We start from the raw sequence: 241,388 nt of genomic DNA on the forward strand, positions 1-241,388 counted from the left end.
AGAACCTCCGGCTCCGGGCACATCTCTTTGATTCCACTGTTCTTCCTGCATTAACATATGCCTCAGAGACCTACGCAAACAAGATGAGAACGCCATTCAGGTCTCCCAAAGAAGAATAGAAAGAGCTATGCTTGGAATATCACGTTTCACTCAAATGAGAGAACGAATCCGGAGTTCTGACATCCATCGACGATCAAGGATCAGGGACGCTGTCTCATTTGCCAAGGTGTCGAAAATCAGATGGGCTGGTCACGTAATGAGATTTAAAGACGACCGTTGGACTAGAGCTGTTACTGATTGGATTCCACGGGATGTCAAGAGACCGCGTGGCCGCCCACCTACCAGATGGTCAGACTTCTTTGTCAAGGTCATGAACGATCGGTTTGAGGCCCTCCATGTTCCCGGAGCGAAGAGATGCCATTGGGCTACACTAGCACGAGACAGGGACAAATGGAGACGTTACTGGCGCCCGCTCGAGCAAATCGACGACTAACGGGAAGTTAAGTGATTAAGTGATTAAGTGTGTGATTTACTTCTAATTTCAGCGCATTATGGTCTGAGAAGATTGTTGATATAATCTCTATCTTCTTAATTTTATGGAGGCATGTTTTGTGGCTCAGCATGTGGTCTATCTTGGAGAACGTTCCATGTACGCTTGAGAAGAGTGTGTATTGAGCTTTTTGTGGATGAAGTGTCCTGTATATATCTACTAAGCCCCTTTCTTCCATTGTTTCCCTCAGATGAAGTATGTCCTTGCTAAGCTTGAGTCTGGTTGATCTATCAAGAGGTGACAAAGCGGTGTTGAAGTCTCCCACTAGTATTGTGTTGCTATCGATGTCTTTTTCCAAATCTATGAGTAATTGTTTTAAGTACTTTGCTGGTCTCTCATTAGGTGCATATACATTTATTATTGTAAGTTCTTCCTGTTGTACAGATCCTTTGGTCAATAGGAAATGGCCTTCACTGTCTCTTATGACCTTCTTCACTCTGAAATCGATGTGGTCTGATATTAGGATAGCTACCCCAGCTTTTTTCAGGGAGCTGTTTGCCTGTAGGATTGTTTTCCAGCCTTTGACTCTGAGTCTGTGTTTGTTTTGACTATTGAGATGTGTTTCTTGCAGGCAGCAGAATGTTGGGTTCAATTTTCTAATCCATCCTGCCACTCTATGTCTTTTAATTGGTGCGTTTAGCCCATTGACATTGAGAGAGATTATTGTTATGGGATTTTGTCCCATTGTTCTGTTGAAATTTGGTGTATTTGAGAGGCCTGTCTTGCCTTAAAGTAGCCCATTTAGTTGTACTTGTAACCATGGTTTTGAGTCTATGAAGTTCCTGAGCTGTTGTTTGTCCGTGAAACTGTGTGTTGTTCCTTCTATTATGAATGAGAGTCTCGCTGGGTAAAGTATTTTTGGAGAAGCATTTATTTCATTGAGTTTTTTCACTATGTCCCACCACTGTTTTCGGGCCCTGAGGGTTTCATCAGAAAAATCAGCTGTGAATTTTAAGGATGCTCCTTTGTAAGAGATTTCTTTCTTCGATCTTGCTGCTTTCAGAATTTTGTCTCTGTCTAAAGTTTTGGTCATTTTGATCAGGATGTGTCTTGGGGTATTTTTATTCGGATTTCTTCTAGCCGGTACCCCGGGCCTCCTGGATGTGGTCACAAGTTTTCTTCAGCTCTGGAAACGTTGTAGCAATGATTTCTTTGACAGTTTCTTCTTCATCAAGGTTTTCTTCCCGTCCCTCTGGGACTCCAATAATTCTTATGTTACCCCTCTTGGCTTCGTCACGATCTTCTCTTGCCATCTGTTCTCAAACTGTGAGTCTCTTTTCCATTTTCTGCTGTTTTCTGACAAGACTCTGAACTTGATCTTCGAGCTCACTGATTCTGTTCTCAGCCGCTGTTACTCTGCTGCTGAGGCCTTCCACTGTGGTTTTCAATTCGGCTACCAGATTTTTCAGGTCCGACATTTCCGATTGCATTTTCCTCATTTCTGCCTTCAAATCCTCTTGTCTTTTATTGGCATTGGTTTCCATTGTTTCTTTTAGTTCCCTAAGCATCCTGAGTAGCTCCATTCTGAATTCCTTGTCAGAGAGGTTGTCTAACGCTATAGTACTGTTGGTGTCGTCTGGGCTAGCCTCATGAATAAGAAAGTTTGGTGGACTTTTGCGTTGCTTTACCATTGTGACCAGTGTGGTTTGGTCCTTCACACTCGCTGCTACTGTTCTAGTTGAGTGAGGAGAGACTGCCAGGAGCTGTTCAGCTTTGTTGCTGCTAGATGCGCCTCTTCTACCTTTCTGAGTCTGACCTTCGTCTCAATCAGGCGTTATTCTTTGTTTTATAACTGACTTTGAGTGAAACTTTTGGAGGAGTTACTATTTACTACTGAGCTTGTATAGCTATTTTCAAACAGAACTTTTGTTGGAAATGGAATAGGCGAGTGGGATTTTGTTGAATTGTAGTAGAAGAGGTGAGAAATTTTGGTTGGTATTAGATAACAAGTTGATGAAAAGGATGAAAGGATGAAGGTCCAAGTTGCTTGGAGTGAGTGATATACCTGCGGCCGCATAAGCAGCCGCCCCCCCGGAAGCAGGCCACGCCCACTTTTAGGAGGTCACGCCCCCTTCTTAGAGGCCACGCCCCTAGACACTCCCAGGCCACTCCCTCCCAGGATCCTGGGATCCGCGCTGTTCTCTGGCGGGGCTCGCTCGGCGGGCGGCGCGTCTGGGTTCAGGGGCGGGGCTCCGCTGGGGTCCTCCAACCCACCTGGATGGGGGGTGCTGGTGGGCTGCTGTGCGCGCCGGTCCGGATCTGGACGCGCACTGGGGCCTGGGGTCCGCGCTCTCCTCCGGCGGGGCTCTGTTCATGATCTTGATGAAGAAGTCTGACCATCTGGTAGGTGGGCAGCCACGCAGTCTTTTGACATCCTGTGGAATCCAGTTGGTAACAGCTCTAGTCCAGCGGTCGTCTTTAAATCTCATTATGTGACCAGCCCATCTGATTTTTGACACCTTGGCAAACGAGACAGCGTCCCTGATTCTTGATCGTCGACGGATGTCGGAACTCCAGATTCTTTCTCTCATTTGAGTGAAACGTGATATTCCAAGCATAGCTCTTTCAACTTCAATGATCAAGTGAATGATCAAGTACGACATCATTGGTGTGACTGAGACAAGAAGACACGAATCTCACCATGCCGTTTTCGACACTGGAGAAGAATTGTTCCTCAGAACATGCCATAAAAGAGGTGTCGGAAGCGTGTGTCGGAGGCGTCGGTGTCCTTGTCAACACAAACTTGGCCATGAGCATTGATTCGTTCGAATGCCTAACAACCTGAATCGGACGTTTACATTTGAATAGATGTGGCTCACTGCCGGCAGTTTCTATCTTCATTGTCTACGCACCAACATCTCATTATGATGAAAGAGAAATTGAGAAGTTCTACATGGAGCTGGAGAAGGTCTATAAAGAAGACCACACCTTCTACAAGATCATTGTGGGTGATTTTAATGCCAAGATAGGACCGAGAAGATCAGCTGAAGAACTTCACATCGGGACCCATGGCCTAGAATGGAACGAACAGGGTGAGAGACTGTCTGAGTTCATCATGTCGACCAAGACCATTCATGGTAACTCACAGTTCCAGAAGGCAGAATCTAAACGTTGGACATGGGAGTCTCCTGGTGGACGATTCCACAACGGAATAGACTACATCATATTCAATCGACGGTTTTGCCTGACCGATATCGCTGTTGTCCCAAAATTCCAAATGGGATCGGACCACCGTCTCCTTCGTGCAAAATTCTACTTCACAGAGTGGGGAGAAAGGGCTGCAAAGTTTAAAAAGAGAACTCCCAGAACAACCACCAACTGGGAGCTCTTTGGCACTATTGCGGCAACATGGGAAGATGCCATTGTTGACAACATTGATGAGGAATACGATCGACTGGTTCAGCACCTCCATGAATGTGCGAGGAACGCCAAGAGAGAGATAGCCACAAAAAGTCGCCTATCTTCGAAAACTCTTGAGCTAATTCGCCAGCGTGCTTTGGCGCATGCCTCAGGCAACCGCAAGCTAACGTCCGAGCTCGCAAAGCAGTGCAGAGATGCGATCAAGGAAGACCTCAAAGAGAGAAGAGCAGAAGTGCTGGTAGATGCGGCAGAAGCCGGGAAAAGTATTCGTAACGCCCGCCTGTCCTTCGCCAACTACAAGACCAATATGACTGCCCTCCGACGTCCTGATGGATCCATCACATCCTCCAGAACGGCAATGGAGAAGATTATCCATGACTTCTACTCAGATCTCTTCGATAGCCATGTCCACTTGCCAACATACCAAATTCCACAGGATGGATATGTCATTCCTAATGTTCTCCCTTCCGAAATCTGACACGCCATTTCGTCGGTAAAGAAACGAACAGCACCCGGCCCAGACAAGGTCAGACCTGAACACCTGAAGAACCTGCCGTCAGTACTCATCAATACACTGGCTCAGCTCTTCACACGCTACCTGTCTGAATGCAAGGTTCCGTCCCAATGGAAAACCAGCAGGACCGTACTACTGTTCAAGAAGGGAGACATCCATGACATTGGCAACTATCGCCCAATCTGCCTACTGTCTGTCATCTACAAGTTGTTCACTCGAGTCATCCTAAATAGGATTGGCAGAACACTAGATGAAGGACAACCATGCAAGCAAGCCGGGTTCCACAAAGGATTCAGCACCATCGACCATATCCACATGATAACCATGCTCAATATTTTACAATACAAAATATTTGGGGCCAGAGCAATAGTACCACAGGCAGGACTTTTGCCTTGCACCCTTGTTTTGATTCCTAGCATCCCATAAGTTCCGCTGAGCACCACCAGGAGTAATTTCTAAGTGCAGGACCCAAGAGTAATCCTTGAGCATCTCTGGGTATGTCCCAAACAACAGCAACAACAACAACAACTCTCTCTCTCTCACTCTCTCTCTCTCTATATATATATATATATACAATTCAAGATATTCTAAAATATCACTAGGTACGTTTTTTCTGCCAAGGGCTATTTTGATATTTATAACATCAACACCCTGTGCATTGCCAGGTATGACCCAAAAAGGGAAAAAAAACTGGTCTCTTATTAGGAAAATCACATCCTGATAACAGAGCACCTTCTCAAGCACTTTCATAATTGGTTTGAGCCTTCCCAAACTCACATCCTGGTGCTCAGTAAGTTCACACAAGTGCAGCAAAGTCAGCATTGGTACAGAAGTAAGGGAAGTATTTTAGCAGTTCATGAAGCAGTCATCTTGAACTGCATTCCTTAGGACCACAGCCCACTGTTCTGGTTTGCAATCTGTGAGGGACCTTACAGGAAGTTCAGTATACTTAAGGAATGATATCATTAAATTGGAAAAAGAAAATTTCTTTTTTGTAATTTTTTTTAAAATTACACTTAATCACTTAAGTGATTAAGTGAATTTTTTTATTTTATAAAGTAGTTCACAATATTTGATTCAATTTAATATTCAAACGCCAATCCCAACACCATTATCCTTCCTACCACCATATTTCAGATGTTTCCAGCCCCAACCCCAACCCCTGCCCCAAAGCAGAACCGAAATAATGTATTTTGTAGTATTTATTATGAAAAACTGCTGAAAATGCTACAAAAATGCTACCAAAAACATGCTACTCTTAGAGGAAAGAGTGTGAAGACTTGTATTTCACCGAGAGACCGGAAAAAGAAAATTTCTAAAATAAACCCTAAACTTCTTGTTCCTCCGTTTCAGATTCCACTGTACACCCACCCATGTAAACTCAGCTCTATTGACAAAATCTTCAGTACCAATGACTTTGACCATATGACACCTTATCATGACACTTCTATCCCACATACCCACATGAGTTTTTTCTCTCTCTCTCTCTCTCTCTCTCCTTCCCTCCCTCCCTCCCTCCCTTTCTCTCACAAAAGTGGTGATACCTACACACTAACACACACAAATAAAAAGAGCTAAACTCGTGACATCCCACAAAATTGTAAAGTTGATCAAGCAATTTTTCTCAAAAACCATATGTGACTATATCATTTTACAGACATATAATTTTTTAAATATTAATATTCTGTAATAAGAGATTTTAAGACTTACATGAAATAGCCCTATAAGTATATCATTTAATAAGAGTGAAAAGAGTTAAGAAAATGTAATGCTCAGGGCTTGCTACTGGCTTCACGCTCAGGGAATCACTCCTGGCAGGGATTGGGGGACCATATACCGTGTTCAACTAGATCCAACACTGATCACTTGGCCATGTGCAAGGCAAGCGCCCTGCCTGCTGTACTATCTCTCTGGCCCTGCTCAGTACGTTTTTTAATGTAAACCAAAACTGTTTACCTTTGACCTTCTCAGGCCTTCACTTTCTTTTTTTCTTTTTTTTTTTTAATTTGTATGTTTGTTTTTTTTAGGCCTTCACTTTCTTAGACTGGAAGGGAGTTGAGTGTGGTTGGCTGTGGGGAGAAAATGGGGTGCAGTCAGCTCCTTGCTAACTGTCTATGATTTGAGAGACCTGGGGTGCATCCTGTCAGTCCAGCTGTGGCTTGATTATTAGCCCTCAGATGTGCACTGCCAATAGGATAGGACTGTTTGTCTGCTAGCCATAAACATTCTTGAAAATTCTCTCTCCCCTGTCCTTCAGTTCAGAAAAATTAACCAACCTTTTGAGTTTGACCCTTTAGAAGTAATTCTGAGCAATAGCACAGCGGGTAGGGCGTTTGCCTTACACGCGGCAACCCGGGTTCGATTCCCAGCATCCCATATGGTCCCCTGAGCACTGCCAGGGGTAATTCCTGAACGTAGAGCCAGGAGTAACCCCTGTGCATTGCCGGGTGTGACCCGAAAAGCAAAAAAAAAAAAAAAAAAAAAAAAAAAAAGAAGTAATCCTGAGCTTTGTCATTCTCTACCACTCCATGGAGTATGCCTCCAATATTTCCAGATATACCTGGGACTTCATCAAAAACAACCAGTTTGGAAAAGGAAAAACAGCCCTTCATGAAAGAAGCAGGAAACCACACAAAATACAAACATAATAAACAATTCTAAAAGGACTTGGTAGATGAACCACACATCGAGTTAGCTTAGCAAATATTGATGTGAATATTCACCTAACAACAATTCTTGTGTTGCTCCACTTGAAGATCTTCTGAGATGGAATACCGGAAGCACAATGGTCTGAACCAGGGCACATCCAAAACACTGGTGAGGGTGAGTGTCATATACTCTTTGGCCACAAGGTAGCACTATGCACACAGTAAAGAGGCAAAGTCAATCAGTAAAAAGTAAAGGCAGGGGCAGGAGTGGAGGATAAATAAAGCAAATTCACAAAGACCTGTACTTCCCTTTGCTGACTCAGCTTCTCCCAAGCCAAAAACGTGAAATTGCTTCCGATTGCCTCGGAAACAAGGTCCAGATCATGGAAATCTGATAAAACTGCTTCTGTAGTGAAATTACAAAAATGTCTTTCTAAAGGTCAATCGGGAATCTTCAGTTCTATTAAAAAGGTTGGACATGGGCAGAAATGGTGCTGGCCAAAGGATTGATAAGACACAAGAGATGTTGACTTTTCTCAGCTAAATTAAGTTGAACAGACATTTGTTGAGTATTCTACGAGCAGAGCAGATTGTTGGCTTTAGGTTTATTCAAAGATGGGGGAGATCTAGCCCTTGCCCTCGGGGGACACAGGCGGCAGTGCAGAGGTGTCTACAAACACCTTCTTCAAAAAACTGAACAATCTCAAATAAACAAAAGTACCCAAGGAAGAGGGGAAAATATTCAAGAGCCTGGGTGTGGCTGAGCAGGAAATAGTTACCTTCCTTTTTGAGGGGGTGGGGGGGGGGGGGCAAATGGGAAGGGGGAGCAAGGGTTGTTTGTTTGGTTTGTGACATTTTTTGAGCCATACCCAGCAGTTACTGGAGCAATAGCACAGCAGGTAGAGCGTTTGCCTTGCACACAGCCAACATGGCCGACCTGGGTTCGATTCCTCCTTCCCTCTTGGAGAGCCCAGCAAGCTACAGAGTGTATCTCGCCCGCACGGCAAAGCCTGGCAAGCTACCCGTGATGTATCCAATATGCCAAACACAGTAACAAGTCTCACAAAGGAGATGTTACTGGGCCTGCTCGAGCAAATCGATGAACAATGGGAGGACAATACTACTGTGCTACCCAGCAGTACTCAGAACTTGCTCCTGGCTCTGTACTCAGAGATCACTCCTGCACTTACAGGTACATTACCTGGTATATGTAGCTCCAGGTGCACACAAGGCAAGTTCCTAACCTGCAGTACTACAGTATTGTCTCTCCTGCTCTCACCTTCCAATATTGTGAGGCCCTGAGTTCAAGGGGGGGTGGGGTGGGGAGGAAGAGGAAGAGAAGGAGGAGAAAGAAAAGGAAGGAGGATGTTCAAGGTATAAATATCTGTTGGTTCTTATTGATAGCTTCAGTGGATGGGCAGAAGCTTTTCCGATCCTTACTGAGAAAACCAGAGAGTGGCCTGGTATTTCTGTGTCCATTAGAAATATCTGGACATAGGAAGTCGTTTTTCTATCAACCAAACCTGTGGATGGAGTTATTCCTTTCCATTATTTTTATGATACATATGGGTATGGCATTATATTGCTTTGGTTTCTGTTGCTTTAACTCTTATGTTTTCTAAGACAGCAAACTACTCTGTCCTTACTGGGTCAGAAAGTACCTTCTCCTCCTCCAGAGTGTAAAACTTTCAAAGTGATCCCTCAGTCTAATCAATCTGATCTTTTCTTTCAGTTAACTTCAGTAACCCAACCAATTCATTGCCTGGGGCCCATTAAAAACCTAAGGTAGCATGAGATTTCCCCCTTGCACAGGTACGATCTGCACCCCTCTATCAGCATGAAGCAGCTTCAGAAGATGAGCCACTGACCATTTTCCCCTTTAAGGTTTAAGGTGGTGAAATCTCTGGGGGGGGGGGGGGTTGGGGGGAATATGATGTAGGCAGGTAGACAGGGAAGGTCCCCTCCCAAGGCAATAGCAAAAGTCAGCAGAAAACAAGAAAACCAGAAACTAAGGCCTGGATAAGACCCTCATCTATCTACAACAGACCCAGAGAAGTTCCTGCAGGAACAAAAGGCCAGGCTGGGAATGGAATTTCAAAGAAGACCATCACCATTCCCAACCCCCCTGGTAATCTCCTTAGCAACGGACTTTTATCTAGGTAGAAGTGCACATGGGGGAAGGTTGGAGAAACCCTATAAAGTTCACCTTGAACAATGGGAGAGTGCGCATATGCTGCCAGAACCCATGTGCTGCTTGTGCCCACATGGCCAAGCACATGTGGTGACCAAGCACATGTTGTTGTTTTTTTTTAATTTTATTGAATCACCATGAGATAGTTACAAGCTTTCATGTTTGGGTTACAATCACACAATGATCAAACACCCATCCCTCCACAGTGCACATTCCCCACCACCAATATCTCCAGTATTCCCCCCCCCCCCCCGCTTTTTTACCCTCCCCCTGCCTCCATGGCAGACAATATTCCCCATACTCTTTTGGGCATTATGGTTTGCAATACAGACACTGAGAGGTTATCATGTTTGGTCCTTTATCTACTTTCTGCACACATCTCCCATCCCGACCGATTCCTCCAGCCATCATTTTCTTAGTGATCTCTTCTCTATTCCAGCTGCCTTCTCCCCTTTGCTCATGAGGCAGGCTTCCAGCTAGAAGCAAACTATCTGTCCCGTGTCTCTACTGTCCTTAGGTGTCAGCCTCATGTTATGTTGTTTTATACTCCACAAATGAGTACAGTCCTCCTATGTCTGTCCCTCTCTTTCTGACTCATTTCACTTAGCACGATACTCTCCATGTCTATCCATTTATAAACAAAGTTCATGACTTCATTTCTCCTGACAGCTGCATAGTATTCCACTGTGTAGATGTACCAAAGTTTCTTTAACCAGTCATCTGTTCTAGGGCACTTGGGTTGTTTCCAGATTTTGGCTATTGTGAACAGTACTGCAATAAACATATACGTACAGATGTCATTTCTACTCTGCTTTTTTGCATCCTCAGGATATATTCCCAGAAGTGATATCGCGAGATCACATGGAAGCTCAATTTCTAGTTTATGAAGGACTATCTATATTGTTTTCCAAAAAGGCTGGACTAGTGGGCATTCCCACCAACAGCGAAGGAGTGTCCCTTTTTCCCAACATCCACACCAGCATCCAAGCACAAGCATTGCCCACATCTCCCCTCGAGATGTGTACTTTCATGCTTTCGTGTCTAATGCTGTGATGTGTGTAGGGGCTCTCTCTGCCCTTGGAGAAGCCCACATTCTCTCTTGAGTGTGTTACTCTCTCTCTTTCTTCCCCCCCACCCCAATCTCTTCCTCTCCACACCTTCAAAACCTCCAAATAAAATCTGTCTTACTTCAAAAAAAAAGAAGAAAAAGAAAAGGAAGTAGGAGGAGGAGGAGGAGAAGGAGGAGGAGGAAGAAGGGGAGGAGGAAGAAGAAGAGACGGAAGAGAAAGAAAATGAAGAAGGAAGAGGGAAAGGGTGGGGAGGAGGAGGAGGGGAGGAGGAAGAGGAAGACAGAATCTAAGGACAGTATCTAAGAAGTCTTTTATAGAGGTGGACTTGTCATTAAAAAATAAAATTAAAGCAAAGAAAAAGATAAGCTAGAAAGAACCCCACCTTGCTGGGGTTAGGAAATGTTGTGTAGTGGAAGAGAAAGTAGGAATAGAGACATCACTCCAGGTCACAAACTTAGAACATGGTTCTACACCCAACACAACACAAAGTCAAAGATTTGGAGGTTGTGCTCAGGCTGGAGCAAAGGCTGAACTGGAGTTGGGGACACCACAGAGAAAAGGAGAAAGTTGAAGATCACTCCAAGCCAGGTGATTGTTAAATATTAACCTCTATGGGGGTTGTTTGGGTTTTTTTTTTTGCCTTTTATTGATTTTTCTTTGTATTTTCAGTTCCTTTTTTCTTGCTGTAAAATAAATTGTAAATGTTATTATCAACAAGGCCTCACAACCAGCAAGAACCTAAACAAGATGTGGCTAGGGCAAAAATTTTTTCTTAAACAAAACTGGAATATAGCATTTGATAATAAGATTTCCCTACCTAAGAATTTAATTATCTAAATCTCCTACCCCCATGCTAGGCTGTCTTCCCTAGGGACTCTCAGAGGGAGATGGGTTGAGCTTCCCTCCCCGCCCCAAGCAGAGCTCCGGAGGCCAGAAACCTCCAGAACGCAGCCACAGCCATGCTCAAGGCCACTCTCCACATGCTCAGACAAGCCTCATGCATGAAGGAACTAACAGAGGAACCCAGGTATGCCGAAACCATGGCTGAGATCTCCAAGCCTGCTTGACTCGGAACTGGGCCTCCTCCACCCAGGTCCCCCGTTTTCCAGTAGCTTGGCAGTCACACCCACAAACCGCCCCTAGAGCCATGTAATCTCATCAACGGCCAAGATTCAAAGACTATAAAATAAACCTCCCGGAAGAAAGCAACGCCATTTTTCCTGGAGCGTGTGGCCAACAAGTCGACCAAAACCTTGCATTCAGTAGACTGGGAACACCTGTAAAAGTGATTAGAAACTGCCCCCAAAACTTCTGTCCCTCACAAAGAGCCCAGCAAGCTACCGAGAGTATCCCACCCACACAACAGAGCCTGGCAAGCTACCCATGGCATATTCGATATGTCAAAACCAGTAACAATGACGGGTCTCATTCTCCTGACCCTGAAAAAGCCCCCAATATGCCATTGGGCTACTCTAGCATGCGACATATGGACAAATGGAATAGTTAAAGGCACCCACTCTACCGAAGCAATGATCAACAGGATGACAAATGACAAGTGACAAGTCTTGCAAAGTTAAGTAATCAAAATAACATTGATTTTTTTACTTAATCCTCTATGTTTAAAATTAAATAAAAGAATTTGAATATAGACCATTCTAGAAAAATGTTGATAAAAGTTTGTCCCTGCTCATATTGAAGAAATAAGGAGGGAGTAGCAGATCAGGAAAATACCATGTAGGAGGAGCCAGAAAAGGAAGAACTAAGTAGAAAAGGGCTTAGTAATCCAAGCATTCGTTGAGTTCCTCATATGCAATCTAGTCGGCTGGTCCCAAAATAGCAGAGATAACCGGGGCTAGTCCATAGGCTATCTAACTGGGCATATGTAAGCTGGGAAGTCAATCCAATAGCAGAAACAAGCAAGGGGAAGGGAGACAGGATATATATACACACCCAGGTCACTAGCTAACGCAAACTCCTATCTTGGAGGTTCGTGACCAGGATGTGTGGTGAAAGTGTTGCTGTTCGGATCACAGAGGCTCCTGTTCCTGCAGTTGTTCCAGTCAGCAGAGATGTACCAACTTGAGCTCTTAAATACAAAGGGTTCTAACACTGAAGAGCTCCACTGGTCAATGAAATTATCTTACACCGACAATCAACGCAACATGCACAAACCCAGAGATGGTCCTAACCTGCCGTAACACCATCACCATTTGGTTTTACCTTTGTCCCCCTTGTGAAAGAGTAGGCTTTATAAATCAAGAACTTTGTTTAATTTAGCCTCAGTTCATAAGACAGTATTTTATATATGACAGCTACCCAATATGTTGTTGGTGTGAATTGACCTTAAATTAAATTTAGTACTGTTAAAATTAACTGAATAGCATACTTTGTATCACCTAAATATCACTATTCATGTGCTGCTTTTATTACATATTATCTACTAGCCATTTTTTCTATATATCCGTTACTTTTGTAAATTTTTTATCTTTTTAAAAATAAATTTCCGATTTATTTATTCCAATTTCCAATATGTCTAAGGGGACTAAATACATGTCCCCTTATACATATCAGGTTGTCTATCTTTAACTAACATTCAAAATTGGTTTACACCAACCCCTCAAATTACATACAATGAAATTTACCAATTTTAAATATTTATTTGCTAACTTTTGAAAAATATGTCCCCCTTCAAAATGTATGAATGATCATTATACCAGAAATTATTGGTTTTTCTTCCTGCTTGGGACCCACTTCAAACCCACAAGCAAAAGTTTTATTTGCTTGATTGATTGCTCCCACATTTGCTCAAGTTTTCCCTCTTTCAAAACTTCATATAAAATGAATCATATGTTTGTGGGTTTTAGAATAAGATGTCTTTCACTTAGCATAATATTTTTGAGACATGCAGGTATTTTGTATAAAAGCAATACATTTTTTTATTGGCACTAATGCTGTGTGGTTATGTCGAAGTTGCTTATTCATTCTGACAAATAGCTGTTTTCCAGTTTTGTGTTATCAAGAATAAAGTTACTATGAAGTTTCTAACCCAAGACAATGTGGCCATATGTTTTCATTTATTTTGGAAAATTAATAGGATTAGAATTGTGAGTCATGGGATAAATGTGTATTTAGACATTTTCAGGAGCTCTTTTTAAAAAAATAAAATAAACTGCTGGGTAATTTCTGCCATGCTTGATCTCTCCTTGTCTGATATTTTCTAGGAGAAAGAGGATCCATTGAACATTATACTTCACTACATTGCATATGAGGGCTTTCTATTCCATATAACACTTGAGTGCTTGAAACTTATTTTGTGATCTACTGACCTCCAATCATAGGACAAATCTACTGATCTTGGGTTTCCCGAATTCCAGAATTTAATTTACATTGTTTATAAGCCTCCTGTTCTACAATTTTCTAATAAAATAACTCAAAACACTAAGATGAAACTGACACCACCACACAATCATAACTGACAGCTGATTAGATGAGAGAAGAAAACTTAACCTAAGATTACCCAGAGGCTACAAAAAATTCCAACAGGTAAACTGAGTTAAACTTCTGTCCACAATATAAGGAAATTGCACAATTAGTTTAGTTAATTTCTTTTCGTGAAAATAAAAAATTAAGACATGAGAAGAGGCATTTAGTTAAAAGCTAACACACATGGGTCAACTTGCTGGCAGAGAAATGACCCAGTGTCATATCTCCATAAGAATATGATGCCACCAAATCTTCCTAGATACTCTGGACTGGGGTGAGAACTCTGGTGCCTTTGCAGAATGAGGGTGAGCGGGTATTTCTTTCTGCTTGAAGGCACAGCAGCCTGCAGCCATTCCCAGTACCCTCCAACTTAGAAAAGGTCCAGTTCCACAACTGAACCTCATCAAACTACCAAGACGCCAACTTGTTTCAGACCTATAACTCTTTGACTGCATACCAGACACCTCAAAATTTTGTAGTACTGTCAGTCTAGTAGGTTCACAGCAAATCTGATGAAAAGTAGCATAGAAGACCACCAAGGTCAATGAGACTAAACAGTAGTACCAAAGGTTCAACAAGCACTAACCAGCACAGCAGATCCTCAGACAGTGACATTAGTAACATCATTGTTGTGAGGATGAAACTGATGCCATGACAAGCTGCAGCTAACATTAAGTCTCAACTAGGCCTCAGTTTTGTTTCCCTGGAGCAGGACTTGCAGTTTCTGGTAAATTCCCAGTTGAGTAATTTGCCAAGATAAGAAACTGGGCAGTTGACTCTGGCTGGTCATGAAGGGTCACTGTACCCTCCTTAGAAACTGTTGCTACTGTTCACAGTAGCCAAAATCTGGAAACAACCCAAGTGCCCTAGAACAGATGACTGGTTAAAGAAACTTTGGTACATCTACACAATGGAATACTATGCAACTGTCAGGAGAAATGAAGTCATGAACTTTGCTAATAAATGGATAGACATGGAGAGAACCGTGCTAAGTGAAATGAGTCAGAAAGAGAGGGACAGACATAGGAGGACTGCACTCATTTGTGGAGTACAAAACAACATAACATGAGGCTGACATGTAAGGATAGTAGACACATGGGACAGGTATATTGCTCCATAGCTAGAAGCCTGCCTCATGAGCAAAGGGGAAAAGGCAGCTGGAATAGAGAAGGGATCACTAAGAAAATGATGGCTGGAGGAACCGGTCCGGATGGGAGATGTGTGCAGAAAGTAGATAAAGGACCAAACATGATAACCTCTCAGTGTCTGTATTGCAAACCATAATGCCCAAAAGTAGAGAGAGAGTATGGGGAATACTGTCTGCCATGGAGGCAGGGGGAGGGTGGGAAAGTGGGGGTATACCGGGGATATTGGTGGTGGGGAATGTGCACTGGTGGAAGGAAGGGTGTTTGTTCATTGTGTGATAGTAACCCAAACATGAAAGCTTGTAACTATCAGCAGTGATTCAATAAAATTAAAAAAGAAAAAAAAAGAAACTGTTGCTAGCGATTGCCTAATTGCTGACCACAATTCATTGTAATAGTGCCACTGCTAAAAATAGACCAGTATATAAGATGTTTCTTAAATCTGAACCCTATATAAACTGTTTGTGATTAGACTCAAGGTCCTTTTCAAGACTCCACTGCCTTGGATGAAACTTGGACCTTAGCTCAAGCTAGTGCTGGATCGAGCTAGTAATAAAGTTCCTTTGCTTTTGCATTATTATGGTGGACTTGGTCTCTCTGCAATTAGGGATCTGAAACTTGGGCACAACAATTGTGAAATACAACAGCTATCACAAATTAATTCTTAATAATTTAAGATTTGATGATTCCATTTGCCTTTGTGTTGTAACAAACTGTATGAAGTAAATTTGATTGTGCCTGCAAGGGTAGGAAATTAGGGACATTGGTGAAAGAATATACTGGTGGTGGAATTGGTTTTGGAATATTTAACTCCTGAAACAACTTTATTATGAACAACTTGGTAAATCATGGTGTTATAAAAAATTAACATAAGGGTGAACACAAATGAACAAAGATACACAAAACAGTCTTCAGATTTCTTTTGAAAACAGCTATGTCAGTAGTGATTACCAAAGATGGGGGAATTTGTGATTTACAAGATAATGAGTCTTTTTCATACAGGAATTTCCCTGGCAATGAACAAGAACAAAATTTCTACACAATCTGGAAAATCCTCAGAAAGGCAGTAAAATCCACTATGTTGTAACTAGTGAAATTTAAAGTCATCAAAATTAGAAACAATGTTTTAAGGATCTACCTTACCCAATCCACAGCCCAAAGAACAAATTAGAGAGTGAGGAAAATAAATGGGATAAAATCAAAGAAACAATAAAAGAAAGAGAAGAAAAGTAGAGAAAAACTACTTTTCTGCAGATCTTCCCTCAACTTCCACCCTTTACCCTAACATGGATCTGCTCATGCGGAATGAAAAACATCATTTGCCAATGTATCCTATGATAATCTTTTCGGTTTTGTCTTGTTTTGTTTGTTCTTGGCTTTTTGTACCACATCATATGATGCTCAGGGGTTATTCCTAGCTCTGCACTCAGGAATTACTCCTGGCTGTGCCCAGGAGACAATATAGGATGCTGGGGATTGATCTCCTGTAAGTTTTGTGCAAGGCAAACACCCTATCAACTGTACAATGGCTCTATCCCTCCTATGATAATCTTGACCCATCAAATGTTCCAGCAACAAGATGCTACCGCAGGAAATACTCTTAAAATGATAGATCTCTGTATAAGGATGTGATTTATCATGTAAATATGTGAACAATTGGCAGAATTTATTGAAAGTCAGTTCTGTGCAGTGCCACATAAGAACTAAGGAAGCAGTTGAAAGTTGCAAGGTCGTGACATTCTTAAATTACTTAAAATAATTGCAAGGGACACGGAAACATAGACTAGATCTTTCTACTACTCTCTCTGACCTTCATAACTATATGTAAATGGTTATAGTGACTTCACGGTCTACTTTTTTTACAAAGGAAATCCAAAATGGAGCACCTGAGTGCATATCCCAGGAGGTAAAGCTTTTGGATGAGTGGCCTTCTGTATTCAATGGCTCTCACCCTGGTTAAAAATGACCCAATGGCTTTATGTATTTGCCTAGGAAACTCATATTGAAACTGAAACCATGGTGCCACTGCTCATGACACCTCTGCTACTGGGGGCCACTGTCACTGTCCTCCCGCTGTTCATTGATTTTCTCAAGCAGGCCCAGTAACGTCTCCATTGTGAGACTTGTTGTTACTGTGTTTGGCATATTGAATACGTCACTGGTAGCTTGCCAGGATTTGCCGTGCAGGCGAGATACTCTCGGTAGCTTGCTGGGCTCTTTGAGAGGGGCAAAGGAATTGAACTCGGGTTGGCCATGTAGGTGGCGTGCAAGGCAAACACCCTACCCAATGTGCTATCGCTCCAGAGAGAAAAAGCCCAGAAGATGACTCGGTGGCTTCCAGTGGCTTAGGGAAGCACCGAGGGCTGCACAGAGGTGAGCCTAACGCTCCAGTGGCTCTGAGGTAAACTTGACAACTTTACTGTCCGCATTTCCTGGAGAGGGGAAACTATTACAATGTGTCACTATAGGTAGAAAATAAATGTAGATTTGCTTTCAAATAATAATATTGGGAAGTCAGAAAGAGGCTAGCATGTGATACTTGTGTTATGGTAGTAATAGTGTCCAATATTTATTGGGTACTCTCTGTGGGCATTTCTCATCCAATTATCAAGTATTATCCTCAGAACAGTCCCAGTGATAAATCATAATAGTTTCTCCTATTTTATGGAATTGGCTTAGAGAATTCATGCAGGACTGGAGAAATATGACAGCAGATAGGGCACTTGCTTTGAAAGCAGTCAATTTTGGTGGTGGGGGGGGGGGGGGCACCTCCAGTGGTAGGACTTACTCTCCTGGCTCTGTGCTCAGGATATCTTCTGGCAGGACTCAGGGATTGTTTAAAAATTGTTTAAAGAGAGAGAGTATAGTTAGAAGAATTGTCCTGTGACTTCTCCATTGTCAAATATTTAGACCTAAATAAATGATGACAAGAAGAAGGGGGGAAAAGTCAAGAGGGATGTGTACTTCGGGTCCCTTAAGATGGCAGAAACCATGCACTGCATATCACAATCACTGGGTTTGTTGGAAAAGAGGGCTCTTTATAAACAATTCAAAAGCCAAAGACATAGAAGAAAGGAAACATATTTTTCCCTCAAATGCCCTAAACTGTTTTTTATTCCTGCAAACAAAAGCACAGGGTAGAAATTTCCATTCACCTCTGCTTTATGATCTGCTAATCTTCTTTAATCATCACTTAGCAACCGGGTAACAAATGGAAATTGGCAACTAATGCTAGGCTGATTAGCATTCTTTTTGAGTCAAAAGATCAGCATTATTACATACAAGGTATACTCCACGTCCCTGAAGCTCATAGGGTTTTGAAAGGTCAGGCAAAGTTGTTGGTTCGTTTTTTTCCTTAAGAGCAAAGCAAGTTTCCTTTTTTCATTTAGTTTAAAATAGGCAAAAGGTCTTAGAGAGAGGAAGAGGCTGGATGGTAGGGATGGGGGGGGGATGGGGGGGGGGGGTAATAGTGATCTGTTTTTCCAACCTGTCAACTCTAAACAACCTAAAGCCCTTACTTGGCCCCTATACCTTCATAGCTATCTACATAGACCAAAATGCACATCAGTCCTTGATAATGATGAACTAATGAAAAACACTTTAAAGTCTACTAACCAACTGTCAACACTAACTTCACCCATGGAGAAAACAGGCAAGATCTGCAGGAAGTGAAGAAGACACTGAGCAGAGTTAAGTGTCTACAAGAATTGGGAGGAGAGCTAGCCCTGCCCTCCCATTCAGAGGTATTCCCTGATCAATGACTAGGTTAGAGCAGGGAGAGAGGCAAAAGGGGCAGGAGGTAACGAGCACTATCTTTTGAGACATTCATTTCTCATTGCAATCCTCAAGTCAGTCAAGTTCAAACTAGACTAATCTTCAAAGTCAGATTTGTCTTCCTTACCACTACCTTTAGTGTTTTATTTACTTGACACGCATATTGGTTTCCCATAGACCTTTCTCTTTTCCAGTTTCAATTGTATTGTAATTTTATGTTTTGTTGGGGGGGAGAGAGCAGCTATCAGTGATTTTAAGTGATAAAAAATCTCTTAAGCATACAAAGTCTGCTCTTAGTCCCCAAAGCTGTGCTGATCTTCTCCCCCACCCAGGTCAGTTTATCCACTGGTATTTGAACCCAGGACTTGGTTCTCTCCTCGCAAGCACCTCAGGTGTTCTCTCGGAGCCTGGGACAAAAGCAGACCTGAGCCTCTGCCTCTTCCTCTTCGTCCCCAAAAAAAGCTATGCTGGTCTTCTTCCCCACCCAGCCTTTACCCTGCCCCCCACACACACCAGGTTCCCGTGGGGGCGTGATCTCTTCAGAATTGGCCATGGCTTTGGTAGAAGTGGGCATGGCCTAACTTTAGGCAGGCCAAAACTCACGCGGCCACAGGTAGTTTAGTCATACCAAGAAATCTAGTCCCTATACCTACACACCAACATGAAGAAACAATGCAAATCCCCACCACGTGGGAAGAATGATGAAAAGAGTCCAGAATCCTTCACAGGTGCTACTCATCGAAGGGAAGTCTCTGACAAAAAAATTCAGATATGAAGTCATGAAGATGTTCAGTGTACTCAATGAAACAGTCAGACAGATATCCAGTAAATTGAAGGAGGACATGAAAGAAACAATGGATCGGACAATCGAAAAAATCCAGGAAGAAATGAGAGCAGAAATTGGAAAGCTATGCACAGAAATGTCATGAATGAAAGATTCTGTAGGTGAAATAAAAAATTCTGTCTGTGCCCTCAACAGTAGAATGACCACAGCTGAAGACAGAATCAGTGAGCTGGAAGATCAGCTGCACCAAGACAACAGGCAAGAACAAACAATGGCAAGGGACCACAAAATAGCTCTAGACCGAATCAGAGTCCTAGGAAGTGATTCCAAGAGGAACAGCATTAGAATCATAGGAGTACCAGAAGCTCAAGGAAACAATCCCAATGAAAAAGCCACAGTTAAACAAATCAAAACAACAAACTGTCCTCCCGTTGTTCATCAATTTTCTCGAGTGGGCCCAGTAACATCTCCACTGTCAGACTTCTTGTTACTGTGTTTGGCATATCGAATACGTCATGGGGAGCTTACCAGTCTTTGCTTGGCGGGCGAGATACTCTCAGTAGCTTGCCAGGCTCTTGGAGAGGGCGGGGGAATCGAACTTGGGTTGGCCATGTTGGCTGCGTGCAAGGCAAACGCCCTACCCACTGTGCTGACAATTCAGTCATTCAGGTTCAAGGAGCCCAAAGGGTGCCAGCTAAAAGAGACCCTAACAAAAACACTCCAGACATATCATAGTTAGAATGATCAATGCTGCTAATAGAGACACAATACTGCAAGCAGCAAGGTCAAAGAAGGAAATCACATACAAAGGAGCACCCCTTAGATTCACAGCAGACCTATCAGAGGAAACCCTGCAAGCCCAAAGGCAATGGCGGGATATAGTGAAAAAACTCACTGAAATGAATGCTTCACCAAGAATACTCTATCCGGCTAAAGTTTCACTCAAAATCGAAGGAATGGTACACTATTTTCTAGATAAACAGCAGCTCAGGAACTTCATAGACTGATAGAAAGATTGAATTCATATGGGGAACATAAAGTAACAAAATAGAAGACTAACACCCAAGAATGGCCGAGATTAGTACCAGGAATTTTACTCCATGGCGTGGAGGCCAACCACATATGCTAGGGGAAAAGGGAGCTCAGATAGAGACGGGAACACCAAATAAAGGTGTTGGGAGAATCCTCCTAGGATGGGAGAAGCATGCTGAAAGTAGACTATAGACCAAACATGATTGTCACCCATTACCTCTTTTGCAAACCACAACACCCAATAAGAGAGAGAGAACAAAAGGGAATGCCCTGCCACAGAGGCAGGGTAGGATGGGGGGGATGGGCGGTGGGAGGGATACTGGGATCAGTGGCGGTGGGAAATGGGCACTGGTGGAGGGATGGGTACTTGATCATTGTATAATTGAAACCCAAGCACAAAAATTTGTAAGTCTGCAACTATACCTCATGATGTCTCACTAATAAAAATAATAAATAAAAAAATACCTAAAATAAGGGTTAAAGGGGCTACTATAAGACAAGACAAACCCTACAAACACAACACACCCTTACAGAAAGATGACACAAAACCCCATAACTATAATCTTTCTCAACGTCAACGGTCTAAATTCACCAATTAAGAGACACCAAGTGGCAAAATGGATTCAGAGACAGAACCCTGCTGCTTACAAGAAACTCATCTCAACAGTCAGAGCAAAGTTAAAAGATGGAAAACAATCCTGCAAGCAAACAGCTCTCTCAAAAAAGCTGGAGTGGCCATACTAGTGTCTGAAAACATTAATTTCAGGTTGAAAAGGATTAGAAGGGACAGTGAAGGCTATTTTCTCTTCATCAAGGGATACGTACAACAGGAAGAAATCACACTCTTAAATGTATACGTACCTAATGAGGGAACAGCTAAATATTTAAAACAACTACTAACAGATTTTAAGGAGGACATGGCTAGCAACACAATAGTAGCTGGAGACTTCAACATCGCCTTAACACCTCTGGATAGATCAACAAGAACAAAGCTCAGCAAGGAAACATTGGCTTAGAAAGAAGAAATAGAAGAGAAAGGGCATAGAGACCTATACAGGGCTTTACACCCCAAAAAGAAAGAATACACATTCTTCTTCAGTGCACATGGAACATTTTCCAAAATAGACCATGTGCTATGTCACAAAACATACCTCAGTAGAATCAGAAAGATAGAAATAGTATCAACAATCGTTTCAGACCATGATGCACTGAAAATAGAAGTGAATCACACACAGACACGGAGAACCAAATCAAACACCTGGAAATTAAACAACTCAATGCTGAATAACCAGTGGGTCAGGAACGAACTCAAGGACGAAATCAAAAGATACCCGGAAACAAATAAGAATGAAGATACGAGCTACCAGAACTTATGGGATGTAGCTAAAGCTGTTTTAAGGGGAAACTTTATAGCTCTGCAAGCAATTCTCAGGATGGAAGAAAGGATCCACATAAACAACTTGACTTCACAACTCAAAATCTTAGAAAAGGATCAACAGAAGAAGCCCAAATCAGGCAGAAGGAAAGAGATCATAAAACTTAGAGCAGAAATCAATGATGTGGAAACCAAAGAAACAATCCGAAAGATCAATAAAACCAAGAGCTGCTTCTTCGAGAAAATAAGATAGATAAACCACTAGCAACACTCACAAAGAAAGAGAGAGAGAACCCCAATACATTGAATCAGAAACAAGAATGGGGATATCACTACAGAAACCAAAGAAATTCAAAACATCATCAGAGACTACTTTGAAAGTCTCTATGCCACAAAACAAGAGAACCTAGAAGAAATGGATAAATTCCTGAATTCCTATATCTCCCAAAGCTGAATCAAGAAGACATAGAGTACCTGAATAAACCTATTCACATCAAGGATATTGAAACTGTAATCAAGTATTCCCAAAAGCAAAAGCCCAAGTCCAGATGGATTCACTAGCGAATTTTTCCAAATATTTAAAGAGAACCTATTGCCAGTTCTTCTCAAGCTTTTTCAGGAAATTGAAAAAACAGAAACTCTCCCAAACAGTTTCTATGAAGCCCATATCTCCCTAATACCAAAAGGAAACAAAGACACCACAAGAAAAGAAAACTACAGGATGATATTCCTGATGAACACGGATGCGAAGATTCTCAACAAAATACTAGCAAATAGAATTCAACAACTCATCAAAAAGATCATACACCATGACCAACTGGGATTCATCCCGGGGATGCAAGGATGGTTCAACATTCGGAAATCAATCAACACAATCCATCATATCAACAAAAGAAAAGATAAAAATCACATGATCATATCAATAGATGCATAGAAAGCATTTGACAATATCCAACACCCGTTTATGATGAGAACCATCGACAAAATGGGGGTAGAGTGGACTTTCCTCAATATAGTTAAAGCCATATACCTCAAGCCTACAGCAAGCATCATCCTCAGTGGGGAAAAACTGAGAGCCTTCCCCTTAAGATCAGAAACGAGACAAGGATGCCCACTCTCTCCACTACTGTTCAATATAGTACTGGAAGTAATTGAAACAGCTATTAGGCAAAAAAAGATATTAAGGGCATCCAGGTAGGAAAGGAAGAAATCAAGCTCTCACTATTCGCAGATGATATGATACTATACTTAGAGAACCCTAAAACCTCTACCAAGAAACTCCTAGAAACAATAGACTTGTATAGTAAAGTGGCAGGCTATAAAATCAATACCCAAAAGTCCATGGCTTTCCTATATGCAAATAGTGAGAGAGAAAAAAGTGACATGAAGAAAACAATCCTGTTAGCAATTGTGCCCCAGAAAATCAACTACCTAGGAGTTAGCTTAACTAAGGAAGTAAAGGACCTGTACAAAACTACAAAACGCTACTCAGGAAATTAAAGAGGACATGAGGAAATGGAAAAATATAACCTGTTCATGGATCAGGAGAATTAACATTGTCAAAATGGCAATACTTCCCAAAGCACTGTAAAAATTCAATGCGATCCCTATAAGGATACCCATGACATTCTTCAAAGAAATGGAGCAAATCATCCTGAAATTTATATGAAACAATAAGCCCCCATGAATAGCTAAGGCAATTCTTGGGCAAAAGAAAATGGGAGGAATCAACCTCCCTACTACAAAGCAGTAATAATTAAAACAGCATGGTACTGGAACAAAGGCAGAGCTGCAGACCAATGCAACAGGGTTGAATATACTGACTTCTCCCCCAAGCATATGATCATCTAATCTTTAATAAGGGCTCAAGAAAAGTGAAGTGGAGCAAGGAAACCTTCTTTAACAAATTGTCCTAGCAAAAATGGACTGCTATATGCAAAAATTGGGCTCAGATCTCTGCCTAACACCATGTACAAAAGTAAGATCAAAATGGATTAAAGATCTCAACATCATACCGGAATCCATAAGGTACATTGAAGACAAAGTTGGCAAAACTCTCCATGACATTGAAGCTAATGGTATCTTCAAAGATGTCATGCCACTTGTCAAGCAAGTGAAAACAGAGATAGACAAATGGGACTATCTTAAACTAAAAAGCTGCTGCACTTCAAAGAAACAGTGACCAAAATACAAAGACAGTCTACAGAACGGGAAAGGATATTCGCCGAATACACATCTGACAAGGGGTTGATATCAAGGATATACAAAGTACTGGTTGAACTACACAAGAAGGAAACATCCAACCCCATCAAAGAATGGGGCGACGAAATGAACAGAAACTTCCTAAAAGATGAAATCCGAATGGCAAAAAGGCACGTGAGAAAATGTTCTACATCATTAATCATCAGGGAGATGCAGATCAAAACCACAATGAGATATCATTTCACACCACAGAGACTGGCCCACATCTAAAAGAACAAAAGCAACCGGTGCTGGCACGGCTGTGGCGAGAAAGATACCCTCCTTCACTGCTAGTGGGAATGCCGACTGCTTCAACACTTTTGGAAAACAGCATGAACGATTCTCAAAAAATTAGAAATTGAGCTCCCATTTGACCCAGCAATACCACTCCTGGGAATATACCCCAGAGAGGCAAAAAAAGTATAGTCAAACTGATATCTGCACTTGTTTGTTCATTGCAGCACTGTTTACAATAGCTAGAATCTGGAAAAAACCTGAGTGCCTGAGAACAGATAACTAGTTAAAGAAACTTTGGTACATCTACATAATGGAGTACTATGTAGCTGTTAGGAAGGATGAAGTCATGAAATTTACATACAAGGAGTACTACTTGGAAAGTATCATGCTAAGTGAAATGAGTCAGAAAGAGAGGGACAGACATAGAAAGAAATACTGCATTCATCTGGGGAACATAAAGTAACAAAATAGGAGACTAACACCCAACAAGAGCTGAGATAAATATCAGGAGGTTTACTCCATGGCTTGGAGGCCAGCTGCACACTCTATGGGTAAAGGCAGCTCAGATAGAGAAGTGGGCACCAAAGAAAGGGTGTTGGGAAGATCCACCCAGGATGGGAGATGCATGCTAAAATTAGACTATAAACCGAACATTATCGCCACTCAGTTCCTCTTTTGCAAACCACAGCACCCAAAAGGAGAGAGAGAACAAAAGGGAGTGCTCTGCCACAGAGGCAGGGTGAGATGGGGGGATGGGGTGTGGGATTAGTGGTGGTGGAGAATGGACATTGGTAGAGGGATGGGTACTCGATCATTGTATAACTGAAACCCACGCACAAAAATTTGTAAGTCTACAACTGTACCTCATGGGGGCTGGATAGCACAGCGGTTTCACTAATAAAAATTAAAAATAAAAATATATTTTTAAAAAAAAGCATACAAAGTCTGCCCTCAACCCTGAGCAAGCCTCATTCAAGCTTTAAATCACATTAGAAAGACATCTGGATCTGGCACTAAGTTAAATCCTGGACATGAAAACATCATTCTGCCATGGTCCTTGCCGCAAAAAGTCTGTGATCTCCTGGGGTGTCCTGGGTACTTAAAGAAATAATAGCAAAAAAGTATATGAAGTTTATACAGTATTCTAAACTTTATGTTTTGATGATGGTTCATTCAAAATCAGCTTAATATTTCCTTTTCAAAGTTTCAGCTATATTTTTAATCATGAAATTAATTTATTTCTTTTTTTCCACAGGGAAATGAAGGGTCATAGCTAGGGGGTATCAATAATCAATAATCAATTATGGGCACACCACTTAGTAGCCAAATAATATTTTAAAAAAAGGAATGCAAAATATATTTTGCGGCCTTGTACCTAAATTGAATGGAAGTAAATAGTAAGTCTTCTTGATTCAAGGTATCAAAAATCAGATGTCACTTTAGAGATGCACTACTGATTTAACAAAAAAAATTAAAAAGAATAAATATGCAAAGTAGCATATCCATCCTTTAACACACACATCCTGAATTCTAAATATTCAAAAAGTACAGTAGGGTCAAAGCAAGCCAAAGAGGTCACTTCATTTGTATTCATTGGCTTCCACTCACTCAATCTGGCCTCCGGAAGTCAGCATAGGACCTGAAATTGCAACCTTCATTCTTGTCAGAAGAAGCCAGGGGAAGGCAAAGCCAGTCGTCTCCTGGACACAGAGCAGCGCTGTTATGCTTCCTAAGTCTAGACCTTGATCTCTGGTTTGTCTCTAAAAGTTGCTCAGGGCAAAGATGGGGAGATGGAGATGGGGAAGAGAGAGAGGGCTCTTAAGGAAATCCAGTGTTTCAGATACTACCCGTTTTGCTTTCTAACAATTGGTCAACCACGATGAATAATCCACGATGATTATGAGTGCTGTTAATGTTGGATTCCATGTGCTCTGTGGATTCTGTGTCATATATATCTGCACACATACCTGCTGTGTGCTCAGATGTTGCACATTTATTCTGCATAAGGAGCATCATTTCCCAGTGTAATACCTGGGGGGGAATGGAGTCTCAAAAATCTGTCTCATTTTCTTCAGCCTCAGAATCAGAAATGAAGCTCAGGAGGTTGACTTAAAATATTTATGCTTATTCCATTCTCCTAAGTATCCTACTTTCTTTCCTGACCCCAGGGCTTCTGGCTGTTCTCCTAGACCAACCCATCTCAAGCACACTCAGCAGTGTCAGACTCCTGTAGCAACAAGACTTCCCCTCTCAGTCTCTAGCCTGGATACTGTGGACTCTCAGAATTGTTCCACCTCAGAAACCTGTGTTTCAAGTAGCTACTTTGAGGCACATCTCCACTCTCAACACATCAACCATTTTTTAATTTTATTTTTATAAAGTTGCTCCTGAGCAGGAGGAAGAGAACGGCTTGGAATGTCTTCAAGAGTATTGAAGAAGTTGTTAAGAGGATAAAGACCCTCTGGGTCTGGGCACATCTCTTCAACTCCACCTCCACCGTTCTTCCTGCATTAACATACGCATAAGAGACCTGGGTCCTTTTTCCCAAAAATTGCTTTAGCTATTCATGGGAGCTTATTGGTCCATATAAATTTCAGGAGTGTTTGCTCCATTTCTTTGAAGAATGCCATGGGTATCCTTATAGGGAACACATTGAATTTGTACAGTGCTTTGGGAAGTATTGCCATTTTGACAATGTTAATTCTCCCCATCCATGAGCAGGGGATATTTTTCCATTTCCTCATGTCCTCTTTTATTTCCTGAAGTAGCGTTTTGTAGTTTTCCTTGTACAGGTCCTTTACTTCCTTAGTTAAGCTGATTCCTAGGTACTTGATTTTCTGGGGCACAATTGTGAATGGGATTGTTTTCTTCATGCCACTTTCTTCTCTTTCACTATTTGCATATAGGAGAGCCATGGATTTTTTGGTATTGATTTTATAGCCTGCCACTTTACTATACAAGTCTATTGTTTCTAGGAGTTTCAATATACTGACATCTCTCAAGCATATTATCATCTAATCTTCAATAAGGGGACAAGAAAAGTGAAATGGAGAAGGGAAAGCCTCTTTAATAGATTGTGTTGGCAAAACTGGACGGCTACATGCAAAAAATTGGGCTCAGATCTCTGCCTAACGCCATGCACAAAAGTAAGATCAAAATGAATTTATGACCTCAACATCAGACCAGAATCCATAAATTCCACTGAAGACAAAGTTGGCAAAACCCTCCATGATATTGAAGCTAATGGGATCTTCAAAGATGTCACACCACAGAGATAGACAAATGGGACTATCTTAAACTAAGAAGCTTCTGCACCTCAAAAGAAACAGTCACCAAAATACAAAGACAGTCTACAGGGTGGGAAAGGATATTCGCCAAATACACATTCGACAAAGGGTTGATATCAAGGATATACAAGGTACTGGTTGAACTCCACAAGAAGAAAACATCCAACCCCATCAAAAAATGGGGTGAGGAAATGAAGAGAAACTTTTGCAAAGAAGAAATCTGAATGGCTAAAAGGCATTTCACACCACAGAGACTGGCCCAGATCCCAAAGAACAAAAGTCACTGGTGCTGGCGCAGATGTGGCGAGAAAGATACCCTCCTTCACTGCTGGTGGGAATGCTGACTGGTCCAACCCTTTTGGAAAACAGTTTGGACTATTCTCAAAAAATTAGAAATTGAGCTCCCATTTGACCCAGCAATACCACTCCTGGGAATATATCCCAGAGAGGCAAAACCGTATAGTCGAAGTGACATCTGCACTTGTTTGTTCATTGCAGCAATCTTTACAATCTGGAAAAAACCTGAGTGCCTAAGAACAGATGACTGGTTAAAGAAACTTTGGCACATTTACACAATGGAGTACTATGTAGCTGTTAGAAAAGACGAAGTCTCGAAATTTACATACAAGTGGTACTACATGGAAAGTATCATGTTAAGCCAAATGAGTCAGAAAAAGTGGGATAGACACAGAAAGATTGCATTTATCTGGGGAACATAAAGCAACAAAATGGGAGACTAACACCCAGGAGTGGCCGAGATTAGTACCAGGAATTTTGCTCCATGACTTGGAGGCCAACCACATGTGCTAGGGGAAAAGGAAGCTCAGATAGAGAAGAGAGCACCAAATAAAGGGTGTTGGGAGGATCCTCCCAGGGTGGGAGAAGCATGCTGAAAGTAGACTATAGACCAAACATGATTGCCACTCAATGCCTCTCTTGCAAACGATAGGACCCAAAAGGAGAGAGAGAGAACAAAAGGGAATGCCCTGCCACAGAAACAGGGTATTATGGGGGGGGAGGGATGCTGGGACCCGTGGTGTTGGAGGATGGGTGCTGGTGGAGGGATGGGTACTTGATCATTGTATAACTGAAACCCAAGCACAAATATTTGTAAGTCTATAACTGTATCTCATGGTGTTTCACTAAATAAAAGAGACCTGGGCCCTATGAAAACAGGATGAGAACACTATTCGGGTCTCCCAAAGAGGAATCGAAAGAGCTATGCTTGGAGTATCACACTTCACTCAAGTGAGAGAAGGAATCTGGAGTTCCAACCTCTGTTGACAATCAAGAATCAGGGATGCTGTCTTGTTTGCCAAGGCGTTGAAAATCAGATGGGTCTAACATGTAATGCGATTCGGAGACAACCCTTGGACTAGAGCCATTATGGACTGAATTCCATGGGATGTCAAAAGAACGCCTGGCCACACACACCTACGAGATGGTCAGACTTCTTCATCAAGACCCTGAAGGAACAGTTTGATACATTTCGTGTTCCTGGAGCAAGCAGACACCATTGGGCTACACTAGCACACGACAGGGACAAATGGAGATGTTACTGTTGCCCGCTCAAGCAAATTGATGAGCAATGGGATGATGAGTGATACAAGTGATATAAGTGATTTTTATAAAGTTGTTCACAATAATTTATTACATTCAACACTCCAACACCAATCCCACCACCATTATACCTTCCCACCACCATTATTTCAAATTTTCCTACCACCACCCAAGCCTGCCCCAAAGGCAGATCCTAAATAATTTATTTTACATTGTCTGTAATGAATAATCCACTAAATATGATCCATAAAAGTTTCCTTAGAGAAAAGTGTGTAAAGATTTTTTTTATCTCACCCTGGAACACATCTACTTTTAAACCACCTGAAGACATCCAGAAGCCTTTTGCTATATGGAATATCCCCTAAATTTACAAAAGATCACAAATGGTCCTGAAATAGATGAATCCCTGATTTCCAACAGCCTTGGCACAGGATCCAGAAAACCAGGAGGACCTGGGATCAGTGAGGGGGAGTGTGGAGATACTAAGAAGAAAGGCAAAGAGTGGAAACCTGGGCTCAGGGCAGGTGATCAGAGAAGGGCCACCTCATCAATGGAGGCACGTGTCTGGGTCTTAGAATTCAGGTTCTAGTTCACTGAACTAAAGGACCATGTGCTCTACTCTTCCCACTGCCCAGGTTGGTTCCACACTCCGTGCTGCCTTTCTTTATCCAATACCAGGAGACCCAGATTATTTCCCACTATAAGACAAAGGGAGGTATAGAAATGGAGTGGGGGCATCCAGGAACAATGTCACAATATGATGTGACTGCATAAGGAGATTTTCTCTGCAAAGATGAAACATGATTCTGCACCAGCACATGATTCTGGACACAAGAACACAGTCCAAAGGTTCACAACCACAGTGCAGACCCCCAGGTAAAACAGCACTTTGATGTGTGTTTTTGAGGCGTGTTTTCTGATCGCCTTCCTCCTGATTCCCTGCTGGCTCAGCACCTCCAGTCCAAGAGCCGAGAGCAAACCATGAGAGCAGTTTCTCTGCACTCTAATGGAAGACATGTCTCTTCACTTCTTTTGTATTCACTCGCTTCCATTCATTCAATCTGGCCTCCAAAAGTCAGCATAAGACCTGAAGTTGCAACATTTCTTCATTCTTGTCAGAAGAAGCCAACAGCAGGCAAAGCCAGCCCTCCCCTGAGCTCAGCACAGCGCTGATTTGCTTCCTAGGTCTAGACCTTGATCTCTGAGTTGTCTCCAAAAGTTGCTCAGGGCAAAGTGAGAACACAACTGCAGGGCATATCCAAAAGCAGCAATAAAGAAGCAGGGGGAATTTCCAGAGCAATGACTGTGGGGTGTCCTAATCACTGAGCTGGAACGTGAGGACTATAGGCCCTTGGATGGCCCTCTGCCCAAGTCCCCACCTTAATCTGATATGTCACGGCACATCAGAGCTGAGTCAACAGACTCTTGTGGGCAAACTAACTGCCTGAAGCTGTACTCCGACTCTCTGCTAGAGCTACTGATAAATTCCCCAGGGCAGCCTGCTAGCAGGATGGACAAGAGGAGCAAGAGAGAGGAGAAGGGAACGTGGGGACATGAAGATGAGGTTTATGGCAAAGAGGAGACGTTGGGGGGCACCTGGCTGTGCTCAGGGCTTACACGTGGCTCCATGATCATGGATCCCTCCTGGCAGTTCTCAGTGAACTTGATGTCGGTGGACCCCATGGGTGACTTATGTGAAGCAGAGAGGAGAAAGATGGTCACTTTCTCCCCATATGCCTCTGCCACCAGAGACCCAGAGTTACTGGGTTCTTGTCTCACCTCGCAGAAAGGAATTTCAGGAGTAGAGGAGCAGTAAAATTACACAGCTTTTATTTGGAGGTTTTGAAGGGAAGGAGGAAGAAAGTGCGAGAGAGTAGAGAGTAACCTGCTCAAAAGAGAGCCCGGGCTTTTCCAAGGGCGGAGAGAGCCCCTACACACATCCCAGCATTAGACATGAAAGTACACATCTCAAGAGGGGAGATGCGGGCGACACATGTGCTCAGGCAGCATATGCACGTGCTTCCTTTGTTCAAGGTGGCCTTTATAGGGTTTCTTCCAACCTGCCTACATGTGGGGCTTCTACCTAGGTAAAAGTCCGTTGCTAGGGAGCTACCTAGGTAAAAGTCCGTTGCTAGGGAGGTTACCAAGGGGGTTGGGAGTAGTGATGGTCATCTTTGAAATTCCTTTCCTGACTTTTGTTTCTGCAGGAGCCTCTGTTGGAGGGGGTTGGTCAGGTGTCAAAGGAACAGTTTTGGAGTTTCTGGTTAATCTTTCTCTGGTCCTTAATTGGTCTCTATTGCTTCTGCTGTCATCCCTGTAGATGTCTAGCCTCTGCGGGGTCTGTCACAGACTGGTGGACTGGTGCCAGTTAGTTCTCCAGGAGGTCAGGGCTATTGATTCCTAGGAGATTTACTGCCATTGTCTTGGGAAGGGGCGTACCCTATCTGCCTGCCTACATCAAACTAACTACACACAATGCCGGGAATCAAACTGGGTCAGTCACATGTAAGACAAGTACTGTCTCCTCAGCCCCTTTCCTGGATCCTTTCATCTTATATTTTATTCTATCTCTTTTCTCCCACTCCGTGTGTGTGTGCACGCACACACACACACACACACACACACACACACACACACACACACACACACACCCCAAACAATCAAAGAAACAAAACACCTCTCCTTCACAAAATCTTTCTGCAGCCCAATATGAGCATCTGGCCTTTTCCTAATTAAACCAGACCATCCTAAACAACAAAACCTAATTACATGACTCTGGTTTCAGACATAGAAATCTAATCTCTAGCACATTCTCCTGAAAGAACTTTTAGTTGCTTGAGAAGAGGGCTATGCTGAAACTTCCCTTGTCAGTTAAGACCTAGGGTTGTAGTTGCTGCAAGAGCACGTTGACCCCAACAAGCTCCCTGCAGCCAACATGCTGTCATCTGTACAGATAGGAGACTCCTCAAGAGCCCTCATTTCTAAACCACCATCTGTGAGACTTGGGACTACATAAATACCACAAAGGACCTGCCAGCTCCTGGCTGGATGATTGATAATTTTATCCAAATAAAGTATTTTTCAAACAGACCCATGCACATTTGCTTTTGTAAAAATACAATGTAATTTCAAAGCACTGCTGACTTTTTGCCACAAACTTTTTAAAATTGCATATACGTTTTTATCAAAAAATTATTTCACAGGAGACAGTGAGATAGTACAGTGCAGAGGGAGCTTGCCTTGCACGCGACCAACTTGAGTTAAATCCCTGGCATTCCCTATAGCTCCCCATGCACCATCAGGAGTGAATCCTGAGTGCAGAAGCAGGAGTAACCCTTGAGCATCACTAAGTATGGCCTAAAACCAAAACAAACAAAAATTTTTTTCACAGTGCCGGGGAACAAGCCTCGGTCTCATAAGGCACATAAGGCATGCACTTTGAATTTGATTTCAGTGATAGTGCTGGGAATCAAACACAGGGCACCATATATGTAAGGCAAAGACTCTACCACTGAGTCTTATCCCCTGTTTATAACTTTTTATTTTAATGTTTATTTTCTTTACTGGGGGGCAGCACACAACCACCAGTGCTCAGGGGTTAGTCTTAGTGGTCTTGGTTTCGTGCTCAGGAGGCAATGTTGAAGGACCATACATGGTACCTTATGCTCAGCTGCATCCAAGGCAAGGACTTTACTTCCTCCACTACCTCTCTGAATCCCTTATGCCAATTTGTAATACCAATAACTGGAGGTTTGTGATGCTCTGGGACCACCAGGCTATATCTGACTGCCTTAGGGCAATGCAGTGCCACTGTAAGTCATGCTTCTTACATGTGCTCCAGACCTTTGACTTGTCTTACCAACGCTTTCACTAATTTCTTTTCCTAAATGGGTAGACATTAGAAGTTCAGGTACAAGGAATTTCTTTTTCACTTAAAAAAATATTTTGCTTTCTGTTAGAAGAGGTTTGAAGCACTGGACCAGATGCAAAAGTCTCCCTTTACTTATATAATCAGAGAGTGCTTTGCTAAACGAAGCCTAGGATTCAGATTCTCTGTGAACTCAACCCAAGTAGAATTTTCTCCTTAATACTGATATTTTTTGAGGTGACCAAAATGTACTTTAGAATTCACAGAGGCTCAAAGCCTAGGGCAAAGTTTAGATGCTACTGATGCAACAGTCACCTTTAACCTTTCTGTTAAAAGTTGCAATTATACAAGTTAGAAATATGATTTTAGCATTTAGTTTTTATTTCAGCTTACAATAAAAATCAATGCCCAGCACAAAACCTTCTTCTTCTACAGCAAATAATTCAGATTCCCGCCCTTGTATGGCTAAGGGAAGTGACCGCCAAGTTTTATTTCCCAGCATTGACAGAAACAATCTGGTTGCTCTTCCTGTAGCACTGTCCTCCCGTTGTTCATTGATTTGCTCGAGTGGGCACTAGTAACGTCTCCATTGTGAGACTTATTACTGTTTTTGGCATATCAAATACGTCATGGTTAGCTTGCCAGGCTTTGCCGTGTGGGTGTGATACTCTCTGTAGCTTGCTGGGCTCTCCAAAAGAGGCAGAGGAATTAAACCGGGGTTGGCCCTGGCCGGCTGTATGCAAGGCAAGTGCCCTACCTGCTGTGCTATCGCTCCAGCCAGGTTGCTCTTCCTAATTAACCCAATTCAGTATCTATTTCCCCAGTCAGGTGTGGAACCCATTCAGTACAGTGAGTTGTGTCCCACTAGAACAAAAGGGCAAATTTTAATGTCATGATAGTCACTTAAATTTCTACATTTTTCATAATTCAAGAGGCAATTATCGAGTTACCTAATAAATATCCCAATTGTGAGATGCCTTTCATAATTTACAATGACAACATTTACATTCAGGGTAAAAATAAAGTGGATCTTAAATTGAGCTGTATTATTGTGATTCCCATCCAAAAAGCTTTTCCTGAGGAGTTAGTACTGCAGTAAGGTGTTTGCCTTGCATGCAGCTGGTCCAGTTGGATCCCTGGCACTGCATTAAGTCCCCTGAATATAGAACAAGGAGTAAGCCCTAAACATTGCCAGGCATGGCCCAAACGAAACAAAATTTGACTTGAAAAAGCTGAGACCTAGAAACAGATTGGAGCTTGCAGCTTTCTCTATCCTCAACAAAAACAAAGATTAAGTTGCTGAAATAAAATATTAAGACAGATCTACCAGCTTCCCATTTACCTCTACTAGCTAGACCAAACTTTATTAACTAAAATGTCCAATGTTGGGGCTGGAGCAATAGCACACTGGGTAGGGCGTTTGCCTTGCACGCGGCCAACCAGGGTTTGATTCCCAGCATCCCATATGGTCCCCCGAGCACTGCCAGGAGTGATTCCTGAGTGCAGAGCCAGGAGTAATCCCTGAGCATCGCCAAGTGTGATCAAAAAAGCAAAATAAATAAATAAATGGATAAAGGAAAAACGTTTTTAAAAAATGTCCAATGTAAAAATTTACTTCATGTTTTGTTCACTTGGTTTTTATTTTGGGGGGTCATACCTGGCAGTGTTCAGGACTTTGTGCTCAGGGATCACTCCTGGTAGGGCTCAAGGAACCTTATGGGGTTCCAGGAACCGAATCCAGTTGGCTGCATGCAAGGGAAACTCCTTATCTCTCCAGCCCCTGTGTAGTCTCTCTTAACCATTATTGCATTCAGTCCTCAGGTAGATCTTATCACTGTTTACTAAGCCTCACTGGTTATGTAAGACAAATACCATACCAGATGATCTTGGTCCTATGCAGAGTATAAAGAAACAAAGAAAGGGATTAGACTATTTGTAATGGAAAGACATCCAGAGACATGATATATAGAAGGGAGGACTGAGGAAGCTAAGGGGGGAGGAACCATGGGGCAAAGGTGGAGGAATCGTAGCACAATGATGGAAGAATTGGTGCAACAGTACCGCAAGTATGAAACAATAAGTGATAGCACAGCAGGTAGGACATTTGCCTTGCATGCAGCCAACCTGGGTTCGATTCCTCCATCCCTTTTGGAGAGCCCGGCAAGCCACTGAGAGTATCCTGCCCGTACAGCAGAGCCAGGCAAGTTCCCTGTGGCATATTCAATATGCCAAAAACAGCAACAACAAGTCTCACAATGGAGACATTACTGGTGCCCGCTCAAGCAGTAAATCGGTGAACAACGGGAGGACAGTGCTACAGTGCTACGCTTAACTAAAAAATTTTAATAGAAATAATCAAGAAAAGAAAGAAAGGAAGGAGGAAACACCAGGTAAAGCAACTGCTGAATGATGACACTGAACACAAATCAGGATACTCTTACTCCAGAATCCACGCAGCCTCTCTCTATTCTGCCATGCTGCCTTTCAACAGATATTTCTTTGCTTAGATATATCATAAACAGGCTGGCAATGGGCAGTCCTATGTATGATTCTGATATAAAAAAGTTTTCTTGAAGGCTTAAAACAGAGATGACACCAAAAATTTAAGTGTCCCATCACACAGAAGCCATAGCCCAGTTCATCAATCACTATTTCTTCAACTGATCCTATTATCAAAGAAATTTTAAAAACCAAAAATATCAGCAGATATGCCCCACTTATCTATGTTTATGTATTTTTTTATTTAAGAGAAATGGGATGGAAGATTGAACTTGAGCACATGATTTGGGTTTCATCCCTTCCATGGCATATGGTTCCTGAGCATAGCCAGAAGTGATGTATCTCCAGCTACAAGTCAGGAGAAGGCCCTGAGCACCACTGGGAGTGAGCAAAAACAACAACAATAACAGCAAATAGAGGAATGAATTATCAATATGGAACTCCCCATCCAGATGCTATGTGACAGATGTTGAAGTATTGAGATGGAGACACAAAGTCCAAAAAGACCTCCAGTAGATAGACATGATTCAGGATGAGGCAGCTTATTTGCCTCAGGAGGTGGCCTCAGTCCCACAGAACCCATGAGAATGGGGATATTGCAATGGATTGACTGTTAATTGTGCTATTATGCAAAGGAATGCAAATCAGAAACAGCATTTATCTTCCTTATGACTTTGGAGCAGTTCTCAGAACTAAGCAATGGACAGAAAGCCAAGTGGGGTTTTATGTGATTCAAATAAAGCTATGGATAAATTTACTTTGTTTTTCTATGCAAACATTTGTCCCAAATGAAGAATTATAGTGTTTGGCATGAATATGCATTAAAAGAATAGAAGCTGTGTTGTGTTCCAAGGGAATTGTATTGACTATAGAGGCGCTAATAACATGGTTTACTTCTCTAGAAGAATCAGCACTCATTTTCAGAATGACCTTGTAGTTTAAACTCTTTAAATTGAGAACACAATGAACAAGCTCCTCGACTGAATTCGTAAGAAACTAAAACACAGCAGCACTAAGCCAGTATCTGGGTAATGCTTTTTTCCTATTGAAATCTGTCTTGATCATTGTTTATGCAACACTCTTCCTAAGCTCCTAACATGCAAATAGTTCTTGACATTCCAGCTAGAGAGACCCTGTTGATAGAACCCAATGCCACAGAACACTTGTTTAGCAATTTTCATCAAAAAACTTTAGAAAGGAGATAAAGATATTCTGCCTTGGTGCATACACATCAGATGGATTGGTTTCTGTGCGTGCTCAGGTGGCATTAATGGTAAGAGTAAGTATGCACCTTGTCACCGCCAATCAAATCCTTTCATGTGTCTAGACAACCCTGAAACTCTGTGAATTTACATCACGGGTCTTTGTATGGTATTTTCAGGTATTTACAGATAATAGAATTTGTAATAAACTGACTTTAAAATTTTACCTTATAGAAAAATATCCTCTGGTCCTGAGAGGTTAACCAGCTATGTGCCAGCAAAGCAATTAAAGGAACTAGATATTAGCTACCTGGTCAAGCTCACTCCTGTGTATGAATTGGTCTTTAAGCATAAGAAGTGTCAAAATCACTTCGAGAGCTCATTAAACCCAGATTGTTGGGGCTCTCACCCAGACTTTCAGATTCAGTATATTTGGGGAGAGGCTCAAAAAATGTATATTTCTAAAGGTTTCCCAGTGGATGATGATATTTCATTGTCTGAGACAAACATTTTCAGAACTACTGACCTAAAAGTGAAGAACTTCTTCCTCTGTTCCCAAAGACACAAAATATTAATCTGAAAACTAGAATAGCAGTTTGTTCCAGTTTCCCAATCTGTTCTGGGCTAAGTAATTAGGTGACGTTGTCTTCAGAATGTATATTTTGAAGGCAATTACATATCCAGGGAAAAGGTTTCTGTCTATCCTGCTGAGCCAAGTAAAGAAGTTTGGAATCTGGATTCCAAGATGAAAGAGTGAATCCTCGGGATAGAGGAAACCAGAGACCCCTGGAAACTAACCTTTGTGAAGATGGAGGTGGCCACAGCAAGTAGGCAGGAAATCAAATGTACTATGTATGAATGAGCAGAGGCACTCTGAGCTCAGACTCTCGCTCAGTCTGCCACTGTAACCAAGAACAGGAAAATGTAAGTGAGGTTGTTGCACCATGATCAGCTGCTAAAAGTTGGGTACCAATCGTAACATTAGTGTGGGTTCACTAAGAGACAAAGTGAAACCTAGCTGCAATCACTTCTGTGCTCATTTATTTCTTGGGTCTTCCAAAGAACATGTGCTGGTCGTTTCCTGTGTGCCACACTCAGCACCAAGAATGGGGGAATCAGAGGGTTAAGAGGTGTTTCCTCTACTTTTAAGGCACTATGCTCAAGGAAAGTGAAATGATAAATATAAACAACCTTGATGAATGGGATGTTATTTAAGAAGTACAAAAGACTTAAAAGAAGTGGGGCTGGAGCAATAGCACAGCGGGTAGGGAATTTACCTTGCACGCGACTCACCCAGGTTCAATTCCCAGCATCTCATATGGTCCCTTGAGAACTGCCAGGGGTAATTCCTGAGTGCAGAGATAGGAGTAACTCCTATGCATTGCCAGGTGTGACCTCCCCCAAAAGGGGGGGGAAAAGACTTTAAAAAAGAGCAGTAACATATCTCCAAAAAAAAATTTTTTTTAATCCAAAATTGGACTGGAGTGATAGCATAGCAGGTAGGGTATTTACCTTGCACACGGCCGACCTGGGTTTGATTCCCGGCATCCCATATGGCCCCCGAGCACCACCAGGAGTAATTCCTGAGTGCAGAGCCAGGAGAAACCCTTAAGCATCGCTGGGTGTGACCCAAAAAGCAAATAAATAAGTAAATAAATAAATCAAATTAAAAAAATTTTTAAAACCCAAATTAAAACTCCTCCCTTTTCTTTATTATTGGCTAAAGGTAAATTTGCCCCCAGAATTCCATCTTCAGATGTATGGCTGGGAATGTCTGTTGATGACCTCCAAATACTGAAATTCAAACCACAGGTGTGTGGTCCTGACTCCATCTTCAGCCTAATCCCTCCTAAGATCCAGCTCCCAGACTGTCTCACTTCCTGATAACATCTGGACATGGCTGTCTGGCTATCCATCTCTCACCCACAATATCTTCAAAATTAACTTTTCACCATCTATTCTTCCAAGCGAAGACACACTTTGCTCTCCTCTTTCACTCACTTTGCATTTATGATGTCATCAGTCTTTCTTATTTCAGCCTCTACAAATGCCTTTAATATGACCTTCTCTTTCTGTGATCATTACCTTTAATATCATTTCTCTGGGCTACTGAAACCACCACATTTTTTCTAAGATCAAAGCCCACCCTTCTTAAAGAGGTTGCTCTTCAAACTTTAAAAAGCTCTCAGCATTATTATTTCTTGCTCTTTCAGGCAGTGAGCAGTTTGATGGAGAGCAGATGAGGATGAAGTAAGTAAGGAGTAAGCTACCCAAAGGTAGCTGATGTTTGAAGGCTTAGATCAATACATGAAGGTGGAACAGAAAAGTCTTGGCCATCTCTGGATGTCAGAAAAAAAGGCATCCAAGTATTTTTCTGGCCAAGGGGAGTGAAAGAAAGCTTATGGAGAGAGACATAATGGATTCAGAGGCATGAACTAAGAAGATTAATTTGGCAGTAGCTCATAGACATGATTATTTGGCAAATAGATTAGCAGCAAGGAGACTAGCTAAAACAGAACTGCAAAAGTCTGAGTGATTAACAATGAAGGTTTGTACTCAGTTGGCAGATGTGGAAATAAAAAGAAGTAGAAGAAATATTTTGAAAGATAAATTGATATTAGTTTTTAAAAATCTGGTGCTAAAGAGTGGGAAAATTCAATTTTCTAGAAGGTTCTAGAAGAAAAACAATGCTACCGAGAGAAAGTATGATAGGGTCTAAGGAGACTGAGGCTCTGGGAAAATAGAATTGAGTTCATATTTAGACAGGCTAGGTTTATACATTATTGGAATGCCAAATATGTGAGGGGACCTGGCGACTAGAATACTAGAGCCAGAAAGAACAGAATTGGGTGTTCCAACATAGAGGTGACGGAATGACTGTGGCAGGAAATGTTCAAGATGGAAAGCATTCCAAATATTACTGTATTTGGTGAAAAAAAACACCTATACATTTTGGGGATAAAAAAAGGTTCTGTATGAGTAAAATAGATAAACTAAACTGTCATTACCACCCAAGAGGAGAAAGAAGTGGCAAGGTTGTGCATGAGTGCACAGGCACGCATGCATGTACACGTGTGTGTGTGTGTGTGTGTGTGTGTTATAAGGCATAAAATCCAGAGCCTCATAGAGACAAGGCAAGTGTTCTATCATGGAGTGATATCCCTGGCCTAAGTGTGCTAAGTCTTTAGCAGTTTCTATCTCAAGTACTAGAGAGGTAGAATCAAAGTCAAATAATGGAAGAGGCATCGACTAGGGTAACATAGATTAATTTTTAGATGTAGAGGAAGAAATGAGGTAAGAGAAAGCCAGTGAACATGCAGTAAAGATAAATAGTCCTAATAGAAGACAAATATAAATCAAGATGAAAGTGGAGGGATCCAGAAATATAGTACAGGGGTTAAGTTATTAGTTTTGCAAGTGGTCACCATATCAGCCCCTGAACACTGCTGGACATGGCAAAAAAAAAAAATCCTTGAAAAGTTGAAACTTGAATAGGAGCAAGAGATTCAAACTAAACAATGTAAAATGGGAGGGGGTGATGATAATACTGAAGGGAGGGGGTATGGTGCTGCCAGCAGGTCAATCTGTACCTGTGAGGCGAGTGCATCAGCAGCCTGATGGCACCGTCAGACTTCCAGATACCCCAAAATTGCTGCTGTGCCTTTGGCCAGACCCCAAAAACTTGGGGCAAAGTTTAGCAAGAAAGTAAATGGCCAAAAGTTAGGTATGTGGGAGACACACCCACAAACCACCTCCGGCTCAGCTATATAATTGGAGGCATGGCCTCTCTGGTTCCTGATCAAACTGCTTAACGGCCATGATCCCAGAGACTCAGAAATGAATCTCAGAACCCAAAGGCTTTTGGAAGAAATGGGTCCTGTTCCTGCAGTAGGTTACTGGTGGTAGGCCACTCCAAGTGGGAATAGGTTTCGTGCCTTGGCCTGTTTCTCCTGGTGCCCCGGTGACCACCATCCTCCAGAGGCCACTGGACAATCAGGTTTGGGCCCACAGTGACAAGACACATGGGGCCTCATCAAATGGGGGTGGAACTGGCCCTTTTCTCCCCAACCCAACAAGACCCCAAGTCGCCGTCTACAAATGGCCTCTCTGGCTCCTGATCAAGCTGATTAATGGTCATGATCCCAGAGACTCAGAAACAAATCTTGAAACCCAGCGGCTTTTGGCAGAAATGCATCTGGACCGCATACAAGGTGGCCGCCGCCTTGGAGCTTATAGGAAAGCCAGGTATGAGCGGGCAGTGACGGGGCAACTGCAGTCTCATGGAAGGGGGATGGTAACGGCTCGTCCTTTATGCCCTACCGAGGTCACGAGTTGCCTCCCATGAGCGCTTCTCCAGCATGGCCATGGCTCCAGAGGCAAAAGGACTTAATCCAGAGCCCAGCAGCTTGAGGCAGAAAAGTGAATGGCCCTTGCATTAAATTATGGCACCATGCCTCCCCGGGAGGGAAAAGGTATTGCTCCCTTCCACCTTTCCCCTTCCCCCACCCCGCCCCGGCAGCAAGGTGGCTGCCGCCTCAGAGCTTATAGGAAAGCCAAGTATGAGCTGGTGGTGACGGGGCAACTGCAGTCTCATGGGAAGGGGGACGGTACCGGCTCGTCCTTCACACCCTATCGAGGTCACGAGTTGCCCCCCACAAGCAGCTCTCCGGCACGGCCATGGCTCCAGATGCACAGAAACCAATCTTGTAATTATCTGACTTTTTGCAGAAATCCAAAATCGTGGCCGCATGACATTATATGATTTTCATAACCGGCTATAGAAAACAAGTATTTCACAATGCCTTTTCAGCAATTCTGATTGTTGGAGGAGGGAAATTCTAAACAATAATGGTGTATCTTTTGTCTACATAATAAATGTAATCAATGTAGAGAGGAGTTAAGTAGAAATCATCTGCCTCACAGGCATTGGGACGGATGGGAGGGGGATATATTGGGGTTCTTGAAACACAATGGTGGTGAAAAATGAGTACTGGTGAAGGGAAAGGTGTTTGATCATTGTATGACCGAGACAAACCTGAAAGCTTAGTAACTTTTCCCATGGTGTTTCAATAAATAAATATAAGAAGAAAAAATAAATAAATAAAATTGTGAAAAAAAAGTAAAGTGGAGTTCATGCCTAATTCAATCAGCTAATCAGTGGCAGTACTTCTACATAAAAAAACAATAAAATACTGAAGTGATAATGAACTCTTTCCGAATATGGGAGTGAAAGCAAGCGCATCTAGGAAAATATAAATGATTTTTTAAGAAATAGGAAATTAGTAAAAAGTCAATAAAATATGAATATAGATATAAAATCAATTAAGTTTGTTCATTGAAATTATAATGGGTAAATCAAATAGGGCAAGAGGAAAAAAAGAAACTTAACTGCAAAGAACAAGGATATAGAGAAATGGACCAAGGAGAGGAGAAGAGAGGGGAGGGGAGGAAGAGGTGGGAAGGGCAGAGGAGGGGAAGGAAGGGTAGGGAGGGGAGGGGAGGTTAATAAAGATATAGTAAGGGTTACACAAGAATGTAATGCATTTTTGAGAGCATGATTAAGATCATTTTGTCACTTTCTCCTTGAGCAATCTTAGCACAGGTGTTTTCCAGACAAATGGTCAGGGGATGCCTAAGAAGATGTGACAGAAGATTCAAGCTCTGAGGTGTCCGGGTGCCTGGTGAGAGAAACTGTGAAATAACTAACCAAGGCACACAAGCTGGGAGGGAGGCAGGAAGCCAAAGAAGAAAAGGATGAGGACTTCAGGGCTTCTAGGTTGGATGGGGGAGCTTATATCACTGAGGACAGTTTCAGAGAAGTATATAACTGTGTGAAATCCATCTTCAGTTAAGATGAAGAGGTAGTAAGAACACTTGGGACACCAGTTAAGGACATAGGGGTGTTTGAGTACAAGGAGATTAAAGTTTTCTGGGGTTCCATGGAAGGATTGGGCAGAGGAGTGATCTACAGGGTAGTGATCGTATGTGAACAGAAAAATGTAAAAGTGAGATGAGAGGGAGTTTGCAGCTGCATGGATAAAGGAAACTTGTAGCCAGCCCTCTCTGGTCTTGTAGCATGTCTCAAGGCCCATGAATGGCACAAATCTATCCTGCTCCTCCATCTCTAAGTAAGAACGCAGGTCAACTTAGAATCCCCTCTCTGTTAGGTTCTCATGGTCTACTCATCCAAGAAGGCTTCGTCTAGGAAATGACTGGGTTTTAGGAAAAACTGGTGGATAGAGGAATATCTGATTGTGATGAAATTTATATCATCACTTGGCTTCTGAGCTAAAGTATTCAAATAGTTCCCTTTCCATAAACACAAATTTCCTTTTACCTAGGTGTTACTTAGACTCACTGCCATCTCGTCTTTCTGCCAGAGAGACCCTAATTTTCTTAGGCTCTAAACTGGAGAATCATATTTACCTATCATATTTTGTTCCTCTGGCATCCACCTGCTTCATACCATCTGTTGCATCTGTCTCTTCCTTCTAAACCAGCTGTCTTAGGCCATTTCTGTTATAATTGTTGACAATGTAAGAGCGACTTCTGCTGTGGTCACTGGGTCCTGGTGAAGTCCAGCTGACCCACTTCCTAAGGGCCATTCCCTGAGTGAATTCACTAAAACACGTGGACTGATCACTGTCAAAAGTAAATTACTATTCCATCTAAAATGTCAAAGATAGATTCTAGTTCACCAAGCCATATTAGAGTGTCAGTGCAGTAATATTCCATTTCATAAATCCCAACAGTCACACTGTTCAGAATGATTAATCTGTTCTCTAGCTCCCTAGAAGGCTTTTGTAGAACTATTTCAGGGAAAGTTCTGTCCACTAGATTATAAACCTTAAAACAACACAACACAGCTTTCTTTTTATTTCATCCTACTTCTAACTGATTCTTGGGATGTCAGCCATTCCTTTCTTTGTGTATGCTGCTAGAGTCCATTAGATTAAAGCCAAGCCAAACTGGCCAGGGTCCATTCTGTCTCTTGCTCAGATTCTTAATTTTATTAAGCATAAAATTAAATACAGAGGATTATAAAGAAAAATGACATTGAAAAAACACTATTAATATTTTAATTACAACACAGCTATGTATGTATACCCTTAATAATTAATCTTAACACTGAGTGTAATAACCATAATTTCTTAGTGGTGAGCTTGAATTGCAGTTTATGTAATATGTGAATAAAATTAGATACAGTGTAAAAATACTTCTGATTCCTGTTGGTGACAAAGTCACAGATACTGCTAACAACAACTTTACCATCTTATGCACATTCATAATTTAAAAAAATGCTAAATTTCATAAATTTGTGTAAATGAACATAAAATTTTTCCTCATTTGTATCAAAGATTTCCTGAACTTCTTCCTTACAGATGCCAATAAAATTTGTAGAATTTAGGTTAAAAGTTTTACCTGGGGCTGGAGAGCTAGTACAGCAGGCTGTGTACTTGTCTTACATGCAGTTCACCTGGGTTTGATCCCTGGTACCACATAAGGTCCCCTTGAGTCCTGCCAGAAGCAACCCCTGAGTGCAGAGTCAGGAGTTAGACTTGAACACCTTAGCCCAAAAAACAAATAGGTAAAGGTAAAGGTAAAGGCCCTCCCGTTGATCGTCGATTTGCTCGAGCGGGCCCAGTAACGTCTCCATTGGAGACTTTGTTGTTACTGTGTCTGGCATATCGAATACTCTCGGTAGCTTGCCGGGCTCTCCGAGAGGGGCAGAGGAATCGAACTCGGGTCGGCCATGTTGACCGCTTGTAAGGCGAACGCCCTACCCGTTGTGCTATCGCTCCAGCCGGGCGTGGTGGCGCGCGCCTGTAGTCCCAGCTACTCGGGAGGCTGAGGCCGGAGGATCGCTTGAGTCCAGGAGTTCTGGGCTGTAGTGCACTATGCCTATCGGGTGTCCGCACTAAGTTCGGCATCAATATGGTGACCCTCCGGGAGCGGAGGACCACCAGGTTGCCTAAGGAGGGGTGAACCGGCCCAGGTCGGAAACGGAGCAGGTCAAAAAACAAATAAAAAAATAATAATAATAAACCTTCTAAGGTGACTTGGAAATCTTCATTTTTCTCATTTTTCATCACCTGCTTATTTTATAATATGCTCATGGCACATGTTTAAGGTCTTGGGCAACCCATTCTACACATAGTTATTACAAATGTTCATCTTTGAAAGAGCATTGTTTCTAAAATATAAAAAGTGGGGCTGGAGCAATAGCACAGCGGGTAGGGCATTTGCCTTGCATGCAGCCAACATGGCCGACACAGGTTCGATTCCCAGCACACCATATGGTCCCCTGAGCACCGCCAGGAGCAATTCCTGAGTGCATGAGCCAGGAGTAACCCCTGAGCATCGCAGGGTATGACCCAAAAAGAAAAAATAAAAAAGTTCTAAGTGGATAAATAACTGAGTTTTATCCACTCAATTAAATACTACAATAAAAGGAAAAATAATAAAATAAAATTAATTGTTAAAAATAATTAAAACATCAAAATGTGAGAACATAAATGCATATCAAAAGAACTATCCTAACTGAAAGAAGAATCATACAGGTACATATTATTATGATTACATATATTTGATATTATGGAAAAATCAAAATTATAAGGAAAGAAAACAGATTAGCAGTTGCCAGTGATTGGTAAGTCATAGTAAGAAACTCACTCTGAAGAGTGTGAGAGAATGTTTTTGATATAGCTTAACTCTTGATTTTGACAATAGTTACACATCCATATAATTTTTACAAAAATCCTAAAAAAAGGGGGGAGAACTGGAGCACAGTGAGTAGGGATTTTGCCTTGCATGTGACCGAGCTGGGTTCGATTCCCAGCATCGCTTATGGTACCCTGAGCACCGCCAGGAGTAATTCCTGTTTGCAGAGCCAGGAGTAACCGCTGTGCATTGCCGGGTGTGACCCAAAAGGCAAAAATAAATAAATAAATAATCCTTACAATTGTGTACTTTTAAATAGTTTTTTTATCTGTAAATTTTAGTGCAATATATCTTTTAAAACTAGGGCTACATATATCTCCTGTCCCATTTTTCTAGTTTCTTCTGTCAGTTGATCACTCAGAATTCAATAAACCATCAATAAAGACTTGTAAGTGAAAGAACTTTAGAGGTCATGAATTCCCATTTCAAACCCACTGAGGAGACCTAATACACTTGGCCAATGGCGAGTAAATGGGTCACATGGACACCTTAATAGCAATAAACTCAAATTCATAAGGTTTATATTTTATGCTTAATGTAATTAATCAACTTCTGAATGTGCTGGCCACTATTAACACAAGTATTAAGAAATGTATGCATCAAAGTTACTTATAATAGTATTAAAAAATATATTTGCCATTCAACAAGAAAAGGCATCATTACAAAGATACTCATAAATTGATAGAAAAGTTTATTTTTTACTTATTAGAAAAACTCAAACAGCTGAGAGCAAATAAAATATAATTTTATTAATTTATTAATTAATTTATATTGCTCCACAATATAATTCCAAACCATTTCTGTCACATCTGGTTAGGCTTATACAATCTTATACTATATACTTATAGTAGATACTAGGAGTATCCTAGACAAAGCTTTTACTAGATACTCCTCTCCAAATTGTTTTCAGGCCATGACAGCTACATGGTGCAAAGGTACTTCTACCTTTCTCTGACACCATGTTGTCCTAACAACTTGGTGCTCAAAGCATCTCTCTTATTCTTCAGTGAGGGAGCTCCAAGGTCCCTCATAAAATCAATAATAGCAAGAACAAATGCTGTCATCAGACACTTTTAATTAAGCCTTGGTGTGATGTGGCTGAAGTTCCCAATTCATGTGTAACCTGTATGTAATAAGATGGTCTCTTTGATCCTAGATTCTCCAAGAGAGAATGAATGTAACTGAAATCTCTGGGATTATTACTTCCAAGTGAGGCAGTTCCTTCCAATTACCCCCACGTGCTGGTACATATCTCATTATTCCTAAGCATGGGCTGGAGCAATAGCACAGCGGGTAGGGCGTCTGCCTTGCAAGCAGCCAACATGGCGGACCCAAGTTCGATTCCTCCGCCCCTCTCGGAGAGCCCGGCAAGCTACCGAGAGTATTGGATATGCCAGACACAGTAACAACAAAGTCTCCAATGGAGACGTTACTGGGCCCGCTCGAGCAAATTGACGATCAACGGGAGGGCCTTTACTTACTTTACTCGAGCAATGTTGAAAATTTGGAAAAGCATGTTATCCCAAAAGTTTGTAGGACACAGACTCCATCAGATCTCAAGGTCAAGTATATTTTAATCCTGCATTTTTATTTTTATTTATTTATTTATTTATTTATTTTTGCTTTTTGGGTCACACCTGGCATTGCACAGGGGTTATTCCTGGCTCTGCACTCGGGAGTTATTCCTGGCGGTGCTCAGAGGACCATATGGGATGCTGGGAATCAAACCCGGGTCAGCTGTGCAAGGCAAACACCCTACCCACTGTGCTATCACTCCAGCCCCGATTTCCTGCCTTTTTAAACTGCTTTCTCTGTTGTCTGCATGACTGTCCCAACGCCTTAAACTTCATCTTAAGTATTTTTCCTAGTCCGTTAAAACTAATACTCCTATCAAATTCTATGTTTGGTTCTTAATCCTAGATTTTAAATTTTTCTATATTTCACGTTTACACGTCAGTACTCTTTCCACCTCATCCTGTTAAGGTTCTCAAAAGCTTCGACATTTATTTATATGAAAAAATAATCACCTAAACTGTTTCTTTTTTAAAATTTTTTTTGAAAAAATTGGATCACCCTGAGATACAGTTACAAAGCTTTCATGTTTGAGTTTCATTCATACAATCATCAAATACCCATCCCTCCACCAGTGCACATTCTCTACCAACAATGTCCCCAGTATTACCACCCCCCTTTCCAACCCTCTCCCTGCCTCTATGGCAGACAATCAGACAATTCCCCCCCCCCATTCTCTCTCTCTCTCTCTCTCTCTCTCTCTCTCTCTCCCCCCTCCCCTTTGGGCATTATAGTTTGCAATATAGATAATGAAAGACTAGCACCTTTGGTCCTTTATCTATTTTCAGCACACATCTCTCATCCCAAACGATTCCTCCAACCATCATTGACTTAGTGATCCCATCTCTGTTCCAGCTGCCTTCTTCCCCAGCTCATGAGACAGGTTTCCAAAAATAGGGCAATATTCCTGGCCTTTGTGTCTACTGTCCTTGGGTGTCAGTCTCATATTATGTTATTTTATATTTCACAAATGACCTACATTGTTTCTTTTGTCATATTTTCCTTGTTGTCAAGCTTAAATATCACCTTATTATATTAGTTTTCCTTAATGATTAAGACTCTTTCTGAATTATTTTCTCCTTATCAACTGTTTCCCATGGAAAGGGTAAACTATGTCTCCTGGACAATAGTTCTAAGCTAATCCTGAGGGGGATACAGAGATAAAATCAGTTGAGTAAACTATCTTTATTCCTAACTGGTTCTCTTCACCCAACTCCTAGCACAGTCTTTTGTCACTGTCACTGTACTCCTGTTGTTCATCCATTTGCTCGAGCGGGCCCAGTAACGTCTCCATTGGAGACTTTGTTGTTACTGTGTTTGGCATATCGAATACATCATGGGTAGCTTGCCAGGCTCTGCCATGCGGGCGAGATACTCTCGGTAGCTTGCCGGGCTCTCCAAGAGGGGCGGAGGAATCGAACTCGGGTGGGCCATGTTGGCCGCTTCTAAGGCAAACGCCTTACCACTGTGCTATAGCTCCAGCCCCAGTCTTTTGTGAATTAGCTAAATTTAAAAGCAATCACAGGGGCTAGAGCGATAACACAGTGAGTAGGGCTTTTGCTTTGCACGCGGCTGATGGAGTTCGATTTCCAGCATCCCATATTCTCCCCTGAGCACCGCCAGGAGTAATTCCTGAGTGCAGAGCCAGGAGTAACCCCTGTGCATCGCCAGGTGTGATCCAAAAAGCATACAAATAAATAAATAAATAAATAAATAAATAAATAAATGCAACCACAAGGACATGTTTGGAGAGTCACTTTCTGGTTCCTGCCTATCTTTCACACGGGGCACGGCCACCTCGACCCACCCAAGTGACACACAGCCTCAAGTCTGCTTTGCTTCACCAAGTGTCTAAGAGTTTAGGGGTCAGGGGTAGACATTAAAAAAAAAACACCACAAAATCTGCCAACTAGATAAAAGAGCCTGGAATTCCCGCTTCAGGCTACTTTTCTTTCCCTCTGGAGTTGATTGTAATAGTAGGGTGATCACTGAGTTGAACTAGAAGCCACAACTCTAACTTCATCTAATGGTGTGGTAAGGGTTAAAAAACAAAACAAAACTCAAACTATGAGGGCTGGAATGATAACATGGCAGAGAGAGCGTTTGCCTTGCATGCAGCTGACCCCAGTTTCTTTCCCAGCATCCCATATGGTCTCCCCGAGCACTGCCAGGAGTAATTCCTGAGTGAATGAGCTAGGAGTAACCCCTGTACATGGAGGTCTTGACTTTGAATGAACTGAGTTACTGACATAAGGAAAATTAAAATTCTTCGGGTGGAGATAAGGTGGGTTCTTTATTTTGCTGTGAGGCTGAAGTTTCAGCACTTGGTTGTAAAAGTTCTCAGTTATGGCAGCATGCAGGATCAGAGTTGTGGAAGATTTATAATTGCTAATGCCCACTAGAATGTTCACTGTGATTCAACCATGACACTAAAATGAGAGTCAATAAAAAAACGGGATATAGTAACATAACTAGATATGTGTTCTTTTACTTGGATAGCAGTCTACAAGGATGGTGAAATAAGAGAAGACAAAGAAAGAGGCTTTATTATTGTCAAACAATCCTGAAGGAAAGACTTGCTAGATCAGGCAAGCATTCAGAACATGGGAGACTTTACCCTGAACTAAGGCAACTTTCCTAGACTCCCTTAATATTCTGAATGAAATAATCTCTCCCAAAAAGACCAGATTTCTTTTGCTGTAATTCCTTGCTTTGTCAGCAGCCATGTGGCTATTAATTAAATTAGTATTATAGCAATAAAATGGGATTTTTATGATTTGCTTACTGTTAATCAAACTCTCAGGGCTTTTCAGCTCTAGGGAAGCTAACAAAATTAAATTCCAGTGCCTGCAAAGGTCTAGGAAGCCAAAACATGATTATTATCTGCTCCCACACCTCCTCCCTCCAGGAGAATCAGCCCAGACACTAGGTGCTAGGTGTACCCACAGTAACACTAGTGGGTGTTTCGGCACTAATGGGTGATTCTTATGCACCCTTGGAAGACAAAGGAGGACTCTAAATACTCAAATAAAGAAATAAACTAAAATTTAAAAATCTATGATGTTTTTAAAAAGACAAATTAAATTATAAACTGAACCACTCTAAGGAAGAAAGCAGAACCTTAAAGAGCAGGCCTGAGTTGTTTCTGGGTTGCTCATTAACCAGAGCATGTTCTGGAATAGTAGTTTACTATTGTGAGGAAATTAGCTTTTTTATTTAAATTGAATATTTAGGTTCCTGGGTCAGAATATGACGAGAAACTATACAAATGAGAAGAGACATTAATGTCTCCTGTGAGTCTCCCTGCCACTCCTTTTGTTTGCTGACATTGGGTACCAAGTGCTACTTGTCTCAACTCCAGAGTCTGTCTCTATAACAACTACTGAGGACTCCAGGAATGTGGTGACCTTTGGCCTTAATTATTCCATTCTGGCAGATCCCATTAACCATCCTTCTAAGAGATTTCACTAACTGCAAATAAACACAAGAAAGGCAGACTTTCTTATCTATGGGAGTCTGTTTATCCCTATAACCAGCTCTCTTCACAAATTGCCTCTTAGGCAACAAACATTGGACCTTTCTTATATTTACCATCGCCAATGGTTCCACACAAGCTTTCCTTTGACCAAGAATAGAGTGTCCTTCTCTCTGGCTCTTTCTTTCCTAGTTCAGCCTTGTTCTCCAACCTAACATATCCAAAACTTCTCAAAAAGTCTGCTGATACTTCAAACTGTCTTACTTGTTCTCCAAAACTCTCCAGATTTTTCTCTTCTTTTCATATTTAAATTAGTCTGGAACTCTCTAAGTTTTTGATTCAATAATCAGATTTCAAATGCTTCCTGTGTTCTAAATTGCCTCATTTTATCTCAATTCCTAGTCTTGTTCAAATTAAAATTTTATTAATTATTTCCAAATCAATGACAGTTCAGAAAGTACGGAAATCAAAGTGACTAAGGGCATGAATCATGGAGGACATGCTAATGTAGTGAATTTTAGAATTAACTATTAAATGTTGTCAGTAGGAAGGAATGGTGCAAACTACTAATGAGTTATAAATGGTATAAATATAGGTTCTTATTTTTAAGTTAAAATTCATAAATAATGATCCTAGTGACCTTATACCTCACATTTGTTAGGAGAGCTTTTTCAAAAAGAAGAGACAAGTGTTGTGGAAAAATGAGAACTCTTGTATATATAGATAAGAGTGTAAGCTGGTGTGCTTCCCCAGGGTCTTCAAACAATGAACAATAGAACAATCATCTGATCCATCAATCCCACATCTAGAAGTCTATCCAAATTAGATGAAACCAGGATATGGAAGAACCTCAGATTACTGTGTTCCCAAATTCATAACAGCATTATTTATAATAGCCAAGATATGGAAAATCCTGCCATTTGCAACAACCCTGATGAACCAGGAGGATATTATGCCAAGTGAAATAAGAAATAAGGATAAGAAAATTAGTGAAAATAGTGCATAGCATCACAGTCATATTGAATGTTAAAAAAAATACACTCATATGGTACTGGAGCACTGCTAGGGATGATTTTTGAGTGCAGAGCCAGGAATAATCCCTGAACATTACCAGGTGTATCCCCAAAGTAAAAAAATAATAATAATAAATTTTTTTAAATTAAAAAAATAAAAAGTGAACTCATACAAACAGAGACTAGATAAGTAATTGCCATATGCTGGAAAAGAGCAGTGGCATAATCAGCAGTAGGTAAAAGGGCACAAAATTTCTGTTTATAAGATAAGATTGATGAGGTTGTATGTACAGCATCAATATGTTAAGAGGGTGGAACTTAATTATGTTCGCTTACATGAAAAGATTCATATGGGATGAGATGGACATTAATTACATGGCAAGAATCTTCTTTACAATATATGCATATATCAAATCTTAACTACTTTTGTTTTGTTTTGGTACCATACCTGGAAGTGCTGGGGGTTAGTCCTGGCTCTGTGCTCAAGTGATGCTCCAGATGGTGCTCAGGAGATCAGAAGCAGTGCCAGGATTGACTTGCAGCTGGCTGCAGGAAGGACAAGTGCCTTAAGCCCTCTTCAACTCATACCTCACTATTTTATATGACCAATATAACTCAGGAGAATTGAATATATAAAATAAATTTCATAATGATTAAAGCACATTTTATTCTACAATGATGAATAATATATAGTACCTTAGGGTCATTGTGACCAAGAGATACACTGGGTGGTGAAATGATGAAGCAGCAGTGGGTGGTCACAGCTACTCGAGTGTAAGCTCTTACAGAGCACTGTTCCCAGTGGAGTTCTTTGTAAACGGAAGTAGCTTCTCAGTGTTCCAACTTCTTGCCTGATCCCATTTGGAGCATATTGAGACCAGTGAAAGTAAGTCAGAGAAGGAAGTTCTGGAGGGTAAGAATTTCAGAAACTGTCTCTAGAGGAATAATTCAAAGTGGATAAATGTTGTAGTCTGGAGAGATAGTACCAGGAGTAAGGCACTTACTTAGCACAGTACTGACCTGGGCTTTATCCCCAAGCCCACCAGAAGTGATTCCTGAGCACAGAGTCACAAGTACGCCCTGAGCCCAGTAGCAGAAGAAGAAGTAGAAGGAAGAAGAGAAGAAAGAGGAGGAGGGGAGGAGGTAAAAAAGAAGGAGGAGGAGGAGGAGGAGGAGGAGGAGGAGGAGGGGAGGAGAAAGGACGGAAGGAGAAGCAGTGGATTTGGGGAAAAAGAATTAAGCTGGGTATCATTCACTATGTAAATGACTGTAGGATGACTAATAATGACAAACTGAAATATCCCAGAGGCCAGGCAGGAACATACATAAGAGAAATAGGACATGTGTCACTGTCATTGTCATCCTGTTGTTCATCAATTTACTCGAGTGGGCACCAGTAACGTCTCCATTCGTCTGAGTCCTGAGATTTTAACAGTCTCTCCTTACTCATCTTTCCCAGCGCTGCCATATTGGAGGCTCTTTCAGGGTCGGGGGAAAGAGACCCATTATTGTTACTGTCTTTGGAATATTGAATATGCCACGGGTATCTTGCCAGGCTCTACCGACATGAATATATTAAATCTTCTAGAGTGCTCTCAGTGAGTGCATGATCCTGCTCAGGAAAACAGAACCTCATTAGGAAATGTGTAAAGGGAAAAAAGTTGGAACATAATAGTGCCACTAGAAAGGTTACCTAGTCTCAGAGGGACAGAGGTTTCTAGGATGGTAGTTAGAAAATGAACAACATGGGGCTGGAGTGATAGTACAGAAGGTAGGGCATTTGCCTTGCACGTGGCCAACACGGGTTCAATTCCCAGCATCCCATATGGTCCCCTGAGCACCTTCGGGAGTAATTTCTGAGTGCAGAGCCAGGAGTAACCCCTGTGCATCGCCGAGTGTGACCCAAAAAGCAAGCAGGAAGAAAGGAAGGAAGGAAGGAGGGAGATAGAAAGAAAGAAAGAAAGAAAGAAAGAAAGAAAGAAAGAAAGAAAGAAAGAAAGAAAAGAAAAGAAAATGAACAATAATCATTTGCCATGCCGTGTGAATGCAGACTCTGTGCTACCATCCTGCCTCACTTCTCAAGAGAGGCCAGAAATGCAAATGTTTATGCAACATGCCTCAACTTAGCACAGCGGGTCGGGTGTTTGTCTTGCATGCGGCCGATGCAGGTTTGATTCTTCCGTCCCTATTGGAGAGCCTGGCAAGCTACCGAGAATATCCTGCTCACACAGCAGAGCCTGGTAAGCTCCCATGGCATATTTGATATGCCAAAAACAGTAACAACAAGTCTCACAATGGAGATGTTACTGGTGCCCACTGGAGCAAATTAATAAACAATGGGAGGACAGTGCTACAGTGCTACAGTGCCTCAACTTTTAACTTCGCCACTATTTCAAAAATTTTAAAGAATGTTCCACAGGTGAAACATGCAATACTTGAGTGGGTGACTGCCTAAGACTATCGTGTCTACAGGACGGATCCTAATGTCTACACAAAGGAGAGAGTTTGGGGTTTCAACCAAAAGTGCACTAAGATTCATGAGTGGAAGGCTTGGGAAATAAAAATAATCAGAATTCATATCAAACAAGTTCTCCATCCATGTTCTGAACAATAGAAAATAGGCACAAGGATACTGAATGAAGATATAAGAGATATTAGAGAAAAGATGTTCTCCCTTAACAGATGTTGAGCCAAATTACATTATAGCTATTTATATTTTGTACCACAATAATGGTTGTCAAAAAGCTTTAATGTGACATTAAATTCAGTTATTAGAATAATCACTTGAAGTAGAAAAATAGGTATTTCTATTTTGCAGTAAGTAAGCTGAGTAACTAAGGTATTCAATAAGTCAGAGAAGGTCATCCAGGAAGCTGGGAACGAAAGCTAGAAATTGGGTGAATAAGGTCCTCTGACTACAAAATCAAAGCCTTTGCAAACGGTACTTCAGAGTCAGAGTCTAAAGTTTTAAGACTCCATTCTGAACAATTCTCTGCACTGAATTTGTTACTTTTTTGTAACCAGCCCATTTTCCTCAGTCTCCCATGTGTTTCCATATTCCTGGAATGCCTCCATACCTTTGCCACTATGGACTGAAGACACTTATTCTTCATAATCTCTTTATGAACTTCTTCAAACCTGACTGTCAACTATAGAAATTACTCCCTGCTGTCAGTGTTCCAAAGTGGACTCAATCTAGTCATGTATTGATCTAAAATTTTTTATTTTCTTCTCCATATTGTCTATATATTTGTCTCCATAAGGTCAAATCGCATCATAGTTAACTCATGTGTTATATCCATATATAAAATTTGATATGGACCAACTATTAATCATCAAATAATTATAATCCTGATTTGTTAGTTGTAAGAAGTAAAAGACTGCTATGGATTCTGTTTCTCACCATTACCTCTATCTCCTTTCAGAATTTTTTATTATGAATTGCAGTGCTCAAGGCTTACTCTGTGCTCAGGGATCATTCCTGGAATGCTAGAGGGAACCATATGCTATGCCACAGATAGAAACAGAGTTGGCTGCATTCAGGGCAAGTGATTTAATCACTATACTGTCTTTCTGGCACTAATTCTTAAGATGTGGAAGTCAACTGGATAGCCTTGCTTCTGTATTTTGAATTCAGAAGAAGCAGTATGAATATTTCGTTCTCTAAATTTCAAACATCAATAACAACATTAAATATGTCATTATTTGTTGGGCTCTGATGAAACTTCTCTGCAAGAAATATAAAAATCATGAGGAAAACTGCATACTAAACAGAGCTGTCAAATGGCTGAGCTTGACTAAAGTAAAAGCTTTATTAAAATGAAGGAACTGTCAAGGGCTTTTCTGTGTTGACTCATGTGCCTTTATCTAATGCACTGGTACTTTTTCATCCACTTTATTTTGGTCTGTGCAGCCAACTGTCATTTGGCAGGAAATAAATTATTACAACTTTCATCCATCATCGTAAAGGACAGATAAAGTGCATAGAAAACAGAAAACATGCACAGAATGAAGGACAAGGGTGGGGGGAACGGGGGTCGGAGTAGGGGGTAATTTCCTAAGAATGTTCCAGCCAAGTACGGAAAATATTTGTGCTTTGTTTTGATTGTTTTGTTTTGGTCATCAAGCTGGTCAAATGACCTGTAAGGAATTAGAATATTTCATAAAGCTAATGTTCTGACACTCTAATCTCTCCAGGCAAGGTTCATATTTGTGTGGGTTACTTATTCTCCTTTTGTTGACTAAGTCAATAATCAGAATCAGCAGGTTTGGAGTCGGGCTGGCAGGGATCAGTAGTGGGACTGGGGAGAAGTGAGTATAAAAGAAAGGCCCACACTGGGAGCAGCCATCTCAGAGCCCACTCATTCTTGGTACCATGGCTTCCCATCGCCTTCTTCTCCTCTGCCTGGCAGGACTGGTGTTCGTAACTGAGGCGGGCCCAACGGTGAGTGTTGGATTCTGTGAAGTCTCTTCCATCTATTTTCTGACTAGACAAACTAGGAGTGACTTCTTTTCATGTTGCCAACCAATTTTTGTTTGTTGGGCAAGAGTATCCAGCACCCATTTTGTTAAAGAAAAAAAAAGATTGACTGATTCAAACCTCAAAATAGGATGTTCTGTGGTGCTGACTGAGTGGGGGACTTGATTCTGAGACCTCTCCAGGGCTTTGAGGTACAAGGCTTACCTGCACTGGCCAGCACAATTTCCTTAGCTGGGTGGTAAAAATGAAGACATATTTAGGTAGCAATTGATAGAGAATTTTCATAAATGCTTGCTTTTATCATTCATTTTCCTTTAGCTAATCAAAATGTATTTATTACTTAACTTTTGAAAGACTTAAAAGAAAATGTTCTAGTCAGACAACTTGTTTTTAAATCTCCTAGAAGAATTATTCATACTATAAAATAATGATGAAGCGGTTTGACATTATTTCCCACAAACAGGAGAAAATAAAATACTCAGGGAGCAACTGACTTAACTGGTCTCAGTAGAAACTGGTTCTCTGGCACATGGCGTCTTTTCAGAAATTCTACTCAAATGGAGAGGTTTAACAAAGAAACTGGCCTCTCAGGGCCTGTTTTCTCCCTTGAAATTCATTGTACATATTCCGGTTGGTTACAGTGTGTCCACAGGCAAATAAAAAACATTCTTGCTTTGGGAACAATCATGTCTCTGTTAAGCTTAATAGAGAAGCTCATTAATTGCCAACACTTACTTTGTTAGCATGGGATTAACATGCCCTTTCGTCCTTGTTCCAGACTTCTAGCACTGCGAAGATAGATGTTAAGATCTTGCCAATTTTGTTGACTTTTCTCTTGCCTTCTTTGCCCAGGGCACTGGTCAGTCCAAGTGTCCCCTGATGGTCAAAGTCCTAGATGCTGTTCAAGGCAGCCCTGCAGTCAATGTGGCGGTGAGAGTGTTCAAAAAGGCTGCTGACGAGACCTGGGAGCCGTTCGCCTCTGGGTAAGCTCCCACTACACTCAGGCATGGGACTTCCTACTATCTTCCCACTCACCTTCCAATGATTAGGAAGAAAGGCTTCCAGAACATGTGAAAGAACCTACAGGTAGATTAAAAATGTGGATAGGGGCCAAGTGGGTCCTGAAAAAAGAGGCCCTCCTCTGGTTTTACTTAACTGGGCATGAGTGGAGACCTGAGCATCATTTAGGGCAGATATTGGAGGGAAGGAGCCAGAATCTTCCATACTCCTAAGATGACTCAACATCTTTTTGGACCACAGACCACTTCTACAATGTGATAAGGGCCTGAGAGATAGTACAAGGATGAGTGCAAGCATTGTCTAAACCACCCACCTCCAAAAATAATTAAATTAATTTCTTATTTAAAAAAAGAAGGTGATGAAGGGTCAGAGGGAACAGAAGGGTTGAGGTGTATTCCATGTACACAGCTGACTCTTACTCAATCTCTGTCACTATACGGTCCCCAAGCATGACAAGGCACAGCCTGGAATTCCCCACCCTCAGTAATCTCAGACAATTCATGGCACACAGCACCCCATCCTCAGGTCCTAGTACTGAGCTGTAGAATCAGCTGGCCAAGAATCAAACTATGGGTAGGTCTCTAGCCTCCTAGGCACTGCTGGGAGACTTCCCTAAAAATAGCTTATTAAAGGTCTGGTTCAAAAGGTGAAGGGAAAAAGCTTCAGCCAAAAAGCTTGGCTCCAGGCTCAAGAGAAGTGCAAATCTAGTTTGAAGGAAGTGCAAATCAGTTGAAAAGATGCAAAAGCAATTTTAGGAGCTGCTCAGATCCCCTGGAGCCCTTGCACAGCACTCAAGCTGAAAACCCTTTTCTTGAATTGTTTAAAAAGATGGACTGTCTTGTCTGTGGAAAAGAATTGTGGGGCAGCAGTGGCAAGTTTATTTGGAATACTGAAAAATTAAGGGCTTGGTTTAACAAGTACTTTTAGATTAGAAACTCCTCAAGACTGGGGTTCAATTAGAAAGGAAAGAGAAGTACAAGACACAAAGCCAAGGAGCTCAGCCTCACAATCACCCAACATGAGGTGCAAAATATGACTTCTTACATCTAATGGCTGTTTTACAACTTTCCCAAAGCTTTCCACCTTCACTCACAGGAATATCTATGAAGACAGATATTCTTATGCTTATTAGTGAGCCTAAATAAACCCAAAGGGCAAACAAGCAACATTGGGAAGACCTGCCATCTCCCAGGAGGAGAATGTCTCTCAGTTTTCACTGAATCCCAAAAACCACAAGAAGAGTGGTTGTTTATAATTACTGTAAACTCACATGATTGAGGTTTTGTTTGTGATTCACTTATATTGAGATAAAATACCAAGCACAAAGTGGAGAGTAGTGGAAAAAAGAGTCTAAGCGATAGGCAGAATGAACACCAAACAGAGAGTGGTGTTTGGATGATTAGATGATTGTGTGAACCTTTTTTCTTGTGATAAGACCAACCAAAGAAATTCAGTATTTTCTTTCTGAAAAAGAAGTTGAGAAGAGTATGGTCTGATGCAATTTTTTAAAAATTTGTCTCAATGTTTGTAGTCTAAAAGAGAGAAACTTCTAATATCAACATTTGAGCAGATACTTAAATGGAAATAAAAAGTTTTTTTTTAATTAGAAAGTTGACTGCTTTGCTGTTGGCCAAGAGTTAGTAAAGAGATTAAATATATAAAAGATGGCAGAGTGAGATGTGGTATTCTGAGAGCCTCAATCAATGTCTGTACAAATGATACCACTCCTCAAAGTACCCTCAAGCCATGGAGTGGCAGAGTCACACAAACCTGCTACAGTAGGGAAATTCAGGATCACAGAGACTTCTGGCACAAGAGTTAACCAACCAACCCTGAGTCACAACAAAACATTGGGAAATTATACCTGGATCTTATTCTTCTTGGAAAAAAAATACCTACAGTGGACATTCTAACAATTTTCCCATTATTTTCAGTCAACTGCTAGAATTATCTCTTGCTTGACTTAGTTGAGAAAGGAAAAAAATACACACACACCTATGCACACACACACACATACACAAGCTTGAAGGTATATAGGGGTGTGTGTATGCAGGGGTGTATTTGTATGTGTGTGCTGCCTCAACTCATCATCATTCCATTAGTTATTAATGTATAATTTAAGCAGGAATTCCAAGAACATGATTCTTTTGCATTTTCTAGGAAAACCAGTGAATTTGGAGAACTCCATGGGCTCACAACTGATGAGAAATTTGTAGAAGGTATCTACAAAGTAGAATTAGACACCAAAACCTACTGGAAGGCACTTGGCATTTCCCCATTCCATGAATACGTGGAGGTAAGTATATGGCCACTGGATTTGCTTTTGTTTGTTTTCAGTGCCCCAGTTTGTCCTTCACATTCCATGGGACATCAGAAGGAAACCTGGATTAGTACAGGTTTCTTTCCCATGACTATAGTCAGAAATCAGAAAAATTTGGAATAGCAATTTCTTTTTCCTAAGTTAGAAATATAATCCAATTTTACATAATACTCTTTACATAGATATTATTCACTGAATACAAACGTTTATTTAAGAAAGAAATAGGAATAGGGAGAGATGTGGGATAATCAAATGGAAGCTCCTAGCATGTGCATGTGCATGCCCCGAGTGCAATCTCTAGCACTACACGCCCCCACCCAGCACCATCCGAGCCCTGATGGTCCCCAGAACTGATGGTAGTGAATCTATACAAATAAAAATGATAGCATCAGAGCTATAGGACAATGGTCCTCTGAACCCACCACGCATGATCCTAAAAGCAGAGCTAGGAAGTAAATCCTGCGTACTGCTGGATGTACCCCCCAAAATACATAAGGATTAATGAGTTAATTAATTATATGTGAGCACAATATAATAAGTATATCAGCCAGGCATTATGTTGTAGTGCATTCTAGATTATGAGACCTGATAATGAGATATTGATCCCTGTACTGAAACAAAGTAAACACTTATATTTGTAGATGTAGATGATAAGAGAGAGAGAGAGATATCAAACTTGAAACATACAAACATATTTATGTTTTCTATATTTAAATTGGGGAGCACACCCACAGATGCTCAGGGGTAACTCCTGGCTATGCACTCAGGAATTATTCATGAGGGTATTTGAAAGACCATATGGGGTGCTGGGGATCAAACCCAGATCTGTCCCATACAAGGCAAGAACCCTACACACTGTACTATCACTCTGGCCCCTCTATATTTATATTATCTAATCCTTATAAACAACCCATCGAGAGCAGTCCCATTATTGTTTTCACTTTCCAGATGAACAAAGTGTGGCATGTACACTTATATGTTGTTCCAGACACAGAATTAGTGAGGAAGAGCAGGGGTATTTAACAAGAGGCCCCCGGCACCGTTCAGCTCAGTCTAGTGTCCATTATGAGCTCCTTTCCTGCAGAAAGTCAAGACAAAAATAATAAAAATAAGTCACATTTTTAACCCTTAGTTTACATTCTATTCTTCCTGAGGTATTAGGAACCTCAAAGTTTCACATGGGCCTAAACCCGCCACTTCCTCTTCATCTGCAATTCTGTCATTTGAAGCAGATGGCTCTGGTGGAAATAGAATGCAGGCAAGCTGGTCAGAGTTAAAGATCAACTAATTACATCTAAAATAGCTCATCTTGAAAGAACCATTCTCTCTGGCTTAGTCATGGGTGGGACTTTCAATTGATATAAAATGGTTGTTTCAGTAAGCAGTGTCGTCAGGGAAACCATTAGATCTGCAGGACTTCTGGGACCTCTGGGTCATAAAGGAGCTGCATCTCCGGTTGAGTGTGCCTCAGTGATTCCACATCCCACCTGCAAGACACTAGGTCCAGCTGGGTCCCACAGGGGCTAGAGTGCACCGACCACAGGCATCTAGTCGCAGTCTCTGCGAGAGCATCAAACCAGCTTCCCTGTCCCACTGTCTGTGTTTTAGTTTCAGAGAAGATTTCACTGCTGTACCACCCATGTTTCTTATTCAGCGGTTATTGTTTTCCTCCTGCTATTCACTTTTTTAGGAGTATTCAACAAACTTTTTTCAAAAAATCAAGACCATTGATGTATTGAGATCCCAGAGGGAGGATCTGAAGTGAAATACAGCCCTGCCCTCAGAATAGAAGGAAAGGGACTAGTGTAGGCATATTAGACAGGCCGTGAAAGAGTATAGGAAACGCGTGGGGATGCACAAGTGTCGGGGCCTTTCTCCTTTCAGAAAGGCTCACCCAGGAATCTCTGCCCTCCCACTTTCTCTGACAAGGACATTCCAGAATGTTTCATCCTCCAGCATTCATCAATCTCCTCTTGGGCCAATGACTCAAGTGACCATGTTAGACTTGTCACAAAAATTCTTTTGAAAATATTAGTCTTTTCTTAGGTACATTCAGGAGGCACTGAAAGTCAATGTTACTCCAAGATATATATATATATATATATATATATATATATATATATATATAAAATGGCTTCTAAGCTATGGCTTCTCCCTTCAGGGAGCCTTGTCAGTAATTCTGATTCTCACCTCCTCTTACTCTAGTGCAATATTTTGTTTTAATCTGGTTCAGAAAGATCTTTTGTCTCCTGTCCCCAAGTCATCAAGGTTCCTTTTCCCATAGTTGGAACAAAATACATTTATCCAGGTGATGTTCAAAGCTCAATCTGGGGTCTGCATACAAAAAAAAAACTTAAACCAAGGGTTGGAGAGATAATACACAGGACGACCAGGTAGGTGCCCCTGAGCACTGCCAGGAGTGGTCCCTGAGCACAGAACCAGACGTAAGCCCTGAACACAGCTGGATATGGCCAAATAAGAGTCACACACACACACACACACACACACACACACACACACACACACACACACAAATCAATCTTTGATTCACTGTCCTCCTTTTCTCTCCTAATAAAAAAATGTCTCCCCATCACCCCATCAGCCTTATTCTGGCTACCTAGACTATCCCAGTCCTGAGTCTCAGAAGTTCTACTCAATTGTCACAGGACTGATCAACTGGAACATTCTGAAGGACACTTGGCCCAATTATATAGCTTCAGTGAGCTCCATATATGTGTGTATGTTCAGAATTCCCACCTGAACTCCCACATTCTGTTTGTGTTGTAAATAGAACCTGAAAATGCTTTTACTTATGTCACTGCTTGTTACATACATAAAAATATACTTGATCCTCAGGGAAGAAGCAGCAAAGAAATAATAGGAGAAAAATCTTTTGAGATTGGAGAGAGGAGCTCACCAGACTCCTTCATGATTTGCATTTGGGGCAAAATCTCTAATTCACAGGTCTTGTCTGCTTTTCCATAAAATGCAAAAATGGGCTCTCAAGGTTCTTGTAGATTCCAGGATTCTGTGTTTGCACAGGGTGAACAGGAAGTAGCTTCAGCAATTCTATGCCAGTTTCCACAATAGTCCTTCCTTTTCCTAAACCAAGGATCTGACAAGAGCTTTTAGGGAGTCCAAGCTCTCGCTCAGCCAGGCTAGGGCGCCCTTGCTTATGCACAGGGGTGAAGAATAGGGTGAGGTTCTAATGGTCTGGCACACTAGCTCAGTTGGATTTTTTCACCTTGTGTTCAAAAGGTGTGCCATTTCACTGTGGCTCCAAAATGAAATAAAATCAAAGGAATGGATCTGTCTAGATAGCCAATGGCCTCCTGGCAGGACTCTCCCCATTGACCACAGTAGAAACCATCTGGTCTGTGTTCTCTCCTAGGTGGTGTTCACAGCCAACGACTCTGGCAAGCGCCGCTACACCATCGCCGCCCTGCTCAGCCCTTACTCTTACTCCACCACGGCCCTTGTCAGTGACCCCAAGGAATGAGGGACTCCTGCAATGAGCTCCAGGGGTTGGGTGGGATTTCATGTACCCAATAGTATTCCATTTTTATTAAAGCAGTGTTTCCACTTTATAAGCTATTTTAGAGACTTGGGCAAAGACAATAAAACATTCCTATTAAAGCACTACATTTCATTGGAACAGTTGTTTTGTGTTTTTTCTTTGTTTTTTTTTTTTGTCTATTCCCTTCATTGTACACTCAAAAAAAATTACACAGACACAAAGGAACTCTATAAAGTGCAGGTCAGAACTCCAGGAAAATCCAAATTTCTAATTCTTTCAAGCTAAGTACATGTTACATGAAATGTGTAGCCAGAAAAGGTGGACCCTTCAGAAAAGGAGTAGCTAGAGGAGGAGCTGAAGGTCCTGAGAAGAATACGAAAGGATCACCAAGTGCCCAAGCTTTCCCTATGACTATACCCAGATAAGCTTTTATGCAGAGAAACCTCAAGACAATTTGCAGAAATTGTTTATAACTATCTCCCCAAATCCATTCTCTGCTTTTTCTACTCTGGTGAAGCTTGTGTTCTCCCTTAAACACATATCCCTCTATCTCTGCCTTCATACTTCTCTAAATTTCTTTCAATAAAAACCATTTTACTATATATTCCCAGAACAGAACATGGAGAGTATCACGCTAAGTGAAATGAGTCAGAAAGAAAGGGACAGACATAGAATGATTGCCTTCATTTGTGGAATATAAAATATCATAATATGAGACTAATACCCAAGGACAGTAGAGACAAGGGCCAGGAAGATTGCTCCATGGTTGGAAGACTGCCTCATGAGCTGGTGGAGAAGGCAGCTGAGATAGAGAAGGGATCACTAAGTCAATGATGGTTGGAGGGATTGCTTGGATGGGAGATGTGTGCAGAAAGTAGATAAAGGACTAGACATGATGGACTCTCATTATCTGTATTGCAGACCAAAATGCCCATAAGTAGAGGGAGAGTAAGAGTGAAACTGAAGACAGGGGGAGGGGTGGAACAGGGCAGGGTGGGGCGAGGGGGTGGGAGGAGGGATATTGGGGACATTGGTGGTGGAAAATGTACACTGGTGGAGGAATGGCTGTCCAATAACTGTATGACTGAAATTCAAACATGAAGTCTTTGTTACTGTAGCTCACGGTGATTCAATAAAATAAATAAATAAATAAATAAAAATTTAAAAATCCAATGGAGATCTTTCAAAGAGTATAAAAAATTCAAAAACTTAAGAACTATAAATCAGCAGTTCTTTGTTTAATTGAAACATTGTCCATAGTATATAAAATAATTCCTCTGATGGAGAGTAATTTTAATTGGATGATGCATTTCATATCATAATTCTTTTATTATATATAAAAAAGTAAAGAATTTAAACTTGCCTAATCACTAAAGGTGATAATTTTATTGCTATAACATCCAGTGTTTCAACACAAAAAAGAAAAAACTATTTTGCAACTCAACTTTAGCTGTACCATCTAGTTAAGAATCTGTACTTCCTGAAGCAGGCAGCTGAGACATCTCCAAACACTACAAAACTCGATAAACCAGTAGCAGCACAACAGATTGGGTGGGATGTAACGTAGAAGGCAACCAATCTCAATTAACAAAACCTAAACACATGAGACTTAATCTATAACAGCAGTTTAGTAATCTCTTATACAAGTACTTATTGTCTCCATAGTAAGATACAACAATTTATGCTTATTTTCTTCTAAGGAAATATTTTTGGTCATTCTGGTAGCAAATTATTGGTAACAAGCAATATAAAATAAGTTATCGTGGGCCTGCTATGGGGGCAGACTTGAGGGGTGGTTGGGAAATTCGGAGACAATGTGGAGGGAAGGTGAGTGGTGTAGGGATTGGTGTTGGAATACTGAATGCCTATAAAAATCATCACAATCAACTTAATAAATTACAGTGGTTGTGTAAAGTATAGGGAGAAAATTTACATATGTAGTCCTTACCTATTTTATGTAAACTCCAGAATATATTAGCACAGAATTTCTTTATAAGTTTTATAATGGGGGCTGGTGCTATACCACAGCAGGTAGGGCGTTTGCCTTGTACGCGGCCGACCCGGGTTCAATTCCCAGCATCCCATATGGTCCCCTGAGCACTGCCAGGGTAATTCTTGAGCGTAGAGCCAGGAGTAACCCCTGTGCATCACCGGGTGTGACCCCCCCCAAAAAAAAAGCAAAAAAAAAGGTTTTATAATGACAGGTAAGACATGATTATTACCATAATGAGATCCAAATATAAAATAAAATTTAATGCAATATACTTTAGATTCCAGAGTTGAAAAAATTTAAAAAATAAAAATAATTTTTGACTATTTTTCTCACAAAATATTATGTTTATATAATTGTCACACCTGAGAACTGTATGCCAGTGAGATGTCATACCTGGTGAATAAATCCAGCACTTGATACATTGATGCTGTCACTGAAATTTGTGTTCATCCACATTCAACTGTGAGCCACTGTGCTGCATGCCAGAATCCACTATACAGGAGCTGAGGGAGCTGTACTCTGTGGTTTGAAGAGGCTCTGGCTGAAGCACTTGAGCAGGAAGGAAGGCGAAGCAAACAGTCTGCAGAAGTCCCTAAGGGGATTCAGAGGAAGTATCACTTGATCTGAACCTCAGTGGTTTCTTATAGCCAGGGAGGGAAGTAGAGGGAGGTTGCAAGGTCAGGCCAATGAACAAGGTAGTCAGTTGCACATATGAGTTGTTGAAGTTGGGGTTATTAAGGTGGGACAGGCGGAGCCTCTATAAGAAATACGTCAGTTCTCTAGGGCCTAGAGGAATCAGTTTTTCTCTTGTTGGGGCTCGAGCAATAGTAGAGTGAGTGGGACACTTGCCTTGCACAGAGCTGACTATGATTCAATCCCTGGCCCATATGGTCCCCCGAGCCCATCAGGAGTGAACTCTGAGCACAGAGCCAAGAGTAAGCTCTGAGCTCTGCTGGGTATGTGGCATTATGGTTTGCAATACAGATACTGAGAGGCCATCATGTTTGATCATTTGCCTGCTTTCAGCACACATCTCCAATTCGGAGTGATCCATTCCAAACATTATTGTCATAATGGTCCCTTCTCAGTCCCAGCTACCCATTCCCCTAGTCCTTGAGTCAGGGTTCCAACTGTGGACCATGAAAACTTTGTAACTGTATCTCATGATGACATAGTGATTCAATTTAAAAAATAATAACAATACATTTTTTAATGTGGCACTTACATGCCTCTGATTCTGTTCAGTGAGGTCAGCAATTCCTTCTTCCATGTATATTAGGCGAATTCATACCAATTATTATTTTTGTAGATTAGTAGCCAAATATGGCAAATATGGGCAACTTCAAAAAAATGAATCTAACACATATCATAAGTGCATAGGCCCCTAAGCTGCAGACCTATTTGTAGAAAGCTGCATTTCACTTGACTGTTGTTAGACATCTATGGATGTTTATAATCTAAGCACTTAGTAATTATAAATCTTCTATACATTTGTTTTTATATATGTAATATCTGAATTAACTTCAACTTTTTTTTGGGGGGGAACCACACCCAGAGGTCATCAGGACTTGCTCTTATTCGGCACTCAGGGGTCACACCACGGAACAGTACAGGATGCCAGGGTTTGAACTCGAGTTAGAGGCTTGCAAGGAAAGCTAACACCCTACTTGATATTTTTCACTCCAGCACCATGTTCCCACTTCTTGGCATCAGCAAACTTAGTCATTGAAACCAATTCTGTTTGACTTCTACTCTCTCTTTTATCTTGAAGTAATATCCCATTGTGTCCTTATATGAATTTCAGGTATGATCATTGAGAATCTATGTCTCCTTTGCTTTGCTTTACACCATCCCCAAGCAGTCGCCTTCAACACACACCCCTTTATTTTCCTTTCTGATAACCATTCATTCTTCTTAAGTCCGAACATTTATGATTGTTAATTGTACCCATGTAATTTTCTCAAAAAATTAGTGAAATCACATAGTTTTGACTTTATCCTTCTGGCTTACAGGGTAGGATGTTAAGTGAAATGATTTCCACTCTAATACTAATCCTTCTCCTCCTTTCCCCCTGAGCTTCATCTGCCTCTGGAAGCTATGTAGCCTCTTAACATGTCATTTGGTCCCAGATAATTGTCTGTCCATGCTGCTTCCATGGAAACATTCCTGCTCTCCTCTTTTTCTTCATTGATTTGTGTTAGTATCTCTGCTTATGTCCTTTCCTGACCACTCTTATGGGTGGCATTGCATCACCTAAAAAAGCAGATGAAGTCCTAGGAATGTAATAATATTTAGAAAGAATCTTGAGAGAGACAGAGACAGACAGACAGACAGACAGAAAGAGACAGAGACAGACAGAGACAGAGACACAGAGAGAAGAAAAGAGGCAGGCTGCAGGGTCGGGGAGGGGCTGTTGGGAGGGAAACTGGGGACACTGGTGCTGGGAAACGTACACTGGTGAAGGGATGGGTGTTGGAACACTGTATGAATGAAACCTAGTCATGAAGAGCTTTGTAAGGGTCTACCTCACAGTGATTCAATTTTTAAATATTTGAAAAAAAAGAATGAATACTTCGTGTTGTTATTGGTAAAGTACTTCCTGTGAGGGAGAGTGCTAACCCAGGATGAGTGATGCCCTTGGTAAGCAGAGACCCAGGACCCACACGCAGTGAGCAGGGCTCTGCAGACCTGCCACACAGCAACGGAGAGGACAGCAGCATAGGAGCCTGTGAGGGCTCCATAGGGAGCGCAACCCTGCTGCTACCTTGGTCTCTGACTCCTGACCTCCAGAATTGGGGCACAGTACAGAGCAGTCTTTTCCTGCTGTAGTTTTTTTCCTTTCTTTTATTGCTAATAGGCGCTCCCCATCACGAATGTCTGGGAATCACTCCTGGAGATGCCGGCCTGGTGGTGCGGGTCTGCTAGTTCCAGGCTCCACCACACTGTGGTGCTCAGGGTAACAGCTGACAGTGCTTGAGGTATGCAGTGCCAGAGACTGAAGTCGGGCTTCTCACATGCCACGCATGTGCTCTATCACGCTGAGCTACCTCACCTTATTTTCTCTTTCATGGAGGCGGGCATCTAAAGACGTGCCCAGGGCTCCTACAGGTCACTCCTGTGGATTCTTAGCCAACTGGATGGGATGGTTCAATGCAAGAGCTCAAGAATGCAGTGCTACTGGGGCCTGGAGTGCTCGGGACCACCAAGGACACTCAAGTAGTGCTCAGGGTTAACCCCAGTGATGTTCAGGAGAGGGCATGTGGTGCTGGGGATCAAATTAGGCATTCTCCCCTAGCCTGTGCTAGCATCTAGGCCCCCCTTTCCTCCTATTTTAATCCACCCAGTTTGATGTGTTGTTACTGCATCTGGGGGTAACCCTTACCGCCTTCTATGGAATTCTTCAAATTACAGCCTACATTTTAATTCACTGCAATCTTTACATCCTGAAAGTCAAAATTTACATTTAACATTTCCTTTGATTTTTTTTCTTTTGCTTAGTTATGCTGAACATATTATTTTATTAGCCATGCAGTCCTTTTTTTTTTCAACACAAGGTCGTTTTTATTAAAACTCATTTTGAAAGATGTGAGAGGTGTGAAAGAGAGAAGTATGTGTTCAAAAGAGAACACAGGCTTCTCCAGAGTGGAAATAAGCAAGCAAAGAAACAGTGACAAACAAGTGAGATACATGTTCAAGGGAGAACACAGGCCTGAAGATTAAGCCACAGACCTATTTTCTGCAGTTCACATCCTCATCATTTAGCCATCTCATCCACAGGAACCATTTGTCTAATACTGATTTATAAAATCACCATGTATTTTAAAGATGTTGTGAGTTGTATTTTAAAAACAGAATAGAAGTGGGACCCAGAAGAATTCTTTGATGGCTTAGAGCACCTTTCATGCAAGTATAAAGTTGTCAGTTCAAGTTTGGATACTGCCATGTGTGCTGAGTGCTACTAATGGTACCACAGCCTGGAAGTTCTACTCCTGGCAAGCATGAGTGCAAGTACCACAACTAAAAGGTGTGCAGCCTTCAATGAGCACCACAACTCACTGTGTGAGTACTACATGCAGAAGTGTGTAATCTTGGGGCTGGAGCAATAGCACAGTGGGTAGGGCGTTTGCCTGCACGTGGCCAACCCAGGTTTGATTCCCAGCACACCATATGGTCCCCTGAGCACCGCCAGGAGTAATTCCTGAGTGTATGAGCCAGGAGTAACCCCTGTGCAATGCCGGGTGTGACCCAAAAGCAAAAAATAAATAAATAAATAAAAAGAAGTGTTTAATCTCCTCAGTCAGCACAACCTCACCAGACATGACAATTAAGATCATTAAGTAAAAATGAAAACTAGATGTGACATGGGCCAGAGACATAGCAAACTGTAGGGCACTTTGCTGCATGTGGCCGACCCTGGTTTCATCCTTGGCACATCTGGGCCCCTGAGCACCTCCATGGGTCACTCAAGTACAGAGCCATGAATAGCCTTGAGCACTACGGGGGCCCCCAAACCAAAGGTATGTATAATGGGCAGTAGCACCACTTTCTAAGTTGTAGAAACTCACTGCGGTCAAGATATCCTAGTGGGAATGAGTGTGATAACCACAAAGAGAAAAGAAGTTAAGAAATAGTGATGAGAAAAGGAGAGAGAGAAAGAGAGAGAGAGAGAGAGAGAGAGAGAGAGAGAGAGAGTAAAAGGGACTGTGCCTTCCACAGAGGCAGGGGGAAGACTCATGTGAGGTGGCAGGAGGGATGCTGGGAACATTGGTGGTGGAGAATGGGCACAGGTGGAAGGTACTTGATCATTGTATGACTGAAACATAATCACGAAAGTTTATAAGTCTGTAACTGTATCTCACAGTGATTCATTAAATATATTAATTTTAAAAATATAAAATTTAAAGAAAAAAGAAATCGTGGGGAGAAACAATTGGATGGATAAATTTGTTCAGGTTTATAGAATCTCAGAATGCCAAGTTCTGGGAGGCTACGGGGGATCAGAAAGTTGAGACAGAAAAGGCTAAGTAATTTGTCCAAAGTCACTGAGAATTTCGAAAAGCTCCTGAAAGGCAGAGAAGCATCCTTGCCTTAGGAATCCGTGGGATTCCTATTAATTTAGACAATGAGGAACAGCTCACCCAAATACTTTGAAATTGCAAGGAAAGAGAATTTTTTTAAAATCCTGTTTTTAAAAAACATCACCCAATTTGAGAGGTGTGCTTCTAGCATACAGGCCCACTGGCCTTGTCAGCCTGACTTTCTCATGAAGATACCTAAACGGTGAGTAGGTTAATCCATTATACTATAGCCTTTCCAACAAAGCAGAAACACAGATCTCTGAGTTTCCCAGAACTAGAATGATCCGTATCATATTTTACCCTTTCCCAGTGATCTCAGGAATAGGCATTTGACTAAAGATTTCACCCTAAGACAGCGCAGCTTAATTGTGGTGATTAATTTTAAGCATCAATTTGCAATGCCGAGGCCTCCGGCTGTCTCTCCCTCCCTTCTCAGATCTCCACTTCTCTCCACCCATTTTTTTCTCTCCTTGTGTCTATGCTTTCGTCTGGCTGCCTTCTTACTGGATAAGCAACTGCCCTACATGAACATGATCTCATCTCTTTTATATATACTTTTGACTGTATTAAAAGAAAACACATACCATAAAACTGGTCACCCGCACCATTTTTAAGTGTATATGTCAGAGCATTGAAGCATATTCAGATTTCTGTAAAACAGTGCTCCAAACATTTCACCCTACAAATCTAAAACCACACCCACTTGATAAACAACTCTCCTTTTCCTCTTCAACACAGCCCCACCCCCCAACAACATTGCACTTTCAGTGTCTGTGAATTTGACTACGTTTGATCCTCATTTTTAAGTGGAATCCTGCAGTATTTGTCTTTAGTGGCAGGATGACTTCATCTGAACTAATTGCATCTGAAACGGCTATTTCCAAATAAAGTCACATTCTGAGGCTCTGGAAGATAGGACTTAAAAATATCTTTTTAGGGCCACATGGAGCTGGCTTAAAGGGCTGAGTACTTGCTTTGCATGCTGGAGGCCTGGGTTCAATTCCCAGCATCACTGGAGGTGACCCCCAAGCATAAAGCCTGAAGCAATCCCTGGATACCAATGAGTATGGCCCTACAATAAATAAGCAAAAAACTTTCCCAAATGTGTGTCTTTTAGAAGGAATACACATCAACCCATACCACTTGCCTCTCATGATCTTGACAGTTTTGAAGTGCACCAATTTGTAAAATAACCTTTAATTTGGATTCACTTGACATTTTCTCAAGATGGACATGTGATGATATAGAGTTGGTGGAAATATATCTAAGGAGTTTATACCGCCAATATGTCATTGTCTATGCGCCAGGAAGCTTACCTGTGAGAAGGAATAGCTGAGGAGCAGTCTCATGGCTGTCTGAAGGGGCATGCAGAAAGGTACCTGGAAAAACACACATGTGGCTGCAGCGTTATAGGCTGGTGATGACAACAGGATTCAACCAGAAATAGAGGAAAAGAGTGGTGTCAATATTATCCAGCCAGGACCAGAAAGATCCTACGGAGATAAGGTGCTTTTCTTGCATGCAACCACTCAGGTTTGAATTCCCGGCACTGTAAACGGTCCCCAGAGCACAATCAGGAGTGATCCCTGAGCATATAAGCAAGTGTGAGCCCCGAACATAACACTGGTTGTGGCCCCCAAAACACCAACAATGTGCCTATGGAGTGAAACTAATTTGATCTACTATTGATTTGAGTAAGAGCACTCTCATCAAGTTTTTTAAACAAATTATAGAATTCAGGCTTTGGTGGGGTGCTTTTAGGGGGAATCTTATATATTAAAAAAAAGGTGGAAATTCACTCTAGATCAGCTGCCTTCAGAGAGTGGGAGGCAATTCTGTGATGGACAGTCTCAGTGGCTCAGCTGTGAGGGGGCTGGCGGGAGGAGAGGTAAAAGTAGCGAGAGTGAGAGAGTGGCAGTTGCTCCTCTCAGTCAAAAGGGAGCTTTGGTATTCTGAGTTCCACGATGATTTTTTTGTTCTTCATCACATGATCTCAGAACAAGCTTGACTGATGCTGATATTCTGCGAGATTGTTCTGTCTGACAGAACAAAGGCCCAAAGCCGCTTGTAATAACATTGAGATCTGTTCCCAGCCCTTTTGCTTAAGTGATTGCAGAAGAACTTAGAAAAAAAAAATCAGCAGATAGTGGTGGACTTGGTGGTGGAAAAGGAGAACCAGAGGATTCTGGTTTCTACGAAGTCTCAGGCATGATCCCGGAGCACAGATCGAACAGTAGCTGAATTGGTGACTGGAGTTTTGACCACACTGAGCTTGAAGCAATCCACCAATCCTCAACCTTATACCTTGGAAGTAGACATTGTGTGTACACATAAAGGCAGAAAACAAAACCACTAATATTATATCTCCTGAAACATTTAGCACCTCTCAACAAGGGCACTGAACTGCTTTAAACAGTATTTTATTTACAGATCTAGCACTTCCTCAGATTTTCATTTCTCACTCCAACTTTCAGTTTTACAACCAGTTTCTTCTTTTCACTTCACAAATTATAGGACATAGGCCCCTCCCATAACCACATTATGTCTTACCACCTTTCAAATTAGAAATAAACTCAGACTGTATTTCACCTCCCATTCCCCGGGCTGGAGCGATAGCATAGCAGGTAGGGTGTTTGCCTTGCATGCGGCTGACCTGGGTTCGATTCCTCTGTCCCTCTCAGAGAGCCTGGCAAGCTACAGAGAGTACCCCACCCCCACGGCATAGCCTGGCAAGCTCCCATGGCATATTTGATATGCCAAAAACAGTAACAACAAGTCTCACAATGGAGATGTTACTGGTGCCCACTCAAACAAATCAATGAATAACGGGAGGACAGTGCTACAATTCCCCAGTGCAACCAATTCCCTAGTTCATTCAAAACAAAGGCAGATGATCAATCTTATCTTGTAATCAGTGCAAATGCTGAAGGTCAGCTGTGCAATCATGACTACTTGCAGGAGAAGGCTGCATGCTAAGAACACTTGTGATAGGGAACTTTCCTCTGGCCTCAGCATCCAGCTGTCACTGCCACTGATGTCTCTTCCAGGAGTAAAAGGTAGTGAAACTGGATATAAAATGAAGCAAAGGGTTGGAGAGATAATCTAGGGCTACAGGACTTGCCTTGCATATGGCTGGTTCCTGTCGAATCCCTCCATGGTCCCTTGAGTGCAGCCCCGGGGCCTCACCCACCATCACCAAGCACCCCTGTGGTATTCCGGGTAATCCCTGGAACCTTCTGAAGCAAGAAGCACCGAGAAGCACCATGACTTTGGGCCCTTGCACCAAGCCTTGTTGGATGAGAATTGCAGTGAGGGGTACCTCCTGAATACCTCTTGGGAGATCCCGAAAATAAAGTGATTTTTAAAAGACACAATGTGAAAATGTAGTGACTGGCCTAGTGAGAGAAGCTGAGCCCTCACATGTGAGCTGAGTCAAATGAAGACTAATCCACAGCCTTGGTCAGGAGAGTGTGTTTGGGAAGCATGTTGGATATGCCAGAATCTGAGAGGTAGTGCCTAATATGCGGTCAGTATTGAAGGATTTGTTGAAGGATTCAGAGTTAGGGCCAGGTAGGCAAACAGTTCTCATCTAAGCCTCTTGGACTTACCTTTCATATGGACAAATGAGAACTGGCACTCTAACCCTAGGAGACAGGCTAGTTTCTTGCAAATCACGGACTAGCTATCAGCTCCTGGAACTAACCCAGTTTGTACACCGACGACCAGATCTTGCATCTTTGTTTTTGTTGTTTTGCTTTGTGGCCATACCCAAAGGTGCTCAGGGCTTACTCCTGGCTCTGCACTCATAGATCATTCCTGGCAGGGGTCAGGGACTCTTTGTGGTGCTGGGGATTAAACCCAGGTTGGTCTCATGCAAGGCAAGTGCCCCACCTGCTGTATTATCTCCCCAGCCCCAGGTCTTGCATCCTTGATGTCAAGAACTCAGACACGAAATGTTTCAAAATAGAGACAGTCTACTGAAAACATCCCAGACTGGGGCCAGGGCCCAAAGAACACAAAGATGCCTTCATAATTTGCTTCACACCCTGAAAGGCAGAGACTCAACTCTCCTTAGAGAACTTGGAGTGGGGGCCTGCCTGGGACCAGGCACTGCTAGAAACTCTGGGCCCTGAACAGCCAGTCGGGGTCGACACATGAGAAGTCAGTGTGTTGGAGGTAAGGGGCATCATGAGTCAGAGACTAGGAGTAAAAACACCTACGAGGGGACCTGCACTGTGGAAGCAAATGCACAGAAAATGCCATAAAACCTCTCTAACGTATACCCAGCTCCATCACAAGCATGCATTCCACTCACAGCTCTTGCAATGACCAGAGAGGCTCCTCAGGCCTCCTTAGCCTAGGAGCAGAGGTGAAGAGTGAGCAGCTCTTTGGTCCAAGCCAGTGAAATCTCATTTTGGTTTATTTCATTGAAGGGAAGTCTTGGGCCCTTAAATGGCCCCAGCACAGGAAAATCCAGAACTTGTGTTTCGTGATAAGAAGTATGACACCTCCCTGGAAGAATGCCACCCTGGGACCCACCAGCCTCAGTGCCAGGACCAGGACTGCGGCTTCAAGAGGTTCCAGTTCTGAGGGGACAGAAGGAAAGTCTGGTGACTAACACGGAGCACCTGAAGCGTTTAATATTTCTGGAATTTTCACTGGCATTAATCAAGTCTCCACTTTTTTTTTAACTTGAATTGGACTTATTTTATTACTTGTTACCAGAAATATCGCAGATGTAAAAATGTTCACCTGCGTAAGACAAAAGAGTACAAAACCTCAGTAAGGGCTCCAACAAAGTCTGGGAAAGAAGGAATTAGGAAATAGAAAATAGGTTGTATAATTAAAAAATGTCCTGATTCCTGGGGGCATGGAGGTTTCACAGAGGAAGAAGCAACTGAGCTAGTCCTTAGAAACTAAGGAGGAAGAACTTGTGGGCCATGGGGAAACTCAGGGGAGCGAAGAAGGGCAGTAATTTCTGGTCAGTGACTTCTGGGATCTTCAGGTCCATTTTCTAAAGCTGCCTTAAGGCTAGGGTGGGTAGAAGGAGGAAAACTTAAGAAGTAATTTCAATTGTCCGGTGGAAGGGTGGTAAATTATGTTTCTTTTTGTTTTAATTGACATCTAATAAAATTAATGGAAAGGAAAAGAAACGAGCTAGATGATTTGAAAGTTCCCATGGTGATCTGAAGTGCTGTGGTTTTGTGATTCCTATTTAATGCATTCTCCCCGAGGGATTGGTAATTATACTTTAGCTTCTAGGCCTAGAGTGAAAAATTACATGCACTCCCAGAAAATGATTTGGAGGAGTTTTTCGGTATCTAGCTGGAAACTGTTCTTAAAAATATAGCTCAAATATTACCTCCAATGTCTACTAACAAGCCTTCTGACACATTTCATTTCCTTAAAGCTGCACTAAGAAAGCAACATCTCATTCTCCAGAGAAGCTCCAAAACCCTTCAAATTGCAAAGAAATATCCAAGTTTCTTGCTTAGGTTTTTAACTGTAGAAGGCTGTTCTTTGAAAACTAAAGTCAAGAATCAGAAGTGAGTTAAAGAAAGGTTTATATAAAACGTGTAAAATTTCTGGGTTTATAAAATTTCTCATCCACCTTTTTCCTTATTCTTTTTTAGAATCCTCAGGACCAGAACCAGAGCTCTAAGGAATTGTTTCTGAACATTCACAGCTGCTCGCATCCAGTTCAGTTCTGTCATCTTAGAGAAAAACTATTTCAGAAAAGAACAAAAGAAAAATCCATCTTCCAAGAGCTACAACTGAATTTTTTTTTCACCTAACAAGTATTTATCAAATTCCCACTAGGAGTGGCAGGTAAAGTTGAACAGAAAATGTTCCTTGTCCTCAAACATCTCAAACCAGTAGAGCTATTTTTACATAGATTTTAACATGCTTTAGCTTTTAATAATTGTCACTTTGATAGATACAATCAAAATTGATTTAAATGAGGTTAGTACCTTTCTAAAAGATCGAGTGTCTCAATGAGGGTCATTAGATTTAAGAAACACAACTCAGTTCAGCTTACTTGAATGACAAAGGTTTATTTAAGGAGTTACACACATCTCACCGAACACAAAATGGATACAGTTCTGCCTACAGGGATTGGGTATGGAAAACCATCAGAATGGAAAGAACCATCTTTCCCTCTCTGTATTAAAAATGTTTAAAATCTATTAGTAAGAAATAACAAGAAACTGTGTACAAAAAAATAAAATTGGGGGCCAGAGACAGACGAGGGTTCAGATTCTTTCCTCATATGCAGCCTCTCTTGGTTCAATCCTCAGCACCACATAAGGTTTCACCAGGAGTGACCCCTGAGAACAGAGCCAGGAATAATCACTGAGTACCACTGGTATGGCTCAACCTTCTAACCCCACACCAAAAAAAAAAAAATCACAGCAAAAACATATAAAGGAAAAGATCCTACAAAACACGAAAACTTGGCATTCACTGGGAACAGTTATCAAATAGGAATCAGTGTCTTTAAAGTTGATCAAGTTAACCACTTGTAAAGAACAGGCTTATTAAATATTTTCTCTGCATTATCTAAGTTAAAAAATGTATTTTCTGTTTAAAGTCATTTTTAGGGTTGGCTTTTTCATTTTATATTAATGAAAACATTGACCTCGTTGCAGTTCCTAACTAAAGAAAATCATACTGCATAGCCAATCCCTTTTGTTTTATAACAAACAACAAATACACTTTATTTCCCCATATGCCATCCCCAAAGGGAAATGTTTCACATACTGTGAAAACTATTTTTCTGCACAGGACACTACTGGAAATAGCACAAAAGCAGAACACAGCCCAGGCTCCATTTGCTATGGTTGTGGAGTGTGTGAGAACCCAGAGCCCACTCACCCCAGTCCCGTCCAGGCAAGATGCTTTCAATCTTTTGCTACTCTTAGAAAAAAAGTCTAAAAATAAGTAACTAGGTATAAATTTGCATGTATGAGCTATGTTTTGATGGTACATGCTTTTATTATTTGCTTTTTGGGTCACACCTGGCGATGCACAGGGGTTACTCCTGGCTCTGCACTCAGGAATTACTCCTGGCAGTGATCAGGGGACCATCTGGGATGCAGGGGATCAAATCCGGGTCAGCCATGTGCAAGGCAAATGCTCTACCCACTGTGCTATCTCTCCAGCCCCAGTACATGCTTTTAAAAAGGCGTGCAGCCTAGAGGTTTTAGTACATTTCTTGAATATTTCTAAATTCCTTTCCATGGGGTCCTTTGTGAGTTTCTGCATCATGAGGAGAGTGAGCGCCACTTCTTCACAGTCTCACCAATGGTGCTAGTGAAACCAGTGTGATGGTACTTATATTGTTTGTCAATGTGAAATCAGAATTGGTACTTACATCGTTTGCCAATGTGGTGGGTCAGAATCAGTCCTTTGATACAAGTGCAACCTGTGTCTCTGTGGGTGGAATTTATCTTTTGAATTGAACTCTTGGCTTCATTTTAAACTTGTCTACAGCTATACCACCCTGAACATGCCCAATCTCAACTGAACTTATTTCGCAGTAATCGGAGATTCAAGTTTATGTGTAAGGAATGCAACAGAGAGAGCCCTGTCCCCTTTCTCTCTCCCAACGATTTCAATGAGTTGGTCAAGATGGTGTAAATGCATCCCATTCTCTTCTTCCACTGATACCAGATAATCACAAAGACCCAATAGACTGAAAATTGTTGCAAAGAAGACAAACTGCCTACAGACATGGGATGGGATTTGAGCTCCATTTTTTCCTTGTTCTCCCTCCCCCCCATAACCCAGAAGAGGTTCAAAGTCCTCCTTACTCTCTGAAACCCAGAAACATCCAAAACAACAGGCCAAATCCGTGGAAAAACCTACTCTCAGTAGCTTAAGATTGAAGGAGAGGGCCTGGAGAGAATACAAGTGAGGCATTTGCCTTGTATGCGGCTGACTCTGGTTTGATGGTCAGCACCACAGATGGTCCTCTGTACCCAGCTATGGGTCACTCCTGAGCAGAGAGCCATGAGGACTTCTGGGCATACCTCCTTATTCCTCAAATAGGAATAGGTAGGGCAGCAGATACCACCAAAGCACACCCACCAATTCTCCAGAGAGGCAAAAAGCCAGCAGGGTAGGGGAACCCAGGTCCACTCCACCCTTTCCAAGGCCTTGGCACTGTCCTCCCCACAGGGCCTCTGATGGTGTTCTAAGGCCCAGCTTCTTTATTTTGGGGGCCTCATCTGGCTCTGATCCAGAGCTATTCTTGCTCTGTGCTCAGTTACTGCTTTGTTTGCACACCTATTTTATATACCTATACGGCCGAGCTGGGTTCGATTCCTCCGCCCCTCTCAGAGAGCCTGGCAAGCTACCGAGAGTATTCAATATGCCAAACACAGTAACAAAAAGTCTCACAATGGAGACGTTACTGGGCCCGCTCGAGCAAATCGGTGAACAACGGGAGGACAGTGGACAGTGGACTTACGTTGCAAAAACCAAGTTGTGTGGGAAAAGTTTAAGAAGCTCGGCTCTATGGGAAGGTCCAGCTTTTTATGTGACCTGAGACTTTTGTCTATTTTCCTACTGGGTTTCCAAATACATTATAAAATATTTTGAGTAAAACGGAGTTCATTTCATGAGATGCCCTGGCATGAATCTCCCTTAATTGGCTTTAGCCTCGTTGCAAGAAGGAACTGTGTATTGTTCGGATTATTTTCCCTCTGGTCCCCAGCACTCAGTGAGACAAAGTAGGTGCTCAATAAATGACCAAAAAAAAAAAAAAACCTATGGGGGCTTATAGGAATAGAGACAAGGATACCAGAACCTGCTTGAAAGGTTTAGACTGCACAGTCACTATATGCAAAATGACATTCATACAAGGTCAAGGGAAATGAAAGGGAAATTTGGTTACCGTAGTAAGTAACCTTGTTCTGCCTGAACAAAAGCACACACAGGGTATTATAAAGACTCCAGGAAAAGGCACAGCCAGCAAGATCTTTTATTCTGAAACAGTCTTGGTAGGAAAAAAAAAAGAACAGGATGAAAGAGAGTCACAAGTTTATATTAAAGAAAATCAGAATCCTTGAAAATAAACTAGTTATATTTCAAACAACTTCCGTTGGAAATTAGGCTTCAGAGGTAAATTAGCACCTCTCCTTTGAAAGGAAAAGAGGTGTTTTCAGCATCTGCTCTTAAACTCTTTCAAAATAACAGCAGTGTCTTTTTTATTTTTTTAAACAACATTTTTTAGAAAGAGTGAATTTCATTTTCCTGTTTGATTTTTAAATAAAATTCCCTTGGCAGTGAATCCTTCACTATTCTTGTTTAAAATAACTAACCTATATTAATTTTGAAAAGCAACATTTTTAAGCTTTAAATATGTTGAGGAAAAGAGGAGTCTGCCTCTCATTTAGAAATATTTGTAGGTAGGTCAAAACACATTTTGATAATGATCCTAAATGGTCATAATTAAGGCAGTGGTCCATTTCACGCAGTTCAGGAAGCAAGTATGAGATTCGTGTGTTAATGGAACAGTACTTTAGAATGCGGTGTACTGCATACTTGTGGAGATGGCAAAGAGGGTTACCTTAATAGAACCATTCATTCATTGAACACTGTGCTTGATGCCGGAACAAAACTAACACCACAGACCACTGCTCTTAAAAGGCTAACAATCTGTGGGAGAAAGGAAATGGGCCAATAAAAGGCATGCTTTCCTGTAGATTTATGTGCTACAGAGCAAGAAGGGAACAGATGAAAAACTTTACTCAGCTGGGCCAGAGAAGGCTTTCTCTGAAGATTTCATTGAATTTAGGGAGGAGGACCACATCCAGTGGTGCTCAGTCATCAAGCCCATTGAGTCTGGGGCTAGGACAGAACCATGTGGTGGTGAAGGTAAGCGCCTAAACCTCTATACCGTCCATCTTTCCAAATCAAGTTTACTGAATAGTATGTGGTAGGTCCTTTCAGAGCTGAGGGTTGGGGGGAATCGGCAAAGGGGCAGAAGTCACAAGCTGACAGGAGCTAGAGAATGGAGGAGTATGTAAGCAATGAGAGGTATAAAGGCAAGTCAAAGTCCAATTGTGAAGATGCTGGTGTGACAAAGAGAATAGCTGAACCTAATGCTGTAGGAAGTGAGACGCCACTGATAGATTTTAAGCAAGAGAGCATTTCCAGAGACACGATTTCTGTGGCAATATGAAAGATGGAGTCAAGGAAAAGGACAAAATTTTTCTGCAAGAAATAACAGGGGGAAATTCTAGTAGTTCTGAAAAGAAAGACCAGATGGACTGGAGGGACAAGAGGCGAAGTAAATGCTGAGCTTAGAGGAGGAAGAGGACAAAGAAGGACGTGTCCTTCAGTGGCTTTATATTTTACATTCAAAAAAATTTTCTCAATATTAAGGCACCATGATTTTTCAGGCATACAATGTTCCAAAACTAATCCTACCATCAACATCAACTTCTCTCCACCAATGTCACAGGTTCCTCCTCTGCCAGTCTGTCTCTGTCAGGCACATTTTTCAGTTCGGTGGTTGTGTACTTTGGGTCTCACGCTTACAGTATTGGTTCTGTAGTTCAGATTTATACGTATACCACACCTCTACATCACAGATGTGCCCAAGGCCCTTCACTCCTACTCTGTTACCTCTCATCATTCTTACTCCCCTCCACAATCTCTCTCCTTTTCCATTTTTTTTCATTTCTGTAATCTAGGGTCATGGTTATCTATCCCCCCCTTTCATAATTTGAACTCCATGCTCCTGTTATTCTTCCATATACTACAGAAAAGTGAACTCGTTGGGTGTTTATCCTTCTTTTGACATACTTAACGTGATATCCTCCAGTTCCAATCCAGCTGCAGCAAATTACATGATTCATTATTCTTTGCAGCTGCATAGCATTCCTTTGTGTATATATAAGATACTTCCACCATCCATTCGTCTGTTGTTGGGCACCTAGATTGATGCAATTTCCTAACTGGTGTGTTGAGTGCCGCAATGAATAGTGGTCCGCACATGTCCTTTTTGAATGAATGCTTTTGTATCCTAGGAGTAGATACCAAGACGTGAGATTGCCGTGGCAATTTGTGTCTTATGTCTGTAATAATTTAATAGCTATATTAGCAGTAGCAGTATAACATTGTTAGCGGCCAACCCGAGTTCGATTCCTCCGCCCCTCTCGGAGAGCCCGGCAAGCTACCGAGAGTATTCGATATGCCAGACACAGTAACAACAAAGTCTCCAATGGAGACGTTACTGGGCCCGCTCGAGCAAATCGACGATCAACGGGAGGGCCTTTACCTTTTACCTTTAGCGTATTAGCGAAACACAGAAAGTATCATGCTAAGTGAAATTAGAGACAGGAACAGAATGATTTCTCTCTTATGTAGGAATCAAAGAATCATAGTAATGAAATAACAGCCAAAGGCAACAGAACCTGAAGACTGGTCTATAGAACTGAGCTTCCTGTGGTGGAGGATGGTGGTTGAGGGAGGGACATGCTGGTGGAGAATGTGGTGTTGGGTATTCATGAAAGCCTCTTGAACATTATTGTGGAGCTGGGAGAGTGTACAGATGGCCAGTCATTTGCCTTGCATGCAGTCAAATCAGGCTAAATTTCCAGCACCAAATGTGGTCCCCCAAACATCACCAGGAGTGATCCCTGAGGGTAGAGCCAGGAGTAACTCCACTTATCACTTGGGTATGGCATTGAAAAAAAAAGTGTTGTAAATCACAGGGCCTGAATTTTTCATTTAAGGCTTTTTAACTAATAAAAAAATCCATTACCAGTTTCCACTAATTTTTATGATCATAATTAGACTGATAAAAATATTTTAATAGTATGTCCTATATGAGGAGGGGGCCACCCCAGAGGTACTCAGGGACCCTTAAATATTACCATGTCTCTTTTAAGATTAAAAAAAAGGAGAGGGTGATATTTAAATATATTTTACTGAAACTTGCAAATGCAAGCCATGATCATTTTAAGCATAGTTTGCAACCCAAGAATAACCATGTTGTCATCAACAATTCACTTGATATAAAGGATAAAACAATGAATTACCCAGATAACCCCCAAAAAGTCCTGAGTAAAAATAATTGCATCATCACACAATGTCTTTAGAACATTATATTTCATAAAAGACAATGATAAAAAAGTACAAACATTTCTATGAGAAGCAAAAGAAAAAATGAGTACAAGAAATTTTTAGCATTTATTTCAGTGCATTTTACATAGAAGCCTTTCAGATCTTAATAAATAAAATAATTTTAAGTACACTTTTCTTTCTGATAAACAATGCTAGGACATTTAAGTTCTCTCAGTTGGCATACTTACAAATACAAGATAATAAATATAGAATAATAATATTTACCTGACTGAAATGTATGTAAAGGAATATAAGATAAGCAAAGGCAAAATAAAATTATATAAAATCTGCCTTCATTTGTAGGGTGTCTCCAAAAGGAGGAGTATAATGAATTGTATATTTTTCCACTTTGCCTTAAAATGGATATTAATATTTCAGCTGGGAAAGAAGTAAAGCAAGTTTTTTAAATATATTTTTATTTACATAAGAATGCAAATAAGATTTCCTTACTGAACAGCTTTTCATAAAATACAAACAGAAATTCAGATTAAAGAAATATTCACTAAATTCTAGTTCTGACAAAGATTAAAGCAACTAGTTACACTGTGACACTACAAATATGTGCACGTTTCCCTTTTCCTTTCTACAAACAGACCCATTAATCATTCCTACTTTCTAGCTAAGAGGTACTATATTACTTTTCCAATAGTGCCATAGGGTCTTCATAATAACTGTCTACAATTTTTTGACTTTGAGACTAAAAAGTACAAGAGATAATTTTCCAAGAATGTCTTCATAGTTTTTTTTTAAGGTTTCAACTTGCTTGATTTGATTTCTCTATAACTGAAATAAAACTTCCTGTAGATAAACCTAGCATTGCATCTAATACCGAGCAGGTTATCAATATATGTTCCAGAGCAGTAATCAATACATTGCATCCAATACCGAGCAGGTATTCTCTTCATCAAATATAACCATGAAGAGGATGGTTTTGTATTTTCAAGGCATTTGTTAATATATATGAAACACATATTTTCACACAAGTAAAATAACTGGGCAAAGCTCTGTTACTCTTATGAAAACACACCAAAGTCACTATTTAGAAGCAAAATCAATTTTAAGTATGTTTTAAGTTTTACTTTAAAAAGAAAAATAAAAATGTGATTATTTTACACAAAATGGAAAAGCACATTAAAAATTTCAAAAAGAAAAACATATTTGTACTAACCCTCAAACAAAATTAATTAGATGTAATTCAAGAAAATAAGGCAAAACTAGTAGTATTGTGTTCTCTTGAAAATGTAAAATGTGTATCAAAATGAAAAGATTTCAAAATGTGGAGAGTGCCACATTAAAAATATATGTTTTACTAATAAAATTCAGAAACAGCCCTAATTTCCCCTCCAACTAAAATATTTAAGTCTCATTGGGTAAATTATGCTCCTATGTCCTTACAATCTTGTAAATAATCAAATTTGAACATTCCCAGCCTACTTTCTTTCATTTTATCAAAAATTTAAAACTACAGTGGCTACAAGACAGAAAATAAATCATTTCTTAATCTTATTTTTCATGATGTTTGATTTTTCATTATTTTGAGTAACAGCAAACAAAAAGATAAATATTTACACCTCCTCTAAGAAACAAATTTTGGACAGTCCTGCTTGGCATTATAACAGGTCTACCAATTTTTTCAAAGTATAAGAATTGCAGTTATTTCATAATCTTGTCTGTGGTTATTTGTACTATCAATAATATCACAGAAATGACATTTCAAAATTAAAACTACAACCTGAGATAGATAACCATATTTCTGTTTTAGGTGAATAATTTGTGAGGAAACATAGTAAAAGTAGCTCTCATTTATAGATTTCTATTGTTTTTCATTGTTGAAAATTCACTTTACAAATATACAATGTTTTGCTTTAAATTTGTGAAAATATCTGAATATTTTAAATAATCTTTGGTTAACTATAATAGTTTTCAAAGCAAGGATGTTGTTTGGTGCTGTCATGAAAACAGCATCCAAATTTGATGTCAGATAGTGAGACTTGTTTTCAGGGAAGTGTCTATAACAATGTATTAAATAACTGATTGTGTATTTTAAGAGTTCTACTAATTCATGTTTTTAGTGAGGATATTTTAAGAATTTATACCACAGATATAATCTGTAAATGAAAATAATGGTTTAAATGAACTTTGCCAACATTAAAGGATCTCTTCAAAACCTGAAATTCCATGAATCTAAGAATTAAAATTTGTTTCAATCTACTAAGCATTTATTTTCACAAAAATAGAACATTTATCTAATAGTACAATCCATTTGTATATTTTAACTACTACTGTGCTTTCTAAAAGCTCATTCTTTTCAAAGAAAATGGTTCTGATTTTTTTCAAATGAAATTTATTTTTGGCTTTCTGAAATGGAAATAATAAAAATGCTAATCAGAATTAAAAATAAGAGAAAGAAAATACAAAGTACACACACACACACAGAACCTTTTGAGGCACAAAATCCCTGACACTTAACACCAGAGGTACATGAAAGACAATTAACATAAAAAAAGATCCTTTATATCATGTCACATCACAACTTTTAAAATTTTCTTGGTAATACTCATGCAATATGCATAAACAATATGGTTGTGATTTAGCAAAATCTGATGAGATTGCAAGCAAGGAATAAAATAGATGATCCTATAAGGAAGAAAAGCTGTTTAAGCCCTCCCCTCTTATCCTTTAAAACTCTAAGAGAGCTGTGACTTCTTCCACACAAAAGGCTGAAGGTCTAAAGCTCAAAACTAGTATAACAGTTTACTGTATTAGTTGGCTGTCAATTATTGACAGTTCCTTCATCTCACACAAGGGTTAACCTTTGTTTAGTGACAGATTTACACTGTTTTTCCCATGCAAATAAAAAATGTCTATAAAAATCCCATAAAGGCATAACCAATTACATGCAAAACTGCAACACATCTAATTTCTCAACATTTTGAACACATTAATTTACATCACATATGTACAAAATAGGTTTAAACAGAAATAAAGCATTCTCTTCGGTTAAATTACAGATTTTAGTATAAAAATTTTCTCTTTATAAGGAGTGCTCTGAACTTCCAGTCTTAAGCAATGGCATGTGGTGTCTGCAGTATTTCCCAAGGGGTATCCCAGAGTCCACAATGAGCAGACGGAGGATGACTCGATAATCCTGCACTGTAAACACGGGGGCCTCTCGGCTCATCTCACAGGGCACTGGGACAGGTCCATTCACAGTCCTCCACTTAGAGTTGGCTACAAGTTTATTATCCAGCATTGGGATCCATTCAGCCATGAAAGCCACTTCCTTTAATAGTCTTCGATTGGAGCTAACTCTGGCATGAGGTTTACAGATATATTTGTATACAACCTATCAACCAGTACTTTTGGCGTACATATTAAATTATTCAGACCATCGATGAACTGACGTTCTTTCGAATATCTTAGTAATTTATACCTACAATGTTAGAGGGGGAAACGAAGAGTAACAGATATATATTCAAAGAGAAAATCCAATGAGGAATATACTCAAGGTCATAATTACAGCATTGACAGCTCTTTACAATGTCTGGTTATCATGCATAATTAAAAAAAATTTATACCATTATTTTAAGTTTGCATTTTTACTTGTCTTAAGACCACCCAATATAACACAATGAATTACTACTAAGCTATAAGAAAAGATGAGAGAGGTCAGAGTGATGGTACAGCAGGGTGTTTGCCTTGCAGAAGGCTGACACAGATTTGATTCCTGGCACCCCTTACTGTCCCCAGAGCCTACCAGGAGTGATCCCTGAGTGCAGAGCCAGGAATAAGCCCTAAGCACTGCCAGGTGTGACCCCAAAACAAACCACACAACCGAGATGAAAAACAAACCACACAACAGAGATGAAATCATGCAATTCACTACTACATGCTGAACTAGAGGATATCAAGCTGAGTAAATTCAGCAGAGAGCTGTACACAGATCACATACGTGGAATATAAAAAAAAAAAAGAAATTAAGGGATAACAAAAAATTAAATGCAACAGTAGACCCAAGTCAGCCAAGAGAACTGAGACTGTTAAGGGAGCAAGGAAGAGAGTAGATAAGGGGACCTTGACAGTGGCAGAGGGACACCAACTCTCTAGTGTTTGGTGTGGTGCTGAATATTGTATGCCTAAGTTTTTATTAATAACAGCATTGTAAATTGCAGTGCCTAAATAAATTTTTAAATATTAAATAAAATGCCACCTAAAATTTACTTTAAACTCATAAAAATTTTTCAATAAAATTAACATTTACATTAAGATACTTTTACAGAGTTAACGTGTGCACATACATCTATGTGAGTGTAGCTCTTCAAAATATGCACGTAAATGCTTTATTTATATAAAGAAAATGAGAGTGTGGTGTATTTGAAAAAATTCTTTCACACATTAGATAAATTTGAAGTCTTGTCATCTAAAGATGATGTTAAACTTACCGTCCTAAAAACTGGACTTCCCCTCTGTGGTGATGAGGAATAGATTTGTACTTTCCCAAGTCTCCCTCTGGTCTTGTTACGTTATATCCAGCATAGTGAACTCTACAATAAAATACATGGAAATGAAAATATAAGGAAAGAAAACCTGACAAAAAAAAATGAAGTACAAGAATCAACTTCAAGTGCAAACCTTTTTTCCACTATATCTGTAGAACAAGTACAGAAGTCACTCAATGAGAAAAGGGAGAAAAGGAGATTTAGAAACCTCAAATTTTTTCTACCCCAAAGAATCTTTTCTTATAATACCAAACTTAAATTTATCTAGTAGAAAGGAACCTATAGAAATTTTATTATTAAGCAACTGGCCCCTCAACTTACCTATTCCAAAGGTCATCATCTTCTCCTCCCCATCCCCAGAAGGCATTGGGAAAACCATTGATCTTTCTAAACTGTTCCACTGTCAGTCCACTCACACCACCAAAAAATTCTTTGTATGGAAGACTGGAAGAGAAAGCAGGATACAACATTCATTTCCAAAAATGGAATCACGGGGCCAGAGCGATAGTACAGTGGGTAAGGTGTCTGCATTGCACACGGCTGACCCGGGTTCGATCCCTGGCATCCCATATGCCCCCCCCAGACCCCTGCCCGAACACTGCCAGGGCTAATTCCTGAGTGCAGTGCCAGGAGTAACCTCTGTGCACTGCAGGGTGTGACCCAAAAAAAGACAAAAAAATAATAATAATTGCACTGCAGCACTGTCCTCCCACTGTTCATCAATTTGCTCGAGTGGGTCCTGTAACGTCTCCATTGTGAGACTTGTTGTTACTGTGTTTGACATATAGAATACATCATAGGTAGCTTGCCAGGCTTTGCCGTGTGGGCGAGATACTCTCGGTAGCTTGCCAGGCTCTCTGAGAGGGGAGGAGAAATTGAACCTAGGTTGGCTGCATACAAGGAAAATGCCCTACCTGCTGTGCTATCACTCCAGCCCATAATAATAATTAAAAATTAAAAAAAAAGAAAAATGGAATCACAACTGTTTACCTGCAAAATCAAGTTTTCATATTTTATATGCCTTGCAAAAAATTTTTTTATATAATCATTTTGACTAAATAGTACCTGGGAAATGTAGAGTACAAGAAAAAAAGTTATGTTCTAATGAAATAAGCACCTCTAACTATATTATGTGAAGTATAAAACAAAATATGTGATTTTTGAAATTTAATATTCAATACTGCTACTTTATGAACTCGAAATCCAGTGTTCAATGTTGCTTTTTTTTCACAGTCAAAGTAATTCTGATTAAATATATTTTATAGCCATCAAGGCAATGTTGTACACTGCCAACCTAATAAAATCTTCTAAATTAAGTGAACTTAATTATAAATGGCATTTATGATACATAGACTATAACAAATGTAAATTTGCAAAAACAAGTCAAGCATTTCATTTTGAAAGAACTAGCTGTCTTTTTCTATAATGGTTCTCTTCCAAAATACTAAGAGATACCCACAGATATACTCATTATTAGTGCAATAATATTTTTATAAATTACCGTTTTTACTGATGTGATTGACATCTAAATTTTTGTTTATTTTAGGTGTACAACATAAACATAAGGTTTGAGATATGTATATATTATTAAATGACTACCACAATTAATTTAGTGAACAGTAATCACTTCACATAGCTGTAATCTTTTTCTTTATATTCAATCACGATCACGATCACCCTGTTGTTCGTCGATTTCCTCGAGCAGGCACCAGTAACGTCTCCTTCTTCCTAGCCCTGAGATTTTAAAAGAGCCATTTCAATGCCCTTTCAGGATTAGGAGAATGAGACCCATCACTGTTACTGGTATTTGGCAGATTGAGTATGACACGGGAAGTTTGCCAGACTCTGCCGTGCGGGCAGGATACTTTTGGTAGCATCATCTTATTTTTTACATTCAATAGGGTTCTTAATCTCTACTGTTTTAGCAATTTAGCTCCACTGTTTTTGGGTCACACCAAGCAGCACTCAAGGATTACTCCTGGCTCTGTGCTCAGGGATCAGACCCTGAGGGGTCTAGGGATAAAATTCACATCAGCCATATCTAAAGGCAAGTACTTCACCTGCTGTACACTGTTATCTTTCCAGCTCATCTGAGTAATTTTTAAATATACTATATAGCATTGGTAACTACCAACACCCAGCTGTACACTGTATCTCCAGGAATTATTTTCTAACTGGATATTTGGACCTTTAGGGTCCCCCTACCCATTTTATTCCCTCTATTCCACTCCTGGAAGCCTACCAGTCTGTTATTTGTATCTGTGAATTAGGTGTTTTATTCTTTTACTTTATTAAAAACTTTTTTTTGTTCTTTGAGCCACACCTGGCAGTGCTCAGGGCTCTGCATTCAGGGATCACTCCTGGCAGGCTCGGAGGATCATATGTGGAGGTGGGGATCAAACCCTCCACGTCAGCCACATGCAAGGTAAGCTCCTTACCCTCTGTAAAATTGCTTCACCCTGTGTTTTGTTTTTTAGAGTTCCTATGTAAATGAGAGCAAATTAGTAGTTCTCTTTCTCTAACAAATGATTATTTTTAAATTTGTCTTTTCTTCATCTCTAATACACACTCTAAGGAATTTGGCAAACTAAGTTGTTTATTTAGATAAGATTGATTTTCTGAAGTCAAGGTATCATTCCTGACTGAACCTAGAGAGAGCTCAATGGGCCAAGCACATATTCTGAATGGGAGAAGCCCGGGTTTGATGCCTGGCACCACGTGGTCCCCAGTAATCCCTGAGAGCAACTCCTGAGCACTGAGTATGGAGCAGACTCTGAGCACTGCTGTGTTCCCCACTCCAACCCATTCCCCTGTCCCTGCCCAATACATGCACCAAAAGAAAACCAAAAATAGAAGCATTTCTAGATGAACAGTTGTATTTTCTGCACATCTAATCAGAAGAAGGTAAGGGAGGCAGCAGCCTCTCTCCTCCCTCCTTCTTCTATTTTTTCTGTGTTGTTGTACAGGGAAGAAGAGCTGTTCACCAACTGGAATCCTGTATGACCACAATATGGAAAAATTCGTTCTCACATGGAACTCTGGGTTTGCAAGAGCATTCTAGGACATCTCATAATTTGGGTACTTGCAAAGTTAGGGTTCTGGTAATAATGCTGGCTAAGTATAAGAGGATTACAAACAATCATGGCACTGCTACATTTTTCACACAAATCGCACACTATTCTTGCCCAAATTGGTGCTCAGAGAAATCAGAGAGTACATAAATAGGTGTGTGTGTTTGCTGACATGTACAGATTGGCAGCACATTAATTTCTATATTGTTCTGCTTAAATGAAACAACCACACTGTACACAGAGTGAAAAACAAAATGTCATATAATATGAACTAAGTTCAGACAACAAAAGCTTGACAAACAAGAGTCTTGGAGCTCCTGAGGCTGGAGCAATAGTACAGCAGGTCGGGCATATGCTTTGCAGGCAGCTGACCCAAATGATCCAGCTTCAATCCCTGAGCACTGCCAGGAGTAACTGTCGACTGCAGAGCCAGGAGCTATCCCTGAAAAATCACAGGATGTGGCAACAAAACAAAGAAAAAAAAATGGTCTTGTAGAACCCATCTGACAATGTCCAAACTGACAACTGCCCAAAGACAATATACAAATACAAATTTGGGGTCTGGATGTCTTGGTCCACACCCACTAAAGTGGACAGCACCTGTGTAGCAAGAGGCTTTCATCAGGCTTCAGCACACAGTCAGCATCTATGCCAGCCCTGCCCATCCCCTGGTCTAATACCATTCTCTCTAAAATACATTCTCATTTCTATTCAGAGAGATATTCTTCTAACCTTGGGTTAATCTAAGCATATATAAATATTTTTTATCGCTAAAAATCAAGATTGTCAAAACTTAACACTGAACTATTTGTTTATATGACCTCTATGGTATTTTGAAATAGAAATCAATTTTCTTGAATCTAATTTGACTTCCAAGTCTACTGGGCTACAGCCCAAACTGAGTTTATACACATGCTAAGAACCAGACTGAATCTGGACAACCTTGAGCAAGATGATGTTAGACCTGAAGTTCAGAGACTGTTGTAATAATATGGAAAATGTTTTCTCATGGCAATGGTTGTGTGTTCAAAAGAGTGTGGGGACATGCCACATGTGTTCAGTGGCCATCAGCTGTCTCCCCGCCCTGGTAGGCCACTGCCTAAGGAGGCAAGAAAGAGAAAACATGGCCAAGCTGGTTGGTAACTGTCACCATTTATTCCAATCTCCGTCCTATTCTAGTCTCACTCTCTGACCATATTCCAGTCTCATGTGCCCCATTCCAGTTTCCCTCTGCCCTAATTCCCATCTCCTCCATCCCATCTCACAGCCTTCATTCTCGAGACCACCCCTCAAACTTGGAGGTAGCAAATACACATAGGTATGGTTGCACAATCAACAGATGTAAAGTCCTTCCCTTGCTTCTTCTAGGACAAATTCTCCTCCTGCAAGGAGATCCACCTATGAGTGGAATACATCTAGGGGCATATTTCTCTTTACCTTATTCCATATCAATTTAAACAGTCACCTTAAATTTATTTCTTAATAATATTAGCCATTTTGTATGGACACAGTAAGAGATATATTAAGCTTAAAGAGTGGCTCTTCCTGGGGACATCTCGCTATATATCCCAAACTACAGTTTTCAGACTAGGTTAGTTTTGTAACCCCAGCAGGGTCCTTATCCAGTTACTTCTATTTGGGTCATGACAGAATTTGTCCGTGACCATGCTCTTAACTTATAAGTTTTATGACTATTGGACTGTACCTTTTCAATGCCAAAGAAGCTCACAGGTTGCCTTGGGTCCATCCAAGTCCCTTCATCGTGACCCTCCTTTTGGGGTGCAAGGAACTAAGGGCAACTGAGGCTTAAGTCGAGTAAATCTGACAGATGCCCAGGAGTAAATATTATTCAGAGCCAATTAACTCCCAAATTACAAAAGCATAGCATTAGCTGTCTTCCTGCGTTTATAGAAAAAGGACATTGCTCTAAAGTAAACTATGCAAAGGACATAAAGGAAAGAGAAAAGCAAATTTCATTTGCATATACAAAATCCAGAGTTCTAGAAAGAAAATACCCTATTGGGAAGGGTCTTCCCAACACTGAACCATCACAGCAGGAGATAAAGCCAACAAGTGCTCTACCCCACTGGACTGCATATTCTCAAGGCAACCCTGGAGACAGGCTCCATTACCCCCAAATGATGAGGGAACCAACAGCCACAGACACAATTCCTAAGGTAACCAGGCTCTCTCGCTGTTCCTTGTGAAAACTAGAAGTGAATGCCCATTTCCTCTCTTTTCCACCATTCCATACTCCAAAGTCTGCAAGAAGTATCTAGGATCAGTGGCTCCCAAAGCCTCCTTCAGGAAAAAAAAAAAAAGTCACCATCCCCACCTGGAAATCTACCTTCTAGAATGCTCCTCCTCATCCCCAACCCCCACCCTAAGTGGGGAACGACCCACTTAGGAAACACTGATTTAGATAAAACAACAGGCTACTTTACATCCTGGCTTCTTAAGATGATGGGATAAAGTTTAAGAAAATGCTTTATAACTTCTTGAGTTGTCTCAGACACAGAGAAATAATGTTGATACCACTTCAGTGATGTGAGATTTTTGCAAGCATAGAATACGTATCAGAAAGATTGTGCATGACTTACATATACATGTATTTATCCAGCTTTGTTGCAAAATGACGAGGCATTTCCCCACATCCATAATAGTTGCGGTCATTTTCAGGTAGATGATCCACATCATGGAAGATCACACAGTCCCAGACACTGTCTTTCATAGCCTCTTTGAAGCCCACATTGAAAAGCATGGCACGGTTAAAAGGCTGCGTACCCGTCTTTACAGAGAGGAAAACAGAAATGTACTCAAGCTTTGTCATATATGACTTTTGTCTATAATTTTATAACCCCATAAATCATGATCAAATGACACTAATAAATACATGAGTAAAACAAATAATAAGCATACTCCAGGGTTTTCAAATACACTAAATTTATTTACTACATTATCTCTCCACATTGGTAGATAATTTTCTCAAAATTTTTCAAATTTATTCAAAATAAAATCCAAGAGAGAAAAAAATTGATGAATTGGCTTTGATTTTTAAAAATGTAAACATCTTCTCTGCAAAGAATAGTGTTAAGAGAATGATAAGACAAGTTACAAACTGAAAGAATATATTTTTCAAATACGTAATTAACAAAGATCACATACTAAAATATACAAAAACTCTTAAACTAAGGAAAAGAGGTGGAGAGATAGTACAGTAGGTTGATAATGATCTAGGTTCAATTCCTGGCACCACAAATAGTCCCCTGAGCCCACTAGAAGTGACCCCTAAATACAGAGCCAGGAGTAATCTTGAACACTTCTGGGTGTAAACTCAAAAGAAACACACAAAGGGGCTGGAGCACTAGGACAGCGGGTAGCCCTAGTGTTTGTTTGCTTTGCACGCAGCCGAACTGGGGTTCGATCCCCGGCATCCCTAGCAGCCAGGAGTAAACCATGTGCATCGGTGAGTATGACCCAAAAAACCAAAAATTAAAAAAAAAAAAAAAGAAAATGAGCAGAATATCAAAACAGTACCTGGTCAAAATAATAATACAAATGGCATGAATATTATACATAATATACATATGCACAAATGTCCAACACTGTCTACCAGGAAGAAGCTGAAAAAGCAATAATTATGTACCTGCTAGAATTACCATTATGCTTGAATTATTAATTCAATTAACATAATATTAAAAATATGGTATCAATATATTTTATCATCATAAAACAGAATGTTATAGGCCTTTTTAATCAATCAATATAAATAACACTTAGAATATGATAATATAATGCATGTTTCTATTTTACTCAAAATAGATTATAGCCATTTACGACCAAGGAAAAAGTTAAAATCTATTCAAATAATATAGGCTGTGAAGCTTTCCATATGCTGCTAAAGAAAAGCAGAAAAACTGACTGACAACTAGTAACAAGGCCAGGAAGACCTATCTTCATGCAACTAATGCTTATAATAAACATAAAGACATTTTTAGATGCAGAAACTGTAACTTATTACACAACTCTAACTCCCTTTATTACACCCAATTTCTTTAATTATTATGGAAAACATATTAAGGAATCTAGACAGAATGAACAGTTCTTACTTTTCATTATTCTTGCCAGTAATAAAAAAAGGGAACTTTTTTGGGTGCTTTTTAAAATTTTTATTTATTTATTTATTTGTGAAACACCATGAGGTACAGTTGTAGACTTACAAACTTTCATGCTTGGGTTTCAATTATACAATGATTGAGTACCCATCTCTCCACCAGTGCCCATTCTCCACCACCAATGATCCCAGAAGCCCTCCCACTCCCCCACTCCGCCCCCTGCCATCCCATCCCGCCTTTCTGGCAGGGGATTCCCAAAAAAGGGAACATTTTAAGGGACAAAAAGCATGGGCTTTTTCTACGCAATACCCAAGTTACTATATTATAATAACATTCCTTTTACAAACAAAACTTCATTAAGGTACATTAGAAATAAACACACTACAACAAAATGAAATTAAGAAGCAGTTACTATTCCTTAGTAATAGGTCTCAAAAAGGATTATGACAGAAGTGAATAAGGTACACAATATGTTGACTCATAATTGGAATGCTCAAGAGTGAAATATAACTTTTAGTCCTGAGTCCTCCATTAACTTAATGGTACTACACCTTAACTTTTTCCTTCTTCCACCAGTAAAATGGAGAGAATAAAAAGGAAGGTGAGTTCAATTATAATATTGTTACTGTAGCACTGCACTGTCCTCCGTTGTTCATCGATTTACTTGAACGGGCACCAGTAAGGTCCCCATTGTGGGATTTGTAGTTTCTGTTTTTGGCACATCGAATATGCCACGGGGAGCTTGCCAGGCTCTGCCGTGCAGGCAGGATACTCTCAGTAGCTTGCCGGGCTCTCTGAGAAGGACAGAGGAATCGAACCCAGGTCAGCTGCATGCAAGGCAAATGCCCTACCTGCTGTGCTTACTCCAGCCCAACATTATTACTAGTATATTAATATAGGTTATAAGGCCCTCCCGTTGATCATCGATTTGCTCGAGCGGGCCCAGTAACGTCTCCATTGGAGACTTTGTTGTTACTGTGTCTGGCATATCGAATACTCTCGGTAGCTTGCCGGGCTCTCCGAGAGGGGTGGAGGAATTGAACTCGGGTCGGCCATGTTGGCTGCGTGCGGAGGTTATAAGAAATTACCTTTTTTGAGAGAGAGAACACAGGGAATTGCCCTGCCACAGAGACAGGGGGGATGGGGGGATGGGGGTGGGAGGGATATTATCCATGGTGGTGGAAAATGGGCACTGGTGGAGGGATGGGTATCTGATCATTGTATAATTGAAACCAAAGCACAAAAAATTGTAAATCTACAACTTTAAAAAAAATAAAATAAAATAAAGGGAAAAAAAAAAAAAGAAATTACCTTTTTTAAAGGTTTTAAAAATCTTGGTTTCAGCTGTTGGAGCAATAGCACAGCAAATACTATTGCTGTACTATTGCATACAGCAGATCCAGGCTCAATCCCTAGCACCACACATGGTCCCCCGAGTCCACCAGGATTGAACCCTGAACAGAGAGCCAGGAGTAAACCCTGAGCACTTCTGGGTATGGTCATCCCCCACAAAAAAATAAAAAAATTTAAAGCTATTCTCATTAAAGGTGGCTTATGGTAAAAAGTAAAAGTTTATTCTTAATCCTTTTTATCCTCTAAAAGCAATGTATTTCAACTCCTCTAACAGTTTATTCTGATACATATTTTCAAGTACTAGGAGTTGTCATTTTCCTTGTCTACTGATTTCCTATTATGGTCATTGAGAATTGCTACACCATCACAATCACTGCCCCTTCATCTAGTCTTGGGACATAATTACAGCATAAATTCTTGTTAAATCAATAATTTGCCTTTTTAAGAATTTTGTAGGGGCTGGAGCGATAGCACAGCGGGTAGGGTGTTTGCCTTCCACCCAGTTGACCCAGGTTCGATTCCCAGCATCCCATATGGTCCCCTGAGCATCGCCAGGAGTAATTCTTGAGTACAGAACCAGGAGTGACCCCTGTGCATTGCCGAGTGTGACCCAAAAAGAAAAAAAAAAGAATTTTGTAAATGTTTCTTGAGTACTGAATTAGTAATTGTTTTCTTTCTCAATCCGGGATAACTGTTTTCTGTGTTCTTCACTTTCAATATAACTACCATTGCTATGTACAAAAGGCCCAACTGATACAATCACAAATCACAAATCATCCTGTTATTCGTCGATTGCCTCGAGCAGGCCCCAGTAACGTCTCTTTCATCCTAGCCCTGAGATTATATTCAAGGCTCTTTAGGAGAATGAGACCCATCATTGTTACTGGTATTTGGCATATTTGGTACACCACGGGGAGTTTGCCAGACTCTGCCCTGTGGGCAGGCTACATTCGGTAGCCTGCCAGTTTGTCTAAAGTAGGAAATGAGATAATAAGATGTCATAATAAGATGTCGCGCGGCCGCGAATGAAGCCGCGCGGTTCTGGGAGCTGGTTTTTATAGTCTCTGAGTCTTGGCCGCTGATGGCATTACACGGCGGCAGGGAGCCAGTTGGTGGGTGTGACCCCCACCTATTGGAATTTGGAGGATCTGGGAGGAGGATGCTCGGCCCCAATCCGAGTAGGCTTGGTGATCTCGGCCCCGGAACCCGCGTGGCTTTGTCCCTCTGCCAGTACCTTCATGTGTGCGGAGAGTGGTCTCAGCATGGTGGTGGCTGGTCCTGGAGGTCTTCGACTGCCGGAGCCCTGGTCAGGGCGGGGAGGAAAGCTCAACTCGCTCCCCTCCAAGGGGCCCCGGTGAGGACAGCCAGGCATGGGGCAGGAGACTGATACACTTAAACTATTTAATAACTGATGCTCTTATTCCAATTGACACACCTAAACTATTTAGTAACTGATGCTCTTATTCCACTGGAGCCCTTGCTTCCTGCTCTGGACTGGTCCTATATACACAACTATAATCCTGAGACATCTCCTTTCTGCTGGTTATCCCTGTTTTGCTCCTAGGCTTTCTCAATTTCCAAAGGTATCTCAAGACCTAAAAACAATACATGTTTTAATTACAGCAGAAACAATTATATTTCAGTCCATTTAAGACTAAAAATGTTCTTATCTTTCCATATGATTAATATCTGGCTTGCTAAAAAAAATCTAGTTTAAAAATAAAATTCCCTAGAATTATAAGGGGATGACTCCATAATTTTCCAGTGATCAGCATTCCTGGGAAGGTTCACATGCCCCTGATACATACTCATACAAAGCTGTAATTTTTATGTAGGGCTTGCACAGCTTCTCTATTTCATTTCTAAAGAATCAAGAGTCTTCAGTATGGATCTGTATTTAATTTAAAGTGCACGCACAGACTTCTGTAATTTTAAAACTCCAGTCTTGCTTCTCAGAATTTTTTTTTTTACTTTTTGGGCTGGAGCGATAGCACAGCGGGTAGGGCATTTGCCTTGCAAGCCACCGACCAGGCTGACCCGAGTTTGATTCCTCTGCCCCTCTCAGAGAGCCCAGTAAGCTACCGAGAGTATCTTGCCCGCACGCAAAGCCTGGCAAGCTACCTGTGACGTATTCGATATGCCAAACATAGAAATAAGTCTCACAATGGAGACGTTACTGGGCCCACTCGAGCAAATCGATGAACTTTTTGATCACTGCTCCCAATACCTGGTTTTTGTTTGTTTCTGATCTCTTTCCAAGAACCTCGATTAACAACATCTAAGAAATCATAACAGTCTTGAACGCTAGTAGCTGAAAAAATGCAGTGCTCATTTTTTTGCTAACAACTTCAGTGGACAGAAAATAGATGGCAGTTGGAACTGCTGCATCTGCCCGGGATGTGGGGTCAGTCAGCTCTCTCAAAGGCGAGCAAGCTGACTTGACTCCCCGCAGCTGCTTACAAAGTTCTGGGTCATGGCAACTGGCTCCCCTGAGAGCAAGAGCTCCCCATACAAAGTACACACTGAATGACCCTGACAACCAAGCCTCCAAAGTAACACCACAGTGTGGTGACCGCCCCACCCCCCAGTCAGGCTTAAGGATCCTCGGGGGCCATTCTGATAGGTGGTGCCCAGGTTTTATTGGTACTCTTAGGTTAACCTTCTTAATTTCTTCTGTTTGGGTTCTGTTTAAAGAAATTAAATTTATTTTTAACTGAATCTTCCGCTTATCTACTGATCTACTAGAATTTTTATTTTAGCAAAGATTATTTCTTTTTGTAAAGACTTTCTTATTCTGATTGTTCTCTATGGTATCCTGTTTTTGTTTTGTAGATTCATTATCCTTTTTTCACTCTGTAGACGTTATGATTTTTATTGTTTTAAAATTCTTCTGGATCCCTTTATTGTCTTTATTTTCTACACTCCTTTCTATTTGAATGGTTTTGTCTTTTCTTGTGGAGGAATTTTTTTTCAAAATCTGGAAAGTAGGGGCTGGAGAGATAGCACAGTGAGTAGGGCATTTGCTTTGCATGCGGCCGACCTGGGTTCGATTCCCAGCATCCCATATGGTCCCCTGAACACCGCCAGGAGTAATTCCTGAGTGCAGAGCCAGGAGTAACCCCTGTGCATCGCCAGGTGTGACCCAAAAAGCAAAAATAAATAAATAAATAAATAAAATCTGGAAAGTAGTAGTAGTCCATTTATGTTTTGAGTAATGCTCTGAAATACTGAGGTAAGCATACATGCATGGGCTGTGACATGGACTGTGACAAATCAGTCAAAATACACATCTGTGTGCATGTTGCAGGTAAATAAATCCCTAAACCAAAAGTCCCATTCCTCTTCCACAGGGTTCTACTCAGAGCTCTTAAAACAGCAATATCTTTGTTCAGGACAAAAACCCTAGCATCCTTGGTGCCCATTTTCTGCTGCACACAATGCACTTCAAATACATCAGCAAATAAAATCCCGTTTAAACCCAGCCGATCAGTCACCTCTTCCTTCCCTAGCCACATCAACAACTTCTCCTGCCTGAACGACTGAAAAAGCTTTCTTACTACTGTAGATTCATCCCTTATCCCACCCACACTATATATTCTCTGGAAAGCAGTCAGACATCATTTTAAAACAACAGTAAGATGCTGTCATCCTCTTACCCCAAAGCCTCCAGTGTTTTCCACCGCTCATGACAAAATCCAAGTCTGTAGCACTGCACTATAGCACTGTCGTCCCGTTGTTCATCGATTCCCTCCAGCCAGCACCAATAACATCTCCATTGTGAAACTTATTGTTACTGTTTTTGGCATATCAAATACGCCATGGGGAGCTTCCCAGGCTTTGCCGTGTAGGGTATACTCTTGGTAGTTTGCCGGGCTCTCCAAGAGGGGCAGAGGAATCGAACCTAGGTCGGCCACGTGCAAGGCAAATGCCCCACCCGCTGTGCTATCGCTCCAGCCCAAATCCTTATTAGTTCCTTCGACATCTGACTCTCACCCCAACTACACTGATTTCCTCCCTTTCTCTTCCATACAGTGTTCTAGTGATGCCGACTTCATCGCATGAAAGCATCATGCCCTTGCCTGGAATGTGCATCTCCTCAACCTCAGCAAGGCTTGTTCCTTTGTATCAGTCAGGGCTGCTCCTTGGAGAGCACTTCCCCAAACACTTGTATTCAAGAGTAACTCTCCCTGCTCTTAGCTCCCTTTGTCCTGATCATAACCTGACATACCAATAATAATTTTCTGCCCATCCATCCTCACAAAAAGGTGTGTAGAGGTTGGGAGGTCAGGGGGGATTGGCCAGTGGAATGGAGAGACATGTCTTGTGTCTTACCTGGATTGCTATTGGATGTATAGCCCTTTTGTTGAATGAACAAAAGTAGGTTTTGTGGAGATAAGATAAAATTATAAATTTTCCTTTTATTCTGGTAACTCCTAAATACTAGAAAGATCCCTGCTTTTCTGGGAATAATCTAATTCCCTAGTAGATTATCATTCATGCCATCTTAGTTAGAGGGGGAGCTGAACTCAGATCTAACTAGTGACCTCAAACTGCAGGGCAAAGGCCTGAAGGTCACTAGGCTCAGCATGAAGACTTAACTAACTCCTCTGTTTTGAAGCCCACAGCAGAGATGTGTCAGCAAGGTCACAATTTTCTCTAGTGTGGTTTATCCAAGGGATAAACTTTTCTGGGAATACAACCAAAGATGAGGGACTGGGGATTTTATTGTTCTGTAATCACAATTTTTAGCAATTCCCGTATTTTGCCCAGTGCTTCAACTAATCTCTGTGCCTTTTGTTCCCCCTTTTCTTGGTCTTTGGACCACAGCCAGCTATGCTCATGCTTACTCCTGGCTCTGCACTAAGGTGTCATTCCTGGCGGTGCTTGAGAAACCATATAGGATGCTGGGGATGAACCCAGGTCGGCGGCATACAAGGCAAGCACCCTACCCTCAGTACTACTGCTCCAGCACTGTATCATACTTTAAGTGCCAAGATTTGCAGGGACTTACCCAGCAAATTGACTCAACTCTTTGCACAGTCACCATTGACATGACTAGGGTCAGAACGTCCTCTGCACTGCTCAGGAAGTTGGCCAGTATTCTAATGGCTTCTTGCCTTCCAGAATGTGTTTAAATCTCTTTTCTCAACTACTTTTGCTATCAAAAAAGGTAGCAGGTAAAAATGTCCTACAAGTTTACATCTGTCTATCAAGAAAGCAACCAAAAATTTCAATATGCTATCAAGTTAGAAAAAAATTACATAGATAAAACTGTTGCATTCAAAATTACATTACATTACTGCATGTGACGGCAATAAACTTTATAGGTCATGTACATACAAAGAAATACAAATTATATTAAATACTAAGTATTTCCAGGGGGAAAAGTAGAGGCACATAAATAAGACTGAGAACATTTTTTTTCCAAAGGAGCTGAGAAAACAAACTAAATAAAATAATCTTGGGAATAAAATTTGGTATTTTCTGCCCCACAAAACTCCAATCCAGAGCCATCTAATAATATTATAAGCTAGGTTACTTTATGCTACTGATAATTATGAAAATGCACTTTTTGTTAGGGGTAGTATGAGTAATAAGAAAAGATCAGTATAAAAATGAGGTTACGAATATCAAAATCAGAGGCATCCAAATACAGTATATTCAAAACAGGAAAAGAAAATGTACCATCTGAGAAAAGCTACACTGAAATCAGTGTCAAAATTTATTAAGTGCCCCAGGAATTTGGCAGATGGGATAGGGGAAGGGTCAAGAAATAAAAGCTGACACTTTTTTGTTGTTGTTTTGGGGCTATATCTGGTGGTCCTCTGGACTTACTCTTGGACCATATGAGATGCTGGTGATCAAACCTGGGCTGGCCAAGTGCAAAGCAAGCATCCTACCCACTGCACTATCTCTCTGGCCCTGACATTTTTTAAAAAACTATTGTTATTGAGCAGGATTTACATTATTGTTCATTATAATTTCCGCACTTACATCATTCCAACACTGTACCCATCAACAGAGAGCCCTTGTCCCTCCATCAGTGTCCCAAGTACCCCAACCACCCCCCACTCCTCTATGTTGAGTTTGGTACAAAATCTTCAGTTCTCATGACTTTAGCTATTTGTTGTTCTCTTATTACACTTCTTTTATATTTCGTATTTGGAATAAGTGTCTCTTTCTTTTATTGTGGATATGGTAATACCTACACATACTGACAGGTGATTAGAGCTAATTTCCTGGAATTCCACAAAATTGTATAACAATATACTTTCATCCCACAACTTGTCGCCTAATACTGACCAAAAATTTCCTACCACTTCTACTACAATTCAACAACATCCCACTCACCTACTCCATTTCTAACAAAAGTCCTGTTTGAAATGAGCTGTACAAGCTCAGTACTAAATAGCACCTCCTCCAAAGTTTCACTCAATGTCGGTTATAAAACAATGAATAATGCCTGATTGAGAAGAAGGTCAGACTCAGAAAGGTAGAAGGGTGGCTACCATCAACCAACCTTATCCAAAATCCTTTCCCTCCATAAGAGGGAACAGTACGATCTGCGCGGGACAGGAACTGAGGTCCATCTCGCAGCAACAATGCTGAACGGCTCCGGGCACTCTCTCCTCATTCAACTAGGTACAGCCAGCCCCCAGGGCTTGGAACTCTCTCTTGGCATGGACAGCTAGCTCGATCCCCTAGATCAGCCGGTTGTCTCCCATGATCTGCGCGGGAAGGGAACTGAGGCCCATCTCAGGCCCATCTCGTGGCAGCAAAGCTGAATAGCTCCGGGCACTCTCTCCTCATTCAACCAGAATAGTAACAGTGAACAAGAAGGACTAAATCACACTGGTCACAATGGTAAAGCAACGCAAAAGCCCACCAAACTTTCTTATTGAAGAGGCTAGCCCAGAAGACACCAACAGTACTGTAGTGTTAGACAACCTCTCTGACAAGGAATTCAGAAGGGAGCTACTTAGGATGCTTAGGGAACTAAAAGAAACAATGGAAAGCAATGCCAATAAAAGACAAGAGGATTTAAAGGCAGAAATGAGGAAAATGCAATCGGAAATGTCAGACCTGAAAAACCTGGTAGGCGAATTGAAAAACTCAGTGGAAGGCCTCAGCAGCAGAGTAACAGCTGCTGAGAACAGAATCAGTGAGCTCGAAGATGAAGTTCAGAGACTCTCCAGAAAAGAGCAGAAAATGGAAGAGACTCACAATTCGGGAACAGATGGCAAGAGAAGATCGTGACGAAGCCAAGAGGGGTAACATAAGAATTATTGGAGTCCCAGAGGGACAGGAAGAAAACCCTGATGAAGAAGAAACTGTCAAAGACATCATTGCTACAACGTTTCCAGAGCTGAATAAAACCTGTGACCACATTCAGGAGGCCCGAAGGGTACCAGCTAGAAGAAATCCGAATAAAAATACCCCAAGACACATCCTGATCAAAATGACCAAAACCTTAGATAGAGATAAAATTCTGAAAGCAGCAAGATCGAAGAAAGAAATCTCTTACAAGGGAGCATCCTTGAAATTCACAGCTGATTTTTCTGATGAAACCCTCAGGGCCCAAAAACAGTGGTGGGACATAGTGAAAAAACTCAATGAAATAAAGGCCTCTCCAAAAATACTTTATCCAGCGAGACTCTCATTCATAATAGAAGGAAGAATACACAGTTTCACAGACAAACAACAGCTCAGGAACTTCATAGACTCAAAACTACGGTTACAAGAACAAATAAATGGGCTACTTTAAGGCAAGACAGGCCCCTCAAATACACCAAATTTCAACAGAACAATGGGACAAAATCCCATAACAATAATTTCTCTCAATGTCAATGGGCTAAACGCACCAATTAAAAGACAAAGAATGGCAGGATGGATTAGAAAATTGAACCCAACATTCTGCTGCCTGCAAGAAACACATCTCAATAGTCAAAGCAAAGACAGACTCAGAGTCAAAGACAGACTCAGACTCAGGCTGGAAAACAATCCTACAGGCAAACAGCTCCCATAAAAAAGCTGGGGTAGCCATTCTAATATCAGACCACATTTTCAGAGTGAAGAAGGTCATAAGAGACACTGAAGGCCATTTCTTATTGATCAAAGGATCTGTACAACAGGAAGAACTTACAATAATAAATGTATACGCACCTAATGAGAGACCAGCAAAGTACTTAAAACAACTACTCATAGAATTGGAAAAAGACATCAATAGCAACGCAATACTAGTGGGAGACTTCAACACCGCTCTGTCACCTCTCGATAGATCAACCAGACTCAAGGTTAGCAAGGACATACTTCATCTGAGGGAAACAATGGAAGAAAGGGACTTAGTAGATATATACAGAACACTTCATCCTCAAAAAGCTGAATACACATTCTTCTCAAACGTACATGGAACATTCTCCAAGATAGACCACATGCTCAGCCACAAAACATACCTCCATAAAATTAAGAAGATAGAGATTGTATCAACAATCTTCTCAGACCACAATGCGCTTAAATTAGAAGTAAATCACATACAAAAACAGAAAACTAAATCAAACACCTGGAAATTAAACAGTGCGCTATTGAACAACGAAAGGAAATCAAAGAGGAAATCAAAAGATTCCTAGAAACAAATGAAAATGAGGACACAAGTTACCAAAACTTATGGGACACAGCAAAAGCTGTGTTAAGAGGAAAGTTTATAGCTCTACAAGCATTCCTCAGGAAGGAGGAGCAAGCCCACATAAATAAACTAACCTCACAGCTTAAGAGCTTGGAGAAGGACCAACAAAAGGAGCACAACCCTAACAGGAGGAAGGAAATAATAAAACTCAGAGCAGAGATTAACGAGATGGAAACCCAGAAAACAATCCGAAAGATCAATGAAACCAAGAGCTGGTTCTTTGAGAAAATTAACAAAATCGATAAGCCCCTAGCAAAACTCACAAAGAAAGGGAGAGAGAAAACCCTAATAAACCGAATCAGAAATGAAAAGGGGGTCATTACAACAGAAACTACAGAAATTCAAAGGATCCTCAGGGAGTACTTTGAGAAGCTTTATGCCACGGAACATCAAAACCTCGAGGAAATGGATAAATTCCTAGACTCCTACAGACTCCCAAGGCTGAACCAAGAAGACCTGGAATACCTGAACAGACCTATCACCATCAAGGAAATTGAAATGGTAATAAAAAGTCTCCCCAAGCACAAAAGCCCTGGCCCGGATGGATTCACCAGTGAATTCTTCCAAATCTTTAAAGAAGACTTACTCCCAATCCTCTTTAAGCTTTTCCATGAAATTGAAATATCAAATACACTTCCGAACAGTTTCTATGAAGCAAATATCACACTGATACCAAAAGCAGACAGAGATACCACAAAGATGCAAAGATCCTCAACAAACTACTAGCAAATAGAATCCAACTACTCATCAAAAAGATCATACACCATGACCAAGTAGGATTCATCCCAGGGATGCAAGGATGGTTTAACGTTCGGAAATCAATCAACATAATCCATCATATCAACAAAAGAAAAGATAAAAAGCATATGATCATATCAATAGATGCAGAGAAAGCATTTGACAAGATCCAGCACCCCTTTATGATGAAAACCCTAGCCAAAATGGGTATAGAGGGGACTTTCCTCAACATAGTCAAAGCCATCTACCACAAGCCTACAGCAAGCATCATCCTCTATGGGGAAAAACTGAGAGCCTTCCCTCTAAGATCAGAGACGAGACAAGGATGCCCACTCTCTCCACTGCTGTTCAATATAGTACTGGAAGTACTTGCAATAGCGGTTAGGCAAGAAAAAAATATTAAGGGCATTCAGGTAGGAAAGGAAGAAATCAAGCTCTCACTATTCGCAGATGATATGATACTTTACTTAGAGAACCCAATAACCTCCACCAAAAAACTCCTAGAAACAACAGACTTGTATAGTAAAGTTGCAGGTTATAAAATCAATACCCAAAAGTCCATGGCTTTCCTACATGCAAACAGTGAGAGAGAGGAAAGCTACATGAAAAAAACAATCCCATTCACAATTGTGCCCCAGAAAATCAAGTACCTTGGAATCAGCTTAACTAAGTAAGTAAAGGACCTGTACAAAGAAAACTAAAAAACGCTACTTTAGGAAATAAAAGAGGACATGAAGAAATGGAAAGATATCCCCTGCTCATGGGTCGGGAGACTTAACATTGTCAAAATAGCAATATTACCGAAAGCATTGTATAAATTCAATGCAATCCCTATAAGGATACCCATGACATTCTTCAAAGAAATGGAGCAAACACTCCTGAAATTTATATGGAACAATAAGCCCCCGCGAATAGCTAAGGCAATTCTTGGGCAAAAGAAAATGGGAAGAATCAACCTCCCTAACTTCAAACTGTACTACAAAGCAGTAATACTGGAACAAAGGTACTGGAACAAAGGCAGAACTGCAGACCAATGGAACAGAGTTGAATACACTGACATCTCCCCTCAATCATATGATCATCTAATCTTTGATAAAGGTGCAAGAAATGTGAAGTGGAGTAAGGAAAGCCTCTTTAACAAATTGTGCTGGTATCACTGGACGGCTACATGCAAAAAACTGGGCTCAGAACTCTGCCTAACACCAAGTACAAAAGTAAGATCAAAATGGATTAAAGACCTCAACATCAGACCAGAAACCATAAGGTACATTGAAGACAAAGTTGGCAAAACCCTCCATGACACTGAAGCTAATGGTATTTTCAAAGATGCCACGCCATTGGCTGAGCAAGTGAAAACAGAGATAGATAAATAGGACTATCTTAAACTAAGAAGCTTCTGCACCTCAAAAGAAACAGTGACCAAAATACAAAGACAGTCTACAGAATGGGAAAGGATATTCGCCGAATACACATCTGACAAGGGGTTGATATCAAGGATATACAAAGTACTGGTTGAACTCCACAAGAAGGAAACATCCAACCCCATCAAAAAAATGGGGCAATGAAATGAACAGAAACTTTCTCAAAGAAGAAATCCGAATGGCAAAAAAGCACACGAGAAAATGCTCTACATCATTAATCATCAAGGAGATACAGGTCAAAACCACAATGAGATAACATCTCACACCTCAGAGACTGGCCCACATTCAAAAGAACAAAAGTAACCCAATGCTGGCGCGGATGTGGCAAGAAAGGGACACTCCTTCGCTGTTGGTGGGTGTGCCGACTGTTTCAGCCCTTTTGGAAAACAGTATGGACGTTTCTCAAAAAACTAGACATTGAGCTCCCATTTGACCCAGCAATACCACTCCTGGGATTATATCCCAGAGAGGCAAAAATGTATAGTCGAAGTGACATCTGCACTCATTTCATTGATTAAAGACCTGTTTGTTCATTGCAGCACTCTTTACAATAGCCAGAAACTGGAAGAAACCTGAGTGCCCAAGAACAGATGACTGGTTAAAGAAACTTTGGTACATCTACACAATGGAGTACTATGTAGCTGTTAGAAAAGATGAAGTCATGAAATTTACATACAAGTGGTACAACATGGAAAGTATCATGCTAAGTGAAATGAGTCAGAAAGAGAGGGATAGACATAGAAAGATTGCATTCATCTGGGGATATAAAGTAACAAAATATGAGATTAATACCCAAGAATAGCTGAGATCAGCAACAGGAGAATTACTCCATAGCTTAGAGGCCAGCCGGGTAATCTAAGGGAAAGGGCAGCTCAGATACAGAAAGGAGCACCAAAAAAGGGTGTTTGGAGGCTCATTCCAGGAGGGGAGATGCGTGTTGGGAGTAGACTATGGTCTGAACATGTTTGCCACTCAATGCCTCTCTTGCAGACCACAACACCCAAAGGGAGAGAGAGAGAGAGAACAAAAGGGAATGCCCTGTCACAGAGGCAGGGTGGGACGGAGGGCATGGGGGTGGGAGGGATATTATCCATGGTGGTGGAAAATGGGCACTGGTGGAGGGATGGGTATTTGATCATTGTATAATCGAAACCCAGGCACGAAGATTTGTGGGTCTAGAACTGTACCTCATGGTGTTTCACTAATAAAATAAAAAAAAAATATGGCAAACACAGTAACAAGTCTCACGATGGATACGTCACTGGGCCTGCTCAGGCAAAATCGATGAACAACGTGAGGACAGTTCTATTGTAAAAGTATGATCCGTTAGCAGAATGGCAGTCAACAAACCTTTCTCAATATAGCAGAGGGCAACCATAAGCACCATGAGTGAATACCATATTCAATGCAAAGTGCTAAGGAGTTTGTCTTGGCTTTGAAAGAAGCTCCTTTAATGCTTCTTACAAGACTGGTTTCAAATGAGTTCCCTAAGCTATTGCCTGTCCCTGAAGCTCTGCATCATTCCTTTATCTCTGAAAGATAACCCTGCTAGACAGAGAATTCTTGGTGATGTGCTCAGTTCACTGAGTTTTTGTACTATATCCTTCCATCTCTTCTGGCTCATAGTCTCACTTGATAGATCTGGGGGTGTTCTGGGCTTTCCTTTGTATGTAAGTTTCTTTGGTAGTGTTGCTTTCAATATTCTGTCTTATTCTTAGAATTTGGTCATTCTGAGCACTATGTGTTTGGAGTCTTCCTATTTGAGTCTATTTTTGCTGGGGCCCTTTGGGCCTCTTGGATCCCAAAGCCTGTATTTCTGAACTCTAATATTTCTGTTTGTTGTTTTTGTTTTTTGGGCTACACCCAGTGATGCTCAGGGGTTACTCCTGACCCTGTGCTCAAGGCAGTTCTGAGAGACTATATGAAATGCTGGGGATCGAATCTGGGGATCAGATCAGGATTGGCCACATGGAAGGCAAGGGCCTTTCCCACTGCACTATCTCTCTGTCCCAACTCTGGGAAATTCTTTTCTGATTTAATTGTTGTTTCTTCATTGAATTTGCCTTCCTATTCTTCAGGGACTCCAGTAATTCTTATATTGTTTCTCTTGGACTCATTCTCTGGTGTACTCTTTATTTCTTTTCAGAACTTTTCCCATCTTCTATTGTTTCCTAGAGGTTTCTTCATCATGGAGCCCGCATCTTTTCTTCAGCAATTGCTATTATTTTGCTGCTCAGAGATTCTTCTGAGTTAATTTTTTGTTTTGTTTTGTTGTTTAAATATCACCGACAAAACTCTTCATTTCTATTTGTAGTTTTTTTCATTTCAGCTCACATATTCTTGTGCTTTGCTCATTACCTGTACCATTGCTTTATTGAGCTCATTAAACATCCTCACTATAGTGTCATTAAAGTCATTGTCAGAGGATTTATTGAGCTGGTTGGTGCTAGTCGAGTCTTCTGTGTTATTGTTTTTGCTCGGCGCACTTTTATGTGTCTTCCTATTGGGTTTGTCGTGCTCCTGTTGTGCTGAATATGAATCTCTGTAATTAAACCCTTCACCCCTGAACTCTCTAGGGAATAAGGCTGGGAATTACTCTTTTCCTTCCCTGCCTGTCTTCACCAAATGAGAGGAAGTATAACTGTGAGCAGTGTGAAATCTGATGAGGAGTGCTGCACTGCACTTCATGAATAAAAGGATACGTTATATACAAAACTAGGTAATGACAGAAAGGGGAAAGTATCTCCAGAGGGTTCAAATAAAACTGAGAGACTGTGCATAAGGAATTACTGTGATGATAAAATACTTACAGAACAAAAAGTTGGCTGATAATATGAAAAGAATTTAGAGGGAAAATTTCACTGTAATAGATTCAACATTAGAATTTGAAATGACAGGACTACAGTGACAGATAAATGAGTTAACAAAATGTATATATAACTAACATATTCTATCCAAAATATAATTTTAACTAAATATAGAACCAAGGTTTGAGTTACCTGATTAACCTTAGTTAAACATTTTAATCAAACCATAGCTAAGAGTTTACTAAGTTCTCATATTAATTTATTATAATATCTCAAATAATTATAATTTTGAATAATAATTCTTACCTGTTCAATGACATAAAAAGCAAATTCCAGTCGCTGTTTCTGAAGCATTGGAATCAGATGCAAGAAAAAAATTGGAAGATGCTCGTGGCGATTACGGAAAGGAATAAGAACTGCCACCTACAAAACAAAAGTCACAAATATAAATAGCTAGCAGTAAGTCCTTTTATTAATCTCTAGAGGTTTTAAAGGCATAACCTCATGAATTCTTGCCAGAGATGCAACACTGAGTAAAAACTAACATAGTCCTTGTCTTTTGACAACTTATGGTCTTCCAATCCCAGTGAGGTACAAATGTGCTCAAGGAGCTTTTTAATTAGTACTGTGGTCTTCGCTCTGTATTCACCCTGAGAAGTTATGGAGAGATTAAATTAGATTTAATTAGATAAAATTAGATTTAGTGATGCCAAATATCAGCATTCTTCAACCTTTTTATACTTGACAACAAGCTCCAGTTCACTGACAGGTGGTTGAAGAATTCTGGAAAAACTACTTTGTAGTAAAGAGAACAGAAAGCCAAAATTAAATTCAGGATGCTGGTTAGGAAAGTAATTTAATAACTATATCAAGATAATGGCTTGAATTGAAGCAGACGTAGAGAAGAATAAAGTTTCATGGATTTTGAAACCTTGAAAAGGTAAATTAACAAGATTTGCTTACAGATTAAATATGGGGTGAAAAGTAATGTGTCAATAATAATTTCTAAAGTAGATAAAAATTACAACTGTTCACTTTTTAACTTAATTGAGAAATACTGTACTTGAATATCTACTAACCAATACAAAGCTTATTTGACCTAGGAATATTCTTGAAAATGTTGACGTATATCATGGAATATATGAGGTCTGATAGTTATATATGTTTCTATTTGATCAAAATACAAAATTAAACGTTTGATACAAGTTATATTTACTTAGTTTTATATGAATTTAATTTAAAAATATTAAATGCAAAACTTAATAAAAATCATGTAAGCAGCACAAAATATTTCTCTTCTAAGCCAGTAAACCTTTATATTATTTGTATTATAATCCAAAAATAAAATTATATACGCATATATGGAAATTAAAAGTTTCAAAATAGATCAATCTTTCTTCTAACAGAAAAGGAAAATCACTATAATGCAAAATCAAAATAGAAACTAGAGTTTTGGTAGCAATCACAATGTAGCATAGATAGATGCTAAATTATAATGAATACACAAGAAACCTTTGATTTATTTTTTCAAACAAGTGTTATTTCAATAGAAGAAAATTAAGAGAAGAAAAAAGAAATGACCAGAGACTCTAGTAAATGCAGGAATATACTAAACATCTATATATCCACTAAACTTCTGGATATACAATGCAGGGGATAAAGTGCTTACCTTCCGCACAAAGACCCTGACTGAATACCCAGCATCAGATATGGTCCCCCCCGGCCCCACCAGGAATGATCCTTGAGCACAAAGCCAGGAGTAAGCACTGCACACCACAGGAGTGTTACCAATACCCCCAACACACATACACACACACACACACACACACACACACACACACACGCTCAGTAGCAGCACAGACCTGAAACAGAGGCTACACTGAGTACAATTACTTAATGCTTAATCAAAATGTGTCTTCAGTAAGAAAAAAACACCATGCAACAAATACTGTATATGACTTGAATAAGGTATATAAGGAGAAACATTCACAGTGATAAGAGTGTAGAATGACGGTTGTGTGGGGCTGGATGGAAAGAGGAAACAGGAAGTTAGTGTTTAGAAGGTGCCATCCTTTTAGCACCCTCAGGATATATTCCCAGAAGTGGTACTGCTGGGTCAAATGGGAGCTCAATTTCTAGTTTTTTGAGAAATGTCCATAATTTTTTCCAAAAGGGCTGAACCAGTTGGCATTCCCACCAACAATGGAGAGTCCCTTTCTCCCCACATCCACACCAGCACTGATAGCTTTTGTTCTTCTGGATGTGTGCTAGTCTCTGTGGTGTGAGATGATATCTCATTGTTTTTTTTTTTAACTTTTATTTATTTATTTATTTTTAATAGTGAGACATAATGAGGTACAGTTGCAGACTTACACATTTTTGTGCTTGGGTTTCAATTATACAATGATCAAACCCTCATCCCTCCACCAGTGCGCATTTCCCACCACCAAGGATCCCAGTATCCCTCCCACCCCCCAGCCCCCATCCCATCCTGCCTCTGTGGCAGGGCATTTCCCTCTCTCTCCTTTTGAGTGTGGTTTGCAAAAGAGGCATTGAGTGGCAATCATGTTTGGTCCATAGCCTACTTTCAGCATGCTTCTCCCATCCTGGGAGGATCCTCCCAACACCCTTTATTTGGTGTTCCCTTCTCTTTCTGAGTTCCCTTTTCCCATAACATGTGTGGTTGGCCTCCAGGTCATTGAGTAAAATTCCTGGTACTAATCTCTGCCATTCTTGGGTGTTAGTTTCCTATTTTGTTACTTTATGTTCCCCAGATGAATGCAATCTTTCTATGTCTATCCCTTTCTTTCTGAGTCATTTTGCTTAGCATGATACTTTCCATGTAGTACCACTTGTATGTAAATTTCATGACTTCATCTTTTCTAACAGCTACATAGTACTGCACCGTGTAAATGTACCAAAGTTTCTTTAACCAGTCATCTGTTCTCGGGCACTCAGGTTTTTTCCAGATTCTGGCTATTGTAAAGAGTGCTGCAATAAACAGACAATTGACGATGTCACTTCGGCTATACTCATTGTTGTTTTGACCTGCATCTCCCTGATGATTCGTGATAAAGAGCATTTTTCATGTGCCTTTTGGCCATTTGAATTTCTTCTTTGAGAAAGTTTCTGTTCACTTCATTGCCCCATTTTCTGATGGGTTTAGATGTTTTCTTCTTGTAGAGTTCAACCAGTGCCTTGTATATCCTTGATATTAACCCCTTATCAGAAGGATACTGGGTGAATATCCTTTCCCTCTCATTACCTGTAATCTGTATTACAAACCATAATACCCATAAGTAGAGAGAATGGGGTAGGGTGGGGGAGACAGGCTTGGGGAGGAATACTGGGACATTGGTGGTGGAAAATGTATACTGGTGGAGGGATGGGTATTCAGTCATTGTATGACTGAAACTAAAAAATGAAAGTTTGGCAACTAGTTCAGAGTGATTCAATTGAGAAAGAAAGAGAGAAAGAAAGAGAGAAAGAAAGAAAGAAAGAAAGAAAGGAAAGAAAGAAGTAATATATTTCAACCCCCCTCACCCCCATATACAAAACAGTGCCATCTTGGGGGCTGGAATGAGAGTATAGCAGGTAGGGTGCTTGCCTTGCAAATGGCTGATCCAGGTTCAATCCCTGGAATCCCATACGGCCCCTCAGCAACGCCTAGACTGATCCCTGAGGGTACAGGCAGGAATAAGCCCCAAGCACCACGAGGTGTGGCCCAAAATACAAAAAAAGAAAAACATTTTTTAAAAATGGAAAGGTATAGACTTAGACCAAAGAAGTAATACAGCTGGTAGGGTATTTGCCTTGCACATGGAAGACCCAAGTTTGATCCCGAGAACACCAGATGGTCGCCCCGAATCCTGCTAGGAGTAATCCCAGAGTACTACATCTCAGGTGTGCCCCAAAGGGAAAAAAACAAGAAAGAAAAGGAGTCAGAAGGTGAGTACAAAACCCTACCACTCACCTTGCCTGAAGCAAGGTAATTTGTAGCAAGTCAGGAGTAAAACTTGGCTTCCTTGTTTTTAATTTCATTACAAACTGGACACCTAAGATATAATGTAGATGTACTCTGAGAGCAGCTAAGGTGAATTATATATACTTATGAAAAAAAGTCATTTAATAGCTGCACATTTTCAAGAGACCATATTAATCAAATACAATTATGCAGAATTATGAGCTAAATATGTAAGAATAAACAAAGGCAAATCTTTGGCCCCTAGCACAAAAATTCCCTCAATGAGGAGAATATTAAGTTGTTTTTTAATTTTATAAGGAAACTGAGAATGTGTAAGAGGAGTAGATCATAAGTGCCCCTGGCAAACTTTAGTTAAGCTATTTAGTTGAAATTAAGCTAAACTTTCATTTTTAACAGCAAATAAATGTCCATATCTTAATAAGCCAGTTATCAAAGGTCTCAAAGCAAAGTTTATATTAAATAAAGCTAAAGAGACCCTTAACATTTCACTTAGCGTGTCCCTTTTTTGACTATGGAAAGATTCTGAATAGTTTATAATTCATTGTCTAGAAAATGGTCTCAATGTTCTGTGACAATTTATTTTGAGGCTTAATAGCCTTTGTTTTCAGTACACTCCTTCTTATAAGTGCCCAAATTTGCTGTTTGAGGCATTCTTTTTTTGTGTTTTTTTTTTTTTATTTGAATCACATTGGGGCTGGAGCAATAGCACAGCAGGTAGGGCTTTTGCCTTGCACATGGCCAACCCAGGTTCAATTCCCAGCATCCCATATGGTCCCCTGAGCACCATATGGGATGCTGGGTAATTCAGGCAGGGGTAATTCCTGAGTGCAGAGCCAGGACTAACCCCTATGCATCGCCAAGTGTGACCCAAAAAGCCCAAATAAATAAATAAATAAATATTTGAATCACAGTGAGATACACAGTTACAAAATTGTTCGTGGTTGGGTTTCGGTCATATAATGCTCCAATACCGGTCCCTTCACCAGTGCACATTTTCCACCACCAACATCCCAGTTTCCCTCATAGTCCCCCATGCCTGCCTCCATGGCAAACAATTTCTCCTTCACCCCCTGCCTCTCCCTCCCCTCTCCCCACCTCTCTCTCACACTCTTGTACTGACAGACCTCCCATGCAGAGGAAGCAGTCTGATCATTAACTCATGAAAAAGGCATTTCCACCCTCTGATCCCTCCTCATCTCATCTTCAAGCCAAATTCTCTTATTTATTTTGCTCCCACTATAAAACCCCTAATCTTACTGGATTCATGTGACTAGCCCGGCAAGCTACCAAGAGTATCTCACCCACACAGCAAAACGTGACAAGCTACCCATGATGTATTCGATATGCCAAACACAGTAACAAGTGTCACAATGGAGACGTTACTGGGCCGGCTCGAGCAAATCGATGAACAATGGGAGGACAGTGACAGTGACATAATTTTCTTACTTATTTTCTCCTATACACACTTGTGGATTAAAAAGAAAAATATTTACTTTATAAATTAATATCCCCTATCAAGTCATTAACCTACTTCAAACACCTGCTAGTGTCCCTACCTTGTCCCTGATATGGTTCTTAACATGCCTTGTTACGGGTGCACCAACTACTCACCACTAAGACATTCCAAGTGACACACCCATCATCCTTTCAAGAGGAAAACTGTGGGGCCAGCCGTACAGTGGAGACGGCTCCTGCCATGCATGCAGCTGACCCTGGTTTGAGGCTCCCTTCTCCTTGTTTTCAATTCTATTTTCTGTTTCAATTCTATCTTCCTCTTCATTTCCCATGCTTACAGGAGCCTCTCATCTAAGAGATACCTAATTTTAAAAAAGATTAAAATAGGGGCTAGAGTGACAGTACAGTGGGGAGGGCATTTGCCTTGCATGCGGCTGACCCAGGTCCAATCCATAGTATCTCATATGGTCCCAGAGCACTGCCAGGAGTAATTCCTGAGTGCAGAGGCAGGAGTAACTCCTGAGGACCAACAGATGTGACCCAAATAGCCAACTTTAATAAAAATTAAAGCAGGTTCTGTCCCTTCCCACTAAAATCTGAACGTCTGAAGATTAAGTTTAAAGATTTTTGTTTTGGTGCCACATCCAGTGGTGCCAAGAGTATAAACTCCTAGTTCAGTGTTCAGGGAGTTGCCAACTCCCCACAGGTCTTGGGAATACCATATGTCAGTCATCAAACATGAGCCTACTGCATGCACAGTATGCGCTCAGCCCTTGAACTACTGCTCTGACCTAGAAACTTCATATTTAAGGAGGAGGGGTATGGGCTACACCCAGTGGTACTTAGGGGCTTACTTCTGGCTCTGTGCTCAGGGATTATTCCTGGTTGAGTTTTGGGGGAACCATATGTGGTGCCGCAGATCAAACTGGGGTTGGCTGCCTGGAAAACAAGCAACTAACCTGCTGTACTATCTCTCTAGTCAAGAAATTTCACTTTTAATAAAAAGCATCACCATCTTTCTCTCCCACCCTTCTTTTCAGAAATAAATCTGACTTCTAATAAGGCACCCCAGCTATGCTACACCTTCCACTTGAATCTGCAATGTTCAAAAATATCTAGGAATTTTTGTAAAATTACTACTTTTGGATCTAGCTTGATTAATTGGTCATTAATTCATCTGACTGGTACTTTTTTTTTTTGCTTTTTGGGTCACATCCAACAATGCTCAGGGGTTACTCCTGGCTCTGTACTCAGAAATTACTCCCAGCAGTGCTTGGGGGACCAGATGGGATGCTGGGGATCGAACCCAGGTCGGCTGCATGCAAGACAAAACGCCCTATCTGCTGTACTATCGCTCCAGGCCCCTGATTGGTACTTGTTAACTTTGAAATCCCAAATATGAACAGCTGTGGGGCCCTGGGTCTGATCTTCAGCACTGAAGAAATAGCCTCCCCCGACCAACTGCCTCCCCCGCAAAAAAACCCTGATCTGAAGGATCAAGTTGGGAGATGTTTAAAATAGGTCTAGTTATTTCTCCTTTCTCCTGCTCTCAGTTCTGCTCCAAGATTAGAATGAGACATTATTAGAACATAAACAGAATGGAAAGGTGGAGAGGCATTATAAAATTAATTAAATATTGTCTCTGAATTATCTCCAAAATGCCTCTCCTACCTTCAAGTCCACAGTTCAGAACAAGAGACTACCCTGATATGAGTTTGTTCAAAGTCAAACTATCTAGGAATTTTTGTGGAATTGCTAGTTTTGGATCTAGCTTGATTCAATGGTCATTAATTCATCTGACTGGTAGTTTTTAACTTTGAAAAGTCAAATACGTACAACCGTGAGGTCCTGGGTTTGATCTGCGTTACTCTACAGTCCTCAGATACACGAGGACTAAGTATCTAAGGCAACTTACTTAGATATCAAACTTTCCACACGACTGCCTACTGATAAGCATGGAGCTACGGTCTTGCTAAGATCTCTAAGTACTATTTGAGGTATGATATATTTCCGGGTGTGTCTCTCCTAGAGAAAAAGAAAACTGTAACACCCTAAGTCTATTGTCTGATATAGACCACAAAGAAAGGCTAATACTCAGAATTTCCAATACCCAGCCACTCACTCCAGATGAAGCCAGGCCCACCTCTGACAAAGCACATCCACTCCACACTGCAGCATGAAGCACACTGCAACAAAGTCACAACATTTTGGTTTCCTAGGGCTAAATTTAATTTTAATTAAAATTTCAATCACACTAAAATATAATGTATTAAGTGTGCAATAGCACTGTCAAAAATAACAATGCACAGTTTTATTTTAAAATATTTTATTGGGGCTGGAGTGATAGCATAGCGGGTAGGGCGTTTGCCTTGCACGCGACTGACCCGGGTTTGATTCCCAGCATCTCATATGGTCCCCTGAGCATCGCTAGGGGTAATTCCTGAGTGCAGAGCCAGTAGTAACCCCTGTGCATCGCCAGGCATGACCCAAAAAAAACAATTTTACTGGACCAGAGAGACAGTACAGGAGTTACTTAGGCACTTGCCTTGTATGCAGTCAACCCTGATATGATCCCTGGTACTGCCAGAAGTGATCCCTGAGCAGCACTGAGTATCACCCCAAAACAAAAATAAATAAAAATACTCTATCACTGGAACGACAGCACAGCACAGCACAGCAGGAAGGGCATTTGCCTTGCACATGGCCAACCCAGGTTTGATTCCCAGCATCCCATATGGTCCCCCAAGCACCGCCAGGAGTAATTCCTGAGTGCAAAGCCAGGTGTGACCCAAAAATAAAAAATAAATGCTCTATTGCTAAAAAAAAAAAGCTAATCATCATCTGAGCTATTCAAATAATGAAGCCAGACAAATGACATCATCAAGCAGGCTGCCACAAACCTTCAATTCGTTTAAAAAAAAAAAGGCACATTTTCCCTACAGTATAATAAAATTAGTAATGACAATGTAATACTACTCTATTTATAAAGATTTTTTAAAAAATCTATTATTTGCAACATCATGGATGGAACAAAGAGGTAATATTCTTAGTAAAATAAGTCAAAGACAAATACAATATGATTTCACCCATATATGTAGATCAACAAATGAAGAAAACAAACATAATTTTGATTTATATGGCTGTGTACCTGAAACCTATATAATACAATAAATGCTACTTTAATTAAAAATAAGGGGAAACGCTATTTCACAGCTTTTAGAATTGAGCATGGATTTTCTTCTTTAGATTCAACATATACATCATCACCAAAACAAGGAAAAAATAATTAGCCTATGATATTTTTGGAAATATAATTGGACCAATACTTAAAGATAAATGTGTGGAAAATAAATAATAAAATATAAATTTATTAACTAAATCTCATCTGAAAAATAGAGTAAGATTATTATAAATGACATCTTTAGAAAAATTGTACTGGTGGGGCCTGAAAGATTGTACAACGGGTAAGGTCTTGTCCTGCACGCAGCAGACCCCAGCTCCATCCTTGGCCCCAAATATGATTCTCTGGACAGAGCCAGGCATCCCCCCTAAGTAGATAGAGAGTGATCTGAACAGGGTCAAAGCAATAGCTAATTGGGTAGGAAGCTTGCCTTGAACATGGCTGACCCAGGTTTGATTCCCGGCACCTCCGATGGTTCCTTGAGTACCACCAGGAGTGATCCCTGAGCACAGAGCAAGAATTAAGCCCTCAGCACTGCTGGTGTGTCCCCCAAATAACAACAACAAAGACAAAAGAGCGTATCCCTTAAGCACCGTCGAGCAGGTCCCAACAACTTCCCAAGCTGCTAGAATCCATTTAAGTAGCCTTACAATGTGTTTAAAGTAAAAATCAAAACATTTTTAAATGAGTATCTTGTTGTCATCTTGGGGGCATTACCCAAGGTAAGTTCAGGTGGTCCTAGGGGCTACAGCAGCGGGAACCCTGGCCTACAGCAAGCAAAGCATTCACATCTCTCTCCACCCGTTTTAAAATAATTTTTAATAAATCCTAAAAGGCATGTCTAACAAACTCGATTCAATAAAACTGGACTTCCTGCTTACCTCATACAAGATAATGTTCTGCATTAGAAATGCAAATATGAATAAGACATCCATCCAACAGAAGTTTAAGACTAATAAGTCAGAGGTTTTTAAACACAAGTTTAACAATATATAACTTTCCTACCCGGTACGAATTTTTTTTTGCTGGGGGGTGGGGGTGGGGGAAGTTATCAAAGTACAAATATTCTAGTAAAATATTAACATTTTTAAAAATAAATTTTAAAAAATTACTAACACTACATCATAATCCGTGAGGCCCAAACATTTGATTTGATCATTTGTAGGTTTCACATGGATTACAGCAATGACATATTTGACTTAAAATACAATAGTAACCAATTTTACAGTACTGAGAGCAAGTCTGATTGCTCTCATAGAGAGCAAAAACTAAACCATAGTTTACTAGCTCTAAAAGCAACACAGGTGGGCATACCTCCTTGTAGTCTTTAAAAAAAAAATTCAGAATCTTCAGGAAACAATGCAATTTTATCATTAGAAAGAGCTACCTAACACATGTGGGAAAAAAATAATAAAGTGATAAAGATCCTAAAATGTTCCCTTTTTGTATCCAACTGCAACTTTGGAGTATTCTCTTTAGATTTCTGGGGATTTTGAGGAAGGGAATTTGAAAATATCACTGTTGACCACAACTGAAATCAGTATATGAATATGTAACATTCTACGAGTTGGTGGGGTTTTGCCTGCAGGCTGGCCGTCAGCAATCAGACAGAGCAGCTGCAGGAGGCAGGGGAAATATAGTGTCCCTTCCAAACAAACAACAAAGGAGAAAAATCTGTTTCCAGGCCAACCCCAAGTGAGCTCAATTATTATCAGGATCTCGAAGAAACTGAACACATGAGCATGTACTGTGCATGTGCTGTATGTGCAGAGACACAGCTACAGTCTTTACAAGTAACATTACTGAATCCTAATTAGGGAGACGATGCTCCCAAGTGGTGCTCCCCACGGCACCGGAGACCCACCAAGGCCTTCGTAGGTGTACTCCAGTCCTTTGTACTATCTCCTGGTCTCTTAAATCACACCTAAGATTCTATGTGTAATCTATGTATTACACATGAAATATTTGTTTCAGATTTATCAAGACTTAAAGATATTGTATCTACAATACCATATCTACAGAATTAAGTCCACTTCCCCTCAAGTGTACAATGACGGTGACACTGCTTAGGGAAAACTGTCCTCACCTTCCACCGAGGTTTACAGTCTTTAGGCCTCCAGTGTCCTCCTGGTTCAATATCTAAATCCTTGGAGAAGAGTTGATGAATTTCATCAAAACTTACTTCACTTACGTTGACATTGAGGAATCCCCCTAGGAGGTCAAAAAAGCCAAGAACTGTTATACATTTGCTTTAAAGATAAAAACAGTAACAATTAATTAGCTGATGGCATAAGCAGTTTTCAGGACCACACATTCACTTTCATCAAGCAATTCTTAATACCATCCCCTTCACTTTTGGTTTGGGTGATAAATTGCCTGGTTGGCCAGCTAAAGAAAATCAAATCATCTAAACCTTGTGTTTTCAATATATTGAATACTTAAATGTTTGTTAGGAAATGTTTGTATATTATTATAATTTTGCATACCACTGTAATTAAACAACCATTCAGGTGTTTTCAAACATTTTAATTTCAACAAACTTTTTAATAATCAACAAAAGGATAATAGGGTATATAAGAGGTATTAAGTAGTTTGTTAGACTCAGAGCTAAAGTGTACACTTTTCAACAAAATAGGAGACTAACACCCAAGAATGGCCGAGATTAGTACCAGGAATTTTGCTCCATGGCTTGGAGGCCAGATACACATGCTAGGGGAAAAGGAAGCTCGGAGAGAGAAGGGAGCACCAAATAAAGAGTGTTGGGAGGATACTCCCAGGATGGGAGAAGCATGCTGAAAGTAGACTATAGACCAAACATGACTGACACTCAATGCCTCTTTTGCAAACCACAACACCCAAAAGGAGAGAGAGAACAAAAGGGTATACCCTGCCACAGAGGCAGGGTGGGATGGGGGGTGGGAGGGATACTGGGATCCGTGGTGGTAGGAAATGGGCACTGGTGGAGGGATGGATATTTGATCATTGTATAACTGAAACCCAAGCACAAAAATTTGTAAGTCTACAACTCATGGTGTATCATCACTAATAAAAATTTAAAAAATAAATAAAGTCTACACTTTTCTAGTGAATTATTTTTCATCTCTAAGCCTCAGTTTTCTCTATTGCTAAAGGACAGGCTAATACTGCCCCCCTCCCAACATGGTTCTGTCTGAAATATAAACAGTACATAGGGATGATAGGTCAATTTTAATACCAATCACAAAGTATACATGCTATAAACACCACCCATGTTGGACAACAAAACTTTGAGAGAATTTGCAGATACCGTCCAACAATTTATTCTGAAGACCCTACGTATCCCCTTAACATGCAGAACTACAATACCAAAGACTTCTATTAGGCACTCTCTCTCTAAATATTATGTATTACTAAAGGTGTCATTAGCAGTTTTTCTTACACCATAAAAATACAAATAAATCTTGGATGAAAAAACACTTCCAGTAACTTAATCAAGGATAGAACCAAGAAAAGAACTAAATCCTTTCTAACTATTATCTTGTAAAATTAAAAATAACGAATATTGAGGTTTCACAATTCACATATTCTGGTCTCAACTGGCCATACATTTATTTCTTCTCAAGAACCCCTAAAGTCTGGGGGCTGGAGCGATGGCACAGCGGGTAGGGCGTTTGCCTTGCACACGGCCAACCTGGGTTCAATTCCAAGCATCCCATATGGTCCCCCGAGCACCGCAAGGAATCATACCTGGGTGCATGAACCAGGAGTAACCCCTGTGCATCTCCAGGTGTGCATGAACCAGGAGTAACCCCTGTGCATCTCCAGGTGTGACCCAAAAAGCAAAAAAGAAAGAAAAAAGAACCCCTAAAATCTCACTGTTACATTCCAGAATAGAGGACTCCTCAGACACCTCTCTCTCCATCCGTCTCTCCTCCTAAGTAGGCAGAAACATGGGTCTCTTTCCATGAGACAGAAGCTAGAGTGAAACATTTCAAGTGCAAATGCCTGAGTATTCATCAAATAACTTGAGATAAAACAAATCTGCAATGTTCCAATGTCTGCCTATTGAGCTGACAATGCTTACAATCTTTTATAACCAAATATTCTCCCTTTGTGTGACAATATATGTGAACGAGCTGTCAATCTAAAGAAGTTTAGATTTATCAAGAGAGCGACCTATAAACTTACACAGAAAGGGTAGATCAAATGTAGGACGGATTAGTAAACACAAGTACGCCCTATCATGGCTCTGCTGTAAGAAACCAAACCTAGCACTGGAATGAAATAAAACTCACACAAAACTGATGCATTTAAGGCTATACATGATTACTAAAATGATAGTAATTAGGCTAAATAATAAGCAGTTCATATAACTGAAGTTAGTATTCTTTATGCATCGCTAAACCAGATTTTATAGCTTTTTCCAGCTTGACTGCTTCAACAACTGTAATCACTATTCTCAGCAGTTTTCTCTAGTGTCATTTGCAGTTTGATTTTCAAACGCAGGCAAAGAGACAGTCCTTGTATCTATCTCCTCAATGGTCAGATCTCCTGTGTCTCACTGACTACTCCCAAGGCCCCAGGCACCTCAAGTTGACCTCTCTCCAGGTTGCCTCTCCCCCATCCACATGGTCCCTTAGCCATATTTCTGTGTTTATAGCTCTGCTCCGAAGGCTTAATGCTGCTGAAATTCAAAGATACCTGAGTGGCCAGGAGTATGAACAGAATCATTACTTGGTGAAGGGAAAAGGGAGAGGTAAGAGGGAAACATTAAAGAGTGATGGAGAAGGAGAAAAAGTAAACACTGACCATGGGGGTGGGCTGAGGTGGGGTTAAGGAGAAGACCTTGTACATGTGAAGAAAAGGGAAATAGGTATGTTCTAGAGGACAGGCAAAAAGCAACACAAGACAGAGAAATTAGAGCAAATGTGTCTTCCAAACTGTCCGCAGTAGAAACTCAAGGTGTGGACCCCAAACCATAATATGTACACAAGTGTGCATATGAATATATTTCTTAAAACAATGCCCAATTCTTACAGATTATATTTATATTTTTATTTCAAGTAATATTTAAAGCATAAATTTTAATATTACTTAAATATTTCAAGTAATATTTAAAGCATAACGCTTTAAAGCTAGAGATTCTGATCTCTAGCATAAAGCTAGAGATTCTGATCTCTAGCCAGAAATTTTTTTATAAATCCCCAGTTGAAAATAGCTTCAATCAGTTTGAGACCTACATCTAATTTTTTTATATTCTAAATCCCAATTCTGGTCCTTTGGCTTGTGCTGTTGCTTTACCCTCAGAGTTCTAAATGGGCAGAAAGACCTGAATTTCCGTAGAAATAACCCTTCAGGGTCAGAGACAGTAATAGGAGAGTAGGAATCAGCCTTATTTGAAAGTGCTTTGGATGACTCAGACACCACATATGGTCCCCTGAACACGGAACCATGAAGAGCCACTGAGCACCACTGGGTGTGGCCTTCCCCTTCTCCACAATCCCCTCCTCCCCCCAAGAAAGAAATAGCCCTTCGGGTGTATTAATACCCAAAGTCACAATACTATTTTAATGATCAGAGGGCACATCCCTGCCCAACCTCAGGGCATGTGCCCCACACCTGCTGGCCCCTAGGAAGCCAATACTGGACGCTGCACATTCCCAAGGCTTGACTTAGGTTTCTCGTCTTCTAGAATTCTATAACCTCTGCTCACGTAAATGACTTCTTACTTGACTATTCTTGAAGTGACCAACTCCAAAATTCTGCATATCAAGTGATATAGTCACTTGTAGTCACACATCCAGATGAAGCAAGAAAAGGGAAGGACAAGAAGGCAGACTGCAGTCCTGCCTCGCCCTTCTCTCTGCATCCTTTCCACATGTATTGACCCATTGGCTCCAACAAGGTTGAAAATATTCCTTAAGGTCATTTATGCACAGATACCCCACATGAAGGTGACCTAAGACATCAGCCAAAATACAACACAAACCCTTGTTTCCTATCCTTCCCATACTGCACAGTTCATAATACACATCCAAGTGCCTTCCTTCCTCAAGGTTCCCTCTAGCTTTACTCAAAAAGATTCACTTATAACCTTCATCTAATAGTCTTTGAAATGCCTTGTGAATCCACCCCTGGGGCGTCATACCTTTTCATCATCTCTCTCCCAACTGTTTCCCTTGACCCTGACTGTAGGATAACACTTCCTGCATAGCCTCAGGTAGTTTAAGTTTATTGGGTTGCTCCCATGACAGGACTCTCATTCCTCTGTGTTTATTTGTAACTTCTTTCTTTGTGCTCTGTTGACTTGTAAATATTGTTTTTCTCTTCTCCCTAAGTCTTTTGCATAGTTTATTCTGAGCAATATCCTTTTTGTATGGACACAAGAGGACAGTATATGCTATGCTTTTGTAATGTGACTCTCCATGATATTTTCCTCCTGGGCATCTGTTCTCTCACCTAAGCCTCAGCAGACCTTACTTCCTAGCACCCTTAAAAGCAAGGTCCCGAGACGAGAGACTGGATGGAACCAAGGCAAGCAGTAAGCTATGTGCTACCCTGGCATCGAGATGGGCCTAGCCAAAGTGCCATAATGCTTAAATATAAGTTAAGAGCTTGGTCATGGACAAATGCTGTCATGATCCAAAAAGTAGTAACTAGATTCGGACCCTGCTAGGTTAAGAAAGATTAATCTGGTCTGAGCTCTGTAGTCTGAGTCTGTGGCAAGATGTTCCCAGGAGAGCTGCCCTACAAGCCTCAATGTATTTCTTACTGTGTCCATACAAAAATAACTAGTATTAAGATGTTGATAGAGTTACTGGACTGAGAAAAGGAGAAAAACACCTTATGAGGTATTCTGCCTGAGGTAGTCAGGAAAGGCTTGGAATACCTCGTAGGTGGTGTTCGCTTTGAATTTGGTGGGCCCTCCAGAAGGGCTTTCTTATGTTCATTTGGCTACCAGACTGGGTGCAGTGTCAGCCCAGAGTTCTGGGGAGTTGGAGAGACAAGAGAGCTGGGGAGAGAGTGAGAAAGAGCTGGGCAGCAAGATGGACCATGGAGAGACTAGCAAGGGGGACAGAGAGAGAGAAGAATGTAGAGGAAGAATACAGGAGCAAGCATGTGGAGAGAGAGCCCAGGTTGCGAGATGGAGCGTGAAGAGATGAGCGGGAGAGACAGAAGGAGACAGGAACGAGGGCAGTGTGAGACTAGAATGGGAGGCTCAGAGAGACTGGGGCTGGCGTGTGGGAAGAATGGAATAGATGGCAACTGATCAACCAACCAGCTTGGCCCTCGTCTCCTCCACCATTTCCTCCACTGTCTGCCCCATGGCCCAGGCCGCCCTGGCTGGGGCAGCCCTGGCTTGGGGGTGGGGGTGGGGGGGGGGAGGGGAGCCCTGGGCCCATCCCACATGCAGGCCGCTAGGGGACCACCGGGGGTTTTATACACTTGACTATTAATAAATTGACACTCTCCTTTAAAGTCATAATCCACATCCTTGGGGCCCTTGCACTGAACTGGAAGCAGCAGCCCCCAGGTTCCTTTGAGTATTGTTTGGGAACTCCCCATGCCCAAAACCCCAGATGAATACACTAAAAGTTAAAAAAGAATATCACTGTATCACTGTCATCCAGTTGTTCATTGATTTACTTGAGCAGGCGCCAATAACATCTCCATTCATCCCAGAGCTGAGACGTTAGAAGCCTCTCCTTACCAGCCTTTCCCAACAATTGGAGACTCTTTCAGGGTCAGGGGAATGAGACCTGTCATTGTTACTGTCTTTGGCATATCGAATATGCCACAGGGAGCTTGCCAGGCTCTGCCTTGTAGGTGGGATACTCTCTGAGAGGCAGGAAAAGAAAAAAAGAGTGGCTAGTTTTTATGAGTCACTCTAAAAAGGTATATTCTCTGCCTTCCCCAGCCACTAAACTGTGCCTATGGGCTCAGAGAACGCACAGGGGTCAAAGTGCTTGCCTTGCATGCCACTGACTCTAGTCCAGTCCCCAGCACCACAAGGTCCTCCCAGCAGAGCTGGGCAAGTCCTCATGGTGTGATCCAAAGCCCACAAACATGCCCCAACTGTGCTTATGGTGGCTCCTGTGAAATTTCCCTTAGCCAAGTTCAGAGGACTTCCTCATACCTCGTTGAACTTGCTTCCTCCAAGGTATGAGATCAACTGAACGCTCCCAAGAAGTCTTTCCTTGCTGTCCTCTGCCATCCCCTCTCTGACTCAGCTCAATCCCTGTTTTCCCTTCTTCTGCACCCCGGAAGGCTGATGTTCTCCAGGGGCCCACTCACAGATTTCTTCCAGTCTTGCTTCCTCTTATCTCTTGCCCAGATCTCTTGGATAAAATTCAGACCCCAGATGCATCTCCTGAGCTTTAAACAAAACAGGCCCAACATGGAATTCATCAACTTCCCCATTCTCCAGCTGGGATGTTTATCCTACATGACGTGCTTCGGTGGATGGTTCCCCAAGCCAAGAAACTGGAAATTAACTCTGATCCTGCATCACCTCTGCACAACTGGGTTCCTCTCCTCTCCCCGACACACTCTGACACACGCTCTAGTCATTTCTTCTGGGGGCCCTGCAGTAAGCACTGCATTGGTTTTCCTCTCTGGTTATTCCCCCTTTTCTAGCTTCTCATCATAATGATCTTTCTGATCAGCACCCTCTGACTTTATGCCTAATGCAGATAAGCAGCACATTCCCTAAAGCACTGTTTGTGGTTTGTCTGTCTCCTGTATCTTTTGAGAACAATCTACTACCACTTTAGAGAAATAAACACAGGGCCCCAAAGATCAACCCTTTGCTTGAAAGCTCAAGATCTCTGGTCCTTTTGAACCCTTTCTAATTGACAAAGGGAGAGTCAACAAACTGTACCTGCCACTACAGACACTGAGAATTTGCTGGTACAGACCTCCTGGGAGTGTTCTGTTGATCACATACCTCAGAGGAAGCAAGTTCAACGAGGCAGTGAGGAAGGCCTCTGAATTCGGCGAATGGAAATTTAATAATACGGAGCCCTCAAGCTAGTCAGCTCTCTGTCTGTCGAATCTCATGTGCCAGAACCCTGCCACACCATCACAAGGGACTACTCTGTTCCCACAACACACACAGAGCCCTTCATGAGAATGTTCTGACACTGCTCCCTCGAGCACCTACTGACCCATCAGTAGGGAGATCCAGCTCCACGGTGCCCTGTCTCTCAATCTACCTCAGATCCAACTATGACCCACAGACATCCGTGTTTGTCACCTAACAATCTTCTCACAGCAGTTAGTGCCTGCCTTTCTCTGCCAGTGCAGATACCGAGAATTTGCTGGTACAGAGAATCCAATTCAGTTTGGTTTCTCCTCTCCCTGGCCCTGTGAACAAAACAGGGTTCGATTCAGTCAGTGCTCAAGATGCGTCTGATCCTGTAAAATGGCACCCATCTCTCTTTTTAACAATAAATACCAGCATGATGATTTGTCACATTAAGCCTGTAACTTCTTTTGCATTTTATCTGCTTATCTTTTCCCTCTTTGCTTATTTCCATTTGATTTAAACTTATCTCAAAAAAGCCCATGTAGTTCTGGTTATGTTCATGATTAAAAACTATATAAATGGCCAGGATTACACCATAAAAAAAAATTCAGCAAGCATCAAGTATGGGCTATATAAAATTTACTGTACATATATCCTATTTGAATAAGAATTTTTAAAGTAGAAAAAAACTACTATTTTAATGCAAAGTGCACAGCTGATATTTTCCATCCTGGAAAAATCAAAACATCACACTAACTCTCAATAAAGTACAATTTCTATTTTACTGTGTTAGGAAAGAAAGTCTCACATAAATTAAATAAGCTGAAAGACTGTTACCTCACTGGGTTTTTAAATACTACTGGAAACAATAAAATATTCACTTGTGTAATAATACACATTAAAATAGACTTCACAGGATAAATGGTTGAATACAAAATTGAATACTGACAAAATTTTATCTAAATTCCAACTAAACAAATTCAAAGTCTCTCCTTATGGAAATAATTCTACTGACACACTTGAAAAAATCAAAAAGAAGCTGCAAAGTTGATAATCACATCAAACTTAAGCTTCAAATTCACCTTTGGTCATTATAGGAAAAGTAAATACCATTCAAACTTAATGACAGATCTTATTCTATGAAGTAGAATTTATTCTCCCATAGGTTTTCTTTAACTATTACTTGAGGTATCATGTTTAATTATTTTGTGTAATATTACAAGATTTTACACTTAGGTATTTTACTAGGATATTCTCTAACATTGATGAAAAATAATTTTGCTAATCAAAAAAAAAATTGAAGGGCACACAGTTCAGTCCAATATTCCTTAATGCCACACAGTTCTCCCAGGTTTCTCATTCCACTGAGCACTGCAAAGCCTGGTTCTATCATTCAAGTGAGTAAGAGAAAATATGAAAATAATATCTACCAAACATAGGACAGGGATGCAGTTCAAAAGTAGAGCGCACCCTTCCCATGAATGAGGCCCCTGGCACTCGAAAAAATTTAAAGGGGAAAAAAAATTCATCATACTTTTAAGCACTGTACTTCAGTGTCTCTTCACATGAATCCAACATTGATCCTTTAATCCTGATATTCCCAGATAGGTAAACTGAGGCTCCATTTTACAGAGGCCACAGTGCTGGGGAAAGGGCTCTCATGGAGGGCTGAGGTCCGGACCCTTGGAAGAAGTGTCCCAGGCTTCCTGTTCCCCAGGTTCCATTCCAAGGAGTTATCGGACCACATTTCCTCCTCATAACCATGCCAGCCCAGGCTCAGCTAAATCAATGAAAGATCGGAGCTGAACTGAAAGCCAGCAGCCTGTGGGAAGGTCGGATGTGAAGAGGCGACAAGCCAAGCCCGTGGGACCCTCTGTTGCGGAAGCGTGTGCGACTGAGGGAAGAGGAGGGAGGCAGAGAGAAGCATCGAGACACACAGGGAAGAGGCATGAGTAACAGTCATGCCCCATCTCAAGCCCCGGGACAGCGAAACCAACAGGTTACAGGACCGAAGGAGATGAGTGGTAGCGTGAAGGCTGGCAGGCAGCTGCCTTTAAACAGTTTAATCAGCACTCATAAAGCTCTAATTAACTAAATGACAATTAAACCAAGAATAGAAAGAGTTCCTCAAACTATAAACCCTGAATACACAAATTATGAAAATTAAATTAATGTAATCAATATTTCAATGGAGCATTACTCAGTGGTGTCAGTACTACCCAGACAAAAACGTTCATTTTTAGAAAGCCACGGCTGTAATAACAAAATTATGACAAAAAGATAACTCCAGAAATCACAGCTTCATTCTCTAGAATGGAACAGTAAGAAGCTAGCAAGATTAATATCACTGATAAATTTAGATATTTCCAGGTCAGAATAATAAAATCAGAAATTTATAGGTCGTGCTCCCAAATTATAGAACCTTCTCAAGCTATTTGTCATTAGGGATGAGACCTACTCCTTTTGATCAGGGAGGTTTTAAAATCTGGCAGCACCAACACTGCTCAGGAACGTTTGAGAAATGAGAATTCAGGGACCAGAGAGGTAGTACAGCTGTAGGGCACTTGCCTTTCACACAGCTGACCTGGGCTCAACCTTCAGCATCCCATGTGGTCCTGAGCCTGCCAGAAGTGATTCCTGAGTGCAGAGCCAGGAGTAAACTGAGTGTCACTGGGTGTGCCCACAAAACAAAAACAAATGAACAAAAAAGAATTGCCCTACCTCCATAACCCAAGATTTTTTTTCAATACAGCATTATTTTTGTGATTTGAGGGGATGAAAGCTTAAAATACAGTATCCTAAGCTCTATTTTATGTACATAAGATTGAAAAATAACACTGCAAAATTACTGGAAAAAAATTTTAAAGTATTTGTATTTTATGGAATTAGGAAAGCTTTAACTCTGGAGTCGGGGAGCCCAGTTGCGCTGAAGAAACTTCCTGGTATTAGAGAATGAACATGAGCTCCTTATATGCAAAATATGTGCATACAGCTCTTTGAGTCATCTCCCTGGCCCTGGAAAGCTTTAAAAAAAAAACGCAAAATCCCTGAATGCTATATAGGTACACCTGAAAATGACATAATTTCAAATTTCTCATTAAATGAGAGACTCAATAAACCAAATGAAAAGACAAGCCAGGGATTGTGGAAAAATATTACCACATGCAACAGGCAACAAGCAGTCACTGTTGGAAATCATATAAAGAACTCCCACTGATCAATATAAAAATCTAATTAACCAATGAAGGACTAATAAAGCAGATGACTGAGCAAGTCACAAGAGAAGAATCTCAAAACTACTTATAAACGCACATAAAACTATTCAAACCTACTCTTAATGAGGAATGTGAAAACTGAAATGAGATCTCTCTTTGTCATAAATTTATCTATAAGGTTAGCCAAAATATGTAAGCCTATCAGTGTGAAAGAAGTACATTCATGCTTTGCTGCTGGGGATATAAAATGAAACAGCTGCCTGGCGTCCACCAACCAGCCGAGCCAGCAATTCCAGTTCTAAGCATGAACCCTCAAGCCCAGACACACATATGCACATGGAAACCAACACCAGGCTGCTCCTTATGGCACTGCTTTGCAAGAATAAGGCAGCAAAAACCATCTAAGTTCCAAACATTTTTTTAGGAATGGAGCCAAATAAAATATGGCACATTTATTCAAAGACACTACACATTAGTTAAGGGAAATAAATCTGTACATATTATCAAAGATAGTTTTCCAAAACATAGTTTTTATAGGTTTTTTTTAATTTACTGGTAGTTTTTCAAAACAGTTTTCCAAAACAAGTAATACAACATAATGTAATTTTTTTTTTCTTTTTGCTTTTTGGGTCATACCTGGTGATGCACAGGGTCACTCCTGGTTCTGCACTCAGGAATCACCCCTGGCGGTGCTCAGGGGACCATATGGGATGGTGGGAATCGAACCCAGGTCAGCCGCGTGCAAGGCAAACACCCTAACCGCTGTGCTATTGCTCCAGCCCCCCAACATAATGCAATTTTAAGACCACTGATAAAAAAATTAAAAAGTTTAAAACCCCTTAAAATTCTGAAACATCAGATTTTTCCATCTGTGAAAAGTTTAGGGGTGAGGAATGTCATGCTTGTCAGGCTTGTCATGTGTGAAGCCCTGGGTTCAATCCTTAGCAACTCCCCAAAATAATATTAACAGAAGCAATAATTTTTTTCATAGTTTTATTTATTTTTCTTATTATATTTATTTATTGAATCACTGTGGGAAAAGTTACTAAGCTTTCAGGTTTAAGTCTCGGTCATACAATGATCAAACACCTCTCCCTTCACCAGTACTCATTATTCACCATCAAGAACCCCAATATATCCCCCTCCCACCCCTCCCAATGCCTATGAGGCAGATGATTTCCACTTAACTCCAGAAGCAACAATTTTAAAACCATAAGAATACACGTTAAATTCACAGCAAAAGTTATTTCTGGTAAGCTTTTCCTCAGCTTTTCAATCAATCCCCTTCCCAAAAAAGATGCTTTTCAACCCCTACTCCCCCGCCAAAAAATGTCAATTAACATCCTGCATAATATGCACATTAGCACCAACAATAATGATCTGAGCCTAGTGTGACTTTCACTATTTTTATAATACAAGCAAATGGTTAAGTCAAAATTAGATGACACTTACGCATGTAAGGCAGTTTTTCTGGGCAAGGGAGGTATGGTGAATAGGTGAAGTTTTCTGGAAGATATGTTGTTGTTTGAACAAGATAATCACTTGAATTATTGCCTTCAGGATAATCTTGGAGAGAGAGAAGAAAAGTTACAAACAAAAAATCGCCCTTTGCTTTGTTCCTAGTATGAAATATGTCAGCATCACTATAAGAAGGCCTACAATACAAAATCTACAAAAACACTTAAAAGCAATTATCTATAAAGAACAAGAAGCAAAACACAGCTGCTGTAAACTCTCAGAATGGGCCTCTCAGCATGATTTCCCCCGGGGAAAGCCTGGGCAAGTGGAGAGAGCAGCCAGGCCTGATCCACGCAGAAGCTAAGAGGGGTGCTCAGGATGGTCTGAGACACCTGCTCCCATCCCTCTGCCAGCTGAGCCAGATGGGATGAAGGGGTGACGCTACAGGGCTGGCACAGTCGAGGAGGTCCTCGGCAGCCACATGGCGATGGTACAATGGCTCTCACATCCTCAAGTCCAGAGGGGCAAGAGTCAAGTTCCCCCAACACGCCACCACCAACACTGTGATTTACCCACTCAAACTGACTTTTAATCCAGCTCACTCTCGCTCGGTCTTTAAGGGACCCCTTCCAGGGAACAGGATTGCAGTCCCCTGAACCCTGGAGCTATTATACTCTAGATGTACCATCCTTCCCTTGTGCACGTCAGGTGGCATAGGGCAGGCACTATCTGAGAGCACTGAAATCAAATGCTGAGGTTCGAATCCTTGCTCCTCACATACTAGTTCTGTGGTACAGGCCAAGACACAAGGTCATTTCCGTCTTCTTCCTTTTCTACCTCTTCATGCTTCAGGGCAGTTCACAAAGAAATGACTATCATTGGAGCAGAGGAGGTTCCTCTTACAGATTTCAATGAGGTACCCAGAGGCCGTGTCCTGAACAATCCCTGGCCAGTGCACAGTCACTACCTTCAGCTTGGAGTGACTGCACGTTCAAGAGGAGCCCCAAATCCCAACGCAGGACAGTTAGAACCCAAGGAGTTTTGAACTCGAACCCAGAGATCATATGTCAGTCCCTTTGAGGGTCAAAGCTCTGAGAGACAAGTCTGGAAACCACAACCCACAGTGGCCTCTCATGAGGGGAGCCTTGGAGTGAACCAGGGCTGTGTAGGAATCTCAGGTGCAACTACGAGGAGCTTTTGCTTTTTCTCCAATTAAACAAGGTATCTTTCCAGGGGAGTGGTGCTGAATAATTTTTTCTAAAAAGGGGGCTGAAGACCAGGAAGTCCGGGACTCTGAGATTCCAGATAAAAATAAGATTACAAGTATTATTTAGAAAAATATTTTTCCATTTAGAGGGTCCCTGACTAAACTAGTGAGCATACACTACACACTACATGATTGTCCATGCTGGAAATAGAAGATAAATAACCCTGGGAGTTCACTGCCATTATGTATCTCAAAGAGTCATTGTCTGTATTCCTGAGGCAAATATTAACATTCTCGTGCAACTCCTGAAGTAATTTTGTAATGTCAAGTAGTTAAGTTTAAATTATTCCTCATTCTCCATTATTTATTCATTATCGCCATTAGTGCTTAGGCGCCTTCTCTAGCCAAATGCTGTGATTCTATGAATTCACATCCAACTTACAAAAATCTTAAGCTCTCTGGACATTTCTACAAATTGAGACATAGTTCCCCAGGAAGAACCAACAATTATTTTTTCACTTTTTATTTCACTGCTAAAATGACTAAAACTTTCACAAAAAAAGCTAGGGCTTTGTTTGAAAGTTCAATTAAGCTTTAAAAAAATAAAGACATACAATCGTAATGGGCTGGAGCCATAGCACAGCAGGAAGGGCGTTTGCCTTGACCGTGGCCGACTCAGCCCAGCAGGGTTCGATTCCTCCGCCCCTCTCGGAGAGCCCGGCAAGCGAACAAGAGTATCTCACCCGCACAGCAAAGCCTGGCAAGCTACCTGTGGCATATTCGATATGCCAAACACAGTAATAAGGAGTCTCCATTCGGGAGTACAGTACTACAGTGCTACAATCTTAATATACACACTTCCTTTAAATATAAAATTTTTTAGCTAAATGTGTTATTCTTGGTCACATAATTACTAATGATTATGATTGACCCTTGATCCATTGTCAGGGTTATGGAAATGTCTCTACACTCCTTGAGTCCTATGCCCAATGATATTTAGCCCACCCAATGGCCACTATCACTTAAGGAAAAAGGAAAATAAGACCCAAAGAGAATAAGATCATGGGACTTATGTATCAATCAGCCACTAGTAAGAATATCTTTTAACTGAGAATCAAATTCTCTTTGTTTTCTAACAGCTAATACCTACAACGTAGTAGAAACATATTGCAAATAAACTCCTCTCAACTAATAATATAGCCAATCTTGATTTAAACTGTTAGAGACTCTACAGTAATAAACCCACAAAATCATTATTTCTACAAAAGTGGTTTGGTCTATCCTGTGTAACCACTGTTTTCAAAATCATGAGCAGCTTTAAAAGGTAATACATAATAGACATATCTGAGACTGAAACACCACAACTGCTGTAAAATGTAGACATTATTTCATCTAATGACTGGAAGAAAACACAATGCGTTCTGAGCCCACTGCCTTCCTCCTCCTACCTTCCAGACCACACTCAAGGGAAAGGCAAACACAGAAGGAAAAAGGCCGACCAGGGCCCCACTCAGCATCGCTTAAGTGACATAACCACTTAAGAGAAAAAGACAGTCAGACCCAAGGAGATGCCCCCAGTGGCTCTTGTTTTTCATACAAAAGAACATCTTAAAATTGGCTTTAAAACTTAAGGAGCATTTATTGTAGTCTGTTTACCTCTAGTTTCCTATATCTGTCTGGCAGTATCTGAGAAACTCAAAGCATGCATCTATCAGATAAGGACACGCACTGGAATATTTCTAATCAAGCACCAACACTGTGTGGCCCTTGCTATCTGCTTCAATAACTGTTCACTGAATACATCTAGTTTTCTTAATTTGACTGACTTCATTTGATTAAGGCACCTGATTAAGAGGATGTGATGTCTTTAAAAAAAAAAAGTTATCAGGAGACGCTATAGGAAAATCTAAAAGAACATAAAGGACCATCAAGAGTCCAAGGTTTTTCTCTTGTGACAATACCCAGGTTAGCTTTTATGTATGTAGAGAATTTGTATCCTAAGACAATTTTGAGAAACCATATTAACCTTCTCCCAAAAAACATTGTTTTTTATGCTCTCTCTTTTACATGTATCTCTCTTCTTATATACCCTCACATTTCTCTAACAAAATTTAAGTAAAACTATCTCACTTCACTTAAAAAATATATACATATACACATTATAATCACCTTACATTTTATGCTAAAAACCTCATTTTTAAATAAAATGTGCTTATAAATATCACTAGTTGCAATTAAGTGTTAAAATTTTGAATTTTGTAAACTAATTTTTATTAGCATTTAACATTGCTTTACTTAAGAGTTATATTATCTTTGTCACAATGATAGTTGGAAATCATAAAGATAGTAGAAAATGATCAATCTGGATAGGAACTGCATGCTGAAATTAGATAAAGGAACATGGTAACCTCTCAATATCTGTGTTGCAGACCACAGCGCCCAGGAGAGGAGGTGGGGGGGGGGGGCGGGAATGGGAGGGGAAGTGAGAGAAGGAAAGTGCCTGCCACAGAGCCATGGAGGCAGGCTGAGGGATGGGGTGGCTGGAGGGAAACTGGGGTCATTGGTGGTGGGAAATGGACACTAGGAGGGATGGGTGTTGGATCACTGTATGACTGAAACCTGCTCACGAACAGCTTTGTAATCACAGTGACTCAATTAAAAAAATTTAAAATTTTGAAAATAAAAGTAAAACATATTCCACTTTATTTACATTAAGACACGTTAGGAAATGATGACAACAAATTTAGTTAACACATATCACCTCACAGTTACAATATTTTTCTTGGACGAAAACTTTCTATTTCATGCTTGGGGCTTACTACACTTCTGTGTTAGGTATCACTGCTGGTGAAAATCATAGTGGTGCCAAGGCCAGAACTGAGGTAGCAGCCTGAAAGGCAGATCTTCTACCCCTTGGACTATTTATTCTGCCCCTTGTGATGAAAACTTTAAAGATCTAAGTATTAAAGTTAAAGTGAATCAGTACTTGTCCCAGAGAGCTCAATTAGCTCCCTATACATCTTATTCGCCATAAACTGTCCTTTTGACAGTGATGTTTCTATCCATCTGTGCAGAAATAAGCAATTGCATTGGGAGTACTTCTGTTTCGCCATCTCTTGCAAGAGTGTAAAAATTTTCAATTAGAGGAAATGTGTCTAAATGTCATTTCTCTAACCCACTAAGATATTAACTATTATAAACTTCAATATAAATGAACATGGTAGGATGTCAGTTGCCTGTTAAGAGTCTGTTCCCATTCTCCTTAAGTAACAGAGCCCCAGTTTCACTGAGAACACCAGTTGGTGCGGCTTAAAGATTGTAATCCCGGGGGCTGGAGCGATAATACAGCAGGTAGGGTGTTTGCCTTGCATGTGACTGACCCGGGTTCGATTCCCAGCATCCGATATAGTCCCCTGAGCACTGCCAGGAGTAATTTCTGAGTGCATGAGCCAGGAGTAACCCCAGCACACTGACTCACAAGAAAATACAAACACTATAGTCCTAATATCCATCTTAGGTCATGAAGTTCTGTGACAAAACAGAAAATAGGAAGTGGTTGAAGATTCTCTCCAGGACAGCCAGTTATCCAAGCTTCTTTTATGAAAGGAAGCATTCATTTAAATCACTGCCGTCAAGAGTCCCTTACAACCAAACCAATTTCTGATACAATCACTATCTCCTAAAACAGTTTTACTTCACGTACAAACTTCTCCAAGGTCGAGGGGAACGAAACAGTAATGAAAGCGTGTGTTAGCTGTTTCGTCCTATTGAAACTATGACGAGGTGATAAGGAAAAGAGAATTTCCTCTTTTCTTTTTTTTTTGCCCCATCCGCAGTTATGGAGTTCTATGGAAAAAAACTCATCTTGCCCAAGTAATCAGTTCTCCTAATCAGTTAAACATTGATATATTGGGCCGGAGCGATAGCACAGTGGGTAGTTTCACTGAGAATACCAGTCTGTGCGGCTTAAAGCTTGCACACGGCCGACCTGGGTTCAATCCTCGGCATCCCATATGGTCCCCTAAGCACCGCCAGGAGTAATTCCTGACTGCAGAGCCAGAAATAACCCCTGAACATCGCTGGGTGTGACCCAACAAGTAAAAAAAAAAAACCCAAAAACATTGATATATTACTTATTGAACTCCCATGAAAAGAACATGATTATGCACAAACTTTTTAGCACTCATATAAATGCAGCAACCTAAAGAGGCTTAATATCTTTTTTAAAATTTTATTTTATTTTATAAAGTTTATAAATAATTTATTACATTTAATATTTGAACACCAATCCAACCACCATTACACTTTCCCACCACCATATTTCAAATGTTTCCATCCCGAACCCCAAACTCTGCCCCAAAGCAGAACTGAAACAATTTATTTTATATTGTTTGTTATAAATAATCCACTAAAAATGATTCAACTGAAACATAATCACAAAAGTTTGTAAATCTAACTGTACCTCACAGTGATTCATTAAAAATAAAAAATTTCCACAAATAGTTGGATAAGTATCTTAGGAAACAGACTTAACATAAAGAGAAACAGCAAAGTAGCTTCTGTGAATAAAGCATTCCCTTATTAATTTCTCTAAATGCATAGATTTGAAAAGGAATGAGTTCCTCCTATTTTTATTTCACTTACATTCCAAGACTTATGGAGCACCTTTGGACAACATCTCTGTCACCAACCACACTTTCTTTGGGGGGAGAGGGGTCACACCCAGCGATGCTCAGGGGTTACTCCTGACTCTGCACTCTGGAATTAACTCCTGGCAGTGCTTGAGGGACTATATGGGATGCTAGGGATTAAACCTGGGTCGGCCGTGTGCAAGGCAAACGCCCTACCCGCTGTACTATCGCTCCAGCCCCAACCAACCATACTTTTTATATCTTAAATTTAGCAACAATACTGGCTGAAAGAAATAAAGAGAAACTCTCTATATAGTAGAGTTACCCTAATCTTTCAGAGCTACTTAAGTTTGAAGAGATTTGGTTTACTGCTTTTCAGATTACAAAGGTAAGCAAGATAAACTTGGAAGAAATCAGTGATTAGATAGGAAAGAAGGAGATTACCTGTACCGTTGAGGGTAGAGTTTTTGTTTGTGTACAACCTTATCATATGTCCTATTGTTTTCACATTTTCTTTCAACATTATTCCTCGAGCTTGGACCATGAAGAGATATGTGTTGGCTAGAGAAGGAAAAAGAAGAGAGAATTTTGACTTCATGTGATTTATTTAATATAGGAAAATATTGAGAATTAGGAATGATCCAATAAATGCAATTAGCATATCCACTCAAAAAAAACCCAAAATGATTACTTCCTATTGTCAAAACTTATAAATGTTTTTAACAACATAAAGAACTTTAAATTAAGGTTCATCTCCCTAAAGAATGAAGCTAAATGAACAAAGTACAATATCATAATTGAACTCCTTTATTCAGCAATGAGACTAAAAATGTACTTGGAAATTTCAGATGGCTTATTGTAAGTATTCAATCATATAATTATAAAAGTCACTTAATCTAAGTTTATATTAATTCTTTCAAACTAAAAACTTCACAAAATTGAGAATACCTTATCTGATATTAAATACATTCTAAATACCGTATACCTATTACAAGTATTGCCATGGACTGTGTAAGTTCTTAATATAGAATAGGGATTAGAGGAAGGCAGTTGCACAGAATGATCCAGAATCTGTATCTATTTTGGTCATGTCAAAGAGTTAATTACTTGAACTGTTATACTTCTTTTTATTCACAAATCTATCTACCAAAATTGTAAAAGCAGACAAAATAAAAATCAATGAGCATTTTCAAGTGGGTCAATTTAATTCTATGTGGTAAGTGCTTCAAAAATAGTCCCCTGATTTTTTCCTTTGGGAAAAAAATGGTAAATTGACAAAGATAACAAAGAACCCCGGTCTTCAGTCGCCAAGCCTCAGAGTCAAAGAACTAAAGTCAGAAGATTCCTGTAGTCCCCAAGCGCCTAGCACAGCACAAACTTGAGTTCACTAATCCTCCTGTAAATAAGACAGTAGTGTCTCTGAGAGGGCTCCAAGGGCTGGAGTCCTGGGTTCAGTCTCCAGAACGACGTAGTCCCGAGCACTGAACTGGGAGTAATCACTAAACAGAGCCAGGAGCAGACCCAGCATGCCAGGTATGGAAACAGCAAAATAAAAAAAAAGGCAACAAAATGGACAGTACTACTGCACTGTTCTCTAAAGGCCCTGCAAAATACTCTAAGAATAAAATAAACAAAAAGAATAATGTTGAAAGAAGTATGAAAGAAAATGTGAAAACAACTGGACATATGATAAACAAACAAACAAGGCTTCAAGGCTCTGTCAATGACTCAACTTTAAGGTAAACTACAAACATTATAATGACTGATACAATTGAAAAATAAATGGTGAATGAAAATTTTTAAATGCCAACTAATTTTCTGAGCCATGTTCAACTTCCTGGAGATGATAAAGAGATATGGATAAAATGTAAAGTTTACTGGCTGCGTCCCACTGTTATGTAAATTTAAACTTGGTCAAAATACAAATGAGCAGCAAGTAAATAAAATTAGTGAAGAAGAGTAAAATGACCCTTTTCCCTTCCTCTTCAGTCCGCAAAAGAAAAAGAAACAGAAATCCAGGTTTCACAGAAGCTTTACCTGAATCTTTCCTAAAAACATGTCGACATCCTCTCTAGAAAGCAGTCCTATAATTAGAGTTAACTTGCTTAGGCTTGAATTTATTACACTGGGTTACAGATACCATAAGCTTTCATTATGTTTTTGCTCTTGAGCAAACTTTAAAAGAAAGATGATGAAAAAAGGAAAAGAATAGCCACCAAAAATGCTGGGGAAGTATTAAAAAAAAAGTCAATTGGCCACTCTGCCTTAATCAAGACCTAAAACTCAACTAAAATGATGAGTGAGAGGAAAAAAAACATTGAATGAACTACTCAAGCCAATTGGTTTACAGCATCTTTTAAATGTTTATAACATCTTAAAAGTTATGTATGAGATGTGTTACCAGTAATATAATTATCTTCTGCTATTTGTTCTGCACCAGACTGTAAACAGAGGACAGAATGCTAGACTGGTTGTAAAGCAGAAGACCTGAGTCAAGGGTATAGTGAGCCAAGACCTGGCCTGAATGGCTGCCAGCCCTTGGAAACAATCGTGACCTAGGCAAGGACGCACAAGGCCGAGCATAGTCAACCTATTGTCAGTCCTGGAAATGGCCTTTTTAAACCCAGATATAGCTTTTATTTCTAAGTCACACACCCATTCACATAAGAAAAACTGACATCTTCAAACCAAATAAAATTTAAATTTCAAAGGAAAAGACCTGAAATAGAAAAAAATTGCCAATTTTCCTTAAAATATTTTAAAAGATTAGGGAAAAAAATTTGGGGTTTTGTTTGGATTTTTGGTTGGGGGTGGAGGGGAAAGGCACACCCAATGGTGCTCAGGGCACTCTGCTCGGGGGACCATAGCTGGTTCCCCCAGAATGGAAACCAGGTTGACCCTTTGCAAGGCAAGATATTCCTCTGGCCCAAAACTTTTTTTAAAGGTGCAGAGTTAGTTATTTGAAGATACCAGAGACAAAGATGAACCATTTACCTAAAGAAAGTAATTACTATTCATTAGCTGGAGAAAAAAAAAAACAAGGAAACCAAGATACTATGCTCTCCAACAGAATAACTAGTGTGTTTTAAATCATTTATAGCTAATTGAATTACATTCCTTAGGTTAACAGTCCTCCTGGGTTTAATCCCTAAAGATCAAAACCCATTAGGGAATGAAACTGTGTTTAAATAGAGTCATTGTTCATAAGAAAATAAAGGTAAGTGTCAAAGTATTACAAGGCACACACGTAAACTCAAATGAAAATGCTTCCAATTGTCTAATTTATAAACATCATAAAACTACATTAATACATACTTATATAACTATAGTCCTGCTAATTTCTGTCAATATAAAATATAATGATCTGGAGCCCCAGCAATGACTGTCTGAACAGCACCTCATTGCTGGGCCTAAGCATTGAACCGTCCAGCCCAGTCAGTCGAATATTCCTGTGGCCCCTCACCCCAGAAAATACAAAATAAATATATAAAATGTCATGTTTTATAGGCTAGCCAATGAAAGGAAATCCACTTCTACACTTTCTATTCTAACTGTAAGAGACTACAAGAAAAGACATCAGAGAAATCTTTCCCAGGATTGCCATCACGTCTCCAGATAATTCAGAAATACATTAAAAACTACTATCACCTGAGTCAGGGGTGTGGTTTAAGTGCTAAGCGACAAATCTAAAATATGCAAGGTCCCGAGTTTGATCCCAGGTACCACATCGCCACACACACATTTGAATTAAAATCGTACCACATAATTTCTAATTTAGTTAATTTGCTACTTGCCTCTGCATTATAAGACATAAATTTAATTTACCAGTACTCATTTCCAAGGGAAAAAATTATACCACCTTAAAAAAAAACTTCAAAATTAAAAACTGTACAGGGGCAAAGTATGTAACTCTGCAGTAGAACATGTGCCTGAGTGTGTGAGGTTCTGGTTTTGATCCTCATACAAGGTCAATCCAGGTTCAACTTCCCCCATGTACCTCCCCCTGCACCCCACATAGTCCCCTAAGTTCACCATCAGTGATCCTTGCGTGCAGAGCCAGGAGTAAGCCCAGAGCACTAGCAGGTGAAGTCGAAACAAACAAACAAGCAAACAAACAAAAACAAAGAATAAGTGTCAGAAGACCTCGAGACTGCAGAGATCTGGAAAGATATCCTGGCTTTTACTGTCTCTCATGATTATCAGGATGCTGATGCTGATATCCTTATCCCTAAACATATGACACACTGTGACAATCTTCAGGTCCTCTAACAAGACAAGCAAAGAGCTGATTTTGAAAGGGAGATTGTATTGGGCGGGCACTTTGGCACACAGTTGAAAATGTAGGCTATGGAATGATACTGCTGATATGTGAATGATAGAGAGACAGAGTAATGGAATAATAAGTAAGAGCCAATGTTATCAGAGAGTCAGCTCCAAGGGGTGAGAGAGAACAAGAAGGGACCAAGAGACACTGGGGCAGGAATACTGGCACTCTGATGGAGTGTGTGGCACAGAGATTTCTAGTCCCAAAACATTAATGCTAGTGTCAATTCTGGTGCCTAAGTAGAAAGTAAGTAAGGCTTTGGGGGTCTTGGATAATACACACGCAAGAGCACTGGCTCATATGCGGCTGACCCCAGTTCAGTCCCTGGCACTCGTCTACAGAACACTTCCCGGAGTAAGACGTGAGCAGAGACACAAGAGTAAAACCTGAGAATAGCTCAGTATGGCTCCTACACACCCCCGAATTAAAAGGGGTTTTCCGTGAAAAAAATTTTTTACGAAAAAAACAGACTGGAATTGACAAAGAGGAACTAGAAATACAAACTGATAAAATATAATCACAGAAAAGAAAATGGAATCCATGGGAATGAATTACGGGGGGGGGGGGGGGGAAGTTCTACAAAAGAGGAAGGAAGGTGAAGTACAGATGCATGAGACAGAGCAAAAGACAAAAGAAAACAAAGACAAAAACACCCTCAGAATGACATGATCTGAGTTTCAGCAGGCTGAAGATGCTCCTGTAAAGAAGAGAGTAGTATGTCCTCTGTCAACGGGCTCTGAAGAAAAATTGGAAAACAATTACAAAATAAAAAGCTAACCCTTACAAAATAAAAAGCCAAGCACAAAATCTTGGCCAGGCTCTGTTGCATGTCCGAACTAATGCAATGCCTACAAGCAGCCCTAATAGGCATTAGGCATATCCCCTTGTTACAGATAAAGGAAGTGAGGCACAGGAAAGATTAACTTGTTTAAGTCACACAGTGATCTCAGCAATTGTTCTTTCACAGATACCTTTTAGCCTTCAAAATAAAGCAACTGCAGGAGGGGCGAGAGATAATACAGAAGGGAGATGGTTTGCCGTGCATGTGGCAGACCTGGGTTGATCCCCAGCATCCCAAACGATCCCCTGAGCCTGCCAGAAATGATCCTTTGGCACACAGAAACAAGTAAGGAAACCCTGAGCACACCTATTATGGCCCCCAAAATAAAAGAAACAAACAAACCAAACATTCAACTGGCGCTGAAGAGAGTATGGTGGGTACATGCTTGCCTTGTATGCAGCTAAGGTTCCATACCTACCACTGCATACGCCCTGAGCATTGCAGGGTGATCCCTGAGCACTTTACAGGAGTAATCCCTGAGCAAAGCCAGGACTAGACACATCAGTAGATGTGGCCCGAATAAAAACAAAATAAACAAAATGTAAGAATTAAAAATGTTATTAGGAGAGTGCTATTAATCTTTAAGAAACAAAGAAAACAAAAGGAAAATAAGGATGACATGGATGATGACAAGTTGAAGGCATTTCAGAAAATATAAAAAACAAGGTCACGGAAAGTTGTTCTGGATCAGGAGAGACAAAAGCAAGACTGCAGCCTGCATACAGGAAAGAAAGGCCAAATATAAGGTAACACAAGTAAGAGGAGAACATTTTCATTGGTGGAACAGGCTAAGCAGAGGCTCTGAAGTGCACTGGCACATGGCATATCCAGAGAATAACACAATGGACAGTAAGCTGTAATGGACAATGTGCATAACGGTGTGAAAAAGCAAGTCAGAGAGGGAACTAGAAATTACCCAGAAATGAAAATTAGATAGACTGTTGGGAGTATAGGCAGGATGGACACAGGTACTATCTCTATGGAAAACAGTGTGGAGAGACCGGAGCAACAGGACAGGGGGGTAAGGTGCTAGCCTTGCACATGGTGACCAAGGTTTCATCCCTGGCACCACATACAGGTCACAGAGTTCGGCTGAGAGTAATAAATGAGCACAGAGCCAGGAGTGATCCCTGAGCACCACCAGGTATGTCCCTAAAACAAACAGAACATATTATAGGGAATTTTTAAAATATTAAATACAGATCTACTATATGATTCAGAGTTTTCTTTCCTAGGGCGCTATCCTAAAACACAAAATACTAATTCAAAAAATATAGGCACACCTATATTCATGGCAGCACTATTTACAATAGCAACATGCAACCAATGCAAGTGCCCAGCAAAGATGGGTAGAAAATGATCCTGGGGAGGGGGGGTAGGGGGGTGACACATACACATACACACACACACACATTAGAAAACTGCTCAGCAGTAAGAAAAGATTCTGTCTTGCCTTTTGCTACATGAATGGGACTAGAGGGTCATGCCATGAAAAATAAGTAGGAAGAAGAAAGAAAAAGAAAATCACCTGATTTCATACATACATGGAATATTTTTTAAAAATCAAAGGAAAGAAACACAAAGCTAAAGGAAAACAAAATCCGGGAGTCTGCAGAACCTAGGTAACCAGAGGAGAAGAAAGCAGGGAGATTAAATGGGGTCCAGCGAACTAGGGTGGAGATAGTGGCACTTCAGTGGATGTGGTGAGATGCATTTGAAGAGTTGTATATGAAAGAAAACATATGCTTAAAACTTATGCAGTCTCATAAACAAACACTATCAATAAAATATTTATGCTTTTTGGGTCACACCCGGCGATGCACAGGGGTTACTCCTGGCTCTGCACTCAGGAATCAACCCCGGCAGTGCTTAGGGACCATATGGGATGCTGGAAATCGAACCTGGGTTAGCCGCTTGCAAGGCAAATGCCCTACCCACTGTGCTATCGCTCCAGCCCCACAATAAAATATTTAAACAGAAAAGAATCTATTGATTGTAGATATGGTATGGTAGTGATGTACACCTAAAATGTAAACATTTATACTGCTATAAGCTGTTGTTACAGCAGTTAAAAAAAGATCTTTTTTCTGAGTTTAGGACAGTGCTCGAGGACCATGATGTGCCTTGGATCAAACTCAGCCTTCAGCAGGCAAAGCATGCATTCCAGTCCACTGATTTATCTCTAATCCTCAATTTAAAAAAAAAATTTAATTTAATACTTTTTTTTACAATGAAGTTTTTTTCTTTCCACACATATTCATTTGTTCAACAAATTCCCAGAAATTATTCTTCCCTTTATTTTATTATGTTACATTAAATTATTGGAGCAATAGCACAGCGGGTAGGGCGTTCGCCTTACAAGCGGCCAACATGGCCGACCCGAGTTCGATTCCTCCGCCCCTCTCGGAGAGCCCGGCAAGCTACCGAGAGTATTCGATATGCCAAACACAGTAACCACAAAGTCTCCAATGGAGACGTTACTGGGCCCGCTCGAGCAAATCGACGATCAACGGGAGGGCCTTTATCTTTTACCTTACATTAAATTATTAATATGTTATTAATAATTATATTAATTAAAACTTGAATCAATACTATATGTGAAATATAGTTCATATTTGTCTAAAAGAAAAGTACCACTTGGGTTAAAAACAAACAACGAACTTCTAAGCTGAGTCTAGAATAACAAAAGAATACCCTTTATGTCAAAATCCTTTTAAGTAAGTAGCTCACAATGGTGATAATAAATTAAAACCAGATATGGGTTCAAGGAAATCTACAGTACAAATAATTACCAACCTATAGCCTCCCAAACCGTCAACTCCAAGTAAGTCATGGGCAGACTAATACACACAGAGAATGAATGTAAGAGAACTGTGTTCAGAATCCCTTTCTAACAATAATGAGTACAGTGATTACTGTACAGATCTATTCCACGGACTAATCAACAACTCAAGTTTTCTCAAGTGGTCACTAAAAACAAGAAATTCTTTACAAGAGGAGCTTTTCCACTGCCACTTTGCAGTTTAACAGTTTTACGTTATTTCTGGATATTAGCACTGTAGCACTGTCCCCCCGTTGTTCATCAATTTGCTCGAGCGGGCCCAGTAACACCTCCATTTTTTTTTGAGACTTCCTGTTAACTATGTTTGGCATATTGAATACGTCACGGGTAGCTTGTCAGGCTATTTGTGCTTAAATACTGGACAAAAGAAAATTTATATTGTTACTTATTTAAAACACACATTTGAAGGGGCCACCAGAGCTAGAGTACAGTAAGTACGGTACTTGCCTCACAGGTGCACTACCCAGGTTTGATTCCAGCATCCCATATATGGTTTCCCCAATCCCTGCCAGAAGTGATCCCTGAGTGCAGAGCCAGTTCTATGAGATGGCCCCAAAACCAAATAAGTAAATAAATAAATAAAATTTTACTTTCTCAATGCTTATTAAAATTGTTTAGGGCAGAGGTATGTTTATTAAATAGGTATCTATTAATAACTACCATTTACCAAGCAGTACCAGAAACTAAAACAATGGGAATTCCTTTCTTCTTTCTTGGCTTTCTGGGTCACACCTGGTGATGTTCAGGGGTTACTCCTGGCTCTACACATAGGAATTACTCCTGGCAGTGCTGGAGGACCATATGGGATGTCGGGGATAGAACCCAAGTCGACCACGTGTAAGGCGAACACCCTACCCTCTGTGCTATCTCTCTGGCCCAGGAATTCCTTTCTCAAAAACCAAAATCCTGACTAATCATAAGCTGCCTAAAAGTTGTAAGTGCTTTTGTAACAGGAAGATCAACAACTCAGGTGAAATTAAATCTTAGCTGATACTTTTATTTATTTATTTATTTATTTTTTGCTTTTTGGTGTTACACCAGGCGATGCACAGAGGTTACTCCTGGCTCATGGACTCAGGAATTACTCCTAGTCGTGCTCAGGGGACCCTATGGGATGCTGGGAATTGAACTTGGTGGGCTACGTGCAAGGCAAATGCTATTGCTATTGCTCTAGCCCCTTAGCTGATACTTTTTTAAGAAAAAAAAGAGAGAAGGCAGATGGTTCAATGGGCTGATGCACATGTTTTGCATGCAGAAGCCTTGGGTTTGACCCCTGACACATGTTCCCACGAGCAGTGGTTTAGTTTGGTTTTCTTTTTGGGGTTTTGGGTAATACTTTTCTGTGCTTAGGGCTCGGTCCTGAGACTGGGTTCAGGGATCACTCCTGGTGGTGCTTATAGGACCAAATAGGGTGCCAGGGATCAAATCTGGGCCAGCCATATACACGGCAAACACCTTACAATGATGGTTGGAGGGATAGCACGGGATGGGAGGTGTGTGCTGAAAGTAGATAAAGGCCCAAACATGAACGGTCTCTCAGTAACTGTACTGCAAACCATAATACCCATAAGTAGAGAGTAAGAGGGAAATTGTCTTCCGTAGAGGTAGGTGGAGAACTGAGATGGGGTGAAGGGGGGTGGGGAGTGAAAATTACTGAACTGCTGAAATTTGATTATTTCAGAGCACATAAGGGGACACTGGTTGTGGAAAATGTATACTGGTGGACGGATGGGTGTTCGATCATTGTATGACTGAAACTCAAACATAAAAGTTTTTTAAGTGTAGCTCACAATGATTCAATAAAAAATTAATTAATAAAAAACAAAACAAGGCAAGCACTTTATCTACTATACTATATAGCCCCCAAATCAAATTATTTTTAAATAACTTAAAACGTATGGTTTGGAACCTATAAATATAGTAAAAGTATGTCCTTACAAGATTACTATTAACGGGGCTGAGAGATAACACAGCGGGTAGAGTGTTTGCCATAACGAGACTGACACAAGTTCGATTCCCAGCATATGTACCCCCAAGCACCGTAGGAGCAATTCCTGAGTGAAGAGCCAGGAGTAACCTCTATGCATCACTGGGTGTGAGCCCAAAAGTAAAAAATTACTACTAGCAATGCCATGTTAATTTACTTAAAATAAATACATGGTTTCTCTAAAGCATCGCAGGAGCACTCGCGTTAATATGTACATTATAAGCCACTGGAGAAGAGCACAATCAGAACAAAATGAAGGAATTTGAAAGGAATATGCTGACAATTAAACAGATTTTTAAAATCCTAATCAGTAAGGAAACAATGAAATTGCAGACAAACTGTGCGAACCATAAACACACTTGGAAACATTACTGAATTGCCGGAATCTGATTAGTTCAGAACACATGAGGTGAATGAAAAATGGACCTATTCACTAAGAATGGTCATAATGAGAAAAAAACTAAAGAGAATTATTTGAACTATATGCTTATAATCATTCCCAGTGTGTTATCACAATCAATACCTTTCACAATTGCAGCTTAATAGTGAAAGGAGAGTATCTAAAACATGCAGAGGCAGAGGACACTGCATAGGATATGAATTCCCAAAATTTCCGAAACTATAGCATACTTCCAAACTTATAAAGACACCTTATAATTCTCGATCCTTAAGTCACTCCATCCAAATGAAAATAAAATGGAATTTCTCTTCCTGAGACAAACTAAACACTCAGGCATATTAAGTCATAATTACTGAGTGACTAACTTAATTATTAGGAAGGCAGTAATTTTAGTCAAGTCATATGAACCCTCGCAAACCTCAAATACACAAAAATAAAACAAGAGATGTTCAATCATGATGGTACACTATATGGGTCAGAGAGACAAGGCTTGCCTTGTATACAGCCAACACGAATTCAATTCCCAGCACCCTATATGGTGCCCCAAGCCCACCAGGAGTGATCCCTGACACAGAGCCAGGAGTAAGCCCTGAACATTGCCAGGTGTGGTCCCACGCAAACAACAACAACAACAAAGTCAGCATGTTAGAGTAATAAACCTGATGATGCTAGTTACCTTTAAAGATACTATAAAATACTATAAAACATTATTCTTAAAAGATGTACAAAATGAGGTTGAGAAAGTACTTCCACCGAGAACAAGAGATAAGGCAATTGCCAAAACGCCTGCCTTGCAAGAGGCTGTGAGTTCAATCTCAGGTTCCTCTAAATGCACTGAGCATAATCCTGCTGGTTCTGCTTTCTGTGATCCCCAGCACTACCAGGATTTCCAGTCAAACAATAGCAAGATGTGTGCAAACATTACAGCTAAATGGTGAGCACTGCAACTTAGAAAAACTTTTTTAAATAGGCAAGAGCTGTTACTCTGGGGCTGGGGGATAGGAGAGGGAAACCCTGGTTCTATTCCCAGCACCACATTTAGGCCCCTGAGCACCGCCAGGAGTAAGCCCTGAGCACTGCCAGGTGTGGCCCAAAACTTCCTCCCCTGCCAAAAAAGTACCAGTGTAGAAAAGCACCTACGTAAGCACTGCAGCAACTCTTATGAGCATTACAACCTGTGTGTGATGGGTCAATCCAATAGTAACAACAGAAGGGGGGTTACTTCCATTGGCTAATGTGTCTTAATAACTTTTATTAATCTTGTGCCTGAGATACAATGTATCTTTCCAATATTTGAAAGCACTAACAAATATAGGTGCACCTATCACAACTTGTAGCATTGAAGACTCACTCATGTGGGAACAGAATACTGCTTGTTTTAAACAGTCTATCTATCCACTCAGTTCCTCCACTAAGGAGGGAAAAACTCTCCACCGTTAGGGCCACCTCTGTTTCCAGGAAAACAATGTTATAAACAAGGTAATCTTTCAAAAGCTCAGAATAGCTCAGGAAAAGGATCAAATTATATAAAATAGTCAATTTGTAATATTAATAAGAATGTTCTCAGAATCCAAAATTATCCAGATCTGTATTCAAAATGAATTAGAATCGGGATGCCTGGTGATAAGACCTGGAAAACATGCTTATTAGTGCAGAACTCATCTTTTAAAAGCATTGTTAGTACTCTCTAAATCTAAGAACATTTATAACAAAAAAGCAGACTTTTCCCTTCATAAAAACGCATTCTTTTAGAGCTTTTAAAGTTATGCCCAATTCATTCAAACAGAATAATCTGTTCATCCTCAACGAACAAAAAACAATGATTTGGTGGAACTGAAGATTTTTACTAACTTAAGTAATAGGTAAAGGTAAATTAAGTAAAATCATGAAAACAAAAATAGATGCAAAAAGCCAGATTAACCCTCCAATGAAAGTTAATTACAAATTTAATATTTAAAATGACTAAGTATGTTTTTTCTAAATATTTTGCTTTTCCACACTGCCAAAAATATAACTACTGATAAACATCTTTTTAGCTATCTGTCCTATATTAAACAAAGAGAATTTTTGTTATATTTTATCCAATCTCTGCCAAATTCTGTTTTCACCATGAATAAGTGTGCCTATGAAACATGATGAATCAACCTGGCACAATAGAAGATTTAGGAAGTACAAAAAAAAACTGGGGTGCTGTAGTACTTTTACTTAATCTTTTCGGTTCACTGGAGAATTTCAGACAGCACCCAGTTTTTTTCTGTACTTCCTAAATCTTCTATTGTGCCAGGTTGATTCATCATGTTTCATAGGCACACTTGTTCATGGTGGAAACAGAATTTGGCAAGGATTGAATAAAATATAGCAAAAATTCTCTTTGTTTAATAGAGGACAGACAGCTAAAAAGATGTTTATCAGTAGTTAGATTCTTAGTTTTCCTCATACAATGGTATTACAGAAATTCTCAGAAAAACTTCCAACTTTCAATTGACCAATGTTCAATTTGAATCACAGTATTACCTGCACATTATTCTCTTAATTGTCCTGACCAAAAGCAAACATGGAAAGAAAAGGTCTTTCAAAATCAAATCACTCTGCTTCCAAGAATTAAAAAAAAAAAGGTGGGGAGGAAGCTGTGACTAAACTAACTGCAGTCTGAGACATGGTCACAAGAGTCATGTGATCCATGCATGGTGGCCAGGAAAACTGGCCAGGAGCATACTGAAAACATACACAGCCTCCAGAGCTCTCTGGCACCTCTAGAAAGTCCCACGAGACAGGAAATGCACATTTCACTCTACAATCTACCTTTCTGCACCCATCCCAGCAGCCTCCCACCCACCAGGCACACTATTTGTTTGTTAGGTGAAGACAAACGAGAAAGGCAGTCTGGAAAAAGAATCACAGAAAGCTGTGTGGGCAGAAGGAGGGCTGGAAGAGGACGAGTCTGGCCCTTGGATGTTTGAGCCAGGGTGTCTCATGGTCTGAGTGCGCATTAGAAGCACTGCGCCACATCACCAAGTTTAAGCCACCCAAGCACAACACTAGCCCCAGCCTAAGCCCCAGCCTAAATGATGGACCAACCCCCCAGCTTGAAACATACCGCAAGGAGTGCTTGGGAACCCTCTTATCTCGCTGTTCACAGCTCAGTTCGAATGGTTTGGCTTGTTGGCAATGATCCCCCTAATCTGTCTCATTGCCCGCTAAGGCTACCCTGAGTAGTTTCAGCTCTCGTCAAGAGGATATCCTTTTAAGCTCAAGAAAAGAGAACATCCATTTCCCCATAAAGCTTCCATTTTCAGGGCAATACTGATGAGTTTCTTTAACTCAGGAACAGTGATGGGTTATCTTCCAAAAAGCATCTCCCCCAGCTCTTCTACTAACAAGACTTCTGGCAAGGGACAATCTGAGTGTCTGTGCAGCTCTCTTTATCCCAAAATGGTCCTCCCAGTAGGGGGTTGAGGTAGGGCAGAGACAACCTTGTGAAGCTTCAACACTGCACAAAGGGGTACCCACTTTGGGGCTTCTTCGACCACCAGGCTACTTTACCTCCAGAGACACACTAAGAATTCTGTAGATAAGGTTCCCATGGGCGTGGAGCTTTGGCCAGAGAAGCAAATACAGAGAGAGGCTCTGAGAAAGAAAAGGGTGCAAGACACCCAACTGAGACACCCAGAGGCCAAGGCCTACAAACAAAAGTCAACCTGAGAAGTCCAGTGGAATACCCTGAGATAAATGAGCTGGTCACACGATGGGTTAGGAAATTATTAAACCTAATTATTTAACCTAATTATTGACAATAATCCACTCTATTCCCATCCCAAATTTCAAATAGTGCTTGGGACACCTACGGACACAGATGACAAATCTAAGTTAGGGGTTTCTCCTTTAAAATTCTCCACAGACATGGCTATTTTTACCTTTCATAAACATTCAAAGGCAGTAATGACAAACTCTGCTACAGAATGAATTCATCACTATCTCATTCCGCTATGTTGTTTAATACCCCTCAAATCTAGTCATGAAAGAATCAGGAGGAGATGGAATGCTACTCAGTCACAAGAAGAAACCATACCTTTAGCTACAACATGGTTGGAACTAGAGGATGTCAGGCTAATCAAAATAAACAGGAAAGACAAATATGAGACAATCTCACTCAGAGGCAATATTTAAAGAAACAGCGCAAGGGATTAGATAATGTCCAGTGAAAACCAACCCTTAAACTCTGACCACAAAACTGACGTTACCAAAATGGGCAGAGGTGGCTGAAAGTTGCCAGGGGACTGTGATGGATAGATAATGGGACTTCAGTGGCAGGCGTGTCCTTAAAATATAAATATTGATGCACTTGTAAACCCACGTTACCTCAATTAAAAAAAATTATGATGGGAAGAATGATACATGTCAATGAATCCATTTCCCTTCAAAATTAGCTGATTTTTGTCAGGTCATCAGATTTAGATTTATTTAAGAAAAAATGATGGAGCTGAATTAGATGTGCTACTCAAGAATGACAATCTGACAGTGGCACTGTGCGCAAGCAAGCCTCCCCACCCCAGAGCATGAGCTGATTTACGGACTCTCATGATAAGGAAAAGGGGGTGACAGTCATGAGCTGCAAGTCACTCTATGAAGAGGCCAGTGTGACAAGACTAAGTGAGTTTCCACCCAACAACCTGCCAAGAACAGGGCATGTCTTCATCTCTAAAATTATTTACCCATCTCATGAGTCCCTATGCTATGCTATTGGAGCGATAGCACAGTGGGTGGGGCGTTTGCCTTGCACGCGGCCGACCTGGCCAACCCAGGTTCGATTCCTCCACCCCTCTCGGAGAGCCCGGCAAGCTACCGAGAGTATCTCGCCCGCATGGCAAAGCCTGGCAAGCTACCCGTGGCGTATTTGAAATGCCAAACAGTAACAAGTGTCACAATGGAGACATTACTGGGCCCGCTCGAGCCAATCGATGAACAACGGGAGGACTGTGATAATGACGAGTCCCACTCTTCTAATTTCATTCACATCAGAAGAGCCTAAGTATCTCTAAAATAAAAATCTGATTCTACTTCTCACCCATCACTTAGACCGTATCCTCAGGCTAAAGGTCATTCTCCAAAATTCCACTCCGTCTGGATCTCTATAACTAAACTCACTTACTTCTCTAGCTTCAGTCCATACTCCCTTTCATGCTTTATGTTCCACCTACATTTCTTTTTTTCATTTTACCATTTCTGTCCGTCTTCAAATATCCTATTTCCACCCAGAGCACTTTTCCCCAAGCCAACCCTCTAATTACCTACCTCTGGCCTCAGCTTAATCTTTCTCCTCTTCAAATGAAACCATTTGACAGTCATCACCACCTCCCCCACTGATGCCTCCACAGCATGCTGCATTTCACATGCTATTCTAAAGAGCTACTCAACTGAGCACATTCCCCTGGCTATATCAGCTACAAAGCCAGGAACCATGTGGATCCTGTCTGATGCTGTTACCACAATGCCTTGCACAGATGAATATTCTGCACAAATAAGTAAATAACATTCTCCCAGATCACATACTGTAACTGGCTGTGCTAATGAAATCTTCAAATTTAGTCCTCACTCCTGTGACTCTCCATCAGCTCAAGGCCTTCCCTGCTTGCCATGTTCCTTTGAGTCCTCTTTCCCCTTCACGTCATCCCCTATCTTCGGTAAATGAGCCCCTTTCATGGGACAGCTGTCTTACTGCCCAACTCAAGGCGGGAAGCCCTGTACAAGACAAACCAGGCACTTCATACTTACCAAACCAGAACCCAAATCAGAAGAACCTCTGAAAAGAGCCATGCAGATCAGAGATGGCGGGGTGTTGGTGAGAATACCAACACGACCTCTGCAACACAAAGCAGAGAGCTAGAATCCCAGCCAAGACAAGGTCCTCAGAAAGCCAAGATCTCAGGAAGGTCCTGTGTAAGCAACCTGCTCTAACAACTCAAAAGCTAGCACTTATACCCCTTTCAGACACAGCAGGGAAAAAAAAAAAAAGAAAGAAAAGAAAAACCCTGGGGGCCCAAATAACACAACACTAGGCCGGGAAATCCCTCAAAGCACACAGGAATTCACCAAAGTGGCCTAACCAGATTCCACCTCCACTGCCTGTCAGGAGCAAGGTCAGGACCTCTGCTGAGTAATTTGGGCTCAAGTTGTGCTCAGGGAAGTTGTGTAGTCTTCCCCACAGAGACATCAACTTCCTTCCTAATCATGGACAGCTTTTGGTGAAACTGAGGGAGCCAAGACCATTTTCACTCTGCCAAGAATCTGAGGCTGCGCAGGGGAACTCCAAGAGTCTCTCAGTCTGGTGCCTCTGTCCTCCCATACCCTATGTCATAAACCAGATGGAAATACTCCTATTTTCTGGAATCCATCTTTGTCCCACTGCTCCCTCTAGAATCTAGAATCTAGAATCCTTTGGCGTCGTGAAGATCAACAGAGAAATCCTATCCCATCTTCAATGGGCCTCTCCATTTACCACCTGCTCTGAAAACTCTTCATTCGTTTCGGTACTCAGTGCATGATTTCCATGGATTTGCCAGAGCTCTTTCATGGTGCTCATCCCATTTTGGCATGAGAAAAGAACAATGGCTTAGTCATCTACCTTCCATGTCGCCGGAAAATCTGAACTGCTTCATTTCTGCTGAATGAATTTGTCATAAACGGTTTCACACTAAATGGGATTCCACTCTCAGTCCGGCCTAGTCAGTTTTCTGCTGGAGGGAAACTGCCCTCACCTTTCTGCAGGACTGCACAAAGCACAAAGGCTGGAACCAGAAACAATGTGGGCTCCTGCTTCTCCAGGTGGACATGGGCAACGTTTCCATGAAGTTCCCGGTGCAGAGAGGCAGGGACTATTGATCAATATCCAACGGGTACTAAAGTCATAATGCAAAGACGATCCTTGTTTCTCCTACACAATTTAGGTTTAAGGGGAAAAGAATCCTTTTTTTTTTTTTTTTTTTTTTTTTTTGCTCACACCCAGCGATGCACAGGGGTTACTCCTGGCTTTGCACTCAGGAATCACTCCTGGCGGTGCTCAGGGGACCATGTGGGATGCTGGGGATCAAACCCAGGTCAGCAGCGTACAAGGCAAACACCCTACCCATTGTACTATCACTCAGCCTCTTAAGGGAAATATTTAAATCATTCTTCTAATGAGTTCTGACTTTGATAGGAACTCATTGCAGTTTATCACCCAAACAGACCCATAAAAATTGAGCAACGTGAGAAAACACGGAAACTTTGGACTATCTACAGCAATGCAGTGTTATCTGTTGAGGAGAAAGAGAGAGAGCGAGAGAGGGACACAGATGTAGCAGTCAAAAAAAGCTAAAATGACCAAAAGATTTTCAGGGAAGGTGTAAATCAAAATTGGGTATCTGGAAGGAAAAGAAAGGAAAATATAATTCACAGCTAAGAAAAAGACTGCTATAGATAGGTTTAACATAAAATTTTTAACAGATTTAAAGTATTTATTTAGGATCAACCAAAAAAATGCTCTCTTAGGCAAAATATATTCAGGTAATAAGAAAATATCTCCCCAGAATGTAATTAAGGCTAAAACGTTAATTATTTTAAGAGGAATCTATGTATATCTAATGTAGACTACTTAGAAGATCCAATCTGTGGTGCATATTTCACTAACTCCATGAGGAAATGAGACACACACACAAAGCATTCCTGCAGCATATCAGAGTATCATGGCTATACTGAAAATTACAGTGTGCAACTGAAAGTCACACTTGAAATAACCATTTTTATTTTTAATGGAGCATCATTTTTAACAGAGAAATCCTATCCCATCTTATAACCAGTTATTTAATCTCCTGTATTTGACCTACATTTTCCAAATAATGAACAAATTGAGCCTGACACATCAAGAAAAACTGACAGTATTTGTTGCCAGGTACAAAATTCAAGCATTTAAATACAATTATGACAAACTTTTGGAAACCACTTCTAATATTTAAGGGCTAGGAAAGATCAGAGATAGACTTTTAAAATTTTTTGCTACTACATAACACTGGAGGTTCAGTTTAACAAGTTGATTTTACTTCGTAAATTTTGATTTTTACTCTGATCTAAAAGTTATTAATTATATGACATATATTATATTAATTAATTATATAAAAGTTATTAATTATATTTTTAAAAAAGAAACATTTTTCTCCAAAATTTCTGAATCCAAGGTTTGATAAAATGACATCCCATAAAGATGTCTGACCTTTAAAGAGCTGCATGAAAAGGTAGAAACAGCTGCAGATAAAATATGATGAACTTCCAAAATGGCAGAGGAGTTTAAGAAAAGCCTGCTGACTATTTTGGCTAATGACTTTTAAACCCACTGAGCTAGCATGTCATTTCTAATACATGCTTAAAGGGAGTGTTTTATTTAGCCCAAAGAAAAGACTGCAGTAACGGAAAATACTATGTTAAAATATTCATACCACCTCAAATGTAATCTCAAAGTTCTATATTAGGATACAGCAAGGCCTCAACAATCATATATTCTCAGACTCATGATCCAAGCTTAGACATCTTACTTGAAATAAAAGCTGACATCTTACAGTTAGGAAAAAGTCATGTGGCAATGGTAATTTTGTTTTAGAAAATGAAACTATGTCCATGAGACTTCCACCCACATCCCACAACAACTCACTCAATCTCTCAACACCCAGGAATGCCCTAATTATTCCACCTCAGAATTCTGCAGGTGTCTCCACTCTGTTAGAGGCCTTGCATCTCTAGCTCGGCAGTAAAAAGACACTGGGTCAAAAGACTACTCCAACCTAGAAAGAACTGATGGAAGATGCACACGGCTAAGTAATTTAATGTTGAATCCAGAAGAACCAGAGGGAATTGGAAATGTGACGAGTTTTAATAGCCACATAAAGTTCCTAATTGCCTAAGGAATTAGTATATTTAATAACGAAGCCAATTCCAGTAAATTACACAAAAGTGTACTTAGGCCCAAAGACCAAAATTGATAAATGGGTTAAGTCAGCGGGTAGGGCGCTTGCCTTGCACGTGGCCAATTTGGGTTCGATCCCAGGCACCCTAGCTTGTCAAGAGTGATCCCTGAAAGCAGAACCAGGAATAAGCCCTGAACACCGCCAGGTGTGGCTCCCCCACCTCCCCCCAGCCCCCCACCGCAAAAAAAAAAAAAAAAAGCTTTAAACTATAGGCTAGCCTACATAATTAGTACTTGAATCCCTATCTCAGAAACCATCCTAACAGGTAGCCTAGTCTGTCTGCCCTTGAAAAAGCACACCCAAGCTGAGGAAATCGGAGAGCACTGTTTTACAGGACCACCCTTCCCTCACAGATCCCCGAAGTGTGCCGCAAATGTTCACTGACCCCATTCTCGGAGGAGGGGGGGGCGGGGGGAGTGACCTAGAACACCTGACCATGCACGTTCTTGAACTCGAACGCATTCCTGGGTGTTTCCCCATCAGAGTCCTACGACCAGTTATTCCTATCTGAAGGTGTTGGCACCCCACTATGATTAAGCATTAAATTTAAGCCTGAGGACTCGCTGTTCTATGAACCAAGCTGCCAAGAATGCCCTCATCAGATTTCGCTCCGTCCGCTCACTGCAGCCTGCAAGAGAGTGAAACGTGCAAGAACGAAAGTCACATCCCCCGAGCCGTGCCCCCGAGCGCTCCACCGGGCTCGTCGGAAATAACCATTTCCCGTCCCAGCGCTCCCCGCCCGGCCCCCGTTCCTCCTGCGCCCCGGCCCCCGAAAAGTCACCTCCCGCATTTCCTTGGTGGGGGGTGGGGGGAGAGGAGGATGACCGGGCAGGGAGGGTGTGTCTGGGTGCTTACCGATGCCCGGAGCCACGTAAATGAAGTAGAGACAGGACGAGGAGAGGGAGAAGAAGAAGATGAAGGCGAGGAGGGAGCGATTGGAGACCCGCAGCATCCGCCTGGGCACGGACATCTTCCTCTTCCCGGCCTGCCCGGCAGCGGCGGGTGGGCTGCGCTCTCAGGTCGAACTTGGTGGGGGGCCCACTTCGGGCCCTAAACTTCCATGGATGGGCTCAGAACGCCAAGAGACTGCAGCCAGCCGGGTGGGCGCGGGGCGGCTCCGGAGTGGGGGGGAGCGGGGCCCGGGCGGGAAGGAAGGGGAGCGGATGGAATGAATGGGGAGGCTGGAGGGCCGGGGGAGGGGAGGGGAGGGGAAGGGAGAGAGGCGCAGGAGGCAGGAGAGGGAAGGCGGTGCGGGGGCCGCAGCAGCGCCGGGGACCCCGAGCCCCAGGAGGCCGGGTTGGCGGGGAGGTTGGGAAAGAAAGGGCCCGCCGAGTGCGGCAGGCGCCGGCTCCCGGGCCGGGCTGCCTGCCGAGGCGCAGGGAGCGCAGCCCGCGGCGCTCAGGGGCGCGCCCGCCCGCGCACCGCAGGCCTGCACCGCCTCCCGGCCGCCGCGTCTCGTGCCTGCGCGGGGCGAGCGTGGGCGCCGGGGCCGCAGCCGGCGCGCGCGGCGACGCGCGGGGGCCCGCCGGGGCCCTGGGGGCCGAGGTTTCGCTGGGCGCTCGCCGGCGCGCAGCCGCTCCTCATGCCGCGCCGGGCCCCGGCGCCCCGCGGCGGCCGCGGGAGCCGAGCGCGGTGGAGGGCGGCGTCCCGGGCCGCCCGCACCCGCGCAAGGGCGGCAACCGCCACGGCATTACCGCCGCCCGCCCGAGTCTCGGGCGCCGTCGGGGCCGCGTGGGGGTCCGCCGGAGAACGGGAGGACGGGGCCGCGACGGGGGTTGCCGCGGAGGAGAACCCCCAGCCCCCGCGAGGGCTCGGCGCGCGCGCTCGGAACTGCAGGCGGCGCTGCGCCCGCCACCGAGGGAACCTGGCGGCCCCCGCCCACCCCCTCCCCAGCCGGCGCCCCGAGCACCGCGGCTCCCGATTGGTCGGCGCCGCCCCCTCCCCCCAAACCCTGCCCCCCTCCCCCTGCGCCGGGACCCGGGACGCTTCCTGCGTCACGGTCGCCCCCGCCCCGCTGGAGACCCCGGTGCTCACCGCGCCTTTGCGGACTCAGGCTCAGGTCGGGAACGTCCCCCTTCTGCTCATCCCTGCAAGGAGCCCTAGTGAAGGACGACGGTACCTGGGAAGGGAAGGGTCATCGCCAGGAGTCAGAACCACCCTCCACCCCCCCCCCCCACCACCACCTCCAGGGTGTCAATTTCTTCCCCAGATTCACGCCCCAGGGAGAAGGGCTATTTTCGCCCTGGATTTGTGAAACCTCCCTTCGCGCCCAGTCTCTGAGACACCCCGTCACAATAGGAGCGGGCTGTATGTCTGTCTGTCTAGTCCTTATAATTAGTGTCTTCCCATCTGGAAGGGAGCCCACGGCTCGTCCTGTCGTAGCTGCGTCCTTCAGGCAGATCCGGGAAGGACTGCAGCCTACAGGCCCTTGAACGCTGCAGCACCGGCCCGATTCTGTGGGCGAATTGTTATTCACCTCCCCAGGCCCTTTCAACTAGTTCTACTCTAGTTCGCAAGCGGCTCCTTCCTGCCAGCTAAATTAATCCAGATCCTTGCCTGATATGATAAAATGATAGATCATTTTATTCGGGGAGGGGGGTGCACCCACGTGTTTCTTTGTTAATCAGGTAGGAAGCTAGATACCCTCAAGATTTAGCCGGTACTTCTAGATGTCATGGTATTGAGACATCATCACTGCATTTACAAGCGGTTTTGCCACCTTCAAAGCAAGATACCACCGGTGCCATTTTCTCTGGGATGGTACTATGCCTCAACACCTGGGTTTTCCATTCCACTGAGGCTTTTTATTAATTGTGAAATTCATGCCAATCTACCACCTCAAACTTCTTTTTCCTTTAATGGTGGCCATGCAAAGCTGTGACATTAAACAGGACAACTGAGTAAAAAACTGAGCATAATATCTGGTTCATTTCATGGAATAGACACATATGTCATATCACAGTAATACATGATTCCTTTAGTTGACTGGATATTCATTTTTAATATTTTGCCTTTTGGGGTACTTACAAGTTCTCTGGGTAATTTGATAGTTAATGTAAGAGAAAATGACTACTTTATAACATTCTTAGCTTCTTAAGGAAAATCTGAATTGCAATCTGGAATACCATTAAATAGCAGATAAGCCTCAAGCAAAAGAAATCCATGAATGGTAAGGAAGCAAAATAGTGGTGTTTCTTTCCCAGACCCTGCTGATGTTTCATTTCTTCATTCGCACCCGCTCAGTTATTTGTTTGCAAAGCTACCATTCTCCATGCCACCTGCTTGGAGAACTCCCTACCTTAGCCAGCTTAGGAATGGATGAATCTTCTCAGGCAAAACTGGGTTTCTAACAGGAACGTGTACTATAAAACTAAGAGGAAAGTGTGAACATCTTAGAAGTAGAACTATTAATCATACTTTGGAAAATCTGAAATCTATAGATGTGCCTGGCTGGCATAGATAACTACCATTGGTACATCTTATGAATTCACCACAGTAACTGTTGTTACTGACAGTTCTTCTTCTAAAGGGTGTACCCCACGAAAGCAGTTCACTAAATGTATCCTGGCAATGGTTATCAGCAGGTACATAGAGAAACAGCCTGGGTAAGGTAGAGTCCCAGACACTCAAAGATGACTTATGCATCCTGTGCATCTGTTCCCCTATCAGCAAAAGAAGGTCATTATGCTGCCTACGAGAGTTTCTGGCGAAAATAGGTTAAATGAGTTGAGGCCTCTGAAGGGCTGGGGAGAGGGGCTGGAGAGATAGTTCTGCAGGTACGGTGCTTGCCTTTCATACAGCCCTCCCAGGTTTCTTCCCCTGATACCACATATCCCTGAGTGGTCCCTGAGCTCAGAGCCAGGAGTAAGCCCTGAGTACCTCTGGGTGTGTCTCCCCTCCCCCCAAACAAACAAAAAATCAGTATTTGTTTTGATATCACAAGAGAAGGATATCAAGAACAGGGAAGAGTCAAGCTATTATCAGCCCAGTTAATGGCTTTCCAACACTAGCTTCCATTTTCACACAGACTACTTTGCCAATTGGGAAAATGGTTTATTATGATTAAGTACATTCTAATTTCTTTCTATAAGCAGATGTATATTATCTTTTAACTTTTTACCAACTTTGACTCAGACATCTGTGTCAGGAATTCTATAAATAATACTATCTGGTACTTAAAGTGAAGGCCCAACTATCTGCTTCTTGCGTATAATCAGTTGATAAGTTTCCTTCTTCATTCTTTGCCTCAGCTTACTGCTGGCTTGAAGCAACAGATAGTGTTGCAGTGAAGGGAATCTGAGCTGCCAGACAGTAAGCCCTGACTGGCTCCAAGGCTGTCTGGAAAAGGAAATCTTGCCCAACTGAGGGCAGAATGAGAGTGTGCGCAAAAGCTCTGACGTTGGAAGGCAAGGGAAGAAATGATAAAGAGCGAAGGCACAAGACAGAGCAGGAGTCTGCTAATAGCAGTACCTTGGGCCTGCCATGGAAAGGGGTGCTTGCGGACAACACCAGAACAAGGCTGGAAAGCTGTCTCTGCTTGCTTGACGCTCCCACCAGGGCCCCCTGCAGACTTCTAGAGACTGCAAGAAACCAAAGTTTCCACATACCTGTAACCCAGCCACACAAGGACCTTGGTGTGCGTCTCCAGCCAAGCCCTAAGAGGAAGTGCATAAAGCAGGTTGCTGGACAGACAGACAACATAGTAGCCACGTTCCAGAGTGCTCTTGAATTGTCAGTCCTGGCTAACTCTGAGATGCCTTTCTTCCTGAGCTACATAGCCACAATTGTGGAGTTGTTTTTTTTTTCTTTTTGGGTCACACCCAGCAATGCTCAGGGTTTAGTCCTGGCTCTGCATGCAGGAATCACTCCTGGCGGTGCTTGGGGGACTATATGGGATTGAACCCGGGTCAGCCGCATGCAATGCAAATGCCCTACCCGCTGGACTATCACTCCGGCTCCAGGAGTTCTTATTTTCTGGGTTTGTTGTTGCGTTTTTGTTTTGTTTTGTTTTGCCTTTTTTAAGGGGAGGATGAGAGGCTCAGACAATTGACTTGCACTCAGCTGCCCACAGTTTGATCCTTGGTACCAGGAGTAATCCCTGAGCATAGAGCTAGGGATCGCCTATGAGTACCACCAGGCATCACTCAACCCTCCTCCTCTCCCCAAACAGCAAAAAGGAGGAAGGGTCCAGGAATAGAGATGAAGAGGCTGGAACACAAGCCTTGCATGTACCAGGCCAAGTTCAATCCCTGATACCTCATACCCTCCCATCCCACCCCACCCCAGCACCCACATGTGACCCAGCTCGACTCAATAACTGCTGAATGAGCACATTCTCACATAGGGTGGGGTAGGGGAATGGAGGAAATTCCACGAACAAGTGGGGAAGTCCCCCCAAAAAACTCTATCTGACACAGTTTTATAAAGAATTCAGTTGCTATGGTACCACTTGCTATAATCAAAATATCCTATCCTCTCGTTTAATTTTTTAAGAAGTCATTTTCTGAACACAGTTCTCCTTTGAATAGGAGAATAAGCAAATGTTGAATAAACACTCTCTTTTAATTCTCGTTTTTATTTAGGGGAATCGGGTTCAGGTCAAACCTGGTGGTGCTCAGAGCTTACTCCTGACTCTGTTCTCAGGGGACCCTGTGTGGTTTCAGGGGTCAAACTGGGGTCGGCTGCCTGCAAAGCAAGTGCATTACCCCCCTGCATTGTCTCTCCAGCCCCGAATAAGCACATTCCTAGCCTTGTACATAACTGTGGTAACTGTGTATATTCCTTTGAATTTAGTATAATAAGAAGTACTAGTTTGTTTACCTTAACTCAGAGCATTTTACGAAACCATCATCCTAGGTAAAGGGCTTATAAAAGTAGCAGATAAATTATATAGATCCAAGGTCATTTACGGTTGTTCTTTTATCAGATCAAGAATTTTTATAGATGTGGTAGGAAAAAGCAACACAAGAAATGGAATCCTAATACTGAGTAACAATTGTAGCCATACCTGGAGCGCTCCTGTGGCGACCAGGTGCCAAGAATCACTCAGAGCATTGGGGCTGGAGCAATAGTACAACGGGTAGGGCACACGGCCGACCCAGGTTCAATCCCCAGCATCCCATATGATCGCCCAAACACTGCCAGGAATAATTCCTGAGTGCAGAGCCAGGAAGAACCCCTGAGGATCGCCAGGTGTGTGACCCAAAAAAGAAAAAAAAATCACTCAGAGCTTTACACTAGCTAAGCATTTACTCAGTCACCTCAGCTGCCTTCCCCACCCCCAGAATAACTTAATTAAGGACTTTTGTTGCCGATTTTCTCTTATCTTATTTAACATCAAAGTGTTCAAAGGACTGCCTCAGCCTAGTCAAGTAATTGGGGGGTGGGAGGGGGGTAGGGCACGGAGGCAGAAATCCCAGTTCACATGCCTTGCAAGGAATGCTTTTTACAAAATGAAGTTCTGATGAGAGAAGAAAAAAAATGCTGTTAAGAAAATCAGATAGACAAGACAAGAAGAATACCATAGAAGAAAATAGATGAAGGTAAAATATGAACTTGGTTTTTCTAATTGATCTAAAACATAACTGTGGTGAAAAGAGTTAGCCAATGTATTTGTTTCTGTATAAATACATATGTGCACATATGTGTATATTAATATGTAAGCTAAATTAATGACAACAGTAATACAAGGAACAGAAGGGTAAAAGTAGGATTTTTATTTAATGATAACATGCTCACACTACCTGGTGGTCAACTATTATTTGAAAGTGAACTTGAGTTCCTTGTAAATGTGCACTGCAAACCTAGGGCAACCACTGAGAAAGCTTGCTTTTAAAGCCTAACCTATATACTAAGAATGGAGAGAATGTGGAATTACATAAAATACTTAACTGAGAAACATAAAAAATTGGGGAAAAGAATGAAAGACAAAAATAGGACTAAAGCACAAGGACAACAAATAGAAAATACTATGAAATAAGGCCAGAGCAATAGTACATCCAGTAGGGCACTTGCCATGTACGTGGCCAATCCACATGCAATCTCCAGCACCTGGTATGGTCTCCTGACCCTCCAGGAGTGATGTCTGAGCACAGAGCCAGGAGGAAGCCCTTCGCACCACCATCTAAAATGTGTACCCAGTGCTCGCTTTGGCAGCACATATACTAAAACTGGAACGATACAGAGAAGATTAGCATGGCCCCTGCACAAGGATGACATGCAAATTCGTGAAGCATTCCATATTTTTTGAAGTCATGAAATTTACATACAAGTGGTACTACATGGAAAGTATCATGTTAAGCGAAATGACTCAGAAAGAAAGGGATAGACATAGAAAGATTGCATTCATCTGGGGAACATAAAGTAACAAAATAGGAGACTAACACCCAAGAATGGCGGAGATTAGTACCAGGAATTTTACTCCATGGCTTGGAGGCCAGCCACACATGCTAGGGAAAAAGGCAGCTCAGATAGAGAAGGGAGCACCAAATAAAGGGTGCTGGGAGGATCCTCCCAGGATGGGAGAAGCATGCTGAAAGACTATAGACCAAACTTGATTGTCACCCATTGCCTCTTTTGCAAACCACAACACCCAAAAGGAGAGAGAGAACAAAAGGGAATGCCCTGCCACAGAGGCAGGGTGGGGTGGGAGGAATGGGAGGTGGGAGGGATACTGGGATCCGTGGTGGTGGGAAATGGGCACTGCTGGAGGGATGGGTGTTTGATCATTGTATAATTGAAACCCAAGCACAAAAATTTGTAAGTCTACAACTGTACCTCATGGTATCTCACTAATAAAAATTTAAAAAATAAAATGTGTACCTAAACAAGGCCCCCTCTCTACCAAAAAATAAATGAAAAAACTAACAAGGCAAATGTTAATCCAACTAGGTCAAAAATAACTTTAAACGTCAATGGCCTAAAATGTTCCAATTAAAACTAAGATTAGGGCCAAAGACATAGCACAAAGAACTAGAGAATGGCTTTGCATACAGGAGGCCAAAATTCCAACCCTGACACCATGGTTATCCATCCACCACCATGGATCCCAGTATCCCTCCCACAAGCATAGAGCACAGAGCTCCACTGGGTTTAACACCCCCCACACACACACCCACAAAAAAAGGATAGCTCTGTAGCACTATCCTCCCGTTGTTCATCAATTTGCTCGAGCGGGCACCAGTAACATCTCACAACAAATTGTGAGACTTGTTGTTACTGTTTTTGGCATATCGAATACGTCACGGGGAGCTTGCCAGGATTTGTCGTGCAGGCAAGATACTCTAGGTAGCTTGTCGGACTCTCCAAGAGGGACGGAGAAATTGAACCCGGGTCAGCTGCATACAAGGCAAACACCCTACCCGCTGAGCTATCACTCCAGCCCACAAAAAAAGAATAATAAGAATTAATATGTAATTTAATATATATGTATGTGTGTGTATATGTGCACACACACATATATACATACATATGTAATTTCAGCAAGAAACTTTTTTGCCGTTTTGTTTTTGTGTCATATCCAGTGGTGCTCAGGGTTTACTACTGGTACTGTACCCTGGGATCACTCCTGGCACTGCTGAGTGGACCAGATAGGGTGCCAAGGAATGAACCCAGGTTGACCAAGCACAAGGCAAGTGCCCTGGCGACTGTACTATCTTTCCAGTCCAAAAAACCATTCTAAATAAAAAGACATATATGTTGAAAGCAAAGGAAGAGAAATATATCATGCTAACACTAAAAGAAAAGAATTGCTATATGCATTTTAAAAAAGAATGAAAAGCAAAGAAGTCATCATGAATAAGAGTACACTGCCTTATAGGATCAATTCTTCAAGACCACTCAACAGTCTTTAACATGCATGCACCTAACAATAGAACATCAAGTAATGCAAAGCAAAGGATACATTAATGCAAGGAGAAGCAGATGTATCACTGTCAAGCTAATACTTCAGTACTACATTTTCATAAATGGACAGACAAGATAGACAGAAAATCAGGATAAAGTTGAGAACAACTATACCATTAGTCAACTGGATATGATAAGCATCTATAGGCTTCTTTATGCGACAGCAAGAGAATACATGTCTTTCCCAAGATCACATGGAATACTCATCAAGGTATTATGCATTGTGAGACAAAACAAAATAACACTGAAAAGAACAGAAATTATACAGTGTCTTTTCTCAAACCAGAAAGAATATAAACTAGAAAGCAGTAGCAGAAAAACAATGAGAAAATCCCAAAATATGTGGAGATTCAGCATCATATATATGAAAAGCACATTAGGCCAAAGGAAAAAAATCTCAAGGAAAATAAAAAAAATAATTTGAAATACATAAAAATAAAAATGTAGAGCATAATATGACACTCGCCATAACCATGCCACTGGACCCTGTGCCAGCTGTTCCACTCGGGGTGCCCCAGAGGGGGGCAGGTGAGAGCCCACCCCGCCCCAAAGAATCCAGCTCCAGCAGCTGAAAACCTCCAGAACCCAACTGCCGCCATGCTCAATGCCACACCCCCCATGCTCTGGCCGAGTCTCACCCACAAGTGAACCTATTCCTGGACACTTCATACCACACACCGTACCCATACTCCAAGAGTGCTGCTCCACATTTGATAGACTTCAAAGTGGGAGGCAACCAATCTTAGAGGGGAAAAAATGTTTTTTACAGATACATATATAAAAGCACACAAGTCTCAATTTCTAACAACATGTTAGTGATTTCTTATAGAAGGCCATTTCTTTTTTTTTTAATTTTTATTAGTGAAACACCATGAGGTACAGTTGTAGACTTACAAATTTTTGTGCTTGGGTTTCAGTTATACAATGATTAAGTACCCATCCCTCCACCAGTGCCCATTTTCCACCACCATGGATCCCAGTATCCCTCCCACCCCCCATCCTCCCCATCCCACCCTGCTTTCTTTCTTCTCCTTGCATTAATGTATCCTTTGCATTAATGTATCCTTTGAGTATTCCCTTTTGTTCTCTCTCTCCTTTTGAGTGTTGTGGTTTGCAAAAGAGGCATTGAGTGCTAATCATGTGTGGTCTATAGTCTACTTTCAGCATGAGAAGGACATTTCTTAATGGCCCCTGGGTGGAATACAATAATCCTCACCCTCCTTTTGCTAAGGATACTTTTTTTGTAGCATTTTCAGTGGTTTTTCATAACAAACCATACAAAATATATTATTTCAGTTCTGCTTTGGGGCAGGGATTGAGGTTCAGGATGGAAACACCCAAAATATAGTGGTGGGAAGGTGTTACAGTGGTGGGATTGGTGTTTGAATATTAAATGTAATCAAATATTGTAAACTACCTTATAAAATTTAAAAATTATTTTAGAAAATGTGTGAACTATAGTACACACATTAATAGATAAATTTTTTAAAATTAAATATCAGGGGGCTGGAGAGGTAGCACAGTGTGTAGGGCATTTGCCTTGCACACGGCCAACCCAGGTTCGATTCCCAGCATCCCATATGGTCCCCTGAGCGCCGCCAGAAGTAACTCCTGAGTGCAGAGCCAGTAGTAACCCCTGTGCAACGCCAGGTATGACCCAAAAAGCAAAAAAAAAAAAAAAAAAAAAATTAAATCAGTATTTTTCTACCACAGGAAAATTTTAAAAGAGCAAATTAAATCCAAGGGGTGAAAATAGTAAGAATTACAGAGGGGAAAATGAAACTGAAAATAGAAAACCAATAGACAAAATTATCAAAACAAAAGCAGATTCTTGGGGAGGGGGCACACCCAGTGATGCTCAGAAACTATTTATGGCTCTGTGCTCAGGAATGACCCTGGGCAGTGCTAGAAGGACCTTATATGATCCTAAGCGTAGAACCAAAGTTGATTGCATACAGAATGAGTACTTACCTCTTATGCTATCACTCTACCCACAATAACTCTTTCTTTTAAAAGGTTTTTTAAATTGATAAACCTTGAACTAGGCTAAGAAAAACAGAGTATTAATTGTAAGATATTCTATGAATATTAAATGGATAATATACAACTCTGTCCCTACAAAGTTGATAGGTGAAATGGACCGGCTGTTTGAAGGATACCAAAACTCTCAGAAGAAAAAATATCGAAATAAACATACATAGATATAAAACCCTACAGATAGGGCACTGGAGAGATAGCACAGCAGGTAGGGCATTTTCCTTGCACGCAGCTGACCCGGGTTCGATTCCCAGCATCCCATATGGTCCCCTGAGCACCGCCAGGAATAACTCCTGAGTGCAGAGCCAGGAGTAACCCCTGTGCATTGCCAGGTGTGACCCAAAAAGCAAAAAAAAAAAAAAAACCTACAGATAATTGTCTCCAACAACAATATATTGTCTCCAACAATAATATGTTGGGTAAATAAAGCACTTCTATTCATTTGAAAATTATGCCTTGTTAAGGAGGTCAAAGAGATGGAGCAGTGGGTTAGGCACTTGGCTTGTACAGAGCTGACCCTGGTTCGATCCCTGCTATTCTATATTGTCAGTCAAGCCCACCAAGAGTGATCCCTGAGCAGTATGGGGAGGGGAAGAGAGAGGAAGGGTGGGACAGAGAGAAGGAAGGAAGGGAGGGAAGGAAGGAGGGAGGGAGAAAATTTTGCCCAGCCTAGTAGAGGTAATGTGAGTTGATGCAATCTCACATTAAAACTCCAGAAAATTATGCATAAGTTTTCCCCATCTGTATCTTCAGGATTTCAGCAGGTAATACTCAACCTAAATAATCAAGAGGTCTTTAAATGAGAATTTTGTAAGTTCTGGATGGAGTGTGGAGAAACCTCTAGATAAGACAGGACACTAAACCCACAAAAAGGCCTGGAGAGGGCCAAGAAAGGCAGCATTAGCTAAACTTCAGAGAGTAGTAACTCTCAGGGAGCACAGTAAAGATTCCACTCCTCTTTTCTTCTACTTAGACCTTGCAGAATGAAGCCAGAACATTAGGGAATCCACAGATGAATCCACAGTGAAGTTCTAAACAAGGTTAAAAAATTCAAAAGTAGAATAGATTTAGCTATGCAGTATTCTAGTTTTTGAAAAATGGATATATACACATATGTGTGTATCCAAGAATCTGGCATCCGAGAAAGCAACATAGGAATAGGGATCTTTGGGTTTTCTCAGGATAGGATGAAAGGAATTCGTACTTTCTCTACATTATGCATTTTACTGTTGACACTGTTGTAATCCTTTACACGTATTATTCTTTGATTGAGAAACTAGCCAGTGGCAGAATTTCTTTTATTAGAACATTCTTATTTAGCAAATCATCTAGTATATCATCCTGACTTTTCTGAAAAAGGAAGTTTGAGAAACAGGAGAAAGAACGGAAATAAAGAAAACCGTTCTGCTTTCGTACTAAAACAAGGGTAATTTGGAGATGATATAGCACCCCAGAAATGGGTAAAATGGGAAGAATTTGAAGAAAGAGAGTAGAGATGCAGAAAATACTAGAATGCTGAGACGTGACTTGCAAAAAGTACACAACCCAGTGCTAGACAAGTAGTAATAAATACTCTGTTCTGTATTTCCCAATCCTTTAGCTCAAGCAGCTAAATTCCCAGACTTGTGTTTACAAAGGTGGAAAGGCTTGAGGGATGGATGGGAGAAACTAATGGAATGATGACTCAATTTCCTTTTTGGGTTGTGTTAGATCTGAAAATAAGTTACAATTGGCAGTGTTAATAGTGAAAAAAAAAAAGGCCATTAAATTCAGTCACTTAAGCTGAATCCCTCCTCACCAAATTTAAACTTAACACTTATTTCAAGTTTCAGACTCTCTAGGAAATGGAATTATAAAACAGTTAGTCAAAAGCACCTGGTCAGAACTGGGGAAATCATCTGCCTGATAGAAACTGGCAAAGGAAAAGGGCCTTTAAAGCTAAGTGACCTCCTCTCAGTCAATCCTGTTTTTGCTGTGTAACCTCCTCCACAGCCCAGTCCTCCACACATACTCCCTTCTGCCCTTAACAGTTTTTCACTTTGTGTAGCAATTTGGGGGTTTTTTTCCTCCTAGATAGGAGGACAGATTGGTGGCCTATTCATGAGTCACTAAATAAAGTTTGTAAGATCTTTATATTTTGCTCAGTTTGGTTTTTTTTTTTTAACAACAAACAGTCAAGGCAAATTCTGTTTCAAATCAGAAATTGGGACAGACCCTGACTTAGGAAAACATAAGCCCGTGAAAAATCAATACAATATAGGAGGGGTACTGATTTTGGCAATGAACAGTAAACCAGTATCAAGAAATGAATGAGTCTAAATAATCTGACTTCTGAGAATGCTAAGGAGCCATGTGATATTATAGAATTAGAGGAGAGCCAAATGACTGTGGTCAAGGACATATCTGACATGTACTCCAGAAATATCTAAGAATTCAGCTGGAGAAATATATAAAGCTATGAGCTGTGAACGCAGCTACTTTGCATTAGCTGTTTTGCATATTAGCAAAGTTCAGAGGTTTTAATTCTGTTCTGCAAGATAAGTCAGTGCTTTTTGACTAAAAAGAGACAACCACTTTTTCTATCATAATAAAGCATGTATTCGGGCCCAGGATTTTAATTCTTCTATATCATCTGTATTTTCAACTAAAACATTCACAACAAAAAATGAATAGGAAAAACTGGTCCAACAAGTTTTGCAGTAAATAAGTTAGAAAGATCATCAAGTACAAATAATATGAATAATTGGTGATAATTTTATAGTAATTACTAATCTGAAGAATCTAGAGGACTCCAGCATATTAGAAATAATGGAAATGGTTAAGTAAAGTAAAAATCTTTTATAAAACACATTTTTGTATCACAAAAGACCACTAGTCGTCCTTGGTTCAGTTTTTGTAATACATCCCAACAAAGCGAGGTATTTAAATTTCTTTTTCTAAGAGTGATGGTGATTTGCATTTTTAAAAGAAATAATATGTAGATTTTTGATCTCTCCAAATCTGTAATACATACTTGTGAATTAACCAGTAGGTATAGTGATACAGCCAATGACCAAGAGTGTTTCAGTATTTAAGTTAAGAGAATGGAGTGGCAAAAGGAGAGAGAGAACAGAGGGGAATGCCCTGCCACAGAGGCAGAGTGGGATGGGGTGTATGGGGGTGGGAAGGATACTGGGATCCGTGGTGGTGGGAAATGAGCACTGGTGGAGGGATGGGTATTTAATCATTGTATAATTGAAACCCAAGCACAAAATTTGTAAGTCTGCAACTGTACCTCATGGTGTCTCACTAATAAAAATTAAAAAGAGAGAGAGAGAGAGAGAAAGAGAGAGAGAGAGAGAATGGGGTGGGTCAAAAGGAGAGTGAGAACAAAAGGGAATGCCCTGCCACGGGGGGGGGGGGGGGGAGTGGTGCGGGGGAGGGATGCGGGGGGAGGGATACTGGGATCAGTGGTGGTGGAGAATGGGCACTGGTGGAGGGATGGGTATTTGATCATTGTGTAACTGAAACCCAAGCACAAAAATTTGTAAGTCTACAACTGTAACTGCACTGCAGCACTGTCTTCCCATTGTTCATCGATTTGCTCCAGCAGGCCCAGTAACGTCTCCATTTTGAGACTTGTTGTTACTGTGTTTGGCATATTGAATACGTCACGGGGAGATTGCCAGGCTTTGCTGTGCGGGCGACTGTAAAAAATAAAAAAAAAGAGATTCAGCCGAAGAGAAGGACAACATGGAGGGCGGGATCCACAGATTCCGAAGGGAAAAAAAAAAAAAACAGGTTCCAAAAAGAGCCGAGATCATCGGGAAGTCCCAGATGGGGTAGGTACCGCATCCCGCCTCCCCCAGATGGAACCCCGGTGACCAGAAGCCTCTACAAGCACAGCTCGAGTATGCGAGAACTAGGACTTTTCCTCAAAACCACGCGGCCGCTTATGTGGCCGAGCGACGTCTCTCTATATACAAAGTAATCTATGGGAAGTAAACCACCCAACGTTTCTCTCTGAAAATCATAGTTAAGTTTGGAGCACGGCCACAGCCCCAGAAACACAAGGACTTAATGCATAACCCAGCAGCTTAGAGCAGAAAAGTGAATGGACTATGCATTAATCCAGGCCATCATGTCTGCCCGGAAGGGAAAGGGTGTTACCCCATTTGCCCTCTCCCCTCTGTAAAGAAAGATGGCGGCCGCATGGGAGCCTTGTGGACAGCAGGCATGAGCCGGGGGAGTGGGGGCGACTAAAACCTCATGGGAAGGGGGGCGTTCTGGTCCGTCCTTCACGCCCTACCGAGGTCACCAGTTGCCCCCCACGAGCGGCTCTCCAGCACGGCCACAGCCCCAGAAGCACAAGGACTTAATGCAGAACCCAGCAGCTTGGAGCAGAAAAGTGAAAGGACTATGCGTTAATCCAGGCCATCATGTCTGCCCGGAGGGGAAAGGGTGTTGGTCCCTTCTGCCCTCCTCCCTCTGGAAAGAAAGATGGCGGCCACATGGGAGCCTTGTGGACAGCAGGTATGAGCTGGGGGAATGGGGGCGACTAAAACCTCATGGGAAGGGGGGCGTTCCAGTCCATCCTTCATGCCCTACCGAGGTCACCAGTTGCCCCCCACGAGCGGCTCTCCAGCACGACCACAGCCCCAGAAGCACAAGGACTTAATGCAGAACCCGGCAGCTTGGAGCAGAAAAGTGAACGGATTATGCATTAATCCAGGTCATCAGGTCTGTCCGGAGGGGAAAGGGTGTTGCCCCAGTCGCCTTCTCCTCTCTGGAAAGAAAGATGGCAGCCGCATGGGAGCCTTGTGGACAGCAGGTATGAGCCGGGGAAGTGGGGGCGACTAAAACCTCATGGGAAGGGGGGCGTTCCAGTCCGTCCTTCACACCCTACCGAGGTCACCAGTTGCCCCCCATGAGCGGCTCTCCAGCACGGCCACAGCCCCAGAAGCACAAGGACTTAATGCAGAACCCAGCAGCTTGGAGCAGAAAAGTGAAAGGACTATGCGTTAATCCAGGCCATCATGTCTGCCCGGAGGGGAAAGGGTGTTGGTCCCTTCTGCCCTCCTCCCTCTGGAAAGAAAGATGGCGGCCACATGGGAGCCTTGTGGACAGCAGGTATGAGCCGGGGGTGGGGGGCGACTAAAACCTCATGGGAAGGGGGGCGTTCCAGTCCGTCCTTCACGCCCTACCGAGGTCACCAGTTGCCCCCCATGAGCGGCTCTCCAGCACGGCCACGGCCCCAGAAGCACAAGGACTTAATGCAGAACCCGGCAGCTTGGAGCAGAAAAGTGAATGGACTATGCATTAATCCAGGCCATCAGGTCTGTCCGGAGGGGAAAGGGTGTTGCCCCAGTCGCCTTCTCCTCTCTGGAAAGAAAGATGGCGGCCGCATGGGAGCCTTGTGAACAGCAGGTATGGGCCAGGGGAGTGGGGGCGACTAAAACCTCATGGGAAGGGGGGCGTTTCGGTCCGCCCTTCACGCCCTACCGAGGCCATCAGTTGCCCCCCACTAGCGGCTCTCCAGCGCAGCCACGACTCCAGAGCATAGAAACCAATTTCTTAACTATCTGACTTTCAGTAGAAATACTTCCAGGGTCAATAAGTAAAATAGCAGAAATCCAAAACCAACATTTAATTCTTGAACCCAGCTGTAGAAAGCAAATCACTTCACAATGCTTTTTCAACATGTCTGATGGGGGGGGGGGTAAACTCTAAATAATAGTGGTGAATCTTTTATTGAAACAATGAATCTAATCAAAGCAGATAGAGTGTTAACTAGAATTCATCTGCCCCACAGGGTCTGGGAGGGGTGGGGGGTGGGGTTTTATTGGGGTTCTTCACGGTAAAAAATAAGTATTGGTAAAGGGAAATGTGTTTGATATTTGCATGACTGAGACCTAAACCTGAAAGCTTTGTAACCTTTCCCATGGTGATTCAATAAATAAATTAATTAATTTTAAAAAAGAATATTTTCTTTAAATGGAGAAAGAAAACCAAACACAATGCCAGTGAATTAAAAAATAAAAATCTAATTAGGAAAAAAAAGAGAATAGGGTGGGTATAAATAAATAAATTTAAATGAACTACTGTTTAATTTGTATAAAGCGTGCAATAACCAACTACCTGGGCTCACTGGGGCTGCATTTGCTTGCCTCCTGGCACTATATCCCCATATCTTTTTCATTTGTTGTTCCCACAGGGGTTGCTTGCAGGTGTATGCTCTAAGCCACTAGTCTCTCTTTCTCTCTCTCTCTCTCTCTCTCTCTTTCTTCTCTCTCTTTCTCTCTCTGTTTCTCTGTCTCTATCTCTGTCTGTTTCTCTTTCTTTCTGTCTCTGTCTCTCTCTCTCTTCTCTCTTTCTCTCTCTCTGTTTCTGTCTCTCTGTCTGTTTCTCTCTCTTTCTGTCTCTGTCTCTCTCTCTTTCTCTCTGTCTCTCTCTCTCTCTCTCTCATGTTTTTTTGTTAACTCCAACTTATCGGTGAGGATAGTAAAGGTACTTACATTATAGAGTGTGTTAAGAGAGAGAATATCCAAAATTTGGAAATTTGGCAAAGGGAGTACACAACATGCTTTCAGAGTAATACCAAGGCTTTGTTAATAACCCACTCCTGGATTATTTTATCCAGCATAATGTTTCTTCTTTTGACTTTTATACAAACCTTTTTGATGATTTATGCATGAATTAGGAGATCAGATTCAGAGGAGTTACATGCTAAAAGGAAGGCTTTATTTAAAGCAATTAAATTCTGTCAGGTAAAAATATGGCCCCAGTGGGTATGGGTTCTTTTATTGCCCTGTACATCAAACATTCTAACATTCTTAAATATCCATAAATACCTAGGTTCTCAAAATACTCTTTGAACAGTTTTTTTAATGTTTCTGATTTGTGCATTAATATGTTAATAAATCTTTAGCATGAGTTCATTCTGCATTGGAACTGGAAGGATGATTTTTGATTCTGGATAATTCAATTTTGTAGTTACTGAGAACTTAGTAAAAGACACACTAATTTTTTTTTTTTGCGTTTTGGATTATACCTAGCGATGCACAGGGTTACTCCTGGCTCTGCACTCAGGAATTACTCCTGGTGGTGCTCGGGGGACCATATGGGATGCTGGGAATCGAACCAGGGTTGGCCACGTGCAAGGCAAACACCCTACCCACTGTGCTATTGCTCCAGCCCCCGACACGGTAAATATTTGATTTTATTATGTCTCTCATGCCATGAGAGAATGAACATGAGCAGGACCCCGTGGATAGCGAAGGCGCTTAGGGCGCCTGCCTGGCGAACGTTGGACCCTGAGCTCACCCCTAAGTGCTGCTCCATGACTGACCATCACCGGGTGATTCTGCCGTTTGTGCCTGGCAGTGATTCCCTTGCTGCAAGCACTTCCAGCTGCACTGCAGTCAGGAAGCCCAACCCAGTGAGCACGACCACAAGATGCACAAGAAACAGCTAAAGTGGTGACCCATGGTGAGCACCACAACTTGATGTGTGACTCCCCACTAACTGCACCAGCACCACACCTTGGCAGTCACAACAGCCGGGAGAACGGAAGGTGGGCAGAGAGGAATAATAATACCAAATTTATTCCTGTTTGCAGGGGGAATACATAGTTGCATATTATGCGATGTACATACCATAATGTGTTTTGACATTGATATATATCAAGTATTTATAGGCAAGAGAGATAGTAGAGTGGATATAGAACTTGCCTAGTATGTGGATGACCCTGGTTTGAACCTCAGGACCCCATATGGTCCCCCAGGGCCCCACCAGGTATGATCCCTGAGTGTCGAATTAGGAGTAAGCCCTGAACACCACTAAGAGTGACTCCAAACAAATACTATATATGTGTGCACATGCGTCTATGTGTGTATGTATACAAACACATATTTCCTCCCTCCTCTCTGAGAGCCCAGCAAGCTACCGAGCGTATCCCGCCCTCATGGCAGACCCTGGCAAGCTACTGTGGCTTATTTGATATGCCAAAAACAGTAACAAGTCTCGCAATAAAGACGTTACTGGTGCCCGCTCGAGCAAATCAATGAACAATGGGTTGACAGTGACAGTAAAAATTCTTAGTTAAATATTATATATATATATGTTTATAAAATATTTAACTAACAAGAACTTTATGGTGGTGGGGTGCAATAACTTTGTACATTGATACCATAAACTTTTTGTTTGAATTTGGGGACCAGACTTCTGGTGCTCAGGGGCTATTCCTGGCTCCAAGCTCAGGAGTGACCCTGGGTAGTGTTGGGGGACCATGTTCAGTGCTGATGATTAAACCAGGATCAGCTACACTCAAGGAAACAGTCTTATCTCCTAGTACTATCTATCTACCCCAACACCATAAACTTAAACACTATTGTAAACATATTACCTAAATTATATATAAAAATTTAATAAAAGGGGCTGGAGTGGTAGCAGAGCGGGTAGGGTGTTTGCCTTACACGCAGCCAAACTGGATTCGAATCCCAGCATCCCATATGGTCCCCTGAGCATCTCCAGGGTTATTTCCTGAGTGCAGAGCCAGGAGTAGCCCCTGAGCATTGCCTGGTATGATCCCCTCCCCCATAAAAAAAAAATTTAATAAGAAGAACACAAATAATTAAAAATAACCTTATATAACTTTTAAAACACCTTTGTCTTCCCATATTGCAAGAATGGAATTTTTTGTTGAAATATAAAAGGAACTTTTGTTGAAATATTGAAATAGGAAAGGAATTCCATATTCCACAGGAATAGGATTTCCATATTCCTAAGACATTTTAATACTAGTAATCTCTAATTGTATACTTAGCCTGTTTTTGAAAGTATTCTTGAATTGCTAGAGCTTAAACAGATCAAATCAAATACAATCATAAAAATAACTCTGAGAGCTGTACTATTGCAGAAGGAGAAGCTAAACACTCAAACATGTTGACATACCTGAATTGTTTAGTTGTTCAATTTCTAAAGACTCATCTTTAGAGGCCGGAGCAATACTACAGCAGGTTGGATGTTTGTCCTGCACACAGAGAAACAGAAGTAAGCACTATTTGTCTATTCTCTTTCTCTCTTCACAAGTGTAAACCACAGCCCAAGAAATTGGAAAACTGTTTTTGAAAAATAATATGAAAGGCAATTTTTACAGACTTCTGATTTTGGGAAGTCAAGGCAATTAACTATACCACTTTCTGTCAGAAGGAGTAAACTGTTTTATTCTCTCTCTCTTTCTTTCACTCTCTCTCTCTATCTCTTTTGAAGAGTGAGGGAACCACACTTGGTGGTGCTCCGGGCTTATTCCTGGCTCTGGGCTCAGAAATCACTCCTGGAAGTGCTCAGGGAACCATCCACGGTGCCAGGAATTGAAGCCGGGTCATCCACATGCAGGCAAGCACACTGCCTGCTGCACTATTTCTCAGGTCCTGAACTAGTTTTTTCAACTTTAGTGCCACCTAGTAAAACAGAATCCATTTTTGCTCTTCAATAACATTCACTCATATTCCAAGATCCTCTCTTGTTAGTACAGAGTATAATATTTCACTAGTAACTGTAACCCAACCAATGCATCTGACTCGAAAAACAATCATTTCCTTTCTCACTCATTGAAGCTGATGAGTTGGCCTCATTAAGAATTGAGGTTTAAAAAAAGAAGTTAGCTTTTACCACCACAATGAGGAACATGGGAAGAGAATTTTGAATTATGCCCCAAACTAGATGAAAAGGTCAGTTAACAGATAAGATAAACTTGACCTGTCTATAATCTAGAATCTTTAAAAGCTCAGGAAAGATATGAATAAAACATTTTTATAGCTGTAAATTATTTAAATGATATTAATTAACAATCTGTCTCAGAAGCTTTTGTGACATTGTTATTTAAGGACATTAGTGCCTGCAAATTTTCTTACTTCAGAATTTTCTTCCTATTATACTTGATTTATAAGAGCATCAGTTTTTTTTTAAACAAATGATGAAGCAAAAGGTAGAAATCTTGGTTTGCTCCTCAAGCCTATGTTCTCCCTCAAACATGTGTCTCTCTTGCTTGTTGTCACATCTCTTTGCCTGCTTTCCACTCAGAAGAAGCCCGTGTTTTCTCTTAAACATGTACTTCTCCCTTTCTCTCCCCTCACACCTTTCTGAATAAGTTTCAATAAAAACTATCTGGCATCACCAAAGAAAAAGAAAAAGAAAAAAAAGTAGAAATCTCTTACACCCCTAGAGTACACTGACCATATTTTTCCTGATATAACATTTCTACAAACACATATAGAATATGTGAGTATATTTTACACACATACATAGACTATGTCCTATTATATTTATTTGTATATTTGACATATACTACAAAGTAAATGAGATCACCTTAAAGCTGAGGATATTCTTTAACATTTTCTCAGTATATCATGAACTTTGATCAAGGTCATTTTACACAGACCTACATCGTCCTTTTTGATGACTGTATAGTATTCATTTGCATTGATTTATTATTCTGGAATTTAATGCTTAATTAGAAAACTGCAGTTTACAGTGCAGTCACCTGTGATGTTTAGTATCCTACTGCTGTATCCACCTTCATTTTTACATGGAGCGGGTCTAGTGTGAAACTTAGATATCTATCTATTTATTTATTTATTTTGGCAGAGGCCTCTCCAGTGCTTTGAGACCCGCATCCCAGGGAAATTTAGGTTCAGCAAGCTTCCAGTTCCATATATTGCTGGAAGGAGGGCATGCAGTACAGGAACTGAACTGAAAACCTCTGCTTAAAGCCACTGTGCCCTTTGAGTTATCTCCCTGATTCTAAAACCCTTTTATTAAAGAGTATTCAGACAAGATTGTGATACACGTGTTTTCAGAAACAATGAACAGCGCTTTCTTATTGCTGAACATTTAGTTATTTTTTAATTTTTTACACAAAATTATCGTGATAATGACAGCAACAAATGGAGGAAATCTAAAACTAGCAAGGAATTTTAATTCTTCTCTCTCTTATTCCCTTTCTCTGTTTTCTCCAGTACTCTTGCCTTTCTACATCTCATTCCTCCCATTGTTCACTGTTCCTCCCATTGTTCATCGATTTGCTCGAGCAGGCCCAGTAATATCTCCATCGTGAGACTTGTTGTTACTGTGTTTAAGGTAAGGTAAAGGTAAAGGCCCTCCCGTTGATCGTCGATTTGCTCGAGCGGGCCCAGTAACGTCTCCATTGGAGACTTTGTTGTTACTGTGTCTGGCATATCGAATACTCTCGGTAGCTTGCCGGGCTCTCCGAGAGGGGCGGAGGAATCGAACTCGGGTCGGCCATGTTGGCTGCGTGCAAGGCAAATGCCCTGCCCACTGTGCTATTGCTCCAACCCACATCTTATTCCAATGGAGCAAAAATACAGTAAAATGCTGGATAAAAAAAATAAAGAAGTGAAGGAAGCTAGGACAAGAAAGGAGTTTTATAGAAGATTCTAGAAAATATTGGCAGAGAAAAGACAAAAAAAGGTCAAGAAAGCAAAGAACTTCTCAACTAAATAATGCAAGAGCAAAACAGTGATGTGCTGTAGGAAAGAGGCCATCCTCGGGTTTCAAGTGAGTGATTGGAAAAGGATGAGAGCAGGTTGATCATTCTAGATCAGAGGTGCCCAAACTCACTTGGCCCCCTTTTCAGAAAAAAAAAAAGTCACTCAGTGCTCTTCTGGAAATCTACCTTTTTAAATCAAACAAACAGAATGCACCCCACAATTGCACCTGAAACTAAAACAGCTTCCCTCTTCTCATCCCATCATTCTGATGCTCTCCATGGAGTGGCATTGCCCGCGATTAGAAAGACTGTGTGCATTTTTATGCAATCAGAATGCCTCTTTTAAATTCACTTTCATACTATCAGGACTCCTACCTACTCACACCCACCAACTGGCCTCCTGGTGCCCTGTAATCCCATCAATGGCCAAGACCCAGAGACTATAAAACCCAGATCCCGAAAGAGAACAGCACAGAGTTTCCTGCCCCTGCGCCTGGCTGTTCTCGCTGGGCCCCTTGGAGGGAAGCGGGTTGAGTCTCCCTCCCCACCCAGACCCAGGGCTTCGGCAGCCGAAGACCTCCAGAACCAGCCACTACCATGCTGAGACCACTCTCCACACGCATGAAGGTACCGACAGAGGAACAAAGGCATACAGGTTCCGGGGCTGAGATCTCCAAGCCTGCTCGGATTGGGGCTGAGCATCCTCCACCCAGATCCTCCAAATTCCAGTAGGCAGGGGTCACACCCACCAACTGGCCCCCTGGCACCATGTAATCCCATCAACGGCCAAGACCCAGAGACTATAAAACCAAGATCCCGGAAGCACACGGCCGTATTTGCAGCCGGGCAAGATCTTATTATCTCATCCTTACTTTGGACAAACTGGCAGGCTACCAAATGTAACCTGCCCACACGGCAGAGTCTAGCAAACTCCCCGTGGCGTACCCAATATGCCAAATACCAGTAACAATGATGGATCTCATTCTCCTAACCCTGAAAGAGCCTTGAATATGGCACATTTTAAAAAAAATCTCAGGGCTAGGACGAAGGAGACGTTACTGGGGCCTGCTCGAGGCAATCGACGAACAACTATCAGGACTCCTACCTATGCATTTAGTTTTCACAACTGTTGGAAATTTAATCTTACTTAATAAAAGTCAGGGACAATTGTAGATCTAGCTTTTTTTTTGCTTCAGCAGCTGTGTGCCATGCCCTGTCACACGCATGGTTTCCTTGTCTGTAAAGTGTATGAGCCAGATTAGATTAATCTACAGTCTTGAATTCTTTAATTCCAAGAGAGAGTAATAGTTTTTGTTTTTGTTTTTTGCTTTTTTTGGGGGGGGTCACACCCGGCGATCATCAAGGGTTACTCCTGGCTTTGCACTCAGTAATCACTCCTGGAACTACTCAGGGGACCATATGGGATGCTGGGAATCGAACCCGGGTTGGCCGTGTGCAAGGCAAACACCCTACCACTGTGCTATTGCTCCAGCCCCGAGATAGTGATAGTTTTAGTTCTGTAATTAACCCTATTCAGAACCTTTTCTTTATTCTAATTTGAAATACCCATCCATGAACACTGATTTATGTGACACTGACCCCTCCATAGCCCATAAATACACATTGCACTAGCACTACATCCATTTTCACTCAGAATGTTGTTCTGCCACTCAGAAGGCAAAGAGGAGTCATCAATTATAAGAAGGATTTAATTAAAAGAAATTATTACAAAGGGCCAGAGTGATAGTACAGTAGGTAAGGTGTTTGCCTTGCACGTGGCTGACCTGGGTTCAATCCCCGGCATCCCACCAGGAGTAATTTCTGAGTGCAGAGCCAGAAGTAACCCCTGAGCATCACTGGGTGTGACCCAAAAAGAAAAAAAAAGAAAGAAAGAAAGAAAGAAAGAAAGAAAAGAAATCATGACAAATTTACAAAGGCGAAAATTTAAAGGAATTATGGTAATTTGAAGGATGACTGAAAATATGAAACGTCTGCATCTGGGGCCAGGGAAGTAACTCTGTAGGTTGGCTCACTGCGGGGAACACATGGAGCACTCTGTAGGAGGGCCCAGGGTCTAGCCCTAGCACCAGTTGGTCCCCCCTGCACTGCTAGGAGCAGTTCCTGAACACTAAGCTGGGAGTAGCCCCTGAGTACCACCAGGTGTGACCCCAAATTTTTTTAAAAAGTAAAAAGAACACTAAAGAGATATGTTAACCCAGAATGTAGGGAAGTTATCTTATTTGAAAAACAATTTTTTAAAAAACAGGATCTTTGAAAATGTAATCTGCATGCCCCCAAAGGCAATGGCAGATGTGCCTGTTACTGCAAAAAGGCGGTAAGAAAGACAGAGGAAGACTAAGTGGGTGTTTGGTGCCATCTGACATTAGTTAAGGAATACCAGCAGCCACCTACAGGAAGGAGAAAGAAATGAAGCAGATTTCCCTTGAAACTCCAGGATAGAAACAGTCCTGGGGGTTAGGAGCTTGCCTTGCACATAAGGCAACCCTGGCTCTATCCCCAGCATTGCATGTGGTACCCCAAGCACTGCCAGGAATGATCCCTGAGTTTAGAGTCAGGAATAGGCCCTGAGCACTGCTAGGTATAGTCCCCACACATTCCCTAAGCAGAAACATCAGAAGCGCCAAGCCTATTGAATTCATGACTTCAGATTTCTGGTTTCAGTCCTCCAAGTGTGTGAGAAAATAGATTACTGTTATCTTACACCATCCAGTTTGTGATAATGTATCAGCAAAAACACTAGAAAACAAAGATACTCCTTCAAAACTATTATTTCAGAAAGTATTGTTTCTCTCAAAGTTCCTTGAACACACTCTATGTCTGCACATAAAGTAGAATTCTGGGAACCAGAGAGATAGAACAGGGAATAAAGAACTTGCCTTGCAAGTATCTTAACTTGGGCTCCTTGAGCATTCTTTTATTTATTTATTGTCCTTTTGGGTCTCACCCAATGATGCTTAGGGGTTACTCCTAGTTCTGCACTCAGAAATTACTCCTGGCAGTGCTCGGGGGATCAAACCCAGGTCAGCTGCATGCAAGGCAAAAGCCCTATTTGTTGTACTTTTGCTCCGTGCTTGAGCATTCTTACCCCAATAATATTATTAAATATTGAGGGTAGCATAGAGGAAAGATTGCTTCACACACTTCACAAATATATTATTCTGCTCTCTTTCAACCACCTTCTGTCTCCTTTCTTTTACAAAAGCCCAAAAGCTTTATACAAAACTCTGCTGCTGGTATATGCCATACCCCAACCCTGGGTATCACATTCTGGGGAATCAAATGTTCACCTTCTTCATCATTTTCATTATATTAAGCATTTGACATGCTGGTGCCTAATCTTAGGATCACCTTCACCATGCTCTCCCACCTGGTAAACTTGTGTTCTTCTGTGTATCTGTCCAACCCTGTTACAGAATGAAAGATGCAATGATTTAGACACACAGACTGTACAATGTCCCTCCAAATTCAGCAGTCATCATCTCGTTCCCATATTTTAGCCTCTGTTCTTTCCTTTCTCCCCCAGTTTAATGATAACTCTTAGAGACTCAGATCCCGCATTCCTTGTTCACTCACCACTAGGCATATAATAAAAATGTTTGTTTCTGAGAGCTGAGAGGTAGCTCAGTCGGCTGCGTGCCAACTTTACATGTAGGATTAATTCCCAGCACCACATGGTGTCCTGACCCAGAGTTCAAAAGGCCCCAAGTCCCCAGGAACCCAGGGTATTCAGGGAGAGATGAGATGCAATCCGAATAGTCTAGAACTTGGCTTCGGGACAGATTGGTCATGAGATCGATGACAGAGAAAGCCTGAAAGAATGCTCAGAGCTGTTGTTCAACTGAGGGATGAAATCTGATACCTATCATTTACCTCAATGCCCTGGTTCAGACCCTGAAATTTCCTCACAGGACCATAATGAGTGGTTCCCTCTGCTCCTAAAGTGAGCCCAGAGTGAAGTGAGCTGCAGGGTGCAGGGTGAGGGAAGGGTGGGCACTGGAGCAAGAGAGGAAGGAGTGAGGAACCAGTCAACCAGGCCCTTATGCTGCAGAGGAAATGGGACAGTCCCAACACTGCTGGGCAACGCTGGGGAGCCAGATCAGAAGCTGAGCGGCCCCCAACTTCACCTCCTAATGCTCTTTGCTCCAAGATCAACTTCTTGGAGGGAGCCCCAAATCATCACGCAGCCACAATTTCCTAGAACCTCGGTGTTCCCCAGGAGTGGTGAATCCCATCCAAGGCATTTAAGTGAGGAGAGTGAATTTCCTGTGAACTGAGTGAGTCCTCACCACCGCTCCATGTGGGTCCTCGGCTCACGCTTGATCCTGCTCTGGAACTGGTCACACCCTGAACCTTACATAACTCTGCAGGCTCAGCACTATGTTTGGCATATCGAGTACGTCACGGGGAGCTTGCCAGGCTCTGCCTTGCGGGCGAGATGCTCTCTGTAGCTTGCCGGGCTCTCCGAGAGGGATGGAGGAATCGAACTCGGGTCAGCCATGTTGGCTGCATGCAAGGCAAACGCCCTACTGCTGTGCTATCGCTGCAGCCCTGCACTCAGCACTGCAGACGCTTAAGGCACCAAGTCATAACTTTTAATCTATATTGTTTTGGGGATTTTTTCGAAGGAAAATAGTTTTATTTATGTAAGGGGTGGGGGTCAGGTGTGATGCTGTCAACTGACACTACTTGTTTGCTTGACTTTGGTTTTTATGGGGCTCATACCCGGTGGTGCTCAAGGATCACTCCAGGGGACCATGTGCACTGCCCAGGATCAAACCACAATGTGCTGTGTGCAAAGCAAGCCCCTTGACCCCTGTACTATCTCTGCAGCCCCTCTTTCAGTAGTCTTAATAACCACAGTTATTAATAACTCTGATTAAGCTCTAGCTGATGAATAAATTATCATAGACTGTTGATACTTTCTAGAAAAGCTCAGATATAGAATCTATTTTTAAAACAACTTTCTCTGTTAACCCGCAAAACACCCTTCCTGAATATATTGCAAATAAAAGACACAAAATACTTGGCTTCATAGTCAGCTTTCTTTTTCACTTTTCCATGGTAATAAAAGTGAGAATTTTTATGCATTCCAATAGCATGAGACACCAGAGCCTAAAGCACTGTTTTCTATATGTGGTCAGAGAAAACAATCTTGAAAAGTATTTTCTTTGCTTTGCATGTGTGAGACCCTAAGTTCAATTCCTAGAAACTTTAAAAAATAAAATTCTTTTTCTCAAAAATTTCGTCTAACTACAGCTTTAAACTGTAGTTTTAATGTTCTTCCCTTTAAGTTGGGAGGATCCTCCCAGGATAGGAGATGCATGCTGAAAGTAGACTATAGAACGAACATGATTGCCACTCAATGCCTCTTTTGCAAGCCACAGCACCCAAAAGGAGAGAGAGAACAAAAGGGAATACCCTGCCACAGAAGCAGGGTGGGATGGGGGGGATGGGGAGTGGGAGGGATACTGGGATTAGTGGTGGTGGAGGTTGGATACTGGTGGAGGGATAGGTACTCAATCATTGTATAACTGAAACCCAAGCACAAAAATTTGTAAGTCTACAACTGTACCTCATGGTGTTTCACTAATAAAAATTTAAAAAAATAATTATAACCAAAAAAAAAGTTCTTCCCTTTAATAAGCCATGAGCTGGTAAAAATTAAAAGTGTCCTTGAGTTTATGTGTTGATTGATTTAGCATAAGAGTCAGACATGAAAATAAAAGGGCTGGAGATCATGGCCCAGGGAATGGCTCAGTGGCTAAAAACTCCTTTGAGGTCATAACTTTGACCCTCGGTGCTCCCCGCAAGCATCAAACGTGGTCTCAGTGGCTTTGCTGTAACACTAAAATAGATGTTGAGTGTGCAATGTCCAGTACATGGGTAGGTGTATATGAGCCCTGCCACAGGAGATATGTGAGCACTGTGTCCAAGAGTGTGGCTCATTGACAAATGAGCATGATGCCCAGTGAGCACCACAGCCAAGTGTCTGTAACCCACCAGTTATTGCAATCACAGCATAACAGGAAGGACAGAAATCACAGAAAAAGAGCTAGAGATCAGATAGTCTCATTATTTCCTCTCAATTTCAGATGCCTAGTAGAGTAGCAAATGTATCTAGCAAAATAAGACAGACACTTAAACAAGTTTTCCGGTCCCAAATATGCCTAAACTGGAGTTGAAAAGAAAGAGCAAGTGTGGTCTCTCTTAGAAAAACCATTTCATGCTGGATCCATTTTGATGTTCTAGCAGAAAGAATAACCGGCCAGCAGCCAGTCTCAGGCATTGTTGTGGATGCTGCTAGGTAACAAACAGCAGGTGGAAAGGTAAGAGCTCAGACTTCCAGGGCCGATAGAGGGCGGAGTTCACCCCGTGAAGTAAGACATCGGGGCTGTTGAAGGAGAGAGAGATGGGTGAGCTTTTAGAAATTCTGGGCAGAGTAGCTGAAGCGATAGAACAGTGGGTAAGGCATTTGCCTTGCAAGCAGCCGACCCGGGTTCGCTCCCCACCTTCCCATATGGTCCCCTGAGCACCGCCAGGAGTAATTCCTGAGTGCAGAGCCAGGAGTAACCCTGTGCATCATCCGGTGTGACCCAAAAAGAAAAAAAGAAAAGAAATTCTGGGCAGAGGGGCCCCAGTCTGTGCTGGAGATTGAAATCAATCAATCAATCAATAAACAAATAAATCTCTTTCTATTGGCACAATTCAGGCCCACTTACTTTCGTCCAGGTTTAATACTTCATTTTCGCTTTGTATAAAATACACTGGCCCTGGTGATCCTGTCTGTTGACTGACACAGATGCCAAGTCTGTGCTGATGAAGGAGAACCATACTATTTTTCTCTAGCCTATTATTTCTCCTCAAAACCCAAATCTGATCTCTATCAGACAGATAAAATGCGATATGACTTCAGATCTAAGTTCCCACTTAAAATCATATTTAAAGTCTCATCAAACTCAGCAGAATGGATAAATGATGGACAAATACCTGTGATGGGTGAGAGATGAAATACAGCCAAGTATTCACCAGCCCTGGTTATAGAATGAAGTCAGCTAAAGCAAAAAGTGCACTAAATACCTAACAGTGACAAAACCCCCAGGTGTTCTTTCCATAATAAGGAACCACTTGCAAGGCAAATGCCCTACCTGCTGTGCTATCACTCCAGTTCCCCTCTCCTAAAGTTTTATTTTTTTAAATATATAAGATTTTTTTTATTTTTCACATTTATAGTATGAAAGGTGATTCTTTCTTTTTTTTTAATTTTAATTAGTGAGACACCATGAGGTACAGTCGTAGACTTACAAATTTTGTGCTTGGGTTTCAATTATACAATGATCAAATGCCCATCCCTCCACCAGTGCCCATTTCCCACCACCACGGATCTCAGTATCCCTCCCACCCCTCTTCCCCCCATCCCACCCTGCCTCTGTGGCAGGGCATTCCCCTTTGTTCTCTCTCTCCTTTTGGGTGTTGTTTTTTGCAAAAGAGGCATTGAGTGGCAATCATGTTTGGTCTATGTTTTAATTTTTATTGTTGTTGTTGTTGTTGTTGTTGTTAAATTGACAATAACTAAAGCCATATTTAAAAGCCTAGAATTTCCAGCATAATCTTGTCTAGCTAAGATAATATGATTTTCCCTGTTTGCTGAAATCCCATGAAAACAAAAAGGGGAAATAAGTAAAATTCCACAAGCCACTTTCAGGAAAACTGAGAAACAAACACACTATCTAAAACATGTAAAAACTACCCAAATCTGGAGAGATGAGGCAAAATGAGGAAGAAAAATATGGAGTGGCTGGGGAACACAGCCAAGCATTCTGCTCCAGCCTGGGAGTGCACTTGGAAGACAAAAGAATGTTTGTTGAAAGGAGTGGAGGAAAGGGGGTGTTGGGTAGAGGGTGAGGTGACCAGCAGGCAGAGTCCTAATGAGTTTGGTTCCCTTCAGAGGTGCGTTGCTCAGACATGGCACAAACCCTGTCCCTATAGGAGGGCACTTCTGCTGTTGCAAAGGAGGAAAACTTGAGCTAGCCTGGCCTGTCTCCTCAGTCTCTACCCCCAGGATCCTCTTTCCAGGAAACTTCAAGTCAACTGATGATGAATCATGAAATAAAAATCCAACCCAGCATCGTTGGGTTGAGGTTTCCTCATTTTGCCTCATTTCTCCAGATCTGGGCAGCTCATGCAAATAAAATGGGGGGAGAGGAGGAAGTAAAATTAAAAATAGCTCAACTAAATACTAGATGAAACAGTTCATCAGAAATGTGCAGCTATGAAACAGTTGAAGTTTGTGATCTAACTTTATTGAATAGATTTTTCATTGGTTTTCAATCCTTTAAAACTCCAATACTTTAAAATTCCCCAGCACGTAAAGCCTGAGAACTCTCTATGGCACAAGACTCACTGCAACCACCTCCAAATTTCCAATGCTATCCTACCACAAGCGCAGCTAAACGACAGCACAGTGGGAAGGGTGTTGCTTTGCACCTGGCCGACCAAGGTTCAATTTCTCCATGCTTCCTGGAGAGCCCGGCAAGCTACCGAGAGTATCTTGCCCTCACGGCAAAGCCTGGCAAGCTCCTCGTGGTGTATTTGATATGCCAAAAACAGTAACAACAAGTCTCACAATGGAGACGTTACTGGTGCCCGCTCGAGCAAATCGATGAACAACAACGGGAGGACAATGCTACAGTGCATCCTACCACCATCAAGGCCCCTCTATCTTGCCACCCACCCCACCCCAAACCTCTGGTAGCACCACAGTTTTCACAAATCTAGGAGATGGTTTTGTCACTTTGGGCTAATTTGCTTGCTTCGATTATTTATAGTCTGCATATAAGTAAAACCATTTGGACATGTTCTTTACTTCCTTATTTCACTTAGCATAATCATGTCCGGTTTCATCCATTATTGTTTCAAAAGGCACAGTTCCTCTTTTTAGTTGGCAAAACAGTATTCCACAGAGAATCTCTCCCATGGCTTCTTTACCCAGTCATCTGTTGATGGGCATTTAGGTCAGTTCTTGTTTTAGGCTGTTGTGAGGAATACTGGAGAGAGTGTGCACTGGGGAAGGCTTGCATTCAGCCGGTCTGGATTCCAGTGGTGATCCCTGAGAGCAGAGAGAGAAATAATGGTTGAGAATTGCGGGGTGTGTCTCAACGCCCCCACCCCTGCCAATAAATGAGAAGGTGAACAGAGGCTGAGTGTGGCAGCCTTCTCTGCCTTCTCTCCCTGGGAAGGAAGGTGCAGCCAGGAAGTACTCTTCTTACTGAGGATACCAGCAGCATTCCGCTAACTTTGTGGTCGCTCAACACCAACTGCCACCCTGAGAAAAGATCTGGGGCTGGAACCATAAAACGGCAGGTAGGGCGTTTGCCTTGCACAATCTCTGGCACCCACAATGGTCCCCTGAGCCTTCCAGGAGTGATCCCTGTGTACAGAGCCAGGAGAAAACCCTGAGCACTGCGGGGTGTGACCCACAAAAAGGAGGAGAAGGAGAAGGAGGGAGAGGAGGAGGGAGAGGGGGATCTAGATGTTGTGCTTGCAACAGCCAAAGTATCTATTTCTTTCTCTTTGAGTCACTGCCAAAACTAGGGACAAGGACAAGGCTCATCAGGAGAAAAGCAGCTTTCTAAAACCTGGATGGTGCTTTCCCTGTAGAGCCAGGGCTAGTTTAGTACAATATAGAATTGCTTAATCCCTGTAGTACTAGGGCCACCAAGGTCACGAAGCCACATTTGGCAGTGCTAGAAGTCTCCAAGACCCACCCAAAAGTGTTCAGGGGCTGTCCAGGACTATGCCCAGTGGAGCTCGGAAGGACACGCAGTGGTACAGATAGAACTTTGGGGGATCAAAGGGCAAAGCTCCAACCCTCTGAGTCATGTCCCTAGTGCTAGATTTCTAAATTCTTTAATTTTAGTTAACTTTTCAAGATTTGAAGTGTGCTGACTTCACCATCAAGCCACCAATATCCCTTGTATCCCTTAATCTCTTCTGTCACCTGCCCCCCCCCCCGCCTCTGTGGCAGGTACTTCTCTCTCTATTTCTCTCTCTCTTTCTCTCCTTTTGGGCATTATGGTTTGCAATACAGATTCTGAGAGGTTTGGTCCTTTACCAACTTTCAGCACACATAATTGTCCCTTCTCTATCCCAACTTCCCTCTCCCCCAACCTTGAGGCAGGCTTCCAAGCATGGGCCATTCACCCTGGCCCTTGTTTCTGCTGTCCTTGGGTGTTAGTCTCATAGTATGTTTTTTTCAAAATACATATCCCACAAATGAGTGCAGTTATTCCACATCTGTCCCTTTCCTTCTGACTTATTTCACTCAGAATGATGCTCTCCATGTCAATCCATTTATAAGCAAATTTTGTGACTTCTTTTTTTCCCCTAACACCTGTATAGTACTCCATTGTTTAATGTATCACAGTTTCTTTAAGCAGTCATCTGTTCTAGGCACTAGGGTTGTTTCCAGATTTTGGCTATTGTAAACAGTGCTGCAATGAACATACAAGTGCAGATGTCATTTCTGCTGTGTGTTTTTGCACCCCAGGAATATATTCCTAGAAGTGGTATTGATGGGTCATATGGAAAGTTAATTTCTATTTTTTTTTGAGGAATGCCCATATTGTTTTCCAAAAAGGCTAGATCAGTCAGCATTATTCCCCATATTCTTGAGAGAGAAAAAAAGTCATACTATTAATTTGTCCATACTACTCAAGTCATTCAATTTGAGTCTTTTAAAAACAATTAATGACCTTTGTATATTTTTAAAAATCCAGATTGTGTGGCTGGAGCAATAGCACAGCAGGTAGGGCATTTGCCTTGCACACAGCCAACCCGGATTCGATTCCCAGCATCCCATATGGTCCCCCGAAACACTGCCAGGAGTAATTCCTGAGTGTGTGAGCCAGGAGTAACCCCTGAGCAAAGCCGGGTGTGACCCCCCCAAAAAAAAACAAAGTCCAAATTGTATAGAACTTAATTATCCAGAGCAATTAGAGAAAGAAGAAAAGCTAGAAAAATTGTTCTCCCTACTTTCAAACTACAGTACAGACATACAGTAATCAAAACAATGTAGAACTGGCATGAATACAGATATCTGTGCCAACAGAGTGGAACAGAGTACCTAGAAATAAACTCAGGCAATAGACAGTCAAGTAATATTTCATAGGGAACCAGGAATATTCAATGGAGAAAAATTTGTGTCTTCAACAATAGTGTTGGAATAACCAGAGATTACATGCAAAAGAATAAAACTGTATTCCTATCTTACACCTTACACAAAATTAAGATGTGCACTAGAGACATTTTAAGAGCTGAAACATCAGTCTCCTAGAAGGAAGTGTCCAGGGAAACTCTTTGAAATAAATCTTGACAATGAATTTTTGGATATGACATCAAAGCACAAACAATGAAAAAAAGGGAGGGGGGGGGAAAGGAGGAAGTAAAAGGGTTAGGCTTGCTTGCCTTGCCTATGGCTGACCTCTGAGCACAGAGCCAGGAGTAAGCCCTGAGCATCGCTGGGGTGGTCCAATGCAAAAGATACAGGAAAAGCTAGATACAGAGTAAGTTCTATGAAACCTACTATTGTACAAAAGGAGAGAAAAGCTAAAGCAATGCATACACAGTTTCTGGGTTTCTGGAAGGCTGTATTATCAAATGATGATTTTAGTCATTTCTGGCAAGTGAAAAATATTCTTCTATAAGTTTGAAATTTAGTACCTTTATCATAAGACATATTTAAAAGTAATAAAATTGGCAGAAACTAACTTTGGAAGAATACAGGATCCTAACAGTTGATTGCTCCTGGACTCGTGATCTCATGCCCTCTAGAGGCTGCTTTGAGCACATGACACTGTCCCGCTGTGAGTGACCTTCAGTGATCGCTGTTCATCTCTGACAGCTGTTCATGTCTGTCGGCAACAGTGGTTCCCTTTGTGTTGGCCTCAAGGGTCATTACAGTATGAAGAAGTGGAACTTGAGTGAATCACAATAGAAATCTCAGACACGGGAAGGCGCATGTCAAAAGGAATTGAGAAGGAGTTTTCAGTCCGGAGTGAAACGCCACTATTGCTTTAGTACCCAGTTTTGGTCAAAAACATAAAAGTAGGAAAAATATAGTATGATTATCCATTTACATTTATGTGTTAGCCTTTGGCACTTAAGTGAATCACATAATAATCATGATACTGGATTTTAATTTCTGGGACATTCAAACCATACAAGAAAGGACATGGTAAGCATTTGTTCTCACTGCAGGCTGCAGCTGAAAAATATGAAAAAAATAAGCCAGTTTAGGGCCGGAGTGATAGCACAGCAGGTAGGGCGTTTGCCTTGCACGCGGCCAACCTGGGTTCGATCCCCAGGGTCCCATATGGTCCCCAAGCACCGCCAGGAGTAATTCCTGAGTGCAGAGCCAGGAATAACCCCTGAGCATCTCTGGGTGTGATCCAAAAAGCGAAAAAAAAAAAAAGCCACTTTAACTTCATTTTTTTGAAATTCAAGTATGTAATATAAAAGCCTTATAGAAGAACTTCCATCATCAAACTTTGTTTCTGTTTTTGTTTTTTTTCCCCCTGTTGATTTCTTGTTTTTTTGTTTAGGAGCCAAACTAGCAGTGCTCAAGTGCTGTTCAAGCTCTGTGCTGGGGGTCACTCCCAGGAGTGCTCAGGGGACCATGTGGCACAGAGAATGATTCCAGGTCTCCTTCATGCAAAACATATACACTAACTAGCCCTTTGAGTTATTTCCCCGCCCCCAACTAACTTCTTTTAAAAAATAAACACTAAGATGGACTTTTACTGTAAATAGAAAATGATGACATGCCCATTGACAGATTCAAAACTATACGGTTTAATGATATTACTGATGTTAAGGAAAATTATGAAATTTTTGGCAAAAATCAATTTGTTTTGTAATTAAAACTTTTAAGTCAATCAACTGTTTAGGCCAGAGAAACAGCTCAAGCAGCTGAACTCTAGTTTTGCAAAGCAGGAGACTCGAGTTCAGTTCCTATCACCAAAAGTCCCTGAGTATGGCCACGAGTGACCCCTGAGCCCTGCTGGCTGTGACTCCCATACAAAACAAACCTAATGCAAATGTTCATAACTTTTAAAAAGCCTTCTCTGGAAGATGATTATTATTTAATCCTGTTTAAAATGGCAGTTAAAGTTCTTTGCAGATTAGATCCTCAACAAACTACTAGCAAATAGAATCCAACTACTCATCAAAAAGATCATACACCATGACCTAGTAGGATTCATCCCAGGGATGCGAGGATGGTTCAACATTCGGAAATCAATCAACAATCCACCATATCAACAAAAGAAAAGATAAAAAGCATATGATCATATCAATAGATGCAGAGAAAGCATTTGACAAGGTCCAGCACCCCTTTATGATGAAAACCCTAGCCAAAATGGGTATAGAGGGGACTTTCCTCAACATAGTTAAAGCCATCTACCACAAGCCTACAGCAAGCATCATCCTCAATGGGGAAAAACTGAGAGCCTTCCCTCTAAGATCAGGGACAAGACAAGGATGCCCACTCTCTCCGCTGCTGTTCAATATAGTACTGGAAGTACTTGCAATAGCGATTAGGCAAGAAAAAGATATTAAGGGCATTCAGGTAGGAAAGGAAGAAATCAAGCTCTCACTATTCGCAGATGATATGTTACTATACTTAGAGAACCCAATAACCTCCACCAAAAAACTCCTAGAAACAATAGACTCGTGTAGTAAAGTTGCAGGCTATAAAATCAATACCCAAAAGTCCATGGCTTTCCTATACGCAAACAGTGAGAGAGAAGAAAGCAACATGAAAAAAACAATCCCATTCACAATTGTGCCCCAGAAAATCAAGTACCTAGGAATCAGCTTAACTAAGGAAGTAAAGGACCTGTACAAAGAAAACTACAAAACGCTACTTCAGGAAATAAAAGAGGACATGAGGAAATGGAAAGATATCCCCTGCTCATGGGTCGGGAGACTTAACATTGTCAAAATGGCAATACTACCGAAAGCATTGTATAAATTCAATGCAATCCCTATAAGGATACCCATGACATTCTTCAAAGAAATGGAGCAAACACTCCTGAAATTTATATGGAACAATAAGCCCCCACGAATAGCTAAAGCAATTCTTGGGAAAAAGAAAATGGGAGGAATCAACCTCCCTAACTTCAAACTCTACTACAAAGCAGTAATAATTAAAACAGCATGGTACTGGAACAAAAGCAGAACTGCAGACCAATGGAACAGGGTTGAATACACTGACATCTCCCCTCAATCATATGATCATCTAATCTTTGATAAAGGTGCAAGAAATGTGAAGTGGAGTAAGGAAAGCCTCTTTAACAAATTGTGCTGGCATCACTGGACAGCTACATGCAAAAAAATGGGCTCAGAACTCTGCCTAACACCATGTACAAAAATAAGATCAAAATGGATTAAAGACCTCAACATCAGACCAGACACCATAAGGTACATTGAAGACAAAGTTGGCAAAACCCTCCATGACATTGAGGCTAATGGTACTTTCAAAGATGCCACACCACTGGCCGAGCAAGTAAAAACAGAGATAGATAAATGGGACTACCTTAAACTAAGAAACTTCTGCACCTCCAAAGAAACAGTGACCAAAATACAAAGACAGTCTACAGAATGGGAAAGGATATTCACCGAATACACATCTGACAAGGGGTTGATAACAAGGATATACAAAATACTGGTGGAACTCCACAAGAAGAAAACATCCAAACCCATCAAAAAATGGGGCAATGAAATGAACAGAAACTTTCTCAAAGAAGAAATCTGAATGGCAAAAAAGCACATGAGAAAATGCTCTACATCATTAATCATCAGGGAGATGCAGATCAAAACCACAATGAGATACCATCTCACACCTCAGAGACAGGCCCATATTCAAAAGAACAAAAGCAACCGATGCTGGCACGGATGTGGCGAGAAAGGGACACTCCTTCACTGTTGGTGGGAATGTCGACTAGTTCAGCCCTTTTGGAAAACAGTATGGACATTTCTCAAAAAATTAGAAGTTGAGCTCCCATTTGACCCAGCGATACCACTCCTGGGAATATACCCCAGAGAGGCAAAAATGTGTAGTCGAAGTGACATCTGCACTTGTTTGTTCATTGCAGCACTCTTTACAATAGCCAGAAACTGGAAGAAACCTGAATGCCCAAGAACAGATGACTGGTTAAAGAAACTCTGGTACATCTACACAATGGAGTACTATGTAGCTCTTAGAAAAGATGAAGTCATGAAATTTACATATAAGTGGTACAATATGGAAAGTATCATGCTAAGCAAAATGAGTCAGAAAGAGAGGGATAGACATAGAAAAATTGCATTCATCTGGGGGATATAAAGCAACAAAATATGAGATCAATACCTAAGAATAGCTGAGATCAACACCAGGAGGATTACTCCATAACTTAGAGGCCAGCCGGATATTCTAGGGGAAAGGGCAGTTCAGATAGAGAAGGGAACACCAAATGAAAGGTTTTGGAGGATCCTCCCAGGAGGGGAAATGCATGTTGAAAGTAGACTATGGACTGAACGTGATTGCCACTCAATGCCTCTTTTGCAGACCACAGCACCCAAAAGGAGAGAGAGAACAAAGGGGAATGCCCTGCCACAGAGGCAGGGTGGGAGGAGGGGTGGGGGGAAATGGGCACTGGTGGAGGGATGGGTATCCACAACACCCAAAAGGAGAGAGAGAACAAAGGGGAATGCCCTGCCACAGAGGCAGGGTGGGAGGAGGGGTGGGGGGAAATGGGCACTGGTGGAGGGATGGGTATTTGATCATTGTATGACCGAAGCTCAGGCACAAAGATTTGTAAATCTACAACTGTACCTCATGGTGCTTCACTAATAAAAAAAAAAACTTAAAAGAAAAAAAAAGAAAAAATAAATCAATATAAGTAAAAAAAAATCAACTGACAAATTATAGTCTTAGAGTTCATTTTTCAAGCATAGATTCTTTGTATTTTGTGTGATTTTTAAAGTGCTCTGAGATTGTGTCAGATCACCTATGAAAATATCTATTTAAAACAGTAGCATAATATCAAGTTAATTAACAAAATTCACAGGACATGATGGTTATATGCATGCAATGTAGTATTAAAAATCCAATTTATGTCCACCCATTTGTTAATTCAGATGATCTAAAATCAATAAATAATAATAATGGTTGAAGAGAAAAAAAATAAAATAAAGTTCTTTGCAGATTATTACACAAAGATATATGTTGGTAAGGATTAAGAAAGAAGTTACCTATTCTATGTTTATTCTAAATATTCTTTGTAGTCATCAATAAACAGAATTTTTCTTTTTGGCAGGACAGAGACCCTCTGAGCAGTGTCCAGGGGCCAAGGACCTCTGCCAGAGAAGCTTCCAGGTGCTAGGAGAGACGCAGCAGAGCCCTGAAGTGCTGCTCTGCAGTGCTGGGGAAATACGGGGGAGCGTGAGGGGTTGGGCTTGGGCTCAAATTGGGGCCTCAAACATGCAGGTCATATACACCAATTTCTTGTGCTATCTCTCCAGTCCCCAGTGAATAGTACTAAGTAGCCAGGGAGCAGAAGTGTTGGTTTAAGGGCTTTGCAAATCCACAAACTTACAAAGTTTATAAAACATCTAAATGTGTAAGGGCAAGACCTGTTTCTAGTTCTATCATAACTTTTGCCAGTGTTTCTTCTCTATCTGACCACTAAATACTGCTGCTTATGATTTATTTTTCATCAATGTCGCGGTCTATATAAATTCCCAACGCTGGTTCCTTCTATTCTTCTGGTCTGGTTGACACATCTCTGCATGCCAGTGACACCCATGCACTGTCCCCAGCCCTGCACTTTCCAATGATTCTAGGATGGCTCCATCTTTCCCCATAAGATGCATGCATCAAAGTCAGCATGTCTAAAAGTGAACTGTTTCCCCAAACCTGACCCAGGGAGTCAGCCAGGACCCCCAAATACTTCTTTCATATCAATTTTCCTGCCTTCGTATCAATTTTCCCAAGCATTCTGTACTACCATCCAATTGTATTACCTAAGATTTGTCACATTTTTTTGCCCTTTTTCAGACCTGAACATCTATCACCTACACCATTTCAATCATTTACTGATCATTCTTCCTGTTAGTGCTCTTGTCTTTCTCTGTTTTTATCTTACAATGCAATCAGAATATTGGGCTGAGCTGAGGACAATTGGGATTTTTCCTCTCAACTGGCACCAGACACTGGTGTGACTCCCACTGATGACCACTAGAGCCCTCTTAAACTGTTCTGGACACCCTCTGATGCCCCAAGAGCCCCAGAAATTTCACTGCTTGATGCTGGCAAGATCCCATGAAATTGCGGAAGAGTTGGGTGTGCTGGAGCAGTAGAGGACAGATGCAAACTGACCCTACTCAATGGAACCCAGAATTACTTTCATTGGAAATGCTGTGTCATCCCAGTTATTGTAGATAATTAAGTACAGAGATACTAAGTAGGACTTTGGGGGCCAATCTAGGGAATTAAACCGTGGGCTAAGCACTGTGACTGTGGGAAAGTGTCTTCCAAACTAACTTAGAAACACTTGGAGGGTAATCAACTGATATTTGAGTCCAAATGAATGAATCTTAGAAACATGTTAATGTTTAAATGCCCATTTAGAACACTATACACAGGAAACGAAACATTCATCTTCACTATCTGTGTATTTATGGTTCTTTTCTTTAGTAGGCACAGGACAATTAAGATGGCTAATCTGAAATTATGACTCAGTAACTAATAGGGTACCCACTGAACTCAGAATATTTTTGGACTAGCATGGACAAAGTAATATATATGTAGTTATTTTCTCATATTACTCTTTTTGCTCCTTTACTATAATCTGTATTTTTAAAAAAATTTTTTGAGTGATACCACACCTGGCACCTGGGTGTGCTCAGACCATGCGGTATTGGGGACCAAACCAAGCTTCCTGCATGCAAACTGTGGACTCCAGCCCTTTGGAATTTCTTTTTTTTCTTTGTCTGCTCCGTGATTGTATTTCTTCAAATCATCAAGATTATATGCCTTTGTTCCCATGGTCCAGGACACCTTCCCCACAATTTCTTCTTCTCTCCCAATATCTACATTGGTCCTTGTCTTAGTTAATAAAATTTTGTTTATCTTTTTTAAATGTACTTTTTTAGTGTTTTTTTGGAATTGGAGATTCTACAACTGGTTCACTGGTGGTTGTTTGCTCTAATTTCCTTTTATTGTGATGGAAATTTATTGTACGGATCTTTGGTTTGATGATTTATAGAATGCACTTTTTATTTTTTTGTTAAAGAGCCATTATTTCAAGTTTCTGATAGTTGAATTTAAGGCATATGATAATTTAACACCAGTCTCCCCAGCAGTATCAACTTCCCTCCATCACTGTTCCCAGATTCGCTCCCCATCCCAACTCTCATTCAACTCCCCACCCATCAACTTGACAGGCACAGATAGAATGTACTTTAAAGAAATGCTTTTGCTGAAAGTTTTAAAAGATATCCACCCGTCTGCAGTTGGGATGAACTTTCATGTTCCATGCTAAGAAAAAACTGATGCTGTCATCGTGTGAGTATTCCCCCACATTGCTTGAGCATGAAGCAAAGCAATGATGAGCTTGCAGTAAGCCCCATAAAAACAGACTCTTGGATCCCTGAACTTGGTCTGAGGTTTCAGGTGCTTACCTGGCCTAGACCCTCTGGCCTGATCAACTAGAATAAAGACGTTCTTCTCCCACCATGTATTCTCTTGGTGTGCTTGATTTAGTTAGCCCCTGTTATAACACCATCTTCATCTCCTCAGATTTCTATTTCTGCTTATCTATCTCATTATTTCTATGTATGCCCCATTTTCACAAGTAAACAATCAAGTGTTTCCCAAGTATTGTTGGTCAAGTATTAGGTACTTGGTTTAAACACAAAATAAACCAAAACATATTCGCAGCTTCTCTATTAATCAAGATCTCAGTGTGGGGACCAGGAACACATATTTAAAATGAGTTGCATCGAGTTGATCTCTTGCTATGCATGCAGTAGACCCAGGGTTGATCCCCAGCTCACCCTGAGTACAGAGCCAGGAGTAAGCCCTGAGCACAACCAGCTTTTCCCTACCCTCACCCCCAAAAGAAATATTGAGGTTCTCTTTTCTATGCCTGGAGAATCCTCCAAGGAGCTGCTGGCTGCTGGCTCTTGCAGGTTTGGGGCAGGCTTGGGGCAGAGGCATGATTCAGACTCCCTGCTTAGAAAAGAATTATAATCCAAATCTGGAACACAGACAGAGGACTCGTGCCCGCAGAGTATGGGAGGCTGCCTGCTGCGGAGGTGCCGTGCAACAGGCAGCCCTGAAACAGCCAGTGAGGCTGGTTCTTTACTGATACAGGCTCACTGAACATTGTTATTTCAAATTGATAGCACAGAGGGTAGGGTAGTCTGGCCTGCCCGGTTGGCCAACCGGAGTTCAATTCTTCTGCCTTCAATTCCTCCACCCCTCTCAGAGAGTCCAGGAAGCTACCGAGAGTATCTTGTCAGCACGGCAAAGCCTGACAAGCTCCCCATGGCATATTCTATATGCCAAACACAGTAACAAGAATGATGGAGACGTTACTGGTGCCACTGGAGAAAATCGATGAACAAAGGGAGGACAGTGACAGTGACATTTTGAGATGCTTTTGTTTTACTTGGACATAAGCTCAGTTTCTATAAAAGACTGGATCTGGTGTTGGCACATTATGAGGCTACATCCTATACCAAAGGTTACTCCAGAAAGGTAGGTACTTGGGATATCCTCATTTATGGGGACAACTTGACAGGAGTGAATGCAGTTGGGGCAGGCATTCAGGGACTGTGCTGTCAAGACGTGCCTACCCTTCCAGGCCTTTCAAAATAAGAACCGAAAATCCAATCCCATGTTTATTCACCAAATAAGGCATTGATTTTCAATTTTGGATTGCTGAGTCATACTCAAATTGCTTTATCTGACTAATTTTGAGAACTAACTTATGATCAAGGAAGATCTTATTATAAAGTGATATTTGGTCATAAAGCTCTGGGACTCAAAATGGATTTCATGGGTATCTGTAACAGAGTAAACTAATAATTCTGCCACTTAGTCACAAACCTATTTAATCTGAGATTTTTTCAAATTCATTTACTTAAGAAATTAGATCATTTGTTATAATTAATTTGGCAAGCAAGGACAACCAGCTGCTCAAGTGAGATACAAAATTTTTCAACAAATTGAATAAACACTAATTTATTTGTTGTTCATATGATTATGGAATTAGCCAACTGGCTGGTTAAGATACAAAATTTCAATGAGGGTTTTTTCCTGGTACAAGTTATACTCTTTCAGGGTCAGGGGAATGAGACCCATTGTATTTACTGGTTTTGGCATATCAAATACGCAATGGTTAGCTTGCCAGGCTCTGCCGTGCGGGCGGGATACTCTCGGTAGCTTGCCCGGCTCTCTGAGAGGTGTAGAGGCTTTTAGGGCGACCTCTAATCGCTCTTGTAGGTGTTCCCATGGTTCAAACCATATTTGAACCTTATCAAATATTGTGCGACAATCTTGGAAGATGGGTATTAAGTGTCTTATGATATGTCATATTCAATCGACGGTTTTGCCTGACCGATGTCGCTGTTGTCCCAAAATTCCAAACGGGATCGGACCACCATCTTCTTCGTGCAAAATTCTACTTCACAGAGTGGGGAGAAAGGGCTGCAAAGTCTAAGAAGAGAACTCCCAGAACAACCGCCAACTGGGAGCTCTTTGGCACTATTGCGGAAACATGGGAAGATGCCATCACTGACAACATTGACAAGGAATACAATCGACCAGTTCAGCACCTCCATGATTGTGCGAGGAATGCCAAGAGAGAGAGAGATAGCCACAAGAAAACACCTGTCTTTGAAAACTCTTGAGCTTATTTGCCAAGGCAGCTTGGCGCATGCCTCAGGAAATTCCAAGAGAACATCCGAGCTCGCAAAGCAGTTCAGAGAAGTGATCAAGGAAAATCTCAAAGAGAGAAGAGCAGCAGTGCTGGTAGATGCGGCAGAATCCAGGAAAAGCATTCGTAACGCCCGCCTGTCCTTCGCCAACTACAAGACCAAGATGACTGCCCTCCAATGACCTGATAGATCTATCACATCTTCCAGAAGGGCAATGGAGAAGATTATCCATGACTTCTACTCAGATCTCTTCAATAGCCATGTCTACCTGCCTACATACCAAATTCCACAGGATGAATATGTCGTTCCCAACATTCTCCTTTCCAAAATTCAACACGCCATTTCATAGGTAAAGAAATGAACAGCGCCCGGTCCAGACAAGGTCAGACCTGAACACCTGAAGAACCTGCCATCAGTACTCATCAATACACTGGCTCGGCTCTTCACATGCTACCTGTCTGAATGCAAGTTTCCATCCCAAAGAAAACCAGCAGGACTGTACTACTATACAAGAAGAGAGACATCCACGACATTGTCAACTATCGCCTGATCTGCCTATTGTCTCACATCTACAAGTTGTTCACTCGAGTCATCCTGAATAGGATTGGCAGAACACTAGATGAAGGACAACCATGCAAGCAAGCTGGGTTCCGAAAAGGATTCAGCACCATCGACCATATCCACACGATAATCAAGCTAATTGAGGTTTCTCGGGAGTTCAAGATGCCGCTCTGTCTAACGCTCATTGATTTAAAGAAGGCCTTTGATTCTGTTGAGATGGAAGCAGTCATCGAAGTCCTAGCCAATCAGGGCATCAAACTCAATACATCAGGATCTTCTGTGAGCTGTATTATGGATTCACTACCAGGATCTCACCACTCTACAATGAAGTGATCATCCATGTCAAGAGAGAGGTTCGGCAGGATGATACCATTTCACTGAAACTCTTCAGTGCCACCCGTGATCACAAACTATTGATCACAAACTTTTTTATGAACGTCATTAAAAATAAAGTCCAAGGGCCAGAGAAATAGAATAGGAGATAAGGTACTCTCTTTACACATGGCTGAATGGGGGAGGGGTGTTGTTCTGTGTGTGTGTGTGTGTGTGTGTGTGTGTCTCTCTCTCTTTTGTCTCTCTCTGTCTCTCATCTCCAGTCCTTTCCTCCTTCTTAGTAGAGTTATCTGTGTAATAAAGTGATAAAAACTAGTAACTTTTCTCACACTGACTCAGATGGGAAGATTGAAGCACTTTTTTCTCCATCTCTCATCATTTGCTGACACAAATTCTCTCAGTGATTGAAAAGAGCAAAATCTGTTCTCTTGAAATTAAAACATATTATAGAGCATTTCATAGCCTACTTCAATTTTCTGCAAATTCTGTGAGCATAGGCAAGAAAAGAAGCATATTTTAATCTAAAGTCCTTGCTGCTTCTAAGTCATTGTTAATGCTTACATTCCTCTAAATCCTCAGCAAAAGTGACTTCAATATATTATTAATTTAAAAATCTCTCCATTGCGGCTGGAGCAATAGCACAGCGGGTAGGGCGTTTGCCTTGCACGCAGCCAACATGGTCAACCCAGGTTCGATTCCCAGCATCCCATATGGTCCCCCGAGCACCACCAGGAGTAATTCCTGAGTGCATGAGCCAGGAGTAACCCCTAAGCATCGCCGGGTGTGACCCAAAAAGCAAAAAAAAATCTCCATTTACAGGGGGCCGGAGCGATAGCACAGCCGGTAGGGTGTTTGCCTTGCATGTGGCTGACCTGGGTTCGATCCCCGGCATCCCATATGGTCCCCTAAGCACTGTCAGGAGTAATTCCTGAGTGCAAAGCCAGGAGTAACCCCTTAGCATTGCTGGGTGTGACCCAAAAAGGAAAAAAAATCTCTATTTACTAATGAATTTCATTATTAGATCCCACAATAATTGCTCTATGGCATTCTGTAATTAAGTGAAATGAGGAAAAATAAGATGGAGCCAGCCTGTTAGATGTGAACATTTTCCACGTGCTCTACTCTAGTTTCATACCAAATCCTTGAAACTTGGGCAAAATTAATATTCCTCTGTTGGTGCCAGATACATAGTGTTTACCATATATATATATGTGATATACATACATATATATATATATAGTAAACTGCTAGGAGTGATCACTGAGGATAGAGTCTCCCTGAGCACTTATGGGCATGACCCAACCACACACCCCCAAAACAGATAAGAAGAGACCTGGGCCCTACGAAAACAGTTTGAGAAAGCTATTCAGGTCTCCCAAAGAGGAATCGAAAGAGCTATGCTTGGAGTATCACGTTTCACTCAAATGAGAGAAAGAATCCGGAGTTCCGACCTCCGTCAATGGTTAAGAATCAGGGACGCTGTCTCGTTTGCCAAGGCGTCGAAAATCAGATGGGCTGGACACGTAATGAGATTTGGATGTGACCACTGGACTAGAGCCGTTACTGACTGGATTCCATGGGACATCAAAAAACCGCATGACTGCCTGCCTACAAGATGGTCAGACTTCTTTGTCAAGACCCTGAACGATCGATTTGAAACTCTTCGTGTTCTTAGAATGAATAGACACCATTGGGCTACACTAGCACGAGAAAGGGAGGAATGGAGACATTACTGGTTCCCACTTGATCAAATTGATGATTAACGGGAAGTCAAGTGATCAAATGATATATTCTTATATATAATATATATGAGAGATTGTCCACTGTCCTCCCATTGTTCATTGATTTGCTCAAGCAGGCCCAGTAACGTCTCCATTTTCAGACTTCTTGTTACTGTGTTTGGCATATCGAATACATCAAGAGTAGCTTGCCAGGCTTTGCCGTGTGGGTGAGATACTCTCGATAGCTTGCCGGGCTCTCCAAGAGGGGCGGAGAAATCGAACCCGCTCAGCTAGGTTGGCTGCGTGCAAGGCAAATGCCCTACCGCTATGCTATCGCTCCAATATACATATATATATATTATACATATATATATATATATATATATTCTAGTCATCCCTTTCTGAGAGCCTGGCAAGCTACTAAGAGTATCCTGCCTATATGGCAGAGCCTGGAAAGCTACCCATGACATACTTGATATGCCAAAAACAGTAACAATATGGGCCTCATTCCCCTTGCCAGGCTCTGCAATGCAGATGGGATACTCTTGGTAGCTGGCCGGGCTCTCCAAGAGGGGCAGAGGAATCAAACCCGGCCCAGCCATGTGCAAGGCAAACGCACTACCCCCTGTGCTATTGTTCCAGCCCTTAGCTTGATAGACATCAAAGCCGTCAGCGGTGGCCTCACCAGCAGCAGATCTCATCACTGTACGTTCATTATTCACTGTTCCCCTCACCACCCAATACGGCTGTGGACCCCGAAGCTCAAGACGCTCTTTAAAACACCACTCTCCTCAGGCTCCATGTCACACTCCATGGAAGTCATTGTAACTAGTTAGAACATACCTCGGATATTTTGTTCGTCTGAAATCTTTTTTACAGCAATTGCATGTGGGAATCAACTCTGAAACCTTTTGCAGAACTATACAACTTCTAAAACATGGCAGCCCACCATGCTGGAAGGTGATGAGATTTCAAATGGCTCCAGCCAGGTTTTTAAAAGGACGCTGAAACCTATTCTAACACACAGTGCTTTTGAGGTGTTCACAGAAATTAACACTGGCCACAGGGACCCCCAGGGTCACAGACCTGGTCATTATATCAGTAACGACCTAAACAGAAGGTGGGAAATTTCATTACCTGCCCCTTCCACAACAAATGCTAATGAAAGACTCAAAAAGAATCTCTGCTCTCGATTCCCGAATTTTGAAATAATTTGGAAAGACAATACATGGCCCCTTCTCTCATCAGAAAAAGACCCAGACTCCCAGGCAGGCTGAGGAATACGTGATGTAGCTATACCTGACATGTCTTGGAGTCATTCTATGTTTTAATAAAGGTAATACAAGAACCAGAAACAAAGTACACGAAAACAGAAATGGCACCACATACAGGTCTCTCTTCTGGAAGACCAAGTGAGTGACGGGCTCTCAAGGAGAGTCTGGACCCATTTCCGGCAACTTTATGTTGTCAACTCTAGACCAAGAAAACATACAAACACTGGGCCAGCACAGAGCCCTAGCAACTGCACTGTAGAGTCCTTACTATCCAGGTACTGGGGGATATCATCATTATGCCAACATCATCCAGAGAGGCACTTAAAGCACTGGCCCAGAAGGTGCTTTGAACTGAGCAGCAGAAGAAAGTTTTATTTTACCCTCTGTTAAAGTTAAAGGGTAAACAGAAACTCTGAAAGACTAAATCAGTCCATATATCAAAGCACATGAAGGGAGGAAGTTAAGGCACTTGCCTTCTACACAGTTGACCTCACATTGATCCCTGATATCACATTTGCTTCCCAAGCACTGTTAGGAGTGATTCCCTGAACACAGAGCCAGAGTCCCCTGAGCACTTCTGGGAGTGACCCAACCACAGCCCACAGAACAAGAAAGAAAGAACTGAAGGTACCACTGGGGGGAAATATGGAGAATGGAAAAAATTTAGGAAGAGTTTGACAAGGTAGGTCTGAGAGGTCAAGACTAGAGCAATGCCCCAGGAGCAGCAAATAGACTAGAAAGACACCCTGGGGGTGGTGTGTGGTGAGGGGCAGAGCAGCTGAGAACTTCCAGGATGCTGCCACTGTGGGGAGTTGGAGAGTTAACTGATAATATTACTAGAAAGCATGTGTGTATATGTTTGTTTTGCATTGTAAATTCCCCTTTTCCAAATCCTAAACAAAAATTGTCTGCTGTAAGTCTAAACGGAACCAGATTTGTGTTATATTAGTATGTGAAATCATTCAGACTGGTTGACGGGGAATAGGTTGCCCAGGAACTCAAACAGCAGGAACAGTGTGTGGTAGCACTGTAGCACTGTGCGTGGTAGCACTGTAGCACTGTCCTCCCGTTGTTCGCCGATTTTCTTAAGCGGGCACCAGTAATGTCTCCATTGTGAGACTCGTTACTGTTTTTGGCATATTGAATACATCACGGGTAGCTTGCCAGGCTTTGCCGTGTCGGTGGGATACTCTCGATAGCTTGCAGGGCTCTATGAGAGGGGCAGAGGAATCGCACCCAGATCATCCAGCGTCGGCAGCATGCAAGGCAAATGCCCTACCTGCTGTGCTATCGCTCCAGCCCCAATGGAGATATCAGTAACAACACAGGGGACCAAAGCAATAGTACAGGGTTAAGGCATTACCTGCACACAGCCAACCTAGGTTCGATCCCTGGCATCCCATCTGGTCCCGCTGAGCACTGCCAGAAATAATTACTGAGTTCAGAGCCAGGAGTAAGCCCTGAGCATCATTGGGTGGGGCCAAAACGAAACAAAATCAGTAATAATATGGGTGAACTGAGGAAATTATGCTAATAGAATAAGCCAGAAAAATATAAAGCTACATGACATTAGGTACATATACAACTTATTAAAAAAAAAAACTTTATGCCAAACTCACAGAAATGGAGACTAAAATAGTAAGTTGCTGGGGTAAAGTCATAGCTTAAAGGACAAATGTGCATATTTGCATACCAAAGAGCTGCAGTTTCAGGCCCCAGTACTATTGGTCCCCTGAGCACTATCTGGAATGACCTAAAAACCAAAAGGCAAAAAAAATAAAATAAAAGAAAAGAAAGTGGTTACCATGAACCCGATGGTTGGAAAAATTAGACTCCAGTAGAGTTGCAGTTCAATGAAAGCTAAGGATTTAATATTTAACATGAGACTATGATACTATAACACAGATTACACAGATTACACTATATTAAATAAGTGAAAATTGCTGAGAATAGAATTTAAAACTTCTCACACACACAAAGGTGAATTTGTGAAATAATAGACGCTGGTAGATTCAATAGGGGAGTCTCGTGTGTATGTGTGTGTGTGTGTGTGTGTGTGTGTGTGTGTGTGAGAGAGAGAGAGAGAGAGTATGAGAAAAAGAGAGATCATACTGCATACTTTAAATACCTTATGGTTTTATTTAACAATGATATTTCAAAACATCTCTGGAAAACAAATATAACATGAGAAAAACATGAGGTGGAATAAAATTTAAATAAAACATTTATAGGAAAATTTTAGAAAAAGTAAAGAGCCAGAGAGATAGTACAGCAATAAGGTGTCTTACTGAAGCTGAGCACTGTTCAATTTGTGACATCACAAATGATCCCCTGAGTACAACCAAGAGTGACCCCTGAGCATAGAGCCAGGAGGAATAAGCCTTGATAAAGCCAGATGAGCACTCAAAAAATAAAATAAATACAATAATAAAGTGACAAGTCATTGTAAGTTATACTTCAAAAACATATCTGTTGCTACCTCCCAGACCAGGCAGAGTAGCCCTGATAGTGAGGGGGGTGAAATATGATGTCCAGAGTTAAATAGTTTGACACAGCGCGCAGCAGGTTTGAGCGCGTGTTTGGATGCCAGAAGCCAGGACTTGATCCCCAGCACTGTATGGTCTCCCAAGCACTACTGTTTGATCCCCCAAACACTGGACTGGGAGTAGCCTCTGGCTGGGTCCAAAAACAAAACAACAAAACTTTGAGGTAGTTATAGCATAACCAGTCAGAAAGGAAAATAAGCTCACATAGAGGAGAAATAAAGGAAATATAAATAAGATTGTTATATCTAGTCAGTAAAACTTAAAAAAAGGTCAAACTAACAGATAAAAATCAGAAAAAGAAATTATGGGAAGGAAAGGGCCAAAAGATCAAAATAGAATGGATATTGCAAATATCAAATAAAATTTATTTCCAAATCAAAAAGCATTGGAAGAAATACAGAAGGTGAAAAAAAGAAGAGAAAACAATAGTGATTTCAGGATTTGGAAGCCTGTCATTAGCAACATCATGTTAAAGGTTTTGCTTAGCACTTCATTTCATCAATAATTCAAAACAAGCATTTAGATTATTTCAATGGTGCAATACTTGTCTAAATTCATATTGCTTATTTGTCAGGGAGTTAGAATTTGAACTCTGATGTTTAAAATTTATGTTTCTTATTATCTGAGTACTGTACTGCTACTTTGGCATATAATTATAGAAGCACTTGGGTAAAGTGCATGGCCATCAGCTACAGATTTCAAGAGGAAGGAAATATTTTCCCCAGTGCACCATTATGTACAGACAGAAAGCTAACTAAGCATCTTGTTACCAGATGAATGTTCAGATCCATCAAACCATAGCATGGAAGTAATCCAAATAAACTCTCCAGGGTGGTTGTCTCCTATGTGAGAAAGAACCCTTTTGGAACAACCTTAGCAATTGCTTCTAAGTGACCTAGATAAACTTTAAAAAGTCTAATTCAAAGATCCTAAAAATCAATAAATCCTCTAGGTCTTAAATTGTGAAGATAGTGCAAATGTTTCTTAATCACTAGCCTTCTGGAAGGATGTGGTAATAATGTGCTCTTCTTGTTAGATAAATGGTTCTAAGGGTGAGTGTACATGTTTTGGATGAGGGAAGCCTGGTGTGATTCCCAGCATCACACAGACCCCTGGTCGGGGAGCAAGAATAGCCTCCAAGCATTACCATGTGTGGCCCATCCACTTCAAATGTGTTTCCATTTTTCCTAAAGGACATACTACAAGAATTTTTCTTTTCATTTATAGTCAGCATTGTAATTTATACCCACATACCAAGGAAAGTAGACTTTTATGTAATCGTTCAAGAAAGCAAAGCAGGCATTATCTATAATCATACAATCTGACATTTTTGGAGTTGACCACTTGGCCTTAGTACTTTTACTTAAAAAATTTAAAACTAGGTGGTGGTGATGAAAATAAAAGGAGATTAATAAAAGGTAAAGGGTCCAATATACTAGATGGAATTTCACTGAGGTAGGGATGTTTGCAGGTTTAAGAGGCACTATGGAAGTCACCTTGAAGTCGATTTGACTTTAGGATGATGCAGGTATTTGCAAAAGTGAGTGATGCAATGGTCCCTGGAAACAAATATCTGCTCACTATCCCCAGAACTAAAACTTTTGGTCACTATAAAAAAGAAAGTAGATTATAATGTCAGGTTACCTGGCTTGCTGTTGTGCACTGACTTCTCTTGAACAGAATCAAATAACAGACTCATTGTCAGTCCTCTAAGGTGAATTGAATTGTTCTTGAATGAATCTTTAAGCCCCTATTGCCCCTTAAATATTTAGTGGGGAGGAAGAGTAAAACCCATTCATAAGTGAAGAGAGGAGTTTCCAAAGCTAAAAACTGATATTTTTTTCTTTTTGGGTCACACCTGGAAATGCACAGGGATTACTCCTGGCTCTGCACTCAGGAATTATTCCTGGTGGTGCTCAGGGGACCATATCGGATTTGGGAATTGAACCTGGGTCAGCCGCATGCAAGGCAAATGCCCTACCCACTGTACTATTGCTCCAGCCCCTAAAAACTGATTTTTGCAGCAATAACTTCTGGTAGAAATTCAGTTTTCTGAGTTTCTGAATACTATCAGAGAGATAGTACAATGGGTAGGGTGCACTTGCCTTACACACAGCAGTTGACTGGAGTTCAATGCCCAGCATCCCGTACTCTTTCTTTCTTTCTTTCTTTCTTTCTTTCTTTCTTTCTTTCTTTCTTTCTTTTTTTCTTTCTTTATTCTTTCTTTCTTTTCTCTTTCTTTCTTTCTTTCTTTCTTTCTTTCTTTCTCTCTTTCTTTCTTTTGGTTTTTGGGCAACACACAACAGTGCTTAGGGCTAACTTCTGTCTCTGTGCTCAGGGGCCACTACTGGCAAGGTTCAGAGGTTCACATGGGGTGCCCAGGATTGACCCTAGGCCAGCCCCCATGCAAAACCAGGCCCCTATCCACTGCACTATCACCACAAATTTCCTTTCCTAGCATTTACTGAAGAGAGAACGCCATTCATCCAGGTAAGAGAACATTGGTCCTTCCCAATCCATCCTTCATGTCAGAGTCAAAGTGATCATCTTATTAACAGATTGAATCACATTTCCCCCTAGCTTAAATCTTAAATCTTCCAAGTAAAAGATGAAAATACCTCATGATCCGATGTCTTCCTATAGTTGGATCTGTCTACTCAAGCAATTCCCGAGGTATCTTTTGCCCTCACCATATCACACTCTGTTCTAGATGCACAACTGTTGGTTTGGCTACATCATTTGACTTGGGCTATTTATTTAATAGCTCCAAAATGGTCTTTCAGGTTTTTTTCTTTTTTAATGAATCACCATGAGATACAGGTACAGACTTACAAACTTTCATGATTACATTTCAGTCATATAATAATGAGTACCCATCCCTCCACCAGTGCCCATTCTCCACCACCAATGTTCCCAGTATCCTTCCCGCCACCCCGCCACCCCACCACCACCCCCTTTCCAACCTCCAGCCTCTGTAGAAGGTGCATTTCCTTTTACTGTCTTTCTCTCCTTTTGGGTGTTATGGTTTGCAATACAGGTAGTAAGTGGTCATCATGTTTGCTGAAAGTAGACTATGGACAAAACATGCTAGCCTCTTCCAGTTTTTTGACATAAAGTACCAGGATACCCAATAAAGTACTGTAACAATACAAACACAGTATTTATCATAGTAGCTAAGACCAGCCTGAGCACATTGCACTCTAAACAAAACGGAGGTCATAAACCTTATGTAAATAAATGAGCATGTCTGGATTCCAAGAAATATTTATTGACAAGACTGCAGATATATTATAGTAAGTAAGTGCTTGTCTTGCTGACAGTTGATCCTGGTTTGAATCTGCAGCACTACAAACAGTCCCTCAAACAATGCCAGAGATCTCTCCTGAGCACTAGCCTGTGAGCACCTATAGTTATGGCCCAAACCACACTCTTGGTTCTGTGCTCAGAAGTAACCCTGGCAGAATTCAGAGCTAGGGATAGCACTGAATGCACATCAGTTGCTTTAATCCCTAAGCACACAGTGAGGAAATGTCCTTGCGCTTTGACAGATATGGCCCCCTTAAGATAGGGGGCTGGAGCGATAGCACAGTAGGTAGGGCATTTGACTTGCATGTGGCCGTCCCAGGTTCAATTCCCAGCATCCCATATAGTCCCCTGAGCACCATCAGGAGTAACTCCTGAGTGCAGAGCCAGGAGTAGCCCTGTGCATCACCGGGTGTGACCCAAAAAGGAAAAAAAAAATCTTCAAGATGAATATTTCCATTAAATATTTGAATGTCATATAATTTTATGTATCATAATCTACTTTTCTAACGATTTGTCTAAATCATTTAAAAATTCAAAACCATTCTTAGACTGCAAAGAACACCCACTTCAAAATAGGCAGCAGGATTTGGCCCACAGAGTATAGTTTGCCACCCTCTGGTATATGTGAACCAGATCTGTAGATCAAGAATGCACAACTAGTGCCCCAGCAGAGACAGTGGCTCAGGGTCTCACTGGTGTTTCTTTCTCTCCTCCATTCTCTATGAGAGACACTCTCAGAAGGGAAGAGGAGGGCTCCCTCGTGATGGCTCTGCTGTCTTCCAGAAGACATAGCAGGTACCACACCCACTGCCTGGACTTTGTAGATCTGGAAAAGACTTTGTTTACAAGGGCCTGTGGGTCATCTTTTCTCTAACTTAAACTTGCATAACAGGCACCTGTGGTGTCTGTTTTAATGTACATTCCAGACACTACCAGTATATGATACAGTGAGTCTGAGGTGGGATTTAAGGATATACTTTTGTTTCTCAGCTTCATCAGTAATACTGAGTGATAAAATCAGAAGATATTTAAAGTATATAATGAAACATTTGATGCATGTGACAGGATTTCCCCTAGTAAGTTAACTCATACATCTTCCACGTATTTATCTCTTTCCAGGTGAAAACTTCTAAGTTATGCTCCCAGCAAATTTCAGTCACACACAACAGTGCCCTTAAGTAGTCTCTGAGAGACTTTGAGTGAACTTGATGGGGCTCTGTTCCAAAATTGACCAGCAGAGCTGGAACCGAATCTTTCTAGATCGCCACACTGTCTCCTAAAGGAAAACATTAAGTAGACATCTATTTTAATGTTGAAATTCTATGATTTAGCTCTGCCTGGGGTGAACCAAATAGCCAAATGTAGATCCCACTTTCCCTGACATATAGCAGTAAGTTTTGGTATCTTACAAAAACACCCAATTTAAGTATTGATCATAAGAACTGTTTTTTTGTTTGTTTGTTTGCTTTTTGGGTCACACCGGCAATGCACAGGGGTTACTCCTGGCTCTGCACTCAGAAATTACTCCTGGCGATGCTCAGGGGATCATATAGGATGCTGGGAATCGAACCTGGGTTGGCCACATGCCAGGCAAACGCCCTACCCGCTGTGCTATTGCTCCAGCCCCTTGATCATAAGAACTTTTACCAGGTCTCTTCCTCTGACCTCCTCTATTTAACCGTGTGTGTGTGTGTGTGTGTGTGTGTGTGTGTGTGTGTGTTGCCAGGGAATAAATCTAGGACCTCATCTATACCACTGTGCTATACCTTATCCCAACGTTGAAATATTTGATACACAAAAATGGTCACATTAATAATTATGATGTCCAGCAGGAGAGCCTGTCATGTAATAGTTCCCCAATAATATTTGGTGGATAAACATTTCAATCAAAGTTTTCTAAAATTATTTCAAAACAGAGAAAATCAGGGAGTTTGCACTGTGTGGTATTTTAATTAACATTGTGTGCTATTCTTATTACAGAAAAGAATGTAATATCCTGCCAAAAATGGGTAATTTGTGTAATCAAAGCAACAAAATTGATGTACAAACTAGAGGACTTAGAGGTAACCCACATAGTTTTGTCTGATATTTAATCAAAAACATATTTTTAATTGCCATACTAAATCAAATCAACAATGATAAAATATTTTATTTAAAGCACTAATCCTCTTTTGCAAACCAGTTCTGCTTCCTTAGGGCTATCCACAGTTATAGTTTTAATAGAATCGTCACTGGGCAATTGACTTCATTGTGACCGTGAGGAGGTAAACCCTTGAGCTCCAACCCCAGGGCGAATGGATTAATGGTTGCATGGCTGTATCCATGTCCTATGTGTTAGGAGAAACTTTCTAGACCTCAGACACTGACAGTAGCGACTCTTCTATACAAAGTCATAATTTGGTTTAGAAATAGTAAAGAGTTAGGGGCTGGAGTGACAGCACAGCGTTTGCCTTGCACGCGGCCGACCCGGGTTTGATTCCCAGCATCCCATATGGTCTCCCAAGCACTGCCAGGAGTAATTAATTCCTGAGTGAAGAGCCAGGAGTAACCCCTGTGCATCGTGGGTGTGACCCCCCTTCCCCCCAAAAAATAAATAAATAAAGTGTATTGGAAAGAAGCAAAGACTCCTTGGTGAAAATGAGATAAAGATTCAATACTTACAATACTTACAATTTTTAGCTAGTGGGCTATCTGCTACTGCTTTGATGGGGAGGGGGAAGTGACGGTATGGGGGAGGGGATTGGGAAATTTCAGCTGCACTGCCAAGTCCACAGACCACAGGATGAATAGTGGAATAAGAGGATAATTGTAAAATTCATTACCTTTTTTTTTTAGAAGCTGGAGCAATAGCACAGCGGGTAGGGCATTTGCCTTGCACGCAGCTGACCCGGGTCTGATCCCCAGCATCTCATATGGTTCCCTAAGCACCACCAGGAGTAATTTCTAAGTGAAGAGTCAGGAGTAACCCCTGTGCATTACTGGGTGTGACCCAAAAATAAAAAAAAATCACCTTTTTAAAATACTTTATATTTTTCCTCATAAAATATTAGAAACATAGACGACTGATTAGTAATAGCTAGCCTGAAGCAGCAGCTTCATAAAGATTTGTGCTGATAAAGTTAGTCTTCTGCTCACTCACTTAGTCCAGGCCTACACTCAATTCACCTTTTCCACATAATATTGGACCTCTGTAAAATCATGCCACAACTCCAACTCAATTCGTCAAGTCTTTAGCACAATTTTCTGCAATTTATTTATTTATTTATTTATTATGGATTACATTGCAACACAATGGCTGTTTCTCCCGGAAGGGAGCATAAAATGAGGCTCCCATAGCCATCCCACCAGGCTCCTCGCGAGGCTGTTTTCACTCAGGGCGCCCCAGAGTGGGGCAGGTGAGAGCCCTCCCTGCCCAAATGGACCCAGCCCTGGCAGCCGATCTCCACTACCCAACCACCGCCACGCTCCAGAGAGCCTGGCAAGCTACCGAGAGTATCCTGCCTGCATGGGCAGAGCCTGGCAAGCTGCCCATGACATATTCGATATGCCAAATACAGTAACGACAACAGGTCTCATTCCCCTGACCCTGAAAAAGCCTCCAATCATTGGGAAAGATGAGTAAGGAGAGGCTGCCAAAATCTCAGAGCTGGGAGGAATACAAATGTTACTGGCACCCACTTGAGTACATTGAAGAACAATGGGATGACAGTGATACAGTGATATACATATGTATAGATACACACACATGTATACATATATATTCCTTGTTGTTATCTTCTGCTAAAGATAAATTCAATATGATCTGAATCGTTGAATGTTTTATACACTTCTGACTCCCCCTAGTCTAGAGTGATGTCTGGCACATGGAAACAGCTTTAAAAAGAATTTGTTGGATTTGAAAAAAAAAAACGGAAGAATCAATGAAATTTCTCATGTGCAATTTCTAGGTGCAAGATGAAGAGTCAAGCAATAAGGCAAGATAAGATATAATCTTTCTTCTCAAGGGATCTTCAGTTTAGTTGGATAACATAGGAGAGAAATAAATAATAATATGTAGTGGCATATTCTAAGGACCCGAGGAAAGTTAAATGAAGCAGAAAAGTTCTCGTGGAAGAGATGCAATTTAAGCATTGTCTCAAAGGAACAGTAAAAACAATGTGATTTCCTTGGAAGTCAAATTGTCATTATAAATTAATGCACGGGGATGTCACTTTTCAGAGTTGTATGGTGTCTCAATTCTCGTGAGTTCACTCAGTTTGAAGGACATTGACATCATTGATCTTTGGGGACTTCTAAAACTGAAAACCAATGAGAGAAATAATTTGATGACAAGAAATAACTGAGATATCTAGGCCTCAAAGGAACAAATATGATTGAAAGTTCAGATGGAGGAATTCACATGGGAAAGGAATAGTTATTTTTTGTTTTGAGAGTGGAGGGAGAGAAGTTATCAATTTGGATTTGAGTATGTGGGAAACAAGAACTACTGCTGTTTAAAAATTTGTTTTCACTCTGAAAGTGGAGAAAGGGCCTTGATCAGATCCTAAGTATACAAAAAACAGAAGTGACATCACAGAGCAGTTAAGGGTCTGCAGAGCGAGCACCTACATTCACTTCCCACTTCTGTACTTTGTAGCTGTCTGACCTTAAACATAAATAAACTCTGTGTTCAATTTACTCTTCTATAAAATGAGGGTCAGCTAGTAGTGATACATGACTATTACACTCAAGGATTTGTCATAAGGGGGCCTGTGGGTAGAACACTTGCCTCGAAAGTTACCAACCTGACTTGGATCCCCAGCATCCTACATGATACCCTTAACCTGCCAGGAGTAATTCCTGAGCACAGAGCCAGAGTAACCCCTGAGAGCCACCAGGTGTGGCCCAAAACAAAAAAAGAAAAGGGGCTTGTCACGAGAATTCAAATGAAATGAGGCACATTCCCATTCTGGGGTCACTTTACACCCTACTTTGGGATATATAATTCCTTTCTTTTACTTTGTGGAGTTTATTTTTTCCTTTCTGCCCTCTGTTCGCTTAATCACTTAATCACTTAACTTCCCGTTAGTCGTCGATTTGCTCGAGCGGGTGCCAGTAACGTCTCCATTTGTCCCTGTCGCGTGCTAGTGTAGCCCAATGGCATCTCTTCACTCCGGGAACATGAAGGGCCTCAAACCGATCGTTCATGATCTTGACGAAGAAGTCTGACCATCTGGTAGGTGGGCGGCCACGCGGTCTTTTGACATCCCGTGGAATCCAGTCCGTAACAGCTCTAGTCCAGCGGTCGTCTTTAAATCTCATTACGTGACCAGCCCATCTGATTTTCGACACCTTGGCAAATGAGACAGCGTCCCTGATTCTTGATCGTCGACTGATGTCAGAACTCCGGATTCTTTCTCTCATTTGAGTGAAACGTGATATTCCAAGCATAGCTCTTTCTATTCTTCTTTGGGAGACCTGAATAGCGTTGTTCTCATCTTGTTTGCGTAGGGCCCAGGTCTCTGAGGCATATGCTAATGCAGGAAGAACAGTGGAATCAAAGAGATGTGCCCGGAGCAGGAGGTTCTTCGTCCTCTTAGCTATTTCTTCGACGTTCTTGAAGGCGTTCCTAGCTGCTCTCTTCCTCCTGCGCAGCTGCCTGGTGTTGAAGAGAAGAGTGGGCTTTAGGAGCTATCCTCCTGCCAGGTCATTTGTCATGTTGACCTCTCGACCTAGGTACACATAGCTGTTGCATTCAGAGATGGTCATTCCGTTGAGAGCGAATGGGGCGTCAGGAACGAGGCTGTTTCTCATAAACATTGTCTTCGTAAGATTCAGCTGTTGTCCTACCTTTCCACACTCACGGTCAAAGTTGGCGAGCATTTGTGCCGCTTGGCTGATGTTTGGTGTTATTAAAACAATGTCATCAGCAAAGCGGAGGTGGTGTAGTTATATTTCCTAAATAAAACTATTTTGCTTCACTATTTTAAAAGAATGATTAATACATGAAAGATGAATGTAATACTAAATAATGTCTGACACATAAATAGCTCATTAGTATCTGGGGCCTTAGGGAGGCTGGAATAAGCTTTCCAGTACAGCTGTAAGAAACCAGAGTGTGTCAGATAAACTGAGTTCCTACAGTTTCCCAAGTGAGATTGCAGACAGTGGGCTGATGGTTGTACTAAATATTTTTTCAGTTTTCTCTGGAGGAACTCAGCTGCCTGGTGTTGAAGAGAAGAGTGGGCTTTAGGAGCTATCTGCAGAGGAGGATTTATCAAGTGAGTTTTACCGAATCACTGATCTATCTTCTGGGAATTCTGGGGAAAGCAGGCATTCAATGGGTTTCCTGAACACAAGGGCCAGTGAAGGTGGTTGTAAAGATGAGAACTCAGAGTTCAGGGTCTTTTGGGGTCACACCTGGTGATGAATAGGGATTACTCCTGGCTCATGCACTCAAGAATTACTTCTGGCAGTGCTCTTGGGACCATATGGTATGCTAAGAATAGAACCTGGGTCCACCACGTGCAAGGCTGTGCTATCCCGCTGTGCTATCACTCCAGCCCTAGAATGCAGGGTCTTATACTTGCCAAAGTCACACAGGGTGATGGGAGAAGAAGGGAAGAAGGAAAGATTGGGTTCCAGTGGTGAGAGGCATCATCTGTGGATGATGCTTTTGATGTTCAATTAGTGTCCACTAGGAAAGTTTGTGGAGCTGATGCAGTCAGGAGGAGGTCTGCAGGGAGAATCTTCGAGAGTGGAATTGGTGAGGGGAGTGGAGAAATGGCTACTATAGAATAAATTGTGTCGCCCCAAATTCTTACTGAAACCCTAAAATGCAATGTGACTATTTGCAGATAGGGTCCTTAAAAAGGCGATGAAAGTTAAGTGAAGCTATGTAAGCAAGCATCAGACTCCATATCACTTTTCACATTTCTCACATAGACACTTTTTAAAAAACTAATTTAATTTAAAAAATTGGGAGGTCACACCTGGCCACGCTCAGGACTTTCTCCTGTCTTATGCTCAGGGAACACCTGGCAGTACTTAGGGGACCATATATAGTGCCAGGGATTGAACCCAGGTCAACCACATGCAAAGCAAGCACCCTACCTGCTGTACTATTGCCCCGGCTCCTGTATATATTTCTTATGACCTCTCTTGTTCTCTGAGTCTCTGCCTTGTCCTCCAACCCTAAGAGGTATTCTCAGGCTCTGTGTTTGATGTGGAACCACACCCAATTATAGAAGGAAAGGTGGGGAGGAGTAGAGATGGGCGTGGGTAATAGAACCTCTAAGAACACTGCAGGGGCTAATTATGCCCAAGGATTCCTCTCTCTCCCTTAGAGAAGAGTTAACAGCAGGGGCTCTGGGAGGACCCTTCAAGGTGATCATGCAGATTCTGGAAAAGCAAGCCTGCTTGACCTTGTCACAAGGAACAAACCGTCATTCTCCAAGGATCCACTAGTCAGTGACGCTCGTGTGAGAAAGAATTCCCTGCTCTGTCCTCAACCATAAACATCTCCTAACTGCCCAACCAGTTTCATATGAAGGAACCCCTAGCTCTGACTTGAGAGAAGGATGGTTTTTGAGAAGACATGAGCCTGCCATCTTCTTGGGTTGCTAGTCCCTGAACATATTTTGCTCATAGTAACTCCTATCTCTCAAGTAATTGGCAAATACCCAAACTGCATTCGGTAACTTTCATAATATTAGCTAAAGAGGGTGCGTTTGTCCCTAATGTCCAGCAAAAATCAACATGCTTCCAAAACATTCTACTTCACTTCCAGCTCCTCCATCAGAACTTTGAGCAGTGCCCAATCCCAAAGATGTACCAGCTTGTTCCCGACAAAGCCCTGGCCTCACAGCTGTGCAGGAGAGACTCTTAGCTGTCCTAAAATGACCTAGAGATGTGTCCCCAGGGAAAACTTCCTCCACCCAGTAAATTCAAACACATTTCCCGAACATTTGGCGTGTGAAAAAGCACCATCAGCCACCATGCAGGCTCAATTAAGTTCCTCCTCATTTGTGGTTGATGCCATCAGCCCAGCCCTAACTTTTGTTTTACTAAACAATATAAAAATCTCCCTGGGCTGGCTTTTTAAGGAGGCAGTGCTTTCAGAGTTTCTCCCAGGCTCCTTACTTGCTCCAAGTGATAAATCTTTTCTTTGCTTTTTGGGTCACACCTGGCGATGAACAGGGGTTACTCCTGGCTCTGCACTCAGGAATTACCCCTGGTGGTGCTCAGGGGACCATATGGGATGCTGGGAATCCAACCCGGGTCGGCTGCATGCAAGGCAAACGCCCTACCCGCTGTGCTATTGCTCCAGCCCCTCCAAGTGATAAATCTTTGCTTTTGACAACTCCATGGGACTGTGTGACACACCCCAAGAAGCAACCCCCTTGAGTTCATGACAGAAAGGATTGGGCCTGGTGCAATATGACCAGCGCTTCTTTTAAAGAAAAGGAAGAGACAGCGGGGATACTCACTGTATCACTCACTATATCACTGTCATCCCATTGTTCATTGATTTGCTCGAGCAGGCTCCAGTACATCTCCATTCGTCCCTGTCACTGCTAGTGTAGCCCGATGGCATATTGGGGGCTCTTTCAGGGTCAGGGGAATGAGGACCGTCATTGTTACTAGTTTTTAGCATATCGAGTACATCAGGGATACGCACACAGAGAGAAAAGGCCAGGGGAGAAGGCAGCCATCTGTAGAGTGAGGAGCAAGACCACAGGAGAAACCAAAGCCACCAACAGCTGGACCTGGGGTTACCCAGCCTCAGAACAGAGGAAGTCATTTCTGTTGTTTAAATTGCTGGGTCTGAGGTACTCTACTGGGGCTCAGGCCAAGAAATAGAGAGGCCCAGGATATCACCCTCAAAAGCAAAGGACCAAAATTGTGGTTTTGTTTGTGCAATCATTTCGGAGCTGATTCACATGAGCTAAATTCATCCTTTGAGTAAGAAGAGTAAGACTGATTAATAATGTGAAGCCTGCAAGGCAAGAAGCATGTCTGCAGCTACCACTGTGCTCTACCCCTGCTGGCCAAGATCAAGGCCGCTTGATCTTGATCACAATTCGAGGTGATTGGTGAACTGGGTTTGAGAAAAACTGAAAGAGGGGTATCCTGAGAAGCACAGCACACCCCCACACTGCCTGTTCTCTGGGCTGTGACCTCAGGGCGGGCTTAGAGTTTCTTTGCTTATTCAACTTAATTCTGCATATTACCCCCAGGACTTTCTCCTTCCAAAGCGCCCTCCAGGCTTTGAAGAAGTTATTTTCAGGACCCTATTCAGGGGGATCCAGACCCCAAGACCCCCTGCTGCTGCTTCACCTTGATGAACTGGTGAAACAGCAACCCCACCCCCACCCCAACCACGACCACCTAATGGGTCGTCTTCTCCAATGACCACTTGGTGCTCGGGAGTCACTCCTGGTGGGACTTGGGAAACCCTATGCGTTGCTGGGGTCTGGGCCGTTTGCATGAAAGGCAGGAGCATTAAGCCCTGGAGGATTTCGCCAGACCCCCATTGACGGCTCTTCTGCTTCCACTCTGTCCCCAGTCTGGGGGTCCTGGTGCCTCTCTGCCAGGAGGGCAACTGGCAAACTTCCATTCTTATTTAATCAAGAAATACTACAGAGAGAGCTGGAGAGAGAGTCCGAGACGGAAGGCAAGCCTGAAGCTGTATGAGGCTGCCGCTGAGTTGACCTTAGCTCAAACCCCCAGCCCCACGGCTGGTCTCCTGAGCACTGGCAGGAGGTAACTCCTCAGCCCAGAGTCAGGAGATGTCATGATGCAGCAACAGCTGTGGCTCAAACCTACCCCCCTAAATAGGATCTATTTTTATTTTTAAAGGGAAGAATATCTAAAAACAAGATGGCTGCAGAGATGTGGGTGTCAGTGTAGACGGCTTCTGTCTCCCCTGAGAGGCCCGTCTGCTCCCACCGCCCACCCCCCCCCCCCCCAAACACACAGCAGTGCTGGCCTCGCCCGCATGGGAATCAGCACCACTTGCTCCAGGACAGTGTACTAGAAGCACAATTCTCACTCTAACCCAGCACAGTGGGGCTCAGAGCTAGCTAAATCCCAAACCCCTCCTTTCTTGTCAGTCCCACTTTCTTTGTTTGGGGGGGAGAAAGGGCCCCCACACTGAGCTCAGGGGGTTTGAGGACACTCCGATGATCCCCTGCCCACCAGGTAGGTCACTCAGAGTCACGGCCTGCGGAGTCCAGGGTTACCTGGGCCACACCTGGCAGAGCTCAGGTTCTGTGCCGTGCCAGGAACCCACCCAGGGTGCTCCAATCCACTCACCACTCCTGCTTTGGGATGGTGAGTCTAGAAACTAGCCCTGATGAGGAGAAACCATGTTAACTTCTAAGTGTCCAACCAGCAAATGATGATGCATTGCTGGGCTTCCTTCTGTCAATAATCCCCTTCGAGGTCACCCTCTGTACCTGGCCACTGATTGGAAGAAGGCCTAGGGGAAACAAATACTGCTAGGCTGGACGAAAGAAACCACTGGGCAGGTCTGAGATCACAAGTGAGCTGGAGATGCCATTGTAGATGCAGGAAATGGCTCACTGGGGGGCAGGGACATTAGGGGTAGGAAGAAACCTTGAGTCTGGGAAATTCTGTCCCCAGAGGTCCTTTCAGGGAAACTGTGTCTTACGGAGAGCAGGAATCAGGTAGGAACATCAACCTCAGAACAGAGGGAAGAGGCCTCCCTGTTGCCCAGGAGGGGCCCCACTGTGACTCTCAAGTGCGTGGTCCTTTGGGCCTTCTTTTAATGAGGAGGCTGTCTGACTGTGCGCCCCATGCCTGGGTTCTTCCCAAGCATTTAAATCAACTCAAGACTGTGCTGCAGTTCTGTCACTGTAGGGCCCTGAGAGCCCATCGCCTGAAGAGAACAGAGTGACTGCTGCCTCCCTGTGCCCACCCAGGAAAGTGCCAGGAGCCCTGTACAGCAGAACACTGACGTCCCACCAGCCTCCCAAGGCAGCTGACAAGCCAGCCCTGAAGCTTGGTCCCTTAATCCAGGCCAGGAACAGGAACTGGCCCGCTCCCAGGGTTCTCAGGGAGTCACACCCGGGGCTGGAGTGAGGGAGGCAGGTACCAGAAGTCAGTCCTCACCTCTACCCAGGCTTCCCGACCTGAAGGAAAAGAATTTCAGAAATAGGTGGAGACTGAGGATATGTTTGTGTAGGGGCGTGGGGCTGGGGGAGAACGGGCGGGGGTGTAGTTTGCTCCAGCTTCTGAGCTCAAGGATCACTTCTGGAAGTGCTCACCCTATGTGGTGCTGGGGATCAAATTAGGTTTGGCCTCATGCAAGGCAAGAGAGGGAGAGAGAGAGAGAGAGAGAGAGAGAGAGAGAGAGAGAGACAGAGACAGAGACAGAGACAGAGACAGAGAGACAGAGAGAGAGACCATTGTGTGTTCACGAGAGAACATGGGCTTCTCCAGAAGGAAGAGAGCCAGGAGAAGAACCTCAAGCTGAGAGGCAGGCGACCCCCAAGATGGAGCTTGTCTGCCCCTTGCCCCTACAAAGCTAGTTTTACAGTTGGGATTTCCCCCGGCTGCCCTGCTTTGGGCTTTCTATGTAGGTTAGAGTCTGTAGCTTAGACACGGGGAAGAGCTTTGGACCCTTACTAGTCTTTTACATATTCTTGTCATGACCTTTTGTTTCTCTTGAAGGTTATTTGGGGAGAGGGCTGGCTACACCCAGTGATGCTTAAGTGCTGATTTCCAGAATTACTCCTGATGGCTCAGAGACCATTATGGGGTGTCCCAGGGTGCCTGTGTGCAAGGCAAGCACCTACTCACTCTATTCCAGCCCCTAAGCTCCTTTTCTGAGGGTGTCCACCCTTGTCTGGGGATGTCTTGGTGTCTTCATCTGGCTGGGGCTCAGCATTTGCATGTGAAATGGGGTGGCACTTCAGGACTGGTGATGTGGCAACTTCATTTTTTGTTTTATTACTTCCCTGCACAGCGGTAGGGTGTTTGCCTTGCCTGCAGCCAGCCTGGCCAAGCCAGGTTCAATTCCTCCGCCCCTCTCAGAGAGCCTGGCAAGCTACAGAAAGTATCTTGCCCACATGGCAAAGCCTGACAAGCTACCCACGACATATTCGATATGCCAAACACAGTAACAACAAGTCTCACAGTGGAGACGTTGCTGGCCCGCTCAAGCAAATCCATGAACAATGGGAGGACAGTGCTACAGTGCTACGGTGCTACTTCCCTACAAAGCCAATGACCTGGACCTCTTCCTGTCTACATGCTGATAGTGTGGAAAGTATTTCTATGCTGGCAGTTTCTTGAGAACTGTATGAAAGATTTGCATACAAAAACTCTGAATTTAGGAAGTTAGAGTTTATTGCACAGTTTGAGTAGACGGGTTCAGGTCCCTCCCCAGATGTCCAGGCCTCTCCTTTACCCGTGAATGACTGTGTAATCACAAAATAAAATAGTGAGCGCAGTGGAAATGTCATGGTCTCTCTCAGACCCACATATGTTTGGTGGCTATGAGTCACTTCCCCACCTCGGCCTGCAGTCGCCGCCAACAGACGCATGAAGGAGGGAACAGGACCGCCAAGCTGGTTGGTGATTGATTGACTTTTATTCCGTTCTCCCCACGCACCTGTTCCAGTCTCACTAAGCTCCCCATCCCTGTATCACACTGCCCCTAATTCCCGTCTCCTCCTGTCTCCCATGCTAGTCTCTCCATGCTCCATCTCACTGCGCTGGTCTCCTTGCTAACCCCCAGCATTGGGGGTAGTAACCATACCTAGGTCCAGTAGCACAATCAACATCTGAAAGCACAAGGGCAAAATACTACCTAGGGGTGTGTTTCTCCTTTCCATAGTCCAATAACCATTTAAACATTCATCTTAATTCTACTTCTTAATATTAGTTTTTTTGTATGGACACAGTAAGAGATATATTAAGCTTAAAGGGTGGCTTTCCTAGGGACATCTCGCTATAGATCTGACTACAGTGCTCAAGCCAAAATAGTCTTTCCTAACCCTAGCATGGTTCTAATTCAGTTGTTACTCTTTGGATCATGACAGAATTTGTTATGACCATGCTCTTAACTTATAGTTAAGTATTATGGTGCTTGGCTTGACCCGTTTTGATGCCAGTGTAGCTCACTGCTTGCCCTGGGTCCCTCCAGTCCCTCGTCGGGACCCTGCTTTTGGGGTGCTAGGAACTAAGGGCAACTGAGGTTTATGTCGAGAAAACAAATGCCCAGGAGTGAATATTATTTGGAGTCAATTAACTCCCAAGTTACAAAAACATAGCATTAGCTGTCTTCCTGTGTCTATACAAAAAGGATATTGCTCTGAAGTAAACTATGCAAAAGGACATAAGGGAAGGAGACAAGCAGTATTTCACTTACAAATACAAATCCATAGATTTCTGAGGAATTTCACTTTACAAGTCACAGGTACTGCTTAGGGGAAAATGGTGATTAACTGGATGGGGAACAAAGCAGAGAGAAGAGATTAAAGATAAACACAGAGGAATGGGAGTGTCTCGGGAGCACTGTGAATGGGTGCAATTCAATAAACCCAAGCTCCCTACGACAAGGGAGAAAGGACAAACCAATATTACTCTACAAATGATGTCACCAGTCTTGTCTCTGGCACGCTCTATACCATGTCTGATGTCCCAGTCCCGCCCCAACCAGTTCACTCACCTCCTGAGTCAAGTGGCGAGGTCCAGTCTCCACACTAGTCTCTGCCCAGTGTGCATTTTCCTAGTCTCGAATCATGCCCCTGAGCCTTTCCTGGGCCGTATGCCAATGGCTCCCTGATGTCCTGTCCTGGCTTTGCTTAATCTCCAGTATGGCCATGTGCACACAGGCAAGATCCTTCTGCTCTGAACCTGTCACTGGGCCTCTCTCAACCATTTGCCAGCAGTTCCAGGGGTCCTGTCCCAGCTTTTCTAGTCTCTGGCCCATGGACATATGGGTAAGCTCCTGTGCTCAGTGCCTGAATTGGAGTTTTCCTGAGTACTGAGCCCTGCCTGTGTTCTACCCCTGTCTGGGCCTCTGAGGCAGGCCTGTCTAGGCACACAAACCCTACTTGATCCTGCAGTCTGCTAGACGTGTGCAGAGAGAGAGAGGAGAGAGAGACAGAGAGAGAGAGAGAGAGAGAAAGAGAAGTGGGGGGCTGGGCCCAGGGGCCTCCTTTAATCTGTCACTATCTCCCATGCCGCTAGCCATCTCATCATCTATTTTGATTGTCCACCTATCCCTGGGTGGGCGAGATTTAAATTGCCTGACTAAATTCACCTGGCCGTTCACCCTTCCACTCCCTATGCATCAATGTTACTTCACCTCAAGGTAATGAAAGCTAAACCTAGAGAGGACAACCAATGGAACAATCAGCTCTCACCAATGGAGCATCCTTGTCCATGTCTCCACATTTCCCTCAGGCCCTCACCACCTTCGGTTTGGTGCTGCCACATTCAAATAGATGCTTCTTCAGACTCTGACAATGTTGAGCTTGATGCAGTTTAACCTGCCACACTCTCAAGACCTCATATTTATTTGGATGCTGCAGTGTAGAGATTCTCAACATGCCTCATCATAATCAACCCTGAGGGGAGCAAAAATGCTGATATTAGACTCAAGGGGCCTTGAAGAAACTGAAGCAATGTCACAGGGCTGTCAGCAGGGCTGATCTAAAGCCCTTCTGCAGAATCCGAGTCAGAGGAAGCGGCGCTCCGAGACTGGATGCAGAACAATGTTTGTCTCAGCAGAGCTGCCAGTTTCTGGAAAGATGCCCCTTGTCATTTCTCTTTAGGTGGCCAGTACTCTTTTTTTTTTTTTTTTTTTTTTACAGCCCAGCCCTGGGTTGTGGAGCTGTGCTTGGCTTATTGGGAAAAGAATCACACACATAGAAACAGCGTAACAAATTCAAGCACTTGGGAGTTGTTTTGTTTGGTTGAAAACGGAAATACAGAATTGCAGCACCTGCTTCTTTATTAGCGATGAGTCCTCGGGCAAAGTAACAGCAGCCTACATGGGCTCTGAGATGAGGAGAGAGAAGAGAATGGGGAAATCACAGTCATTTATCACAGTCTGTATTGTTAGGCGGTGAAGTGAAAACAGCCACGCGCAATTTGTACAGCGCTGCACCCGTGTATCAACAGCCCAGGGGGTGTCAAATAAGTGCGAAATGGACTGCACTTTTAAAAGATTATTTTTCCTGTGTATTTTCTTTTACTCTGATTGATCCTGAAACACAGGGGGAGAAACTTAAGCTGAGAAAAGAGATCCTGGAAGGAAAGCGAGCCAGAATGGAGATGAACATCATTTACATCCGAAATCATCTGCTCAGCTTTCTATTAAGCAAAATCTGTTAGTCCGGTTTAATAGCCACAGTTCTGTCAGAATGAGGTGGGTGCTGCTGAATGCAAACATTTGCATCTCTTCTCCTTTCTGTAGCTCTAAAGCATATTCTGACATTAAGTCTGGAAAGCTGACATTTAATGGCCTTTTATTTGCATAATGATTATTCTTTTTTAACTTTCCCAGTTTCAGCCAATTGCTTGAGAATTCTTCTGCTAAATCTGTTGGGTTTTTACCACTTTCCAAAAGAACTGAAATCCTCAATCAAAGCCAAACTCTCATTCGCTACATAAAATTTGGAACATGGAGTGGTATGAAACACAACTTATGATCTGCCTGGTCAGTATGTGGTTTTCATATCAGGTAACACACAGTATGTCATCAAAAAACAAACAACAAAAAAAAAGTGATAACCCAGAGAGAATGCAAGAAATCCTGGTTTCAATGTCCTCTGGGATTAATTTAGAACAAACTTTATTCCCTCTCATGCTAACGGCATATTCTCACAGAGAGAACCCAGTGTTTCATGTGCAATAAGGTTCTCAAACTCCTCAGATAACCCTGACACTGTCCCAGACTTCTGAGAAGGTCTATGGGGCCCAGGGCTAATCCTCCACCTGTAACCATCAATCAAACAAGAGACATGGTGTCAGGTCAAGAAAGAGCTTTATTGGCCACATGCTGGCGGATTGGAAGTGGGAGATACACGTTTATTCAGATTGTGACTGCAAGCATCTTGTCTGCAGTTACAAGGCAGGGTTTCTACAGGGGAAAAAAATTGGTGTGGGTAAGGATGGGCTGTAATCTAGTAAGCACCAAAATGAACAATAAAATCCCATTCTTGGCTAGATCCCCAAGGCACATTCCATTTTATCTATAAATTGAAACTAAGAAGCTTTGGGGGTAAGAATCCACAGAGGATAAATGGTCTACATCTGAGACAAGGGTAAACTGAGGACAAGCTTTGGGGCAAGGACAGTTGTTCTTGTCTAATATTAATCTTTATCCCAGTTTCATTTATATCCATGGGGTTCATCTGAAATGGGACAAATTAGCACCAGATTAGTAGGAGAAAACAAAAGCATATAATAAGTAAATGTGCAAATTTTACATGTTGTAAATTTGAAGGTGAGAGAAAGGGGGTTCCTAGCTCATACTACGCAGCCTGGGATATCAAGGAAAAGAGGGGGATTTCACGTGAGGAGGGGATGGTAGCAGCACCTTTTGCTGCAGTCAGGTAGACAGGTGGAGCAGGTGGCTGGCAGTAGGTTTTTGTGGGGAAGAAAACCAAGATGTGACTTAACATTGTCCTGTCATCAGCCCTAAAGCAGACCAAAGGTATGAGAATGAGATCCTTTCGGAGATGCAGAAACAGATGGACAGATAAGACTAGCTGGCACCAAATGTAGAGAGAGAGTATGGGAGAAATTGTCTGCCATGGAGGGAGAGGAAGGGTGGGAAAGGGGGAGTATACTGGAGACAATGGTGGTGAAGAATGTACAGTGGTGGAGAGATGGGTGTTTGACCATTGTATGACTGAAACTCAAACATGAAAGCTTGTAACTGTATTCCTTGGTGATTCAATAAAAATAATAATAATAATAAAATCATGATCACGATCATCCTGTTGTTCGTCGATTGCCTTGAGCAAGCACCAGTACCGTCTCCTTCGTCCTAGCCCTGAGATTTTAAAAGTGCCATATTCAAGGCTCTTTCAGGGTTAGGAGAATGAGATCCATCATTGTTACTGGTATTTGGCATATTGGGTACGCCACGGGGAGTTTGCCAGACTCTGCCGTATGGGCAGTTTACATTCGGTAGCCTGCCAGGTTGTCCAAAGCAAGAATGAGATAATAAGATGTAGCGTGGCTGCAAATGCGGCCGCACACTTCTGGGAGCTGGGTTTTATAGTCTCTGGGTCTTGGCCGTTGATGGCATTGCACGGCGCCGGGGGGGCAGTTGGTGGGTGTGACCTCTGCCTACTGGAAGATGGAGGATGCTCAGCCCCAATCCGAGCAGGCTTGGAGATCTCAGCTCCAGGACCCGCATGCCTGTGTTCCTCTGCTGGTACCTTCATGTGTGTGGAGAGTGATAATAATAAAATAATAATAAAAATATTATAAAATAATAATAATAATAATAAAGACTAGATGGCACCACCCAGAGAAACTTCAGGAGAAAACTCCAGGCTGTGAAAAGCCAGAGAACCACCAATGCTATCCCCTGCTTCTCTTTTTTCATTTTTGTTTTTGGGCCAGCCCAGTGGTGCTCAGGGCTCACTCCTGGCTCCACACCTGGTTGAGCTTGGAATGGAATGGCAGGGACCAAACATAGGTTGACTGCCTGGAAGGCAAATGCTCTCCCTGCTGTACTATTGCTTCAACAACCAATCTATGCATTCAAATATTACAAACAAAAAAATGTGTCACACACACCACTTTCTAATTCATAAACTGGAGGACTTTTATTTTGTGGGGGTTTTTTTGAGCCACACTTGACTGTGCTCAGGATATATTTTGGGACAGTTGTTCCCAGGTCCTAGCAGTGCTCAGGGGACCACATGGTTCTAAGGAGCAAACCCAGCCTCCTGCATGCAAAGCCCATCAGTGGGCACAGAACTTTAATTTATCTAATCACAAAGTTTACGTAAAAGGGATCAAAGAAATAGTATAGCAGGTAGGGCATTTGCTTGGGTTTGATCCCCAGCACCCCATATTGCCCTCCTAGTCTGCCAGAAGTAATCCCTGAACTGCAGAGCCAGGAGAAAGCCCTGAGCACTATTAGGTTTGAACCAAAAACAAAAGAACAAAAAATTTGACAAAATTCAGAGCATAATTTTATTTTTTTGTCATTTTGATGAGCATCCTCCACCCAGGTCCCCATCTTCCAGTAGGCAGGTGTCACACCCACCAACTGCCCCCGGCGCCAGGTATCCCATCAACAGCCAAGACCAGAGACTATAAAACCCAGCTCCCGGAAGTGACATCTTATTATCTCATTTTTACTTTGGACAACCAGGCAGGCTACCGAATGTAACCTGCCCACATGGCAGAGTCTGGCAAACTCCCCGTGGTGTACCCAATATGCCAAATACCAGTAACAATGATGATCCCATTCTCCTAACCCTGAAAGAGCATTTCACAGGGCTAGGACGAAGGAGACGTTGCTGGTGCCTGCTCGAGGCAATCGACGAACAACAGGATGATCGTGATCGTGATTTTGATTAAATTTTTTTAAAAAAAGAATCATGATCTACAAATTTATTGATAGTTGAGTCTTAAGCAGACAATATTTCAACACCAATCACACTGCCAGTATCAACTTCCCTTCCCCAGTGGTCCCTACTTCCTTCTGCCGACCCCACCTCACACCCTCCACCTGCCACTTTGACAGGCACATTTCAAAGTTTGGTGGTTGTAGTTTAGGCCTCGTTTTCAGTGTTGTTTCAGTGTTGTTTATCCTGTGCTTTGGATATAAAACTATACCCCTCTCCACATCACACATTGGCATAACTGAGACCCCCCCCCCGATAGCTACTTCTCCCTTATGGACCCTTCTCATTTTCCTTCTCCCCACCTTGATTTCTTTCCTTCTCTGTCCTCCTACCTATACTTTGGGATCAAGGGTGATCGAGACATCTCCCCTTTACTACATTACCTGTCCTCATCCATTTATTCTTTATACACAGATAAATAGTTTCTCTATTTTTATTTGGGGGCCACACCCAATGGTGTTCAGGGCTTACTCCTAGCTCTGTGCATAAGGATCACTCCTAGAAGTACACAGAGAACCATATGGGGTGCCAGGGATTGAACTCATGTAGACCACATGCAAGGCAAAACCCTACCCTGTGTACTATCTGCTCAGTTCCAGAGTGTACTTTCCTTAATTAGAATTGTCTTGCCTTTTACTCTCAAAAATTATCTTTCCTCATATTCTATTTCAGAAGCTGGAGCGATAGCACAGCGGTAGGGCGTTCGCCTTGCACGCAGCCAACATGGCCGACCCGAGTTCGATTCCTCTGCCCCTCTCGGAGAGCCCGGCAAGCTACCGAGAGTATCTCACCCGCATGGCAGAGCCTGGCAAGCTCCCCGTGATGTATTCGATATGCCAAACACAGTAACAACAAAATCTCCAATGGAGATGTTACTGGGCCCGCTCGAGCAAATCAGTGAACAACGGGAGGGCCTTTACCTTTACCTTACCTTTATTCTATTTCAGAGACAAAAAATAAGAGAACAAAAACTAGAAAACACAAGTTATGACATTCCCATCCAAAGAAACGAAAGATTAAAGCTACATTATCTGGCAAGAGTTAAAAACTGTCTATAATATCACACCATCTCATCTGGGGGAAGATTTACACTAAATATAGGACATTTCATATGCAAAGCCAAATGGAGAATAAGAAAAAGGAAATAAGCTATAGACCAGGTGTCAGCTTCCCTAAATAGAAAATCAGTGCGAATAGTGGGAATCATGCAATTGCTTTATCGGTCATTTGAGGGCTGCAGACTGCAGAACAATTATCCTTATCACAGAGAATTTGAGTATCATCAGGCAGCCAAGGCATAAGACCAACAAAACGTCTCGCACAGTCTCTCAATGATGTCACACTAGAGTATAAATCTGGCTTCTAAGGCTGCCTGTACTCTTGGTTCTTGATGGGCAACTCAAACAATTCCTGGTTTTATACCACTTTTTATGTGTTGTTAAACCTTCGTATTTTGTACTTATTTTGTGGGTGGAGTGCATTCTACAACTGCTTTGCTTTACCACTTCAACCCCTGTGTCGACTCAGTCAAACAGAATGGAGCTCGGCTCAGGGGTGCTGCTCTATCCCAGGGTGCTAGGGACCAGCTGGGCCGCCCAGCAGTGCTCTGGAGCCCACCAGTGCCAGGAATTGGACTCCGATGGTGCGCGTGCTAGTCATATAGTCCAGCCCTTGTGCTATTTCCCTGGCCCCATTCTACTTTTTATGGTGCCAGGAACCAAACCCAGGGGCTCTTACATGCGAGGTTTGTGCTCTATTACTGAATCACTGGAATGTATTTGGTTACTCTTAACATTATTCCAGTAAAGTCTGTAATGTTCAGGGTCTGGAGAGATAGTAAAGAGCTCAAGATGCTTGTTTTGCTTCGGGCCAACCTGTTTGATTCTCTCCACTGCATATGGCCCCCAAACACTGTCAGGAGAGACACTCTGGAAAACCAGAAGAAGCCCGTAAGAACTTCCAGCTCAAAAACTGAAAGAAAAAAAAAACACAAACAAACAAACTGAAAGAAAAAAAAACCCACAAAAACAAACATCCCAAAGTTCAGCTAGTCAAATTTTTGCTCATTGGACACACAGCTGCTTTCTGTGGGGATCCTGTACTCAATGGGCCTGTGTATTACTGCATGTTTTGGGAGCTGGGGTGTTAATGAACCATTTGTTTTGGGCTGCTTTCCCCTGAATGTTGTTCAGTGAATAGCTTCGAGCTGGCTTGTTTCCTATCCAGATTAATAAAGCTAATGTCCTCATTAGACTCAAGATCAGGTGGTCTGCTTCCAGTCCATTAGGAAAGATGCGAATATTTGGTAAACAACAGCTTGTATCTATGTTGCTTTACAATCATCCAATAAAACCCCACTGAGACCAAAAGATGGATAAAGTCTAGACTTCAAACTTTTACTTTGGTCCTTTTGGCAGTTTCACTTTGCTTTGAGGAGAACTTGAATGGTGTGAACAAGGCTCTGCTCATTCTTGCTACAGTGCGGCAGCTTAGTATCAGCTGTTGTGGAGATACCCGAGGCAGGGCATGGAGTGGTCCACACCCTGGGTAAAGTGGCAGGAAAGAAGCTGAAAATGAAGAGAAACCTGTTTATTATCTGCTGACTGGCCAGACATGACTTTGGAAGGCAGATCCTGATTCCAATCCCTGGTACCATCGCGGACTCCTGAGCACACACCAATTTTATATCAATTCACTTAGTTCAGTGTTTACATATTTCACATGTGAGTCAACGAATCCAGTAATTACCTTTCATTTCCTATTTCACACAGCATGATCACCTTAAGTTCTGTTTTTTTGTTCCCTGTGATGAATTTCATCTTTCAATGTCAGAAAAGTATTCTATGAAGTATATAAACCAATTTCTTTATTCATGGGCATTGAGGTTGATATCTGACTATTGTGAATGCTGCTGCTGTGAGCTTATGCATGGTAATCTATTTTTAAGTTAGTGTTTTTCGTTTTCTTTCATATCCTAGGGCAAATTACCTAGCAGTGATATTGCTAATCATGCCATTTCTGGAGTTTTATTTGTCATTTTTTAAGGATCCCCACAGGACTCTGTTTTCCACAGATCTCTACCTTTTGGGTTTTTTATTCAACTATTTTATTTTAAATTTTTAATTTATATTATTTTATTGAATCACCATGAGATAGTTACAAAGTTGTTCATTGATTGGGTTTCAGTCATACAATGTTCCATCACCCATTCCTTCACCAGTGTACATTTCCCACCAACAGTGTTCCCAATTCTGGACACTGATGGTGGAATATGTACACTGACGGAGGGGTGTTTGATCATTGTACGACTGAAACTCAATCATGAAAGCTTCGTAACTGTATCTCGGTGGCTCAATAAAAAAGAATGTTCCAGTTTCCCTCTCACCTCTCTCCCCCATCCTACCTCTATCACAATACTTTTTCTCTTTATTTCCTTTCTTTCTCTTTTCTTTTTCTTTCTTTCTTTTTCTTTCTTTCTTTTCTTTCTCTCTCTCTCTCTTTCCTTTTGGGCATTATGGTTTGCAATACAGGCACTAAAAGCTTATCATGTGTGTTCCTTTACTTATTTTCATCATTCAGTTCTTGTCCAGAGTGATCATTTCCAACTATCCTTGGCATAGTGGTCCATTCTCTACTCCTCTTGGTCCTCTTGGCCCTTGTTTCCACTGCCCTTGGGTATTAGTCTCATATTATGGGGTGTGTGTGTGTGTGTGTGTGTGTGTACCCATAAAAGAGTGCAATCATTCTTCTATGTCTCTCATTTTACTCAGCATGCTACTCTTCATGTCAATTGATTTATATGTGAATTTTATAACCTCATTTGCCCTGGTAGCTGCGTAGTATATTGCATTGTGTAGATGTACCAGTTTTGTTTTTTTTTTTACCCACTCATCTGTTTTTGGGCACTAGGGTTGTTTCCAAGTTCTGGCTATTGTGAATAGTGCTGCAACAATTTTTATGTTGCAGCTTTTCTGCAGTGTTTTTGGGCCCCTGGGGTATATTCCAGAAGTGCTATTGTTGGGTCATATGCTAAGGGTTTACTCTTGGCTCTGTCCTTGGGACCACTCCTGGCAGGGTTCAGGGGATCATGAGTTGCCAAGGATTGAACCCAGTTGACTGCTTCAAGTCACCTTACCTGCTGTACTGTATCGCCAGCTTTAAACTTTTTTTTTTTTATTTGGGAGGACATACCCAGTGGTGCTTGGGGGCTATTCCCAGCTCAGGGAACCATGTGGTTCCAGGTCAGGTACTGAACCTCGGAGTCCTGAATGCAAATCATACACTCAGCCCATGAAATTCTTTCCAACCCTCAAACCCCAATTTTTTGTGAAAAATGAATATGACACAAAAACTAATCCACCCTTTAACAATAGAGTCTAACAATTGGTGACCAAATAAAAAAAACGGCTCATAAAGGAAAGAAAGCATGAGACAGAGAGGGAGAGAGAAAGAGAGGGTGGAGGGAAAGAAAAAGAGAGCGGGGAGAGAGAGGGAAAGGTGCTTGCCACAGAGGCCAGAGATGGGCAGGCCTGCCACAGAGGTAGGTGGGGGAAGCAGGAGGGAAACGTGTGGATACTGGTGGTAGGAAACGTACACTGGTAAAGTGATGGGTGTTGAAACATTCATTATATAACCGAGACCCAATCATAAACAACCTTATAACTGTGTATCTCACTGTGATTCAATAAAAATTTTTTTTATTAAAATAAATAAAACTGGGCTGGAGCGATAGCACAACAGATAGGGCGTTTGCCTTGCACTACCCGGGTTCGATTCCCAGCATCCGATATGGTCCCCTGAGCACCGCCAGGAGTAACTCCTGAGTGCAGAGCCAGGAGTAACCCTTGTGCATCGCTGGGTGTGACCCAAAAAGCAAAAATAAAATAAAACAAAATAAAACTACACTGTAACTGTTAAAAAAAAAAAGAAAAAGAAAAAAGCATCAGGGATATTGAAGAAAACCAGAAGCTTTGTCATTAAAGTCAGAGTTTGTCATTAAAGATGAGAGTTTTGTTTGAGTTTAAATTAGAAAAAAAAAAATGAAGAAGGCAAGATTGATGGGGAAATTATACCAGTAAGTCATTTTTGGAGAAAAAAAAATGTTAGTGCTGCAGAGTGAAGTAAAGTGTTCAGCAGCAAATTCTACAGATGTTAATTCTGGCTGATGAAAAAATAGCAAACATTGCAATTACTCATACATTGAGCTCTGAATCTAGTGAAAATTGCAGAAACAAAATTGCCACGCACACGCATGTGTTATGAACTACCACCCATGAACCTCTTACAAACAGTTGGTGAGTGCATTAATTTCCTTTAAAGAAGAGTTTAAAGGCCAGACTACAGTATGTTTTAAAAACTGCAAGGAAAAAAAAATAACAAGAAAAATAGTTTGAGTAATGTTGCCACAGAACAAATGAAATATATGAGCAAACAGGCCCTTCACACATACTTAATGAAGCAGGGCCTCTCTGTAACATGAGCACAGGCAGAGACATGTAAAATCACAAGGATGAGGTGATAAAACTTACATTAAAAAAAAGGAGAAAGTGAAAAAGCCCAGAGTATAAATGAGGTCTCTATTGGAAACAGCACAGAGGCAATACTGAAAACATAGGAATACTGGGGTTGGCAGAAATAAAATAGAAATGAGTAACAGAATATGATTTATATAGAGGAGAGAAAACAGAATATAGTCCCTCAAGAACAAAACAACCAAAAATATGATAGTTTGGTTGTATCAACCTTTGGGAAAAAGCCAATATTTAATGACACAGACTGCTAACAATAAATTGCTCTGTATAAAAAATAAAATGGGTTGTTACAATGGGACTCCAGTTTGCTTTTCACTGATGTCCAACATTCCAAGAGTAAAACAGAGGTGTGAAGGGACCCATCTACCTAGCTAGAGAGGAGTGTTTGCCCACGCCTTGGGCTCTTCTCTTCTAATTCCTACCTCTAATATGAGAGGTCACTGCAGCAGATGCCCTGGACTGGTTATAGCACCTACAAAAGTGGTACAGAGGACTATTAATGACTCACCAGAACACCAATACTAAAAGCACTTTCATAATCGGGTGTCAAAAGTACCCGACAACTTTTCAGTAGCTGTATTGCTAACCATAGGGCCCAAAAGAGAGTGGGGTGGGAGAAAGAGGGAGGGAGGGAGGGAAAGAAGGAGAGTGAGAGAAAGAGAGAGAGAGAGAGAGAGAGAGAGAGAGAGAGAGAGAGAGAGACAGAGACAGAGACAGAGACAGAGAGAAGAAAAGTGCCTGTCATGGGGTGGGGGGAGGTTGCAGAAGGGAAACTGGGGTCATTGGTGGTAGGAAATGTGCACTGGTTTAAGGGGTGGGTATTGGAATATTGTATGACTGAAACCCAATCATGAACAACTCTGTAACTGTATCTCACTGTGATTCAACTTAAAAAATATTTTTTAGAAACACACTAAACTTTCAGAAATGTATTTTACACACACACACACACACACACACACACACACACAGACACACACACACAACGATGTTTTTAAATAAAGCATGATGCAGAATCCAAAGTTTCCATGTCCCTAGCAAGTTTTTTTCATCATGGTGACGAGGTTTAGTGGTTTCTATTGTGCTTATTGTTCTATTGTTCTAATTTGGGGGCAACACCCAGTGCTTGGAAGTCATTCCTAGTAGTACTTGGTAGACCATGTGCTTTTGGGGAGCAAATCAAGTCTGGGGCTCCTACAAGCAAAACATATGCCCCAGTTATTTGTGATCCCCTAGTGCTTTTCATCCTTTTAACAAGAAAATTAGTTCCCATGAATGAAAATACATAAGTTGCTTCAAACATTATTTTTCCAAGCTAAATGCCAAAATTATAAATGTTATCTAAAAAGTACATTTGCCATATGTTTTTGACCATATGAAAGTTATCAAAGAACTGTTGTTCGGCACTGTTCACCACAACATTCACTCAGCTTGTAATAAACAAAAAATAATGTAATCACTTCTGTTCAACTCCCAGGAATTTCTAGCATGCATCCTGTACTGCTGCTAAGGCATGATACAAAGGAAACAGTGTATGGTCGATGTGCATGAGGCTCAAGCCTGCAATCAAAATAAAACCTATAATCTTGAACAAAATTGGAAACTAAAATAGTGCAATGTTTGCTATAGATAGAATTGATTATGGGCTTATGGCTCATACAGCTCTTTGAAATGACATCTATTAGAGGAGCTTACAAAGAGCATTCTCAAATGGAATTTAAGTAAATCATGTTCTAAAAGAAAAGATTTCTTGAGTATATGTTACTGTCAGTCAACAAACTAAGAAATCTATGACGTTGAGTGATTTGATTCTCTCAATAACCCTGTGAAATGGAGCTATTGCTGCCACAATGTACAGAGGGCAAGTCAAGATGTAAGATTAGGTCACGCTCCCCCAGTCTCAGATTTGGTAAAGGGTGAAGCTGTGGATTCAGACCCTACAAGTCTGCTGGAGAAGCCATTTGTCCTATATCTCCCCAGGCCCTCTTGAGCGCTTGGTCTGTCACACATAAGTAAATTCATACACCTAAAAAAATTTAGCAAATCTTTTGCTACTTAGAAAATACCATATACTTTACCTTATCTTTAATATTTAAACATTGCACTTGATATCTTAATCCCAGTATTGATTTTGAAACCAATACTTCAGTACTCTAACTTTTTAAGAATTCAGGGACTAGAGAGGAAGTACAGGGGTTAAGGCATTTGCATTGCACTCGGCCAATCTCAGTTTGGCTCCTGAGCACCGCCAGGATTGATTTCTGAGCACTGGTGGGTGTTGGCCCCGAAAACCCTTCTGACAGTAAATACAAAAGATTATCTCAAATTACAATCTTTAAAAAGAAAATAAAATTGGAACAATTACTTATGCCAACTTGTAAGCAGTCCTAACTTCTGACTTCCACGTAGCAGTGAATGCTTAAGCACAATGCCCCAAGGACAGGTTGATGAGTTTTCCTGCTGTCCACAATGTCCTGGAGGCTCCATCTATGGCTTCTGTCACGTTGCCCTCAAAAGTTAAACTCCTGGTAGGAACAACCCAGGTGGGTGTACTGAAATTCCACATGTAGTCTACGTGGTTGAGTTAATATGTGCCAGACACCAACCACATTCCAGGCACTTTCAGACCCACCATCGCATGCAATGCAGCGAGGCTTGTGGTCCACACCCGAAGGTGATTTCAGTAACACAAGTTGCTGTACCAGCATCAAACAATCCTGTTATAAGGAGACTAAAAGGTTGACTACAACAGGCAAATGTGGATAAATTCTTACCTACATCTTTTTTTTTGGGGGGGGGGTAGGGGAGGAAATGATTCACCTGGCAGTGCTCAGGGCTATTTCCCAGCTCTGTGCTCAGGCATCACAGCTGGTGGTGCTTCGAGACTGTAGAAAGCGTTGGGCATCAAATCTGAGTTGGCTACAAGCAAGTGTCCAACTCACCTTACTATCACTCACTGCATTTCCCACATCTTTTATCAGAATTTTTATTAGCTCTTTTCCATTAGACTTCATTTTAGATTGCGTCATAACAAATTTAAGACTTTTTGATGAATAAAACTTTACAATATCTTAAAATAGTAAAAGACTTAAGAAGATCCATCTACTCTCTGGATGAAGTAAAGAACCACTGAAAAGCAGCTTTTGGATAGTCAGCCCAGAAGAAATCAAGAGGTAATTTGTAGCAACTCTTTTCATTTTCATCTTGTCCGTGAGCCCAAGCCTAACCCTTACATTGTTTAGGTTTTCAGATATAATCAGCACACCACGAAGATTATTTTAGTGCCCACTGGTCTGCAGCCCATCCTTCCTACAAATGTGTTTTGCCGTGGCTCTTTCACTATACAAACTGTCTTGTGACCATGCAGGCAAGATGGTTACTTTGAAACACGAATCTTCCATCTTCCCACCTGCCAATAAAGCTTTTTCCACCACCATGGTCACCTCACTGTGTCTTCTGAACAGCCCTTCACATGGAACCTGACCTCAGTTAGCACAGTAATTATGAAATATTCCTTGGGTGTCACCAGTGCTTCATATCCACTGTCACTGCCCTCCCGTTTTTCATCAATTTGCTCGAGCGGGCCCAGTAACATCTCCATTGTGAGACTTATTGTGTTTGGTGTGCGGACGCGATACTCTCAGTAGTTTGCCGGGCTCTCTGAGAGGGGCAGAGGAATCCAACTCAGGTTGACTGCGTCGGCCACATGTGTGCAAGGCAAATGCCCTACGGCTGTGCTATCGCTCCAACCCCATATTACTTATCATTAAGTGATCCTCGTTTTCAGTTACAGAAGAAAAATAAAGTGTTTGATGCTAACCTCAACTCCATTAAGTGCTACATCATAAAATGCTAATTTCAGCATTTTAAAGATAAAACAAATGGAAGGATAATGCTGTAATCGTGCTCATAGTGCCCTCTAGTGGACAAAGCTGGTTTCAGGACTCACTCTTTAGTCCCTAGGTTCCCATACTGACCAGTATCATTCTGAGTCATAAGCTAACAAACTTTTACTTACAGAAATCTGTTTATTTACATAACAAGCTATTGTCATCCATTTATATACTACTATAGAACAAGAATAGTTGCAATAAAGTCTCATAAGGTCAATGTCACTTTACAGTAAAAATTTGCCAAACTCTAGTGGATGAGGTGGGGGAGGAAGCTGTGGTTAGAAGGGCTTGTTTCATTGACGAGGCTGGGAAACCTTCCCTTGAATGCACACGAACCGCAGAGAAACCTCTTTAAACTTTGCTTAATTTCAAATTTCACTAGTTCCAGACTATTTGTCTAGACTGGAAACTTTTCACCCAATTGCTTAAATTAACACCTTATACACTTACATCCGGACACATTTTGGGAACTATTGTTTCATTAAGTTATAAAATGCTTAAAGAATTATCTTATTGCGGTTTGTATCTCAAGTCATACCAAGGAAATATTCTGTCTGGCTACACTCGTATTCATTTACCTACCTACACTGGAGACACATTTCCTTACCCATTTGTGAGCCTCAGAATGTAATCATTATGGGCATGTGCAACATTCAAGTTTAAAATATTTTCCATCACATTCTTCGGTTGAGAACAAATAAACACATCCAAGTCCTCATGTATATCATTTCATTTCTCTGGGGCAAATATCAGAATGTCACTAAACAAAGAGTGGGGAAGCCTGACACCCACACAGATACAACACACAAAAAAAATCTCATGAATGGTCATAATGAAATATTTAGGAAGTGACATACCTTTAATATAATGTATCCACTTTTACATTTACAAAATTTCTTTCCATTAATGACAATGTAACATTGGCTCAAAGGTAATTTGAGAATGGAACTGTCCCAAGTGGTGTGAACACATTGTGTGAACTGTTAGCTTCACTTCCCTCTTGGTCCCACACATTTTTCCCCTAAACTTCCAAGAAGGAACTGCCCCCAAGTGTGACTTTCCCAAAACGTGGGGGAAGGAGACTCAGAGACACACTCAAGAACCTTAACGTCCAGGGCACAGGCAACCCACTCTCAAATCAGGAGAGCTCGGGGCCCTGGTTTTCAATCTTCAGTGTTTTCAAGCCTGGAAAACAGAATCCTTTTCTTGTTTCTTTTTGCCCAGTTCTTTCCTGGAGGGAAGTTCGACTCAGAAAAGAAATAAACTATTACAGGCGAGGTAGTATGAGAAAACTACTGTAAGAAAACGAAAGGACTAGCTTAGGAGCATAAGAAAAGGCAAGGGGGTCTTGTGGTTACCAACTTACCAGTGGAATATGGACTTTGGAAAACCAGTTTCAGCCAGCTACTGGGGCATGCATGCTCAGTAAACAGAGCCTTGGCCTTATTCCACGTCTCTCCTCAGTAAGTCTTAAATACATATTAGCTTACACCCTCAGCCGCATAGATGCCAATGACACAAGTGATGTATGTAACCTTTGTACACATGTGCAATGTAGCACCATCTCAGTCATACTGTTCATCCCCAAACCTAGGCACAGAATCCTCTTAGCTTGCTCCTTAAAAACAAACTAACAAAAAAACCCGAGGTGCTGAAAGGTGATCAGGTAAAGTATGAAACTGTGAGTAACACAGTGCAAAAACAAATATATATATTTTTAAAAAGACAGGAAAAAAAAAGAGCCTCTTTTACCAGCAGACTCTTGTACCAGTCTCTCATAGTAGCAGGAGGCAAATGGTGAGGAAGCATTGGTGGAGGGAAGTGGACACTGGTTAAGGGATCAGTGTTGTAACACTATGCCTGAAACCTAATCAGGAATAACTAATTTCATAGTGATTTAAAGAAAAATTTATTTTAAAAAAAAAGAGAGAAGAAAAAGAACCTCCCAAACTGGTGTAACTTCCCTGGAAAAGCACCCAGTTCTCAGTACTATAATACTTTCTTAAGTAGTCACTCTACAACTATCTACACTGTCACTCTGTCCTTGGTTTCTCCCTTCATACCCAGGAATAGGACAGTTTTCTGACTGGTCAGAATTCTCCTTCTGACAAATCAAAGAACTTGCTTTCTTTGGATAAAGGCTACTTTCAGAGCTCAAGCTTGCCACAGTATCACAGGTCCCTGGGCATGGTGTTTGGCCATGCTGAGCAGACTCATCGGATCCTCCCCTACCTCTGTGGCCACTCCAAGTCTTATCTCCAGTGACAAAACCCAAAGATGCCGCCAAAGGAACAGGGGCTGGCCCCTGTGTGGCTTCTGAAGGGCTTGCCCACGCGGAGCCCATCACATCAGCTGTACCCTTGGTTCCCTTCTATCTGATGAGTCTAGAATGAAAATCCCAATCCTTCATTTTTCACTGCAGGAAGACCTCCTAAGAAATCTTCATCATTGAATTTCTCCCTGAAGGTCACCCATTATCATTGAATATGGTACACCAAGGGTACCCTGTATAGTATCTAAGGACCATTTTTCTACTCTTGACAGAAATATCACCAAATGACACGACTGTAGCTCTTTGTTGCAGTTAGATTTTGCAGGACCGGGGATGTAGCTCAGTGGTGAAAACACCTGCCTTGCATATGTGAGGACCCGGATCTGACTGCCAGCACAGGAAAAGACAAAACTTTGAAACTTACCTTTTGAAAACAGGCTTTCTTGTCAATAAATACAGGTATTATTTTTTTAGGGGTCAGGACCACCTCTGGCAGTGCTCAGGGCTGACTCTTAGCCTTGCTCAGGAGACCATATGCAGCACCAGAATAAAATTAAAGTCAACCGCATGCAAAGCAAATGTCAAGTCTCGTTCTTAGCACATCACTTGATCAGTCCTGGAGGCCCCCGAGCACTACTGGGGTGGACCAGGTAGTTCCCAGTATCATGGGGTCAGAACAGCAACCCTACCCTTGGACCCTCACATTGAAGTATGAGTCTGGTTGGTCAAAGATCACTAGAAGAACCCCTGGGCCACCTGAGCATGGCTTGGGAGCACCTCCATTCCCATGCCAAGAAATAAAGTCTCCAACAAACTGCCTAACAGACTTTACACACTTTAGGTACCTACAGGTAATTTGAGCCTAAGCACGTGACACTTCGATGGAAAGACTGGTTGAATTTGCAGAATATTAAGGGGCCCAGTGCCACATCTCCTGAACTTCTGCCTCCCTCTGTACCTTGCCTGGGAAAGTAATTTGGCTGACAACCCGGGGCCCTTTTGTGAATGGAGGCAGAGTCCTCTGCCATAATAAGGGGCCTAGTGCCATGTTTCCTGAACCTCTCTCCCTGCTTCTCCACCCTTCCAGCACAGCAGGAACGCTGCAAACCCAATGGGGAAGACACACAGAAACCCACCAAACTCAATGAGTGAAAACGGTTAACACAGAAGGCTCACCCAAAAACCAGTGTCACAGGAGCCTCTTTAGACAAACTTGGGGCCAGAGTGGTAGTACAGTCGGTAGGGAGCTTTCTTTGCATGTGGTCAACCTGGGTTCGATCCCCATCATCCCATATAGTCTCTAAGGCTACCAGGAGTAATCCCTGAGTGCAGAGTCAGTAGTTAGCCTGACAATCATGAAGTGTGGCCCCAAAAAACAAAAACGGGGGGAGGGACTCATAACTTCCCATCACATAGCACTGAGCATGGCAATTATGGTTGCCCTCTAAGAGATTAAGAAAGTTATGCTTACTCCTAGTTTGCTAATCTGGGTAGGTCGCATGCAAGGCAAGCAGCACCTAGCACCCCTTATACTTTGGTTCACTGATA

At 41.7% G+C, this 241,388-nt stretch overlaps 2 protein-coding genes and 1 non-coding gene across 3 annotated transcripts; 2 read left to right on the forward strand and 1 right to left on the reverse strand.

Moving 5' to 3' along the window:
* Positions 1-55,883: 55,883 nt before the first annotated feature.
* On the forward strand, positions 55,884-63,065 carry TTR (transthyretin). Its single transcript, XM_056138218.1, has 4 exons — positions 55,884-56,045; positions 56,934-57,064; positions 59,262-59,397; positions 62,813-63,065. The coding sequence occupies exons 1-4, from the start codon at positions 55,977-55,979 to the stop codon at positions 62,918-62,920; spliced, it is 444 nt and encodes a 147-aa protein (XP_055994193.1). The 5' UTR covers positions 55,884-55,976; the 3' UTR covers positions 62,921-63,065.
* Positions 63,066-82,113: 19,048 nt separating this feature from the next.
* On the reverse strand, positions 82,114-157,438 carry B4GALT6 (beta-1,4-galactosyltransferase 6). Its single transcript, XM_056138063.1, has 9 exons — positions 157,216-157,438; positions 137,418-137,534; positions 131,130-131,243; positions 119,542-119,666; positions 109,141-109,257; positions 92,318-92,505; positions 86,968-87,090; positions 86,590-86,691; positions 82,114-85,580 (listed from the first exon to the last, which is right to left on the reverse strand). The coding sequence occupies exons 1-9, from the start codon at positions 157,328-157,330 to the stop codon at positions 85,433-85,435; spliced, it is 1,149 nt and encodes a 382-aa protein (XP_055994038.1). The 5' UTR covers positions 157,331-157,438; the 3' UTR covers positions 82,114-85,432.
* Positions 157,439-163,499: 6,061 nt separating this feature from the next.
* Positions 163,500-163,606, forward strand: LOC130045639 (U6 spliceosomal RNA). The gene has a single exon (XR_008795605.1). It is a non-coding gene; the product is annotated as a U6 spliceosomal RNA (small nuclear RNA).
* The last annotated feature ends 77,782 nt before the right edge of the window (positions 163,607-241,388 follow it).

The sequence above is a fragment of the Sorex fumeus genome, unplaced genomic scaffold (genome assembly GCF_029834395.1).
Source record: "Sorex fumeus unplaced genomic scaffold, SorFum_2.1 ptg000128l, whole genome shotgun sequence".
NCBI lineage: Eukaryota > Metazoa > Chordata > Mammalia > Eulipotyphla > Soricidae > Sorex > Sorex fumeus.

Coding starts and splice junctions, on each gene's coding strand:
- TTR (XM_056138218.1), top strand. CDS start 55,977: ATGGCTTCCCATCGCCTTCTTCTCCTCTGCCTGGCAGGACTGGTGTTC. Junction 56,046..56,933: donor TAACTGAGGCGGGCCCAACG/GTGAGTGTTGGA, acceptor TTCTTTGCCCAG/GGCACTGGTCAGTCCAAGTG. Junction 59,398..62,812: donor CATTCCATGAATACGTGGAG/GTAAGTATATGG, acceptor GTTCTCTCCTAG/GTGGTGTTCACAGCCAACGA.
- B4GALT6 (XM_056138063.1), bottom strand. CDS start 157,330: ATGTCCGTGCCCAGGCGGATGCTGCGGGTCTCCAATCGCTCCCTCCTC. Junction 137,535..157,215: donor TTACGTGGCTCCGGGCATCG/GTAAGCACCCAG, acceptor TTCCTTCTCTAG/CCAACACATATCTCTTCATG. Junction 92,506..109,140: donor CTTTTTATGTCATTGAACAG/GTAAGAATTATT, acceptor CTCTCTGTAAAG/ACGGGTACGCAGCCTTTTAA.